The 248,088-nt window shown below is 34.8% G+C and overlaps 9 protein-coding genes and 1 long non-coding RNA gene across 13 annotated transcripts; 8 read left to right on the plus strand and 2 right to left on the minus strand.

The window, feature by feature from the left end:
* The first annotated feature begins 2,095 nt into the window (after positions 1-2,095).
* LOC106057784 (uncharacterized) lies at positions 2,096-20,969 on the plus strand. The gene is made up of 7 exons (XM_056018898.1): positions 2,096-2,117; positions 7,447-7,596; positions 10,612-10,797; positions 14,456-15,273; positions 17,038-17,333; positions 18,341-18,560; positions 20,451-20,969. The coding sequence occupies exons 1-7, from the start codon at positions 2,100-2,102 to the stop codon at positions 20,617-20,619; spliced, it is 1,857 nt and encodes a 618-aa protein (XP_055874873.1). The 5' UTR covers positions 2,096-2,099; the 3' UTR covers positions 20,620-20,969.
* Positions 20,970-28,981: 8,012 nt separating this feature from the next.
* LOC106057687 (uncharacterized) lies at positions 28,982-30,641 on the plus strand. Its single transcript, XM_013215036.2, has one exon. It carries the CDS (start codon positions 29,445-29,447, stop codon positions 30,522-30,524), a length of 1,080 nt encoding a protein of 359 aa, XP_013070490.2. The 5' UTR covers positions 28,982-29,444; the 3' UTR covers positions 30,525-30,641.
* Positions 30,642-43,658: 13,017 nt separating this feature from the next.
* Positions 43,659-46,914, plus strand: LOC106078273 (adenosine receptor A1-like). 2 transcript variants are annotated; one of them, XM_013239118.2, is made up of 2 exons: positions 43,659-44,010; positions 45,378-46,914. In XM_013239118.2, exon 2 carries the CDS (start codon positions 45,398-45,400, stop codon positions 46,478-46,480), a length of 1,083 nt encoding a protein of 360 aa, XP_013094572.2. In that variant the 5' UTR covers positions 43,659-44,010; positions 45,378-45,397; the 3' UTR covers positions 46,481-46,914. The 2 variants fall into 2 exon arrangements, with proteins under 2 accessions (XP_013094572.2, XP_055874874.1); XM_056018899.1 differs by having other exon boundaries at positions 43,659-43,989.
* A 19,809-nt stretch (positions 46,915-66,723) lies between these two features.
* Positions 66,724-99,861, plus strand: LOC106074829 (neuropeptide FF receptor 2-like). Its single transcript, XM_056018900.1, has 12 exons — positions 66,724-67,033; positions 67,135-67,191; positions 67,788-68,395; positions 74,516-74,632; positions 75,890-76,005; positions 78,809-79,009; positions 80,006-80,104; positions 82,864-83,017; positions 90,502-90,588; positions 90,818-90,913; positions 98,801-98,947; positions 99,645-99,861. The coding sequence occupies exons 3-11, from the start codon at positions 68,038-68,040 to the stop codon at positions 98,911-98,913; spliced, it is 1,341 nt and encodes a 446-aa protein (XP_055874875.1). The 5' UTR covers positions 66,724-67,033; positions 67,135-67,191; positions 67,788-68,037; the 3' UTR covers positions 98,914-98,947; positions 99,645-99,861.
* Positions 99,862-102,392: 2,531 nt separating this feature from the next.
* On the minus strand, positions 102,393-110,612 carry LOC106074811 (DNA-binding transcriptional regulator BolA-like). Its single transcript, XM_013235656.2, has 7 exons — positions 110,500-110,612; positions 105,821-105,980; positions 104,408-104,455; positions 104,205-104,256; positions 103,490-103,554; positions 103,209-103,277; positions 102,393-102,545 (listed from the first exon to the last, which is right to left on the minus strand). The coding sequence occupies exons 2-7, from the start codon at positions 105,947-105,949 to the stop codon at positions 102,468-102,470; spliced, it is 441 nt and encodes a 146-aa protein (XP_013091110.1). The 5' UTR covers positions 105,950-105,980; positions 110,500-110,612; the 3' UTR covers positions 102,393-102,467.
* A 177-nt stretch (positions 110,613-110,789) lies between these two features.
* LOC106074828 (histone acetyltransferase KAT2A-like) lies at positions 110,790-128,457 on the plus strand. 2 transcript variants are annotated; one of them, XM_013235694.2, is made up of 18 exons: positions 110,790-111,154; positions 111,730-111,853; positions 111,979-112,124; positions 112,275-112,364; positions 112,973-113,154; positions 113,621-113,812; positions 114,389-114,492; positions 114,788-114,931; positions 115,288-115,433; positions 115,567-115,772; positions 116,440-116,566; positions 117,665-117,775; positions 118,355-118,498; positions 119,031-119,176; positions 119,528-119,600; positions 119,732-119,816; positions 119,966-120,184; positions 128,189-128,457. In XM_013235694.2, exons 1-17 carry the CDS (start codon positions 110,930-110,932, stop codon positions 120,157-120,159), a joined length of 2,439 nt encoding a protein of 812 aa, XP_013091148.1. In that variant the 5' UTR covers positions 110,790-110,929; the 3' UTR covers positions 120,160-120,184; positions 128,189-128,457. The 2 variants fall into 2 exon arrangements, with proteins under 2 accessions (XP_013091148.1, XP_055874876.1); XM_056018901.1 differs by having other exon boundaries at positions 119,966-128,457.
* A 1,029-nt stretch (positions 128,458-129,486) lies between these two features.
* Positions 129,487-221,057, minus strand: LOC106074827 (DNA-dependent protein kinase catalytic subunit-like). Its single transcript, XM_056018603.1, has 110 exons — positions 220,801-221,057; positions 219,824-219,900; positions 219,500-219,592; positions 219,001-219,075; positions 218,494-218,605; positions 217,512-217,624; positions 217,247-217,346; positions 216,460-216,611; positions 215,934-216,026; positions 215,713-215,772; positions 214,825-214,920; positions 214,567-214,649; positions 214,129-214,213; positions 213,032-213,200; positions 211,646-211,809; positions 211,065-211,202; positions 208,529-208,650; positions 207,640-207,723; positions 207,306-207,381; positions 205,565-205,693; positions 204,767-204,886; positions 204,446-204,602; positions 203,903-204,009; positions 198,487-198,682; positions 197,631-197,842; positions 188,957-189,064; positions 188,689-188,787; positions 187,972-188,099; positions 187,710-187,804; positions 186,891-186,999; positions 186,500-186,624; positions 185,862-185,931; positions 185,557-185,744; positions 184,986-185,133; positions 184,607-184,685; positions 184,074-184,196; positions 183,662-183,756; positions 182,811-182,994; positions 182,138-182,245; positions 181,459-181,709; positions 181,024-181,159; positions 180,352-180,444; positions 180,128-180,192; positions 179,231-179,333; positions 178,984-179,111; positions 178,275-178,482; positions 177,990-178,168; positions 177,358-177,526; positions 177,114-177,179; positions 176,670-176,855; positions 175,615-175,693; positions 174,820-174,953; positions 174,401-174,520; positions 173,603-173,746; positions 172,736-172,887; positions 171,656-171,787; positions 170,694-170,927; positions 169,677-169,820; positions 169,185-169,358; positions 168,077-168,166; positions 166,960-167,170; positions 166,171-166,336; positions 165,115-165,348; positions 161,562-161,677; positions 161,271-161,402; positions 160,308-160,487; positions 159,609-159,696; positions 158,221-158,347; positions 156,951-157,089; positions 155,693-155,770; positions 155,043-155,153; positions 154,197-154,325; positions 153,012-153,110; positions 152,789-152,901; positions 152,575-152,652; positions 152,361-152,438; positions 152,147-152,224; positions 151,933-152,010; positions 151,612-151,689; positions 151,398-151,475; positions 151,184-151,261; positions 150,970-151,047; positions 150,756-150,833; positions 150,542-150,619; positions 150,328-150,405; positions 150,114-150,191; positions 149,900-149,977; positions 149,690-149,763; positions 149,476-149,577; positions 148,566-148,674; positions 147,802-147,988; positions 146,919-147,060; positions 146,382-146,578; positions 145,493-145,661; positions 144,550-144,713; positions 143,494-143,616; positions 142,497-142,606; positions 140,689-140,773; positions 139,638-139,832; positions 138,810-138,878; positions 137,948-138,092; positions 137,050-137,117; positions 136,410-136,630; positions 135,135-135,230; positions 134,852-135,019; positions 134,032-134,233; positions 133,551-133,739; positions 132,990-133,029; positions 132,415-132,499; positions 129,487-131,415 (listed from the first exon to the last, which is right to left on the minus strand). Exons 1-110 carry the CDS (start codon positions 220,937-220,939, stop codon positions 131,208-131,210), a joined length of 13,683 nt encoding a protein of 4,560 aa, XP_055874578.1. The 5' UTR covers positions 220,940-221,057; the 3' UTR covers positions 129,487-131,207.
* On the plus strand, positions 189,321-197,338 carry LOC129924454 (uncharacterized). Its single transcript, XR_008776390.1, has 2 exons — positions 189,321-191,563; positions 196,829-197,338. It is a non-coding gene; the product is annotated as an uncharacterized LOC129924454 (long non-coding RNA).
* A 57-nt stretch (positions 221,058-221,114) lies between the features above and the next one.
* Positions 221,115-227,547, plus strand: LOC106074826 (ADP-ribosylation factor-like protein 16). 2 transcript variants are annotated; one of them, XM_056018902.1, is made up of 6 exons: positions 221,115-221,352; positions 221,553-221,658; positions 223,149-223,192; positions 223,963-224,082; positions 224,893-225,008; positions 225,891-227,547. In XM_056018902.1, the coding sequence occupies exons 2-6, from the start codon at positions 221,592-221,594 to the stop codon at positions 226,072-226,074; spliced, it is 531 nt and encodes a 176-aa protein (XP_055874877.1). In that variant the 5' UTR covers positions 221,115-221,352; positions 221,553-221,591; the 3' UTR covers positions 226,075-227,547. The 2 variants fall into 2 exon arrangements, with proteins under 2 accessions (XP_055874877.1, XP_013091145.2); XM_013235691.2 differs by lacking the exon at positions 221,115-221,352 and adding an exon at positions 221,354-221,392.
* Positions 227,548-230,593: 3,046 nt separating this feature from the next.
* LOC106067194 (uncharacterized) lies at positions 230,594-235,593 on the plus strand. Its single transcript, XM_056018903.1, has 4 exons — positions 230,594-230,798; positions 231,166-231,408; positions 232,775-232,984; positions 234,182-235,593. Exons 2-4 carry the CDS (start codon positions 231,175-231,177, stop codon positions 234,458-234,460), a joined length of 723 nt encoding a protein of 240 aa, XP_055874878.1. The 5' UTR covers positions 230,594-230,798; positions 231,166-231,174; the 3' UTR covers positions 234,461-235,593.
* The last annotated feature ends 12,495 nt before the right edge of the window (positions 235,594-248,088 follow it).

Consider the following 248,088-nt stretch of genomic DNA (forward strand, 5'->3'; position numbering starts at 1 on the left):
ATTGGTTATTCAGATTCCCACAAGCATTAGTTTTTTTATTATTTTTTTGCTAAAATCCTTCGCAATTATTTCATTACATCGCCCCTACATTTCTCTTAGACCGGAACTAAACTAAAAAAATAAACAGAGCACATTAATAAGAATAATACTATCGATGAAAATACCCTTATAATGTTTTCCTACTGTGGTTGTTACTGTTGTTGTGGTTGTAATTTTTTTTTTACAAAATATAGATGGCATTTTTTTCAAATCGATAAAATGTGTTTCCCATTTTTGTTACTATATCTCTTATGTTGTAAAGAAACATGTAGGCGTGTGTATTGTTGCAGTTGGTTGTCGTTGACCTATAGCACCAAACTGCAGGTAACAACTAAACCACTGTAGGCTTGTTATATATTATGACACTTGAAAAAAACTTGCAACTAGCCTCTCTGTGAACTAAACTAAATAAGACTTGTATTACATGTGATGGCCTTGTTCAGGCTGCCTTAAGGTGAACTATAGATGACTGTTGAATTTCAATCAATTACTCTGCACGCGTTTGAGTTTTATTGTTCGGGTGTATTCAATGTAGTTGATCAACAATACAGAATAAACAAGACGATGGATTTAACGAGTAAAGAGATGTGGTCAACACTGATGATTAATTCATAAGATATTTATTCCAAGAAAAGGCCACAGTAAAAGTCTCTGTCAACTAAACACGTCTTTACCCTAGAGAATTCTATCGCTAACTGATTTCCAGTCTCTAACCCAAAATATTCCAAGCGTCACTGGTCCCGTTCAATATAAGTCTTCTATATAGACAATATAGACAACTTAGCTTGAGATGAAATGAAATAAACTTATACATCTTAAGCAAATCGAACAATAAAAACACGTCATTACACTCTGCCATCCTTGGAGTCGACAGCGACTAACATTAAATTAAAATCTCTCTCTCTCTCTCTCTCTCTCTCTCTCTGTCTCTCTGTCTCTCTCTCTCTCTCTCTCTGTTTCTACAACTAACAATATAACTTCATATTTATATCATCGTCTCGGAAACACACACACACACACACAACCCAATAACAATAATTGACATATGTTGATTGTATTCTAGCTAATCGAAGCCAAGCTGATTGTAAAGTGTAATACTCCTATGTTTATCTACATGGCCACAAATTTTAACCAGCTGCTTAATTTAGCTTTGAAACCTAATTCCTCATGCAATGTGAGTCAAGCCTGGGATGGCAACTTGGAAACTTTGGCGTGTACGTACAACGAAGGGTAAGAACTTTCGATGCTAAAATAAAAAAACAAACAAATAAAAGCGTTTTAATGTAAATATTTATACATATAAGCATAGATAGATTGATTGATTGATAGATGGATGGATGGATGGATGGATGGATGTTAGCGAAAAGGCCTTGGCTATGTTTTATCACGCTCACATCTGCAATATTTTAAGTTTCAATATCACTGCCTGGTATGGCAATCTGAGCATTAAAAATAAAAATAAACTTAATAGAATCCTAAATGCTGCTGGCAAAATCATTGGCAAAAAACAAACCCCATTTGGGCAGTTGTTTGAGACAAACATCTATAAAAAAGCTAACAAGATCCTCGAAATAAAGAATCACTCTTTGTGACAGGATTTTGTGATTTTACCATCACAAAAGAGATACAAGACACCGATAGCAAAGACATACAGACACAAACACTCTTTTGTTCCCCTGGCAATCAAATCATTAAATAAGAACAATCTGGTATAAACTTTGTCACATGTAAATTATGAGTGATTCTGGTGTGAATGTACACTTTGGTTTCTTATAGTTATAATGTTTTTTGTTTGGTGTAATGCACAAATTGTAAGACAAATTTCCTTACGGATAATAAAGATTATTATTATTATTATTATTATTATTATTAGATAGATAGATAGATAGATAGATAGACAGATAGATAGATAGATAGATAGATAGATAGATAGATAGATAGATAGATAGATAGATAGATAGATAGATAGATAGATAGATAGATAGATAGATAGACGTACATTCACTCATATTGTTCTCTCTCTCTCTCTTTCTCTCTCTAATCTCAACAGAAGTGATGCAATGAAAAATACTGTAGCGGTAAGTTATGTCCACATCATTGTTACACTTCACAAATAGATTATACCATGCTGTTTGTAGCTTTGTCCTATTTGTCCATCATTTCTTATTATGCTTTGAAGTTTTACTTACTATTGAAGGTAGGTTGATTATATCCCTTAGAACATCACAAATCTCTGTGAAGGACAGATCGCCATCAAAAAACAAAATGTTTGGACTGAAATAAGGGGCTGATTGTTCTGAAAGTGTAAAACCTAACCTGAGGATGATACATTTACTGTGGGTTATCAATTTAAGATGCCACTTAAATATTTTCTCTAAATGGCCGTAAAAGGCACACACAAAAAATTAGATACTGCCCTTTTCTCTGGCATCCCACAACGCTGAGCAGTGGTAGATCGAGATTTGCTTTTTCGCCACTGCTAATAGTTCTGCTTAATTATTTATGTTTTTTATATGAGTGTGTATGGCTACAAGTCTTTAGCCTAGAATAATACCTCAGGTAATCCCAGACGTTTTGTTCATTTTTTTTTATATCAACACTTCTCCGAACTTTGGTGTCAGAAGTGAAAAGACATCTCATTTTGTTATAATCTATTTACTGTTTTCCAAAAGTTTCTAGGTTAATAAAAAAAAAGTCTGATAAGCCATTTTTATTTAGAAATGAAGTTAAGAAAACCTTTAGGGGGAAAAATGGGATTGAATTTGAATTTCTAATTCTCCCAATTGCCATGGACGACAAAATATAAAAAATCTAGCCTTTATAACTGGAGCAAAGGACACCTAAGCCATTTTAAAGATCGAAACCACAGCGTTTACATTTACCGTAATTTATTTCGTAATTTCTACCATCTATATCTTTAGACATCCGAATTTTTTGTGTGTAAAGCAGTGGCGTAGCTATGGATTCGGGGGCCTAGAGGGCTTGACCTTTCTAGGTGCCACGGCGTTTTTGACGTTCGACATCCTGACAAGAGATAATGGCGTTATATTTAATGAAAAAATTATTTAGGACACTCTGTTAAACTAGAAACGCTACACTTAATAACTATAAACAACGCCAACACTATAACGCCAGATTCATGAGTCCATTTATTTACACACCCTCACAGTACGAGATTACACACAACACTATGTATGAACTTTCTTACCAAGGGGAATAACTTTACATATTAATAACAAACACATACACATAAACATAATGTCAACACACTCATTTGACGGCCCTGGTGGATTTTCAAATTGGGCCCCCCTCTCCCACACCATAGCTGCTCCACTGGTGGAAAGTATAAAACAATTATTCCTTCCACTTAATCACTTATGTTGCTGTATGATGCATTGAGAAAGTAGACTAGTTTTTATCTTCTTCCAGACACACCCCCCCTCCAACTTTAGGTCCACCTTAAACATAAGAAATTAGAGCATAACCTACTCAGCGTGCAAAAACAAAGAAGACGCAATATATCAAAGTAATTTTTAAAACAAGATTACAAAGACAGTTTGTGTAAACATAAATTCAGATTCTTCGGACATCAAAGGGTCCATCCATGTGTCCATCCATCCAGGGATCCATTCATCCATGGGTCCATCCATCTATGGAATGTTCGGTTGTTTTAGGTAGAAATTTAGGTTTTAATATTTTCAGCATGAAAAGCCTACAAAGTACAAACTATCAACAACCATAAATCCTAACTCCTACCATACAAAATAGACGTGCATCGGTTGAAAGTGTTGCAGATAAAATTGCTTAGTTTGGCCGTCTGAAAATGTTTAATTACCATTATTAGATTGTTAATATTCATAACTCTTTAATGAAGACATGGCCTATGTGCTAGCGCGAATAGATTGAATTTGATTTTATGGCATCAGTGCGAATATGTTTAAGTGTCATAGCTTCTGTGAATTTGAATCGAAGGAAATCACGCTATATTAATTTAAGTTATTTGCTGATTAAGGAAGGCTTTTGATTCGTTGCAAAATGTTGGGCCTTGATTTTTATTTTTCTGTTTTATTTGGGGCCACCCTATTCACTTCGCCTAGGGCATCCAATTACCTAAGGCCGGCCTTAACCAAAACAAAGAACAGTATCAATTTAAGACCATACAAGGAACACTATTACATTTATGTACAAACTAAGAACAGTATTTAATTTATTACCAAATCAAAGAACAATTACTGTCACATCTAGCATATTAGGGTAAAGCTGTTGACGATGCCATCCTAAATATTTTAAATTGTGTCTACAAACATCTGGACTTACCGAACACTAATGTAAGATTGTTCTTTATTGATTTCTCATCAGCTTTTAACACTATACAACTTCATTTACTTATTGAAAAAATGAAAGCGTTGAACATTAGTCCATGTGTAATACTATGGGCTAATGAATTTTTGACCCAGAGACCTCAGAGGGTTAGGGTAAACAATGTAATATCAAATGCACGCATAGTTAACACAGAGGCGCCCCAGGGGGCTGTGACATCGCCATTGTTGTTTATTTTGTACACCAATGATTTTCAATCCGATAGTCCTTTTTGCTCCTTCACAAAATTCGCTGATGATGCGGCTTTTCTTGCCCTGCTATCAGAAAGATCAGATGTAATTGAGTATTTCGTATTTCAGAGAAATAGAACACATTGAAAAATACTGTAAAGATAATTTTTTATTATTAAATTTAAAAAAAAAACAACAACAAAGAAATGATAATCGATTTTCGTAGGGAAAAGAAGGAAAATGATAAGCCCTATTGTTTCTGTAGCTGGAGAGACTATTGAAATAGTGCAAACTTTTAAATACCTTAGTACTATCCTAGACAATAAACTAAATTTTACTGCAAATACTGATTATATCAGCAAAAAATGGCAGCAAAGATTACGATTACTGAAAAAACTGTCCTCATTTAATGTTAGCGAAAAGGCCTTGGCTATGTTTTATCACGCTCACATCTGCAATATTATAAGTTTTAGTATCACTGCCTGGTACGCAATCTGAGCATAAAAATAAAAATAAACTTTATAAAATCCTAAATGCTGCTGGTAAAGTCATTGGCAAAAAACAAAACCCATTTGGGCAGCTGTTTAAGACAAACATCTTTAAAAAAGCTAAAAAGATTCTAGAAATAAAAAATCACCCTTTGTGTCAGGATTTTGTGATTTTATTATCACAAAGGAGATACAAGACACCGATAGCAAAGACAAACAGACACAAACACTCTTTTGTTTCCCTGGCAATCAAATCATCAAACAGAAACATTCTGAAATAAACTTTTCACATGTAAATTATGAGTTAGTCTGGTGTGAATGTACTTTTTGGTTTCTTATAGTTATGTTTTTTGTTTGGTGTAATGCACAAATTGTAAGACAAATTTCCATACGGACAGTAAAGATTATTATTATTATGTTAAAAATGAACGAGGAGTCATTCTCTGGCGCAGCAAGGGTCGAGTTTCGTTAAAGGGAAACAAAGTTCAATGTAGTCCCATTATCAATTTCCACTGAGGAATTTTCTGATGATGTGGCAGGTCTGCAGTAGTACCGCCCACTGACAGGCAACGAGAATGTTCCTAGGAATGCCAAGGGCCTTGAAGGTATCTGTGAGATCGGTTGTTATTGTCCCCTCGGTTGATATAACAATAGAGTATATTGTTGTTTTAGATAACTTCCATAAACACTTAATCTCCAAGCCTAGGTTCCCATATTTTCGTTGTTTTTCTATATCAAATTTTCTTAAATTATAAGACAGTGGTACGGAGATATCAATAATGGTAGCGGCTTTTTTCTTTTTTATCGATGAGAAGCAGATCAGGGCGATTAAAATCTACCGTTTTGTCGGTCAAGATAGGCCTGTCCCAGTACAGCAAATGATCAGTAGACTTGAGAACCTCTTGTGTTGAGTATTTGTAATAAGGAGGAGTATCCTTACCGATCAAAATATGTGTCAAAGCCAAGTGCTGGTGTATTAGCTTTGCAATTTGGTTATGGCGACTTAGGTAGGCAGATTCCGATAGGGCTGAGCATCCTGCCATAATGTGTTCAATTGACTCACCCACATTTCCACATTTTCGGTATTTGTCGACAACATTGAGTTTCAGGATATGCTTCTCGTAATTTTTTGTCCTAATTACTCTGTCCTGTATTGCTGTAACAAAACCTTCAGTTTCAGGGTAGAGATGACCTGCTTTGAGCCATGCTAAGGAAGCATCCTTATCAATGTTGCTTCCATCTAATAAAAATGGGAATTTTCCGTGGAGGTTTTTTTCTTCCCATTCGCGAATCTCACGCCCTACGTCGTCCAAACCGACATTGACATTAACATTGTTTAGGTTCAGAGGGGTTGCTTCGGAGTCATATTTGCGTAGAATGGAAACTAATTGATTGCTGGAGGCGAGCAGTTTTGATCGTATTTTTAAAACTTGAATCATACACAATTCAAAGATGTTCTGCAATCCACGACCCCCATCCTTCCTGGGCAGGTATAACCTTACCGTGGAGGACTTGGGGTGTAGGCATCGAAATTTGGTTAGTAATTTTCTAGTAAGTCTATCAATGTCATGTAGGTCGATGTCAGTTCATTTGATCACACCGAACGTGTAAAGGAGCACTTGGGACGGCCCAGCTGTTTATTGCAGTGATGAGGTTACTGCCAGACAGTTTGGTGTTGAGGATTTTATTAACTCTTTGCTTATATTTACCAAGAAAGTCCTCTTTTAATTTCTTGTTTTATCTTGGCATTCTGGTTTATTCCAAGATATTTATAAAGAGAGGCAGAGTTCAATTCCTCGATGCCTTCAAATGCAATGTTGGTGTTCGTTGCCTTGTCCTTTTTTAATGCTTATGATGCCACACTTATCCAGGCCAAAAGACATACAGATATCGCCACTAAAGCATTTTACCGTTTTGATTAAGATGTGTAACTTTTGCTCGGTTTCTGCATATGGCTTTATTATTATTATTATTATTATTATTATGTTAGAAAAGAGCGAGTATTCATTCTCTGGCGAAGCCAGGGTCGAGTTTCGTTAAAGGGAAACAAAATTCATAGTAGTCGCTATATCAGTTTCCACCGAGGAATTTTCTGGTGATGTGGCAGGTCTGCAGAAGTACCGCTTTTTGACAGGCCACGAGAATGTTCCCAGGAATGCCAAGGGCCGTAAATGTATTTGTGAGGTCAGTTGTTATTATCCCCTCGGTTGATATAACACTGGGGTATATTGTTGTTATTATTATGATGATGATGATTATTACAGGGTCAGGGTTTTGGGAAGCTACTGCCTGAAAGTTACCGACTCTGAAAATATGTTCTTAATGATAAAATTTAACCTGTAGCTCATAATTTTTATATTCATTGATAGTTGCTACCTACTGGATTATTGGGAACTCTACCAAAAGAGTCCCTTACATCTTTTCTTCTCAATTTCGACTCGGACTCCATACAAGATTCTAGAGACCATATTGTTTTTTATCACGCCAGTTGCACTTCCGGTGAATGGCCGAGTCCTGATGTAAGTAAATGGAATTGTTTTTACAACTTTATATAAAATAGTCCCTAAAAGTTCTGTGCGCTCTGTTGGTCTACGTATACACGCATTATTAGCAGACGACAATGTCTCTATCAAGGGATTCAAATAGCAAATGGGTCTCTGAAGGGAAATCTACGCCAACGATTGTCGATGTGAATAAATTCAACACATTTCCTTCTTTGCACCCTGGCAGTGTACGTTTTAAAAAAATATATATATAAAAAATATTAACTTTTTTTTTTGTTTTGTTTTCGTTTAAGAACATGTTTGTCTACATTTTGCCGCGTGCTGTTTCATGTCTGCAGTTGCGTTTTTTTTTTTTTTTTATTGGGCTTGAAACTGACAACATTGTCAAAAATTGAACAAAATGAAACCAAATGAAAATGTTAGTAATAACACATTTATATAAATTATTTTCAAATAAAACTAGTTGATTTAGACACATAGACTATCCTAGTATTATAATTAATTAACAGATTTAACACCTGTAGTATATTCTTTTTAAATTATTATTTTTTATCGTACACTCCCAGTGTACTCAGCAGGATATGCCACTGTAGGAATCAATTACTGATATATAAATCAACTGACATCAAAACTTGATTTTAGAACATAGATTTGTTTGTTTTAATTAATAATATTATATATTGATGATATATAGTATATATCTCCTTATAATTGCAAATTATTGAACTAATTATGATGATTATAAGATTATAATTTGAAGAAAAAAAAACGATAATATAATATTTTTTGATATAGTAAATATTTTTTTGTTTTATTTTACTTTTCAGTTCTCCTAGGCTATAGTATTTCAACTGATTGCTTAGAATAATATTTGTTACATTTGCAAATTATAATATCATAGATGTGAAAAAAATATTATAATAGTAATTATATGTATTTATATTATTTTATTTAGGGTCTTAAAGAAATATCATCAGTTTACAAAGTCATCATTAAGAATCAAGATGAAAACCTGATTTCTGATAGTAAATGAATGAATTAGTAAAAAAAAAATGATTCAATTTCAGTGACATTAGAATCATATTATTTTTTATTAGGTTCTTGTGTTATATCACAATATATTATGTATACCTCTAAGACACCATTATTTATTGTGTATAATTATTTTTATAATTTATTCACTCATGTAGGCCTATAGCTAATTAACACAAGGAAATTGAGTCTATAGACTTTATCAAAGCTGACAAACTCGAAATATAACAAATGATGACTGTAACCCAATAAAAAGAATTAGAAAAAAAGTGGAATTTATGATTATTACATAACTAAGCATACAGTGGATGCTCTGTGTGTTTGATTCAACTGCACCACACATTTTAAAATCTTTGTTTATCGACATGATCTTTGACTATCTCACTACCCTTTTATTATTTGTTGTTGTAAAAAAAATATACCTGCATAGTACTGGCCAGTATCGAATAATGTTGTAGATTTCATGCTTTTTTTTTTTTTTTTTGGGGGGGGGTATAATTTTATAGTAAATAAAGCATTAAAACATGTACTATTTAGCAGTAAAATGCTTAATTTTTGTGTTTTTCAATGTTATAACTAATCTGTTTTAACATAAAGATTGTAAAAAAAAAATTTTTTTTTCATACAATATTCCTCAAAAAAAATTTGTAATTTCTTAACTATAGTACAAAAGCAAAGTATTGGTCTGCCTGGTGGGGAAGGAGGGTGATTCATCTATCGCTCCAACCCTCTGGTACAACCCTCTTTCATTTTATAATTGTAATTTCTAAAAATAAACTAGAAAGTTAAAAGGGGGGGGGGGAAATCGATACGTAAATCGGCCAACGTACTAAAGGTGGGGGGCGGGGGGGGGGGCGATACAATCCAAAAATAGTTGAAAATATCATAATTAGTATATAGTAATTAGTATATATTCTTAACGTAAGTAAAGAATTCATATATAAATTATGTGATTTCTCTACTAAAATTCGTCCGCCCCACATTGGGGGGGGGGGGGGGGTAGTCGGCCGAATGGGTGGGGGCGATCGCCCCTACAGTCTCCCCCCCCCCTTTGGATCCGCCAGTGATCCCTAGTTTGTCGACAATTGGATGATGCTTGGAAACATTTTCTTCTTCTTCTTCTTCGTTCTCATTTTACATGTCGGAGGGTTCAGATCAGAAATCCTAGATCTGAGATGAACTGCGCAGTGATTTCCAGATCAGGCAGTTATCGTATAGTTTTTCTTCTATAGGTTGGCTTTAGGGCCAGAGTCTTGTTCAGACCTTTTGATATAGTATGCAGCTTCGAAGGACGTGGTAAGCATTCCCTGGTTAAGCTCTACAAAGGGCAGGTTTCGCTAGTCCCGACGTTTAGTTTCCGGAACATATGTTCTCTCATTCTGTTGTGTCCTGTTTTGAGTTGAAAAATAATGAGTTGGTCATGTGGTTATAATAGGCGCCCTTTTTCTTGTAATTCTTATTTATTCTACACTCTATAATTTTCATCATTTCTTCTGGATTGGGAGGAATTTTCAGTTGTTTGTTCATTTTTTCATCTTTGGCCAGCATGTGTGCACTGTGTGTATTGAAGAACGATTTCCTTGCTGTTCATTTTACAAGAGCTGTCCAGAGTTGCTTTCTCTAGGGAGAATATGAGTTTTTTCGGGCTTTGAAGGACTGTTTTGGTATCGGTCAGTAAGCTAATTGGCTGTTTGGTGTACATGGGTAGTTTATTAGTGTGGTAACTGCTAGTTCCAGTGCTTGCCTTTCTGCTCTTTGGCTTTCTGAGAGATCACCAGTTGCAATAGACGTTTCCAGTCTTTCTCCATTTCCTGCGTGAGGTTTAGTCTAGGAAGTAGATTATCTTCAACAATGAAGGAGCATTCGAAACTTGTAAACCATTTTTAAAACAAACATTTTTTGTATAAAGCATAATTATCAGTAACATTTACATTACAATTGCAAATTTCATCCATAATTTATTAATTTTTGTTTTGCATGTGTTTGTGTGTGTGTCAGAGACGCTGTCTACCATTACATTGTTCCCTTGGAAAACTTCTCATCAACGCAAGTTGCAGTTCGGCACTGCAGCAAATCAACGGACTGGAATATAAACTAAGTCTCTGGCTGACTCCTGCCAGAGGGTCAACACTAGTGAAGTTACATTTGCCTTGTCGTCATTTGAGAGAATCTGTCGTTAGAAAGGTGAGAGTCGCTATCATTTTGTTGACTAGGAAGTCTCTTTTTTTACATTTAATTAAATTCAATCAACTATGATATACAGTGGAAGCGATTTTTCGGTCCGAATAAATGGCATGTCGGATAAACGGGTGGTCCAATAACCCGGATTCCACTATATTTGCAACAATTCTAATATTTCTGATTTAGAATGCTTGACATATTTTTTACTATAGATTTGAAAGAAATTTTTATTATCTCCCCCCCCCCTTTCTCTCTCTCTCTCCCTCCCTCCCTCTCTCTCTCTCTCTCATTCTCTTTCCTCTTTAATTAATCCTTACCACCTTTTTCTTTTTTCTTTCATTCAGTCACTTCTACTTTGTCGTTTGATGGTTTTTATAGAACGCAACAATCAAGCTCAACGCATTTCATTTTATTTTATAGAACGCAACAATCAAGCTAATAGCATTTCATTTTATTTTATATAACGCCACAATCAAGCTAATAGCATTTCATTTTATTTTATATAACGCAACAATCAAGCTAATAGCATTTCATTTTATTCTATATAACGCAACAATCAAGCTAATGGCATTTCATTTTCTTTTATATAACGCAACATCAAGCTAATAGCATTTCATTTTATTCTATATAACGCAACAATCAAGCTAATAGCATTTCATTTTCTTTTATATAACGCAACATCAAGCTAATAGCATTTCATTTTCTTTTATATAACGCAACAATCAAGCTAATAGCATTTCATTTTATTCTATATAACGCAACAATCAAGCTAATAGCATTTCATTTTATTTTATATAACGCCACAATCAAGCTAATAGCATTTCATTTTATTTTATATAACGCAACAATCAAGCTAATAGCATTTCATTTTATTTTATATAACGCAACAATCAAGCTAATAGCATTTCATTTTATTTTATATAACGCAACAATCAAGCTAATAGCATTTCATTTTATTTTATATAACGCAACAATCAAGCTAATAGCATTTCATTTTATTCTATATAACGCAACATCAAGCTAATGGCATTTCATTTTCTTTTATAGAACGCAACAATCAAGCTAATAGCATTTCATTTTATTCTATATAACGCAACATCAAGCTAATGGCATTTCATTTTCTTTTATATAACGCAACAATCAAGCTAATGGCATTTCATTTTCTTTTATATAACGCAACAATCAAGCTAATGGCATTTCATTTTCTTTTATATAACGCAACATCAAGCTAATAGCATTTCATTTTATTCTATATAACGCAACAATCAAGCTAATGGCATTTCATTTTCTTTTATATAACGCAACAATCAAGCTAATAGCATTTCATTTTATTCTATATAACGCAACATCAAGCTAATGGCATTTCATTTTCTTTTATATAACGCAACAATCAAGCTAATGGCATTTCATTTTCTTTTATATAACGCAACATCAAGCTAATAGCATTTCATTTTCTTTTATATAACGCAACAATCAAGCTAATGGCATTTCATTTTCTTTTATATAACGCAACATCAAGCTAATAGCATTTCATTTTATTCTATATAACGCAACAATCAAGCTAATAGCATTTCATTTTCTTTTATATAACGCAACATCAAGCTAATAGCATTTCATTTTATTCTATATAACGCAACAATCAAGCTAATAGCATTTCATTTTCTTTTATATAACGCAACATCAAGCTAATAGCATTTCATTTTCTTTTATATAACGCAACAATCAAGCTAATAGCATTTCATTTTCTTTTATATAACGCAACAATCAAGCCAATGGCATTTCATTTTATTCTATATAACGCAACATCAAGCTAATAGCATTTCATTTTCTTTTATATAACGCAACAATCAAGCTAATGGCATTTCATTTTATTCTATATAACGCAACAATCAAGCTAATAGCATTTCATTTTCTTTTATATAACGCAACAATCAAGCAATGGCATTTCATTTTATTCTATATAACGCAACAATCAAGCTAATAGCATTTCATTTTCTTTTATATAACGCAACATCAAGCTAATAGCATTTCATTTTTTTTTATATAACGCAACAATCAAGCTAATAGCATTTCATTTTCTTTTATATAACGCAACAATCAAGCCAATGGCATTTCATTTTATTCTATATAACGCAAAATCAAGCTAATAGCATTTCATTTTCTTTTATATAACGCAACAATCAAGCTAATAGCATTTCATTTTCTTTTATATAACGCAACAATCAAGCCAATGGCATTTCATTTTATTCTATATAACGCAACATCAAGCTAATAGCATTTCATTTTCTTTTATATAACGCAACAATCAAGCTAATAGCATTTCATTTTATTCTATATAACGCAACATCAAGCTAATAGCATTTCATTTTCTTTTATATAACGCAACAATCAAGCTAATGGCATTTCATTTTCTTTTATATAACGCAACAATCAAGCTAATGGCATTTCATTTTCTTTTATATAACGCAACATCAAGCTAATGGCATTTCATTTTCTTTTATATAACGCAACAATCAAGCTAATAGCATTTCATTTTCTTTTATATAACGCAACAATCAAGCCAATGGCATTTCATTTTATTCTATATAACGCAACATCAAGCTAATAGCATTTCATTTTCTTTTATATAACGTAACAATCAAGCTAATAGCATTTCATTTTCTTTTATATAACGCCACAATCAAGCCAATGGCATTTCATTTTTTTTTTATATAACGCCACAATCAAGCCAATGGCATTTCATTTTATTTTATATAACGCAACAATCAAGCTTTTCTCCCATTCACTTTCCGTTTTAATTTTTCTTTCTTTTCTTTCTTTCTGTTTATTTTGTTTTCTCTTTTTGTTCTTTCATTTTTTTTCTTATCTCTCTTTTCTCCCTCTCTCTTTTTATTTTCCGTTCTTGCTGGTCTAATTATTAAAAACGAAATCATTCAAAACAAATATGCTTGAAAAATTGTCAGTATCCACATTATGGATGGCTGCCTGGTCGTGCGGTTTGCGCGCTGGACTGTAGTTTGGATTTATCGAGGGTCCCGGGTTCAAACCCTGCCCGTTCCCATCCCCCGTTGTCCCCTGCGGGAGGTTTGGACTAGGAAGTAAACTATCTTCAACTCTGAAGGAACATCAAAAAAATGTAAAACATTTACAAAACATTTTATTTATTCTATAAAAACAGCAACCTCTTTTGATGACCTTTCTCAGCAGTTCGCCTTTTAATTGTCGTTTAATTTGCTATTATTTTGCTACCATTGAATTCATTTATAAAATGATTATATTATTTAGACTTCCTACTGAAATACATTCGTTTAATTTTTACAAATATACTTCTTGTTTTTTTAAATGTTACTGTAAATAATATTGTTAATTAGGTGTCATATATATCTTTTTTTTCTATTAATTATCATTCATACTTACTTAAAGACTTTTTATATCAGGAATGGGTTACGTAATTATTCTTGGTTATAAACTGTTAATTACACACATAAATGTTAAATTGCCATAGTGTCGTCTGCTCATTATATCGTCTGCATATCTTCCGCTGATCTTAGTTTTCTTTTACGAAATAAAACATTATTTTATCCTGATTTCTGAGAGACCGATACTTGCAAACAACTAATCCAAGACTTGCGTTATTTATTCTATGATTTCATTCATTCAGTTTCAGGAATGGCTCAAAACGGTAAATGTCGAGTACCACATCACAGCAGACGTCTTCAATTTCACGTCTCGTTTACAAGATGCTTTGTTGCGCCATTCTTTCCCATGTTTCATAAGACTTGATGCCAGGCTGCAGGGTCCAGTGAACGTCTCAAGAGATGAGTTTGAAACTTTAGTTCTGGATAACTGGGTAAATAGACAAATAACTTTGAAAGAAAGACGAAGATTAACTTTTGCCTTACAAACCTTGGAGGCCACGTCTAGGAAGTCAGACTTTGTATTGATGAAAGATAGCAGTCCTTCAGGGTTTGAAAGTACCTATACAAACAGTAAAAACTACACAAATCAGTTTGATGAAGACCTACTAATAGAAATGAACAATTTACTTCGATGTGGCCATGTAGTTTTCAACAAATCAGAATACGAACTAAATATATTGGACAATCCTTTGCCTTCAGACTTTAAAGTGACAATAGATCTCAAAGTCATAAAAGTGACACTTTCAGAGCCTCGAGATCTAAACTACCTTCTCATTGAGGAGAGCGGAGAATTAAAAGTGTGTTGGGAGACTTTGGAGACAAAACTGAAGGAGATTGAAGACGCTGAAGACACTTTGAGACAGAGGAGACTGGATGTCCCTGATGGTACGCTCTACATCGTCAGCGTATCTTGTTCAGTGGTGTCACTGGTCTGCCTTGTAGTAACTATTATGACTTACCTCATACATCCCATTTTGCGAACGTTTGCAGGCAAGAACAACATGATGCTGTCACTCAGTCTTCTGTTGGCGCAGACATCACTTCTAGCAGCTTTTTACATGTAAGTGCCCTAAACTGTTATACCTCAAAACACATGATAATTTCCTATTTAAATAGAACTTACGATCTAAATATTCGCTTTAAAATATAAGACAGAAACTTAAAGAGCAATCATGAAAATTGCTTGGGGTAAATTAAATCTGATAAACTTATTCAGGCATTTGTAAAGGTCTGCACACAGAAATGTGCACTGTATATGTGATGAGCATTTATTCACATTTTCTGAAGTAATTGCAGAATAGGGAAATTATTAGTATAATTTTCAGTTCGCAAATATACTTTTTTATAATTGAAAGTAGGTTTTAAAAAAGGTTAATTTAAAAATAATTTTATCATTATTTTTGTATACTGTGAAACATCTAGCTCAAAGTTCGTTTGCAAGTCTACGCAATCTAAGCCATTCAAACTTCTGTTTAGAATATCATTCTTATCATTAACTTTAAGGTTTCTACTCCTCCATGCATGCAAGATCCAGTACATTTTAAAAAAGGCTTACAATGTGTCCTCAATTTTTTTTCATCCAGCATTTTCTTCTGCTTTCCCTACTTTGTATATTCTAAGTCTAGGAATCATCTGTTACGTCCTGTCAGAACACCTAGACTTCGTTTGCAAAATGGTTTACATCTTTTGGGATGTTCCTTCAGAGCTGAAGATAATTTACTTCTTAGTTGAAACCTCATGCAGGACGACAGGGGATGGCAGCGGGCAGAATATGAACCCAGGACCTTCGAGACGACCGAAGGACAGTCCAGCGCGCATACCGCACGACCAGGCAGCCAACTAGTTACACGCGTAACTCTATAGAAAAAAAGTTCTCCTGTTAAGAAATATACGTTCCACTTGCTGCTTGACAAACTACGTTGCATTTAGTAAGATCGTAAGTCCAACGATTTTTTTTGTGACATGGGCTCTCACATTTTTTAAATTCTTTTTTCTGATTGATTCAGGGAATATCCAAGTTTCAGAATCATAAACTTTTTCTTTGACGTTTTCATACACAGAAATAAAACGTTCTAATAGTAGTCACTGTCAGGGTTGTGTTAAAGCCTTAGCTCGTTTGCCCGGGACCCTGACATTCAACATGCACCTTCGTGCTTTCAATAAACAGTCAACGAGATACTAACAATATAACTGTTAAATGAGATGAATAGACTTAATGATGACAAAGTGATGAAGTAATATCCTCGTAGTTACACGTTTTACAACATAATTGTTATATTACTTCAATAATCATCTCTCCACTTTGCTGTCCCACTACGTAGCACATTAATGTTCACAATCACAACACAACACACTGCTGACTCGACTCTAGTATGATAAGTATCTAGTGTAGACTTGGAATCCCATACTAACTCCCTGTAGAGACAAAAGTAAAGACAAACTAAAAAGGTCTAGTATACTATGGCATCGAAACAACTGCGAAATGCAGTCATGCCTTAGATATTCACCCTAAACAGGGGAACACAGAAGAATCTCAACAAACGTTACACCAGCATAACAAAACCACTCCATAAACTTACAAGCAAGGCAACAAAGAAAGTGCGTTCAAAAATTGTGCACTTAATAAACATTGGTGCTAGAGTACCATAACCTACGCACCGACAGTCACTAATTCTAAACAAGTGAAAATGTAACGATTTCTTAATAATTTTGACAATACAAAAACATTTCTGACTCACTCCGACACAATGAACTATTAGCTCTGATAGTTTATGGACTAACTCAACTTAACTCTGTGATAAAAAAACAACAACTTATATTTCAGTGAGTACAAAGGAGATATTTGCACTTGTCTGGGCATTTCGACTCACTTCCTGTGGCTGTGGATGTTCACATGGACTTTCATCTGTAGCCTGGACATGTTCCTGGTGTTCACTGCCAAGACTCGAAGTTCTTGCTGTCAAGATGATTACAAGTCCTTCACCAAGCGATGTCTCTTCTCCGTATCTTTTCCAGCAACTGTGGTTTCTGCGGTAGTGGTTGTTACTTACTTTCAAAGTGAAAGTCAAAGAATAGGATATGGATCTTCGAGATGCTTCCTTGATTCTTTCATCGTAAAGAGTAAGTCAGTCGTGTCTTTAACGTCTCAAGATTGTGTATGCTAGTTCTACAAATTTAATTTGATTTTTTAAAAAGATTTTAACTTGTACTATACTCTCATATTTTAACTCTACTTACAATCTTAGGTTTCTAGAGGTTAGCTCTTCGAATGTTACCTTTTTAGATGTTAGCTCTTCAGATTTGACTAGAGTAACACCTTTAGTAAAATCACTTAATTTACAAAGCCTTCATGAGAGAAGACTTAAAACTAAAGTAGCATTTATACATAAAACACTGAACCATAATCTTCAAATACAAAAAACAAAATCTTATAAAATACTCAGAAAGACACAAAGATAAAGGCACATTCTTCGTTCCATATGCTAGGACAAATTTGTACAAATGCGCCTTCTTCCCTTGTGCTATTAGAGCATAGAATGGGTTGCTTGAACCAGCCAGGAATACAATCGACTTGGCAGAATTTAAATTAAGTCATTGGTAACATGCATAACTAGACGCGTGATGAGTAGAAAGTAATCATCTTCTTTTTTGAAATAATGTCTATATAATATAAAATAAGATAAGATATGATGATCGGATGATATGTGTTATTTATTCGAATAATAGCTCTTCGGATGTTAGATGTTGTCTATCTAGATGTAAGCGTTTAGATTCTATCTTTTCAAATTTAGCTCTACAGATATTAGCTGTTATATTAATATTTTATTAGTCCTTTAAGTTATAGTTTATTACGCGTTAGTCTTTTAAATATTTTCAATCGATACCTACTAAAATGTCATCCTCTAAGATGTTAGCTGTTTTTTTTTCTTTGATGTAACATTTTTTTCTGTCTGTATTTGTATTTAAAGCTAACGCTCAATACATAAGTTTTTTTTTTCAAACAGTTAGGCAATTAAGGCAAAGCTTCATAAACAAAACTGTCTATATCTTTGCTTCATTATAACTTTAGTTGTTTTTTTCCCTGTCAGTAGACAAGGCATTGAAATGTATTGTTTATATGTTCCTAGTGGTGAGTTTTACAGGTCCTCTCGTCGCACTAGTCCTCTGTAATACAATCTTCTTCATCACTTCCGTTGTCAAGATACACAAAGTTCGACAACTGAAGTTATCTTACTTGAACAAGGAGGAACAGAGTAATCTCATCGTCTACGTGAAGTTGTCGGCCATGACAGGTGTCTTTTGGCTTCTAGCTACAGTAGCGCAAGCGTCTGGTGTCTATTATCTCAAGTAAGTATCAAGTAATATGTCCTAAGAAGGTATCAAGTATTATGTCCTAAGTAAGTATCAAGTATTATGTCCTAAGTAAGTATCAAGTATTATGTCCTAAGTAAGTATCAAGTATTATGTCCTAAGTAAGTATCAAGTATTATGTCCTAAGTAAGTATCAAGTATTATCTCAAGTAAGTATCAAGTAATATGTCCTAAGAAGGTATCAAGTATTATGTCCTAAGTAAGTATCAAGTATTATGTCATAAGTAAGTATCAAGTATTATGTCCTAAGTAAGTATCAAGTATTATGTCCTAAGTAAGTATCAAGTATTATGTCCTAAGTAAGAATCAAGTATTATGTCCTAAGTAAGTATCAAGTATTATGTCCTAAGAATGTATCAAGTATTATGTCCTAAGTAAGTATCAAGTATTATGTCCTAAGTAGGTATCAAGTATTATGTCCTAAGAAGGTATCAAGTATTATGTCCTAAGTATCAAGTATTATGTCCTAAGTAAGTATCAAGTATTATGTCCTAAGAAGGTATCAAGTATTATGTCCTAAGTAAGTATCAAGTATTATGTCCTAAGTAAGTATCAAGTAATATGTCCTAAGAAGGTATCAAGTATTATGTCCTAAGTAAGTATCAAGTATTATGTCCTAAGTAAGTATCAAGTATTATGTCCTAAGTAAGTATCAAGTATTATCTCAAGTAAGTATCAAGTAATATGTCCTAAGAAGGTATCAAGTATTATGTCCTAAGTAAGTATCAAGTATTATGTCCTAAGTAAGTATCAAGTATTATGTCCTAAGTAAGTATCAAGTATTATGTCCTAAGAAGGTATCAAGTATTATGTCCTAAGTAAGTATCAAGTATTATGTCCTAAGTAAGTATCAAGTATTATGTCCTAAGTAAGTATCAAGTATTATGTCCTAAGTAAGTATCAAGTATTATGTCCTAAGAGGGTATCAAGTATTATGTCCTAAGTAAGTATCAAGTATTATGTCCTAAGTAGGTATCAAGTATTATGTCCTAAGAAGGTATCAAGTATTATGTCCTAAGTAAGTATCAAGTATTATGTCCTAAGTAAGTATCAAGTATTATGTCCTAAGAAGGTATCAAGTATTATGTCCTAAGTAAGTATCAAGTATTATGTCCTAAGTAAGTATCAAGTATTATGTCCTAAGAAGGTATCAAGTATTATGTCCTAAGTAAGTATCAAGTATTATGTCCTAAGTAAGTATCAAGTATTGTGTCCTAAGTAAGAATCAAGTATTATGTCCTACGTAAGTATCAAGTATTATGTCCTAAGTAAGTATCAAGTATTATGTCCTAAGTAAGTATCAAGTATTATGTCCTAAGTAAGTATCAAGTATTATGTCCTAAGTAAGTATCAAGGCGGTTTATTTACATTTATAGGCATCAATATTGTAATATCACTGCCCTAATAAATAATATAAAGAACCATTTTGATTGTAAGTGGATTAACATTTATCTGACATTTGTTTATTCAATTTCATAAGTGAATGTTAATTTTTTTTCTAGTTTTAACATCTTATAAATCTTTGTCACTTGCATATTTGACATTTCTTTGCCTTATTGTGTCTGTAGTAGTAGTGGGAGATTGGTTAGTATTAGAGTCACTATGCTTTTTTATATAACTGAAAGTGGTTTATAGTGAGACAGTTGTACACATGTATGGTTTGTGGATCTACAATAACTTAATAATCATTCAGAAAATCTCAAAAACTTGATAAAGATATTTCGTTTAATAATGAAAGAAAAGCATTTTTTTAAACAGACATTAAATTTTTGTAGAAAAGGGATGCAACTCTATTAATGTTTTCATCATTCTTTATTAAATTAGTTATGGTTCTTATTTTATTATTTCCGTTGCGTTTATTCCCAGGTTCATCGTCGAGCCAATCAACGGCCTCCAAGGTGTTTACATCTTCATGTCTTACGTCTGCAACAGACGTGTGCTCAGGTTGTATCGCGGCACTGATGACGTCAAGACTGTGACAACAAATACTTCGTCTGCTACTTCAAAGGAAGTGGACAATAAAATGTTTATCTGACGGTTTGGTTATGTTATGTTGACATCATTCAGAATATACAAATAATACATATATAATCAAGCGTTTGTAATGTGGTGTGCTGACATTAAGCAATGAAGTAAATAACCTTAAACTATTAATAAAATATGTATAATTTCGTATTTCAAATATTGCTAAATATAATATGTTTTTTTTTTATGACATACTAGTCAACCGGCGTACGCATACGCCTCTATTTTTCAGGCCGGCCTTAGATGACCGCAGTGGGCTCCGCATTTATGAGACCGCAGTGGGCCCCGCACTTTCATAGGACCTGCGCTAATTCTAGGTGATTAAATTATTAAATTAAACCATTGTATAACTTATAACAGATTTCCCGCGGCTTCCTGTCGATTTACCAGGAGTTCTCCTGAAATTGCAAAATATACGAAAAAGTCCTGGAAATATCCGAAAATTATTAAAATCTTTAGAAAACTCACACAAATCTCCTGAAATATATTGACAAAAAATGTCATATTTGGGTGTCATTCAATATGGAAAATGCCAATCCTACGCGCGATAAAAAAAACGGCATTATCCCGTAATTTGGAATCTGGTGAAAGAAGCTTCTCGCGCCTCAAACTAATGAAGAATTACATGAGGTCAACAATTCTCGTAGATTGATTGCAACATTTGGTAATTCTTGCTATTGAGCGTGATCTATGTTGGAAATAGAATTTTTATGATATACTGTATGACTTCGCTACACGCACGGCTCGTAAAGTAATTCTGTATCTAGTAAAGAATGAATAAAATGCAAAGACGAATTTATTTTCTAATACAAACTCCTAAATTTCACTTATTATTCGTGTCCCTACCCAAATTTGGCCCCGCGAAATCCTTTTCGCATAGGGCCTTACAACGGTTGAGTCCGGCCCAGCTTTTTAGTGACGGGTGAACACAGAGTAGATTACTTGTGTCAAACAAAAACTCGTGGCTGTCCCCTTCGGGTCCGATGTACTCACAGATTGCAATGCAGATTACAATTTTCGCACTAACACTGTATTTGCAAATAAACGCATTAATCTCTCCTTTTTTTTTTCTAAAACAAAAATAAAATTAAAATGTTTTATTACCAATGTCAGAACACTTCTTCTAATTTACATTTCATCATACAATAGTGTTACATATGACGGCGCGGTGGCTGAGCGGTAAAGCGCATAACGTCCGAACCGAGATCCGAGGTTCGAATCCTGGTGGACTGGAATTATTTGTTTTGTCCCTCCCCCTCCCAGCTCTAATTGGTAACTGACATTAATTGGGGGGAAGGTAAAGGTCGTTGAGCCGGCATCGTTAACCTTGGGTTAACCAGAAGCGTGGTCGAGAGGCTTGAACTTGGCTTGGCTTGGCTACCTAGAAGGGGGCTCGAGGTTCGACACCCAACTCGGGCAGAGTTGCGTTTACTGAGCGCCTTAAGGCAGCACGAAAACCAACTCCTAGATGCCCCCTCTCCCCCCCCCCCCCCACTGGTCCATTAAGGAGATCGGACCAAAGCGCATGCTATAGGCATGAAAGTAGCGCTCTATAAAAGCTATAATAATAATGGCCTTTACATCATCTGCCCTATAGATGGAAAGGTCTGAAAGGGGGACTTTACTTTATTACACATACCACATACGGTTGACCATAATGTAGAGCCTGGACGCGGATTCGTTAACTCGTTTGTCTAGTGTGTTGTTGTGAGTGAGATACAAACAGAATGAAAGTAAAATTCGTGTCTAATTATCCAATATTAAAAGCAAAATACTACATAAGAATTATTTAAATTCCTGTTCAAAGTGTAAAATATTTCAATGGAAAAAACAACAGTTTGCACAATTTTAAAACAAATGAACAATATATAGGTAATGATGTGAATCAAATTGACAAAAGAGCTTATAATTATTTTTAGATGTATAAGTGACTAATGGTCGGAAATACGAATGAGCATAAGCAACGAAAGATAAGAATGTCAATGGCTAACTCCAATATACTTTCTTATTCTTGCACATAACTTTCTCTCTGCCAGATCTACATTTGGGTTAATGAGCCTATTTATCTTCTTCCTCATTCTCTTTATTTCTTCTTCTTTTTCCTCTTTCTCTTCATTTCTTCTTCCTGTTCTAACTCTAGAACATTTTGTTCGATGATGGCAAAGTAGTTACATTTTACATCTGTAACTGTTGTACATCTAAATGCCATTTAAAAAAAGACAAGATCAGATGGAACTTGGCTTTCAATTCGTTGCACGCTATCTTTCCACACTTTGCACTGTAAGAATTGGGTCCATTAGATCTGATTGAAACTGTCGTGCAGAGAGTTCATTAAGTCTTTTATCTGAACGGATTGAAGCAAAAGATGAAAAGGAAAACGTTGCGGAAACGTAACGTTAAACAGTTAGCCGACCTTTAATTTATAAACAGCACAAATAAGCAAAGTAATGAAACCAACAAAAACATGAACATGAAAACTGGTAATACAAGTTGGATTTTAAACTCTTACACACTATCCACAGACTGTACTATAGTAAGATTCAAAGGAATTCTTCATTTTGCTCATTACTGTTTCACTACCCTGTTATGATTAAGCTTCTATAGCTTTGTTGTTTGTTATCAGAAAATGTTGCATTTGGTATAGAATTATAGGGAAATGCATGCTCCTTTTATACAACACGATGTCAAGCTTATAAAATTAAACATTAATTTATTTTAAAGGTCAAAATCAACGATGGTATCGTCGATTAGGAGAGAAAGAGTTAAGTCTATTAGTACCCTATGCTATAGTAAAATGTGTATTTATGACAGATATACGGCACTACGCCAGCTAATTATTAGATATGGCACTTTGACTCTATTTGAAAAGTAGGAATTGACCATCCTAAGTGTAATGCGAAACTAGAAAGAATCTGTTTCCAGCTCGGAGTCAAACTTCTATTACATGCTCTATTACAAATAACACATTAAGCTCCAGAAGCAGTCTTAAAAAAAGAAACACTTCAAACATAAAAAAGAACACTTTGTATTCTGTTTCCAAGCGTAAAGTCACTGACCTAATGTGGACGTCTCTAGCAACATTATTGAGTCAAATCGATATCAACTTTAAACTCTCTAATGAAAGAAGTGAGAAACTATTACCAACATAACTGCGTAATGTAGAACTGGCGACGAACGGGGCAATAAGCTATGAAATAATTTCGTCAAACCAATCTAGCAAACAGGGTAGTAAGTAGTGGCGTAGCTAGGAATAGGCCATCATCTGGGGGGGGGGGGCTTGACCTCTTTGTGGGCCCCTGCATTTTGCCTAATATTTAATATTTAATGAAAAAAAATCCGAACACTCATTTGGGGGAGCCCTTCAAGCGGGGCCAGGGAGGATTTTCAAGTTCTACACCTTTTCCCCACCCTAGCTACGCCACTGATAGTAAGCTATTGTGTCTATGAGATGAGGTAGAGAGTTGTTTTATTTTCCATTCTTCCACATCCACAATCACATTGCATCATCAATCATGTGTAGTCATGGTATGGAGTGTGTATGAGTGTGTGTGTCTCTATGGTGATTTTGGGAAGAGGCTAGCGACTGGTTGTGAATGATGCAAGATTAGCGGCATTGTCATCATCTGTTTAAGTAGAACAGACGACTCCAGATAGCCAGAGTGAAAAGACGTGTTTTTGTAGTGAGTTAGATTTTGTTCAAAATACAATTTTTATATTGTTACTAAAGTCTACTACATTTATTTATTTCAATCTCAAGTTAAAATGTGTCTCTATTGTAATAAAGGTATTTAGCATTGTTCACAAAGAAGTTATTTAAGTTATTTCAAGTTTTAGAAGTTAAGATTTAATAATACGCATTCAGCGTTTTAGTTGTCTACCATCAGTTTGGAGCTACAAGTCAACGACCGACAACAGCAAGCCAACAGCCACTGTAGTATAGTAGTGAGATTTAGATGCTTAAGCTTTGAAACACTGATTCATTTGTGGAAACTGCTAACTTAGCTTGGTAGCACTGACCTGCATAGGCGGCTAACATTAGCGGATCTCGTTCGCTACTTTCCCCCTCCCATATCCCACCACCAACTATTTCATCCATCTAATTCCGAGCAATAAAAGAGTTAATAATAGATCGGCACAAGTCCAATTGTCAAAGTAGGCGTTTTATTCAAGCCCAATAAAAAGTTCTCAATGACAACTCAGCTCTTAGCAAATAATATCACTGATTTTAAACCTAGAGCTTTAAAATACTATAAAATGACACTTCATTGATCGAAATAAAGTAGTAACCAGCAATCATTTTTAATCCTTCATATCTTCTGATTTTAACTCAAACTCACTGACATTTTCAATCTTGAAGTATCTAAAGTGAATGGGGTTTTAATGTAAATAATGTTCAATTGTTGGACTACTACTTCAGCTTGAACTATTTAGCAGGACAGACTAATAAGTTGGAACTTGTTTGTTTTGACAACCTCCTCCATGAAAAATGGTGTTCGTAATTTGAAAGTTGCTCCTAAGAAATGTATTACTCTGAGCTTCTCAAGGACTTTGAATCTATTCTTTTGACAAACTGTCTTCGTCAATCAACGCATGGCTGCGACACAGTGGACAAAAGAGGGGTGTCTCCATTGATTCTTTGCGCGACTGCTCTGTCAATTAGCTCAATATGAAAAGCATGTCACTTTAAGGGGTAGAGTGATATCGTAGTTTCACAGCCCTTTGCTTTATGGACATCCTTCATCAATTAAATTCTAGGTCCTTGTTGTTGTCTTTTTTAGTTATCTGCCTTTTATGTCCACCGTTATAAGTTCTTTTCTCCCTTTATAAGTTATTGTCTCCCTTTATAAGCTCTTGTTTTCCTTTTAAGTTATTGTCTCCCTTTATAAGTTATTGTCTCCCTTAACAAGTTATAGTCTTCCTTTATATGTTTTTGTCTTCCTTAATAAGTAATTGTCTCCCTTTCTAAGTTCTGTCTCCCTTAATAAGCTATTGTCCACCTTTCGGTCCTACTTTAATCATGAAGATATCTGGTGACGCTACCCCCACTGAATGTCCAGCTTTATGGATAAAACATCTCCTAGCACTCGTCCCACATTTATAAATTTTCAAAACTGTCACAGAACACCAAATTGGTATCACAACTTTAAATAGCAAAACTTTCTATTCTATTTAGGCCAGTATGTATTATTGTTGTTGTTTTAAAATCTATTTTTTTCCCTTTAAAATTTAAATCATTGTTATGATCATTGTTTTCCAACATTCTTGCTAATTAATTTAATCACACACCTCTAGCTCTCCGTCTGAACGAGACCACAGAATACATCGTCCTAATTATGCGTTTCCCATCGATCTGCTGATTAACGCTAGCTGGCTACAGCGGTATCCAATGTCAAGTACAACAATTACAAATTAATCACAGTAAACATAGCGCATGTGTAATCACGGGAGAGCTAATTATCGAAACACATCATTATTTCACAGAAAAATATTTGTATACTGAAAGATGGTATTTTTAAGAATATAGAGTTCCGTGTGTTTGGCTTGTTCTATATTATTTTTTTAATAATTCTAAGTCTAGCAAACAAACAAAAAATAGGTGTTAGACCTGCTGACTATCTGTTGTACAGAATAATGACTAGTTATCTAAGTTAATTCTATCTGTAACGAAAATCACTTTTTTTTGGGGGGGTATTTCGACGAACAGCAAGTTTAATACTATATAACTAGTAGACGATGTATCTAAGTCCTAAACTTTATTTAATAATTAAAAACAATCTTAAAGACGATACAATCAAACAACGGAGGAGAAACGGATGTTTTTATTTAAAAACTATAAATAGTGATTCGTACCTATGTATTGCAGAGTTTCAGACATGGCGGGAAAAAGAAACTATAAATAGCAAAGCTTTTTGGTGTATCCGGTGTGCAAAATAAAGAGAAGTGTTTATACGCTTTTTTTTTTTATTAAAGATATAGGATCTTTTTTTTTTTTAATTAAAGATATAGGATCTTTTTTTTTTTTAATTAAAGATATAGGATCTTTTTTTTTTTAATTAAAGATATAGGATCTTTTTTTTTTTAATTAAAGATATAGGATCTTTTTTTTTTTAAATTAAAGATATAGGATCTTTTTTTTTTTTTGACTATTTAGATCTGCGGAATCAAATATTCTAAGCTCTCTCCGTTGGCTGCACACTAATATTTCAATGCGGAGTATGCATTAGACTTTCCCTCGTGATATAAAACTTATTTAAAATGAAACGGGTAATTAGGTAGTGGTAATAAAAGGAAATTTGATACGAAGATCAACTGCCACGCTTCAGGGTATTGCTCACATTTCTAGCTCAATTTCTTTTCACAAAGCTTCTATCCACTCACTCTGTCGGTCTGGTACTAATTTCTGTACACGTTAGTTCTTCCACTTCCCCTTCTCGGATTAAGTTGAAACCTTGAATATTTATTCATTGTTCTTAACAAAATATGAATCTATTTTAAAAAAATTAACAAATAGTGGTAATTAATTAATTTGTTTAATATAGAAAAGAGACAATAAATCTTACAGTTTGTGAGAGATATGACTTTAAACACTTTTTTTTTTTAAATTTTGGTTGCATGTTTGGTTGGCAAATAGGAAGTTTAATTTAGCGTCCTTGACATTGTTTAATTTAGCGTCCTTGACATTGTTTAATTTAGCGTCCTTGAAATTGTTTAATTTAGCGTCCTTGAAATTGTGTAATTTAGCGTCCTTGAAATTGTTTAATATAGCGTCCTTGAAATTGTTTAATTTAGCGTCCTTGAAATTGTTTAATTTAGCGTCCTTGAAATTGTTTAATTTAAAATCCTTGAAATTGTTTAATTTAGCGTCCTTGAAATTGTTTAATTTAGCGTCCTTGAAATTGTTTAATTTAGCGTCCTTGAAATTGTTTAATTTAGCGTCCTTGAAATTGTTTAATTTAGCGTCCTTGAAATTGTTTAATTTAGCGTCCTTGAAATTGTTTAATTTAGCGTCCTTGAAATTGTTTAATTTAGTGTCCTTGACATAGGCTAGTTTATCGTCCTTGACATAGGCTAGTTTATCGTCAACATGTCTACTATAAGAAATGCAGTTTAGAAATGAGGCATAGACTTCTTTATTGATTCTGATTGGAACTGTGTTATAATTACGTAGACTTTTTAAAATTAAAAACAAAAAAAATGGGACCAGACACAATACACAAAGAAATCCATTGAGTGACCACAACGCACCGACGTCTGGATCTTACATCGTTATTCACGTTCGCCAGACAGCAAGCAGCACTTAAACATTCGGACAAAAGAACGAATTGACATTTTTTAGTTTCGCTTTAAAATGTTTATATTGCTTCACGGACTTCGTGTCTGAGAAACATCTACTTCGCTGTGCTGTTAAACCTGTGATTCGAGAGTCAGGAAAGAATTCATAAATGTAAAAACAATAACATTTACATCTGGACTATTCATGTAACTAAGCTCCGTGGCGAGATAGTTCATTATCTTCTGCATTGGTGATTCGGTGTATTTATAAATTGTCAGCCCCAGGGTAAAATTTGTATATGAAGTTTAGACTTGCTTTGCCAATGGTTGAAAGGCATTAATTTCAGCTTCAGTCCTCACGATGGACGTGTAAATCTAAATGTAAATCTAAATGTAAATCTAAATGACAATCTTTGCTACGGTTTCGCTTTTTATCTTGTTTTTGTCATACTCGGAATTGAATATGACTCACACAGCAATGGCTTGATGTCAATTACACGTAAACCTTGCAATACATGGGGCAGTTGGTGTGAAGCTCATCTTTTATATATTGCCCACGGTTAAGGAGGGTATCTTGTCGACAGAACAACGACCAACCGCCTTTGCTTTTCCCCAACTAACTTCACGTACCTATTAAAATGGATGGATCCAGAAAGTTATAGACATCCTGAAGTTGACAATCTCAGGATTCACTGGAATTCGAATTCGTAAGCCAGGGCTTTAACTCTCAGCCACCGCCATCTTGCACGTCCTTAAAGTATAAACCATAACGACAGATGCATGGCATTGACTAGCTGCGAAATATTGTGTAGATCAGTGCTTCCCAAAATTTTCATTTAACGGAGCACTTCCCACGTTCTGTGTATTTACCGGGACACTTCCCACGTTCTGTGTATTTACCGGGACACTTCCCACGTTCTGTGTATTTACCGGGACACTTTCCACTTTCTGTGTATTTACCGGGACACTTTCCACTTTCTGTGTATTTACCGGGACACTTTTCAAGTTCTGTGTATTTACCGGAACACTTTCCACGTTCTGTGTATTTACCGGGACACTTCCCACTTTCTGTGTATTTACCGGGACACTTCCCACGTTCTGTGTATTTACCGGGACACTTCCCACGTTCTGTGTATTTACCGGGACACTTCCCACGTTCTGTGTATTTACCGGGACACTTTGCTTAGTTTCTTTACAGAGGTTAATTTACGTCCTACCGGTACTAGTTAATTGTTCCAGTAGTTCGTGGAACACCGACTCAGGCCTCGAGGAACAATAGGGTTCCGTGGAACAACTTTTGGGAAGCACTGTTGTCGATGGAGAGCTACTATCTTCTAAAAAAGTCTTGCGATTTCAACTAAATTTACTTATGATGTAATGAGAATAGGCATCATGTATTATTTCGACAATGTTAACAAAACAATATGTGCAGATACTTTAAAACTTACTGAAAGGTCATGAAAAAGTTTATTACAAAGACTACCCAAGCAGTACAAAGTAGCTGAGTAAGATTATCGGATGTTGTTGATTTTGTTTTTGTTCAAGTTGTAAGTAAAAAAAAAAATGAGTAACAGTACAGTCCTAAATAACGTTTTGGCAACACAGTCTTATTTGACGGACAAGATTATCGGCGACAAGGTTCGACAAATCTGGTATGTAGTTCTAAAGTGTGCCATGTACGACCTGTTTGCTACCATCGGCATTGTAGCGAATGTCATTAATCTTTCAGTCTTCTGGGAAATGGGATGCCACGATAGTGCTGGAGTTACGTTAATCTCCCTGACACTGTCTGACCTGGTCAGCCTCCTGATCTTATTTTGGATGGGAATGTGCTATAACCCTTTGTTTACCTATTCTGACGTCAGCTTTGACACTCAGTCCGTCGTGTACCTCTCCGGCGGCTGGCTGAAGATCTACATTTCCAGGGTGACCAGCTGGATTACCGCATTTCTCTCTTTAGAGAGATGCCTCTGCATCGCAATGCCCTTGCGGGTCAGGCGGGCGCTGACCAAGTCCAGATCCGTCTACATTAACGCTGGCATCTTCGTTGTCATCTTCTGCATGCTGCCTCCCATCTACTCGACGACCTGGCTAGACTGGCAGTGGTTTCCAGACCGGAACAGAACCCTCCTGGGGTTAGACTTCTCCAGCGACCGCGATCATGTCTATGACACTGTAGCCTTGGTCAACGTCGTCCTGACCTACGTATCCTTCTTCATCATTCTGGCCTGCACTCTGCTCCTGGTGGCTACCCTCAACAAGCAGCTTCAGTGGAGGAACGCTACGTCCAAGAAGCTCAGCTCGGCCTCATCCAAGGAGCTCCGGGTCAACAAGATGATCGTCCTCATCGCTCTGCTCTTCATCTCTTTCTTCTTCCCGGGCACCGTGGTGCTGCTCGTCATGGTCTTCGTGCCAGAGTTCAACAAGGGTATGTTCTACAACAACCTCTTCACTGTGGTCTGGGCATTTATTCACATCCTGGAAGCCTGGAACTCTTCCTTCAACATTTTTGTCTATTACCACATGAGCTCCAAGTTTCGTTCCATCTTAAACTACAAGTTTCGCTGTTTACGTCGGAGTTTTGGTAAGACAGTAACGGACAAGTTAGACCAATGTAATTATGACAGCACAGACTTTCAGTAAGGAAACACCCCGAATTCCTTGCATCTATTCCATTATTCCAAAAGAATTCTTACTAAGTACTACACCTATTTTCAACGAAGTAATTCCGGAGTCAAAGAGTTAATATAAGATACTACGGCTTTTAAAATGGTGTATGTTGTATAATGGTCCTACAGTCTTATATGATTTTAATGACTCATAAGCAAAGTCAAATTAAACATCGATTTTTGTGTGCATTCCTAGGTTCACAATGTTTGAATTCGGTATGGCATCGCATTCGCAATAATTGAATTGATTGAAAATAAAAAAAAAACATTAGTTTGTTGTATGTAATAATTTCTTTATAGATGTTTTGTATGTGATAAACGTTTGTTTACTTTGTTTACATATTATCAAATTTGGTAAACATGTATTTCTCCATTTCCTTTGATGAACTGCAATGCAGCTTTGAATTAACTGCCATGTACATTTCAATACTTCTTGTATGAAAATCATTGAAGATTAAATACAGCTTTCGTTATTTTTAGCACAAATATCAAAAGTCCGAATGATCAAGCATCACATCTACCTAACTTATATGCTTTCGAGCCTTGGACGCCGACTAAAGAACTAGAGTGCAGGATCCTAGCAATGACATTGAGAGTCTATGGAAGGATACTAAGTCTCACATACAAAGATCGCATCACGAACGAAGAGATTAGCGACAGGATTAGTACAGCGATTGGACCCCACAATGACCTCTAACTACTGTCGAAAAACGCAAAATAAATTTCTATGGCCATATTACAAGATCCTCAGGGCTCGCAAGGACCTTCCTTCAGGGAACAGTACCAGGGAAAAGAAAAAAAAATAAAGCGAGAAGACAACCTAAAAGAATGGACGGGCCTGCCATTGAGAGAGGTTCCATCCTAGCCAAATAGAGACAAGAATGAAGAAAGACGGTGTGGTGCCCCAACGGTCCAACAGTCTTACGTATAGAGTATAGGTGAAGATGAAGGTATTTAACCATATTACTGAAAATAATACAACGCAAATGCTGGTATTTTAATGTTTTTATAATAGAAACAAGATGTTTAAAATATTCTTTTATTCCCATGTGTGGCTGCGCTATGCTCATTGTAACTCGAGTGGGCTGGCAGGAAAGACGATTTTTTCTAACATTTTATTTAAACTATTTACAGTGTCAGCTTATAATTTAGTAGTGGACATTATATGGAAAGTTGTTCTATCAAAGCTATCTTTAGTTACGTGCATTGTATACAATATAATAAAATATAAAATTCAATTTTCTACCATATACCATATAATTATGTATTCTATAGCATCTCTTTTTCATTACAATAGCATCGCCGTTCCGATTTGACTGTAAAGGTGAAGTTTTTTTTTCTCTTTATTACATTTTGTCTAACGTTACGGGATTACGAAACAATATTTTTAAAAAATGAACGAATAAGTTAATCAATTAGTGGTAATTAATTTTGTTTCGTACAGAAAAGAAAGCTTATCCCTCAGTTTTGATATATATGGCAGTGATTTTTGTGTTCTTCTCCTTAGACAAGCTATCTCTGTATTATTATTATTTTTATTATTATTTTCTTGTTTATTCTTATATTTTGCTAAGTGAACTGTTTGATAGTTCAAGATCAGAAATATTGATAGAGAAAATTAGTAAGTTAAAGAGAACTAGTCAAACTCAAACTCAGGTCAGTTGCGGACGGTCTATTGAATTAAAGGAAGTTGAAGTAACTGGAAGGTTTATACTAAAATTTTATAAGTCGATAAAAGGCAAGCCAAAAAGTTAGTCCCATTTTAAGCAAACAAATGAGGAATGCAGTTTTTCCAGTGGCTACGCAGTCCCAGCTGTGACCTATATACTTTAATGCATAAAAACTGTCCGCCGGTGGTAGATTACGATTTTCTTGTAGCCTTCTGCGTCTGTCATTAAGCTTATTACTAGACGACAAATGTGTAAAGTGGATGATAGGAAAGTGGATGATAGGAAAGTGGAGGATAGGAAAGTGGATGATAAGAAAGTGGATGCTAAAAGTTATGGAGGAAATATTTCCTCAATAGAAGAACCCAGTTTAAGTCGTCAGCCTTTCTCCCAGTACAATTAAATGGCGAATGAAAAACTGGAGTTTAATTCTTCAGTCAAAAGTAATAATCAAACCAGTACATTTCCAAATAATTTATATTGTTGTTAAGTACAACCACATAGCTGAAACCGCCCAACTCATGGAGTTTATTTGCGTTACAAACAACATTTGTGAAATCCTTAACGAGCTTGCAGCTAAGAAAATTATGGGACCTCCACTCGCGAAGTGTAAACCACTTATAAACAATCTTTCTTTAGTACAGTAGTAAAGTTCCCCCTTTCAGACCTTGTGGTCTATAGGGCAGATGATGTAAAGGTCATCTGTTTTTGTGGCCCACGGTTAATGAGGGAGTCATGTGGCCATCACAACTACCAACCGCCTTTACTTTTCCTCAACTAATTTCAGGCACCCATTAGAGCTGGGTAAACTCAGAGGAGCCCAAAAATCCCGAAATAAAAACCCGGGATACCCGCTTTACAGCTCAGCCACCGTGCCTCCATAATTTTAAGAGGGAAAGAGCATCTTGGCAAGGTGTTGAACCCGGGCCTCGTGAAGGAGATTGTGTTTAAAACTGTAAATGTCATCAAATCACAGTCGATGAACCACTTCACCTCAAATACTCTTAGTCTTTTGAACTGTTGGGGCACCACACAAGATCTGTTGACCTTCTCGATTCCTCTCTGTTTGCCTTGGATAGAATTTCATTCAATCACAGGCCTGTCCATAATTTAATATTGTCTTTCCATGGCTTTCTCTATCTACCTCTTCTATTTCTGGTACTGTTCCCCGAAGAAAGGTCTTTGTAGAGCCCTGAGGACCTCACCACAAGCCAAAACATTTTAATTTTAACTTCTTTACTTTCATCTTTTAGTAAATGAACTCAGGGTTGGATTGAAGGGAAGGGCAGGCGGGGCCACCACATACTTAAATCCGGCCCTGGGCGGGACCACCACATGCTTAAATCCGGCCCTGGGCGGGGCCATCATTTACTTACATCCGGCCCTGGGCGGGGCCACCACATACTTAAATCCGGCCCTGGGCGGGCGGGGCCACCACATACTTAAATCCGGCCCTGAATACACTACAGCCTTGAACTATTTAGAACGACATTAGGAAGCTAAATGATTTCTCTTTTTACTCTCGAAATTTGTTTTGCTATGAAAATAATCTCCCTTTGCGAGGATCCACAAAGAGTTTATTTGACACAAAAAAAAATATATTATTTTTTCAATTAATACAGACGATTTCAAAATTTGAGCGAAATAGAACATAAAAACCTGGAAATTGTGAAAGCACACACTTTCACTAATTTAGAAAAAAAAAATAGATTCTACGCCAGATATGTCTCATACCAAACTAATTACTATTATTATTGCTTGTGTTTCTTATAGACCTCATGTAGAAATACATAAACATTTATTTGGAGTTTCGCAGAAATACTGATACTACTGGAGAAGGACTTAGTGACTTTGTCATAGAAAAACGCAAAGTTAAAATTCGAAATAATAATAATAATAATCTTTATTATGCATAAGGAATAAGTCTCACAATTTGTGCATTGGGTACGAAATATGAAAGGAAAAAAGGAATGATATATAAAACGGATTTAAATCAAAGGGAGCTTTCGGTACAGTGTCCAAAGAATTGTTTTCTAGAAAAAAAAAGAAGGGCGGCATTTCTTTAATTTCACACGCTGGCGATAGCATTAAGCTCATAAGAGAGTGGATATAATTATGACAAAAAAACAAAGAGCTGCCCTTTGGGATTGGCTACCTTTTTTTTTAATATGCTATTCAGCCACTGACCTTTAATAAGAGAATTGATATGAAAAGGTCACCTCTTGAAAATTATCTCATTGTATGGACCGCATTTCAGTTCACGTAAATTGTCCAAAAGCGCCATTTAATATTCATACACAAATCACCTATTCTGAAACACAAGAAATTTATATATAAAATATAAAAGCCTAAATCTTCGTCAGTACTTGGTACGCTGCAATTTTTATATGTGACTCATTTTCTTGTGTCACTTATATTCAGCGAAAATGGCAATTAAAGTTTTCAAAAGAGACACGATAGGACACATTTAGAGTTAATGTAAACTTTTTTTCTGAGGTGAAGTCGGCGAAAAACGTTTATGTCTGCACAGGATGGGAACTATATATACAGGGCCAGTGCGAGGACCACTGCAACTTATGCTGCCGCAGTGGGCCTCGCACTTTCATAGGCCCCGCGCGAATTCTAGGTGTAAAGTATTAAATTAAGCCATTTTAACTTATTATCAAAGGGTTCCTGGAATTCTCCTGAAATTGTAAAATATACGAAAAAGTCATGAAAATCTCTGAAATTATTAAAATCTTTTGAAAACTTATGCAAATCTCCTTAAAAACAGACAAAATTGTCTTTTCGGGTGTCATTCAATATGGAAAACGCCAATCCTAATCGCGTTTAAAAAAAAAACGGCATTGTCAGCTTTCATTTAATAAAAATGTAATAATAAGGTGAATTTTAACCAAAACAAGAAGTTCAAATTCTTAATTTACTTTAAATCTATCTCGACCTCTTAAAAAAAAAAAGCGATATTCTGTTAGTCGAAATCTGAAAGACAGATCTGAATGTTTATCGGCTTCGTTTTGGAAAACTACTATCTACTGTAGAAGGCTCATAAAGTTAATTTGATAAGGATTTTGTACTTAGTGAAGTATAAATAAAATGCAAAGACGAATTTTTTTTCTGATACAAAATCTTAATTTTCACATATTATCCTAATCAAAACCCAGAATGGGCCCCGCGCAATCCGTTTCGCATAGACAACTATACATCATTTGATATTGTAAGACGTTGACTTGTAGCACCCATCTTCTGGTAGACAACTATACATCATTTGATATTGTAAGACGTTGACTTGTAGCACCCATCTTCTGGTAGACAACTATACATCATTTGATATTGTAAGACGTTGACTTGTATCACCCATCTTGTGGTAGACAACTATAAATCATTTGATATTGTAAGACGTTGACTTGTAGCACCCATCTTCTGGTAGACAACTATACATCATTTGATATTGTAAGACGTTGACTTGTAGCACCCATCTTCTGGTAGACAACTATACATCATTTGATATTGTAAGACGTTGACTTGTAGCACCCATCTTCTGGTAGACAACTATACATCATTTGATATTGTAGGCCGTTGACTTGTAGGACCCATCTTCTGGTAGACAACTATACATCATTTGATATTGTAAGACGTTGACTTGTAGCACCCATCTTCTGGTAGACAACTATACATCATTTGATATTGTAAGACGTTGACTTGTAGCAACCATCTTCTGGTAGACAACTATACATCATTTGATATTGTAAGACGTTGACTTGTAGCAACCATCTTCTGGTAGACAACTATACATCATTTGATATTGTAGGTCGTTGACTTGTAGCACCCAACTTCTGGTAGACAACTATACATCATTTGATATTGTAGGCCGTTGACTTGTAGGACCCATCTTCTGGTAGACAACTATACACCATTTGATATTGTAAGACGTTGACTTGTAGCACCCATCTTCTGGTAGACAACTATACATCATTTGATATTGTAGGCCGTTGACTTGTAGGACCCATCTTCTGGTAGACAACTATACATCATTTGATATTGTAAGACGTTGACTTGTAGCACCCATCTTCTGGTAGACAACTATACATCATTTGATATTTTAGGTCGTTGACTTGTAGGACCCATCTTCTGGTAGACAACTATACATCATTTGATATTGTAAGACGTTGACTTGTAGCACCCATCTTCTGGTAGACAACTATACACCATTTGATATTGTAAGACGTTGACTTGTAGCACCCATCTTCTGGTAGACAACTATACATCATTTGATATTGTAAGACGTTGACTTGTAGCGCCCAACTTCTGGTAGACAACTATACATCATTTGATATTGTAGGCCGTTGACTTGTAGCGCCCATCTTCTGGTAGACAACTATACATCATTTGATATTGTAAGACGTTGACTTGTAGCACCCATCTTCTGGTAGACAACTATACATCATTTGATATTGTAAGACGTTGACTTGTAGCACCCATCTTCTGGTAGACAACTATACATCATTTGATATTGTAAGACGTTGACTTGTAGCACCCATCTTCTGGTAGACAACTATACATCATTTGATATTGTAAGACTTGTAGCACCCATCTTCTGGTAGACAACTATACATCATTTGATATTGTAAGACGTTGACTTGTAGCACCCATCTTCTGGTAGACAACTATACACCATTTGATATTGTAAGACGTTGACTTGTAGCACCCATCTTCTGGTAGACAACTATACATCATTTGATATTGTAAGACGTTGACTTGTAGCGCCCAACTTCTGGTAGACAACTATACATCATTTGATATTGTAGGCCGTTGACTTGTAGCGCCCATCTTCTGGTAGACAACTATACATCATTTGATATTGTAAGACGTTGACTTGTAGCACCCATCTTCTGGTAGACAACTATACATCATTTGATATTGTAAGACGTTGACTTGTAGCACCCATCTTCTGGTAGACAACTATACATCATTTGATATTGTAAGACGTTGACTTGTAGCACCCATCTTCTGGTAGACAACTATACATCATTTGATATTGTAAGACTTGTAGCACCCATCTTCTGGTAGACAACTATACATCATTTGATATTGTAAGACTTGTAGCACCCATCTTCTGGTAGACAACTATACATCATTTGATATTGTAAGACGTTGACTTGTAGCACCCATCTTGTGGTAGACAACTATACATCATTTGATATTGTAAGACGTTGACTTGTGCCACACGTCTTCTAGACAACTATACATCATTTGATATTGTAAGACGTTGACTTGTGCCACACGTCTTCTAGACAACTATACATCATTTGATATTGTAAGACGTTGACTTGTGCCACACGTCTTCTAGACAACTATACATCATTTGATATTGTAGGCCGTTGACTTGTGCCACACGTCTTCTAGACAACTATACATCATTTGATATTGTAGGCCGTTGACTTGTAGCACCCATCTTCTGGTAGACAACTATACATCATTTGATATTGTAAGACGTTGACTTGTACCAGACTGCTACTAGACAACTATACATCATTTGATACTGTAAGACCTTGACTTGTACCAGACTGCTACTAGACAACTATACATCATTTGATATTGTAAGACGTTGACTTGTACCAGACTGCTACTAGACAACTATACATCATTTGATATTGTAAGACGTTGACTTGTAGCACCCATCTTGTGGTAGACAACTATACATCATTTGATATTGTAAGACGTTGACTTGTGCCACACGTCTTCTAGACAACTATACATCATTTGATATTGTAAGACGTTGACTTGTGCCACACGTCTTCTAGACAACTATACATCATTTGATATTGTAAGACGTTGACTTGTGCCACACGTCTTCTAGACAACTATACATCATTTGATATTGTAGGCCGTTGACTTGTGCCACACGTCTTCTAGACAACTATACATCATTTGATATTGTAAGACGTTGACTTGTGCCACACGTCTTCTAGACAACTATACATCATTTGATATTGTAAGACGTTGACTTGTACCAGACTGCTACTAGACAACTATACATCATTTGATACTGTAAGACCTTGACTTGTACCAGACTGCTACTAGACAACTATACATCATTTGATATTGTAAGACGTTGACTTGTACCAGACTGCTACTAGACAACTATACATCATTTGATATTGTAAGACGTTGACTTGTACCAGACTGCTACTAGACAACTAAACTTTAAAGGTTCATTACATCTTCAGTAGTAAAACTAGAAATAACTTGAATAGCGTCTTTGTGAACCAAACCAAATGTCACATTTATTAAAATATAGACACATTTAACTTGAGGGGAAATGAAACAAACTTATGTTTTAAACAAATCTGACTCAGAATAAAAACACGTCTTTACACTCTGGCATCCTGGAGTTGTCTCACGTCTTCAACACAGCTTATGACAGCGCCGCTTATCTTGCACCTTTCTACAAGATTAACATGAAATTAATGCTCTCTCTCTCTCTACAACTAACAATACTCTCATTCTTCATAATCATCTTGGAAACGCACACACACACACACACTGTAACAGTTATTTGGGAGAAAATTAAATATTCGAATGTGAGAAAGACGGGTAGAGACTAAAATAGCATCAGCGGAAACTTTTTGAAATGTCTTCTTAAACAAAACGACTTCAATAAATCTTTTTTCCGGAAGCCTAGGTAGAAAGCAATAAAAAGTAAAACTTAAAAGATGAAACGTTGTCACTTGATTTAATTTTAAACTTTGGTCATAGTTTTATTTTAACAGAATTAATACCTAAATACGGATTTGTATCTCAAAAACAAAATATTTTTGCTACTGAAAAAGAAAAATGCCACATTTTGCGCTTCTAAAGTAAGAAAAACAAACTGCCTTATATCATATGGTGGAGTGGTTGTTTTTAATTAAAAAAAAAAACTAAAATAATTAAAAACGAAACCTAGCCTACCAAGGATTCACAATGTAAATGAAAAAAAAAAACTAAAATATTTTTAGTTAGAATTTTTTATAACTTTTCTTATAAAAAATAATAATAAAAATTAACTGAAAGTTCGGTCGAGCAGAAAATTGCTTCAGTTGAAGTGAAATCCAACTCAGTTTTTATCTTCTAAACTGTGTTTCTCAACATTTACCAGTGATGTAAAAGAAAATTGCACCTCCCTTATCCAGATGGGGTGTAGGGGGTAACTGTAAGCTCCCACAATGAGGTCCGGCATGGTTTAAAAAATGTGATGAAAAATAAAAATAAATAACATATAAACACAATTAGTTTTGTTTTATATAAAAAGGGAAGATAAACACTGATGTATTAAGAGATATGGCAGTTTTTGTGCGGTGCTTTAACTTACATAATCTTTATTTTATTTGAAAGCATTTTAAAAAATATTTTCCTTGTTTCGTGTTATTCTTTTGAAAAACTTCCAATCCAACTATTTCAAATTACTTGTACATCTATGTTATGTGGACTAATATGTGATGTGATTGGCTTGACGGGACACGTGATCATTTGTTCTTAGGCTTGGCATTGTTAATAGCACAGTTTATCAAATAGACCTACATTTGGGTGTGTATCATTATTATGTCGTTATTGTTGTTTATACTTGGATATATGTTTAACAAAATAAAGTTTGGTAGAAAGAATGAGGCCTGGCCATACTCCATTTCATTTCTATATTCTAGAGGCACCTTATTGCTGGAGGGAAATAGTGGGAGTGAACTGTTTCAGCCTAAGAGTGAGAGAATGAGAGAGCGGGAAGGGGTTGGAAGAGTACACTGAAACAGTAGTTCTCATACATTGGTCCGCGGACCCCCGGGGTCCACGAGACGACGGTAGGGGGTTCGCAGAAATATGAAAATTACATACAATTCAAATGACTTCTTCGCTAAAAGCCAGTTTATCCAATAGAATAATTTTAATAATTAATCACACTTAATTTATCTATTACATTACGTATTATTCTTTGACGACCTAAACCAAAGATATTTTTCATCTCTGTTTCGTGAGTGTAATAAAACGGGATTTAAAAACAGGAAACATTGATACTGACCATTGGTAAGACATAGCTCTAGACGGCACTAGATGGAGAGAGACGGTGACCAAGAAAGCTATAGACAGTGAAAACACATGGGCCTCAGCTCTGAAAGTAATGTGTGCCATGCGAAAAATGGCCGGCTCCTCTACCACCAAAGCGAAATCAACCTTGACCTGCAATATATGTGGAGGAGAGTGTCTCTCCAAAATAGGGCTCCACAGCCACATGAAAACGTATTCTACGACTTAAAGAGGCCAACAATTCTAATTGGGTGTTGAACTCTTGTGTGTGTGGACAAAGTCAGATTTCAAACACAAAGGAATTCAAACTAATGCAAGAGCATTTTCTTGATATTCAAAAATTAAGGGCATAAACCAAGGTTTGAACTGAGATAATACAAATGCTGGTTACAAAATAGACACCTATTTTATATCCTGCATTGTGCGATATATTAAGAAAATTGTTGAATGCTTTCATGTCCTACGGGGTTATAACAACTAGGGTTCAGTTACATTATGAAACTCATCACAAGTAAAAGAAACCAACTAATCATTACAATCCATCACAGCGAGAGCTTGAAAGGCTGAAGTCCTCTCTTGCAAAAGCCCTGGACAGAAACCCTGCTGTTTTGCGCAGTGAATGCATGTCACCATACAGTGGAGAATAATTTTTGGTTTCCCAGACCTGTCGAGACGGAGAAACCGAATAGAAATGTGTGCTCAATGAGATTTGCTGTTGATACTTACAAACATTGAACCTGACATATATACACTCATAAAATCTCATCAACCTCATCCACGACATGACCTAAATTGTGCCGATATGCCAAAAACCCAAACATCAACCTCATCCACGACATGGCAGACCAAATGAAAAGCAGTGATACTATCTGGCAGACCAAATGAAAAGCAGTGATACTATCTGGCAGACCAAATGAAAAGCAGTGATACTATCTGGCAGACCAAATGAAAAGCAGTGATACTATCTGGCAGACCAAATGAAAAGCAGTGATACTATCTGGCAGACCAAATGAAAAGCAGTGATACTCTCTGGCAGACCAAATGAAAAGCAGTGATACCATCTGGCAGACCAAATGAAAAGCTGTGATACTCTCTGGCAGACCAAATGAAAAGCAGTGATACTCTCTGGCAGACCAAAGGAAGCTGCTGATCCAGATACTGAGTCGTTTATTACAGTTTCTGAGGACCCAACATCTGCGTGGAAAGATGTAACTGATGTGGGAAGCAACAATGTTCCGACCATAAACAAACCACTGTCTCTTCCGGGTCTTCCCTCTTCCCCCACGAGATGTACAATAGCTGAACGGAGTCCAGTGTTGTTGCTTGTTACAGTAACCTTATCCCGGGCCTTAGAATGCTTTCATCAAAAAACAATGTGTGGTAAACTCGTACCATCATTTTACTTTGTTTTTTATGTTCGGATGAAATTGGAAAAAAAATTGGGTCAAGGTCTCAACATCTTTTCTAATTACAAACCTTATAGCAACTCACTCTGTCTGTCTGTCTGTTTGTCTGGCTAAAAGTTTTTACACGTTATTTCTCCAACACCCTATCTCGAATCAAGCTGAAATTTCGCAAATTATCTCTTATACCTGACAACACAAGAATCAATTTTAAAAATTAACCAATAAGTTAAGTATCTTTTGGTAAAAAATTATTTCGTTTGGTATTTTAAAAAGGAAAATAATTTCTACTTGACTGAAGTGGTGATATACGCTGAATTAGTCCCCTTTTTTATTGTCGTCTTAATCTTAGTGAACACAAAACGAAATAGAAACAATAAGTGACTAAACAATCTTTCATGTCCATAGACTCTTCGCTAGTAGATAGGTGACGGTGTTGGCTTGAGAAGCCTGACAAGGCTTCAGCCCATAAGTTCGAATTCAGGTCGTTCCATTATTTTAAAATACATTTAAAGAGTGATCACCCAGATACCCCGTTCTTTCTCCCCATACCCCTTTCCAACTTGTCCAGATAAGTGATAGGATCATAGCGTATTGAGAAAGCTAAAAGCAAGATGCGCTAAACAAAAACATTTGGTAAATATATTTCTAATCGCACAGATCTATTACAAATTATATTACATGACTGATCCAAACTAATTGATACACTTAATATAAGCTTTGGGTTTATTTTTAACTATTTTTTTTATTTTGCTTGTTTTTAGATCTAGATTTGAATCAAACCCTATTGGAAAATCATCATAGTATTTTCATTTTCAAGGGGTGGGAATCAAACTGTACAAAGAATATGAGATATTACAGATCTGACTAAAGTTTATTAATAATTAGATATATATAGATATAACAGTAATACATTTACTATCTAGATTATTCTATATAAAGTATAGAAGAATGTATAGAGCCTAGACCTATATATAGATAATAGTAGATATGGTCTGACATATAGTATGCCTTGTGTACATTTGCAAAAACACAAACTTTCTTTATAAATTATCAGTTAGACTTTCAAACATATTAGAAATAAAAATACTTAGTGATTATTTTTGCTGCATAAATCTATTTATTATTTCTTTTTAGAATGAGGGTATCAACAAAAAGTGGTCCTTTGACTTTGTCTAACAGAAAAAAATGAAAATTACGTCTATTTATACTGAGTTATTTTTAGTTACCTAGTAATATAAAATATATTTAACTAGCACGTACGTGAACCGCAATGCAGCCATGTGATATTTTTTTATTTTCATATCTTTTCAATCAGGCAACCAAGTGCGTATTTCTGGACTCACATGGTAGAGACAACAACTTTCTAACCATTTTAATTGTGATAAATATTACATTTCGTTATTGCATGGTTATTCTGTAAGAATAATGTTCTGTTTTTATATTTCAATCCTGCTAATTAGTATGCTATGTCATCAGGCAGTTTCTCGCTAAATACAAAACTAACATTCGAGTGCTGTGAGTTTTAATTTCTGTTTGTTTAAACGAGCACTGGATCAACTCAGGGGGCAAGGGAGATAAATACAAAAGCCAAGGGAGGCAACACTATTTAAAAACGGAACGGCGTTATTGCATGTTATAGATCATTTAATTGACATTTGTTTTAAGTTTAGAATCAATCAAATGGCCCTGGATAATTATAATTGTTTACTTATCCCACATGCATAATTTCATACTGTTTTTGTGTAGATTTAAAGATAAATAAAAGGAAAAGTATTTTAAAAAATATGAAACCCATTGTGTTGTGTCAATGAAAAAGAACGATATACAGCAGCGGAATAATTATATGGTGGCAGAACTGGCAAAATTGTATGTATTTACTTAGTCATAAAATATAATTAGAGGGTTGTTACGAAAATAAACCAATATCAAATATTATAAGCGTCAGCGAGCAACTTAATGGACAGTTTTAGTGCGCAAAGTGCTAGAGGGGTGGAGGGCGGGGAAGGCAACAAAATGCTTTAGTTTGCTGCCAAGTCTGTCATTATGGTTCCAGCCCAGGTGTGACATGCCAGAATGAACCCACTGATGCACTGAAGCATGACGGTGAAGGGTGGCAACTGAGACCAGCAGAGCTTACAGCACCACGATCAACCGACTATGACAGAAATCAAACAAAACGCTCATAGGAGCAAAAAACATTCTTTGGTTCGAAGCTTTAGAATAATCAGTTACATCCCTTTGTTTAGTTTGATATTAGGAATATAGTTTCTGATCTAACACATTGAAGAAGCTTAAAGTGAGCCACATTTAAGTACGTGTCTTTATTTGGAAGGTATACAGTACGTTGTAGTTAATAATTAGCGATTCTTTAAAAGTTACAGACATTTAAGTAGGTGTACAGTACGCTGTAGCTTCTTCTTTCTCAATTTTTGTTTTATGTCGGAGGGTTCAGATCAGTAATCCTATATCTGAGATGAACCGCGCAGTAGAATCCAGATTAAGCAGTTCCCCGTATGGTTTTACTTCTATATGAGGGTTACAGGGCCAGAGTCTTGTTCGGACCTCTTGATAGAGTACGTCGTAGCTATACGTAGCCATTAGTTAAGACTTAACTAAAATTTTAGTAAGCGGTAGTAAAATATCAAATGCAGTCACTTCGCAAATCAACAATGTATATTATTTTAACTTATATAGCCTTTTTGTTTAAAGCTACATAAAATATATATTATAAGATTTAGCAGCTAATAAAAATGAGTTTGATTTGAAAATACATATATAGTCTTTCTTAGACATAAGAAATTTGGTACATACTATGAGCAATGCCCAAAAGGGAAAAAAGTTTCTTTTAGTTTATTTACATTGGCTTAAAGAAGTTAACAAAGGCAAACTGTCTAACTAAAATACATTTGTATAATTTTCCTTTCAACAATACACACCTTAGGCCACTGCAACCTATGCTGCCGCAGTGGGCCCCGCACTTTCATAGGCCCGCGCTAATTGTAAGTGTAAATTATTAAATTGAATTTTTTTAAACTTAGGGGCCTATTATTACAGGGTTCCCTCAGCCTCCTGATTATTCAGGAGCTCCTAGAAATCTCCTGAGATTGCAAAATAGTCATGAAAATATCCTGAAATTATTAAAATCTGAAAACTCAGAAAGATCTTCTGGAAAATTGACAAAATTGTCACTTTGGGGTGTCATTCAATATGAAAAACGCCTATCCTACTCGCGATTAAATTAAAACGGATTAGCAGCTTTCATTTAATAAAAATGTAATAATAGTTCGAATTCAACCAAAACAGGAAGTTCCAGTACTTAATTTTCTTTAAAAGTCACTGGCATATATTCATATAAATATAAATCTAAATCTATCTCGATCTTGAAAATCAAAAGCAATTTTTTGGTAGTCAATAGTAAATCTAAAAAGCAGACCTGAATGTTTGTGGGCCTTTGGTTAGAAAACTACTATCTACTGTAGAGGGCTTGTAAAGTTAATTTGATTTTGGTTTTGTACTTTATGAATAAACTGCAAGGACGAATTTTTTTTCTAATACAAAATCTTAATTTTCACTTATTATCCTTATCATAGTATTTAGCCCAGACACTTAATTCTTACAAATTATGCAAAAACGAAAGCATTAGATAAAAGTATATTGATATCTGAACTATAATTGTGCTGTCATTTTGATTTTCCATAGCAGACGATACTTACACCACCATGGTTTACGTGCAAGAGATTCAGTATAATGTCTCTACGTTTGCCAACACAACCGTGGCCCACAGCACGACGACGGTGAAGCCGGCCCCGCCGGATAAGATCCTGAACGACGATATGGCTTACATCTTCTTTGTGGTTGTCAAGTGCGCCATGTACGAGGTCTGCAGCGTCTTCGGCATCGTCACCAACGTCCTGTGCCTAATAGTGTACCGCAAGCTTGGGTGTGAGGAGACAGTCAACGTGACCCTGATCGGGCTGACCATCTCGGACCTGGCCAGTCTGATCGTGTTGTTCTGGATGGGGATATGCTTCAATCCGCTTTTCACTTACTCTAACGTCCACTTCGACACCCAGTCCGTCGTCTACATGTCCGGTGGGTGGGTCAAGCTGTACCTGACCAGGGTCTCCAGTTGTATCACAGCTTTCGTCACTATGGAGAGATGCCTTTGCATCGTCATCCCTTTGAAGATCAAGCAAGTGATGACCCCGAAGCGTGCGGTCATTTTCATCATTCTCTCATTCTTCTTCATGGGTATGACCCTGCCTCCCGTCTACTACACCACGCGCTTGGAGTGGCTCTGGTACCCGGCCAGGAACAAGACTCTGCTAGGACTCGCCTTCACCCCCGAGAGGGAGGAGATCTACAACTCCGTCATCGCCATCAACCTCGTCCTGACCTTCATCGCTTTCGCTTTCATCATAGGCGGCACCCTCATGCTGGTCTTCAACCTGGAGAAGAAGACGGAGTGGCGGAGGAAGTCGGTGTCGGCCCAGAAGCACGACACGATGTCCATGAAGGACAAGAAGATCAGCAAGATGATCATCTCCATCGCCGTCTTCTTCGTGACCTCCTTCTTTCCGGGGACGGTCCTCTTTGTGGTGATGATGATCATACCAGAGTTCAACAGGGGCAAGCTCTTAAACAACCTCTTCACCACAACCTTCGCCTTCTCCCACATCCTCGAGGGCGCCAACGCCGGAGTCAATATTTTTATCTACTTCAAGATGAGCACCAAATTCAGACAGGTTTTTTGCCAGACTTTTCTCTTCTGGAAAGCAAACACAGAGAAAGATGGGAAATGACTTGAACGGGATAGTCAGAGTGTTACGCTTACAAGACGGTTCATTGTTACGATTGTTAATGAAAAAGAAAAACCTGCCTGGTTGGACACCAATAAATGTAATTATATATAGACACCTTGATAACAAACACTGTAATTATTTACATTGTTATTCGTACCCCATTATTTCGTTTAGATCTAAAGCTAAAGTTCGCATATCGCTTAGATATACTCTATTTTTAACATTCTAAGCGAAGTTCCAGTTTTTCTTTTCTTTACTAAAAATGTATATCCTAGAGCGCACTGTGAACAGCGCATGATCGTCTTATCTATAAACATGTACAGTTTTTGTGATCCCATATTAGGGCTTTGGTTAGAATGCTTGAACATAACTATTCATATCAAAATAAAATAAAACTAGCAGAACAAAAGTACAATTTGAACAATATTTTCAGTTTAGAGAATAAACAAGTTCATTTAAATGTGTGTGTTGGTAATAATTCATTACTTCTTTTTCCTAGAGAGAGAGAGCATGAAATGATACTTCAATCAAAATGAATCAAAGAAACGATTACAATTAAACAAAAACAAATTGATATCTCCATATATTTAGAAGACAGAAAAACAATTACATGTAGTGTGGGGAACGAGGATTTGGTATTCAATCGGGACCTTCGGAAAAAAAGCATTTTTTCATTTGCTCTTCTAGGTCTGAAACTGGTGGTATAAAAAAAATGTTAACGGTGTCTAATACCGTGCATGGCTTGAAAACCAATCAAAGGTGCTATATTTAAAGAATTTATCAACGAAAAGGTGTGTGCTGAAGGGTGGGTCAATCGGGAGGATGCTAAAAAAAAGTTAAAGGGTTGTAATTGAAATAAAAAGGGCGGAAAAGAACGAAAGCGGATGTGTGTGTGGGGGGGGGGATGAGGATTAACGGTCGAAATGCAAGATAGGATAAGTGAAATATTGAATTGAGAGAGAGAAGGGGGAGGGGGTGAGTGGATAAGTAAAAGTGATACTAGAATTCACGGATTTAAAGCATAATTGCGTGTGTGTGGGGGGGGGAGTTGACGTTATAAAGCATTTTTTTTTACATCAACTAAGACTATGAATAAGTACTTACGATATGCAAAGTATAAAAGAAAAAAAAATCATTGGGGGGTTCCAGTGAGAGAGAGAGAGAGAGAGCTTGTTCATTTCATTATAACATACAATAATTCACGGGCTAAAAAGTATGTTAGGGGGAATCGTTAAAATGTGGCCTGATTATTAAAAACTCAAAAAAAAGAGACCTTAATACAGAAAATATAAAGTCTGGGAACAAATCAACGGTGTGCAATACTAGTTATTACAGGGGGGGGGGAAGTAATTGTCCTGCTATCAGCTAGATTGTATGACTATTCTTGTAGTCTAGACATCAGACTCTAGTTTAACAAGTGCTTATGACGTTAAGAGTTCCCTTTACGATCACAACTATACAAAAATAAAGATATTTACATCCGCTATCGGAGTTTATTGATTTCCACCTGATGGACTTGGGATGAAGGGAATGACCCTCAGTAACACGAGCCGACGCTTTTTTGAGACTTTGAAGAGGTTTTAGAATGAATGAATCAGGGAATGAGTTGGGGAATGAATGGACTGATGCAGTAAACAGAACTGAAAGCGTTCAAGTGTCATGATAAGTTGAGGCAAAAAAAAAAAAGTATTTTTTTAAACAAAATCACTAAATTCTAAGACACTTCAGGATAAAACTTAACAAGAAAAACAAACAAAAAATACTTTTTTAAAAATGTAAAGCTTATTTTAAGGTTAATTGTATCAATTAGTTTGGATCAGTCATGTAATTATATGTATGGTTGACTTAGACATTTAAAAATGTACCACAGAAATATTTTTACCAATCGTTTTTGTTTAGCGTTTAGCTGTCTCACTACGCTATGATCCTATCACTTTCTCAATGCGCTATGATCCTATCACTTTCTCGCTACGCTATGATCCTATCACTTTCTCACTACGCTATGATCCTATCACTTTCTCGCTACACTATGATCCTATCACTTGTCTGGACCAGTTGTGAAAGGGGGAGGGAAGAAGGGGGTATCTTGGTGAATGTTTACATGATAGTTTTTTTAATGCATTAATTAATGCTCAAGATTCCTCAAGGGGACTAATTCATCTTATACCACCAAGTCAAGTACGATTTCTTTCCTTTGTTCACGATATCAAACAAAATAATTATTCACCAATAATTAATTAACAAATTGGTTATTTTTTTTTTAATTGATTCTTGTGTTGTCAGGTAAAATAAATAACTGGAAAATTTCAGCTTAATCCTAGATTGGGTGTGGGAGAAATAACGTGTACAAACTTTTAACCAGACAGACAGACAGACATCAGAGTGAGTTGAAAAAAAAGATTTTAAAAAAGTAAAGTAACATTAATAGGTAAAACACTAAACCATAACTTACAAATACAAAAACACAACCTATTAACACATTTCTACACCCTTATGATTTAAAAATTCCTTGTAACGTTAGAGCAGGGGTTCTCAGCCTGTGGGTCGCGACCCCCTTGGGGGTCGATTGACGATTTGCCAGGGGTCGCCTAAGACCATCGAAAATATGGATTGTTATTGTCTATTCTTCTATTGCTGTATGTGTGTGAGCGGGGGGGGGGGGTCGCGGCATAGTGGGGTATTGTAAAAAGAGGTCACCGAGCATAAAAGGTTGAGAACCGCTGCGTTAGAGCATGGATCAGGCTGGTTGAGTCAGCCAGTAAAACAAGTGACTTGGCAGATTTTTAAAATTCCCTAATAGACACGCACTACTAGATTAAAACATGGATACCCGTAGAACGCTAGAACAAATTCATGCAAGTGCGCCTTCTTCCCTAGCGCCATTAGAGAATGGAATGGGTTGCCTGAATCAGCCAGGAAAACTAACGAGTTAGCAGAGTTTAAGTCATTGATTAACATGCATGACTAGATTGACACGTGAAATGCGTAGGACGTAATTATTTTCTATTTGGAAATAATTGTCTTTTCTTATCTTGTCTTATAGTATACAGACGTTACAGAAGATGATTACGTCCTACGCGTCATGTATCTAGTCATACCTGTTAACCAATGACTAATTCTGCCAAGTTTTAGGCTTTCCTAGGCTGGCTCAGGCAACCCATTCCATGCTCTAACAGTCCTAGGAAAGAAGGAGCATTTGTACAAATTTGTGCTAGCATATGGAACAAGGAATGTGCCTTTATCTCTGTGTCTTTCTGAGTATTTTATCAGATTTTGGTTTTGTATTTGAAGATTATGGTTCAGTGTTTTATGTATAATTGCTACTTTACTTTTGAGTCTTCTATCCTGAAGGCTTTCTAAATTTAGTGTATTAACTAAAGTTATTACTCTAGTCAAATGTGAATATTCGTTTGTTATGAATCTCACTGCTCTATTTTGTGTCTGTAATATATAAGGTAACATAATTATTTTCTGTTTTGAAGGAACGTCTATAGCTTATAAGATAAGATAAGCAGATAATTTAAGTCGAAATTGAACATAGCTCAATATTTTGGAATTCAGAATATGAAACTATCGTGTATGGTCTCAAAGTCATTGGTTATCATATTGTTGACATCGATTATTGTAGTAGAGATCGAATCGATTCCGCCATCTCTCTGTAGTACTGCAATTGAAAGAAACGCAACTCTTGGGTAAACATATAAATGGGGGGGGGGGAAAAAACTCGAGCAGTAGTTGCCCCTGGCAGTCTCAGCCTCTTTCAAGTGAGTGGTACGTTTCCGTTGAAGTGCTCATTAAAAGAGCGGCGTCATCAAGGTCAGGGGCGCACGTGCGTGGACCCTATCCTCGTCACAGGATGTGGGCGTTGTGGGAAGGGAAAATGATGGAAGAGGAGTCGGAGTGGGATCGGTTGGGGGGCATTAATAAGGTCGCAAAAACAAAATCAACATTCAGACCAAAATAATATCGAGATCTATAATAAACTACAAATAATTATCTTGTGTTATTTCTGAGAAGTGCCTACATCTGAAATAACAAACGCTATTTAATGACCTGATGACCAGAGCTCTTCAATGATGTGAAGACAAAAAAAAAACTTGCTATCATCTAAAAAGTCATTGAGTCTCACAGCCCTGTCGTCGTTTACCTGTTAATGACGCTTGTCTTAGGACATTATTGTTATTGGCAACATTAGCATAAACACCTCAATGATTTGGATACCATTGGAATGGATAGTTTTTGACATGGCCTACGATATAGCTTTTTCTTGTGTTTGTTTGTTATGACTTAGATTTTGACTCTTCATGTTTTTTTTTTTAATTAGGTTACATTAACTCACTCTGTCTGTTTGTTTGTCTGTCTAGCCAAAAGTTTGTACCCGTTATTTTTTTAAATTCTTTTTTAAAAAGGAAACCTCAGAGTTTGCGCTATTCAATTTTAGCTTTATCATCATAGGAATCCTTGGGCCTTAGGCCTCTTTTCTTTGACTCTTTTTTGGGCTCTGTGTGCCTCTTTTGTGGGCTTTTTTTTTTTATTTGTAAGTTTTCTGGTTTCCACACAAACGATCTTTCAAGATAAGCAGCTTTATAAATTAGAAATAAAGTATATTTGCGCTTTTACAAAATTACATATTTCAAGGCAAATGCATAACCACACAGGGCAAAGCTCTTTGACAATTAGTCTATAATTAGAACTAATTTCGTTTGCTTGAATTTGCTTTTATAAAATTCTACAAGTTAACAATCTTTACTGTAACTAACATGGGGGCCTATGTCAATTGATATACTCTAGCATTAATTCGTAAGTTCATTTTATTAGCTAACATTCTATTAGATCTAAACTTAAGTTGTAACTCACCTAAAACAGCTGAAATTAGTGAAATTGAAGGTCCTGAGTCTAAAACGTGTATCTGCCATGTTTTGCTACTTACAGAAGAGATGAAGTTTCATTTCTAAACACTAACCTATATTCTTTTATATTTAAATGAAAATTCATGGGAAACAACTCAGGAAAAACGTTTTTAAAGCCTTTCACATTTTGAGTATTGAATAGGCAAAGTCACCCCTTGAAGCAAAGTCACCCCATTTCACGGTACACTATAAGGATGCATGTAAATACATGTACATTAACAAAGTACATTAACAAAGTACATTAACAAGGTACATTAGTGGAAGCACTACTTGTTCAGTTGCAACTTAGATTTTAATTGACATGATATTGCAAAAACAAAAAAATGACTAGAATCTGGCTGCTCAGAATCCAAAAAGGGGGGGGGGGGTGAAAGTTCACCAGCTTGCACCCCACTGCGGGCGCCCATGCACACACGCACAAAAATACTTATAAAAACACGATCTTCAACACATCTAAATACGAACTGACACACAAACGCACTCGGTACATAGAGACAGCCGGACACATAAATATTTCATCGCTGTCTTTCAGTGGCTTGCGCAAGGGAGGAAACCCGCCTTGGCACGAGCCATATTGCCACCAGAAGCATAAAATGACGAATTTAGAAAGAAACAAACAAAAAGAAAAGAAGAGGGTCTATAAAGAGAAGGTCAACAGGTGTCACGCTGAATAACCAATTAGAGATATAAAGATTAGATAGCTGTTTTAGGTAAGGATCTTACATAACAGCGGCGTGGCTTAAGGCTTCGAGGTGTGCGGACCAAATTGACACCCATTCAAGTGTGACATTGTAGGAAAAAAATATTCTTGAAGTAAATTTCCCCTTTCAGATCTTGCAATCTAAGGGCAGATGATGTGAAGGTCATCTGTTTCTGTGGCTAACGGTTAATGAGGGTGTCATGTGGCCAACACAAAGAGCAACCGCCTTTACATTTCCCAAACTAATGTCAGGAACCCCATTCGAGTTGGGTGGACTCAGGTGCCCGGGTACGCTGTTCTGCCTCAACGTGAGGAAGTGATTAGGCTAAATGAATAGCTAAACAATACTCCTGTCAGAGTGTCCAAGGGAATGCGAGAGCTTTCCCATTGCACGGTGCGGAGTTGAAAGAGAGCTTCCTCGTCCCTGTCGATAATCCATGTGCCTTCCTCAAGGGCGAGTCCTGCACGGTTAGCTTGGTACAACATAGGAAAATGACGGGGTTCCCAGTGTGCTCGGCCTTCGGCCATGCATTCTAGTCCATGCGCCCTGAGTGCCGGATATATCGGAAATAGCAATGTTTTACATAGACATTGACTTGGACCTCTTCCAGACAGAACGGTTTGTTCCAGCAGGCTTACACGCCTAGAGTTCGAAGAGCCCTTGGCTCAACTCTTGACAATCACACGGACTCAGGGGCGCCCTGAAAATCCTGAAATTTAAAATCCCAGTCTTCAATGGGATTCAAACCAGATACAACTCGGTTCGGAAGCCAAGAGTTTTACCACCCATCTCCTTTCTTACCAAAGCAATTTTTTTGAGAATTAAAATTCAAGAGATAATGGAATAAGTTTCTGTAAGTCTAATAATAACGATATCTTTTAATATCATAAAAGTTCTATTAATACTATGATAGTAGGGCCTAAGCGACTATGGGATTTAACTAAAAGTACAATATACTCTTTTGTTGTATTAGCCGAATGGATAATGACAACTAATTTTAAAATTTTGGTTATTATTCCATTTAAACAGTTTACCTGGTGAACATCTATAATAACAAGATACACTGCTGTAATCAAAGATAATTGCTTTCGCCGTGTTACTCTTGTAGAAAGAATATGGCCTAGAGAACTGTGCAAATGAAGGCCTTAGGGTAACAAAACAAAATGGAATAGGAGCTGCCAACTGATTAAATCAACCATATGGTACTATTTTTTTTATAAAATTAAATGAAAATTCAATCAGAATAAAAGATCTAAGATCCACGCCTTGGGTGCTGGGTAACCAATGATTAAAGTTATCGCTAATACACTGTGGCTATTCTGATTCGAGTGTGATTGTTTAGCAATAGAACAAAATGAACAATAAAACCACGTGATTACATCTTTATAACCACTGGTTCTCAAAATGAGCGCTTTTGTGCGATTCATGAATGGGTTTCAAAGCAAAAATGAATAAATAAAAATTAGATTCACTAGAAAAATTCAGAAACGTACTTTTAATTCTTTATTTATTTAACGGGAGGTAATCACAGTTCCGTCTACACCCACGTAATAGTATATGTGAATTATGCTTTAACCTCTGATAGCGAGTTTATGGTAAGACATCAGGAAGTCACAAAATGTTTGCTTGTAAAATGTTTTTACATGTTTCGAGAGTTTCTTCATATTATATTTCTTAGCCCAAACCTCCCGCAGGACTACGGGGGATGACAGCGGGTAGGTTCTGAACCCGGAACCATCGAGACCACAGAATGACAGCCCAGAGAGCATACCACACGACAAGCTTGCCATATGTCTTTGTTTGCACACACACGTAGACTTCCATTTACAACAGTGTTAGAGTGTGCCTTTGCTAAAACGTACGGAGCCTGACCAATCCTGAGGGGTGACTAATCAATCCTGAGGGGGGACTAACCAATCTCGATTGAGACTAACCAATCCTCAGGGAGGCTAACCAATCTTGATTGAGACTAACCAATCCTCAGGGAGGCTAACCAATCTTGATTGAGACTATCCAATCCTCATTGAGGCTAACCAATCTTGAGTCACAGTATCCGGGAAAGTTTGACCACACCCCCCCCCCTTTCCTCCCAGGGAGAAGTGAACTGATTTAGCAATAAAGTATAACGTAAATTTATGTTGACAGGCTTCTAGGGTTCAATGCTTAGCATACAAGTCAACTATCAAAGCCTAGTGCAGGTGTATTAACTTTGCAACTTGGTTAAGGCGACCTAGGTAAGGCAGATTCTGATTTTTTTACAAAAAAATTATAGCCGTTTGCATAAATGTGTTAATAGTGTTAAAAATATGTTGGATTGTCAGCTTCCTTACTAAATAGCCTCCCGTGTTTGTGAACTATTAATAGTGAATAGTTGTAAAAATGGTGTATTTTAATGAAAAAAACTGCTTTCATAATTGATTTTAAAAATTAAATTTTTCGTTTTTAGAAAAGAAAAAATTAGCCGTTGCATCATAACTTTGAATGGTCTAAAATATCATGATGTCGGATTTTCAATATCTTTTCTAGTTTACGAGATCTAAACGGGACGGACGGACGGACGGACAGACAGACCACACAAAACTAATAGCGTCTATTCCTCTTTAGCGGGCCGCTAAAAAAATGTGATAAAGATTTTTCACTCCGTTATTTTATCAGCCTGTGAATTAATTGGCCTCTGACTAGGAAGTTATTGACATGTAAAATAAACTGTGCTATGGAGTCGTTAAAAACAAACTATGGCATGTTTTGTTGACAATGTGATTCAAACAAAAAGAACATCCTGTCCTAACTTATCTTTTCCATCTTAGCCGAGGCTTTTAAACGCGATCCTCTGCTCCATGTCGAGAGAACTGTTCTATGAAAGTTTTCTTTTCGGAAGCCTGAATCGCGATGGAAGAGAGAGAGAGAGAAAGAGATAAAGAAAGAGAGAGAGAGAGAGAAACACGCAGAGAGATGAGTGGATGACGAAGAAAGAGACAGAGGGAGAACGAGAAATAGAGATTGACAGTGAAAGACAGAGAGAAACAGAGAAATAGAGATTGACAGTGAAAGACAGAGAGAAACAGAGAAATAGAGATTGACAGTGAAAGACAGAGAGAAACAGAGAAATAGAGATAGACAGTGAAAGACAGAGAGAAACAGACAAATAGAGATAGACAGTGAAAGATAGAGAGAAACAGAGAAATAGAGATTGACAGTGAAAGACAGAGAGAAACAGAGAAATAGAGATAGACAGTGAAAGACAGAGAGAAACAGAAATAGAGACAGGCAGTGAAAGACAGAGACAAACAGAGAAACAGAGACAGGCAGTGAAAGACAGAGAGAAACAGAGAAATAGACAGAAAGACAGAGAGAAACAGAGAAATAGACAGAAAGACAGTGAAAGACAGAGAGAAACAGAGAAATAGAGATAAACAGTGAAAGACAGAGATAGGTAGAGAAATAGACAGAAAGACAGCCAGTGAAAGACAAAGAGAAACAGAGAAATAGACAGAAAGACAGCCAGTGAAAGACAAAGAGAAACAGAGAAATAGACAGAAAGACAGCCAGTGAAAGACAGAGAGAAACAGAGAAATAGACAGAAAGACAGTTAAAGACAGAGAGAAACAGAGAAATAGACAGAAAGACAGCCAGTGAAAGACAAAGAGAAACAGAGAAATAGACAGAAAGACAGACAGTGAAAGACAGAGAGAAACAGAGAAATAGACAGAAAGACAGACAGTGAAAGAGAGAGACAGAAATAGAAAGACAGAGAGAGACAAAGACGGAAAGATATAAAAAGACATAGAAATGGATAGAGTTAAACAGAGAAGACTTCACCCTTTAGCTTATTTTTCTAATACTATTACAGTACATAAACATAAACGTGAAGTTTAAGTGCTGAAACAAAGGAATGATAGGTCTACATACATATTATGTACATGTGTGGATCTAGTCACTTAGTCACTTATGCGCTTGTTAGCGAATAATACGAGTATTTTATGTAATTAATTTTTTTTTTCGTTGTTCAAATTGCGGGCGAGGGAGAGGGACAAGAGAGGAGGAGATAACGAGGGGCGAAATATATAACTGATAGCTTTTATATAGCTTATAGCATGCTCAGAGCGCTATGGTCCAATCTCATTTTGTGGACCATTGGGGTGAAGGGGGCATATGGGAGAATGTTTTTCCGTGCTGCCTTTAGGCGCTCAGTAAACACAACTCTGCTCGAGTGACACTCGAGTCGGGTGTCGAACCTAAAGCCCCCTTCCTAGTTCAAGCGTACTTGGCCTCTCCACCACGCTTCCCACAAAGAGAAAGAGAGAAAATGGAGAGATAAGGGGAATGAGAAGAGAGCACAAGAGAGGTAGAAAAGAATTTGAGAGTCATTGAGTATAAATGAGAAAAAAAGAGAAACAGTTTAATTTGAAACATCGTCTCATTATGTGTATAGTTTTTGCGGTTCTCGAAAGTCGCTATTAATTTTTTTTTTTTGTGATCTGTCTATCAGTCCGTCTGTCTGTCCGTCCATCCAGTTCTAAAAGACTAGAAAAATAATAAAAATCCGACTGTTACGACACAAGACTCTTCGAAATAATAATAGACTCTCAGGTTATTACTCTATAAATACTTTAATATTACAACCAGTTATGTAAATCCGAACATTTCATTCCTCTTCCTGTCAATTACTCCCGGCTTCCCCTTTTCAACATCCTTTCCATTCATTACACAAATTCGCACCATTATTCATGCACACCGTGCTGCGCTACGACCGTAACACCCCCCTTGTTTGCTAAGTTCGATGTACATCGAACGTCTTTTAAATATCAAATACAATTATAAATCACTGTTCAATATAATTATATTATCTTCATTAATTCTCATTCTTTTAAACCAGGTAAAAACCAACGACAACAAAACCCTCCAACAGCAAAATTAAATATCATCATTCTTTACATTATTATTTTAGGTTCAAAATTACTTATATCCATCCCAATGTATAATGTCCAGACTTCCCCAACGAATCAATCAGAGTAAATCTCATAATTCACAATTATAACTATAATTAACTTGGTAACTGTAATACTATATTTTACATTTCTAACAATGGTTTCATCAAATTCTCAATATAACACCATATATTAATATCTCGACACCTCACACATGTAACAAAGCTTCGTCAATCCATACAGTCTTCGATTACATATACATGTAATATGTGTATATTTACAAAATGTTCCAATCTGTTATAGATGTCTATTCATTACACTGCTATTCATTGTGTTCTCACCGAAATGATTTTACTGACATTATTCTTTTGACCAACCAACAGAAACAAAATTGACGTGGCCAAGCTCCTTTCCTTACTTCCATTTCTTTTCCGTCTTAGGTACACCGTGATAATGTGTCCGCTATCACATTGTCTTTCCCTGGTATTGTCCTGACCTCAAAGTTATAATCCATAAGTTGCAATGCCCATCTGGCTATTCTGTTGTTCCCTAGTTTATTTGTATTAATGAAGGCCAAGGGAGCGTGATCCGTCCATAGTTCAAATTTAGCTCCCATTAGGTAGAACCCTAATTTTGTTATACCCCATACAATGGCTAGTCCTTCCTTTTCAATGGTAGCATATTTCAACTCAGATGTTGTCAGTTTTCTACTCACATATAAAACAGGATGTGGGACACCATTCCATTTTTGCATTAGACAGCCTCCTATTGCAATGGCTGATGCATCTGTAGCCAAAATAAATTCCTTAGTATTGTCAGGTAATTTCAAAATCGGTGCCCCAGAAAAGAAAGTTTTAATTATGTCCAGTGCTTCTTGACATTCCTCCGTCCACACTATATTGTTAGGTTTTCCTTTCTTTGTTAGATTTGTTAGTGGTTCAATTATTTCTGAAAAATTTGCGATAAATTTTCTATAAAAGTTGCATAACCCCAAAAGGCTTCTAATTTGCTTCTTTGTCTTTGGTACCTTAATGTCCAATATTTTTGATACAGTTTCTTCCAATGGTGTAATGTACTCATTTTTAATCTTATACCCCAAAAATGAAATTTCACTTAGGCCAATTTTTATCTTTGTTGGTTTCAATGTTAAATTGTTTTCTTTGATAATTTTAAAAACCTCTCCAAGGCTTTGTATATGCTCATCCCATTGCTCACTAAAAATGCATATATCATCTAAATAACAAATTGTGTCTCTTCTATGGCTCAATAATTTGGCCATCATTCTGTTAAACGTGGCTGGAGCATTTACCAAGCCAAAGCTCATCACATTCCATTGATATATGCCCGAAGGTGTCTTAAATGCCGATAATGGTTTAGCTTCTTGTTTTAGAGGTACTTGCCAGTATCCTCTTGACAGATCCAACGTGCTAAAAATCTTTGCATTTTTTAGCTTAGTAAACATTTCTTCTGCTTGTGGCATTGGAAATGGATCAAATTGTGTGACTTTATTCAACTGTCGATAATCCACACACAATCTTAAGTTGCCACACTTTTTTTTAACAAGCACGACTGGTGCAGCACATGGTGAACTAGATGGTTCTATCACTCCAAGTGTTAGTAGCTCATCAATTTCCTTCTGTAATGTTTCTCTGTGGTGTAATGGGATCGTATATTGTGGCAGTTTATTCGGTACTTTGCCAGTTAACTTGATATCATGTTCTATAATACTTGTTTTACCGGGTAAATCCGTAAAAATATTCTTATACTCCTCAATTAGTGCCTTGATTTCTTTAGCTCTATCAAGAGAAACTCCATCCACCATGACATCCTTCCATGTTTGCCTACTTTCTGTTGCCACTGTCTCTATTGGTCTAAACCTTTCCTCTGTCTCCATTTCTTCCGTCACACAGGCACTCATTGTCATTGACTCATCCTTACTCCTTTCTTCACTTCTTTGTCTTGGTGTAAATTCTTTTAACAAATCCACATGAAATATTTTTAACATCGAATCAATGTCTATTTCATAATCCATATCGCTAATTTTCCTTGCTACTTTGTATGGTCCCAGCCAATTTGTGCCCGAAGCATTATTGTTATCCTTATGTAAGACCAAAACATCTTGTCCTACCTCTAATTCCGTCATTTTTCTATGTTCATTCACTCTGGAATGTGCTAATTCATTTCTCTCTAGCATCTGTCTATCCGCTTCTTCACATGCCTTTATAATCTGATTTCTAGTTTCTGTCACAATATCATAACTGTCATTAGTTACTACATGATCCTGTGGGATTATCAAATCTTTCAATATTGTCATTGGACCTCGTGGATTTCCTCCATAAATCATTTGAAATGGTGAAAACCCTGTTATTTCATTACGACTCTCCCTGTATGCAAATAGTATTGACGGTATTGCCATATCCCACTCTTTGGGTTTATCATCCATTACTTTATATAATGATTTCTTTAGATTGACATTAAAACGTTCACAAGTGCTCTGTGGATAATACGAGGTTGTAAACCTTTGCTGTATCCCAAACATGTTCAAGAATGTTGTAGCCAATTGACAGTTGAATTGAGTGTCCCTATCTGACAATATTTCTCTAGGAAATCCAAATCTTGTAAATAACGTATATAATGCTTGTACTATATCTCTGGCTTCAATTCGTTTGAGTGGGATAGCTTCCGGCCATCTGGAGCACACGTCTATCACAGTTAGGATATAACGGTGACCCCTATTTGATACCACTGGCATTGGACCGATTAAATCAATCGCTATTTTACTAAATGGTCTATCTGGTAAATCCATCCTTTGTAATGGTACTTTTATGTTTCTTGCTCCTTTTCTAGAACATAGTTGGCACGAAGTCACATAACTTTTTATGTCCTTATTAATTGATGGCCAATAATAATTCTGAAATATTCTTTGTTTCGTTTTGTGTAATCCCAGATGTTCTGTGTGTGCTATATCGTGTCCATTTTCCATTACAAGCTGCCTGAATTCTCTGGGTACCACAAACTGGATTACTTTTTTTCCATGCCATTCAATCTCTCTAACAAGAGTTCCTCTTTCTACATAGAATCTTCCTCCTCTACCTCCTTTCTTTGCTAATTGGAGTAACTCTGGATCATTTTTTTGTTTTGTGATAAATTTTTCTTTGTTAAATCCTATGTCTTTGATTTCAATTGTTTCTGTGTTTTCATCTTGTTCTTCATCTTGCTCTTTTTCCATAGTTGATAACTCGAACAACTTTGCCAAATCTCCTTCCTCTACATCTTTACTACAGGATCGAGTAGTGGCCATTCCACAACAATTTTTCCAAACTGCTATCTCATTTTCCGTGCACTTCTTTATGTTTGGTATATTGCCAATAATCAAATCAATTTGATCATGGTCTATAACACATGCCTCTACGCTCCCGGTATAATACGGTGTTTTAATGTTCACTCGGGCTACGGGTAATCGAACTGTTTTACCATCAAACATAATACATGCTTTGTTTTTTCCAGTATATTCATGATCTTCAACCAATTTTCGGTTTATTCCAACAATAGTGCTTCCAGTGTCCCTTATCGTTCTTGCAGCCTTATTTCCTACAAATTTTTGAAAACAATCTAGACTTCCCGAACTCGACAATAACGACAAACTTTGATCTCTTCCATTTCTTCTGCCATCATATCTTCCCTGTCTGTTTCCTTGATATCTCCCTCTGTAGCTATTATACTGGCCTTGTCTACTATCTATTTGGCTCCTTCCTTGTCCTCTAAACCTATTCTGTCCTTCATATCTAAATCTTCTATTGTTGCTATAACTGTCTTGTGTTTCTCTAGCTCTATTAAATGCTACTATTTCTTCAATATCGCTACCTCTGTTTAACTTTTTTTCAGGATGTGCCACTTTGTAAGCCCTTATTAATTTTACAATCTCATCTACAGATTTTGGCTTTCTCTCCAGCAGGAATATTTTTAGTTCGTCCTGACTCTCATAAATGACTTTATCCAGCATAAGAAATACCTTTAGTCCATCAAACGTCTTCTCTATTTTTGATGACTCTGTCCAATTGTCAAAGTAGCTATTCATCTTGTCTAAAAATGTTTGGGGATCCTCGTTGGTTTCAATGGTGCAATTAACATATTGTTGACGATAAAACGCCTCAGTTTTTCCAAATGTTCGTAGTAATTGCTCCTTTACTATTTGGTAATTATTCTGATTCATGCAGATCTTTGACGGTACCTCCGCTGCAAATGACTTCGATAACAAAAATGTCCATTTATCTTCAGGAAAAGCCAATTCTTTCATTTCAATTTCAAACTTCTTTAAGAAAATATCTATGTCTATTTTATTCTCATCAAACATTGTACCTTTATATTTTGACAATTTATTTCCAGACACGTCATTTTTCTTTCCAGTACCTTGCTCTTCAGCTTTTCCTTTTTTTATTTCCAACTTTTCTTTCTCTATGGCTAACCTTTCTTTCTCAATAGCTAGCTTCTCTTTCTCAATTTCTTTATCCGTAAATAATTTCTCTTTACTGATAGCCAACTTCTCTTTCTCTATTTCCTTTTCCATGACTAACTTCTCTTTCGCTCTTTCTTTTTCCATGGCTAACTTCTCTTTCTCTATTTCCTTTTCCATGGCTAACTTCTCTTTCTCTATTTCCTTTTCCTTGCCTAGTTTCTCTCTTTCTATTAATCTTTTTTGTACATATTTTCTCAGCTCTGCTCCTTCTAATTCCAATAGTCTCCCTTCTTCTTTCAAAGCAACTATTTCAGCTTTATCCGCCATTTGTAATTTTTCTTTATCGAGTTATCTGGCCATATCCATTAAATATATTTGATTCTCCTATACTTAATGCCTGGAAACAATGTTCATATCTAAATGTAATGTAATGAACCAAACGTTTAATGTTACTCGAATACAAATATGTATCTACTTCCCGTAATACTCTTCTTCCTGCTGGTATAACTTCCAATGCTAGTGTATATTCTCCGCCGGTGATATGAATCTTTCGTTGTTTGTCTATATGCCGTGGTCAGTGTATATCCGTTGGTCCTAAATGGGCACTGTTCTCCACCGTAGTCAAAATTCACTAGTGTTGCCCACAGCAGTGCTAATAATCTTACAAATTTCCATTAATATTGAATGTTAAAGGTTATTGTTGAGAACTATGACCCGCCAGACCAATGAAGATGTACGTTTTCACATTGGTGAATGTAGAGAATGGGCCGTCATAATAATTATAATGATATAAATCTAGATTTAAATGTTAATCCAGTTGATTAATTCAGCAATAATGTTTTTAGTTAAGTTTCAACTAAAGGTTTATGTTTACCAGTGAGTCTAGTACATAGCTTTAGAGATTTAGATGACGCTAACTCTCTCAATCCTAATAGATCTAGAGATCTAGAGATTTTGTTACACTTTGTAGTACTAGTAATACCTCCGTAGACAGGAATTAGATACCGTTATAACGCAGGTCTTGCCTTTTCCGTTGGGCGCCACTTGTTACGACACAAGACTCTTCGAAATAATAATAGACTCTCAGGTTATTACTCTATAAATACTTTAATATTACAACAAGTTATGTAAATCCGAACATTTCATTCCTCTTCCTGTCAATTACTCCCGGCTTCCCCTTTTCAACATCCTTTCCATTCATTACACAAATTCGCACCATTATTCATGCACACCGTGCTGCGCTACGACCGTAACACCGACATTATGATGTTTTAGATGCCGCAAGGTTCTGGTGCAACTGTTTCTTTTCTTCTTTTTTTTTTCTGAAAGCGAGACGTTAAATTTTGTATATTAAACATTAATAAAAAACAATTTCTATAACTGCTTTTTTTTTATTAATAAAATGAATAAAACACTGGACCATAATCTTCAAATACAAAAGCAAAATCTAATATAACTAGTCGACAGGCGGCGTAGCATACGCCGCTATTTTGCAGGGCCGGCCTTAGGTGACCGCAGTGGGCTCCGCACTTATGCGACCGCAGTGAGCCCCGCACTTTCATAGGACCCGAGTTAATTCTAAGTGTATAAATTATTACATTAAACCATTGTTTAACTTAGAACAGATTTCCCGCGCCTCCTGTCGATTTACCAGGAGCTCCTGAAATTGCAAAATATACGAAAAAGTCCTGGAAATATCCGGAAATTATTAAAATCTTAAGAAAACTTATACAAATCTCCTGAAATATATGGACAAAAATTGTCATTTTGGGGTGTCATTCAATATGGAAAATGCCAATCCTACGCGCGATAAAAAAAAAAAAAACGGCATTATGCCGTAATTTTCGAATCTGGTTACGATTGAAACATTTGGTAATTCTATTGAGCGTGATCTATGTAGGAAATAGGATTTTTTTGATATACTGTATGGCTTCGCTACACTCAAGGCTCGTAAAGTAATTCTGTACGTAGTAAAGAATGGATAAAATGCAAAGACGAATTTATTTTCTAATGCAAACTCTTAAATTCCACTTATTATGCGTGGCGTAATTCTAGTTCGTCCGACTTGCTGAAATAAGAGAGTGATCTTTCCTTTACTTCTTCTTCTCGTCCAAACTCTTGAGAGAAGAAGAGAATTATATATATAAAGATAAAAACATATTCCTCGTTCCATATGCTAGGACAAATGTGTACAAATGCTCCTTCATCCCTAGTGCTATTAGAGAATGAAATGGGTTGCCTGAGCTAGCCAGGAAAACCAGTGATTTAGCAGAATTTAGGTCATTGGTTAATATGCATGACTAAATGCATGGCGAGTAGGACGTAATCATCTTCTTTTTTGGAGTAACGTCTGTATTATATAAAATATTAAAAACAGGGGAGACTATTTTTTTTTAAGTAGGTGATTTCTTCGGATATTTTTATAACATTTATGCAAAAGTTGTGTTTGTTGTTGTTTTTCCTTAAATAATAATAAAAATATATTTGCGTTGGTAATTGAAGGATAGAGCTATGTAATACGTACTCAATTAAAATGTTACCTTTAAGAAGTTGATGACTGTTTCTTAAAAGCAAATAAATGAGATTTACAGAAAAATGGAAATTTTCCACTCCACCAATATTCCTCCCCACCTCCGAACAAAATCCTGGTATCCTAGCATACTATATTAAAAGTCCCGAACAAGACTCTGGCCCCAAAACCCTCGTATAGAAGAAAAACTATACGGAGAACTGTCTGATCTGGAAACCACTGAACGGTTCATCTCAGATATAGGATTACAGATCTGAACCCATCAACATGAAAAATGGGAACGAAAAAGAAGAGGAAATAAAGACTTGTCGTTAACATGGTCGAGAAATGTCTGATTTTATAGAAACAATCTTCGATTTATCCTTCCATTGTTTTTCTTCTTTACATCAATCATAGCAACAAATTCCTTGTGAATTGCATTGGAGGCTGGAGGCCCTTGTTTTACGATTCTGATAACTATTCTTCTTACGTCTTTTGAAACTCCAATTTCAGACGTTTATTTCCACCACTTATTAAATTACTAGTTTGAATTTCATTTTTATAGAATTGGTTGAAAATAGTTGACAACACAAAACATACAATTTTCTTGCTATGAAGTAACTAAATCATCCCCAATAGGAACCATCAGAACCATTCTTTTAACAACTGGCGAACTTTTCCTTTAGTGAAATTGGCACACGACAAAAAGAAACTATCTCCTAAACCTTGAAGTCTATATCATTAGACTGATTCAAACATTTCCTTCATCTTGGCTAGAGTTGTTTTTTTACATTCAACATCTGAATGGACATCATCACCTTCCGAACTTGCCACTTATGTACTTTCCAATTCTACAAAAATGTACATTAATTATATGTGAGATTTCGATATTATATGCTTGAAGAATATCGTCATTTATTGAACAGTGACTATTTGTTGGCATTCTGATATTTCGATGTTATAAAACAAAGGAGTGTTTATATTCATGCAGCTAATATACAGCTGAAAGTAAGGTTTCAATCTGCTTTTGATATAAAGTATGATGTAACTTTTTGGACTATATGTAGAATTTCATTAAAAAATTAAAATATGTTTAGCCGAAATATTTATAAAAATGTATATAGATCTATTTATCAATTGTGAATAACATGTTCCAATTAGTCACTAACACTTTTTTTTTTATTTTCATTTATTTCAAACGTGCATTTTTTTTCACTTGGGTGTCACCCCCCCTCAACAGGTGTCACCCGGTGCGGACGCACCCCGCCCCTTCTAGCGACACCATTACTCTAATGATACATCTATAAATCTAGACTAAGAATACGGTGCGCAAAATGTCACCCATATTAGGAATCCAACAAAAATCCTGTATTGGACCCCACGCAACAAGTACCCCATATTGCCCCCTAAACAAACAAAAACATACCCTTTAAATTTTCCCTTGTTATACCCTTAGATAAACATTGTCATATGGAACCTCTAAACCAGTGGTTTACAAATTTTTTTATTAACGGAACACATCGCACATTCTGAGTATTTAGCGAAACACTTTGCTTATTTTTTAAAGAAAGATTAATTCACGTGGTGGCCTAGTGGTTAATTATTCCAGTTGTTCGTGAAACACATATTTAGGCATCACGGAACACAGTTTGGGAAACATTGCCGAAACAAATATCCTCAAATTATAACCCCATTTCTAGCATGCTAACATTTGACCCCTAAACAAATATCCGCCTATTGAAACTAGGCAAACATCGGCATATTGGGGCCGTCCTAATGGTGGTCTATAAAATAAGACACATTTTGGACTGTAAACCAGACACCCACAAAGTTGGCTATAAATCAGAAATCTCCACACTGGGCTGTAAGCCAGACATCCACAAAGTTGGCTATAAATCAGAAATCTCCACACTGGACTGTAAACCAGACATCCACAAAGTGGGCTATAAATCAGAAATCTCCACACTGGGCTGTAAGCCAGACATCCCCATACTGAACTCAAAACCAGGACTAGGCATCCCCGTACTGGACTGTAAACCAGACATCCCCAAACTGGACTGTAAACCAGACATCCCCATACTGGACTGTAAACCAGACATCCCCATACTGGACTGTAAACCAGACATCCCCATACTGGACTGTAAACCAGACATCCCCATACTGGACTGTAAACCAGACATCCCCATACTGGACTGTAAACCAGACATCCCCATACTGGACTGTAAACCAGACATCCCCATACTGGACTGTAAACCAGACATCCACATACTCGACTGTAAACCAGACATCCCCATACTGGACTGTAAACCAGACATCCACATACTGGACTGTAAACCAGACAACCTTTCTTGGGCAGATAAATGTATTCTCGATTTCAACGTTGTAGGTATTTCGCTTTTTTTAAACTTATCAGGGTCAGGATCAGGGGTAAGTGTCAGGATCAGGGGTAAGTGTCAGGATCAGGGATAAGTGTCAGGATCAGGGGTAAGTGTCCGGATCGGTTTAGTGTAGACACAAGTCAAGCGACTATCGTGTCTTCAAATGCCGCCAATGTAAACACACTCACACATATTAGGATGGCCACACATTCTCCTAACTGTTCGACCTATTTGTGAACAGGCAATACGGGGATGCGTCCTTTTTTTTCCCTTCCTCATTAAACTCTTGAATTATCCATGTAATGACCGCCCTCGGGGAAGAGGAGGGAGGGGGTGGGGTAGAATTCCTATCAAAACAAAAACAACTCACCACACAAATGATGGCTTCTCGTAAGCCAGTGTATTTTTGCGCAGCAAGTCGGACTTATCTCCCCTTGTTCCCAATGCGAGTTTAGAAACAGCTGTACTGTCTTGCCTAGCAACCGATTACGCTATTTTCTGTGGTTTCACGGCTTGGATTGATATTAAGTAATTTGTTCCACTGATTTACTAAATAACGGTTACATGTGTTCACATTTTTTGTTTTACCGAACATTCGACTATCCCAACCGTGATTGGCCTTGTGCAGCTTTCATTTTGTTAAGCGTTTTGGACTTTTAAAGGCTGGCCGTGTAAGACCTTAAATAGAGTTTATTACTAGTGGGTTCATGGGATCTAAAACCTTTTATTGAGCTTAACTTTTTATCTTTGAGCTTAACGTTTCTATATTTAGGTTTTAAAGCTAAACATTGGATCTGACCTACACGCTGTGTAAGAAATTATAAACTCAGTAAGTGATGCAATTTTTTTTTTTGCTTTATCTTAATAATTAATCCTAAATATTATACTGGTAATTTGTATATTATTTAAGTTTTACAATTAATTTTTAAAGGAAACCTCAGAATTTGCGCTATTCAATTTTAGCTTTATCATCATAGGAATCCTTGGGCCTTATGCCTCTTTTCTTTGCCTCTATTATGGGCCATCTTGCCTCTTTTGTGGGCTTTTTTTATTTTTTTTAATAGGTTTTTATTTGTAAGTTCTCATAATTCACAAGTATTAAATCATAGGCAATTGAAAAGTGATTAACCTAAAAATATAATAATAGTAATAGAAATATTATTTAATATCAAAGACATGCTACCTAACCATTGAGACTACTAGAGACAGAAAAATGATACAAGTATCCTCTACCCCAGAACAATCAACACAATATCAAGTATCCCTGACCCCCAACCGTGGAATACTACTAGAGTATTGTACATGTATATGAAAATCAAACTAGATAATTAACCCTATGAATAATGTATACATTTGCATTATTTATATCACCAAACGAATGGCTTAAATTTAGTTTAAATGTCATTAATTTGCGGTTCATTTTAGATGTGTGTGAGGCTTAAAAAGGGAAGTAATAATTAAAATACGCGATGCTTTTAAGAACATTTTTGTGCAGCTTTTTCGTTCATGTATTAACAAAATAGAAAGAATAAAATTAGCAAATGGATGTTATTCATCGACTGAAAGTTAGCAGACTTCTTACTGGTTCAATACTGGAGAACTAGACATGGAACTCTCTACTTACCAAAGTATTAAAGGACTATATTTCTTACCGCGTCGTTGACAACCTGGCAGTATGAGCAAGAAAAACTGCACGCCTGGTGATGAGCTCGAGATACCATTGACCCTAGTGCTAGACTACAGTGACTTCAATGCCACCTACCCCATAGGCAACATCCCAGCCTGGGAGGTCACTTTAAAAGTCGTCTTCTACATCATCGCCATGGTGCTGGACATTGTCGGCAACTCCATTATCATCTTTATCATCATCCTCAACCGTAAAATGAGGACCACCACCAATGTGCTTATATTAAACCTGGCTGTCAGCGACCTTTTCGTTGGCATCTTTTGTATGTGGATTCATATGGGCAATCAGATTGACTCCAACTGGCCTTTTGGATCTTTTATGTGCAAGTTTACAAATTTCAGCCAAGGTAATCTATACATCTTTGTGTTAACATTTCTGTCCACAGATAATAGATGTGCCAAGGTTGTTTTTTTTTATTTGTCGGTTTAACTAAAAGTTGACATATAAAAGCAATCAGTCGTTTTTTTTTAAAAAATGTTATTCTAGATGTTCTTCTTGCAGACTGTGCCAAGGAAAAAAAGTGTGCTGTTTTCTTCAGTTGTTCAGCACTGCCATACAGGGTGTTGGTTATGTTGGGCTGTAGTGCAAGTAGGGTCTGCCTAAGGTGGATTAGGGAGGGGCATTCAAAGAGGATATGGTTTATGGTTTCAAAGGGGTGGGCGCAGTGTCTGCAAAGGGGGAGTTGTGTGGAGTTTATTTTGTTCAGGTGGTAATTTAATAGTGGTGTGTGTCCTGTTCTTAGTTGGAAAATTGTAGATTGTTCTTTGCGGGGGAGGAAGTTTTATTCTAGATATATTTTAGGCATGTTTTTTTTTTCTAATCTTAAATTAGAGGCAGAGGCGAAAAAAGCAAAACGTGCGCCGGGGACAAGGTACATTATTGGCGCCACGCCCCCTGAACATCACAAAGAAATATAGTCTTATAAATAAAAAGTATTTAATAATAATATACAAATAACCTTAGAATATATTACCTAACTAAAATATCTACAATAATTATATTTTAAGGCTTCTCTGAGTGTGGCGCACCCCCTGATGGAGGCATCGAGGCATCATTACGCCGAGCCCATCATTACGCCTCTGATAAGAGGCGATGGCTGAGGGATAAATTGCACTTCCCTGTAAAAATGAGGTTTTTTGAGTTTGAATCCCGATCGGGAGTATTGCAGTGGGATTTTCCACATGAAATGTATGTAGCCTACATCTTAAATCTTTTCAAACAAAGCTATTCCCATTTCTCCAGGCAAGCAATTGAAAACAGGTTTTGTCATTTTCCTTTGTTGAAAGGTGAAATTATGTCTAGTGAAATGGCTAGAAAGTACAAGACTTTTTTGGATTCCTTGATTGTGAATTCGAAAGCAAATTTTAAGACGTCAAGAAGTTGGAACCAGTTTTCAATAACCTCAGCTCACCATTGATGCAAAAGTTGATTCAGCTCCAGGGAGAAATACCTCAAAGCAAATTGTGACCTAAAAGAGAAGTCCCAGTCAGTTTTTCCGCGGAAGGTTTATGGATGCCAGCTGCTGTATTTCCACACTCTTAAAAGAAACTTTGCTGCTAAACTTTCACATTATTTGGGTCCTTATACATATGTGAACATGTATTTTTTGTCTCGTTTGAAAATAAACAAGTGTAATCACAGGTCGATGCTGACTGACTGTAATTTTACAGCAGTCACGAGGATAACAACTAGTAAGCTAGTTCCACAGTTTCGAAACTTTATGCACGAGTGTAAACTGATTCATTTCGTCTCATTGAGTACAACTTTCCATTAGTGGTGAAATCTTTTTGATGTAAAAAAAAAAAGCTATAGCAAAATAAAAATAAAAATATTCGTAAAATTAGTTTCAGAAATGTTGTTGTAATTCCTCAATTGGGAGTGTAAAAAATGAAAAAGTAAATGTATAATACTGTACAAATGTGAATTGAAAGATACGATACACAGTTAGCTAGCGTATTTTTTCTGATTTGTAATGACATATTTCATATACATTTATGCGCCCCCCCCCAACCAATTCTCATTTTTTTTATGCGGCCCTCAATGGAAAAAGGTTGCCCACCCCTGGTCTAGAGTATTTTACACGTCATTTTTATACAAACGGAAGTGCTTAGAAATTTGCTCATTTGACATTAAGTAATTTGTTCCACTGTTTTACAAAATAACGATAGCACTTCCTTTTTGTTCTATACACCTGATACACTACAAAACTTGTCATTATGGAATTACCTTTAGGCCTATGTATTTTTTTGTTAGGAGATTTTCATACGAAAAATAATATGCTTCTTGTTTAACATTAACATAACATTCTTTTAGTTATGAAACACAGTAACAAAAACGAAACATTACTATGTTGTTAATTAAAATACTTCGCCGATTGGCAATGCTTTCGTATTCCGTACAACGAATACACCAAAATAAATATATTAATTTTTTTTTTGGGGGGGGGGATTTTCCTGCATGTGAAAATCTCTCAAGTGTGCAGTAATTTTTATTGAGTTATTTGAAGGTGATCGTAAATTTATCAAATTTATTTTTAAATAATACAATCATTTTCTGTTTAGAGTAGACGTTTCTGATTCTTAAGATTTATTAGCCGGATATGACCCGCGGGCCTTACTTTGTGTATCTAGTGATTAGATTTAGATCTATGTTAACAATGGCGAGATTTTACCTTAATAGGACTACTTGTTAATTTTCACAGGAAAATAAAAGTAGTCCATGAAAATGGAGTTTACCAGTTCAGCCGACACATTCATAGCTTCAGGGTGTGATCATGTAGTATTATAAATTTAGGGACTTCTTATGAGAGAGACATTTAACATACACTACGGTCTTCGCTTCGAGCTAAGGAACATTCATACCAAATTTTATCAATATTGATCATACAGTTTTGATTTCTATTCGGGACATACACACATACATACGCCTTACGTTTTGCTTTATATATTAGTTAACACAGAAATAGCAGGCCATTATACTATTAGTCCTGTTGCAGACGGCTAGAATTGTCTCCTTTGTCTCCGCTAGCTCTCAGAATAATTGAAACGATAAAATACGATGCTCGGGCATTGTTCCGTTTGTTTTGATACTATTTTTGTTCTTCGCGTATTCAGCGGCAACTAATTAGCCAGTTGCTGCCTGTACACATCAAGCATTGGTCTGCGCTAGAGGTTCTTAAACAGTGGACACCTGTCCCTTTCAACGTGCGGAAAGCTGCAGGCGCTTCTCAGAAATGTGAAGAACCCTTGTTTCTTGCACTGTGTGTCCTATTGATCGCTGACTGTTATTATAACATGTCGATCGAGGCAATAAGGAGTTGATTGATAAGCCAGTACTGACATTCATTGTACACTTAACTCATGTGACATTTTTTATATACACATGCAAGCGTTTATTATCTTATCTTATAAATTACAGAATTTTCTTCAAAAAATAAGATAAATTACGCGTATCCTCGTGCTAATCTAGTCGTGCATATTAAATAGAGACATAAACGCTCACAATTTTTATTGTCCAAAAAGTATAAACTGTTTGGTTTAGAAGCTGGCCTCCCTTGTCCTCGTACGATTCGAGGGCACTATAAGAATTTGTGAAACCAGTGTATGCATTTTGTTGTCGTAATAATTTTGATTGAACTTTATTTTAGACGGAACTTGTTCAGATAGACACGCTGATAACTGTACACAATTGCGTAAGTTATTCTTTTGGTTATACGTCTAGTATCGTGCATGTTAACAAGAGTCCTATTCGCGCGATCATATAAGCGAGATTAAAAAAAAGTTTCTTGAGCTTGAATTCGAACTGGAGCCTCCATTATGGAAGGGCGACGTGTTTCGCCACAGTGCTATTGAAGTACTTATAAATATAGAAGGTTTTATTAGTGTATTGTTAGTTTTTTAACAAGCAACCTAATTGTCTACATCTCCTTTACCACCAAAGCAAAAGCCACCTTAACCTGCACTATCTGTGCACGGGAGTGTCTTTCCAAAATAGGGCTCCACGGCCAAATGAGGAAGTGTGCTCTGAGATGAACCATAGTCGTTCTACGATGATGATGATGATGATGATGATGATGATGATGATGAATTGTCTACATTATTGTGATTGTTGTCACTGGTCGATCGTCACTTTAGTACATTTTCCACATAAACATAATCAATTAATTACGACTGCAATAACTGATTGATTATATTTCGTATTTATTCATTCTTTATTCATTCTTGTAATCGACAAGGAATAATTGTGCAAAGTTTCAAGCAAATCTGAATAGTGAGGTGGGAGAAATGAGCGACGGTAAAAGTAGTGACGTAGTCAGACAGACGAATGACGTTGCAGAATAGGGGTACATGAAGGGAGAACAAGATGGCTAAGGCTGATAGAAAGAAGGATAGTGATAGAGACCGATAAGTAAACGACAGATAGTGAGACAAGACGATCATCTCCATCTGTAAATTAATACCAGTTGAAGTATTCAGAAGTCTTATCCTGTGTATTGTATTTAGAGTGTTTCAGTTAGACAACACACTACATCCAAGCAAGGACAATAGAATTTGAACAGACAGACAGACAGAGTGACTTGATATAAGCTTGGTATATCAAAAATGACTGAGACTTGAAATCACAACTGGGATTATCTTTAATGGAATTGTGAACCTTTTTTTTTACCCTTGTTAAGTAATCTTTTACAACATTCAGTCACAACGGCAGCGCGTTTGGAGAATATCCTCATTGGTTGTTTTTTTTTTAGTTTTATTGCGAATGTAAACATTCTTAATTCTAAATCAAACAATATTACAAAGAGAGTTTGTGTTATCATACAAACTATGAGGTCGCTCCCCACGGGTCCCCCCACGGACAAGACATATTTTAAGCAGCGAAATGAATTATTCGCTATTAGAGTAATTGCTGACATCTGCATGGGGGGGGGGGGGGGTAAGGGCAAATAAATACCAGCAACAGATCTAGTTCAATATAAAACGAACCACAATATAGTTAAAACCGATTCTTGAAAAAAAAATTGAGTTGTTTGTAGATTCAATTTGTATTTTAAGCGTTATGAAAATCGATCATGAGACTTCTGAACATTCGGACAAGAAAAATGAAGTCTAAGTTAAAACAGCCACTTTAAAGATCGTTTATTTTTCACAGAGCGTTAAGCAATAGTTCTGTTGACTTCGTCTTCTGTCCAAAACTGTCCAAAACTGTCCTACTGCAAAGATCTCGCTTAACATATGGATAATCTTACGATGATTGCGCTAAATAAAGACATGCTTGCATCACATGTGACTCGATTGTCAATTTAATTTGACCTGCCTCTTTTTATACAGGGTGATTAGCTAGATGTACGAAAGTATGCCAAAAGCAGTATTTTTTTGGTGAGCTAAATGGTGGTCGATGTAACAGAGGTGCCCCACGGAAAAGCTTGAAAGATCAGCTTAGGCGCCAACTTGCCTTAACTGACATTGAAGAGAGCACCTGGTTGCATGCCGCTTCAGAACGAGACAGCTGGAGGTCAAAAGGCCGCGGGATACACATTTGAGACAAAACGAAAATTCACTGCCGAGGACAGACGCAGACGGCGAAAAGAAAATCTAAATCGACCGGCGGACAATGGATATGCTTGCTCTAAATGCGGCAAAATATGTAGGTCACAGCTAGAGCTGCGTAGTCACGGGAAATACTGCATTCTTCATTGATCTTCGGACTCGATGATAAGCCTTATTATTAGTTGGATATAGACTGCTTCTGAGCATCTAAAAATACAAGAAAATAATCACAGACTTGACCAGGAGGGATGTCGGCATAAGAGAGAGAGAACGATTTCCGCCCAAGTCAGAGCTGATAAAGAGGCTAAATGAAGATGCTGTGTTCAAGGCAGATGTCCTATGTGTTTGTCATGTCTCCATGTAAATAGACACCTATATCTCGTTGAGTTGCCTCCCTTAATTAAGTTATTAATATATATATATAGAGAGAGAAAAACGAACTTACCCATTGTCCGCTTGCCTAGTTACTGTGATTAATCCCGGGTAAAAGAGATACTTTAACAATAATCCCAGTGGAATCCACTGATACGCACACACAAATCCTCAACCTCTCAAGCGAAGAGAAAACTACTGTCTCTTTCCTTACACATTCCTTACACGTCTGCCTGAGGTGGTCCACTCACCCAAGCGTAATGAAAAATGAAATGCATGCAATGTCCTTTAGCTGGTCAGCACGTGGGGAAAAAAATGTTAGTAATAGAGGAACAGGTGAACAACAAGTATGTGTATATGTGTGTGAATGTGTGTGTGTATTTTTGCATTACCCACCGGCTCTGCCCGTTGCTTTGTTCCTAAGCTATATATTAATTATGTTTAAATTTAAATAATAACTGTGGCTTCAAGAAAGTAATTAAAGATGACAATAAGACTTCATCATGAATCTTTTTTTTTAATTTGTTCACTGTTTTGATTTATTCAAGTTATGTCAGTAACGGCGAGTGTTTTAACCCTGACCATCATCTCAGTGGAGCGGTTCATAGCCATTGTCTACCCATTCAAGGCCAAATGGTCAGCGCTGACCACTGTCATCGTTATTGGTAAGTTAAGTTGACTTTTTTTTTTTTTTGCTTTTGAGAAAACTTTATTTAGATCCTATAGATGTATCTTAATAGACATAAAAGGCAGCGTGTAGCTTAAGTGGCCAAGAGGTTGGCTTTGAAACCGAGACTCGTATTTGGAGCTTTCTTATCTTATAAATTACAGATGTTCCTTCTACGCAGAAGATAACTACGTCATTAGAGTGTCCCTGCGGCCTTCCAACACTAAGAGGTGCCTGGTACCTGGCATTTGTTATTGAAAGGGCAAAGAGCTGGAACTGTAGAACGCCCATCCACATATAAAGATCAATGGACACTGGTCATTTGTTAGGGAAAGTAAAGGCGGTCATTCGATGTGCTGGTCACATGATACCCTGGTCAACCATAGAAATATTTGAGCTTAACACCATCTTCCCCAAGGACTGCTAGGCTTAAAAGGGGAGCATACTTTTTAATAGGCGTAATTGTTCCCAGTGCTGAATTCCCTAACTTTTTAAAGTTAGATTGTGAAATATTATATCCCGTGAACAGTGATTTAAACACGCAGAATGTATGACTTAACTGTAATAATCAAAATGTGTAGAACCAATGTAAATGACAGTTTTAAATGTTTTCTTGTATTTGTTTTACGACCTTCGTGTTACATAAAATTACATAAAATTAAACAATACTGATTACATAAAATGGCATGTAGGCCTAAACATACAAATACAGTAGCATCTGGAATAAGACAAGCTAGTCCAACCTTTAATTATTTGGTAAAGCTATCAAAATTGTATAGGCTTTTTCACAGCTTACTTATAGACTAATTATTCAAATTATAATACAGATCTAAAAACGATGATCAGTTAGGTTGACAGGCGTTCGCCCCTAAAATCTTCACCTAAATTGCCTAATTGAGTTATAATTAAAATTATTATTATCATTGTAATTGGTAAACAGGGGTAACTACTCCAGAACTCAGACCAAAAAAACTTAATTTTCCGACGTGCAAAAATAATTTCCAATGCAACGTGGTTATGTTAAACCTTTAACGTTGGGCTAATTTAAGAGTGGTCGGTATTTCTTCACAAGATTTAGCATTCTATATTATAGTCTCATGTCGAAATCATTTTGATAAAAAGAAAACTAGATTTAACTCAGAAAAACAACAACTCATTATTGATGAATGCAGTAATGGCAATCTTCTTGAGAGCCAGCACGGGACGATGTTTTCTGATTAATTTGATTCAATTCTTTCCTCTCTTTTATTTCCAGTCTGTACCTGGGTCGCTGCCATAGCAACCGCCTCACCTCATCTGTTTGTCCGGCACCTGTTTAAGACCCTGTGGCAGGACAGGGAGGACAGATGGTGTGCAGAAGTGTGGACTCAGGTTGTTTAGAAATATCATGGTGTAACCACTGTCATCTCACATACACAGTGACATCAGTAACTTTACATCGGCCTATCTTGTTACATTACATGCACTGTAACATAACCTACATCGTAAGATTTCATACACTATACGATTATATATCATGCAACCTTTCAAACACTATAACACCATATAACTTGTAACATCTCATCCATTATAACATTCTATACCATGTAACATTTCATCCCCTATAATCCTATATACCTTGTAACATTTCATCCACTATACTATAACTATAAAATTACATACCATGTAACAGTTCATAGATTATAACATTATATACCTTATTACATTTCATACTTTGTAAAGCATTATATATCTTGTAATATGTCATAACTGTAAAACACTATATAGGTTGTAACATTTCATACGCTATAATACTATATACCTTGTAACATTTCATACACTATAGCATTATACATACACCATAGCATCATCTTGTAACATTTCTTAAACTTTAACATTATATACCTTGTAACATTTCATACAATATAACATATACCTTGTAATATTTCATAAATTATAAAACATAACATACCTATTAACATGTTATATATTGTAAAACACCATTAACCTTGTAAAATTTCATACGCTAAAACATTGAATACCTTGTAACATTTCCTATAATATAAAACATGTTATATGCTGTAAAACAATATATACCTAGTAACATATCATACACTAGAACTTGAAGCATTTCATACATTGTAAAACATTATACACATTACAACATTAGATAGCTGAAAACTGTAAATACATTTGTAACATTATATTGCTGGTAACATCGCACATCATGAGTCAGTACGCTCCCGTAGCATCGTAGCATTCTGTCCTCCATAACTTGAAACGTCAAATACTTTGTAATATTACGAATCTTGTAAGACTACTTATTTTGATGGTTTACATAACTGCAGCATCCTATATTTTATGAGACCCTTCGAATATTGTAAAATTACATTGCTTGTAAAATATTAATTAATTAAGTCCTATGCCTAAGCGCTATAAAAATGAAGGTTGAACACAAGACCAGTCAGTAAAACTCTTTCCAAACAACGAATCCTCCTCTTTTAATTAACGCTCTTTTTCATTGAAATTCAATAATGACCAACTAAGATAAATCCATTTGTCTTTCACGATTCGCTGAGGCAACTGGCCTGTGTCCCAATTTAGCGTTTCCCCCTCCCTCCTCTTCCCAATCAGTATCCCCTTTTAGTGCTTTTTGAAAGGCTGTGGTAGGGGCCGGGTAACATCAATGGCTCACACTAGCAAATCAAGCATTTAGAAGGAAAAGAAAATAATGTCTTTAATTTCGGACTGTTAACCGTATCAGTGAGGTCAAATGAGATAATGATTAAGTCTTTTAATCGTGCCCGCGAGTTATGGACGCGATTAATCACGGAGTGAGCGAGGGCAGCCGAGAAAAGATTAGTTTCGGTGTGTGTATTGTTAAATAAGAGATTTTTTTTCTTCATCAGATTAGCATCTTTTGTGTGTGTTTTATTTTATACTTTCTAGTGATAAGACTTGGAACTCTAGTCGAAATATAAGAAACCAAATGTTTCACATTCCATCCATCCATTCCAGATGCGCTACAGCCTTGGGACGGCTCTAGCCTACCTCAACACATCCCTCCATTCAAATCTATCCTGGGCCTTTCGTCTCCATACATGAACCCCCCAAGCTGTTGTAGATCTGCCTTCACATCATCAGTCCATCGTATTCGTGATCTGCATTGGGGTCGCCTGCCTTTTGGTTTTTGCCTCTGTACAGTTTTACTCCTCTGCTCTCTGACGTTGTTTCATGGTGACCTGGCCGACGTAGTCTGTTCTTTTTTTATTTCCATCATTATAGGTTTACAGTTGATATCATTTCCTGGTTAGTGCGTGTCCTGCAGCCAGTTTCCTCTTGTATAGCTCTATAGATTTGTCTAAGTATTTTCCGTTCTCAAGTATTTGGTAGATTTTCGGTTGTCTTTGCTGATGTAGAAGTCTCACTTGCATACATGGCTTCGGGTCTTATTATGTTTTTGTATATCGTTTTCTTGGTTCTCCTTGATATTGTTTTTGTCTTAAGTAGGTGATGAGTGCTATAAAACGCTTTGTTGCCTCCTGCAGTTCGTTCCTTTGCCTCTACCCATGCGTGATCTTTTTTTAAATTAATTGTACTTCCAATATATTTGAAAGTTTGAACATTTTCAAACTAGTGGTCAGTAATTTGCATATATTTTTCCTCTGTCTGATTATCTATTGTCATTTTGATATATTAGATTGTAAAAAAAAAAAGTGTCATTGACCTCAAGTCCTACTGGTCGAAATGCGTATTTCAGTTGTGTGAAATGTCAGAGGGAAATGTTTGACATTAGATTCTGACAAAATCCTGGCACACACCAACATTGCTACCATAAAAAGAAAATGTATGTTAAAATATGAGTTTAAGCTGGTCCAACGCTACAATATGCTTTAATATCTCGACTGAGAAGCTGCGGTAAAACTTCCCATCGCAGGCCCTAAGTTTGATGACGTACTGACGTGACCTCACCATCGCGGTGCTGCCACTTGCGTCACATTCTTCAAAAGAGTCCTTCGATGGGAAGTTCTAAGTTGCTAGCTGACTTATGTTGGTAGAGGATTAACTATGAAATACAATGTTCTCTTGGTTAACGCCATTAAAACATGTTACTACAAAATGCTATTTAAAATATCATTTCTAAAGTCCTACAAAGTCCACTAAAATCATGTAGTTCTATTATGGTATATTCCAGTATTACAAAGACAGAGACTGCAACACCTGGCCGCGCGGGAAGGTGGTCTACTACTGTGTGGAGGGGATTGTCATGTACTTCCTGCCCATCGTCATCATGATAGTCACCTACTCCATCATCTCCGTCAAGCTGCTCCACCGGCGGGCGCCGGGGTCTCTGATCAACTCCACGTCATCGGCACAGGATAAGTCCAAGAAGAAGGTAACTTCTCACATCACGTTTGAAGAAGTCGTGTTTCTTTTGTCCACATTTCATTGACAATGAGGTAGCCATCAGTGGCGTAGCTTGCGTGGGGGGGGGGAGAAGGGGGTCCAAATTTGAAAGTCCCCGTTACGGGCCCCCACTTGAGGGAAGCCCCCAAATGAGTGTCCAAATTTTTTTTTACATTAAATATTACGCCATTATCTCACGTCGTGATGTCAAATGTCAAAATGCAGGGCCCCCTTAGACCCCACGGACCCCCAAAATCCCTAGCTACACCACAGGCTGCCATAATTGGGTTTGAATCTTGGTGAAGACCTGGATTTTGAATTTCGGGATTATTAGGGCGCCCCTGATTCCACCAAACTCTACTGGGTACCTGACTTTCTTTGGGTAAAGTAACGACGGTTGGTCGTTGTGCTGGTCACATGACACCCTGCTCGTTAAACGTGGGCCAAAGAAGCAGATACCCTATAGATCGCAAGGTCTGAAAAGCAGGAACTTAAGACTTCAATTAAAAAATATTTGTTTGTTTTTTCAAATAAAACAGTAACGGTTCAATTGCGTCATCATCGTCAACTACGTAAGATATCACTTAATTTCTCTCCTAACTGACGATACCAACGTTGATTCCACTAGATTGTGATAAATAATTATGGAGAGAAAGAGTTAAAAGATCTGGTTAAAGACATGATTAAGAACACTCTTAAACTTAAAAGGTAGAATAAAGCCGCTATTGACTTCGTGCTATCTGTCCGTCCCTCCATCTGTAACGTTGAGCTCTCAAATACCAAAGCGCTATTAAAAAATATCGATGTCCATATCATCCATTACGAATGAATCAATCGTTGCATTGAAACATGTTTTTGTCTTTATGACAGTAGTAGTGACTCCCTGGACCCGCACCTCCCCTGCCAAGAGTACACAACTTAATCTAAACGAGAGTTAAATAGACTTAGCATTTCCCATTGTCTCAGTTTCTCATTGCTACACCAGGTGATCAAGATGTTAGTAGCTGTCCTGGTAGTCTTCACACTCTGCTGGACACCACAGCAGACTCTGTTACTGATGAGCGTCTTAGGGAAACCGACCACTGTAAGTTATAGCATTTTATATTAGCTGCTAGTGTTTCTGTTTTACTTATCTTGGTGGGGATTTTCACGATAACTTTGAAACTCAGTATTCTCTTATTTTGTTAAGCTTCTGATTGTTTAGTTATGTTTACATTCTCTAAGCCTTAAAAGACAGTAACATAGAACAAGGGAAACAAATATGATAAGGAGAAATGCGGAGGCGATATAATGAAACCTAAAGAAAAAAGTTAGAAAATCAAAAGAGAACGGTGAGTGTGATTTTGAAATAAATGACTAATTAAACAATGTCAATGACACTATATTGAAAAGATCATTGATGTCAACTAAATAATAAGAATAAGTTAGCTATTTATAGCCTACTTATCGGCTATAGGTGTTGACAGTATAGAAGCACTAATCACCATTCGACAGCTGCGCTGGGTCGGACACTTATCCCACATGGGAGACGATAGCATGCCAATGGCGATCTTCTTTGGCAAGCTTAAAGGTGGATGGCGTAACAGAGGTGCCTCCCCCCCCCCCGTAAACGCTATAAAGATCAACTCAGGCGCCATTTCGCCCTGACTGGCATAGAGGAAAGTAGCTGGCAGCAGATAGCCAATGATAGCGAGTTGGAGAGCTCTCACAAAGGCTGCGAGACTAACATTTAAGACTCAAAAAGAAAAACCATTATTGAAGACAGGAGCAGAAGACGGAAAAATAACTTAAGTAGACCGCCAGCGGACAACGGCTTTATCTGCATGAGATGCGGGAAAATATGTAGGTCGCAATTGGGTCTGCATAGTCATGTGAATCACTGCACGCATCCTTAATGTTCGGAATCGAAAACATTGCCAGTAAAAACTATATGTGAATGTCATGAATCGATACTGTGACCTGATTCAACCTGTTTCTAGAAACCGGGGTAAGATCAAAGAAGACGCAGAACAAACACACCTTAACTATAATCATCCAGTCAGGGAAAGAGGTCTGGAAAAAAAATCGCAGACGTCAGTTTCTAGAAGGTCATAGTTAATAAAATGTTTAGAATAGAAGTTTTTAGGATTCTAGAAGATACGTTTTTTTTTTTAAAGTATAAATTAGGGAAAGCTAGTTAGTCGGGGTCCTTGCAATGTAACTGGTTCTTGTGTTGTAATGATGTGTTGTACTGAGCTCAAACCGTTGCGGGTCCACTAGTTGAAGTTGATGTTGTATCATTAAGTCGTTTCAGTAATAATTTATATCAGCTAAGGTTGTATTGGTAGAAAGTTTATTATTATAGTAATCATAATAATAATAATTTTATTTATAAAGCGCTGTTAACAAACAAAATGTAGGCTCAAGGCACTGTAATAACATTACAAACACAAACACGACAACAGAAATCAAAAACTAATCTAAAAAAAGTTTTAAACAAGTAGGTCTTAAGATATTTAAGTCAAGTTGTTATTGAATTGAAAGTCTACGTCTATGTTTAGTTTGAAAGGCGTTTAATAAGAAGGAAGAAAAGAACACAGATGTTTCTCAAGTGTGTTGTCAAGTTATTTATATACATCTCCAGCAAGAGGATTCTGTTTGTGCCATTGTTAATATTAGACGAAAGAAATACAGATAATATAGAAAGAATAGAAATAATACATCATCGATAAACATCAAGCAATAAAGAAACAGAAATTATTACAGTGGAAATCTCTATTAAATTTCATGCATGCCTTCAAAAACAAAATTTATTTTTACAACAGAGTTCAGTTCTATGAAAGGCGTTGCTAAGGAAGCTGCACATTTTCGTTTTGTTGACTTGGGTTGCTACTCACAAGATGGCGGTGTTGCTATACCAAGTAAAAATATATTTCAAGCAACGTTTGATAACGAGCATTTATCTGGACAGTGTTGACATAGGCTAGTGTCGAAATCAAAAGTAATAGATACATGTAAGTGAATGCTTTTCAGCACTGATGCAGTCCAGTGATCTTACCAAAAGTTAAGGACCCATACAAACTTATACAAAACACAACTCCACAATACTAGAACGGACAAACAAAATCTACGCATTGTTAGTCGCCTTTGCTCTGTGTCTTATACAAACAAGTCTAAACAGAGGTAACACTCGCATAAAGAAATAACACAGGCGAAAAGCAGATCAATATGAAGGTAGTCGACGCTGATAAACGATGTCGAACAAGAAGTTGAATACTTAATGAATGGAACTGTCGAATGTCGTATTAGCTAGATATCTACTTCAGTAACTAAAGCCGACCTTGCTCTAGAGCTACCATAAGTCTTCTGTTTACTTCTTCTTCTATTCACTAAACTTCCCAAAACCTAGTCTTGCTTTTAATAGTCACGTGACCGTCTCTACGCAAAACTTTCCCTTTCTATGAAACAAATAACTTTTCGCGCCAACTTCCTAATCGTGCTATAATAGCATCTATGAAAACGAGGCCAAATCGGAAGCATGCGTAAAGGTAAATCGTTGACCCGGTTTACATAAAATTCTGGATCCGGCTGAAATACTATTATAGGATTTCACCTTTAAAGGATTTCGGACATCAGAATGGGATTCAGCTATAGGCATATATCATAAGGAAAAAATATCGTTGCAAATAATTGCGTAATCCAGGAAGAAATTTTAAATCTGACGAATACAAGTCTACAGGTGAAGTTGGTATGATTGTTTTAACTTTTTATAAAGTGTGTATTGGTATTTGTTTATTTATTTGTGTAAGTTGTGATGCATTTTATTATACTAGATAAGCGAAATGTTTTTTTTTTCTTCCACAGCGCAGTGACATAAAGTATACAGCAGTGTTCGTAGCGTACTTCAACAGTGCATTAAATCCTATACTATATGGAGGCTTCAATGAGAATTTCCGGAAAGGCTTCAGTGAGGCGTTTAAATGTGTACTAGTTCAGAAACGAAATAAAATTGGAATAGGTTAGCTGAACCATTATAACCTGTTAGACTGACATTAAATATTTGCTGTGTAAATGTGTGATATATTTTGTCAATGACTTTGACGTAGATAAAAAAAAATAGGATGGAAAATAAATCGTAGGTCATATTGCTGTTAGACAGTTCTGCTGCAGCTTTCAGAAGTATTTTGCACTTAGTGTTTTCTTATAGCGACAGCCTCGCAATCATACCACCATATTATGCAATCATACCACCATATTACGTAATCAAACCACCATATTACGTAATCAAACCACCATATTATGCAATCATACCACCATATTACGTAATCAAACCACCATATTATGCAATCAAACCACCATATTACGTAATCAAACCACCATATTACATAATCAAACCACCATATTATGCAATCATACCACCATATTATGCAATCATACCACCATATTATGCAATCAAACCACCATATTACGTAGTCAAACCACCATATTACGTAATCAAACCACCATATTACGTAATCAAACCACCATATTACGTAATCAAACCACCATATTATGCAATCATACCACCATATTATGCAATCATACCACCATATTATGCAATCAAACCACCATATTACGTAATCAAACCACCATATTATGCAATCATACCACCATATTACGCAATCAAACCATCATATTACGTAATCAAACCACCATATTACGTAATCAAACCACCATATTATGCAATCATACCAGCATATTACGTAATCAAACCACCATATTATGCAACCATACCACCATATTACGCAATCATATCACCATATTACGTAATCAAACCATCATATTACGTAATCAAACCACCATATTACGTAATCAAACCACCATATTATGCAATCATACCACCATATTACGTAATCAAACCACCATATTACGTAATCAAACAACCATATTATGCAATCATACCAGCATATTACGTAATCAAACCACCATATTATGCAATCATACCACCATATTACGCAATCATATCACCATATTACGTAATCAAACCACCATATTGCGTAATCAAACCACCATATTACGTAATCGAACCACCATATTACGTAATCAAACCACCTGAGATGAACTCCTATTGAAAAATCAGAGCAGGAAGGACTAGTCCTCCCGTAGTGCTCTGGCAAGAAACTTAGCCGTCCGGCGTAGTGCCTCATAGCTACCATACAAGTCGAGTGACTGCACAGGCAAGTCCCCCCTTAGCTCGCGGAGCTGGGGACACTCGTACAAGACATGCGACACTGTTTCGACGCTCTCTCCACAGTGACGGCATCGGGAGTCAAAGTTAGTGCGGAACCGGGCAAAGTATGCCCCAATAGGACAATGTTCCGTCCTGCACTGCGCAACTATTGACTGCTCTGACCTCCTCAGTCGCCACCATGGATCGTCGCGATCTGGGTGACGCATTCGCTGCCAGACACCACGTGCTCTGTCGGATTCCTCCCAGGACTTTAACCACTTCTCATGAATGAGTGCTCGGATTTGTGCCATTGCTTGTAAGTACGTGCTTGGTGCTTCGAGGTGTGTGGCTGCCATTGCACCCTCCCTTGCGAGGGCGTCTGCCGTTTCATTACCCTTCACGCCGCAATGTGAAGGCGCCCACTGCATATAAACGACAGCTCCAATAGCTCGGCGGATGTTATCTGCGGCGCCGATTGCCTCTTCTATTACGGGCGACCCTCCCCCGCCGCCACCCATAACTAGGAGACTGGAGCGAGAGTCGGTGACCAACACCACCGTAGTGGCGTTAGTCTCGCGTTCGAGCATTCGGGCCCTAATGGCCTCGAACGCTCTAGTTATCCCTGTCAGTTCGGCATCCATGGAGCATGCAGCGTAGCCGCATGGACCAGAGAGCCTATCTGGTTCAGTCCGGTCGGGGTATACAATAAGGGCCCCATACCCCGATCTATCGGGGTCCCTCATTACCGACCCATCGGTATAACAGAATATGGCATCTGATGGGTAGGACTTTATAGTAATGGATGCCAAATTTTGGAGAATGGCAGGTGTTAATCGCCTCTTGGTGGCTCCCTCTTGCCCTAACAGGGACAGGTTTATATGTGGGGCCGGCAATCTCCTCCACGGAGGGCACGTACTGATTCTCCTAATGGGAATTCTATCAGTGGAGAGTCCAGCTGTATTTGACAAATTGGCCGCTATGTGTAGGAACGATCGCATTTTAATGCGGTTCCTCTCTCTCCACTGTCGCACTAAAATTGAGGTGGGTAGCCTAGAGTCGCCCCTTTTATAGCGCTCGTAGGCCGTAAGTACTGCCCTCTCCCTCCTAAGATATAAGGGTGCCACGTTTGTAAAAATTTCAGCAGCGTTTGTTGGGCTTGTCCTAAAGGTGCCACAAATGAACCGTAGAGCCTGTGCTTGTACCCGGTCGAGTGATTCGAGGGCAGTTTTACTAGCATATACTTGAACTGTATAGCTGTATTCGATTTGTGATCTGACTGCCCCTAGATACAATGTGCGTAGCATGTCAGCTTTGGCACCCCACTTTGTGCTGGCCAGCTTTCTTAATAACGCTAACTTCTCCGAGGCTTTTCGTTCAACTTCCTGGACGTGCTGGAGCATTGACAGTTTTCTATCCAGGGTCACCCCTAGATATTTTGGCGTATTTTCACGCTGGAGTCGCAGCCCACCGAGTTGAAGCTCGAATGGAGCCTTAAGGATGTCGATTCCTAGGCTGAACAGGGACCAGGTCGTTTTGGCAACGTTTATCTGAATCTGCCATTTGTCGCAATACGAGGAGATGGTATGGAGGTCTGCTTGAAGTGCCGCCTGGATTTGGTCGGCTTTCTTCCCGGTTGACCAGAGGACAATATCGTCAGCATATAGCAGTTTTTTGGACCGTAGTGAGCTGGGCAAATCATTAAGAAAGGCTATGAAAAGTGTACAGGACAGGGCGGAGCCCTGAGGCAGGCCATTAAGTTGTTGTTTTGGCTTGCTAAGGGAGTGCTGGTATTTTGTACGTGTGCTCCTCCCTGACAGAAAGGATTGTATCCAATTGTATATCTTGCCCCGCACACCCATAGCTCTTAGCTTAAGATAGAGGCCTTGCTTCCACACACGATCGTAGGCCTGTTTTAGGTCTATGAACACCGCGTATGTGCTCTCGGACCTCTGGAACCCGTCGGCCACCTCCTGTGCGAATGTCGTGACCTGATCGATCGGGCTCAAGCCTGCCCTAAAGCCGGCCTGTTCTGGCGCCAGGATACCGGCACTCTCAAAGCACCAAACTAGCCGCTCGTTAACCATTCGCTCAGCAACTTTGCCAAGGGTTGAGGTTAGTGAAATGGGTCTGTAGGACTCCACGTTAGTCGCGTCTTTTCCCTTCTTAAGGACTGGCACAATGACAGCACTCTTCCAGGCCCCGGGCAGTCTGGACTCTGCCCAGGTTCGATTCATAAACTCCAGGAGTTTATCTCTCGCAATGCCCCCAAGGTGTTTTACCATCTCGGGGGTAACCTTGTCTGGCCCCGGAGCTTTTCGGTTTTTGCACTTTGCTATCGCTCTGTCCAGCTCAGCACGACAGAAGGGCGCGTTGCACGTTGCTTGGCTTTCCGGCTCATCTGGCTCCCTCTCGAGCCTCTTACGTTCTTTGTTGAGGGCTTTGGACGTGGCAGACTTCTTTTCGGGCTTGCTGATTTTAGCAAAATGTCGATTCAACAAGCCGGCCATTTTGGTTACCGTCGAGACCGGCCCTCCGGGTGACAATAGAGGGGCAGCCGTTCGCGCTGTGTCTTTGGCCTCTAGGTTTCGCAGAAGACGCCAGGCTTTCGAGGTATCCCGAAGATCCATCCCGGCGCAGGCAGCGTTCCAATGGTCCGACCGGACGCGTCGGGCCAGTTCACTCGTGGCTCTGCAGAGCCGATTGTACTCCCGCCGGATTTCAGGGGTACCCTTCCGTTCAGCAAGCCTCCGGGCTCGCTTACGTCTCAGGACCAGCTTATTCAATTCCTGAGACCACACGCGTTTCTGCCTTACGCCAGGATAAGTCCGCGGGACAAACCTCTTGGCCGCACCCAACATAGCTGCTGTTATTTCGCCGTATATGATGTCAACGTCCCTATCCTCCACTGCAATATTCATAAGGGCAGTGTTGACTGCTGCCTCGTAGGCTGGCCAGTTCGCCTTGGTGTAACTCCATCTACGCGGGGCTTTTGGGGTTACACCACTGGCCTCTGAGAGGGCAATTGTGACTAATATGGGTCTATGGTCACTTCCAATGTCATCTAGGACTTGAAATTGAGTATGTGATTCTAGGTTAGCTTTGATTAGAGTAAGGTCTGGTCTAGATTGGCTGCCATTTCCGGTATGGTATAGAGTTGGGGGAGTATGTTTATTTTGCAGACAGAACAAATTAGAATTATTTAGCAGTTCATGAATTTTATGTCCCGATGAGTCGGTTGAATCATAGCCCCACTGCTGAGACTTAGCATTAAAGTCTCCTGCGATGACGTTGTGAGTATTGATATTAGTACAGTCATATTCGAGACTAATTTCATGCTTGGGGGGGTTATACAAATTAGTTACCGTGAGTTTGCGCCCTAATTTATGTATCTCGAGGGTGATGGCGTCGGTACGCCCATGCACTCGTGGACCGGGGACTTGTGTAGCAACCAGATTGTTGCGTACGTACGTGATGAGCCCCCGGCAGTCTGTGCATTTGCACTTAAATGCAGTATAACCGGTAATACTGGCATTGCGTTTGCCAGTTAGTGTCTCTTGTAGTAAAGCCACGTCTATTGCCCTCTCGTGGAGGAGTTTTGAGAGCTCTAACACCTTTGGGATGACCCCGCAGATGTTAATTTGTAAGATCAGGAGGGACCTAGTGTTTATGGGCTTAGTCCCTGGAGTGGGTTGGATTCCACTAGTGTCAATTTGGGTTGTTTGGGGGCCGGAGGCTCCCGTCACTATTTCGCTTCCAGTCATATTTGCCTGCGGTGTATCTAGGTCCGCAGGAGGTTGTGGCAGACTTCCATCAACCTTATTCGAATCGGACCTCCGAAGGAGGTACGAATGCAGTGTTCGTTGAGAAGAGGACTTAAGTGGAGGAATTTTAGCTGACTTTTCACGACCTGACAAATTCCCCCTCATCGAGGTCGCGGGGCGACTAGTAGCTGACTTTTCGTGTCCAGGCCTGACGCCCACTACCCGGCGCACGGAGCCTGTTCGGGTCTGCTCGTGCCCGCTTTTTACTGTGTCTGTGTCAATCATGGTTGTATGGTTAAGGCCGTTGGCGGCCTTAGTTACTGCTCTAATGCAGCAGCGTGCATGGCCTATACTTGTGTCGCCACTAAGGGTAAGGCAGAGACCTGCCCAAGCAATCACCGCCACAGATTGGCATATAAGTTTCCTGCAAGGCAGGAGTGGGGTGGCACGCGTTTCTCGATATTCCCAGTGTCAGAGTCGCCATTGATCGCGGCGGATTCCTCCACTAGCGCGCCAGGGAACGGGCTAGTTAGAGCCTAGCTCGTGGGCGCCGACCGGTCCGCCCGACGCAGCCCGCTAAGGCCGCGCCAGTCAGTCCAGTCTTTGCCCAAAGTGAGACCCGCGAATCAGCCGGGTCCCAGGAGAACCCGACCAACCCTCGAGTTGGTGTCCAGCGCTATCCGCTTTTCGGAGATCCCGTTAGGTCTCTTACTCACCGTTGCCCCGGGGCCCCACAGGGGGGGGGCTGGACATAACCCCTTTGAGTTCCTTTTACACTTGCCGGCTGCTCATTCATCAGCGGCAAGCAACCAGTACCCTTGGCCACTCCCAAAGAGCGGAGTGTTCACGCGGCGACCACGATGAGGTGGTACTGGAACGCCGCGTAATCAAACCACCATATTATGCAATCATACCACCATATTACGCAATCATACCACCATATTACGTAATCAAACCACCATATTACGTAATCAAATCACCATATTATGCAATCATACCACCATATTATGCAATCAAACCACCATATTACGTAATCAAACCACCATATTATGCAATCATACCACCATATTACGCAATCAAACCATCATATTACGTAATCAAACCACCATATTACGTAATCAAACCACCATATTACGTAATCAAACCACCATATTATGCAATCATACCAGCATATTACGTAATCAAACCACCATATTATGCAATCATGCCACCATATTACGCAATCATATCACCATATTACGTAATCAAACCACCATATTGCGTAATCAAACCACCATATTACGTAATCAAACCACCATATTACGTAATCAAACCACCATATTATGCAATCATACCACCATATTACGTAATCAAACCACCATATTACATAATCAAACCACCATATTATGCAATCATACCACCATATTACGTAATCAAACCACCATATTACGTAATCAAACCACCATATTATGCAATCATACCACCATATTACGTAATCAAACCACCATATTATGCAATCATACCAGCATATTACGTAATCAAACCACCATATTATGCAATCATACCACCATATTACGCAATCATATCACCATATTACGTAATCAAACCACCATATTGCGTAATCAAACCACCATATTACGTAATCAAACCACCATATTACGTAATCAAACCACCATATTATGCAATCATACCACCATATTACGCAATCATACCACCATATTACGTAATCAAACCACCATATTGCGTAATCAGACCACCATATTACGTAATCAAATCACCATATTACGTAATCAAACCACCATATTATGCAATCATACCACCATATTACGTAATCAAACCACCATATTACGTAATCAAACCACCATATTGCGTAATCAAACCACCATATTACGTAACCAAACCACCATATTATGCAATCATACCACCATATTACTCAATCATACCACCATATTACTCAATCATACCACCATATTACGCAATCATACCACCATTATACACTATCATTTTAGGATTGTGCAACATCATAAGATCGTCAAACCACGGCCCTAGCAACACTGTCTTACCGCGCTCCCCCAAACCTCCTTGCTGGATGCAGAAAGAAGTATAACTTTGAAATTATCTACAAAACACTTATAGGTGGCGCCACCGTTTTTTTTTTTGTTTTTTTTTTAAATCTTCAATATTTATAGACTACTATAGACCACAAGCTTTGAAGGGGGAACTTTACTTTTTTTTTTACTTTTTTACTTCAATATTTATCGAAGAGTAAAAGAATTCCCCCCCCCCGGACAGACAGACAGACTGACAAATGATGTAAGTTAATATAATATAATCTCTCCTTTATATATATATATTGTGGACAATCTTGCAAATATTATTACTCTAGCAGCTCTAGTTCTTAAATTTATTATGTTTGTAAAGTTCTCAACCCAAGACTAATAACTACAAACTACCGGACCATTCGCTGATAATTTGATGTAGATTTGTCTAGGTAGGTAAAGGGACCTTCTGGTTAGCCAACGAAATCAAATGAAATATCTTCTATTTAAACAGACAGTACAGCCAGATCTATGGCACCTCATAGTAAGATAATGCACGATCCCCACAGTTTTAATTCTCAAGAGGACGGCCATTATTCAGGTAACGTGTCCGAACAAAATAAATCTGTTATAAGTTATAAAATGGTTTAATTTAATCATTTATACACCTAAAATTAGCGCGGGTCCTATAAAAGTGCTTGGGTCACTGAGGTCGCATAGGTTGCAGTGGCATAAGGTTGGCCCTGCAAAATAGTGGTGTATGCTACGCCGCCGGTCGACTAGTTTTTTTTTATATTTTGCCTTTTTAACTTATTACTGTTTATTTACAGCATTGAGCCCTGCTGCATCACATCTTCATGTAGACACCAAACATGGTTATAGTAATACATTGCAAGTTCCGGTTTCAACTGTCTATGAAACACAAGGTAGGGATAGTAAAAAAAGATTTGGGAAATAAATAGACTTAATAACAATGTTGATACCTGCCTGGCTGGACCACTTCGGGGGCCGATTTTTGAGTTTGTGTTTCCACACAAACTGTCTTTGTAACCTTGTTTTTAAAAGGATCTATTATGTTTCGGTTGTTTATGTTTTAGGCTTATTAAAATACTTTCCGTACCGGTATACTTTTATTTTTGTGTGCATTTTCTTATGTTATATATTACAGAGAAGATAATTACATCCTGCACGTTTCTTGTCAATCTAATCATGTATGTTAATCAGTTGCTAAGTCGTAAGTTTTCCTGGCTGATTCAGACAACCCATTCCATTCTCTAATGGCACTAGGTTAGAATCAGCACTTGTACAAATGGTTCTAGCATAGAGAATAAGACACGTGTCTCTATCTTTGTGTCTCTCGGAGCATTTTATTAGGTTTAGTTTTTTTTTGTAATACCAAACAGCCAGTGGCGTAGCATCCATGGCGCGAAGAGGCTCAATAAACCCGGGCCCACGACTATTAGGGGCCCAAAGCCTGTGGGGTAGCAACAATGACGCAACGGGGCTCATTGCGCTTGGGCCCATGACTCATGACCAGTTGGGGCCCCACATGAAAATTTAGGGATGACACCAAAGTGAACAAAATAACACTTTTGTTGGAATCGATTAAAAAAAATATAATCTAAAAAGCCATCTCAAAATGTCCCAAACCTTATACGAAGATTTTATATTTGTTTTAAAACATTAATCCGTGTTGCCTTAAGCCAGATTCATTGTACTAGCGACTTGGATTACGTAAATGTAAGACATTGCTTTCCATCATGTAACGGTGCCTAGCCCTGATCGTGCATTTGAGGAGACTATTGTTGTTTGATCGTTCCATACTTTTTTCTTTCCTATATATTCACAAAACCATGATTAGTATTACAGAAATTGGAGGGGGGAGAGAGAGTTTGATTAAGAAAATATATGTATGTGTTGTACACAAAAAAAAGGAAAGGGGAGGGGGCGACTCGGGCGACAATAACATTTAGATCTAAAGAGGCTGATGGTTACGAATAAAAAATTTGGCACAGCTGCTAATTATTCATTTTTTTCAAAGCTCAATCTGTTTCTTTTTTTCTGTATTCAAAATACAATTTTTAAACATTATTTTTCGATACTAACATTTATATCAGACTGTTTTTTTTTTTTTTAAAGTCGACTTCCATGCTGAGTTTAATAAATAGTAATAATGATATTAATAAGGCTTGTCGGTCCTCGGCAGCGGATTTTCTATTTGTCTCACATGTGTATCCTGCGGCCCTTTTGAGTGATCTCCATCTGTCTCATTCTGAGGCCGCATGCAACCAGGTGCTCTCTACTATGTCAGCTAAGACAAGTTGGCGCCTAAGCTGGTTTTTAAAACATTTCTTTATTCATTTGAAACACCTTTCAGTCGTTTAATGATGTCAAGAAATTGAACAAACATGACTTTAAAGACACTATTACTTGTCCTAACTGAATCACATGTAATGACATAATAAGGCTACATTACTTGTATTGGAATGTCTTTTGGTAAATGTGCCGATACATTCAACTTAATGGACCTCGTTCACCAATCGTAAACAAACAACATTTAGCCACGTGATAATATTGATTAAACAATGAAAAAAAACGTATCAAGTGACAGCCTGCGTGTATTACGTAATTTGTATAGAAGCGATAGAGAATCACGTGGCTAAATGTTGTTTGTTTACGATTGGTGAATGAGGTCCAATGTTTTGTCAAAAACTACATTCGTTTTATTAGGAGAGGGGAGGGCACCAAGATATTCTTGAACCCGGGCCTTCAGGTACCTTGCTACGCCACTGCAAAAAGCCTGCTGCGCAAGAAAACTACTTCATTTGCGTATATCTTTAAAAAAAAAATCATTAATCAGCTTCGACTACTTTGTACCTGCCTGTCTCTGGAAGCTCCGAACGTAGAGCTCCGATATTGTTTACATCGAGGCCAACAATGAAAGACACAGATTCGTGCTAAACGTAGATAAAGAACAGAATCGACGCCGGTTAATTGACCGGTTAACGTGAATGTCAGCAGACATCTGATTGCCAAGCCAGCAAAAAACCGGAGGGTAATTAGTCCATTTTCCGTCAATTTTTTTTTTTTTATTATAAAAAAACTGACCATGCAATCACATGGTATTGGACAATTGTGTGCTAAAATTACAATAGCTTCCGTGTTGAGTTAGATGGACCGTAATGGCTGCATGCCTGTATCTGTACGCATTGACCAGTTGTTGATCTTGCGATTTCCTAAAATAATTATCTTAGTAAATTACTTTGTTTACATGTAAAAACAACTTACCAGTGAGTTTGTTTATACCAGCAGTTCTCAACCTTTTAAGCTCGGCGACCCCTTTTTACAATCCACCACTCTGCCGCGACCCCCATTCGCACACACTCACAGTAATAGAGGAATAGACAAAAACAATAAACTTTTTCGATTGTCTTTGGCGACCCCTGGCAAATCGTCAATCGACCCCCAAGGGGGTCGCGACCCACAGGCTGAGAACCCCTGGTTTATACATTGAAACTAGAGAATGATGTACTGCACTCACTGTACAAATAACAAAAAGTGCGAATAATATAACGAGATAAAAAATTATTATAAAAATATTATAAAATAAAGGTATTAACTTAAAAAATTATAATGGATTTTTTCCCTCGTAGCATAGATTATACATAAATATACCTCCATATATCATTTTAAAACTTTTTTTTTAACAAAGCTTATATCAGTTGTCTGTCTGGTACTTAATTTAATTAATGTTTCAGTTTATAAAATTTACTTTTATATTTTTTAAAAAGCATGAATTTCTCTTTAATTATATACCACATAAAACTTTTCTGATAACAAACAAAAATATTTTTTTAGCTTAATAATAACAGGGTAGTGGAATACAAATGAGCGAAATGAATAATTCCGTCGAAACGTGGAAAATAATTAGGAAAAAAAAAGGGGCAGAGGTTATTTTTTTCTGTGGCCCACCAAAACCTAGTTGCTTCAACAATAACACTGAGGCGAGGTTTCGCTATTTCTTCTCTAAAAGACAATGAAGACCCTAGGCGACTGACTAGTTTGCCTATGCCCTAAGGTCGGCCCTGTCTAAATGTCTATAAAGAATAGAACGTACTTGTAACAGAACATATTCGCGAAAACAAAGAATCCCTCTCCTTAGGATCTTTCATTTTCTTTGCGCGAATAGATGTATTGGCAGCTCTGGACTGTCATTCGATGGTCTCAATTGTTAACGAGTTTGAACAAGACCAATGGCACTGGCGATCCAGGGGAAGAGGTCAAGGCCGAATTATATATATATCATTATAACTTTTAAAAATAGGCTAGCTGACTGTCTTTTAGTTTGCCTATATACTGTATTAAACAGATACATTTTTTACACTACCGATTAATTAATTAATTTTTCTCAGTCAAAGCACGGGTTCCATCAGTTGTTACACTTTCTGTCTTGTTCCAAGCCAACCCAACACTTTCAACACAGTTCTTCATAGCATTGAATAAATACTGGCCTTGATTTTGTGTCTTTGACTGAATGTTTCGAAATACTGCCATACAATCGTTTACTTATAACTTTTTAAAATAACAATGTTTCTTTCGCCTCTTCATCATAAATGATAAGAATCAAAAGTTTCATTAATTTATATAGATATTTAAAACTGTTTAATTTTAATATATTTGCATTTTTTATATGTTTAATCTGTGGGTACACCTGATTTCTGTAGGTGTCCGCGGGCCGCATAAAACACTATGCCAAGGCCCATGTGGCCCGCGGGCTGAAATGTGCCCATCCCTTTTCTATAATGAAATTTATTAAAAGGGCGGTAACTCTTAAATTAACAGAACCGTATTTCATTAAATTTGAGCATATTAGATTCTTAAGTATTTAATAGGAAGAAAAAGAAGAAGAAAATCATATCCTTTTAAAAGTAAAATTCGATGTTGATGACAAATGCCGAAAGTGCGGAAACACGGATACACGTGAGTGAAGTTTTCAGCTTTATCAGCATCTGCCTACCTAGTTCGCTATAACCAAGTCGCGAAACTAATAAGCCTACATCAACACCTGGCTTTGACACATACCGAGATTCAGAAAGATACACCCCCTTACTACAAGTACCATCCACAGGAGGTTCTTAGGTCAACTGATTACCTATTATACTGGATTTACTGTTTATAGACAAAAAAGAAAAATCCGCAACCATCACTGACATCGCCGTACCACTATCTCATTATTAAAAAAAAAACTGAGCTGGAAAAACAACGAAAATATGGGAACCTTGGCTTGGAGATCAAGCGTTATCTAAAATTATCTAAAACAACAATATACCCAATTATTATATCAACCGAGGGGATAATAACAACTGACCTCACAGATACCTTCAAGGCCCTTGGCATTCCTAGGAACATTCTCGTTGCCTGTCAGAGCGCGGTACTTCTGCAGGCCTGCCACATTACCAGAAAATTCCTCAGTGGAAACTGATAAAGGGACTACGGTGAATTTCGTTTCCCTTTAACAAAACTCGACCCTGTGGCAGCGCCAGAGAATGAATGCTCGTTCGTTTCTAACATAATAATAATAATAATAATAATAGCAAAACATATGTAAACAATGTGAAATACTCTAAAATATGTTTGCAATTTGTTTTACTTTAATATTACGGTATGCTTTCACTAGTTAAGAAATTTGAATTAATGTGATAAGAAGAAGTGAACTATAACGTTTAATTTCTTGCATTAAGGTGGATCTATTGAACTTTAGACTCACATACGATTTGGATATTCGTGCTGAGTCCACAATATCCTTACAAGAATAAAATCTTCAATTCCGTGGTGTTGCATATTATAAGCATTCACCATCACCTTCGCCTATCCCTTAGTCTGTTAGACCGTTGGGGGCACCATACAAGATTTGTTGACCGTCTTTCTCCATTCCTCTCTGTTTTTACATTGGACAGTCTCTCTTTCAAAAACAGGCCCATTCATTCTTAGGGTCTCTGCCTCTTCTTCCTTTTCCTGGTACTGTTCCCTGAAGGAAGGTGTCTGTGAGCCCCTAAGACCTTGTAACATGGCCATAGAGTTTTAGTATGCGTTTTCTTTAAAACAATCGTTAGCAGGTCATCGTGGAGTCCAATGGCTGTGGTAGCCCTTTTCTCCAATCTATTCAGTTTACCCAATCCATTAAAAGTGTTTTCTGTATTCTGACTTGGGAGACTGAGGTCGAGATACAATTGACTTCCTAGTAAGAAAGATAAACAAATATCTTTAAAAAGTGCTTCAAAAACATTTGTCTCTGGTGATGCTAATATAAAATATTCAGTCAGGATAAATGCAATGTCGAAAATCCCCAGGACCTTCTTGTTGTTTTTTTTTTTTTTTTGGTTGTCCTGAACCTGTTAGGACAATTTCTTCAGGTTCCTATACTTGCGACGATCAATACACATTCAGAATATCCGAAGTTTCAGCATGTGACTCGGAATCTTAGCAGGTTACATTGTTGACCAATGACATTGACTTTTTAAATGACCCGAAGTTTGAGGACCTCACTCTCTTTTACCCCATGAGGAACATGGGTAGTTAATGTAGTGTGGTTGATACTCAGTCGTTAGGCTAGTACAACAACAAATAAACTGTTGTATGTATGTTTTATTTTTAATGCAGAACTAGAGTACAACTTAACAGAATTCTTTTAAAAGGAACGTAACATTTATTGAAAATGTATGCAGAATTAACTTGCATCATAAACACAACATAAAATAGTGATATCATGAACAATTAAAACAAAATACAACTCACTTTGACAACTACACAACTTTCTGTCGCCGTCTCCAGCTTCTCTTTACACTTCAACTTTCTGTCTCCCGTCTCCAGCTTCTCTTTACACTTCAACTTTCTGTCTCCCGTCTCCAGCTTCTCTTTACACTTCAACTTTCTGTCACCCGTCTCCAGCTTCTCTTTACACTTCAACTTTCTGTCTCCCGTCTCCAGCTTCTCCTTACACTTCAACTTTCTGTCACCCGTCTCCAGCTTCTCTTTACACTTCAACTTTCTGTCACCCGTCTCCAGCTTCTCTTTACACTTCAACTTTCTGTCACCCGTCTCCAGCTTCTCTTTACACTTCAACTTTCTGTCACACGTCTCCAGCTTCTCTTTACACTTTAATTTTCTGTCACCCGTCTCCAGCTTCTCTTTACACTTCAACTTTCTGTCACCCGTCTCCAGCTTCTCTTTACACTTCAACTTTCTGTCACCCGTCTCCAGCTTCTCTTTACACTTCAATTTTCTGTCTCCCGTCTCCAGCTTCTCTTTACACTTCAACTTTCTGTCACCCGTCTCCAGCTTCTCTTTACACTTCAATTTTCTGTCTCCCGTCTCCAGCTTCTCTTTACACTTCAACTTTCTGTCACCCGTCTCCAGCTTCTCTTTACACTTCAACTTTCTGTCTCCCGTCTCCAGCTTCTCTTTACACTTCAACTTTCTGTCTCCCGTCTCCAGCTTCTCTTTACACTTCAACTTTCTGTCACCCGTCTCCAGCTTCTCTTTACACTTCAATTTTCTGTCTCCCGTCTCCAGCTTCTCTTTACACTTCAACTTTCTGTCTCCCGTCTCCAGCTTCTCTTTACACTTCAACTTTCTGTCACCCGTCTCCAGCTTCTCTTTACACTTCAACTTTCTGTCACCCGTCTCCAGCTTCTCTTTACACTTTAATTTTCTGTCACCCGTCTCCAGCTTCTCTTTACACTTCAACTTTCTGTCACCCGTCTCCAGCTTCTCTTTACACTTCAATTTTCTGTCACCCGTCTCCAGCTTCTCTTTACACTTCAACTTTCTGTCTCCCGTCTCCAGCTTCTCTTTACACTTCAACTTTCTGTCTCCCGTCTCCAGCTTCTCTTTACACTTCAACTTTCTGTCTCCCGTCTCCAGCTTCTCTTTACACATCAACTTTCTGTCACCCGTCTCCAGCTTCTCTTTACACTTCAACTTTCTGTCTCCCGTCTCCAGCTTCTCTTTACACTTCAACTTTCTGTCTCCCGTCTCCAGCTTCTCTTTACACTTCAATTTTCTGTCACCCGTCTCCAGCTTCTCTTTACACTTCAACTTTCTGTCACCCGTCTCCAGCGTCTCTTTACACTTCAACTTTCTGTCTCCCGTCTCCAGCTTCTCTTTACACTTCAACTTTCTGTCTCCCGTCTCCAGCTTCTCTTTACACTTTTATTTTCTGTCACCCGTCTCCAGCTTCTCTTTACACTTCAACTTTCTGTCTCCCGTCTCCAGCTTCTCTTTACACTTCAACTTTCTGTCTCCCGTCTCCAGCTTCTCTTTACACTTCAATTTTCTGTCACCCGTCTCCAGCTTCTCTTTACACTTCAACTTTCTGTCACCCGTCTCCAGCGTCTCTTTACACTTCAACTTTCTGTCTCCCGTCTCCAGCTTCTCTTTACACTTCAACTTTCTGTCTCCCGTCTCCAGCTTCTCTTTACACTTTTATTTTCTGTCACCCGTCTCCAGCTTCTCTTTACACTTCAACTTTCTGTCTCCCGTCTCCAGCTTCTCTTTACACTTCAACTTTCTGTCTCCCATTTATAACTGCCACAAACTTCCTCGTGGTTACATCAGAATCTATTTAGCTAATACAAACAAATTGTCCGTCAATGTCGTTGGGTTGTATTTAAATGTCTTTATATTGTGTGATCTGTCATATGATCTTAGTTTTTGGTGATGTTTTTATTTCAGGTGCTTTTGAACTGCTACCTTTGTTTTCGGCTGTGTTTATTATTTATTTATCGCGTTCATAAAAAAGTCTTTTATTTCAGGTGTCGCAACAAATAAAACACCAGAACTATCAGCACACTCAGCGTCCAGGACACCAGAAACCATGACGTCATCGTTGAAATCGGACATTTTCGTAGTCAAGTGCGACTCCTAGAGACCCACTTCAATTTCCAGACTTCAATACTGTCGTAAGTGAGTGTGTGTGTGTGTGGGGGGGTATGTAGCAGTAATAAGGTTCTTCAATTTGACATACATTCTAGATACATATATATGTCATGGGCGCAGGTGTCTAATTGCAGAGCACGTTGAAAAATGGTTTACGTGGGAGGAAAGGGGTTCGAAATCCGGGCCATCGAGACGACCGAACGACAATCCAGCGCGCATACCGCACGACCGCTGTTTCCAAAGCACATGGCTGCCAAGCCGAGTGTTCCGTTAGACGTCTTGGATAAACCGCAACATTTACCAGCGATCTCATAATTTAAATTGTGAACCATTGTATAATTATTTGCCACATACAAAGATTAATACACTGAAATAAAGCACAATACATCTGACAGCTAATCAAATGACTTGACTATATAAGTAGTATATGAGATGGGGTGATGACATCGGTTAATAAACATTAAAGATGATTGAGTGTGCACTAGGTAAGCCACTGAGCATAGCGTAAGCAAGAAATAGCAGAGAAAACGAACGCTACATTTCTTTTTATTTTAAGAGTGACGCATTCATAGCAAGGTTTCTTATCTCAAAAAAATTGTTATGTAAAATAGAAAAGAAGAAGTTATATACATATATATATGTTAAAGATATAAAAATTATAAAGCAGCAACAACAAAAAAATGCTAAAATGCTTTATTGATTTTTTTTTTATTTTTGCAGAAAATGAGTCGGGAGTGTTCAAAGAAAAAGTGTCAACAATTATGAAAAAAAAAAAAAGCTTCAAAACACTGACCGATCCCTGTCTCGCTTGTGAGTGGGCCTCCCCATCTCAGGACATCGTTCTACTAACAATCTATTCGCTCTACGAATGTCGTTTTGATTGATGCTGCTAACAGATATGAGTGCATCCTACGCTAATAAAAACTTGTTTCCAAAATTTTAATCCTAGACTTGAAATTTTCTTTTGCAAATCTCCATCAATAAGATTTTCAGGATTCAACGTCATATAAAAATACAACTACCACTGTTCCATTGTAGTAGGAGCTAGAACAAAACCTCACTTAACTCTGGTTTAGATCAAAAACAATTTGTGCAGACCCCATCCTATTGTAGTGTCATCTACAAAAAAAAACTTAATTCAGTTATTGTTTCTCTTAAAAAAGGTGAAATAAAAAGTGTATTTAATTACGCATGATAATTTCCAATATATGACATAATTTTCAAGCTAAAATATGAAATACTAGAATCAAATTACAATTTTGTGTTTCAAAAAAAAAACATTTTTTTTTTTGTTTGAGACACAATCTTGTAGTAACCAAGTTGATGTTCTCAAATGAAGTCTATTGATTTTCACAGGAATAACTTTTTTAGCGGCCCCCGAAAGGGGAAAAGACGCTATTAGTTTTGTGCGAAATGTCTGTCCGTCTGTCTGTCTGTCCGTCCGTCCCGTTTAGATCTCGTAAACTAGAAAAGATAGTGAAAATTCGACATCACAATATTTTAGACCATTCAAAGTTCTGATGCAATGGCTACTTTTTTTTTTCTGAAAGCGAAAAATCTAATTTTTAAAATCAGTTATGCAAGCAGTTTTTTCAAGAGAAAAAGCTAATTAGTATGCATTATAAGTTAGACCTAAATTAAAACGAATCTTTGTAATCTTGTTTACTTTTGATTTTCAAATTTTGTCTAATGCAGAACTTAAATATGTGATGTATGGAAAGCTGAACTTATTAATAATCATGATACATAATAGAGTGCAATAGTTATTGAGAGAAGAAAAAAAAATGATGAAACATGAACTCTAATGATGAGGACTTGAACCACAGATCTTTCCAACCTGGTCACAAAGCGCTTGGCTCACGAACCAGGAATTTGGGATCGAATCCTGGTAAAGACTGAGATTTTTAATTTCAGTATCTTTTGGTACCTCTGAGTCCACCCAGCTCTAATGGGTACCTGGCATTAGTTGGTCGTTGTGATGACCACATGACACCTTCGTTAAAGGTAAGTCACAGAAACATATGACCTTTACATCATCTGCCCTTTACATCACAAGGTCTGAAAAGGGAACTTTACTTTACATTGCAGTGACCCATGTATAAGTAGTTATGTGCACACATGAATAAACAGTCTATTGCTAGCAGTAACATAACTTTTATTCTTACAGATGTTACAAAGTTAAAGTCTGTTAGTAAATTTTTTTATCATGCCTAATATAAGAAAAAAAAAAGCATATCACGAAAAGACCAAAATAAAATAATGTGCTCTTGATAATTCTTTGTGCTAAGTCATAACTTTTTAAATATCAGAAAGCTATACAATGGTGGGCTCTGTTAGTTTCTCCTATGGCCAATGACACCCAATGTCAATGAAGAAACACTTCTAGTCCAAATTAAACTTTTTTTTTTATCCATCCCTCTTCACCCATGCAGTGAAATGAAACTTAGAACCAAAAAAAAAAAAAATTAAAGACACACAAACATATTTGTTTATTTAATTCTAAATTACTTAGACTTAGATCCTCCTGCGCCATTCAGTACATGGGCAGAAAGCTATCTCCACCACAAAGATCTGTCACTGGCAATGTCTGAAGTCTCTTCCCACGAGGTGTCCATTACTCTGAGGTCTTCCATGAAAGCTATAAGATGACGTCGCTGTTTGCGCTTTCCTCGTATTGGCCTCCATGTCATCACAACTCTTGGTATGGGTGGTTCATTTTGTCAGAGAACATGTCCCCCAAACTTCATGCGACGCTCTGTCACAACCTCACTAAGTGATCAAATTTCAGTTCGGCTTAAGATTTCCTTGTTTGAGACTCGATCTGCATAAATGACTCCTAAACTCCGTCTTAACCAACTTTGTTGAGCCACATTTAGTCTTTACTCAATTTTGGCAGATGACTTCCATGCCTCATATGCATATGTTGCTGTTGGGGTGACGATTGTGTTAAGAAGGTGTATTTTTGTCTCAAGTAATTCTAAATATTAGTTGTTTTTTCTTATCTTTACATATTAAAAAAAGGATAATAGCTTATTTTATTTATTTTTGATATTTTTATGAGATGGGAATATGGTAGCTGACAAAAGACACTCCATTAATCTCCACACCACCAGAGGAAAGACTAAACTGAAGATCTTTTTCATGTTGACTACTGTTTCATCTCAGAATTGCAAGCAAAAAATCAAGCAATGTATCATCATCTCTACTATGTGCCTACATTTCGCTATGCAACCAGCACATACCTAAGCATAGATGCTATTCACAAATCGTAACAGCTTATAATTTTCAGTACAAGATGTAACCTATAAATTTATAAATGTTATTAGTTGAATTTAAGAGTAGGAGAATTACTTAAAATACTAATACATTTCTTTTATAAATTTTAAGCTATGGTTACTTTTTGTAGTAAGAGCTGGTAAAATCATAAAATCCTTTTAAAAAAAAAAAAATGGAAGAAGACAAACAAAATTGAAACAAACTCTTTATTCTCATTTACAAATTACCAAGCAGACAAACATACAAAACAAATTGTTCTAAGCATTTCTACAGACCAGCCCCTCCTCGACATGCAGGTGACTGACCGACTTCTTTGGAAACTTCCCATTCTTTTGGTGTTTTTGCCTGATGTACAAAAAAAAAATTAAAAAATCAAAAGCTTTTTTCTACTGAAAGTAAAACAATTACGTAAAATAAAAACCACAAAATCTTCACACTTGAGATTCTGATATGTTACAGTTATACTTTGTAAAAAGAGTTCAGTCTTCAATCAATCAGTCAAACTACCAAAAAGAAATGTGTGTCCCCAGTTTTATATAAAACATTCACTTGTGATAAAGAACTCCTATGTTGACATCCATAATTTGTGATTTTTTTTTTAGCAGTTTTTACTTAATTTTTTTACGAAACAAAAAAGTAATTCAATAAGAATTTCCTTCATTAAATAGAGTCTACAAATAAATAATTTAGTTTTTCACATAGATACCGCAAGGTCATTAAGTTATAAGAACCACCAAATGGTTTATAGCACTCAACAAGTTATTGTCATTCTCATAGAAAAATAATAAATATATTTGAACAAATATTATACATCTTCAAAATCATTTCTGAATATTAAGTAAATTTAAAATTGTAAGATATAGCTTTTGTTTTTTCAATTCATTCTTTTGAATATTGATTAATTACTTGCATTAAAAATAAGAATTATGTAAGTTAGCTTCATCTGTTCTGTTCTTGTAAAGTAAAAAAAAAAAAAAACAACAAATAAATTACTGTATTTCAACTTACCACAATAGATAAAGCATGAATAGAATGATCTAATTCTTCTTGTATGGCTTTATGAACAAGCTGATGTTTCTGAATGTACAAAAGAAAAATAAATAAGTCAGTATATTTCACATCAAGCAGACTATCATTTCCACCAATACACTAAACTGAATTGCTTCTGACCCACACAGATGTGAATACCACAGCCATCATGAAGTATTAGTCAAGTTAGATTCAAACACAAAAATGAAATTTTTCACAGCTATCATCGATGGCAATAACTACATTCATTATTCACTTACTTCAATACGTTTGACATTTTCAAAGGCTGAAGACACAATCACAACTTTAAAATGGGACTCAGTTCCTAAAAGAAAACAAAATTATATTTTAAATTAAAGAAATGTGAATAAACAACAACAAAAAATAATTATATTTTAAAGTAAAAAAATGTATAATATACAACATAATTAGTAATTAGGTGACTATTTTTGTAACTGAAGGGAAATATATTTTTTTTTAAACAAATAAATTCTAAAGATTTAGTTAAGTTATTCTCCGAAATACTGTAAAAACAAAACATTTGATAAACATTTCCTAAAAGAGTGGCTCAACATAACTAGCAACAATTGAGTTTGGGGTGGTTAATACAATAATTAAATTTTGAGCAGCTAAACATTATTTAAAACCCTTATACTGACTAAACATTACATATAACATTTAATTCATTACTTGTATGGATGTATTAGTGAAATACCAGGTATAGAATTAAATATTCAAGAATTATGTGTTTATTCTTTTGTCTTTTAAGATATAACATTTATAAATTGACACACTCTCAGAAAGATAAATATTTTGATCATATTTTTTTTTTCTTTTTATTCCTCTAGTTGTTGTTTTTTTTTTGTCTGTTGGCTTTTTTTTTAAATGAAATAACTGTGGACCAAAATAATTGTGCACTGAAAAGCTTAAAAACAGGATCGTGGAATAGAAAATAATAGGACTAATATTACTCACCTTTTGGTACATTGTGCATATAACTTTCATTTATTACTTCTATATATTCTGGCTAGAAGAGAAAAAAGGGGGTTTTAAAGCACAATAGAAAGAAATATTTTATATTATATTTTATAAGTCTTGTCATTTTTTAACTGACTTTGGAATTAAAACTTGCAACAAATTTCAACTTAATGTTTAAGATTTGAAGAGATAATCCATACCTTTAATGCTTCTGTTAATTTTGTACGAATGGCATTTTCCACTGGTTTCTGGAAAAAAAATAGCATACAATGTACTGCACTTTGTATGTAGGAATAAAAACATTTCTTAAAATATGTACAAAAACACACTCCTTCAAAAAATAATGACCAGTTTTTATTATATTTCTTTGCTACAGTGAATCATCATTACATCTATTTTAAGGCTTTATACTATGATTAAGAGTTCATAAATGGTAACCTGTAGTAATATGAAGAGGATCAATCAGATAGAGGTATCGATTCAACATTTTTTTAGGGTAATTCTTAGTGTGTGTTTACCTTTGGTGCTGGGCTTAGACAATACGTCAGCCCATTTTTTAACCATAGCATAAATACAGTCCATCTGAGAAATCAGCTTTATCTCATAGAGACTATGATCTTCACATTTTTTTTTTATATTAGCTTTTCAAGCAAAAGCAGACTTCAAAGTTAATATAAATACTGCACATATCAAAATGTTACTTTGAAAAATTAAAGGTCAGTTACATTTACTACACAAATATTAAAAGAAATGTTTGCTGTAGACAGAAATGTTCAGCCTGTCCCATTAAGGTGGCTGGTCATCAATTTATCAAGTTTAGTTTTTCATTTACAACATTTACTTATAACTATAATGTGGTCTTACTGTTATTAATCCAAGACAACACTCTAACAAGTACTAAAGCTCAGTAATAAGAACTACTATTAACAAAATTAGAGGTGGGTTGTTGTTTTTTTATGCATCATCTGGAGTTCTTGACAATTACAAAGTATACCATAGAAAGACTCAGGCTACTATGGGCTTTATGTTGATAAAGAGGACTGCACTCAACTTAGAACTCTGAAGGAAACTGATTGCTGAGTACAACAAATGAGGTGAAAACAATTCACAGAATATACAGAGAAGAGACAAGCAGGCCTATTTATAGATTTTACCCATTGATATTTGCAATTCTACTCAATTAACAGTTGATAGAACTTCATGCTTTTAAATTATAACAATATTGTGTATAAAAGACTTTGCAATTTAAGAAATATGTACTCTTTACTTTTAATCTTGAAGTTAAAATAAACTTAAAAGTTTTTCTTAAAAAAATGTCTACATAAATGGTAAAGTAACAATAACATAAAAACAAGTCTATGGAACAGAAAAAAAAAATGCCCATATTTTTGTTCGGGTGTGAATACAAGGAAAGCACCAACAGGGACGTCCTAATATAACTTGGCACCACACTTTCATGGAGGACCTCCGAGCAGTGGACACCAGCGGGAAAGAGGCTTCAGACATTGCCAGTGACAGATCTTTATGGAGAAAGCTTGCCGCAAAATGCACCAAAATGTCACGGAAGGATCAAAGTCAGACTTAGAATGATGATTTTCAAATAAAAGTCTTACCTCGTCTCCCATTTTGACTGTTGCGTAAAATGACTTATAAATTAGATGCTTGTTTGCTGATGACAAATATAAAAAGTCTCTATTGATGTTAATGATGTTGCTGATTAGGTGTTGAAATTTCACTGCCATTAATATTGTGTCATCATGAAATTTGAAAGTTCTGAAAATAAATAGCCCCCAAATTCCATGAATTTCACATTGCCTATAATCATATAAATATAATGTAAACCATTCCTAAAAACCAAAAGCAACAAAATTAAGATACTGCTTGTGAAATAATACTAGAATAGCTGTCAACCCAACTACTAGATCTTGTAATATCAAATTTCAATACAAGTTGTTATTTCAGGAACTTTTTAAAACCTTTTTGGGTAATACCTGCTCATTTATTAAATGTTGACAAAGAGCATGAAATACACTGTATCCAAAAGAGGTTTTTTAAAATATGGTAAAATATAAAAGAATGGGTAACAAATGGTTGGAAATAGAATCAGTGAGTGAATCAAGGTAATGTCTTTAGCCAGTGGGCCAGTACCCAATGGGCCGGTGAGGCTTTATTGTTTTATTTGGTACAGTGTAGTTTTAAACTGTGCTCTTTAACTGCAATCAGTTCACAGCACAGCAAAACACACTGCTTTATCAGAAAGGTTAGTAAAAAAAAAAAATACTTAGCCGTCCATTCGTCATTAGAAGCAGGACATTAATTTTTCTATTTTTCTTTTCTTGAAGCTTTATATTTATGAAAAGGAAATTGGAATATAATCCTTAAATGCTAATTAGAATAATTTTTACTTACTTAGAACTTTAGAAATTTAGATCTAGATGACAGTACTAGATCTAGACTACATAAATTTAATCATGCCTATGACTATTATTGACCATTGTCACAGTGTAAATGTTTTTATTTTAATCACTATTTTGTTGAGCACAATTTTTGAATTTATTTATTTGTGGGCCGGATTGTTGACTGTAACTCTAAATTAAAGTCTAAATCTAGTAAATTCTAGTACTCTTCTACCATTTGTTACTTTGAGTAACTTTAGTTTGTACAGACAGTATAGTAATCACAATCACAGTGGCTTATGATTAGACATTGAAGACATTATTAAATGATCATTACGCTGAATTACAGTCATTAGAATTCATTAGATAATTAGTTTTAAGTTTTAGATCTAGTGCCTGTGTAAGTGTGTTGGTTTCAACACCAAGTCCACCCCCTATCACTATATCAGAGTATCTCAGTATCAATGGACCTCATTCACCTATTGTAAACAAACAACATTTAGCCATGTGATAATATTGTTAAAGCAATGAAAAAAATGTATCACGTGATAGCCTTTGTGAATTACAAAAATTACATAATTTGTATTGTATTATAGAAAAGATTGAATCACTTGGCTAAATCAGTAAATGTTGTTTGTTTATGACTGGTGAATGAGGTCCATTATAAAAATCATTATTTATAATTATAAAATCATACTAGTCTAGATCTATTCTAGAGTCTAGCATTGCCCAGCATTTATAGGCATTATTATTATCATTAGATTATAGATCTAGTAGATTTTATTCTGGAAATTCTAGATCTAGAGCAGTGATTCCCAAAGTGGTCCATATAGACCCAAGGGGTCTACGGAGGTGAAAAAATTAATTGGGGTCTATGACCTGTAAATGGGGGTCTACGATAATGTATCTCATTTAAGCATGTCTAAACTTTAAATTTCATTTTCTATTAATGATTTGTACCTTAGTTAATCCTTTGAATTTTAGCCTTGTTAGTCTAATGATTTTATTTTTACAAGTTTAACATCTTATTTTAATTAGCTTAATTTTGTCTGTATGAAAGTACCTAGTCTTGTACATGACCGAGTCTGAAAAGAATTGTAGAAAGTCCATTGGTTATTAGAACTTTGGCTTCATTTTGTCCTTGTGAAACAAGCAAATGCATTTTTGCTTTTTATGCAATAAAGTTTAAAGTTATGTCGCTATGAAACCATTAAATCTGAAACATTCTTTGAGGCAACGCCAGCATGATATAATAGATTAAGATTTGAAATGTTTGATTGAGTATCACAAAAGAGAAGAGGTTTGTGAACATTTTACAATACTTTACTTTATCAAACTCTAAAAAACTGCACACTGTAGGTAAAAAATAGACTTTGCCAGCCATTGAAGAGGTTTTGCAACCTGTTTTACACAATCCTATATACAGTGCTTTTTTTGTAAAAAAAAAAAAAAAAAAGTAGGTGCCGGTACTCAGTAGTTGATTGCCTAACTTTTAACTACTAAAAATTAATAATAAACGTTAAAATACGACAAAAATAATAATTTTTTCAAAAAGGTGCCGGCATGCCATAGCGGTGTGTACCATCACAAAAAAAGCCCTGCCTATATCTGATATCATAATAAAAATTCCTCGTTGCTACAATATAGTGATAATATAGTGTGTTATTACTATCATATTTTTCGTTTTGTTATGAATCAAGAAATTATAAAGATCTACTTTTTGATCAATGGCTCCATCACACTGAAGTATGATAGTTGTCATGATTGTTTCATAATTTAATGTGGTTAATTTGCTGCTTCAAGGTAATAACCTAAATTTTGTCAAAACGAATGCATAATCTCAGTGTTTCTTGGGAGGATTAAATTAATGTAGCGTGCTTTGGACAGCATGTTTTTTTTTTTTAATTTTCCAAATTTAACTTTGTCAAACAGTATCTAGTCGAGACGGTATAACGTTAAACCTAAATTGAAGCTCAATATGAAAATTTTATTATCAAACTTTTCCACCAATAGTTTTTTTTTTATTAGTCAATTCATGTCATGCATACTAATTTTTTTTTGCTTCATTTTAATTTGAATATCATCAATGTACATACATATCTGCAAGAAAAACACATTTGATATTAATGAATTTAAACCAAAATTCAGGGGGTCTACCGAAAACTGGAAAACATGGCAAGGGGTCTATGAGACAAAAAAGTTTGGGAACCACTGATTTAAATATTTTGTCTTCTTTGGGTTATATCCCTTTGATGTTTATTTTTAAGATTAAAATGGCGTTCGATATCTTACGAAGCTGAGATTGCTTATATAAAAACTGCTATTATCGAACACCCCCTTTTTAAACCTCAATTTTCATGTTTAGGTAACAAAGGACACTTTCAAATAAATAGTTGTAAATATTTCTCAGCCTAATTAGAAGCGTATTATATAGTTTTTTTGAGCTGAAGCATCATTAGCATTAAAAAATACCCTTAACCCGAGACTCACTCCACTCTTCCCAAGAGTTCAAAAAATGTGAAATTTTTATACCAATATTACCAATGCACTTTGAATATATAAGTAAAAAAATGATCCTCGGGTGAAAATGAAACTAATTATAACTTAACTATAAAGAAATGGACGATGCACAATAAGAATGGACTAGTTTCTTTATAATCATCGAAATAAAGGAGAATTTTAAAAAATACAATGGGGTGTTCGATAAGTACCTTAAAACGAAGGTGTTCGATAGATGTAAGTTACTCTAGTCTAGACTAGTCTTAAGTAGGCCGTTCAGTCCGCCTGAAAAATCGTCTGTATTTTTTTTGTCCCACTTCGCCGGGAAACGAGGTTAGGGTATCCCATTTTCTTTTTAAAAGCCTCTTGTAAATATAAGTCGTATATAGTCATGTGATACACTGTTGTACGCAGAAATGGATGACCTTTCCATTACTGTTTGAAATATTAAGATAGCTTAAGTGTGTACGAAACTGTTGCAGGTTGAAGTTTTCTCTTTGTAATATCTTCGTATTCTGTTGACCCTTAAGAAAATTTCAAACATCGTTTTAAAGCTCATCACTTGCCGATTCTATGTGTGTAATTAGTTTTTTTGTAAGTATTGACAATTCCAGCGGCTTTTGATTGAAAGTAATTTTTTATTTTGGTCCAATTAAATCACTCGCGCAGCCCTCTTTTTTTTTCCCTACGCGTCATTCGCGATGTCAAAAGTAGGTCACGTGACTGGGCCCAGCCAATCACCTTGTGCTTACCGGCTGTATAAATGGGTCAAATGAATGAATGCCATGTCAGATGAACGTATTTTCTCACTTAAAATATTATTTCATAATGTTAATTAAAAGTTAAATAATATAAAAAAATCACAGGAATATTAATTTTAATGTATCTTAAAATATATATTTAAAAGCTAAATAATAATTACATCTATATAGATTAAAAAAATAATTCAAAGTGACAATGTAAGACAAGACAACCAAAAGTGGGACAAACAAATAAGTAAAATACAAAGTCAAAGAAGAGGTCAAAATAATGAACTAAAAAATTTATAACTTTTGAACTAATTATCCGATTTTCAAAATTCTTTTTGTGTCATTTATATCTCAAAATTATCCATCTAGCTATAGTGGTTTCATTGCATATAAGTAAATAACTATTTTATCACTGAACTCCCTATCTTAAGTCTAGAGAGTCTTGAGTCTAGCCTCTAGGCTCTAGGGCTAGGGAGTCTAGTCTAGAATATCTACATCTAGGAAAATAAGATTCTAGAGTGTATATCGAGATCTAGAGATGTTACAATTGTTACATCTAGATTTAGACTCTAGATCTAGATACTAAGATAGATAAATAGAAATAGATTCTAGCAGTCAATGAATTAAATTACTAAGATCTACTCTTACTGTTTTGATTTTGCAGATAAAATAAAATGTAGACCAGAGTGACACTTCTTTATCAAAGTTAAAAAACTGTGATGTGTAATTGCTAGAGAACAAAACTTTAATTGTAAATATTCTAGATTTAATTTCAAAATAGATCTATTTCTTTAAAATCAAAAGCGCTTAAATAATATAAATATATACACAGATTATTAGATCAATTACAAAATTTATAATCTAGATCTAACACTTTTAAGAAATAGTCTAGATCTATTAGACTTAGTCTGGACTTTTTTATAAAAGTTGGATTACTAAAAACGCTGAAGAAAAATGCTAGGCAAAAGCGTCGCGTCGTTTACTAAACCTAGATACTAACTAAGTTAGGACTAGATCGAGATTTGTGGTGCTTAAGATCTATTTCTACTATTGTTGATCTTTACAAATTACATAAGCTATGTCGACAAATACAGATCCACCTGCTACACCCACTGATGATGTTATCGGTACTGGTATACCTAAACAGACAACAGCAGCAACTACTGGCGCTGCTCAGTCACAATCGACGGAAATATCTCATAAAACGAACAATTTGCAAAGAATAGCTCAGAAAAAAATGCTTGTTAGAAGTTTTCCTCGGAACAAAAAACTTGAAAAATTGGCAGTATATTCTACATGCAAGGTATTCAAGATCTAGATCTATCTATTTCCATTATCATCACTTAGAATAAGTTTAAAGGGAAACTCTATAGATGGTTTTGACAATTTTTGATATCTATGTCTATAGTACTATAGTCTATAGATCTAATTATTCTAATACTATACTATAATATATAATATAATTATATATGTTTTGATTTACAGATAATGAATATATTATTCTTTTTTTTTTTATTTGCAATAATAACTTAGTCATTGATGTTTTCCGATGTAATTTTCCTGCCCATCCAAAACAGTCATAAGTTCACCAGGTTTCTATGTGACGTCACAAATACGTTTAATTTTTAACTATTGTCTTCTGCAAAGTTTACATTCTCGTAAAAGAAATATATCTTTTTCTATGCAGTTAGATCTATGATCTTGTATGCAAAAAAAAAATGCGTATTAAAAGTAGATTTACATGCTTGACTAACCACGGCAGTGTGTATTTTCTCGCCAGACCACTCAACACACAACAAACACTTAAATTTTTTTTTCTATTTTAATTACTTTAGATAATTTTTAAAAAGGCTACATTTCAGCATGTTTTTGTTTCAGTCAGAAGGCTGTAAATGTAATGGATGGAAAAATCCTAACCCACCGACTCAGCCAGGAGCTACTGATCCCATACCTCCTGTTGTCAGTTTAACAGACCCTTGCAAAAGCTGCAGACACTCCCTGGGTATGCTTAAATATATTTCTAGAGAATAATGTAGACTATATATAAATATATACAATATTTATCATTGGTAAAAAAAAAATAATGATGTTTTACATGTAATACTTTTTTCCTCTCTCAAAATTTAGGGGCTCATGTCTCACATTTAGATAATACAGATGAAGAAGAGTTGAACAGACTTTTACGAATTGTCGTAGATGTTGAAAACTTGTTTGTCTGTGTCCACCGGGAGGAAGATGCTGAGGCAAAACAAGTTTACTTTTATTTATTCAAGGTAATCTTCTGTTTTTGGTAACCTGCCCATATCACATTTACAATATATAAGTCTGGGAAACATTGTGGATTGTTATTCTAGAGAAGAAGAATAGTCTGCTGCTTACACTGATGTTAATAATTAAATTGTGTAATATTTTTTTTTTAACAGTTGCTGAGAAAATGTATTTCAAACATGAGTACACCTTCCATTGAAGGATCACTAGGAACACCGCCATTTGAAAAACCAAGCATTGCAAAAGTTTGTATTTTCTCTCTCACTTTTTTTTTTTTTTTAGCAAGTTTCTCATTACTGATAAATTCAATTGTTTCTGACTTGGCTAAAGATAAACCATTGTTGTTGTTTTATATTAAGCCTATACATAAACCATTGTTTTTGTTGTTTTAAATTAAGCCTATACATAAACTGTTATTGTTGCTGTTTTATATTAAGCCTATACATAAACTGTTATTGTTGTTGTTTTATATTAAGCCTATACATAAACTGTTATTGTTGCTGTTTTATATTCTCTCATGTACTAGTTAAGTGTCAGTTTAGAAATATTGCAAAACAATACAAAAAATGTATTTAAGAAAAAAACATTAAGAACTGTTTTGTTTGTAAAATAATGTTTAATATTACAAATAGTTTTTGTTACAATAGGTTTAAAGAAGAGAAAAACAAAACTTATTTTTAACTTTAATCGTATCTCTGTATAGAGTTGGTGGTAGTAAAAGGAGTAAAAAATGGCATTCGTTTTTATTACCATTTAATCTCTTGGCTGTTGTTATAACTATAGCTCTAAAACTTAATTTTGTTTCACTTTATGGATTAGAGAGAAAAAAAAAAGTTTCCTTTCATCTGTGTAGGGTGTCACCAACTTTGTGGCCTACAAGTTCGGAACACTGGCTCAGAAAGAATGGCAGACTATGTATGACCTGGCTAAAATGTTTCTGCACTGTCTCAACCATTGGAAGTTATGGCCACCAGCCAGCAGGGGCCAGCAAGTTGATGAAAAAGATGAGAATGATTACAAGCTAAATTACACTAGGTATGTAAAATATAACATCAAATGTATATTTTTATCAGCTATCTTTCTGATGTAAAAAAAAAAAAAAAAAGTATTGAAAATCTGTAGGAAGTTAAACATTTAAGTCTCTAGAATTTTTACATGTTCTTCTGAAATAAAGAAAAAAGTTTCAATTTTTTAAAACGAGGGAGGGAATGTTTTTCTCATTTGTTTTAAATATATAATATATTAATCACAAACTCTCAAAGAATATGAACTATTTTTTCAATCATTGATATTGTTTGCATCAATTAAATAGTAAGATTAATAATTTTATTTATTTTTTATTGCTTGGAGTTTGTCACAAACAAATTTCATTTTTCTATTTCGTTTTTGATTGGCTGACTTCCTTTCTTTATCTTTCTGAAGATTGTTTGATTTGTCGAATGTGTTAGTTGCTGGGTGCACAGCAATCATATATAGTGTTTATGTTGTTTTTCTTTTGCAGGTGGCTTTGTTTTTGTCATGTTCCAGTTTTTTGTGACAGTCTCCCACGCTTTGACACAACACTCATATTTGGTCGCACACTTCTTCGTTCAGTCTTTCAAACTATGAGGAGACAACTACTAGATAAGTTCAGGGCAGAAAAAGATAAAATGCCACCAGACAAGAAAACTTTGGTTCTAACTCATTTTCCCAGGTAACCATTTAAATGAATAGTATAAAATTTATACATTCTATTAGCTTTTTATTTTTTCAAAATGGCAAAAAGTTGTTTTGTCTTCATTCTTTTAAGTCTTTCAAATCATTGTATCTTGTGATAGCAATCAATTAAACATTTAATAAATACTGGTGAGTTGCTGAAGTATTGTCTGAATGTCCATCATCTCTCTATCTTTAATTCAGGTGACTGGTATCAGTTAAGAGAATGCTAAGATGCTTTATATTCTTTCACTGATCTAATGATAGTCTTGTAATAAATTGTTGATTACAAAAGAGGAGAGCTCCACTTTCAATAACCAATGGACGACTACATCACTTTGTGTTACTTTATTTTAATTACTATTTTGAAAATCTATTGCTGCTTTCACATTAAAGTGAACATATAGATTTATTTATATTCATCCGTCTTATAATGAGATTTTGAACATTCTCAAATTAAGAAAAACAAATTGATGTAATTTGTTTGTCTCTCAGTAACTGGATCATTTTTAAAGTAAAAGTAATGTCTCAGTTTCGTAAATCAGTAAATTATTCGATGTAATTTGTTCTTTAGGTTCCTGACAATGTTAGAACAAGAGGTCTATGGAAGCAGTTCACCAATCTGGGATCCTGAGTTTGTACAGAATTCCTCCAACATGCCTTCTTTAGCATCAACAGGTAAACAACCAAGTCACCTGTCCTTTGTGTATAAACATGACTGGTAACATAGTCATCATTTAGGTTCATATGCAAGCAAAGTCTAACATAACACAAATAGAGTTAAAGCTAAAACCTAGATCTATCCAAACAGCTAATGGTGAACATAATAACCAAACTTCCTATAAAGAAATGAAATATTTAAAAAAATTACCATAACAATTATCAGTAGCATCAGAATATTTTATAATACCTAGAAATTATAGGTAACAAAATTGTCTAGACTTCAATTTATTCATTTAACTCAACTTTTCAGTTAGTCCAAGTGGAGCTGCTGGTGTCAGTGGCCTGAGTCGTTTCACATCTACCACAGTGGGGACTGATGCTTACGGAGCACTGAACATTAGTCCTGGCCTGTTAAGCAGCGGACGTCGTTCATCTAGGTCACAGGAAGCAGCTGGTAACATAACTTTGTTTATTATTAACACTTGTTTAAAAAAATGTTTTAGTTCTAATATATAATATATATCTGTTTATTTGATTCTAACAATTTGTGTAAGTCTAAATAGTTGAATTTATTGGAAATTTCAGGTAATCTACATAATCTCAAACACATGAACAGAAAAATCTCTTATTCTTCCCTAGTTTATGATGATGTTTACGATGAAGATCTATGTCGTATATTTTGCATTGTCTCTGTTGTATCATATTGAAGACTTAAATCTTGAATTTTGAAGTGATCAATAAAGTGTCAGAATGTAGAGGGGTTTAATGTCAAAGTATCTAGTTAATAATGTGAATGTATTGATTTCTCAGAGAAAAGAAAAGCGGATGAAGCTGGTCTCAGTGATGGAGCCAAGAGACCAAGAATTGATGGAGATATTCCTAAAGAGTTACTGGAAGAAGTGGTTGCGGACATGACCACTGAAGCTGAAGGTGATGGCACTATGCTTGGACCAGAGGTATTAGTTGCATTTAATTTCTTGCATATGTTTATTTACTTGGATACTTATTTGTTGAGGCTAGAGACACTTTTAAGCGAAAATGTTAATTGTGTTTATTGACAAGACTTCTGAGCAAATGTCTTATTTTCAGACTCTGTGTCCAACCAATGCTGCTAGAGACGAACAAGCCAGACAGGAAGAGAAAGATGGAAAGATTGATTTCCACATTATCAACAACTCTCTGAGTCACCGTCCAACCAACCAAGTTTTTATTTGGCTCATTGAAGTTCAAAATCTCTTCTCTCACCAATTACCCAGAATGCCTAAGGAATATATTACACGCCTTGTATTTGACCCGTGAGTTGAAATTTGATTAATTTATTAATTGAATGGAATTAATGTGAAAAATTAACTGAATAGTAATAGATTTTAAAAAATGTAATGATTTGGTCTATAACCACCTGCAACAATCTGTCAACTTTGATCTAGACACCAGATATCAATATATGAGCTATTTGATTTAATTCTGGCACTAGTTCATTCTTTTCTTTTTTGTACATTGCCATGTCATATTTCTCTGGCCTCCTTCACTTGTCTTATATTTTCCTCTTAAGTGCTATGTTGGCTATAGCCTTTATTTCCGTTCTAAGCGCATGACCCAGCCATCTTGAATGCATGATTACAACTGAAATTTTTTGACAACCACTGTTATTGATGATATTTTCTTACTTAGTTTATATATAAACAGGGTTAGGGTTAATCTTAACAATGAGGCAGAGTTGTGCATAATGAGCAAAACTTGCGCCCAGGGCAAGGTACTTTATTGGCACATCCCCCCCCCCCCCTTTTTTTTTCATTGTCCATGACCATGACATAGAAATATAGAGTTATAATTAAAAAGTAAAAGTGTGTTTGTGTGTGTGTGTTGATCTTCTCAACTTCCATGTAATGTTTGATATTTGCTTGGGGCTTGAGACTCAGCAAGTCTTAGCTATACATTTGTATTCTTTGATTCTTATCACAGGAAACATAAATGTCTTGTGCTAGTGAAACACAATCATGTGATTGGAGGCATTTGTTTTAGGATGTTTCCCACCCAATGTTTCACAGAGATTGTCTTTTGTGCTGTGACATCCAGTGAACAAGTGAAGGTAACTCTTACCCTCTCATTTTGAAATAGTTTTTTTTTGACTTCATAAAGTAACATTTTGATATAATCAGTGCACTGCCACAATAACACTTTATAAATAGCTCTCTGATTCTCATGCCTATAGCTAGATGAGTTCCAGGTCTCTTGTTACCTGGAGAGAATGAAATTTTATGCAGGATCATCTAAGGAACAACCAGTTAGACCTGTTAACTACCTTAACCTAAGGTCAATGTTAATCAATAATCACAAAGAGGAGTGGCTCAATCAATGGGCAACAGGCTGAGCCATGTACAAAGAAATGAACTTGCCTAACAAACTGTCAGTATTAACTTCCTCCCCCGCAAAGAGCAATCTACAATCTTCCAACTAAGGACAGGACACACACTCCTGTTAAATTACCATCTCAATAAAATAAATTCCACACAACTCTCCCTTTGTAGACACTGCGTCCAGCCTTATGAAACCATAAACCATATCCGTTTTGAATGCCCCTTCCTAATCTACCTTAGGCAGACCCTACTACCACTACAGCCCAACACCCTGTACGGCAAACTATTTTTCCTTGGCACAGTTTGCAAAAGAGCTCACAGCTCAGCAGCAAAAAGCTGGCTAGAAGAATGCAAACATGCTCGAGAAAATCATTTTTTTTGTATTATTGCAGACAATGGTAGATAAAAAAAACAAAAAACAAACTTACCCCATCTATGAGGATCATTTCAGACCTACTTTAAAATTAATGCTGGTTTATCAAATACATTGCTCTGCTTAAAAAGCTCTAAATTAATTTTAAAATATTATATTGTTTCTTTCAACTCTAGATAAAGAGACAGGAAATGTTGGTTTATTGTCTAGATTAATAACAGAAATTTATTAGGTTCAGTTGATGGGTTTTATCAGCCCATAAATGTTGATTCATCAGCTTCCAATAAAATATCAGCAGCTGGTGACTACATTTATTCAGAAGAGAAGAGTTTGAGCTATGACTGCTGTGAAAAAAAAAAGCTGATTATTGAAATGTAATCAATTTTAGTGTGTGAAAAATTTTGTTCTTAGTGTTTAAAAATTTTTCTTACATTTGACTTGTTGTGTTTATCTTTAGGGCTATGGTACGACCTTGATGAACCATCTAAAAGACTACCACTTGATTCATAATATAACTCACTTTCTGACCTTTGCTGATGAGTTTGCTACAGGTTACTTTAAGAAACAGGTGAGATGACACAGCTTGTTTGAGACCTAGATCTATTTCTAAAAGTGTAACAACCATCATGACGGAGTGAAATAGTTATGCGAATTTAAAATGACCCAACTCTAATGGACACCTCTCATTAGTTGGGGGGGGAAGTAGATCAGTTGGTTGTTATGCAGGCCACATGACACCCTCCTTAACCATCAACCACAGAAACAGATGACCTTTACATCATCTTCCCTATAGATTGCTAGATATAAAAGGGGTACTTCACTTTTTTTTTTTTTTAATCTCAATTGTTACTGTCCATAAGCTGCTCTTGTATAATAGGACATCACATACATTAAACATTATTTTGTTTTACTTAAAATTATGGTGGCAGCTTGATGGGGCATCTGGCTATGAAAGCATGGGTTTTAAAACTGGAGGGAAATTTTTAAAAGAATTTAAGGATGTTCCTTAGTCCATTCATCACTAATAAGAACTGCTTGGAAGAGTTCTATCAGTTTACTGTTGAAATAGCGTCATATAACTGTAGATATATTAGTTTCACAGCTTGGTGAATTACCAAACTAACATCGTATTTTTTTTACATTTCAGGGTTTCTCAAAGGATATCAAGCTACCTCGCGCACAGTATCTGGGTTATATAAAAGACTATGAAGGCGCTACATTAATGGGTTGTGAGTTGTGTCCTAGAATCAACTACACAGACTTCTCCAGGGTCATAAGGAAACAGAAGGAGGTTGGTAGAAGTGTTTAAATTTTTTTTTTTTCTTTTGTTATCACATAGAATATAGTTTGAATTTTCAGTTCTGGTTTGTTTTGTTTTTTTAATTTTTAAACACTTGTTCAAAATATGGCACACATAGAATCGCAAAATGTTTATAGGGGAAATGTTGCTCTGTTTAAAATCTTTATTTTTCTGTCATACTAAGCTGACACAATGTTTGCGCACGCATTGTTAAAGTAAAGTGATCTTTGTCTTTAGCGATGCTAATGAAATGCAATTACAAAATAAGCCTTAACAATGAGGACCAAATCATTGTTGGTCATTCTCTTGACTTGTCACCATACAGTGTGATTCAATGGAATACTAGCTCTGCATGAAAATAGCACTAATATTTTGTGATATGGGTTATAGAAGCAGATTCAATTCATACAGCTTTTTAACCAAGCCCTGTGCCCTGTTTAAACTTTGTTCTTCAAATGAATATGTATGTATGCACATGATGACTCATTTTATCCTTAAATTGTGTCAATTGATTTTTGTTTAGATCATTAAAAGATTGGCTGCAAGGAAAAGTTTAGAAACAGAAAAAGTCTACAGTGGTATCACACTGTTTAAAGAAGGTGTCAAGCTACCAATCCCATTGGAATCAATACCTGGCCTGATAGAGTCTGGCTGGAAGCCACCCATCAAGTAAGTGAAAGCTGAACAGAGCTTTGAACTCTTGAAACAAAACATAGTCAATAGTTTTCATAATTTGTTCAGTTCCATGTTGAACATTTTTTTATTGCCAATTGTTTACATTGAATAGTACCTGAACATTTCTCTGAAGTAAGACATATATATATATATATATATATAAGTTTAGTCTGCTACCTCATGTTATAATGGTAATAAGACAAATATTCTGTCAGGAAGAACTTTCTCTTAACTATGAACCTCTTCTGATGTGGAGTTGTTGATCTCTCTTTATGCACCTCCCTAGTTGACACCCTCCAGATATGGTGGCTATGTGAAAATAAATAGTTTGTTGTTGTTTTCCAGGAAAGAAAAAGAAAACCAGATAGATCCAGATCAACTCTACAATCAGCTCAGAACCATCTTGCAACAAGTTAAAGTAAGTTTAATTTTAGAGAAATCTTTCTTTACAAATGTAACGGGCTGAAAAATCTAAACAAAAGGTAGAATGTTTTTATTGTTTATCTTGAATGAAATTCAATGTCTATAAACCTTGTTCTCTATCCACAGAGTCATGCCAGTGCATGGCCATTTCTCAAACCAGTGGACAAATCTGAGGCTCCAGATTACTATGATCATATCAGGTTTCCCATGGGTGAGTTCTCTGTAAAAAAATTATTGCACTACTACAAAAATAAATAAAAAATTATTAACTTTGTTTTGACTTGTGTAGAAAAACCTACTAAATATATAACTAGTTTAATCTTTTTTAAAATTATATATATATATATCTTCATACTACAGATCTGCGCACGATGGGTGAGAGACTCAAGAACAAATACTACGTACACAAAAGCCTGTTTGTAGCAGACATGAACCGCATAGTGACCAACTGCAGATCTTACAATGAGCCAGACACAGAGTATTACAAATGTGCCAATACCATAGAGAAATACTACATCACCAAAATGAAAGAGGCAGGACTTATGGACAAGTGAAATGCTACAAGATATAGGCAATGAGGTTAATACATTACTGTGAAAATTACATTGTATTGTTTTATTTGTAATGTTTCACAGCTATAAGTCTTGAAGTAAATGGTCCATACCATGGCTAATGATAAGGTCATAGAGGGCATCTGTTGATCTATGTGGGAGACCACCTACATGTAGGAGGTCACAGATACAATTGATATTGTTTTTTTTCATTTGAAAAAAGATTGGACCCATTGTCATAGATCACCTTCAGTGAAGTTTTGCCAGTTAAACACTTGGCACTTTGGTGTTACTATTACACATTGTGCTATGATTTATTGTAATGCATTATGTCTAATTCCAAAATTAAAGGTTTAATAAATAAAAAAAAAAAATAACTATATTGTAGTATTTATGTCATTGCAGTTTTTCTAATTGCTGTTGACAATGTTAAAATAGGTTTGTTTATAAATTTCGAACTAAAATTCCTTGTGTACATATAAGATGCCTTACAAAATATTATTTTTGTGAGAACTAGGTAACTTGAAATGGAACCAGTAAGTAAAGGGAAGTAGCGCTATTCTGTATATTTGATCTTTTGTCGTGAATGAAATTATATCTCCGTTCATTCAAACTGTTGAATGTACAGTAGATCTTCAACCAATTGACTTTTCCTGGTGTTTTCTTTCCCCCTGTCTGCTGCATTTTGCCACATTTAGATTGAGAGACTTTAATGAAAGCCAGAGACTTGAAATTGTATTCTTTCCACATCCAAGTAATATGTACAATGATTGTGTGTTGTTGTTGTTTTTTTTTAAGAAGTTCATTTGATTTATTTCCTGGTAAAAAGAAAACTTTGAATTTTTCTGTGCACTGTATCTCTTTTTCACCCACTCATTATAAGCAAGCAGTCTTGTGTGGCATTCAATAAATCTTTATCATGCTGATATTAATCCATTTCTATCTTCACATTGTTTATGTGTGCAGGCCTAGTCCTGGTTGGTGCATCTAATGAGGGACAACATAGCACTGGCAAATCCAGGGAGGGAGAGTAGAAATTACAATTATGTTTACTTAGCTCACTAATATATACTATCACTTATTTGTGATTAACATTTTCTTAATGCCCTAATATCCACACATTCACCAACCGATCTAAAATTTAGTGTGTGGAGCAGGTCTACAACATTTTAAATGTTAACAGGAGGGTGAGTGACAGCTGTCTAAATAGTAACACTTAAACAGACTGCAGAGAATGTCTGTGGCTTAAGAAACCATAAAGCAAAACAAATAATGCATTATTTTCTACCTAAAAATGACAAAAACATGCTTTATTTTTGGTTTGGGGGGGGGGGGTGAGTTAGTGATCTCAAATATACTTGATATTTGTCATTTTTGTATTCCCAAAATTGTGGTAGGTTAGATGTGATCACCCCTTTGCCCTTACCTCTCTACATATTTATTAGTGTCTTTTGTACTCAACTACTTCATGGTTTCTATAATTATGACTTGAGTGACTAGTTCTAATATTTTCTCAAACACACTCATATATGTGTACATTTTATTTTTAAATGCTATAACATTTTTATGAACTTGTTGCAAGCCAACACAAAATCTTTATTCGTTAAAGCCATAGCCTTAGGTATTAGTTCTTTATTGAAACAATACTAATTGTCATAGTCAAATTGAAGAAAAAAAATAATATAATGGGCGTTACACATATATAAAAATGATTAAATTCAGTCTAAATATATTAAAAAGATTTACATCAATGTACACAATGTCTTCTCTGCAAAATAAAGATTCTTTTCTTCAATTTTCTTTAACCAAAAACAGCGATGCTATGATGAATATCTATATGGATGTCATGATAAGTCTTCATCAGTATCAGCTTGTCTGTCTCATTTGTGAGCACATCAGGATGTTCAAATAAAATGTTGGACATGACCTTTCCCTTGTTGCCCTTGAGACTGCTGGTCAAATGCCAAAAAGAAGTAGGAAACTATAAGCAGTATCTAAAATATACACAGAGATGATAGTTGCACAAATTGAAAGCTTGGATTGCTGTTTTCCGTATCATGTGTGAGCTCTGTGTTGACCAATAGTGTCATTGTTCAATGAGAATGGTGTTTTGCTTTCTTTATGTCTAACTTCTGTTTTTACAAGTACTAAAAAAAAAAAGTTCTGTTAGCACTAAATAACTCAGACACTTGCAGAAACTTGGTGTCTTGTCGAATCTTAAGTCAGATATCAGACTTTCTAGCATGGGGATAAAAACTGCTGCCATGGGGCATTCCTCTTTTGAACACATGTCAATATTTACATTGTCTACTGGCCTGTCTAGGAATCTTAACCCTTTGAACCCTCAATTCCCTGCGCTTACTTTCCTTTTCCCCTGGGCTCCTGATAAGTGTAATTTTTCACTTAAACATGCACAAAAACAAACTACTGTATTGAAAATTTAAAGTGAACTATTTTATTTTGAGAGAAATATTTTAGTCTCTTTATCTCCAAAATTCCTTTCTTGGTATGCCAGTCTTCCCAGCATGTCTATCCCTTCTTTAAACACAAGTACAGTTTGGCAAAGTTTACACCAGAATTTAGTTTTACTTTTCTTGACGTGATTGTTTTATAAGAATGTATGCATCTTGCTAGGCCACAAATAAAAGTTTAGTTAGTCGCCGAGGACATGTTTTGTTGAGACCACAAAGCTGATCATTAACATCACAACCACCCATGTATTTGATGTAGTCAGTGCAGAGCTGAAGTATTAGCACATCCACAGTTGCTCCATCCTTATTTCTTCTTTTCAGGGTGATGGATTGTGGTATGAAGAAATAGCTCTTTAAGTCCATCCAAACAAGGCATGCCACATTGCCATGACAGATGAATTCAGATTGACCTCTCTGCATTTTCTTTATCTTTGACAGTTCTTAAGTGTAGAATTTTCTGTTTGTCATTGCAGTTCCAACTGCAAATGTACCTTAAGCATTGAATAAAGTGTCCATGTATAAAACAGGTGGCCTGTTGATAAGTCTTACAACAATGCAGCCAATAACACCTAGCTTTGGAATGATCTGTTTTGCTTGTGTTAATTTCTAAGTTGATTATATAGCCTGTGTTTGCTTCACAAGTTATATAAGCTTTGAATCCCCATTTGACGAGTTTTGATTTTATGTACTGCTTTATAGCAAGTCTGCCTTTGCAAGAAATTTCTTCCTCCAAGCTGAGACATTGGGACGGTGAATAAAAGTGTTGACATTTGTTAAGCTTCATGTCCAGCATTGGTCTTACTTTGTAGGTTTTGTCTGTTAGATCTACATTGGGGTTCAGCTCATCAATAAAATGATGTGTCCATATAGACAAAAAGTGAACTCTCTGCATGACACTGCAATAACCAAGTGTTTTAGTCACAAATGATTTGCTCAAACTAGCCTAGTGGTCCTCATATTGCTCCATTGGGAGTTCTGGTACAGTTAGTGTGATAAAATCCTTAGCATAATAACTGTATTGCTTTTGTTGTTTCACTGAAGAATTCTGTCTGTCAGTGTGTCATTTATGTTTACCATAAGTTGAATAGTTCTGTGTGATGTTTTTTCCTTTGTATTCAGCTATTACAGACTGTTGATGAGACTGATATATGGGGCGGGCAGAGCATGGATTTTTTTACATGCAGGCCTATAATTTTGGGTAGCGGCATCAATACGTTTAAAGCTCAGCTCCTAATCTTGTCTGTCTAGGAATCTTAAAGCTCAACTTCTAATTTGATTGCTGCTTCAATAGCTTTAGCAAAGACTGGATAAAACTCATCAGCATTTTTTTAATTGGAAGATTTTCTACTCTTCATTTGTTATGTTCACCAGCTTGCATTCAATCCAAAGTTTCTATCAAGTTTTACTTAGAGACTGTTGTACAAAAAAAAGGTCTTAATTATTGAATCTAAAATAATTGTAAATTCTGAGTCTATTAAAGCTGTTGCTAAAGTCTTTTCCTTTAAGATGCTGGGTCTCAGTTTTGCCATTTAGTAATATTTTCCAAAACATATACAATACTTTCAAATGATGTCTTAACTCTTTGAGTGAGAATTTTTTTCATTGAAAAAATGGAGTTTTTTCAGGAAGAACCAAAATGGGAGAGAGGGTGGCACTACAAAAACTACTATAACTTTTTTATTTCTTAAAATATATTAATATATTTGGTATCAATTTAAAGGGAAATGAATGTGTAAAACGTTGATGTACCGGTATGAGATAAATAAAATATCAGTAAAATAATTTTTTTTATATCAGTTTGAAGTGTGTCAAAAAATATTTTTTTTTGAAAAAATGAAGTAAAAATCCAACTTAGTGAAATAAGACACATTTCCGTACGGACAATAAAGATTATTATTATTATTATTATACATATTTACAGTTTTTTTCATCATCATTTTAAATATGAATTTGTGTATGCCATTTCTTAAAATAATCTTTTGGATGCAGGTGAGGTCTATCAGGACAATCACTACAAATGAAATGAGTGCGCGCTGGTTTTTTTGGTGTGCTGCACACTTTACACCGGTTTTCTTTATCAGAATAGTCAATTATATGCCTGCCTGCATCTAGCCTGGGGATAGGATTTTTCATAGGTCTTCCTACTACTGGCTTTCTTCTGTCTTTCTCTTCTGGGGGCATCACAGCAGCTGCTTCCATACATAGCGCATGGACAAGTTGAATTTTAAATTTTTTCAAACTGATCATTTCTCTTTTTTCTCCATTTTTGCACATCAAATAGAGAACATGGTCATTTGAAATTGTTATTTCAACTATCCAGTGAAACAATTTTTTCCACATCTTTATACTTTTTCTGTTCTGTAGCCCGTAGTAGCCAATTTTCTGATCGACCAGGTCGCATCCATACATGTACTTGTACGTATCCACAACAGCAGGCTTCACTTTATTCTTTATTTCCCTGTTTTCAGCTTTTGCCATGGTAGACACAATAGCTACAGGCTTTTTAGCCTTTTTGTCTTGCCAGCTTACTACCAGTAGTTTTTCTTCAGCTGTCGCCCAATATCTAGACTCCTTGTGCCTCATGGTTAGTTTTTTTTAATTTCCTCAGGAAAGCCTTTGCGGGTGGTCTGTACTGTTCCAGTATAATATTGCTCTTCTGACAAGAGATAGTCCACTAGTTTTCTGGTCGTGTAAAAGCGATCAGCAAATACATGGTAACCTCTGCCAATGACACCAAGCAAAGTCCTAAACAATATCTGTACTGCCTGCCCTCCGTCCTTGTCACTGTTTGGGTCAAATGAGGTGTTTTTCCCATAATATGTCAGAAGATTGAGAACATATCCTGTACAGCTGTCAACAAGCCCAAAGCTTTTGATGTGATATTTATAAGGCTTTGAAGGATTAAATTGCTTGTACTGCCATCTGCCTTTGAAGCCCTCAATCATTTCGTTGATGGCCACATTTTGGAAAGGTGTGTAAACGGTGTTGTAATTATCAATCAAGAGATTGATGAAAGGCTCTATCTTGTTTTTACCTTCAGCATCTGGTTCCCCGCAATGTAACATTGAACAAAATAAGGACAAGAACCTGTCCCTCTCAAACATTTATGAGTAAATCGGAGTATAAAAAATATCATCGGTTGAGAAGTAATCCTAGATGCTTGGTTTTTTGTTCAAGTCCATAGCTATGGATTTAAAAATTTAATCATCTCATACTTTGTTACAGGTTTCCAGTTGTGAAATCTTGACCTTCTCCTCAATGGGATGTTTTGCTTCACTATTTTTTAGAGCATAGGCATTGATGTACTCTATGACAATATCCATGATGGTACATGTGAAGAGGGAAGAGAAGCAATCCAGAATAGAAGATGACTGGGATAAATAATTTTCATGTATCCCAGGCTCATTCTTGTTGCAAAACTAAACTGGTTTTTGGTTTTAAAACCATCTCCTAGCATTATCCAGTCAGAGATAAATCTATTTATAATAACATTATGATTATCATTTAGTTTTCTTTTTTTGCTTTTGCTACCAGCTACTGGGAAACATGATAACAAAGAAGTGGGCGTTGCCCCAGCTGTTTCTTCTTCAGCGTCACTGCTTTCACTAGATCTAGGTCTAATGCCATTCTCGTAGTCACTGTCTGATTAATACGCATCATCACTGTCATCTGAGGAAAAGTTATTAAACATTTCTAAAGCTTGCTGAGCAGTGATTCGCCTAGATCTAGAATTAGTCTCAGGTCTAGAAAGTCCACTACATTCACCTAAATCCATTTTAGAATCCACTCAAAACGAAAAACACAGTGTCACTAAAACAAAGATTTGAAAATAAAACGTGTTCGTATGTCGTTTAATCAACTATAAAAGGAAAGAACAATCACTCTGTCAACCGTAAAGAAATACAGAAATTAAAAAAACGAACTTTAAAATAAAGAAAAATCATGAAACAAACACTATACCAAGTTACTCAGGGAGAGTAACGCCGCACTCTACAGCGCTAGGGAAGTTACTCCTAGAGAGTAACCCCGCACTGAAAGTGTTAAAGCAAATAACAGAATTGTAGCTTTTAACCCATTGTATCTAACAATTGGCAAATTCACTTTTGACTTATCTCATTCCTTGTAAGAATCTTCTATTTGCTGAGGTTCTTGGCATAAACATGCACTCTAAACTAACTGAATATCAAAAGCTTTAAACTCAAATTCAAGCCAGATTGGCATAGATGTAATGGTTACATGATGTTGCTTCCTTTGATATTTCTGCTTGGCATAGATGAAATGATTTCAAGATATTGCTTCCATTGATAAAGCTGCAGCAGCACCACAATATTGGGATGACATTACCGAACATTCATTAATTCCACAACCAATTAAAAATTTTAAATCCAAAGACTCTTAATATGAGGGTCGTGGGTTCGAGACCCATGTTACAGCACTAGACTCTTATGTTTGTATTTTTTTAAAAGAATTTATTAATTACAAAAACTGCCTTGAACTTTCTCATTTATGTTAATTAGTACATAGCATCCCATAATACACCCACTTCTCTTTTTACCTTCTTTTATCCAACATGCATTCCCATCATTCCACACTTACACCATGCTGCATACTAACTGTAACAAAATGTCTGCAAAATGTGTAGGTTATTTGGTTCTATATCAATATGTGATTTCTTGTATGCACACTCTAAGGCATCTACAAATGTTATGAAATCTTTGCAATGCAAATCTCTTTTGGAGGCACAATGACAGTTCCTGAATATCAGAAATGTCTGTTTTCATCAAGCAAGACAAATTGTTCTCTCTTCATCATAGTGTTTGTTATGCTTCACATATGATTGCTATGAATTCATTTGGTGCTGTTTCGTCCATATATGTGGCATTTAATGCTTAGGATTACGGCTTTAATTTTTCTCTGTTTTCTATTATTTATGTAAGAGCTGCAGAATTGATTTGATTAACATCGTGAGATGGGTTGAGAGGCATGCTCATGAAATTATTTCCCCTTTAAAAGCTTCCTTGTGGTTATTGTTTTGTTCTTGAGGTCTTTGCCTAAAAGCTTAGAAAATGTCTTTTTCACCAGTATTTGTTATGGTGTTTAGGGGCTAATGCTCCCATAGTTGGCATTCAATGCCCAAGATTTGCACACAAAAAAAACCTAGTTCTACATGTTTAAGCTTAGCAAATGTTGTAAGTGGTTATGTTTCACATAATGAATTCTATAGTTTTTGTGACTAATCTTAAGTCAAAATGTAGCATTTTATAAAAGTATTATTCAGAAGGCTTTCTTTTACAATTTGTCATAGTTTCAACTTAATAATTAGGGTCTATAATAAAAAAAAATAAGCGTATTGTAGTTAAGTGTTCTGTTAACACTAAATCATTGAAAGCAAAGAGTATTCTCATGACCAAAACCAAAAAAATCCACAAATCACATGTAAAATTGTCTTTTATGTCTGATTCTATCCCTTGATTTACTTCCCTTAAATTCTATGCACAGTTATGTTTCATCTTTTTTTTCCCACTCAGTTCATTACACCATAATTAATACTACTTCTATAGGTGGGACCAAAGGCAACTGTCCTAAAGGACTTTTTTTTCTTCTCTGGATTTGCCAGTGGCTGTTCTGTGTTCAAGTTTTATCACCAAATGATGTCCCCTTCCGACACACACAACAGTCAAAAGCTTAGGTTTTGCTGGTCTAAGAAAGAGAGAAATATAAAAATAATTAAAACTGCCACATTTTTGTTTGTTTATTTTGTATTTCAGTTACAGTTGAATTAAAACTGGCTGTCATTTGTAATTAATGTTTTAGGTTTGTCTGTACACAATAGATATAAATATGTAAGTTTAGGCTTTTTAAAAAATGTTACCCTAGACCTACAAAAGTTTTGAGTTCCTTGGGACAAAGACTGGCTGACTGACACCTCTCCCTTCCCACTTCTCTTAGTCCAGCACATAGCACAGGATTAGCTCTAATCATTGAGTTTGTATACTCTCTTTGTTTCCATCCATACAGTCTAGGGCCTACTCTCTCCTCTCTTTGTTTCCATCGCTTACAACTTAGGACCTGCTCCCTATGTGTCCAAATAAGTATTGTTATCACTGTCTTAATCAGACTGCTGACCACTACTTCTCTTTTCACTATGAGAAACTAAACTTTACTTACAAATCTCCCATCATCAGGTGTGCATAATGGTAATAATTATAATCTAATGATGTGATTGATTATTATGGTTTACATATTTTTAACCATTACATAGGTATGGTAAATATTTTGACATGTACATAAAACATGTACATATTTTAATGATCTAGATGACAAATGTATATTTTATGCTTGTTTTGACATATCCTATTATTATTATTATCAAAACTAGCAAAGGTAATAAACAAATGGTCTAGTCAATGGATTGTAAATATTTTCTGTATCATTGCTTGAAATTTTTTTGTAGGCTCATGTTTTATATTCAGTTTATAATGTTGTGTTAAACTATTTAGCTTTTGTTATAAAAGAATACATATGAACACAAAATGCATATAAAAATATGTTTATATATATAAAAAAAATTTGTAAATAAACAAAATACAAAAGTTTAACTGGTTTGTTTTTTTTCCTCTAATACATTGTTATAGGTGATCTAACCAAAACACATTTGTACATGCAATCAACTGACCAGTCAAGAACTGGGATGGTGGGAGTATTACATACCAATACACTCTGAACTGCACTCAATTGTGTGACTCATTATTTAGTCATAAGTTCAAAAATGTTTGAGAAAGGGAAATTTCTACTGAAAAGAATACATCAGATGAATTTGATACTGAACTTAAACAGTATGGCAAAGTTGGGGAAAAGGAAAAATGTTGACTGGGCTAATAACAAATACATAGTGAACACATCAAATTAAAAATGTCAAGCCTAGACAAGATCTACAAATAAACTTAGTGATCAGCGAATTAAAAATATATGAGACCCAATTGGGTATGCAGTATACTGTCAAAAATTGGTCCTTATCAGACTAAACAGAACATGTATTTTACAAATTGTTTCCTTACTACCAAGCATGGATACCAAATGTTTAATTTTCAACCTGAAGAACATAGAAGAAAACCATTGGAAGAGTACTTCTCAAGAGATTTTTTCATCATGTTAATACAATTGTTTTATAAATTACCCTGAAGGGAAGAAAGGAAGTAATGCTACTAAGATGACATTTGTTCAAGTAACATTTGGGATAGGTTGAGAAAGCTGAAATAAATATTGCATTACCATTTTTTTCATCAAATGAAACAGAAATATGGTAAAAAAAAAAAAAAAAAAAGTTTATTTTGAGATAAGAAAATGGGATTTCAATTAAAACAGTGAACAGTTTAAACCAATAGAAAGGGTTCATTTGGCCATAAATATCTAATTTATCCGGAGAAAAAAATCAGAATTCAATTTGCTTATTATCAAGGTTTCGACAGGCACTACACCATTTGTGAATTATAATAATCTTATTATAGTCTAATATACAAAAAATGTTTCATTTACTTAGATCAAATTTTTAAGGTAATTGAAATTATGTCAACAAAATGCATGCAGCTCACTCCAACTGCAGTAGAGATGCTGGAGATGTTATTACATTAAAGTATTTTAATAAGTTGAACTTTGTTTGAATTCACAATAACACCATGAATTATACAAGGCCTAGTAACACATAATTACACTGTTTAAATTTAGTGCCAATAACATATTTTGAAACTCATATAACGTAATACATTTCTAACAATTAAAAACATGAATGTCATATGAAGTAATTCACTAAGCATACAATCAACCAAACATTAACAGAATGGAATGTTCACAAATACTGACATTATATAATGACAGTATGATTTTTGTTAATAATTGACATGTCATTTATGTCACAGTTGTGGACACAGTACAGTGAAGTCCCCATAATCCAAACTTTGGTAATAAGAAAGTTCCTTTAATCCAAAACCAAAATTAGGATATTTTTAGAAATTAAAAAAAACTAAGAGAAATATGAACAAGTGAATAAAAATTACAGTACATAAATGATCATACTTATTCTGTACTATACCATATTTGTAGCATTTTATGACACACTGTACATAGCTTTTTAGTTCTGTACATCATGTAAACTGTAAGTCAGTCAACTAGAATAGTATTTTAATAAATTATAAATGTAAATGCTTGGAAATTCAAAGAAAATAGTTCCAGGAAAGGTATCTTAATATTATTCATTGATGTGCAGTAAATTGCATGCTTGCAATAGTTTGGTACTGGTACATGTATTTTAAAATCTGATGCAGTAATATAGAATTCTACTCTGACTACTGTATAAGAAATATTTGGCTCTCTTGTGACACACTTCATACACAGAATTGGTTTTAGAGAGAAAGAATAAAATAAACTGTCTATCGCTATATCCTGTACCAGTTTATGTAATGACACATTCATAACTATATTTACTTTAGCAATAATTTTGCTGAATCTGAAATATTCACTAATCCAAAAAGGGTCAGGTCCCAATCATTTCAGACTATGGGGACTCCGCTGTGTTATCTTTGTTTAAAACCAAGGCTCCCAGCCAGTCCAAGTCCGTCCAAGGATGTTTGGGTCAGTAGCCTGGTCAATGAGTGCTGCCACCTGTTCTTCAACTGTCAGGTCATGTGCTTGAAATGAAAATCTCACATTTTCATCCTTTTGCCCTTTTAGAACTCCACATATATATGTATAGACTTTCTCCCTTTTAGCTTTTACTGACTCAAGTTCTTGCCTACAAAACAAGAAATGAAATATAAAATTTAAGAAAATGATAACAAAAATATTTGCACTGCTCCGATAAACATGCACAACTAAATTTTTTTTTTAAATTTTTTAATCTGTTACATGAAGCAGAATATTGTATACAGGCAAAGGCAGACCCCAAATGCGATGGATTGATGATGATTTAGGGCGTGGAGATGAAAGACCCAGGAGAGATCTGAATGGAGTGATTCGAAGATTTCGATGATCTTGTTTTCAACAATTGTGGGCGCAAACCAATGCAGTGTTACTTTGACCTTTTCGTCTTCTATGGACTTTGAGGGCACTTTCTGACCCAAAGGTCTTTCCTAGAATACGGGATCTCACCCTTGGACTGTTTGAAACTAAGAACCAGACAAAGGGGTTCTTGAATCTATAGAGAGAACACACTTCATCTGGCATGAGACATAGAACAGTCATGAGACTAGCCATTGAGGCCTTGATAGCCTCTTGACCGGACAATTTGAGCAACAAAGTACCGGAAGGGTGGACCAAACCACCTTCCAAATCTTTCAAATAAGAAAGTTTTTACAGACATGACTATGTAATGTATGTAAACTCAAATGAGTAAAAAAAAAAAATGAAAGGGTAAACAAAACTTATGAAGTATTAAAATGTAGACACTAAAGAGTGTGTAGAATAAATACACTAAATGCTCCTCACTCCAATAACGAATACAAGTAACTGCAGTAAATCAATAATAATACTTGAACAAAATTTTTAAAATAAAAATAGTCTCATTATACTTTTAATTACAAGACACAAGATAATAAGAAATAAGGTAACAGCAAAGAATGCTTTATCAATCTAGAAATGACACTTGAATGGTCAAAAGATATGAAGAATTTAGTCAGAAACACACTATAGCAATGTTGTGAACACATACTCACCTTACACAAAAATCAAAGATATTAACACATACAAAAAATATTCACAATTTCACCACAGAAAACATAAAATTCATACTTACATCATAATATAACTGGGATGATCTCCTTTCAATTTACGCCTGGCTATGATAATTTTCTTTTCAGGGTACCAAGCATTTTCACACTCTGTGTACAACAAAATTTTTGCATTAATCGTTTGTGTCTTTTTATTCTTGTGATAGATTGGTCTTTTCTAAATATTAAAATGTTTAAAAAAATAATTTCCTCTTATTTTTTTATTTTATTTTAAAAAAGATTTTTTAGATTCCCTTTATAAGTGTTAAAATGATATTTCAAATGCATAAAGAGTAATTGTTAGATCACAGGCCTCTTTCTCTTCTTATTAAAGCTACAATCGTTGATTTGACCCCATTTGATTAAATTAATTTTCAGTTTAATAAACTAATTTGTTTTATATAAAAAGAGCATGCATTTTCCTAAAAATCTGGACCAAAAAGTAACATTTTTTTATCACAAACAAAGTGTTATTAAAGTTTAATCAGTTTAACAGGTTTGAATGTACAAATGTGAAAAATGAACAATTCTGACAGAATGTGGAAAATAATTACGGAGATAAAGAGTTAAAAATGAATTTGAAAAATTTCCATTTTCTTACCGGCATCAGCACTTTCATCTTTTTGGCGTTCTGCAAAATTCTGTAACAGCATTATGAAAAGAGATTCAAAAAGAAATTATAATGTTGATGTTGTTTTAATTTGTCAAAAAAAAAAACTCTTTTTTTTGGAAGGGGTGCCTGTAAATTAGAAGGTGAATAAGAAATTTGGCACCACAGAGAAATAGACAGGAAAAAAAAAAGAAAGAGCAATGAAAACAGCAGAGACAAAGTGGCAGTGACCATGGCAGGTTGTAAGGGAAAGCAAAATACTTTTTGAGCTACAAAAGTCCTAGGTCAAGGTCAGGATGGTTAAAGTGGTCAGGATACTTAAGAGCTTCTTTGTCTTGTTTGACATGTTTCAGATGTTCCTTCAGATTTGAAGAATATTACATCCTAGCCCAAATCTTCTGTAGGAGGGCAGGGTTCAAACTCAGGACCATTGAGAGTATTGAAAGCAAATACCACCTGACCAGGCAGCAATCCATATTGGTAATATAACAAGCCCTTGAGAGGATAAAACACACAAAAAATCAGTTACATAGGATCCCAGTGAAACATTACCAGCCAATCCAAATGAGGTTCTTTCACAAAAACATCCATAGTTCTGAGCAACAAGTCTGAGTCAGCTCTAAGTGCCCTTAGAACATGTCTCATTGTACTTTCCATCTGACCTTTGACCTTCAGTGGCAAGGAGAGGTTGATTAGTTGTCGGGTAAGTCGAAACGGCATTAGCTCAGGAACAGGAAGAAACTGAAAAATTAAACGAAATATTTGTATTAATTAATTTTTCAATGTTTTTTTTTTGTCTTTTCAAGGGGAATCCAGAGAAACTAACAGAAATTGAGCTTTAAATTTGAATTCGCTTTTTTTTTTTTTTCCTTCTTTGTCCTTATCGGAAAAAGTCCGTTATAGTTCCTGATTATTCAAATAAAACATTGAAAATGTTCAGTGCTGTGTATGTCTTTTTCTCCCACCTATTCATTACTCTTAAGTCTGATTCCCCCTCCCAAGGCTACCTCTATACCAAGCAACATTTCATTACCTCAGTAGCACTGCCAAATGCATGACCAAAATCGATCCCAATCAGCTGTCCAGTCTTGAGGTCAACCATGAAATTAGACAAGTGCCGGTCCCCAATGCCAAGAAGATACTGGCATATGCAGATAACAGCATGAGATTTGATCATGGCTGACTTGAGAACATGAAAGGCCTCAGGGGATGAACTCATTGAGTGGAGAGCTCGTCTAGTAAATATACATATTGAAATTTTTAAAAATATATTTTTTGCTGGAAAGATTAATAATAACAATAGTGCATTTTCAAATTAAAAAACATATTGCAGCTCAAAAAAAAAAATAAGTAAAAAAATTGAAACAGAACTAACTTTATGTACATGAATAGAATATTCTTCCATTCTCAAATTAATCAAAATTAGATTTAAAAGAAAAGAAAGCAAAACAACAACAAAATTATTAAAACAAAATCAGACTCAGATTTATTTTGGAAATAAATAGCAAGGTAAGTATATAAGATAAAATAAATATGAACAAATTTAAAAAAAAAACAGTCTTATAACTGTAAAGTATGGATTTTATATTTCTATCCTTATAGATAAATGATATTATAGATTTCCCTTATGAGATATTGCAAATGGTTCTTTTTAAAATTGTATATAAATGTATATATTAATCAAAGTATGATCCTCTGTGAATATGCAAATAAAGTTTGCAATTTTTCTATAATGGTCTGGAGAATATAAATTTTGGGAGAATTTGCAATATTTATAACATTTACAAGAACATAAATAAGTATTAGTTTAATAGGATTTAAGAGCTTCATAATGCTGAGCACCGATAACTTACCTTGACAAATCCCATGGTACTGTCCCTTCTAAAAGTCTAAACTGTTTAATGGTCTCTGTATAGTTATACTTGATGTAGACTTCATCGAATATCTTCTGCCAATGACCATATTGGGCTTTGTTGACCAGCTTACATATCCATTGGTTGTATACCTTGCTTGGACCCCTCCTGAAACACAAAGCAGTGGATTTTCCTTAAACATTTTTCACTTAAGTCATAACAAGAATATACAAAGAAAAAAGGTTTGACAAAGATTTTAAACTAAACAACAAACTTTACTTACTCACTATCCAGAAATTTTCTCTCATCTTCTGTGAGAGCATTATATAAAAAGTTCTTCAGTGGGCAAGTGTCTCTCATCCACTCAATGAGACCAACTCTAAAATAAAATACAAGACTCAACATAATATTTAACCCAGAACTCAGAAACAATTTGTAAAGTTCAATTCAATTGAAATAAAAGAAAAAGAAACCTGGGTGTGAAGTATAGCCTGATGTCAAAAAGTTAACCACAGATTCTCTTTTATGACCAACATAAGATAAAATTGTCAGGAGGACTTTTGTTTCAGGAGAACTTGTCAAATGGAGATAAAATTGTCTGAAAGACTTATTTTCAGAAGACTGGTCAAATGAAGATCAAAGTGTAGTTGAGAGACATCAAAAGATTAGCTAACAAGAGGGCTTCAGTTCAAAATCAACTTGAGCTGAAATGTGTTTGATAAGTGCTTAAAGGGAGCAGGGAAACCTTCTCTCGAATACCCCTTCACCAATTGGCCTAGAAAAGAGATTGGACCATAGTGCACAAAGCATGCTTTAAGCATGAAATATAAGCATTTTTATGGAATAATCAATAATTTATTGATACATATTTTGTATATTGCCTTACATCCAGTGCACTGCATCTAGTCTAAACCCACACACACATTGTTGTTATTTTTATAGATTACCCTTGAATATATTTTTTTTTGCTATAGCTTTAGTATTAATTCCATTTTGACCATTTCGTACTATATCATTATGGATGATGTAAACAATGACATGTTCTTGTGTTCATCCAACTTTCTGTTGTAAACTTCACATGGAATGTCCGAATGAAACAATAGTACGAAGACGTATTTTGTGTGCTATCTTATTATTTGTTTGCTTGTATAATGTATGGCTATTTCACAATGGTGAGACTAATCCTTAATTGTATTAAAGATTATTATTATTATTAGACAAATCCTTACTGGTAATTAAGATTATTATTATTATGGTGTTAGAAACAAATGAGTATTCATTCTCTGGCACTGCCAGGGCCGAATTTTGTTAATGAGAAAAAAAATTCATCATAGTCCCTTTATCAGTGTCCACTTAGAAATTTTCTGATGATGTGGCAGGTCTGCAGCAGTACCCCCCTCTGATAGGCAATATGAATCTTCCTAGGAATGTTAAGGGCCTTGAAAGTATCTGTGAGATCAGTTGTCATTATCCCCCTTGGTTGATATAACAATGGGATATATTGTTATTTTAGATAACTTCCATAAACGCTTAATCTTGTTTCACTGAAGTTACCTACCTTGGTGTCATGGAGACGACCTGGTAAGTCTTCAGCTGCAGCTTCCTCTGTTTACAGGCCCAGTCAGAGTTCATCACCTTGTTCATCATGAAGAACAGCATCTCGATGCGCTGGTCGAGCCTGAGGTCCTCTCCACTCTTCACCAGGTATGGATAGTCCTGCTCATCATTGCCTCGTATCAATATCCTTTTGGGCTTCCTTAGTGATGACATCACTAGAACCTGCATAGATAAAACAATCAGCAAAAACATTTTATAAAAACTATCAATACATTTTATGTGGAGACAGAATTCTAGAATGATTAAAGACACAATTTTCTTAGAAGGCATGGTAGCTTTTCTTTGCAATATCTTTCTTATAACATTAAGGCTTAAACATTTAATAAATTATAAATTTTGGTTTCTGAAGTTTAAATAAAGATAATGATTTCATTAAATTATGTGAAATGACAAGGAATATAACTAGCAATATATTTTTTTGTTCCTTTTGCCAAAATTATTTAATATTACAAAAAACATTTTTTTTTAAACTTAAAAAATCGAAGGCACGAGTTTCATTTGATGGGAAGATTCATTGGATGCTTGGCATTTAAGAACCACTCAAAGGTATGGCTCCAGTTCAACTACTAAAGAAGTCTTACCCTCTCATCAAAACCTGCTATCTTTACATGATACTCTGGAGTAGGCTTCTGCTGTCCTGTGTACTGACCTTAAAACAATTGTAAGAGAAAGGAGTTTTAAGACACTTTGCTTGACTAGCAATAAATATTCAAAAGGATCAAGTTTTCAACACACCATGCCACAAACCACCTCTATGCTCCTTTGGGTGGTTGTAAAGGTATATTGTCTAGGGGCTAGATCACTGGCAAGTTATTCCAAGCCCAGCCCTAGTCCAGTCTATTTCTGACAGGAAGATCTATCTACAATGGGATACCTTACTCTCACTGCACACTCATTCTCTTAAAGAAACAAACAGCTTTTACTTGTAATCAAAATTTGATTTCAACTCAATTACTCAATCATATGTACATCAAATACAAAGTCTATTATCAAAATAATCCATCAACGAAAAATAATCAAACCCCAAAAAATATTATAATATAATGTCCACTCTGACCAAAAATCTACACACTGAATCATTTGTCGTGAATCCACCTCCTCTCTCTTTCTCTATCTCTTAATATCATCTCACCATACTCCCTACTGTTTACCTGAACCCCAGGGCATATTACCCTGCCTCTTGTGAGAGTGCCTAAGGGTTGTGAGAGTACCCCCTAGGCAATGTACGGAATAATAAAAGAGCTTCCACACCCTTATCAACACTCCAGGCGCCATTCCTCAAGGGTCCATTTCATAAATGGTGCATCCTGCATGGTTAGTCTGCTATAGAATAGGAAAATGGCAGTGGTTCCTTCGGTCGTGTCTCTTGTCAGTGAGACCAGGGTGACAGTGTTATTTAAGGGCATTCCTTTCATGGCAGCATTCAGTTGGTATGGGAATTTCACATTTTTCTTCAAATAAAGATAGCATCAGGCTTACCAGGAATTTCTAAATCTTTGCCAAATTTATTAGGATTGAACTCTGCCAGCCAAGGGGAGTAAGCCTTTAGTTTGGTAGGAGGATTAAACAGCCCCCTTTTCCCATCAATCAAATTTCTCAGGCATGCTTCTGCTCCCTGAAAGTCCTGATAATAGAATATATTGATTATTAGAGGAAATTTACAAATAAACTTTATACAATTAAAATACAACTATCAAGTGTAGTTCACAAAAAAAAAATTTAAAGTAAGTTTGCAATTGGTCAATGAAACAAAATGAATTACATGTACTTCATCTTTTAAAGCATACTCACAATGACAATATTAAAAGGCAGTTGCAGAAAAAATATTGTACAGTTTTTACACAAACTTTAAATTTCATTGATTATTATAATATAATATTTGGCTAATGTCTTTGTCTCCTGGGTCTTTGTGTCATGCATATAACAAGCAATAGAAAATAAAAATACTTTTTCAAAAAGAAAGCATATCTAAGGGAAAGAACCACTAATTACTGCCATTTATTTGAAAATTACAGGTTTTAGCTTCCTTTCTGCTATACAAAACAAAGTTAATTGATTAGTACTAGATTAATACTTGATTAGTACTAAATGATTAACTAATTGGTCAATTTTTACATTGTTTTGCGCATTGCATGAATAAATATGCATAATTTCAACTTTATCTGAAAATGGGAAATATGAGTAAAAACATGTTGAAATGTAATTGACAGACAGACAGATAAAAGCTTTGTACAAAACATAAGCCAAGACACATTTGAATCTTTGCTATGTCTGAGTTTTTCATTACAATAAATGACTCACAAGTTGTTTTTTTAAACATTTCACAACTAGAGAGACAAACCTTTGCATTCATTGAAATCAATTTGCATCCATCTTTACCAAAGACCTTTTCAAACTCTGCCTTGAAATTCTGCCAATCAAAGAATGATATAATTGTTGACACAATTCTCCCCCAATAGGGATGGAACTAATATTTAACTCTTTCTCTCCATAATTATTTTCCACATTCCGATAGTAATATTCATTTGTATTTCACTATCCTGTTTTAATTAAACTTAAATAACTTTTTGTTTGTTATTAGAAAATGTTACACTTGGTATCAAATTATAGGGGAATGCATGCTCTTTTTATACAACACAAATTAAAGTTTATAAATTAAAAAATTAATTTAATTTAATGGGGTCAAATCAACAACGACATCGTCGATTAGGAGAGAAAGAGTTAATTTGCTTAGAATTAACTGAGAATAAAGAAAAATGTTTAAAATCAGAAATAGCAATCTAGTTCTTTGAATTAAACATTAATAGGTGCATTATACATTACATATGTAGGAATTTCAAAGCAAAAATACCCAGATTTAGTAGATTTGTGTGGTCAAATGGTGCAAGTCTGTCTGAGTAAAAATGTAGAGATTTTTTTAGTGTTGTTCTCTTTGTTTAATATTATATGAACTGTGAACAGAAAAAATGTATTATTTATTGTCTGTCTGATCAAAGTCTTAGCCTAAAGGCGCTCAGTAAACCATCTCCTAGATAACCCTTCCCCCACAAATGAGATTGGACGAAAATGCCCTGAGCACGCTATAAGAATGAAAGTAGCACTACATAAAAGCTTTTAAAATAAAAAAATGTAAATAGCTTAATAAAACTAATAATTTTGACAAACTTACATCAGAGAAACCTTTTCTAAACTCTCCCATACCAACAGAGGCAGCGGTGGCACTGTAGTTGATCTGGGTGGAGGAAGCTGTGGTGTCACCTTTTACATTAAGCAATTGGTCATAGATCTCTTGACACTTCCTCCTGACTTGATCTTTAGAAGATTTATCATTACCTAACAGTCTCTTCATATCTGAACACCAGTCCTGGGAACAATATATGCTGAAGGGTTATTTAAATAATTGTAATTGTGTGTTACAGCTTTCCTATTATATATCTATTTATAATTCTCTGACAACTACCTTCTCGATGCGTCTAGGTGTCCCGAGGTTCCGCTGTAATTATCGAATAAAATAACTAAACAACTAGATTAATACACATTAACTTTTAATCAACTTCTCGGCATATCACACAATCCACTCTCTACTTTTGATAACTATCTCACTTCCGGTGATTCGCTCCTTTGTAAAAATAGATTATACATACATACACACATTCACCCGTGACATTGTGCATGTATAGAAAAGGGAGGGGGATGCATGACAGACATCTACGCTATTGTAGGAATACAGAAAAATCTCTTTGGGCTCTGCTTCTGGCCTCCCCAGGTAGGGGAAGTGGTGTGGCTCAAGGAATTTTGCCACTTAAAAATAAAAATGATTCAGTGATCATCTAGTTGATGGGAGACCTTCAGACATAGGGTTTGGTGAAGCGCTAATCTCTCATTCCTGGCCTCAGGGTAAAACCCTTCCCTTGCGTCAAGGGTCATAATAGAGCACAAGGTGTGATAAAATATGTATCTCTAGTTAGTTTCTTAAAAGTCCTCCTACCAATTCTAATTTAGAACTCACAGTACAATAAACTCAAGTGCATGTCAAAATGATCAAACTAGATGCTTAGCCTACTTCACTTACCTTAAAAATGATCAAACTAGATGCTTACTTCACTTTCCTTAAAAATGATCATACTAGATGCTTACTTCACTTACCTTAAAAATGATCAAACTAGATGCTTACTTCACTTACCTTAAAAATGATCAAACTAGATGCTTACTTCACTTACCTTAAAAATGATATCTGGCTGACCAAACTGTTCCAGAGCACTAATAAATTTATACACCAACACATTGTGGATTTTGCCATTTAGTCTGAAAAGTCACAGAGTTACACGATGACCATTGTGGTATAAGATAAATATATGTATCAGAAAAAAAAATGTACGCCACAATATGATGAATAAATCAATGATAATAAAATGAGGGGATATAAATTGTACTCTTCTAACTGTATTTGTTTTCTTCTTTAAAAAGGTTTGCAACTTTAATTGTTTAATACTGATTAGTTGCTTTCTTGAATTACTCTATCTAAAAGACTTTTAATATACATCTAGTTTTAAACAAGAGATTACATGTGTATGAAGTGCTTACAAACTGCTTGTCGCAACTATTGAATTAGTTGTATAGTAAAAATGATCTATGTTTAATAGCGCGGATTAATCAATATGCGATGACGTCATTTGCGCTATTTTCTTGTTTTCTTGTGTAGTGTTAGTAGATGATCTTCCCTTGCTACTTCGTCATAATTTCTTATGACATAAAATGATTACGTAGTAAGGCTTTCATAGTTAATCGTCTGTTTCATTCTCTCCATCTTGTGCTGTAGAGCCAAGTTGTATTTTGTGAGCTTTTGAATTTCTCCTTGGATCTGATAGTGGATAGCCTTATCATTGTTCCTTGGATATATTTCTTGAAGAATTATTTTGACCCCTGTTTAGGGTGAGTTTTATTTTCACATTATATAGTTGTTTGTACTTGGATTCGATCGTATTTGTATTTTTTAAATTAGATTAGAAGATTAGAAGAATCTATTCTTTATCTTTCTATAGGGTCTCAGTTTCAGTCTCAGTCCCGGTCTCAGTATTGAGATCTCAGCTTTAGGCTACAGGACTGAGGTTTCCATCTCAGTTAGTCTGTCTCAGTGTCTGACGTTTCAAGTTTGTTTTTACAAGTCTGAGGTTCCAGATTCCAGACTGCGGGTTGCTGTATCCAGACCTGGTGATACAGTTCGAAGTTGTGTGCTTTGGTGTTACTATGAACTTTTGCTTGTTTATTGTGGATGAACAGTATCTTGGATAGAAGATATATGGACTTGTCATGAAGTTGTTGTCATGAAATATTGCTGAAGGCAATATTACTGAACCTTATAATTTAAGGTGAATATGTTTGTTTTATTTATTATAATCATATTACAAGTATTGAATTTCTACATCATATTATATTTACTTATATTATATTTATCATTGATCAGATCGCATTGTCATTGTAAATATATCACTAGATTAGATTCATCATTTTATGTAAATCATCATACTTAGTTTATGCACAACTCGGTGTGTATGGTGTGACTGTTGGGCTGAACTTGGGACAAAATTAATAATAACTTATCAATTTTAATTATAACACTCACACATTGAAATAATATTAATTTTAATACCTAGACACATTAATACATAATAATATTCAATATTATAAGTAAAACTTAAGACCTGACACTGCTATTCTGTGCTACTAATACATGTAACATTTTGAAACGTTTACTAACAAGAAGTAATTTCCAGTCAGAAATAGCATTAAGATAAAGTCAACAAAATGCAAGTCAAATAAAATCCTGTAAATTGAAGACTTTCCTTCAAATGAGAAGATAAATATCTCCTACATGTGACCATGTATTTATTGAGTTGAGCAAGTTAATGGGAGACTTAAAACTCTGCTAAGTCTTTGGTTCTCCCATTGATTCAGGCAAACCTGATGCATGCTCTTTAACACTAAGGAAGTTAGAAATTTACTGAAACAGATAATAAGGGTTACATACCTGTCAAGAGTTTCCTTCCTTTTATTCAATTGATATTTCTCTATTTTAGACTCACTTTTTGGGGTGAAGTCAAAACCTTCAGAGCTCATGTGTAGCGGATAAATTAAAGCCTAGAAAGAATATTACAGGTTATGTCTAATTGATAAATTTGAAATAATGTCATAATAATTAATCTACTTTGTAAGGGGTTACTGGAGTCAATTTTGGGTAAAAAAATCGATTTTTCAATTTTGGTTTAATTAAATAGCTGGACATGTATTTTATAAACTGGCACTAAAAATGTTCTAAAAAATAGTATTTTTTATTGAAAAAAAGCATTTTAATGATGCATGGTGAACACTCTTTTCCATATTTTTCTGAATACAAATTCACTGTTTTTGAGTGAATGCATTTTTTTTGTGACCCCCCCGTAACATATTTCTAAAATCTCTAGAACTAATAGAGATAAATGTGTCAAATTTGGTACACATATTCAGAGATAAATAATACAGAGAATCAGCTAGTTTTAATGACTTTATCTGAAGAAGTTTTTTATATATGATCTTTTTGAAAAAAAAATGTGGATGCACTTTACAGGTAAAAATAAAAAAATCACCCTTTTTTAAAAAATTATAAAATGCACAATACTAAGGGAAAATGTATAAAATCTAGCTAGCTCCTTCCAGCCATCTTTATACTTTAAGGTGTAAGTATTTTTAGCTTTGAAATTTATCAATTTTGAAAAATTTTAGAATTTTCCTATATGAACTAATTTTTGTTTATTTTCAAGATGGCCACCATTACCATGGCAACCCGGAAACATTAGACAACATTCAATATATATTTTTTTTTATTGAGTTGTCATATGATATAATATAAAAAAAGTTATTAAATTAAAGCAAATATAAAAATAATAAATTTCGCACTCCAGTAACCCCTTAATGACATTTTTTTTTAAATATAGGAGATAATAATGGCTTTTTAAAAATAATTTTTCTCATGAAAATTTTACAAGTACCTGTGGATAATCCTGTGCAATTCGTTCTAATAGAGGGGAAACAACCACAGACTCATCTTTGTCCATCAAAGCAGTCATCTGACTTGTCCACATCAAAAACATCCAAGATGGGACTTCTGCAGCCTAGTTAAGACAAAAGAGGTAGAGAAATACAAATAGATAAACAAAACAATGACAGTGGCAATAAATTGATAGAAAGAGCTGCAACCTCTCAGTGCAATCATCTTACAGAAGACAAACTTGGTTACAGGAGAAACAATACAATGATTAGTTTTTGTTCTTTTTTCTTCTTTAAAAGTAGACATAATTATTACTGTTTCATTAAGATATTTACGTAAATGTCTACATATATGTGTTGGGCACCGTGGCCGAGTGGTTAAAAGCTTAGCTTCTGAACCTGGGGTCCTGGGTTCAAATCTTGGTGAAGACTGGGATTTTAAATTTCGGGATTTTTAGGGCGCCCGAGTCCACCCAACTCTAATGGATACCTGACTTTAGCTGGGGAAAGTAAAGGCAGTTGGTCATTGTGCTGGCTACATGACACACTGCTCATTAACCGTTGGCCATCATCTGCCCTATAGATTGCAAGGTCTGGAAGGGAACTTTACTTTACTACATCTATGTAATAATGTGTTATGCCTATTACATATGCTAGTATGCTATGCCTGTAAAAATTGTATTATAGCCTATTATAACTCTATATGAAGGCTTTTATATATCACTCTTATAGCGCTTCACATCCAATAAGTTGGCATATAATGTACAGAACGAACACTCATTTTTTACAATGTAACAATTCTTTCTTAAGCTCAGAAATGTAATTCAGATACTAATATGTTTCATTTTCAATTTTTGTTATTTAATGGAAAATCAGCCTGTAAAGCAAAATCTTTCAAATTGTTTCACTGCAATAAAATTTACCATAATGATGCTAATCAAAACGTTATATTTAACTGACAACAAAAAAGTACCAGTCAGCCAGCCAATCATTCAGCCAATCAATCATCTGCCACCAAAACCATCATATGCAATAATAATTCATTTATTGTACTTCACCTTTTTTATAAACACATCCCAAACATCAGGAAACAGTTCAGACAGCTGAAGCAGTCGAGGGAATCGTTCCCTGGCTTCTTCACTACCACCTTTCATAGCATTAAGCAAACACAGCACTATAGTCTCAGGGAAAAGTGTTCGGTCACACTCCTTTGGAAATCTCTCTAGATAAAATACATTAATTTAATTTTAACAAAAAAGAGACATTTACAAACTATAAAATGTTATACAATTTTAAGGCTATACTGATATTTGGTACTAAAATGAAACATGGTATTGGCACTTGTGTAAAACATAATTTAAAAAAATAGAATACAAAAACAAATTTTTATTTGAAAGATAAGTGAAGAAGATGTCACTGATTCTTTGAGTAAAGGCAGAACAATAGAATATGTTACTAGCAAGGATGATGTTTTATTGTAATCTAATAATGCCAAATAGACTTAGAGGCCTTTATTTTAGTTCTGTTTGACTAAAGAATTCTGACATGATCAACATAAAAGAAAAACACAAGTGTAAAATAATTAAATGCCAGACAATTCTTTACAAGAAGAGTGATTGTTCTTTATTTTGGTAGTAAATTGGATGCAGGACAAACACATTTTTATAAACAAGATAACATTGCATTAGTGGTTCCCCTTTTTTAGTTTATTTCCTGGGACTGACTCAAAAAATGTAAATAATACAATTTCTTACTACATTTGTGAACTTTTTATGAAATTCGAATCGATGAAATGCCCATTCATTTTCCTTTAAAATAAAATCAAATATGTTAGATTTTTCAATAAAATAAAAAAGTTGTGTTAGTTTTAGTAACTCTACCCCCTTGAAAGTTTATGTTTGTTCAATCAGAATAATTTGCAATGAAAGAGTTAACACTAGAAATCAAATTTCAAATAAAATGAACAAAATTGAAATGAATGAATTTATAAATACACTTTACTCATTTCATTCCCAAGTATTAAATATTTATCACAAAATTTAGCAAGTCTCAGGTTGGCTTCTTCCATAGTTATGGCTTGTCTTTTTTTCTCATTAAGCTGTTCATCCATATCCTGACAAACTGCTGCTTTCAAATAGTTGTATCCCTTATCAACCAGCTGACAAAACATCTGAATGGTGTTGATAGAACATGAAAATGTATAGTTTGACTATTGGTATAATAACAATTTGAGTTACTTACAAATATTCCAATAAATAAAAAGTAAAACATATATAGGTCTATGGTTCAACACAAAACATTTAAGTAGATTTCATTTTAATAACAAGTGGTCCATGGGCAGAAGATGTGAAATAATACTTATTTCTATGACAGATGGCTGACCAAGGTATCATGTCATCATCCAATAATCTACAATTATTACTTTCTCTAATAATTTAAACCATTAGGAATTCAGTGAGTTCTGGGATATACTTACATCTTGAGACATTTTAAAATCTCCTATTGAAAAACATCCAGTCCATGGGCAGATGATGTGAAATAATACTTGTTTCTATGTCCAATGGCTGACCATGGTATAGTGCTATCAGCCAATGACCAACAGTCGCTAGTTTCTCTAATGTTTTAAACCATAAGAGTTAAGAGAATTCTGGGATATCTAAAATCTTGAGACAATCTAAAATCTCCTATTAGAAAACATACAGTCCATGGACAGATGATGTGAAATAATACTTGTTTCTATGTCCAATGGCTGACCATGGTATCATGTTATCAGCCAATGACCAACAGTCATACTTTCTCAAATAATTTAATCCATTAGGAGTTCAGTGAATTTTTGGATATCCTAAAAACACGAAAGATAAAGTTTTACAAATCAAGTTGTACAACTTACTTTGTCTTTAGAAACTTCCATGCCCTCAGGGGTGGCAAGTGAATAACATTTTTTTAGAGTGCCTTGCTGTAAATCTGGCGAATTGTTGAATTCTAAAACTCCCTGAGCTAGCAAGCCATAACCCTCGCCAGTTAGGATTTGGTGTTCTAACCTCAAGTCTGATCTCTCTAGAAGTATTGCATATTCTTCAAGCTTTTCTGTGAAAGATGCCCAGATTGATCATAATTAAAGAAAGATTGAATCAAGAATTTAGCAAAATTATACTAAGTATCTAGTAGTCATGGTTATATTTATTTGGGGTCTTTATTGTTAACGATTCGTTGTTAATTTTAAGTCGGGTTAAAATACTAAAACAAGTCAACATTTTAATGAAAATTAACAGTAAACATTCTTAGCTACTTGTCATGTCTTGCAGTAAGTAATGTCATAACACAAGTACAGAAACAAATCTATAAAAAAGAAACCCCTAAAATAAATTAGCTTTTGAGTGCATTAAAGAAACAGGAAAAATAACATGCAGAGTAATTGTCTGCTCACTTAAAAGTTCCAGTGTTGTTGCAATCTTGGAAAAAATATCATCTGTCCATGGATGACCTTTGCTCTTGGCACTGGATTGGTGAGCCGCTGTGTACAAATGAGACCATTTGAGAAACAGTTCTTGATCTGAATTTTTACAAACCTGGGGGACAATGGAATATGTAATCACTATCTTCTGCCAGCTGTGATGAGCTAACAAATTTTAATATGTTTTTATTTTCTCAATAAATGATTTTTAAAACTTTGAAATGAGTCAGTGATCAAACCATGAAAATAAAAATTAACAAATGAACTTTTTTTACAGGCATTATGAGAGAAAAATAAAATGAATCTAGTTAAGTGCCACCAGTAACTTTATTGCTACCAGCTAACATATAATAGGAACTATTGCTACCAGCTAACATATAATAAGAACTATTGCTTCCAGCTAACATATAATAAGAACTATTGCTACCAGCTAACATATAATAGGAACTATTACTACCAGCTAACATATAATAAGAACTATTGCTTCCAGCTAACATATAATAAGAACTATTACTACCAGCTAACATATAATAGGAACTATTGCTACCAGCTAACATATAAGAACTATTGCTACCATCTAACATATAATAAGAACTATTGCTACCAGCTAACATATAATAAGAATTATTGCTTCCAGCTAACAAATAAGAACTATTGCTACCGGCTAACATATAATAAGAACTATTGCTACCAGCTAACATATTTTAAGAACTATTGCTACCAACTAAAATATAAAAAGAACTATTGCGACCATTTAACATACAATAGGAGCTATTGCTACTGGCTTACATAAAATACGAATGTTTACAAATTAAACTAGAGAAAAAAATATTAAAGTGATCAGATGACTACTCACAGTCTGTGTGTCTCTCAGCAGGCGTAGAGAGAGGGTATAATTGTTTTGGGTCTGACAGCAGTCTGCCATAGCCAAACGCAGGGAAGCCTTGGCCTTGTGCAACTCAGTTATAGTATGATTTATATTCGTGTCAGGATCACTACTATCTCCAGATAACTGATCCAAAATAAGATTGATGTAAGCAACTCTGAAATAAAAGGGAAACATTTTTCTTAATAGCCTCTCCTTTCTCCCCCTTGTATAAGACTAAAAATCTAAAGTGGCTAATGGTTAATAATATTTCAACTTACTAGTAATTGGTACTAAAAATTATACTGCATTTTTCAACATGCAAAGATTTTGACTAATTTCTTAAAACTGTATATCTTTGACTTATTGCCTATAAATTCACAGCTCTAGACCTTACTTCTTCTTCTTCTAGCCAGCTTTATTGCTGCTGAGCTGTGAACTCTTTTGCAGACTGTGCCAAGGAAAAAAAGTGTGCTGTTTTCTTCAGTTGTTCAGCACTGCCGTACAGGCTGTTGGTTATGTTGGGCTGTAGGGTCTGCCTAAGGTGGATTAGGGAGGGGCATTCAAAGAGATATGGTTTACGGTTTCAAAGGGGTGGCTGCAGTGTCTGCAAAGGGGGAGTTGTGTGGAGTTTATTTTGTTCTTGTGGTAATTTAATAGTGGTGAGTGTCCTGTTCTTAGTTGGAAAATTGTAGATTGTTCTTTGCGGGGGAGGAAGTTAGACCTTACAAGATGAAAGAAAGTTGCCAGTATACCTATTATGGGTAACATCATCCCACACAGGCACTGGGTCAAGGAGTTTGTGTGGTAGTCTTCCCTTCCAGGCATTGATTAACAGAGTGCTTGCTGAAGGCAACACTTTATCTGTTCAGTGAAATAAAGAACATTGCACAGACTAAATAGTTTTAACATTGTTATGTTGTCTTTTAATAAAACACCCAAACTATTCAGTAAAACATGTCTACGATTGCAAACCTTTCATGGAATATAGAAAAATATCTTGATTAAAATTTAAAAAAAAAGATAAAGCATGCATTAAACATACAGCTGTGACTGTCTATGTTGACCTAAACCAGCTGATAAAGAAATTATTCTAAAAAGTATAGCCAGATATAAAGGTACAACCTTTACAACATGCCATTAATAGACCTAACCATGACTGGACGCCAAAATGTTCAGCTACAACTGAAAAAATGGAGGCGTTGTGGCTGAGTGGTAAAGCATTTGGCTTCCGAACCTGTGTTCCTTGGTTCGAATCCTGGTGAAGACTTAGATTTTTAATATCGGGATGTTTGGGTGCCCCTGAATCCACCCAGCTCTAATGGGTACCTGACATTAATAGGGGAAAAGTAAAGGCGGTTGGTTATTGTGCTGGCCTTGTTAACCGTAGACCATAGAAACTGATGACCTTTACATCATCTGCCCTATAGACCACAAGGTCTGAAAGGGGAACTTACTTTTACAACTGAAAATGATGAAATATGGATATAGTATCATGATTCTGAAAGTGCCAGTTATCTATCTAAAGCAACAGCAAACAGAGAGACAAATGTAAAACTGTCAAGATGTTAACTTTGACATGAATGCCTCATTTCTTGTGAACAGAACTACCAAGGAATCCAGAACAACTTTTTAAGTTCCACATAACTTTGTTTTTCTACTTACGGTCAGGACCCACAGAGTCCAGAAATTCTTTCAGTTCCACTAAACTCTGTAACTGTTGCAAGTTTTTCCTGCAGCTAGAGACCAAATAGCTTTGTCTTTCTACTTACGGTCAGGACCCACAGAGTCCAGAAATTCTTTCAGTTCCACTAAACTCTGTAACTGTTGCAAGTTTTTCCTGCAGCTAGAGACCAAATAGCTTTGTCTTTCTACTTACGGTCAGGACCCACAGAGTCCAGAAATTCTTTCAGTTCCACTAAACTCTGTAACTGTTGCAAGTTTTTCCTGCAGCTAGAGACCAAATAGCTTTGTCTTTCTACTTACGGTCAGGACCCACAGAGTCCAGAAATTCTTTCAGTTCCACTAAACTCTGTAACTGTTGCAAGTTTTTCCTGCAGCTAGAGACCAAATAGCTTTGTCTTTCTACTTACGGTCAGGACCCACAGAGTCCAGAAATTCTTTCAGTTCCACTAAACTCTGTAACTGTTGCAAGTTTTTCCTGCAGCTAGAGACCAAATAGCTTTGTCTTTCTACTTACGGTCAGGACCCACAGAGTCCAGAAATTCTTTCAGTTCCACTAAACTCTGTAACTGTTGCAAGTTTTTCCTGCAGCTAGAGACCAAATAGCTTTGTCTTTCTACTTACGGTCAGGACCCACAGAGTCCAGAAATTCTTTCAGTTCCACTAAACTCTGTAACTGTTGCAAGTTTTTCCTGCAGCTAGAGACCAAATAGCTTTGTCTTTCTACTTACGGTCAGGACCCACAGAGTCCAGAAATTCTTTCAGTTCCACTAAACTCTGTAACTGTTGCAAGTTTTTCCTGCAGCTAGAGACCAAATAGCTTTGTCTTTCTACTTACGGTCAGGACCCACAGAGTCCAGAAATTCTTTCAGTTCCACTAAACTCTGTAACTGTTGCAAGTTTTTCCTGCAGCTAGAGACCAAATAGCTTTGTCTTTCTACTTACGGTCAGGACCCACAGAGTCCAGAAATTCTTTCAGTTCCACTAAACTCTGTAACTGTTGCAAGTTTTTCCTGCAGCTAGAGACCAAATAGCTTTGTCTTTCTACTTACGGTCAGGACCCACAGAGTCCAGAAATTCTTTCAGTTCCACTAAACTCTGTAACTGTTGCAAGTTTTTCCTGCAGCTAGAGACCAAATAGCTTTGTCTTTCTACTTACGGTCAGGACCCACAGAGTCCAGAAATTCTTTCAGTTCCACTAAACTCTGTAACTGTTGCAAGTTTTTCCTGCAGCTAGAGACCAAATAGCTTTGTCTTTCTACTTACGGTCAGGACCCACAGAGTCCAGAAATTCTTTCAGTTCCACTAAACTCTGTAACTGTTGCAAGTTTTTCCTGCAGCTAGAGACCAAATAGCTTTGTCTTTCTACTTACGGTCAGGACCCACAGAGTCCAGAAATTCTTTCAGTTCCACTAAACTCTGTAACTGTTGCAAGTTTTTCCTGCAGCTAGAGACCAAATAGCTTTGTCTTTCTACTTACGGTCAGGACCCACAGAGTCCAGAAATTCTTTCAGTTCCACTAAACTCTGTAACTGTTGCAAGTTTTTCCTGCAGCTAGAGACCAAATAGCTTTGTCTTTCTACTTACGGTCAGGACCCACAGAGTCCAGAAATTCTTTCAGTTCCACTAAACTCTGTAACTGTTGCAAGTTTTTCCTGCAGCTAGAGACCAAATAGCTTTGTCTTTCTACTTACGGTCAGGACCCACAGAGTCCAGAAATTCTTTCAGTTCCACTAAACTCTGTAACTGTTGCAAGTTTTTCCTGCAGCTAGAGACCAAATAGCTTTGTCTTTCTACTTACGGTCAGGACCCACAGAGTCCAGAAATTCTTTCAGTTCCACTAAACTCTGTAACTGTTGCAAGTTTTTCCTGCAGCTAGAGACCAAATAGCTTTGTCTTTCTACTTACGGTCAGGACCCACAGAGTCCAGAAATTCTTTCAGTTCCACTAAACTCTGTAACTGTTGCAAGTTTTTCCTGCAGCTAGAGACCAAATAGCTTTGTCTTTCTACTTACGGTCAGGACCCACAGAGTCCAGAAATTCTTTCAGTTCCACTAAACTCTGTAACTGTTGCAAGTTTTTCCTGCAGCTAGAGACCAAATAGCTTTGTCTTTCTACTTACGGTCAGGACCCACAGAGTCCAGAAATTCTTTCAGTTCCACTAAACTCTGTAACTGTTGCAAGTTTTTCCTGCAGCTAGAGACCAAATAGCTTTGTCTTTCTACTTACGGTCAGGACCCACAGAGTCCAGAAATTCTTTCAGTTCCACTAAACTCTGTAACTGTTGCAAGTTTTTCCTGCAGCTAGAGACCAAATAGCTTTGTCTTTCTACTTACGGTCAGGACCCACAGAGTCCAGAAATTCTTTCAGTTCCACTAAACTCTGTAACTGTTGCAAGTTTTTCCTGCAGCTAGAGACCAAATAGCTTTGTCTTTCTACTTACGGTCAGGACCCACAGAGTCCAGAAATTCTTTCAGTTCCACTAAACTCTGTAACTGTTGCAAGTTTTTCCTGCAGCTAGAGACCAAATAGCTTTGTCTTTCTACTTACGGTCAGGACCCACAGAGTCCAGAAATTCTTTCAGTTCCACTAAACTCTGTAACTGTTGCAAGTTTTTCCTGCAGCTAGAGACCAAATAGCTTTGTCTTTCTACTTACGGTCAGGACCCACAGAGTCCAGAAATTCTTTCAGTTCCACTAAACTCTGTAACTGTTGCAAGTTTTTCCTGCAGCTAGAGACCAAATAGCTTTGTCTTTCTACTTACGGTCAGGACCCACAGAGTCCAGAAATTCTTTCAGTTCCACTAAACTCTGTAACTGTTGCAAGTTTTTCCTGCAGCTAGAGACCAAATAGCTTTGTCTTTCTACTTACGGTCAGGACCCACAGAGTCCAGAAATTCTTTCAGTTCCACTAAACTCTGTAACTGTTGCAAGTTTTTCCTGCAGCTAGAGACCAAATAGCTTTGTCTTTCTACTTACGGTCAGGACCCACAGAGTCCAGAAATTCTTTCAGTTCCACTAAACTCTGTAACTGTTGCAAGTTTTTCCTGCAGCTAGAGACCAAATAGCTTTGTCTTTCTACTTACGGTCAGGACCCACAGAGTCCAGAAATTCTTTCAGTTCCACTAAACTCTGTAACTGTTGCAAGTTTTTCCTGCAGCTAGAGACCAAATAGCTTTGTCTTTCTACTTACGGTCAGGACCCACAGAGTCCAGAAATTCTTTCAGTTCCACTAAACTCTGTAACTGTTGCAAGTTTTTCCTGCAGCTAGAGACCAAATAGCTTTGTCTTTCTACTTACGGTCAGGACCCACAGAGTCCAGAAATTCTTTCAGTTCCACTAAACTCTGTAACTGTTGCAAGTTTTTCCTGCAGCTAGAGACCATCAGAGTTGCTGTATTGCACCAATCCTGTCAGTGGAGAAAATAAATTCAAACTGAAATGAGTGTCGCATGCAAACTAAAATAAAATAAATAGCATAATTACGAATTTAAAAGTGTTCTAGATCTAGTTCTAGTACCTGTAAAAATCCCCTGAAGGCCATATTGCAGTAGTGTCGGGACCTGTCATAGCTCTGCTGCCAGAGTGACATCAATGCTAACTCACTACAATAACGATTCTATGAAAATAAAAAATGTCAGAAAAAAAAACTTTTACAACACACAGGTTTAAAAAAAAAATTTTCTTAACACGTAACAAAAAAAGTAAAGTACCTTTTCATATTTTGTAATCTATAGGGCAGATGAGGTATACATTATCTGTTTCTGTGGCCCATGGTTAATGAGGGTGTAATGTGGCAAGCACAGTTACCAACCTTCTTTACTTAATTGAATATTTTTTAACTCAAAGATGCCCTAAAGATCCCAAAATTAAAATTAACAGTTCATCAGTCTTCACCAGGATTTGAACTCGTGATCACTTGGTTAGGAAGCTTAGTGATTTACCACTCAAACTACGCACCCCAGTCTTAACACATGATGATAATGAAATGAATGCAAACATCCTAAATAAATATTTTGCATCAGCATTCTCAGCAACAGGACACAAAGACATATTTCTTAATTTAAACCAAGTTGAAAATAGGAGATATAGCAAGAAAAGGGGATCCTAAAACAATTAGCTAACAAAAAAAAAAAATTAAGTATTTTGACCTGATGGTATTCCAGCTAGATTGCTCAAAGAATTAAGCAACAAGCTAGCTCCAATGTTCAAAATACTTTTTCAAGAATCACAAAATCAGGGTAGAGTACCATCACTCCCCTATTTAAAAAAAGGAGAAAAATCTGATCCAGGAAACTACAGACAAGTATCACTGACCAGCATCACATACCAGAACGCATAATATGTATGATAAATCACTCTGACAAACATAATGTACTAACTCCATTCCCACATGACTTTAAATCAGTTGTTACAATGTTTTATAATAAATAAAAAGTTATCATGGAATACCCATGCTGACCAAAATTATTTAAAAAATCAAAGAAAGCATTTGGGTTTATTTACACATACCAAAATTATCTCCAGTTATTAAACTTCTGTCAATGTATGGTAATGACAACAGAGTTCAACAAAGCATGACCAGGTATTTAGGAGCCAGGCTAAGGATATTTTTTGTGTTGTTTCTTGTGAAAGAAGTGTACAACTCTAAGCTTTTCTTTAAATCACCACTATCAATTTTGTTCAACACTACAACTTTACTAACCTCTAAATGTTGTTTTTTCTGTAAGTCTGTCATGCAGTTGTCCACAAAAGTCAATAAAGACTGCTGGTTTGCATCCCCAGACAACAAGAGCTTCAATTTGCTGCGTATAACATAAGGCAAGTACTGCTCCTATCAATACAGATATCACACCCATATAACAGAAGAAACAACATTAGTTATATCTACACAATAGTTTATTCCCATTGTTTGTTTTAAAACCTAGAAAACGTAAAATGAGATTATCTCAAGTAAAAATGTGCCAAAATTAAAATTAATTTGATAAGAAAATAATATTGTAATGTATCTAAAATTAAACAACATAGTTTTGTCGAAATTCTTCAGGACCAAATGTAACACAGTAAATTAATAAATTTTGATTGTTATATTAGATGTGAGTTGTGGCTTGAATGTTTATAGTGCTAATGTTTTAAAGGGAAATAAGGTCTGAAGAAGAAAGTCAACATAAAGTATTAAGATTTTTGTGTTTATTGATTCTGAAATTGAAGTATGGGAAATTCTAGCAAGTATTAATCTTTAAGTTGTCTTGTATTGAAACAATAAAGTGTCTTCATCAAGTATAAATAATCAAAAGTTTTTAAAGCAATTAAAATGTTTAGATTATATTCACTTCTGCTCTGTCTTGACATATATCAAAGGAAAAATTTGAGCCAAATGGCTGGAATATAACAAAAATTAATCTGCCAGTTAAGTGACTAATAAACAACAGTTAGATAGACTCATACAGAGCCAAGACACCTGAAGAAAGCTGGTTGATGGTCTATGTCCCAGACTGCACCACAGGCAGAAGTGAGATGAGATACTACTAATAAATTTCTTTTGGGTTACCTGATAGAAACCATCATCCCAGACACGATCTAAGTTTGGCTGATCTGAGCTGTCCACGCCTTTGACAGATATTGTCTCAAGGTCTTTCCACTGTGACAGATGATCAAGGCACTAGAGAAAATAAAGAGTTAATTGGTATGAAAAAATATATAAACGACATTTTGACTAGCATGCTGAACACAGTGTTACATAAACTCTAAAAAAAACAACACATAAGATGAATTTATGGCCCCACAAAACAAAAATATTTGTTTTTTAAATTTATAAATAGGTCATTTGAATTGAATTTTGTTTTTAATTGTAGTTTTTAATTTTGTTTTTAATTGTTGTTTTTTTTTTGTGCCAGTGGGGGGAGGGGGGGATTAAGGAGCAGGATACTGTGCTGCCTTTAGGCGCTCAGTAAAACAGCTCAGCTCAATTCATGTTTCGAACTCAAACCTTAAAACCCTATGAATAGGTTGCCAAGTGATTTATGCTTTTTGGCCCTTCATACCACAAATTTGAGAAGCAACATATGATGTACTGTAATGAGCTATTGATATATGTGTTGTATCATTTCAGGCTGATTTGTGGTGATGAAATGTTATTTTTAGGTAAAAACTGGAAAATTCCACAAGAAAAGTACTAGAGCATGACAAATAAAATTGTACCTCCATCCTACTGATATCCCAGAAGTCAACCTCTGCCTCCAGTGGATCACCATCCTTCCAATCTTGTTGAGCTATAATCTAAAACATCAAGATTCAAACAAATAAATTACCCATAAATGACACTTTCTTCCTTTCAAGTAAGATCTCATTACAAACATAGAAACATAGAAGACTCAAAAGTAAAGTAGCAATTATTTATAAAACACTGAACCATAATCTTCAAATACAAAAACAAAATTTAATAAAATACTCAGAAAGACACAAAGATAAAAGCACATTCCTAGCTCCATATGCTAGGACAAATTGTATAAATGCTCCTTCTTCCCTAGTGCTGGAATGGGTTGCCTGAGCTAACCAGGAAAACCAGTGACTTGGCAGAATTTAAGTCCTTGGTTAACATGCATGACTAGAATGATGCAGGAACACGGGTAGAACTTAATTATCTTTTTTATTTTTTTTTTTGAAGTAACGTCTGTATTTTATAAGATAAGATAAAACAATATTGATAGAATGTAATTTCTCATTTGTATCTTTATACCTTTTAAGATCTAGACTGTAGGGCAGCCACTAATTCTATGACCATGTTACACAAGGTGTCATGTGGACAACACATTGATCAATGGTCTTTACATTTCTTAAAGAATGTCAGGTATCCCCTGGAGCTGTAGTGAACTGAAGGGCTTCCTTAAAATTTAATTTGGAGCTGTAGTGAACTGAAGGGCTTCCTTAAAATTTAATTTGGAGCTGTAGTGAACTGAAGGGCTTCCTTAAAATTTAATTTCAAGCTTTCTTTGGGAATTCTTAGGAGCTCCAAACTAATCCATTTCATAAAGAAAAAAAAAACTAGTCCTTAATCTTTCACTATGGTTTATGCTTCTAGAATGGTGCAAAACAAAAATTTATTAAAATATTTTTTAAATGCAATAAAAATGAAGGTTGTAAGATAATTTTTAGAAGATGTTATCATTTTCAAATATTTTACTTAGGTAGTGACACAGTTTTACATGTGCACTGTGAAGTCATGTGCACTGTGAAGTCATGTGCACTGTGAAGTCATGTTCATTGTGAAGTCATGTGCATTGTGAAGTCATGTGCATTGTGAAGTCATGTGCATTGCATTGTGAAGTCATGTGTATTGTGAAGTCATGTGCATTGTGAAGTCATGTGCATTGTGAAGTCATGTGCATTGTGAAGTCAGATATTTTGCACACAATTGTGTATTCAGCACAGAAGCCAAAGACTGGACTATTTCCTGTACCTGAGAATAAATCAAGTTAGCAGTTTTGAAGTCTCCCCTAGCCTCAGCCTCAATGGCTTTCCTAGTTTGATCCTTGGTACCCAGCTGGTCACTAAAGATTCCTTGGACAATGTCAAACTCATTGGCTGACTTGTACAATCTGCAGGATGAGGAGAAATGCCCCAATGAATAATACATATAAAATACTTCTTTAGAATATATTTATGTTGAATTCAGATATCAACTTCTTTTCAAACATTTCTGTCTCTTCTAGCACACCTTTTGCTACTTAGCAGTAGTAACGTAGCTCCGTAGTCTGCTGACTAGTAGACAAAAAGCAGGGTGTTCTTGTCAAACTGACATAAAGAATTATAGTTAGGGTAATGTCTAAGGACTTAGTTATACTGATTGTTAAGTTAAAAGGGACTGTCTGGGGTGGGTTACTTTGAGAGGTTGTAATAGAAACGTTCCACAATTTCATACTTATGGCAACAGTGTGTGCAGTTGGATAGGTAACTTAGAATTGAATCTATTTTCAGTTGATTTAAAATGTTTTTATCAATTCTAGTCACAATAAAAAAACAGCAGAAAGAAATAATTCAACAAACATTTTAAAAACTTCATCCACAATTTACACAACACAAATAAAATGTTTTTTTTTTTTGTTTTTTTTTTTTTTCAGGTTAAATAAGTATATATCCCTGAAAGATTTAGAACTAATGATACATGTTACTGTAGGAAAGCATTTCTTCTAGTGATAAGCAGCCTTTGCAAACATTGCTAAATAACCAGTTGCCCTTACAGGTACTTTTAATATAAGTGTGGTCTAAAATCTAGACTTTTGCAACCTTCACTAATGTTAAAAGTTATTATTATGGCAACCAAGCTTTTTAAAATTCTACCCCTACAGTCCTAAAGTTCAAAGACTTGAACAGACTACATGTAAATTAAAAAACAAATATTAAAAAACCTATTAAAGAATGTCTGTATATTCTATTTCAGTATACAAAGAGTATATAGTATAGCCTGCATATTTGTAATCATTGAATCTAACTTTCAATTTAACAATTTCTATTTATTCTTTCACTTCTATCTAACTAATTAAGTTCAAAGGCTTGTCTCCCATGACATTAAGGACCAATTTTTTAAATAATAGCTAAATTAAAGAATCAAAACTAATAAAAAAAACAAAAAATGACTGCTTATTAAAATTTAAATTCGTTTTAAATTCTATCAGATTTATTAACACTATAAATTGATTGTTTAACTGGACAAGGAACACACAGATCACCTGGATAGCTGTATCCATTCAGCCAGTTCTGGTGAAGGTAAACTTCTAGTCTGACGTGACTTCTTGCTTCTGTTAGCCACTTCAGTGGAGTCTGATTTAATTAAGTTTTCTTCTAGAACCATTATACCTTAAGAGAATATTTCATAAAATGCATTAACTTTCTAGTTTAACCCTTAAAACGCGTGTGGAAGTTTAGCATCTAAACATCAGAATTGTAATTGTAATTTTGTATGTACTCATTGTAAAAAAGCTCAGCACTTTAAGGGTTGAAGATTTTAACTTACATATGTAAGGATTTCCAGAGAGCTAACATGGAACTACATATGATCAAACACTAATCAAACTATTTAGACCAATCTATAAATTTAAGAGCAATTGGTATGGTCCACAAAACAATATCGATACGATAAATTATTCATTTTGAAATTTTCAAAACAATTTCCATAGCACTTTTGTTTTTATGCCTTAACAAACCAACAGATTCTCCACCACCACTAAAAATGTTTAATTTATTGAAAGTCTCCCCTTTCAGACCTTGTGATCTATGGGGCAGATGATGTTAAGGTCATCTGTTTCTTTGTCCAAAGGTTAAAGAGCAGGTTGTCATGTGGCCAGCACAACGACCAACCATCTTTACTTTCCCCAACTTAAGTAGGTACCCATTAGAGTTGGGTGGAATCAGCAGTGCTCTAAAAATCCCGAAATCCAAAATCTTGGTCTTCACCGATATTTGAACCAAGGACCCCAGGTTCAGAAGCCAAGCGCTTAACCACTCAGCCAAAGCACCCCCTCTTAATTTATTGACAGACCAATAAATTGTATAAATGTCAAATAAATCACTGAACATTGTAAGTTCAGTATATAAATGTAGTTAATTCACTTAGAGATTTCATGGGAAACTTTATACACATTTTATTCTCAACACCACAATGGATATAAAGCCTGTGGCCATGAAGCCTTTCCTTTTATAAGCAATATCTGATGGTAAAGACCTTCCTTCAGAGAACATTACCAGGAAAAAGAAGAAGAGGCAGACAGTGAAAGCTATGTGAAAACAAATTAAAGAATGGATGGGCCTGTCATTGAAAGAGATTCTATTCAAAGCAAAAGGCAGAGAAAAATGAAGAAAGATGATTGACAGATCATGTGTGATGCCTCAACTGTTCTATGGGTCAACAGACAAAGAGATCAATGATAAAGTTAACTATGTTTCAAATGAGCAACCAAATTTTATCATCAAATTGTTAGCATTTCCTCCCATTATCTCTACATTGATTTCATGAGTGTCCTAACTTATTAGACTACAATGCAAATTAAGTATCAATGGAGCATTCAAGAATATTGAAAGTTAGAGTTTTTTTCACTAAAAATGACTAAGTTCTAGTTACCTAAACTTTGTTGATTACTGGTTATGGAACTTGTTCCTACATCACTGGCAGATACTTTTAGGCTGGAGCGGAGCTCATACAGAATAGTCTAAATGAAATGAAACTAAAGTTATTTTATTCTAATAGTAGCAAACAGATACTTTTAAGAACTATTCTAATGTATATTACAGTTGAAGAAGTAACAATAATAGTGACAGAATAGTCTAAATGAAATGAAATCAAATTTATTTTATTCTAAAAGTAGCAAACAGATACTTTTAAGAACTATTCTAATGTGTATTACAGTAGAAGAAGTAACAATAATAGTGACAAGGTTGTGATCTAAGATGAATAAATACCCTAGAGTCATTAAAGCATAGAATGATTTGTCTGAATCAGGAAAACCAAAATGACCTAGCAAAGTTTATGTCTCTAATTAATATGCACAACTAGATAAATACATGGATATCTGTAGGACGTAATTATCTTCTATTTTGAAAGAGTGTCTTTAATTTTTAAGATAAGATAACATTTTAAATAGCATGATTATTATAACAGCTACTGGTTATGTCTGCTAAATACCAGAAAATGTTCTAAAAGTTAGAATAGTATTACACTAGTAGTCTACTAGTTTACTGATTTTAATCAATTCTATTAATTTAGCTACAGACTGATCAAAGCCATCACTTAGTTTAGAATGGACATTAAAAAAAAACTTACCAGAATTGATCCAAGAAAGGGTGGAAAGAAGTAGAGAGATTGTCTCAGTATGTGACTGATGCTATCATTGATTTGTTGAATCAGTTGCTCTATCTCTGTTTCTGTCTTCAACTTGTCCATTTCACAGAAAATGGCTTGAAATAAAGAACTAAACAAAAGCCTGGCCACTGTGCTGTCACGCTAACAAAAATACAAATACCATATAAGATTTTGCCTTTCATTATTTAACATTAAATATAATTTTTTTTTATATTTAGCAATAAATTTCAAAGCTACCCCAAAAAAAGCTATAACTATGGCTATTTAAAATAATAATAATTTTAAAAATTTCTCACGAAGACATTCTTGGATTCACATCTTTGTATAAATAAAGATTTAGAAAGTACCTAACACCCTTATAGCAAAAAAACAAAGCAGCAGCCCATTGAAGAAGATACCCTTCAGAGGTGCTGACAATGGATATGTCACAGTTTTCACAAGCCTGCCTCAAACATCACAAGCCCTCAACTGGAACCCCCAAGGAAAGAGAAAGAGGGGATGGCCCAGAAAAACATGGTGCCTATATTTGGATGCAGATGGTCAAGATGTGGGGATATTTAGACTCAGAAGATGCCTGCAGGAACCTTATTGGTCTATGCTCCGGAAGAAACAACGGGCAAAGATAAAGATGATAAAATCCTTTGAAATTAGGATTGCATTGGAGGTGGACATTTTTAGCTTGTTAAAAATGTTTAGCACATTTATGCTCAAATGGGGCTTAGAAAATTTGTTTCTACCTGCAGTGCTAATAAGTGCACAAAAATTATCATATACCTTTTAAGAAACATATCTTATCAGTTCCTTATTTTTTAGGCTGAACACACCAAAAATACTAGATAAATGAGTACATTTAACTAAATTATTCTTATTTTATTATGCCTTAATTTTATTAAGCCTTAATGTTTTAAAAATCTGGCTACATACATGAGCCAAAGCTTGAAGAGGAGCAATGATATACTGATACTTGATCTGAATATCTGGCAAATCACCAATACGATACTTTCTGTAGAGAGTCACTTGATTTTCTCTGCGAGCTTTCTGTTCTTTTAATATTTCCTGAACAAAAAAATTGTTTAGATATTAAATTTTTTTTAAAGGAAAATTATTATTTTAATTTCTTTTTTGGTAATTACTGTACCAATCATATTCATTGTAGGTGACTATATGTATTGAATAATAGACTGATAGATTTATAAAATGTGTCATTTAACAAACCTCTCTTAATGTATTTATCTTTACATTTCGTCGGATATAAAACAGAGACTGTGCTTGTTGGTCTTTGACAAACCTTCGCCTCAGGCGCCAAATATCCTCATGAGACTGAACAGATCCTGTGAAATATATAAGAACCCAATGTAGCTATGTCTAGTATGAAATTACCTGGTTATTATGTCACAGACTCAGTCCTGACATCCTAATGACCTCCATGTGATTACCAGTAAGATGGCAAAAATAGAAACTGAGACACATGAAAGAGGTTGAATTGGAGAGGGCATAATGAAGAAAATAAAGTATTTGCAATCTTACTTAAGTATAGATGTATATTGGAGATTTTCTTTGTTGGATACATACTTGAGGAACTGTATTCTGGATTTCCTTGGATATCAAGTATCATGTGATTTGTTATGTGATGTATTAGTTATGCCTAGCAGAGGATAGCTGGATGAATAACTGTATAACTTTATTTTATTATATATCATTTATTACAATTAAAAAAAAAGTCCCAACCGAACTGGCTTTGAATATGTAATGGGACCATATGGCTCTGCAGAAAACATCAGTGATAATGGCGAGCGTTTGATTTCTCTCTGCGCATCCAACAGCCTTTCAATTGGAAACACATATTTTAAGCACAAACAAATACACAAAAAAACATGGCGATCACCAAATGGAGAAACCTTCAACGAGATAGATTACATTTGCATCTCCAAACGATGGAAGTCATCTCTGTTAGACGTGCGGACCCGCAGAGGAGCTGATATCGGCTCAGACCACTACCTTGTCAGTGGCAAATGTAAGCTCCGATTGAAACGCCAACCAAAACGAGCCACACGACCCCGCCCATTTAATGTAGAGAAGCTTAAAGACGGCAATACTGCAGCACAGTTCCAATTGAAACTAACGAACCGATTTGAGGCTCTTGCAGATATATTGACCCTTGAAGAAGAGTGGGCCAACTTCAAATATACCACTATTGGGTGCGCAGAAGAAGTTATCGGAAGGAGGCGAGGTTCATACAAGGAATGGTGGATACAAGACAGAACATGGAAATTGATAGATGAGAGGAAAGAGGCCAAACGTAGACGAGATCAGAAAAATGAAACACAGGATCGCAGCCTAGCGGAAAAAGCCTATAGGGAAGCAGATCTGAAAGTAAAGAGAAGCTGTCGGCAAGATAAACGGGACTGGATTGAGCAGAAGGGACAAGAGGCACAAGCAGCTGCAAGCAGAAATGACACAAAAACCCTCCATCGTATTGTCCGAGATCTCACTGGAGCAAAGAGTGGACATGGGGCACCAATAAAAGACAAGCAAGGCAAAACTTTGTTAACGAAAGAAGAACAGGATGCAAGATGGGTAGAGCACTTTAAAGAGACCCTTAACCAACTGTCGCCAGACCTAACTTACATATTCAAGGACCCCTCTCCAGACAATGATCTCAAGGTCAAGACAGACCCAATAACTGCTGAGGAGGTTACCATGGCCATTGCAGTGCTAAAGAATAACAAAGCACCAGGACTAGACATGATATCAGCAGAAATGCTAAAATATGGGGGACAGTGCATTGTTAACAGAATGACTGATCTCTTAAATCTCTGTTGGCGAACTTCAAAAGTCCCAGAGGACTGGCAAAAGGGAGTGATTGTAAAGCTTCCAAAAAAGGGCAACTTGGCAGACTGTAACAACTGGAGGGGCATTACTCTCCTCTCTGTCCCAGGCAAAGTTTTCAGCACTGTTTTGTTGAGACGGCTTCAACAGTCTGTAGATGAAAGGCTCAGAGAAGAACAAGCAGGTTTCCGAAGAGGCAGATCATGTACAGAGCAGATTTTCGTTTTACGAAATATTATAGAACAAAGTCTTGAGTACCAACAACGGCTAACGATCAGTTTCGTGGACTTCAAAAAAGCGTTTGATAGTGTCCACCGAGAATCACTATGGAAAATAGTTAGAGAATACGGTATACCAGAAAAATTCGTCCAGATCCTACGACACCTTTACAGTCAGTCTAGTTGCTGCATTAAAACAGAAGAGGGAACAACAGAGTTTTTTACAATCGAGACAGGTGTGAGACAGGGGTGCATCTTATCTCCCTTCCTTTTCCTCCTAGCCATCGACTACATAATGAGGAGAGCAATGAACCAGACTGCCTTTGGTATTCCATGGCATGAACAACTCCAATTGATGGACTTGGACTTTGCTGATGATGTTGCACTACTCGGGGCTACAAATAAATGCATTCAAGAAATGACGGAGAGCCTAGACAGAGAGGCACCCAAAATTGGCCTCCGCATAAACTTGGATAAGACTAAAATTATGCGAGTGGGATATAAGGCAAAGGGTGTCCCCGTCAGACTTGGCGAGTCAAAGCTTGAAGAGCTGGACAAGTTCACGTACCTTGGCAGCATCATAACAAATGATGGAGATGCTTACCATGATGTAGCGTGCCGAATAGGAAAGGCAGGGAGCATTTTCCAAAGGCTGCAGCCTATTTGGACTAGCCAAGCCATTGGACTCGAGACAAAAATACACCTTCTCAACACAATCGTCATTCCAACTGCTACATATGCATGTGAGACATGGAAGTCATCTGTCAAAATTGAGAAAAGACTAAATGTGGCTCAACAGAGATGGCTGAGACGGATTTTGGGAGTCAGTTACACAGACCGGATCTCAAACAAGGAAATCCTTTGCCGAACTGGGAGTCGAACACTTAGTGAGGTTGTGACTGAGCGTCGCATGAGGTTTGCGGGACATGTTCTACGTCAAAATGAATTACGCACACCAAGAGTTGCGATAACATGGAAGCCTAAACGAGGAAAGCGCAAACAGGGACGTCCTCGTATTACCTGGCGACACACCTTCATGGAGGACCTCAGAACAGTGGACACCAGATGGGAAGAGGCTTCAGACATTGCCAGTGACAGATCATTATGGAGACAGCTTGCCGCCCAATGCGCCGAACGGCGCGGGAGGACCTAAGTCTAAGTAAGTAAAAAAAAAGTATGCTAAGTTTGGACTTTGTGTGCCTTACACGTAGTTTGTTGGTTATATGTGTATTGCCATCACAACATGACAAGAACTCAAACATGCTTATATAAACACTACATGTCTGTGGTATTTTACGTCTCGAGAGATAATCGTTTCCTTTTGCAACTTCTTGTGTGACTAAAAAGGCCAATCCTTGATACACAGCTGAGGTCATAGGTTTGGCATATGTGATCTCCAGGCGCCGTTGCATTTTCACCCTTCTTTCTACTACTGTTGTGTATGGCATCTGCACTCCGGGAACCTTCCCTTATGCTCGCTCTCCATACAGATCTGTCACTACATCTATGCTCTAGAATGAGGAAACCGATCAGTCACTAAAATTCATGCAAAATATGATCCCTACACATAATACATGTAGGGGTGCCCAATCTGGATACATTATATAATTGGTGAAGCTTCAGATGTGACCGGCATACTATTACATAGTAAAGATATGTTGGAAGAACAATCAACTAAATTAGAAGAAATGAGACATTGAAAAATCATATTGAAGTCTTACCATCAGTTTCATCTTTATTTGCTGCTGGTTTGATGTTATTCAATGTAATCTTTTTCCATGCAAATGTCTTTTTAGCAGTAGCCTCCCCTTTCTGTCCTGGGATTAATAGGTTTCTATGCTGTGAAGAAGAGCCCACATTAAACAAAAGTTGAGAACTAGCCCCCACACTAGAGCCAGGGTCAGCATATGTATCAAGACTGCTCTGAGTCAACCAGTTGAATGCCCTTGCTGTGCCTGGAATTTAAAAAAAGTTGAACTTTTTATTATCAGATAAATGTTACCAATTATTTCATATCTCCTCTTAATCAGGGGCCATTTTTAAAAGCTTACGCTCTATTCTCACATTAGAAAAAACAAAAAAACCTATTTAAAACACTCAACATATCAACAATGACATATGCAAGAAAGGCATGGAAGTTATCTGGGAAAATCAACAGAAGGCTAAATGTGGTTCTGCAGAAGTGGATAGGACAGATTTTATGGGTCACAAACAAAGAAATCTAATGCTATACCGACCACATAATGAAGGTGTAACCGAGCATCACATGAGGTTTGCAGGACAAGTCCTCTGACAAAATGAATCACACATCCCAATGATACCAGTAGCAATAGCTAAGAAGTCTAACATATTTGGGCTTTCGGCATATTGGCACTATTTAGGCCCTGTCTTACCAAGAGGTCTAACAAGGAAAGTGCAAACAGAGATGTCTTTGTATAACCTGGGAACACACTTTCATAGAGGATCTCAGTGCAGTGAACACCAGCTGGAAAGAGGATGCAGAAGGCCAAATTCTATGGAGACAGCTGCTGCCCGATGCGCGGAATGGAAAAATGAAGATCATTATATCCCAACCCAAACCTCCTGCAAGATGACAGAATTCTATGGAGTGCCTGATGCACTTTTTGTGATTCGATACTAGAAATTTCCTTACGGATAATAAAGATTATTATTATTATTATTATTATTATTATTAAAACTCTGTTTTAGTTTTAAGAATATTGTTTACTCTTTTCAACATGTTCAAACTGATTACCACCTATCCAACTAATTCTCACCAGTCATATCCATGGTGGGAGTAAACTGGGGCACATCCTGTGTGGCTCGCAGCCCACCATCTAAACTGTCTTGTCCCGTTTCCATGGACTGGGTGGCAAAAGTGCTGGCAAAAAGTGGAGTCATAACAGCATGGCGTTGCCTCCAGGAGGAATGCACTGAGTAGTCCTGGATGATGAACAAACAAAACTGTCACCAAGAAAGTTATAAACAACTACAAGGCACTTAAAAAAAAAATTGCTTAATCTTGATAAATAAGGAGCTTTCAACAATTTAGATTTTATTGTGTAAAATTATTTTTTTAATGACTGTTTTCAAAATTAAAGTCAACATAAAGTTAGCTGGGTTGATTTAGTCAAAAATCTATTATGATGTGATTGATGTGATTAAATGGATACCAAATTAAAGGGATTACTTTCAGTAAAAGATTGAAAAGCTTTGGGTGAAAGATTTAATATTAGTGATATAATGGTTATAGTTTGTACAGTTCAATTAAATTAACTGGTGCAGTAGTTATTTAAGAATATTATATTGTTTGTAGGGGTTTTTTTTAATTAAAAGAATACAGACTTAACTCTTTCTCGCCTAACTGAGGATACCAACGTTGATTCTACCAGAATGTGGTAAATAATTAAGAAGAGAAAGAGTTAAGTCTAGAAGTTGAATTTAAATGTAAAGTGAGATAAAAAAAAAACTCAATAGACTTTAGTAATTTAAATGAAATTAATTATATAAGAAATAAAATAGCAAAATCCAACCACACAAGAAAAAACATCTGGTCATTTATTAACCTGAAAAGTGCATTCACTGAGAGCATGTTCAAAGATTTCCCTTTGGTAGTCTGGAGATTTAGATGTAGCCTCTAGCAGAAGGTTGGTGGCATATGCCAGGTAATGGGGCTCTGTGTTGGGTGAATACATTGCTTCCAGCATGGAGATGGTCCTCTCTAACGTCCCTTCTGGCAATCTGGTATTACTGCTCCAGAAATTCAGGCAAACTAGTCTAAAAGAAACCAATCAAAAACTTCATCATTGATAACATACTATAAAAAAAATAGAACTATAGAATTCTATGACGATTGTCAAAATAATTTTATTATCATGATAAAAATATTTTAAGATACAGGTTTATTCTTTTTTTTTAAATTCCTTTTGTATAGTGCATCTATCCTACTATAGCAAGCCCAGTGCACTCTGATCGAAACTTTTGTGGACATGTATGTGAAAGGGTGTCTGGGAGAAGTTTTCCGTGCTACCTTGCCTAAATTGGGATTCAAACTTCGAGCCATACGTTAGGTACCCAAGCAGTTCTTGCCACTCAGACACACATCTCACATGTTTTACTTGTCTTTCAAAACAAATACAGGTTTGGACAGTTAGGATAATTGGATATATATTTGGTATGTAATTAAAATTAAGCTTTATTTTCAGTATTGATTTTTATTCAAATAATATCTTAAATATGATCTCAAGCATTTCCAATGCAAATGTTTATGTGTTTCAAAAATTAAATTATTTTTAATCCTACATTGAAAATAAGCAATTATCTTATGTGTCCAGACTTTAACATACTTTATGACTAATGTATAAAATTTACAGAAACTATATATATATTATATTCAATTTAGAGAACAATGTGAATGAAAAAAAAAAAAGATTTACTTTCTATTTGTAGGTTTTTCAGAGATTTTGTGGAAATAAAGATATTGCTTCCTAGCCCTAACCTCCTGCATTAGTTTATTATGTCAGGCAATGTTCACACAAGTCAATTATGACAAACCATTCTTTCTGACTTCAAAATGATTTTGTTTAAACTGCAAGGATCTTAAAATTCCAATGCTCACAATCACAAAAGGTGTGTGGGTGAGTTTTCTAGAGACCAAATGTATAGAAAAGTTTAGCTCAGCACCTGCAAGCAAAGTCCTCATCACAAAGGCCTCTGAGTAGAGCTTCTTTGGTAAGGCTAATGATGGTTGCACTATCTTCATCCTCCATATCTCTGTGGACAAATGAATGGTCAGGAAATTAAATACAGATTTTAGATCCAAAAAAAGTTCCATAAAAATAAAAAAGATTAATACATATGAAAGCATAGCACTAGGGCATGGAAAGATGGAGCAAGGTCACATTAAATAGCTACTTATTCATGATCACCATGAACAGTTAAGTTCACATAGCCATGATTCGCTTGTAACATCCTGCAACATTAGATAAGTTATGGATATCTAAGAATAACCTTTTAATTAGTCTGCAATGTGTTTCTTTAATTTTTAATAACAATAATGAAAGCAATAATATATTATTAAGACAACCAATTATACATTCCCAACTATACATTACACATAAGTATGACATAAAATATATAAGTTTCTTACACCACTCCTTCCACTTACAGTATTTTGTAAATCAAGCTAGTCAAAGCTCACAAAACTATGGCTGCTAAGGTGACATTTCAAAGCCTTGTGTGACAATCAAAATTTTGCTGAATGGCCATCAAGCAACAAAGGACACTACCAAGGAACAGAGTAATGAGCCATTGAATGCACCTTAAAATCTCGTTGTTGGTCGGGCATTGGTCTGTAGCTCCAAACAGCTAAATACAACTAAACCAATGTAGGCGTATTATATTTTTCATATTGATGAACTTTAAATAACTTGAACAATCTTCCTTTGTGAATAAAATTCTCAATATAATTTTTATAACCAATATACATATTCAACAAGATATAGATCTTATAATAGTAACAAAATGAAACAAAATGTAACAACAAAAACACTTCTTTACTCTTTCACATCTCTGGGTCATCTCTAGTTCTCCTCTCAGCCACATGACTACTTAACATAAATTATGACAGACCAGCTCATGGTTTCATCATTCTGCCAAAAACTAACACTCTCAATTCTCATCATAACCTTGGAAGCACAAACATACACTCCATGACACTCATCTCAAGAGGCTCTACATAACCTTATAAGGCAAGAACTGTTCCTATTCTAGAATGAGAAAATGAGCTCACTTGTAATTATCATAAGACCACATAAAAATTTCCAGCATGATTTTCCTGCAGGCTGGGTTAGGATGGCCTGAGAAAGTGGTGCCAACTTTCAGAAAAGAGAGCAACTCTGAGCCTTTAAGTCTTGTCATCACTGCATGGACAATTTTCAAAGCAACAAGCTGTACATCTTCACTTCTGTTGGCAGACAATTTCAAAAGGAGATTGAACAACAATATAACATGATATCTATTTTAAATTTTTACATTTGTGCTGTTGTCAAAGTCTTACATTGTTTTCTGTTAAAAGGAAGGTAAAAAGAGGAATTATGAAAAACATTTCTAATATTTGCTACTTCTCTCTATCTGGCTCTTTGCAAACACAAGGACAACTATACTATATATTTTTTATTTGTATGAGCACTGTTTCTAGATTACAGACATGAACACATCAACTGAAAATCTGCATAATATATTAAATCACAGTCAAATGTACATTTGAACAAGTTTCACTGACCTGTGTATTAAATATTCAGACAAGCCTTTCAACTGAAGGTACACATTTTCCATCTCATCCACTTGTCCTAATAGAAGCTCCAGACACTGGACTTTGAAGTGACCGTGTAGTTTAGGTAGAACGTAGAGCAATTTACTTTGAAATCTTTGTGAAGATAAAATAGTGTTTGGACATTCAACAAGATACTTTCCTCTTTTGTAGAGACATTTGTCACACATTTTTTATTAACGGAGGCACACTGGCTGAGTGGTAAAGTGCTTGGCTTCCGATTTGGGGGTCCCTTGTTAAGACTGGGATTTTTTTATTTTGGGATCTTTGGGCACCCAGCTCTAATGGGTACCTGACATTAGTTGGGGATAAGTAAAGGCAGTTGGTTGCTGAGCAAACCACATGACACCCTTGTTAACCGTGCATCACAAAAACAAAACAGATGACCTTTACATCATCTACCCTATAGATTTCAATGTATGAAAGGGGAACTTTACTTTTTTTTTTTTTTATAGACAACATTTTGCCAAAATTTATACAAATCTGAATGCATATTAATAGGTAAACAAATTTTTTGAACAAAATTTTAAAGCAATTTAAGGTTTTAGCACACTAAAGTCATGTTGAATAAAAAAAAAATGCATTTCTACTGGCAATATAAACATTATATTGTTTTGTGAGTACTCCCTTTCAGAGCTTGCAATCTATGGAGGCAGATGATGTAAAGCTCATCTGTTTCTATAGCCCACAGTTAATAAGTTTCAAGTGGCCAAACCCTTTGCCTCCCCAACCAATGTCAGGTCCACTTCAGAGTTGGGTGGACTCAAGATATCCTAAAGATCCCAAAGTTCAGAATCTCAGTCTTCACCAGGATTCAAACTCGAGACCTGTCAGCTCAAAAGCCAAGTGATTCAGCACACTGCCACCACAAAATTTAAGTTATATTATCATACTGTTACCTCAAAGATTCTTACATTTTACATCTCACACACACTATCTTCCCATTCATCTAGCATGCAGAATACTTACTTGAAACACAGAGGTGGATAACTTAGATGAATGCAGTGCAGACATGTGATGAATATACCCAGGTTGTTATTGGACAAACTGGTCAGCTGGGCTATGGCACTGTCATGAAATGGTCCTTCTGTCTCCTTACAGTTCTTCTCCAGCCATTTCATGGCCAGGCCAATCACTTCTGCAGCTGCCGCATGCACAGCTTTATAACAGTTGCTCATCAATACACATAAAGAGCTGAGATATCTGTCAGAGAAGTACTACAGTTATCAACAAACTTATCAACAAACACATTCATCAAACTTAAAATAAACAGTAAGATAATAACAAAATCAACATGGGTCATTTATACATTAGAAATGGAAGTAGAACTCATTTTTTTTATCAATTTAATCAAACTTGCTGAATAAATTTTAATCAGTTTCAATTCTCCTCACACCAAAATGTCTAGGTGAATATTACAATGATTGCTTTTTAAATGCAATTTATTTTTTTTTTAAAGTTGTACGGCTTGAATTTAAACTTGAGGGCTCAAGTCTCCTCAGAACAATACACTAACCACTGTGCCAACAAAGTGCTTATGAACAAAAAAGGTTTTATTGTCATTGTTACCTAATTCTCTACATTAAGTATAAAGGGATCTAATTCAACTTATACCACCACATCTGTGAAGTACAAAAACAATTCCTGTATTTTCAATACCAAACAAAATAATTAATTTCCAATAGTTTATTAATTTGATTGATTTAATTTTAATTTTTTTTTTTATTGATTCTTATTTTGTCAGATACAAGAAATAATTTAGCAAAATTCCAATTTGATCCAAGAATGGGTGTGGGAGAAATAACATGTACAAGTTTTTTACCAGACAGAGTTGAAATAAGCTTTGTAAAAAGGTGCTAAGATTCAATGACAATAACCTCATTTAACAAGGCTAGCGCAAGAAAATTAAATACATTTCATAAGTGTTTTACCTATCTCTATCAACTGGTGCCACAGGACCATATGGAGGAAACTTCCCAGCCAGCACAACACCTAGAATCTGAATCCCAGTTGTGGATTTCATTGACTTTGGGTCTGTATTCTTCAACAAGTTGTAGATAGTGCTGCCGAAGAATGAATGCAAACAACATTTTTATGAATATCATCACAGAGTTGCACACAAAAAAAAACTTTTAAAAAAAATAAACTAATGAGTAATTTTTTAAAAGTTTTGTTATGCTTTTACAAATGCTCATAATTTTTTAAAAGGTTAAAAAAAAGAAAGAAAAAGTTTAAAAACAAGCAAAATAAAAAAAAAAGCTTAAATGAAGTGTGGTTGTATCAATTAGTTAGGATCAGTCATGTAGTTAAATTCGCAATAGATTTAGACTAACAATAATAAATCTGTGCAATTAGAAATATTTTTACCAATTTTGTTTAGTGCAATTTCATGCTTTTAGCTTTTTTAATATGTTATGATCCTATCTGGACCAATGGGTGGGGGGAGAAAGAACATGGTATCTGGGTTGATCACTATTTAAATCTATTTTAAAAAAAGGGGATTGACCTAAATTCGAACTTGTCGGCTAAAGCCTTCTCAGGCTTCTCAAGCCAACACGGTAGCCCCTCTGCTAGCTAAGAGCTTATGAACATGGAAGATTGGTCTATTGTTCCTATTTTATATTTGTGTTAACTAAAATTCAGACAACAACCTATTAAGGGGACTAATTCAACTTATACCACCACTTCAGTCAAGTACAATTTCTTTACATTGTTTGAGATAACAAACAAAATAATTAAAAATAGTTAATTAACTAATTGGTTAATTTTTTTTTTTAATGATAATGTTGTCAGGTAAAAGAAATAATTGATTATTTCAGCTTGATCCGAGATTGTGTGTCGGAGAAATGTGTATAAACTTTTAACCAGACAGACAACAGAGTGAGTTGATATAACTTTTTAATAACAAAACACTGCAAAAGTATCTATCAAAATTCAACTTGTATGTAATATTGCTACTGTAATTTTTACAATAAAAAAATGTGATGGTCGCTTAGGTCAATTGTACTTACTCATATGGTATGTCCACTCTGTCATGCCAGACTTCTAAAAGAGATTTAAGCAGCGTAAGATTGTTGCGATATATCTGACGTACAGGATGATATATGTTGTCTGAGACCAAGCGAACTATCCGAGAGGCCAAAGCACGCTCATCTGTTGTGTCCTAAAGTATAGGCAGGCAAATAACCTTAAGTGTTGATATGTGGTATAGACTTTGATTGAAACATTAATAACAGATTTTTTTTTTTACATGGCCCATGATTTAAGTTTAATGAGCTGTAGAATAAACTCAGGAATCGCAAAGACCTTCCTTCACGGAACAGTACCAGGAAAAAGACAGGAAGTGATAGAAAGACATCATAAAAGAATGTACAGGCCTGTCATTGAATGAAATTCGATCCAAGGCAAAAGACAGGAATGGAGAAAGATGGTAAGACAGTTCTTGTGTGATGCCCCAACGGTTCAAAAGACTAAGGGATAGTTGAAGGTGAAGGTTAAATAAACTATTAATTATCTTTCAAACACAAACAGAGAATGAAAAGACTAGGGATTAAATGGCCAGGGATTATGTGACTGGGAATCTTCTACTACAAGGTGGCTGCCTGGTCATGCAGTATGCCCACTGGACTCTTGTTCGGTAGTCTAGATGGTCCCAGGTTCATACCCCGCCTGCTGCCATCCTATTTGTCCTACAGGAGGTTTTGAACTAGGAAGCAGATTAACTTCTTAATGAAAGAACATCAGAAACATGTTAAAAATTTTACAAAACATTTGTTTACATTGTACAACCGGCAGACTAACCATCTCAATTTCATTTCACTTCAATTAAGGTAGACAAAATAAAATTGTAAACAAATATACAGGTGAGAAATACTTACTGCAGGGATGGCAGACTTGTGCCAAGTTATCATGGTGATGATTATGTCAACAGCAAAGTATGTCAAGCCTTCACCACACACAGTCTTCTCCAGAAGAAGTTGACCAAATGGCTTTAACCAGAACTTAGCATAAGGCTGAAAAATCTATTTCAGAAATGAAAATAGCCAGAGAAAAGGGGAAGACATTTAACATAGTTATTTACAAGATTTAATGAAGGGATATATATATATATATATGTTTACTTTTAATAATTAAAGGCATAAATAAATTAATATTTTTATAGCATACAAGCAATGACCCATTTCTATTAGCAAATAATTTTATTACAAAATTCCTCTAAATATTGGCACCACTAACAAAGAGAAGAATTGACCAAAATAGATAACCTAAAAACTTTGAATAGGGCAAAGTGTTTCAAAATCATACATATAAAAGAAACTATGGCATAGTATGTAAATAATATAATAGTTAACAAGTATTAATAGACATTTGTAATTAGAACAACCAAAAGTTGTTTCAAAATTAAAAAGAAAACATATAATAAACAAGATTGTACAAGATAAATTATTTAAAAAAAACACATTTATAATCTGCATTTGACTTTTAATTTAATAAGTCAAATGATGTATGTTTTTTTTTAATATTTGATGAAGGATATTTTTATTTATAGATTTGTATTTATAGATTTGATATTAAATCTTGATATCCATAAACATTCCCATTAGGGCTCTTCGTGTCCCAACTATCAAAGATAAATTAACCCATACATTAACTCTGAACTACCTGATAATACTTACCTGGCTACAGTTCATTACAAGTTTACATATAAAGAGCCTGACATTGACAGCACTGAATGCAGCAGACATTTTTTCATGCAAATAGGACATCCAAGATGGCATTTCTGTTGGTAGGTTTCCCTAAAGCAAAATAAAAACATTTTTTTTTCTTGTTGGTAGTTTTGACTTAGCTCAAATTTCAGCTGAAGCAATTTAATAGATTAAATTCTGAAAAGAAAACTACTTTTTTTTACTAAATTTTTTTAAAAACTTTATTAGACTTATTATTATTATTGTACTATCTAATTTCTTCATAAAAAAAAACAAATATTTCAACAATTTAAAAGGAAATATTGTTAAAATTTGCAAATTTCACAAGTTTAATTCATGTAAATTGATTTCCAAGTTATCAAGATACAATCATGTGTATTCATACTTACTGGTGAGACTTCTGGGGTTATTTTTGCAATAGACATATGTTTAATTACTGCAATCAGTGATGCCATTGATTCATGCCTGTTGAGAGCATCCATCTCCAACTCAATATAGTCTTGAGATGAAGGTTCTTCAGTAGCTACCTAAAGTTAAAGAAGCAAGCACATTTAGAACATGTGTTGTTGTTTTTTTTTTGGTTATACTGATAGAGAAAGTAGGTTTAAGCTATTTAAAATTATCTTCATCATGACCATCATGTCACAGTCTTAAACAATAAAAGCATTTTGTAACATTAACAGGTCTTTTGTAAGCTTCATTCAACTTTTCAATGAAAGCTGCGTTTTATTTTTAGCTCAAATATTTTAGTTTCAAACCATAACCTAATGAAAGATGAATGGTTTTCTTATTTACTCAGAGCCTTTAATGGATGGTTGATACCATCACATATGCATACTGATTGTAACATTAACAGGTCTTTTGTAAGCTTCATTCAACTTTTCAATGGAAGCTGTGTTTTATTTTTAGCTCAACTATTTTAGTTTCAAACCATAACCTAATGAAAGATGAATGGTTTTCTTATTTACTCAGAGCCTTTAATGGATGGTTGATACTATCACATATGCATACTGATAAATGGCAAGGTATTCCAAATAATGAAACATATTTATCATAAATTATATTTCCCATACACACCAAGAATCAAGTTATTGGGAAACGATCATTTCAATTAAAATTAAATTATTTCTGCACATTTTAAAATGGAAACATGACACTGATCTTGGAGACCAGATACACCTTACTTACTTTATTTTCCTGAGAGGCTGAATGGCCTCCCTTAGTGCTCCTGTCACTGGTCGTTATAGGATCATATAGCTCACTCTGAAATATAGACACATTAGGTTATCCACCCTGATCATTTGTAACACCAATCCAGTTTTGCAAGGAAGTAATATAATGTGAGAGGACATGTTGGCCTGGAGGGGAGGGATAGCTGTTTTTTTGTAATGCTTTTGTGCTGTGGTTTGCCAGGTTTAGATCTCAAAAACTATTGCAATCTGGCATCATCTTTTGTGTCTGGGATAGGTGCATTTGCTATTTATGGTTCTCCTTATGCACAATCTTCAGATATACAAGTCTATATAAGTAAGTCAAAATAAACAATAAATAAAAAGATATGCATATTTTATGCACATACATAAAACCATTCATAAAAAAAATTTTAAAGGCAGCTTAGATTAATCTTGTAAATAAAGTTTAGCGTTAGAAATGATTATCCAGTTCCAATATTGTCTTTCTTATGCTTCTTGCTTTTCAAAAGGAAATTCCTTAATTTTAAATTGTGCATGTAAAATACATATATACAAGTATATGTATGATCATGTTTATCTGCAACCCTAAAACAATTCAAAAGGAGTCTAGAAAGATCCTCATTTTTCTTCATTATAGTTATACTATTGATCTCAAATTAGTTAATTTGAGGAGGCCATACTAAATGGGATGTACGTATGACCTTGTTTGTGACAAAACATGTGAGAACCACTCTAGCCATTGAGTAAGTCAAATTTTTGTTTATCTCCAGAAGAAATGAAAGTTATTAACAATTAGACTAGCTTTATACGTTTGGGACATTCCTTTCTCCATGCCATAGTGTGACAGTCATACCACCCGGCAACGCAATTACCCAAGATACACAATAATTTACTTGAATATCAATTATATTTTATTATCAATACATGAAATGTATACTTAAAAGATTAGCAACAGTCGTTTAGATAGAAGGTAAACAAATGTGTAGTTAAAGGTCAAAGTTTTATTATGATTTTTTTTTAAATGTTACAAGAGCTAAACAACTTACCTGCCAGTTGCTGGACATGTTGAAGTCAAACTGATTCAGGTCATCATTCAAACTACTGTCTGCCAGATACTGTGAGGCCAGGTGAAGGGAAGGTGAGGCAGACTCATCTTGGCCATTGGATTCAGCTCTCATCTCATGGGCAATGTTGCGGATTGACACAAACTTTTTATGTCTCTGCACTGGAGACTGAAGGGATACAAAACAAAATATTACTCATAACAATAAAACCCAAAATTAGTTGTCAAATAAAAAACCCAAGATTTCACTTCAGGAAAGAAGATTACAATATGTAGATGGCAGTTCAAAGGAAAAATAATAAATTGTTTACATATGGCTGCATTTGTATTTTTCTAACATTTTTAAACTAACATTTGATTAGAAATGTCTATTTGAAGAGTTTGAATAGAACATTAGATAGTTGGTTATGCATGTAAAAAAAAGTACCTTTACTTCCACAGTAAATTCATACTTCTTGTTTGTGTCCACAAGATTTTCTAGAAGAAACTGTCCCTAAGCAGGAAAGCAAAAAATTTGTTTAGTATATGTAGGTTATTTATAAGATAACTAATTATAGTTTGTTTGTTTTAAATGTTTCAAAATTGCCTTCACAATTAAAGATTATTACATCATAGGCCTATCTCATGCACCCAGAGGTGCATTTGATGAGACTTAAAGACCCCTACTTTACCTTAGAAATATTGTCTTGGAATAAAAAGCCTTTGTAAAACTTGAGATCAGTCTGAACACAAGAAATAATGGCAATCAAGAGGTTGTATGCAAAGCAATGATACTGGCGCCGCAGATCAGGAAGTAGAGTCTCTCCTCTCACATCTTCACTTCTGGCTTCATGAGCGCATCTGCCATAGAAACAATTCATGTTAGTTGTATGTAAGAATGGCTTTATTTTAAGAGAATTCTTTGTTTACGTTATACAATTATCTGGGAACATAGAATTAGTTGGTATAAAAGATTATCAACTTTAAAAATAAAGTCAAGCAGTGTTCAGCAAAGCTATTTGGACATGTGCTGACTTTTTTAAAACCATAAATTACAGTGTCAAAGATTCCAATCTATAAAGAAATGATTAAATAAATACGAGATTTAAACAAGATTTTTTTTTCAAAATTCAGCTAAGATAATTTTAAGATCTTACAATGAGTAATGTCAGGTAGAAAAAAAAATGAATTTAAAATAAATTTAGGACATGCTGAAATATCTAGAAATGATTATCTAAAATTAAAGAATGCAACCAAATGGAAATTAATTTTTATTGTTTGTTAAAAATAAAAAGAGTAAAAAAATGTCAAGAAACAAATCTACTTTGTAATCTTTTGTGTCATCTCTTTGCCTGTGTCAACTTTTCCTTCACATAACTTTTGGTTGATGACTGAGGTCTGGGAATTGACTTCCTCTTTACTCAGCCTAGCATACATGATTTCAAGCAGTTGAAAGCAGCCAATCTTTGTACTCAGTTGATTCTCGAGTGCAGACTCAACATTCTGAAATGGGTTCATAAGTATGCCTTTAATAATGAAAATAACGTTCAGACGACTATATTACACAATCAAAAATTAAAATGAAGTATAAAGGAACTTTAGTTCTAACTTTGTTCAGAGTTTGATCAAGATATCTGATGATTTCTTGAATATGACTGCTGAAGAACTGAACCAATGCAGAAGTGGATACAACTCGAAGGATGGGAAGGCACACATTTTCAACAGCCGCCCTACGAACGTGTGGTAGGTATGAGTTGTCATTGACAAACACAGAGAAAGGTACATCCATTGCTAGAAGCTGCTGGTCTAATGGCAGCCTGGAAGCAAATATAAAATATTTTAGATAACGAAAATTAATATCTTTGGGGAGAAATATATAGAAAATAAATTAGTTCTCATAAAAACAAAAACAAGGTTTCAGAAAATAAATTAGTTCTCATAAAAACAAAAACAATGTTTCAGAAAATAAATTAGTTCTCATAAAAACAAAAACAATGTTTTGAAAATAAATTAGTTCTCATAAAAACCTAAACAATGTTTCAGAAAATAAATTAGTTGTCAATAAAAACTAAAAAAAAAGAACTTAAAAACTTAAAACACTAAGCTTAGGGTGGAAATAAAAAACATTCTTACTACTTAGTTTGCAATGCTTTGGATTCTCTTTTCATGAAAGCTAATATGATTTTTAGCAATTTCAAAGTAAAATCTAAATGTGGAGGCAATAAGAACTGTAAAGGTAACATCGACTATTCATATTTTTCCTATAGCTTCATTGAAATGTTATACTGCATACAACAAAGCAAACATTAAGAGACTACCTTTGAACAAATCTGTTGATTCCCAGCTGAATGGCTTCACTATGAATGTGCTCTGTCTCCCTACAATACACACTGATTACAATGTTTAACACCATCAAGCTGCCTGTCATCTCCATAGCAACCAAAATCTATGAAGTAAACACACATTAAATATTTGCATAAATGTGGATAATGAATTAGAATAATGAACATTTTTTTTTTTTAATAAATATATGTAAAAATTCAGTTCGTAACAAGTGAAACTAACTCTATCAATGGCTGTAATGTAGTCTTTATACTTGGAGGTTCCTGGTTCAAATTCTGTGCTAGTTAGAGGAAAGTTATCAACAATGAACCTATCCAGAGTTTCCCTGGAGATAAAAAATAAACATTGCTATTGTCAAAAAAAGCTTTCTACCCCTCTTCTATCAAAATACCAGAGTAATCATTAAAAGAAAACATTCGTCAGTCATCTGGTACTACTCTTACATTTATTGATGAAGTCATCTGGCAATGAGTCATGAGTCTATTAAACTTACACTTAGATTTTTACTCTTCTGTTTAAAATTATTGTGTTGATATGAAACAATAAAAAAAAAAGAACATGTAACCTATGAATAACACACAATAACATGTAAAGGTGCGTTGGCAGAGCAGTAGTAATAATAATTGTGGCTTTTATATTATAGTGCTACTTATAGCATGCTCAGAGCGCCATGGTCCAATCTCCTTTGTGGACCAGTGGGGGAGGGGGTATCTGGAAGAAGTTTTTTTTTGTGCTGCCTTTAAGCGCTCAGTGAACACAACTCTGCTAGAGTCAGGTGTCAAACCTTGAGCCCCCTTCATAGGTAGCCAAGCTAAGTTCAAGCATACTTAGCCCCTTGCTTGGCTTCCAAACCAGGGGTCCTGGGTTCCAATCTTGGTGAAGACTTGGATTTTTAATTTAGGGATGTTTGGGCGCCTCTGAGTCCACCCAGCTCTAATGGGTACCTGACATTAGTTGGGGAAAAGTAAAGGCAGTTGATCGTTGTGCTGTCCACATGACATCATTGTTAACCGTGGGCCCCAGAAACAAATGACCTTAACATCAACTGCCTTATAGACCACAAGGTCTGAAAGGGGAACTTTAGAATAACCTGTGGGTAAAACAAACAAGCTCACTTACTTCAGATATTTATCCTGTTGACTTTTTGCAGTAACAAAAAAGGGAAGTAATACCAAAGCTTCATTCTGTGTTAATAAAATCAGAATATTACATTTAAACAACAAACACTCAACTACTTTATAAGGTCATTTTAACACATAATCACAAACACTATAAAACTGTATTAGGATATCATAAATGTCATAATTAAAAGAATAGTTTAATGATAAAAAAAAAGACAATACCTTTATTGCCATGTTGGTTTTTGGGTCTTTCAAAATACATTGGTACATATCAGAGAGTGATTGAAATGTTTCACTGGAAGAATCTTTGGCTATCTGATTAAAAACAGTCAAAATATTTTTAAAATCCTTTTAAAAAAAAACAATACTTATCTAAGGGAAAGAACTTTATACTTACAACTATATTTCTCATTTTAAGGAAAGAACTCTGCACTTACATTTATATCTCTCAATAATGTAAAAGTGTTTCCCCTTTTTGATATCAAACAAAATAATTAATTACCAATAATTAATTGAATAAATTTTTTTTGTTTTTTTTCTATTGATTTATGTCTTGTCTATGCCAATGCATAATTCTGCAAAGTTTCAACTTGATCTGAGAATGGGTGTGGGAGAAATAGCATGCATAATTTTTTTATCAGACAGAAAGACAAGAGTGAGTTGATATGAGCTTTGTAAAAATAGAGACATACATGCATTGGTGAAGTAACATGCTAAAAAAAAACATTGCTTTTTTTTTAAAGCTTTATTACAGTAGAAACAAGCTTGCAACACAACAAAATAAAACTTTGCAGGCTCAAAAGAAAAGACAAAGAGAGCCAAGAGAAATTTGAGGGTAATTAAAATTTACCAATTAAAATAAAAGATAGATACATCAACACTTTTATCAAATACCTGGCCATCTATAAGAAATAACTTTGTCAAGATGAGAAGTAGCAGTCTCTGATTGTCTGCCGATGATTCTCCTTCCAAACAGGATTTTTGCTGATTTAAAAAACCCAGAATAGCTTGACAAAGTTTTACACCAACACTGAAATGAAAAGTAAACAGAATGTATTAGCCATTACTGTATTTCTTCTTGGATCGAGTTAATTGTAAGTTGTATAAAATGTAAACTTAAAGTGAATGCAACATATTTAACTTTATGAAAGTCAGGGAGTTAAACATTTCTACTATTTTTACAGTTTTAGATGTTTTATTAGAATTACAGGTTTCTTTCAAAAACATTATCAATTTATTTTTTTTATAAAAAAAACGTTCAAAAAGAATTATAATAGGATATCCAAAGAAAGCTTCCATTAGGCTTTAATAAATTAACAGTGCACTAACTTTTTACGCAGCATCCTATCCTTAGCCACATGATCCAAAACAGCCACCAAAAAAGCCCCAACACATGTCGTATCAAGCATTGATGTCTTCTTGACAAACATCTCTAAAATTTCTGGAACTTTCCCAACGACTGACCCAGCAATAGTAGAGCTCATTAAAGTTAAGAAGTGATCACCATGGTTGACCTTGACACCACCAGAGAGACCTTGAACTTGGGTTTTGTCCAGCAGTTTCTCAACCAGATCTGATATCTGTAATAGAAATACTTCATTAGTGTTTCTAATTACTTTTTACATAAGCAAGTAATTTTAAGCGATTTCTAATAATCTTATTTAGAATTTAATATATAGAGTTTAAAATATTATACAATAATAAGCAATCAAATATTTAAAATTTAATTTTTTCATTTCTTTTAAGCAATTTAAAATAAATAAATATTGAGGTACATTTTGAAAAAAAACAGTGTGATTAAGTTCATGAGCACAATATTAAAAGTACATCTTCTATAAACTTTTATATTAAAGATATACTTCAACGTTTCTTACTTCTGTTTCGATTCAAAGTGCTGCACAATGAATTAATATCACTTTTTGAACATTTCAGTTTTTATCAATGTATATGTAATTGTGAAACATTACAAACATCCAAATTAGACAAATTGGAACTAAACTCTACTTACTGGTACATGAAGCTCTAAGGACAGTATCAGTAAAGTCTTGGCTAAACTCAATGCCGAAGGTGTTAGTGTTACTAAGGACAACTCACCATCTTGATGATCAACAATGCCCTGGAAGAAAGTTTAAAGTAATTCAGACTTCAAGAAATATAACAACCTATAAAAATGTGATTAAAAGTATAAAATAATACAAGTTATGATGTGGGACAATATTCAAAAAGAAAAATGAACTACTAAGATGCATCTAACAAAATGGGTCCAAAGCTTCAAATTTCAAGTATGGCTCCAAAACGAAATGCAACTTTTTCTATTAAAGACAGCAAGAACATTAATTTAGTTTGAAATTAATTTACTTAATAAACAATTATGATTAGATTAATAATAACATGTCTAGAACTTATAAGAAATGTCTTTTAATTAAAGGTAAGATTTGAAAAAAAGAAAGCATAGTTTAAACTGGTTTATTACAAGAACAAATCAGAAGTCTAGTCTACATCACGATTTGAATAATATAAAATAAGACAAAAATTTTAAACCGCATACAAAAGAAAAAAAGCAGGCAGAAATTTCATTTGTGAATAATGAAAATTAATGTCCAAATTGTAATAACTAAATTAATTTATTGTCCATTAGTTGATTATTTTCCAGTATAGCAATATTAAAGGGTAAACATTACCTGAAATACATTATTTAACAGTTGGACAGCCAAACATTGTTTATCTGAAATGTCCAATTTGGGCAAGTGGTCAATCAGAAGTCCAGCAGTGTGCAATTGTCTGTAGCCCTCCAGCATCAAAGACAAGTGAGTGTAATTTGTTGCTGGACTCATCAGATTAATGGGTAACATAGTGACCAAGTCACTTTGACCAGAAGTGGGGGAAAAAAGTAGGCATTAATGTCACTTGGTTATAATAAACACAATTTTTCACATAACAATTTTTTTTTAATTCTGATGAGCTTTTCATGTGAAATAAACTCCACATTATGAACTGAATGTTTTTCAACTATATGTATGATTTAGTTTTTAAACATATCTAGTGTTAGACACTTAGTATTATTAGTTTATATAGAGATGCACCATAACTGACAGACTTTGAACGCAACTAGTGACGTTATGACTTGGATTAGAGACTACTTGGAGACAGAAAATCAGTTGGTGATAGGATTTCTTAGGGATAACACATATTTTATTGACAGAGACTCGACTGTGGCGTTTTGCTGTATTATAACCATCATCTGAATTGTTTAACCGTTTTTGAACTCATCTATTCACTTGTTAGCTTTTGTGTGTGAGTATATGTTTTTTTGGTTGATCGCATTGAATACACCCGCACAAGAATCCCAGAGATCTCCAGAGTAATCTGTCGAAGTCAGACAGGCATCAATAACTACAAGATAGGCACATCACACTAGTGTGTATGTATGGTGGCATATGTTGAAAAAAAAACTACATTTATTTCTTGAAGTATAAAACTTTAGGATCTCAATATTTGCATAAATTAAAAACTTTTAAATAACAATGTTTACCATTCTCCTGAAAGTTCCTGTTTTAGAGCATTCTTAAACTGAATCAAAATATCACTGGGTAGAAATTTGCTCAGAGTCTGAAGACAACTTTTCATCTAAATTATTTTCAATACAAAAAAAAAGCAAAGAATAAAATTGGCTTTCTCTGGCAGTACAAAATAGTTGAGCAATTTCAAATGATATGTAGCTGTCAATACAAAGTACAGATATATCAAATATATCTTTTGAAAAAGAAAGTTAAATGCTTCTATTAGTATATCAACAACAAACTAACTGATATGAGAATCTAAATATCTTGTAACTATGTATGTCATACTATAAAGTAACACTATCACTTTTATAATTACGTTTTAATTGTAATTGCCAGTATCCACAAAAAGTCAATATTTTTTTAAGTGACTTTTTATATTACCTCTTTTGGTAAATTGAGCATAATTTCTGTATCAGACATGTTGAAACCTAGAGTGGAGGGTTTGATTACACAGTAACATAGTAGCCGCCACAACTGATAACACCATAAGCTTGAAGGCACAATCTGAAGTAGGTAAAAGGATGTTCATGTTTAGGTCAAAAACTAAAATTAATAGCACTAAATAAATAGTAACCGCAGGTATAACAAGAAATACTTTCATGTAATGAAATATAATGATTCAAAACAAAAAGCATATTTTGCATTAAGGCAAAGAAAGGTTTCAGAAAACTATACATTATTTTATGCTAATTATGCTAATTAAAAATATTTTATAGTCAAAATCTTCTTGTTATTGTGATGTGAGCATCTATTTTAATAAACTATATCAACTGATTCTAGAGCATAATTATATTTTATCATGATCTAAGATATACTTATTCTAAATTGAAAAAAAAAAAACACAAGATATACTAATATTAGTTTCTAGATATTTTGACTGTAGAGACATTGATTCTAGTTACACAAAACAATACCTCTTTTAATTCCTTAGAAAACTTTGCTATTAATATGGACATGAAATTCCAGAATCTTATAATAACAGTACACTTCATCCTGTGAAACAAAATATGTATGATGTGTTTACAAGGGAACTAGGTTGTACTGTTTAAGACTTAATTTACTTTGTTTGACATCTACAGTGAAATATTCTGAAAAACAAATAATTAAAATGTTCATTTGTTCAATCTTGACATGAACCTATGTATTTCATTTAATTGAAGGCATAGTGGCTGAGTTGTAAAGTGCTTGGATTCTAATCTAAAGGGTTTGTTGTTAAAATCCAGATTAGGATTGTTATTTCGAATTTTGACTTCTACCAAAAATACAATCGATTAGAAACTTATAATTAGCTACCTGTTGTATTCTTCTATTTCTCGGGGTGTAAATGTGAAATTATCTCTGTGGGAGAAAAGACGAGATGCCGCAGCAATGTCATTAAAAGCCAATCTCTTCAAAAAGAACTCAAGGCTCACAAAGATACAACTTCGTTCAGATTCCTTTCCTAAAAGAATATAAGTGAAATTTAATTTTTTAAAACCTGGCCACATGTTCTATAATGAATATAAGTTTTATATAACTTATTAATTTTCCTTTGTTCTCTCTATTAGCAGGGCTCCACAGTAGTATTGTGGCCAGGTTTTTGTGTATGGTAGTTTGAAATGCAAAATCAGTGGATTTTTTTTTTCAAAAGCTTTGGTGTAAATCATTTATCCTTCAATGCTAACCAAACAAATGTATTTTGTTTGCTTTACAAGAGCAGCATTTTTAATATTAATCCATTGCTGGATGTTAGTGCTCTTTAAACACCTATATAATGAAATCGTCATGCATCCAACAAAATGACATTGGTTAATTTAAAATATTTATATGCCACCCTTGAGATATTATGTAATACTATGTAATTTGATCAATAAAAAAATACTACCTTTAAAGATCTGAGAGGGGATCATGAGTTCCTGTCCAAACAGCCAACAGTAGCAGTCCAGCGCAGCCAATAATAGATCAAACCATTCTCTAGCTACTTCCAGAGAAAATGTTTTTCTATATTCAATCATAGTAGGATGAGCTAGGATACCATGTGACTCACTGTAACCTTGACCTCCACCTTCAAATCTATTTAGGTAATTTTTTAAAAATTAAAAAAAAAAGATCTTTCTATTCATATTATTTTTGTATAATTTTTTGTGTGTGTTTTATGGATTATTTCAATGCATCTTTAACAAAAAATACCTTCTTAAAAAGTAAATAGGTCCTTCAGATTTGTGGAGTATTGCAAAAAATGCACTTGGTGTTTTGATTCCTTAAAGAAAAAAAATTGATTTTTTTTTTAAATAGTTTGATATAGTAGGAAAACAAAGTTAAAATAAAAAATTGTTATCATTTAGCAAAAGTGTACAATTGTTTGGCCTACAGAAACTATTTGTGTTATATTTATTTCATAATCTATATTATTTTTAGAAACTTTTTAAGTTGACATCCTAACTATTGCTCTGTCTCGTTCCATGTTTAAATGTCACTTGTAATGGAAGAACAGAACTCTTGTATAGATGGAGTAGTCTTCCTATTGCAAAAATGTTTATTTCTTTTCTAAATGAAGTTGTTTTTTTTGTTTTGTTTTTTTACCAATAATCATGTTGCTTGTATGCACTTTAAAATAACCAAATTTACCTTTATATCTCTTAATAAAAAATATGTTTAGATTAAGTACCTCATTATCGTCAAAGAAATTATTGAACTTGATACTAGAATTATTAGCTATTAATGATCCATGCACATCTATTTAATTACAGTTACAGAAACATTTTAAAGATTTGAGAGGAATATTTTGTACATTATATGTAGATGTAAATAAATGTGAACAAACCTACCTGGTAAAAGAACACAAAGATTGTACACAAGTTTCATACAAGAATGTCTGCATTCAGTTTGAGGATTGCCACATTGTCTGGTTAACCATCTAACAGCAAACTCCAGCTTTCTGCTGTTCCATGAACTGAATTATAGAACAATAAATCAAATGAAAAATAAAATATGTAATGAGATAAGAAAATCATATTTCTTAAATGAATAGAAAGAAATGTAAAAAAACAGGTTAAAGAGAAGGGGAAATTTGACCATGGCAGGATATAGTTACAGCAACAGAAACATTTGTCAATGGCAGGATATAGTTACAGCAACAGAAACATTTGATCATGGCAGGATACAGTTACAGCATTTGGGATATGTGTCAATGGTAGGGATGTGTATTTAAGTGTGTACCTTGGTTCTGGTCTGATTTTTGGTCCTGGATCTTTCTTCAAAATGTCAACTTTGGTCTTCATAATTCTTTCCAAATGTTCCAGAGCTTTCACACACTGTTCTTGTGTGCCTAGGAATAATAGAAAAAAATTTATTATAAACATGCACAAGTGTTATGTATGGTTGGCTTCTTTTAATATGGTAATTTAAGATGGCTTTGTGCTAGATGTATGATGCTATGCTTTTACAAGATAAAAGCAAAATGTATGTTTTGTTTTTTTTTGCTTTAGGTGTATGATGCTAGATTTAGAAAAGCACTGTAATATTAATTAAGCTATTACAGTAAAAACATTTTGTCCCAATAGAAAATAGGTTTGTCTAAATCTAGAATAAAAATGTTTAAATCACATTTTATAAATATTATAACAAGCTAAATAATGATTTGCCTTCTAAATTTATGATAAAGTGTCATCCTGTTAGTGACTTATGGCTGTAAAAAAAAACACTTGTTTCCTTCTCATAACTACTTAAAACTTGCTGATATCTAGCATCTATTTTTTTTTAAGTATGTACATCATATGTTCCACATAGATTGTAATACATCAATTACAGTCCATTTTGAAATATGGACAAGCAGTTTATTTTTAAAAAACATCATATGTTGGAGGTGAATTATGTTAAAATGAAATTCAGAAAGAACTAACGTTTGGGGTTCAAATGAGATTCAGATAGAAATAACTTATGTTTGGTGTTAAAATTCAGATAGAACTAACTTTTCACATCCACCTCATGAAATGTAGTTCATTTTTTTTTATAACATCATTACAACTTTGAACTCACCCAAAGACTTTTCATCATAGTGGGCCAAACTCAAACTGTCAACAAAATGAACGAGGATTTCAAATGTGAACCTGTCCACCAGAGCATCTTCTTCCCTTAGGAAATTAAAACATAATGTATCAGTTTAAATCTTCAACTTAACATAAAACTATTAACCTTAGTTTCAACCGCAACCATAGCAGCATTAGTAGCTAATATAACGCTAGGAGTTTTTAAGCAATCTAAACTCTTCTTGAAACAAACTAACAATAAAGTTAACTACCTTAAAACCATGTAAATATTGTTGAATGCCAAGGCAGCTCCAAGCCTTTTGCTAGCATTTGGATGTGCTGAGAAACTGTAAATCCTTTTCAAGACTGACTTCACATTGATAGGATTTTTCTCAGCTGACTAGTATTCAAAACAAGAAAAATTCATAAAAAACAACACAATAAAAAAAGATATTAATAAGACATTTTTTTCCATCTCAACATTGTGAACATTTTGACCTATGACATTTCAAAAATTAACCCATTAGCTCCTTCTGCAGTCAGAAACATTATCCTATTTTAGTCCCAAACCTATATTTGTTTTAAACTTTAAAAAAAAAAGATTTCATTGCAAGCATGATTACAAATTATTGTGGAGATTACTGTTCTATTTTTAATTGAATCTAATTGATTCTTATTGCTTAAATAATTTTTCAAACAGCAGGCCCATAGCCCCAGTGTATAAGCCCCCACGTGGGAAAATTGGTATTTTTAATGCTTTTTTATATTCTAATGGTATTAAAAGTAGATTTAATTTTTTTAACTAGACATATCGTTCTATTTTTTAAAGTTGTTTGTTTGTTAATATGTATTAGATCTGAAATTTGATTATTTGATCAAAATAAATATTTTTTAGGATTTTTTTTAATTCGGGGTTATCCCTGGTAAGGGTTTATCCTAACCGGAAATAGGAGCTATTGGGTTAAACGAGAATATGAAAATAAAATAACCTTTTTAGAAATTTGTTTCAATGACCACTTGAGAAACTCTCGAAGACATTTTGCACAAAAATCTCTTAAGGCCATATCATTGGACTGAATAAGACCATCCTGAAATAAAAAGTTTGTAATTGATTAAAATATTTAAAACATTGAAGAAAATAATTTTTAATACAGCACAATGGATAAAAATTTTTAGCTGGTATTTAAATATCTACTAATAAGTGGATTTTGGGGTCGGTTGTGATGCATAATATGTGAGAATTGAAAAGAACCTTACAAATATACAGTCTAAGAGAGCCATAGTCTCTGGGCTTTCTGCCATCTTGTTATTTGTGAACCAATGAATCAGTTGCAGCATCAAAGGCTCAAACAGCTCTTTACAGACCTGGAAATAAGCATACATTTTTAAATAAATCATCTAAACTACAAATATATGTACATGTAAAAAAATCTATGGTAAAAGGATCCATGAACCGTGACTTTGTTGGTAAATGCTTTTAAATGTAGCTTTTAAATGTAGAATTATATGAAGTATGTTAGTGGTTTCATAAAATTTATCATTCTGAAATTGTTCAACTAGTGACAGCACTGCAACCTATACTGTACTTATATGATGTAAAAATGTTTTCTAAAAAAATACTGTTAGACACCTTATTTATATAGGTTAGTTATTTTAGTTATTTAGCGACGCACCATAGTAGACGCATATTGAACGGGACTAGTGACGTTTGGGATATGTTGGGTTAGAGACCGGAAAATCAGTTAGCGATAGAATATTCCAGGGTAACGACGTGTTTAGTGACAGAGACTTCTACTGTGGCCTTTTATCAGAATAAATACATGTTGAATAGTTCATCAGAGTTGACTACATCTCTTCACTTGTTAAAAAACTGATGTACTTATTTTTGTCTGACTTGTTGGTCAACTACAAGTAATACACCCGAACAATTATACTCAAACGCTTGCTGAGTAATTGGTTGACTTCAAGACAGCCTGAACTAGCAACATCACAGTGGCGACCCCGAACCTCGAAGCCGGACCCCTGTTGAAGTCTGAACATCGAACCGGACCTCGAAGCAGAACGTTTACTCAGGTGAGGGTCGTGCACTCGAAGTTATAAGATTTCATCGGAGTACGGCTGAACACAGCATTATCGCAGAGTGACTTTGTTCTAGATCTACATGCAGTCGTCGCCTGTTGGATCGCACGTTCAACGAGCCGTTAACTCAGGGTGACCTTCGTCAGGACCGTAATCATCGCAACGTCTGGTCTACTTAACCAGTATATTATCAAAGCCTGATCTTCATATGCTGAATCGACCTACAGCCAGAGAAACCGTTCATTCATAACGGGTGAGAGATCGTTAGTGAACCTGTTGGACATATTTTTTTCTTCGTCATAGGAGCCACATCGAGTATCAAGTTTTACCTCGTCAGTTTCGAGAAGGACAGTTTGCCCGCTGTCAGAAGTATTGTGAGTACTACAAGTTTGGTAGCTAACTAAATCGAAATCGCTCTGTCGTCTTACCCTTGGAGAGATTCTTGTGGAGCAGTTTGCTCATTGAACCGGTTGCTTGCCACGTTTATAACGGTCACTGTGTTTAACCTTTGGAAGGTTAGTAAAGTTGTATGTATCATTACTGAACATTGATATATTTAGTATTCGTCGGTCTAGACCATACCTAGACTTGTTAGCAGTGAAGTTGTGGAAACAGCTACATCCACTTAATTTCGTTGAAAACCGTTAGTCGTATAGCGGAACGTCGTCGGAGGTGACCTTGGTCTCACCTAGTCTACATTGGACAGTTTGGTCTATTGAAGCAGAGTACAACAGCAAACTTCGTCGTACTACCAGAGTAGCAGCAGAAGCAGTGAACTATTTTAGAGAACCGTTATTCGTCAGCCCAGATCAAGTCATCGTCAAGAAAGTCGTTATTCGTCAGCCCAGATCAAGTCATCGTCAAGAAATTCGTTATTCGTCAGTCGTCCAGATCAAGTTGCCGTCAAGAGACTGTTATTTGTCAGTAGTCGTCTACACAAGTCAAGTCATCGCCAGGAGAACCGTTAACCTATTCGTCAGTAACTGTGTACACAAAGTCGTCGGAACTACACATACGGTCATCAACAGTCGTCGAAGGAACTGGAACATTTTGCTGTGGCATATCAGGACATCTGTGGCATTACGTGGGATACTGGTAGCACCGGAGAACAGAGTCAGAACTGGAAGAGAGGCAGTGGAATTTGTTGTGATCTAGCATATTCGGGAGTCCGAACAAAGGGATCTTTCTTATCAAAAGCTAAGTGCCATTTTTCTTATTAGTATATGTTTAGATTGCCCTTAGAAATAGATTTTGTCTAAATTTGGTACGTTAGCCTGAGTAAAATCAGGTGGTGCGCCTTAAAACCCGTCGGGGTAGAAGACGTAATTTAGATGAAAAGCTATATTATACGTTTAGGATTGTAATTTGTTTTGTTTGTATAAACGTCATATCCGTTGTTGCCTGGTTACTTCGTGACGTCATCATTGTGTGCCATATTGTCATATCCCAACCCATAGCGATAGTCTCATTTTAATTATTTCATTTGTTTATATTATTTTAAATTATTTAATTTTATTAATTTAATTAGATCTGTATTTTTTTTTTTCACTTAATGATAGAAAGTGCGGGTAGGATTCTTTTACTGTGAATCAGACTAAAATAATTTTAGTTTGAGCGGTTAAAATCAATTATGATTTTGCCATGAGAATAATGCCGAAACTGGCTATGTAGTCAAACACTATCGTCTGGCTAAATTTAGATCTGCAAATTGTTGTACATCTCTTTGATACAATTAAATCATCTAGACTCTAATTTGAAATATTATTAATTGAAAGATGAATGAAGGTAATACATTCTAGATATATATATCTTGTTGAAGATATATTTGACATTGTATAAACATATTTGTTTCATATGGTTAAATAGAACCATAATCTACTCTAAATCTAGACTCTAGACAGTCTTTGAATTTACTCTAGACACTTCAGTCATACCAGATTTTAAAATTGATCATAGTTGGTCATACTAGATCTAATAGTCATAGTGCTCTTGATAACTATAGATCTAAATTGTATTATTATACATAATATAATATAATAGATTTGAATTTGTGTGATACTAGACCTAATATACAGATTTTAATATAACCATAATAACTCAGACTAGATTTACTCATTTACTAAATCTATAGATAGAGACATAACATTTAAAACTTATATAAAAGTTTGAAAAACTTAAATATAAAATAAGTTTAAAGTATAGCCATAACCAATATAGGCTAACTAAAAATATATATAAAATATAAAACACAATGGCTACATCATCATATGTGGACCTTAAGGAGGTTAAGGAAACAGCTATGCAGGATGGAAAGGCCATGGAGTTAAAAGGAAAAGACTTAGCAGCTTATGTACAGCAAGTTGTGAAGGAAGAAACGGAACGTCAAAGACAAGAGATAGAAAGACAAGAAGAAAGGCAAGACAAAGAGAGAGAAAAAATTAGAGAACATGAAGCTAAAATGGAGAAGATGAGATTGGATGCAGCACAAGCCAGAGCTCAAACTGAACAAGGAAATAACACAAATAACTCAAATAATTATACCACTCAAAGAGACAACCCTAATTCGCAGACATGGCTAAAGAGAAAGATACAAAGTTTTGATGAACAGAAGGATGACATTGGTGATTTTCTGAAAAGATATGAGGCAAAAATGTCTACATTTAATATGCCTGAAGAAGAATGGTCTGAAATACTGATAGACTTTGTTCATGGTCAAGCTCTAACAATATGCCAAAATCATGACCATCATATTGATGATAGCTATCAGGTTTTAAAAAGAGAGTTATTGAATGCATATGGTCATAATGCTACAACTTTTAGAAAAAAATACTTTGACAATATACCATCATTAGGAATAGAACCCCAAACTACCATTAATATGGAAAAGGATTTTTTCAATAAGTGGGTAAAATTAGAAAAAGTGACAAACTCTTATGAGGGATTAAAAAATTTTATTTTAGTGGACAACTTTGTAAATAAATGTGATCCTCAATTACAATCTTTTATTAAAGAAAGAAATCCAAAAAACTATAGATGAAATAACAGAGATAATGAGAGTATACAAAAATGCCTATCCAAATAAACCATTTTCTGATAGGGATAAGAGCAAAGTAGATTTAATAGGATACACCAAAGAAAATGTTGATAGAAGTAGAAATAGAAACAGATCAAGTAGTGGAAATAGAAAATATAGTGAAATAACCTGTTTTAAATGTCAAGGAAAAGGTCATATAGCAGCTAACTGTAGAAGAGGGAATAGTAGGTCTGGAAGTAGAAATAGATACAATGAACAAAATAACAATAGATATAGGAGTAGAGATAGGAATGACAGGGGAAATTATAGAAATAGGAGTTACAGTAGGGAATACAAAAATAAAGGTACAGATAGGATATATTTCATGGAAGGAAATAGGAACAATTTTGCAGTGTACCCAGGGTTTGTAGATAGAATTCCGGTGGAATTAATCAGGGATTCAGGTTGTAACACTTTGGCAGTAAAAACTAAATTTGTCAAACCTCATTGGTATAAAGGGTTTACTAGGAAAGTAGAATTAGCAGATGGCACCGTAAGGGAATTTAAAGCTATAAGGGTGTACATTGAAACTCCATTTTTCACTGGTTATTGTGATGGCATTGCAATACCAGAAATGAGATATGATATGTTAGTAGGAAACATAAAAGGAGTTAAAGAATGTTCAAGAAAAGAATTAGAAGACTGGCAAAACAAATACAAAAACATAAGACAAAATCATGAAAACATAGAAACACAAAATATAACAAGTATGGTAATAACAAGATCAATGAATAAACAAGATGAGAAACAGGAAAATACAATAAATGTAATTAGTAATGATAAAGAAAAAGAAACCAGTAATGTAATACAAATAGAAAATACAAATGTTAAGGAAAAAGAGATAGAAAATGAAACACAAAATAGTCTTGAAACACAAATATCTCAAAGTGAAAAAGAAACAACACCCACATTTGCATTAGAACAAATGAATGACAATATTATTGGGAAAATTTATTCAAGAATATCAGATAAAAACAATAATAATCCAATGGAGAAATTTTGTATAGAGAATAAAATATTATTTAGACAAACAAGTAATGATAACAAGAAAATAAAACAACTTGTCTTACCACAAAAATATTGGAAAGATGTTTTAATCATGACACATGATAATAATTTAGCAGCACATAGGGGAGTAAAGAAATGTTATAGGAATTTGTCAAAACAAGTATTTTGGCCCAAAATGAAAGCAACAATAAACAAATACATAAACTCATGTGACATATGTCAAAAGAGATCTAATAAAAGCCTAGTGAATAAAACACCTATTCAAGAAATGGATGAACCTACAGCACCATTTCAGAAAGTATCTATTGATTTAATAGGTCCTTTAATTCAAACTGAAAATAATAACAAATACATTCTAACAGTAATAGACATGTTTAGTAGATACCCAGAGGCAATCCCATTATCAAATACAAGTGCAGAGAATATCATTAATGCCATAACTCAAAAAGTAATTACAAGACATGGTATACCTAAAATTATATTGAGTGATCAGGGATCTCAGTTTAAGTCAGAACAATTTAAGAAATGGACTAAACAATACAATATACAACACATATACTCTTCGGTTTATCACCCGGAGAGTAATGGTTTATGTGAACGATATGGTGGTTCATTAAAAAGATCACTAACAAAAATAATTCAGAATAATCAGAACAAGTGGGATCATTACATTAATTATGTACTATTTGCTCATAGAAACAACATCCATGAAGCAACACAATTTTCACCATATGAAATAATACATGGAAGAAAACCTAGAGATGAATTAGATGTTTTTAAAGAAAATCTAATAGACAATGAGAATAACTTAAATAATGACAGTGAAACAACAATCACAACAGAATTGAAAGAAATATGGACTCAAGCATATAACAACAACAAGAAATACAAACAAAGTGCTCATGAGAATCTAAATAAGAAAAGACAATTGAAAACACTAGAAGTAGGAAACAATGTATTAATATTGATAAATGACCTGAAAAATAAAATTGGTAAACAATGGAAAGGTCCATTTAAGGTGATAAAACAAATTAGTGATGTGAATTATCAAATTGAAATAAATGGGAAAATTAAAACATATCACATAAATAATTTGAAACTGTATCATGATAGAGAAGATGAGTTGATACAAAACATTCAGGAGGAAATAGAAAATAAATTTTCAGAAAGAGAAGAATGCTTGATGATAATAACAAATGAAAATCATAATGAAAATGATATTAAGGAAATACCTGTAATAGAAACAAAAGAGAATCAAACTTGGCAAAAGATTAATCTTAATAATTTAAATAAGGAAAAGTCAAAAGATATAACTAAAATAATACAGGAATACAAAGAAATTTTTTCCAGCATACCAGGAAAAACAAATATTATTAAACATGACATTAAAGTAACAGACACAAAACCTATCAAGCTTAAGCCATATAGAATACCGCTACATTTACAAGACAAAGTAAAGAAAGAAATAGACAATTTACTAGAATCAGGTATAATTGAGCCATCAACATCTCCTTATGCTTCACCAATTGTGATAGCCAAAAAGAAGAATGGAGATATAAGGTTATGTATTGATTATAGGAAACTTAACAACATCACAGAATTTGACCCATATCCAATGCCAAATATAGAGGATATTTTACATAAATTAAATGGAGCAAAATTTTTTACTAAATTAGATTTAACTAAAGGTTATTGGCAAATACCTTTAACAGAAAATGCAAAACCTTACACAGCATTTGTAACACCATATGGTATTTTTCAATGGAATTATATGAGTTTTGGATTAGTAAATGCACCTGCCACATTTAATAGAATGATGAACATGATAATTGGAAACAAAGAAAATGTTATTTGCTATTTGGATGACATATGTATTTTTAATAATAGTTGGGAGGAACATTTGGTAGATGTAAAAGAAGTATTCAAAATAATAAAAGAAAGTGGACTTACAATTCAAGCAGAAAAAGTAGAAATAGGATTGGAGGAAATAATTTTCTTAGGACATAAAGTAAATAACAACATGATTAGCCCTATTGAAGATAACATAAAGAAAGTACTTAATATTGAAATACCTACAACAAAAAGACAAATTAAAAGCATATTGGGAATAGTAAATTATTACAGAAAGTTTATAAAGAACTTAGCAGAAATAGTGAATCCATTAAATGACTTACTTAAAAAAGGAAAACCTCAAAAAGTAGTTTGTAATGAGGAATGTGTGAAAGCTATTGACAGAATTAAAGATGTTTTTAGTCATGAACTAATATTAAGACTACCTGATAAAGACAAAATATTTTATGTCACAACTGATGCATCTGGTAATGCTATTGGTGGTTGTTTAATGCAGAACTATGATAACTTACATCCTATATTATATGTAAGCAGAAAATTGTCAGAGGCAGAGAAAAAATATAGTGTCATTGAAAGAGAAGCCTTAGCTGTAATATGGGTAATTACTAAGCTAGAGAGCTATTTAATAGGAAGGAAATTCATATTATTAACTGATCATAAACCTATTCAGTATATACAGCAAAAGAGCATGAAAAACAGTCGTGTTTATAGATGGTTCTTAGCACTACAGGAGTATAAATTTGAAGTGAAAGCTATTAGTGGATCTGTGAATATTGTAGCTGATCTATTGTCTAGAATGACATTGAAATGAAATAATTTTGTAAATAAACTATGATTATAGTGATTATGTAATATATATTAATATATTGGCACAATTTATATGTTATGGAAAAGGGAGATAAGTAAAGTTGTTATTAAGCATTTAAAAGTAAGTATGGATATTTTTTTTTGTGTGAATCATTTCATATATCATTGACGAAAGTTAGTTCTATGGAAAAGGGTGAGTATAAAAGAAAAATGGACAAAAGCGTATAAAAGGGTGGTAAGAAAAAAAAAAATTTATTGAATGTGTAAATAAAGTTTATAATTGTTTTTTTTGAAATATTGTATTTTATCAGATTACTGCCAGTGAAGAACATTTGTAATGTATGACGTGCCCATAAGATGCCACATTTTCCTCCATGATGAACTGTGTACTAATGAAGATGATTTTGGAATGTTATGAACTGTTATGAACATTGACATGAATATGAGGAACTGTCAAGTCAAGATGAAGATGTCAAGATGAAGATGTCAAGATGAAGATGTCAAGATTTTATGTTTGTGGTCTTCCCCTTAAATTGAAAATGCCCTTGTAAGACTTGACAGTAGTGGAAAAATATTGACATATTTTTTTTTCAAGGGGGGGAGGAATCTGTTAGACACCTTATTTATATAGGTTAGTTATTTTAGTTATTTAGCGACGCACCATAGTAGACGCATATTGAACGGGACTAGTGACGTTTGGGATATGTTGGGTTAGAGACCGGAAAATCAGTTAGCGATAGAATATTCCAGGGTAACGACGTGTTTAGTGACAGAGACTTCTACTGTGGCCTTTTATCAGAATAAATACATGTTGAATAGTTCATCAGAGTTGACTACATCTCTTCACTTGTTAAAAAACTGATGTACTTATTTTTGTCTGACTTGTTGGTCAACTACAAGTAATACACCCGAACAATTATACTCAAACGCTTGCTGAGTAATTGGTTGACTTCAAGACAGCCTGAACTAGCAACATCACAATACTGAAAAATATGTTTAGGCTGAAAATGTTTTTTACTGAAATCTTTTTAAATGCAAAAACAACAAATATTTATAACTATATATCTACATAAAATGAAACTATACTTCAACATTATCAACCATGTTATTTACCAGTTCAACATCACAGGCTAGCTGGAGCAGAGAAGGGAAAAGTTTACGGTACAACTGCTCCATGGGATACTTTTTCTGGGTCTCCCCAGGCATCTGGGCACCTCTGCCCAGGGCATACAGCACCAGAGAATGCAGAAGCTCACAAGCAGCGACTTTAGTTTGCCTGTCACTGGACTGTTTGGCTAGTTTGACCACTTGGGGAAGAAATGGATCTGAAGGAAAACCTTTTTTTATTAAGTTACACCAAACAAACAAAAAATATAATCATTAAAAAATAGCATGCAATGTGTACACATGATTGTGAAACAAAAAGATATAATAAAAACATATTATTATTAATAAACTAGGGATTATGAAAAGATGTTATAATACTTAAGTTACTCCGCAATAAGTGCTCTTCATTCTTATCACCTGGTTAGATTGCCACATAAGAGTTGAGCTAAATCTTATTTACCTAAATAAATTAAAGCATACAGATCTAAACAAAATAGACACCATACAGACCTAATGGGGGCGCGGTGGTTGAATGGTTAAGCGCTTGGCTTCCAAACCTGAGGTCCTGGGTTTGAATCCTGGTAAAGACTGAGATTTTGAATTTCTGAATTTTTAGGGCGCCCCTGAGTCCACCCAACTCTAATGGGTGCCTGACTTTAGTTGGGGAAAGTAAAGGCGGTTGGTCGTTGTGCTGGCCACATAACACCCTGCTCATTAACCGTTGGCCAAAGAAACAGATGATCTTAACATCATCTGCCCCATAGATCGCAAGGTCTGAAAGGGGAAACTTTACTTTTTTTTTTACTTTTTACAGACCTAATAGAGAACCTATTGACCAAAAAAAAATAGAAAGCTTACAGACCTAGATAAATAGATGGCTTCATGTCAATGAAGGGCACATCAAACTTCAAGTGCTTCTGGGTATCCCAAGCAATGGCTGCAGAACTTATCTCTTCATCTGACTTGGCCAGTAAGGCATGGCTGATGTGTTGGCCACCCAGTGACCCAAGGTATTGCAATATTCGAAGTTTTAAACTGGTCAATTGAGTTTCAGAGTTCTTTTATTCCATTTTAAATAATAAAATAAAAGAATAAGAAAGATAATGTTAGTTTTTAAATGATTAGTTTTGACATAAAATATAAATCAAAATATGAAAATCAATTTTTCATAATGAATGTTGTACATGGTCAAATATTTAAGTTTAAAATGATTATAGTCAGCAATTAAGGTCTATATTAGGTTAGTTAAAGAGTGAATAAACTATTTGCTGGCAGTAATAACCATTGAAACTCAAATGATTTATGGTTCAACATTCAGCATACTTTTTTAGTAGAAATTATTAGAATACATAACTACAATAAAAAGACAAATAGCTTTACTATATATTTATGGCCATGAGATATGCAATCTGTATTTTCAGTGCTCCTTTGGAAAATCAACTTATATTTGCTGTACTACTTTAGCAATCAATAGGCTAGAACAGGGGTGGGCAACCTTTTTGTATCGAGGGCCGCATTACAGAAAATTAGGGGAATTGCGGGCCGCAGATATATATATATATATATATATATATATACAACTTACAAAGATACTCTAGCTAACTGTGTAGAGTGTCTTTTAATTCATATTTACACTGTATTATATTCGAGTTTCTTGTTTTTTTTTCCCAAACTCCACGTAAAGGAATTACAACAAGTGTTAGCAATTTTTGGAACAATTTAACGTTTTTTTCAATAATTGCTTTTATCTTTTCATACCACAATATCTCCACAAATATACAGTTGTACCTAATGTACTAAATGGTGAGCTAATGGTATTGAGAACATATAATATTATCAATCTAATTAGAACGAAGTGTGGTAACCATGGGTAGTTTCGATTTGAGAACAAAATATTAATAAATAATGTATCCGCTAGCTTAGTATGGGCAGGGCAAATGAGAACAATATAGAATCTCATGGAGGAAATTGTTATGTTACTTAAAGGACATTGACTATTCATATTTTTCAAGATTGCTTGCTTATGAAATATAAATACATATGTTAAATCTTTTCAAACAAAGCTTTCCCATTTCTACAAACAAGCAAAAGAAAACAGATTTTGTCATTTTCCTTTAATGAAAAGTGAAACTATTTCTAGTGAAATTATTAAAAGTACAACATTTATTTAGATTCCTCCTTAATTGTGCAATCTATGAAAGAAAATTTTAAGATTCAGCTCCAGAGGATATAACTCCAAGCCAAGAGAAGTTCCAGTCAATACTTCCACGGGAGTCTTATGAGTGTCAGAAGCTGTATTTCCACACTTTAACAAATTTGCTGCTGTTCACATAATTAGGGTACACATTACATCTGTTCTTCTTCTTCGTTCTCATTAAACACGTTGGAGAGTTAAGATTGGATAATGTTAGATAAATATAAGTTTAAATGTTATGCAGCTTTGTACAAACTTTCATGTTTAGAGTTTATGGTTGGGATATTTTTTGTAAAAAAAAAATAAAAACAGCTATTTTTCTCAGTCAAAGGTCGAGCTCCGTCAGTTGTTACACTTTGCATCTTGTTCCAACCCTACCCAACACATTTCATCAAAGCATTGAATAAATACTGGCCTGAGATTGTGTTTTGAATTAAGTGCATTGATGTATAGTTAATAAGCATAATCTTCGTTTGCTTGAAACTTTTTAAAACGAGACAGTTCCAATAATGTAAATAGATATTATTTTTAATATATTTGCATTTTTTTTATGTATATACTGTGGGCACAACTGTTTTCTGTAGGTGTCGACGGGCCGCATAAAACACTCTGGCGGGCCACATGTGGCCCGCGGGTCGTAATTTGCCCACCCCTGGGCTAGAAGAATATAATCACTTAGTTCCTGTCCACCATTAATAACCAGTTATTTTAAATCAATCCATGTGGCTAGCACTAACTTTCTTTGATTTAATTATTTTTTCTAAGTAGCAATGTTTTCCAGTTTCAAGTTTGTTGTAGAGCTCAAACATTCAAAATTTCCCACTTTGCTGGCCTATGTTAGCCAAAAAACATACAAATTGTCAGGCAAAGGTCCCTCAGAAACTTGAGTCACTTCATGGTCATTCACAACATAGGTCGGCAAGCTCTCTCCAAAGAGATGGGTAGTATGTGGCTTCCACAGCCTCTTCCCAAATTGTCTCTATGGATTTAAGATCTTCTAAGAAGGTGGAGCATAGCCCTCAACAATAAAATCATGCTATGTTCCCTAGTCACTGTCACATTCATATATACTTGCAAATCTTGGATACTGACTGCAGATCTAGAGGAGGATACTAGCAATGGAATTGAGATGCTACAGAAAGATCTTAGATCTTTGAACATTTCAACAAAAGCTGCCTAAAGTTATCTTATCTTATCTTATATAATACAGACGTTACTTCAAAAAAGAAGATGATTACGTCCTACGCGTCATGCATTTAGTCATGCATATTAACCAATGACTTAAATTCTGCCAAGTCACTGGTTTTCCTGGCTAGCTCAGGCAACCCATTCCATGCTCTAATAGCACTAGGGAAGAAGGAGTATTTGTACAAATTTGTCCTAGCATATGGGACGAGGAATGTGCCTTTATCTTTGTGTCTTTCAGAGTATTTTATTAAATTTTGTTTTTGTATTTGAAGATTATGGTTCAGTGTTTTATGTATTATTGCTACTTTACTTTTGAGCCTTCTGTCCTGAAGGCTTTCTAAATTTAGTGATGTGTTACTCTAGTCAAATGTGAATATTCGTTTGTTATGAATCGCACTGCTCTATTTTGTGTCTGTTCTAGTTTCTTAATGTTTTCTTGAGTTGAGGGGTCCCAAACAGAGGATGCATATTCTATTATTGGCCTAACCAAGGTTAAATAACATTTTAGTTTTATTTTCTTATTTGATTTATAGAAATTTCTTTTAATAAATCCTAATGCTTTGTTTGATTTTTTTGTAGTTTCATCAATATGTGGATTCCATGACAGTTTTTCATTTATTATAACACCTAGGTATTTTGCGTTTTTAGTCTGTGTTACTGGTTTGCCATGAATAAGATAAGTGGAATTAATTTGTTTTAGTTTTTTTGTTACTCTTAACAACTGACATTTTTCTGGGTGGAAAGACATGCTCCAATTTGATTCCCATTTCTGTAATTCATCTAATTCTCTTTGTAAAATATCTGTGTCTTGTGTTGTTTTTATTGTTCTATATATTATGCAATCGTCTGCAAATAATCTGAAGTAATGCAATTTGGTAAATCATTTATGTAAATTAAAAATAGTAGTGGACCCAAGACTGTTCCTTGAGGTACACCTGAGTTTACTGTTATCGGTGTTGATTTAGAACCATTTATTATTACAGTTTGTTCTCTCCCTATCAGAAAGTCTTTAATCCACTGATGCAGTGGACCATTAATGCCGAAATATTTTAATTTTTTAAGCAAGCTATGGTGGTGAACTTTGTCAAAAGCCTTAGAAAAATCTAGTAAGATAGCATCTATTTGTTCACTATTATCTAAACCTTTTGAAAAATCATCAATTAGTCCTATTAGTTGTGTTTCACATGATCTATATTTCCTAAAGCCATGTTGGTATGGTGTGAGGACATTATGTTTGTCTAAGTGGTTTATGATGTTGCTACATATTATGTGTTCTAGGATTTTACATGTGATGCTGGTAAGTGATACTGGTCTGTAGTTTCCTGGGTCAGATTTTTCTCCTTTTTTAAATAGGGGGGTGACATTAGCTTCTTTCCAGTCCTTTGGTACTCTGCCCTGGTTAAGTGAAGCCTGAAAGAGTATTTTGAACACTGGGGCTAGCTCATTACTTAGTTCTTTGAGTAATCTAGCTGGAATACCATCAGGTCCAGAAGCTTTATTTGGTTTGGTGTTGGCTAATAGTTTTTGAATTCCATTTTCTTGTACTACTATATCTTCTATGTTGTCTACTTGGTTCTAATTCAGTAATATGTCTTTGTCTCCTGGGGCTGAGAATGCTGATGCAAAGTATTTGTTTAGAATGTTTGCTTTAGTTTCATTATCATTATGTATTATGTTATGTTCATCTTTTAATGGCGCTACGCCTGTTGTTTCCATTTTCTTAGACTTAATGTATGACCATAGGTTTTTGTTGTTATCTTTAGATATTACATTGTTTATGTATTCACTCTGCAGCTGTCTGCTTACTTTTTGGGTTAAGTGTTTAATTTTTATATACTTTTTGTAAACTCTTTCTGCATTAGTTTCTTTAAATTTTCTATATAGGTTTTCCTTCTGTTTACAAAGCTTCTTTAGTCTATTATTAAACCAGCATTTATTTATTTTGTTTGATGTGTATTTAGTTGGTATATGATTTTCTATAATGCTTTTAAGATGGTTTTTAATGAAATTCCAGAGGTCATCGACTGGTTGGTTAATGTCTTTTTCTAATAAGAATGTTTGTTGAAAGTTTAATGCAGCTTGGTGTAGTTGTGTTAGGTTACATTTATTCCAGAGTAAGATTTTTCTTTTGGGTTTTGTATTGGCTACTGCTTTTATCTGACTGTGTATTTTTATGATCTCATGGTCTGATAGACCAGGGATAATATCATAATCAACTACTAATCCAGGTCTGTTGGTTAAGAAGAGATCTAATGTGTTGTTTAATCTAGTTGGCTTTTTAATGATTTGATCTAAACTTAGGTTGTGTAAAGTTTCTATGAAAAGCTCATTTATGTCCTTAAGGTTTTGGTGTTTATCTATGGTTAGTGTTTTCCAATTTATATCGGGTAGGTTGAAATCACCCATAATCCAAAAAACTGCATTTTTATTTGTCTCTTTAAGTGTAGTAATCTGATTACATAGTTCCTGCATTTATTCTAAACTAGAATTTGGTGGTCTGTAAATGCTGCCTATTATTAGGGATGTTGAGGTGGTATTAATTTTACAAAATGTTGATTCTATATTTTTTTAGTTAGGTAAGGTAATTTCTTCTGCTATAAGAGTGTTTTTTATTGCTAAAAGAACTCCTCCATGATTATCAGCCCTATCTTTTCTAAAAATTTCATAATTACTATTGAAAATTTCTGCATTATAAATTTCAGGATGTAGCCAAGTTTCTGTGCCTGCAATTATGTCTGGTTTCTCACATTCTAGATATTTGACACATATAGTCATTAACTTTGAATCAAACACAATCACAATTGTTATTTTTGAAGTGTATTTCATCAAATAACTTTGCCACAGTCTCCCTTGCACATTAAGTTATTCCTTCAAAGATAAGAACAGAAACTCTAACCTGATCAGCAGCAGGTTTTCCTTTAATGAGCCTGACAGAGACTTTAGACTTTACTTCAGCTTTCTTAGAAGGAACTAACACAGCTGGCTCAACAGTCATGTCAGATCCTAGGAAACATTTAATACATTTAAATCTGTAAGTCTGATAATCTCAAATATACTAACTATGTTTTGAAAGTATTTGTATAGTGATCTGGAAACAGAAAAGAAAGTTTCATTTCAAGAAATAATGAGATAGGAATGAAATAATAAATATTAATTAATCAATATTAAACACAATGATTCTCTTTTAAAACAGCAAGTTAATGAAAGCTAATGAAGTGGATACTTTAATAGCCATCACAAAATGAACAACTACCTATCCTTTTATCAACAGATAGCATAAGATAGTTTATATTTGAACTGTGTAGATTTAGCAAGATTTTAATTTTAAGAGTGAAAACCAAACTTTCCATTAGAACACAAATTGAGGAAGTACACTGTATAACATTTAACTTAAAGGTTTTCCTTTTTCACTTAAATATATATTATTGTGTTAACAAACCTTTATCATCTGTCCTGAGGTAAGCATCCAAATAAGGCAATATCTCTGCATAATAAGGTTCAATCAATGAAGCAGGCAAGTTGTCAGACCAATACTGAAGTGCATCTAATCCAATGTTAGCCAAAGGCAGATAACTCAGTCCCATGATGAATGTTGTCTGCAACAACAAAATTGACTTTCATCATAAAAAGAACATTGATAATGCCCAATATTTTTTGTCCAATTGTGTTTTTGAATGTATGCTTTAATTCAGTATGTCATGTTTGTCCAGATAGATTCTTTGATCAAATGAAGAAATCAAAGCACAGAAAAGGAACAAACCTGAATAGCAGGCACAATATTTGCCATCTGATCTTGTATGATCTCTTCAGGAAGTGCGAGAGTCAAAGAGAGACAGGCAGCCAACAGCTCATCTCTGTACTGCTTCATTCTAACTAGAACCTGGGCCACAGGGTAAATAAGTTATAAATAAGCAATATAATTAAGTATATTCTCTATTATGATAATGAACAATAAACAAGACGTGAGTAGTGAATAATGGTATTATGATGATGTGACAGAATGCTAGTGAGAAGACTGGCTCTGAATCTTAGTAGAAGAAGAGCATGTTAATATGGATACTATTAAAATGCTTGATATGACTTTGGTAGACATTATATGATAATGATGATAATTACTCTACTATTTGTTGAATTCAACTGGATTTCAATGTGTGTACAAAGAACGATGCAAGGAGGATCTTTTTTTATTGTGATAGATAAAAGATGTCTAAATTAAGTCAATTCCCAAATCTGCACCTTGCTGTCATCCTATACAGCACCACAAACTAACTCATTATAAGTTAACTTGATGTAAACATATGTAACAGTATAGTTAGGTTTAATGAAGATCACATAAGAAACAGTGTGAATGTACTATTCATGTGTTTTGTACTGCAAGCACATAATATGTACAAATAAACATGACATACAAGCCAATTTTATTATTCAGTATAAATATTTGTTTAAAGTACTTGAAAACAACATCAAGGCTAAGAGACTTGAGAAATTATTACTATTACGATTAAATCTCTAGGTCTCAAAATCTCAGTGCCACATTTAGTTCAGGAGAAAGACTCACCTCTTTAGTGAACTTTTTGATGAGCTGATAAGTCTGAACTTTTTCAAATTGGTTCTCCTGCGTTTCTGGTTCATCCACATCCATTGAGTCAGATAGCCTTGAACTTTGACTTGTTTTTGTAACAACATCCTGTCAGATCACCAAACAACCAAAAATATGATAAACCAACAAAAACTACTTAATAAACATTTTAAAATATTTTATTTTTAAAACTTGTGCATTTATACTTTTGCAAATGATTTTTATAAGGATAATAGTCAACTACTTAGTAATATGTAACTATGGTAGCATTCATCAACTATTTAGAAATGTATGATTCTATTAACACAATATGAAACTCTGAACAAAAGTGTCCTGAGTGTAAATACATAAATGTAGATTGAAATAGAAATTCCTCCAAAATTGGACGACTATTTTGAGCTGCAGTTGAATAGTAGTCTCATTCCATTAAAAAGAAATTGTTTGTGAAACTGTGATAAGTAATGCCAATGTTGTGACCTGCATATTTGTCCACATCTGGTACACACAAAGTTCTGATAAGTATCCTTCTTTATAACTCTCAAAAATAATAACAAAGTATCAATCTATTAGCACATTTTTTTCCAGAAGTTTTAATTCCTGTGCGCCCCTTCAAATAAAGTATCATAGTAGCTGGGGGTTTTTTAGTGTTAGTATGCATTAATTAAACGCCGTATAAATCTAGCGCGTCAGACATTTACACAGCTAAAACCAACCCTGAAATCTCCTCACATCAAAAAAAAGACTAAACTAAGAATCTTTAACTCTAATGTCAAGGCTGTCATACTGTATGGTTCTGAAACATGGAGAACAACTGAAGCCACAACAAAAAAAAATACAGACCTTCATCAACAGATGCCTGAGAAATATCCTAAAAAAAATACACTGGTATGACAAAGTAGAAAACACCAAACTGTGGGAGATGAGTGGACAGAAAAATATAGAAGTGCAGATCTTAGAGAGGAAGTGGAGATGGATTGGTCACACCCTTAGAAAAGATACCAGCAACAGAGCTAGGCAGGCCTTAGAGTGGAACCCCCAGGGAACAAGACGCAGAGGAAGACCAAAAAGAACATGGCGACGCAGTGCACTTGAAGAAGCAGAGAAGACAGGGAAGAGCTGGGAAACCATAAAAAAACTAGCAAGAGACCGTGGAGAGTGGCATGTTTTTGTTGAGGCCCTATGTTCCATGAGGAACTCAAAGGAGTGATGATGATAATGATGATGAGTATGCTTAGTAGATACGTTTAGTTAATATTAAGTGGTGAAGTAAACTTTATTTCACCAGGAGTTGTCAGTGCTGATCTTGTAAAGTGTTAGGCGCTTCCGCTGTGTCCAATGGAGATAAACCAAATGGAGGTAACACTCAATGAAATCCAATAACACAGGTGAAAGGTTGGACAATCAATATAAGTTAGTTGATGCTGATAGTGAATGTCGAAGAAGAAGTTTAGTAGTAAGGAAGGGAACCATCAAATGTTAGCCAACTCTCTACGTTCATAACAAACTTCTTAATCTCCAACCTATCCCAAAAGTCATCTGTTTACATCAGCTGGTATTTCGCTATCTCCCCCTAAACCAAACCAAGTCTTGCTTTTACTAGTAAGTCAAAACTTCCCCTATTTCCGCAACAAATCACCAATCCCTAATCATGCAATAACAAAAGTTAGACCATTATTCTTGTACATGAAAAAAAAAGTAAGTGATTTTAATGGTAACAAACCTTGAAGTATTTCAGCTTACAGACAACAGTCATAACAGTACAAAGTAGTTTATAGAAACCACTAACCAGAGGATGTCTGAAAAGAAATTAAATTCTTTTAACATTTTAGACATAAAAGAGACATGAAGTTTAGCAATATTATGATTTTTTAAAAATTGCATTGAGAAAATAATTTTTCTGTGACCAAAAAGTAATAACTAATCCTTTTCATAATTGAAACTCATACAAAGTATGTTTTATATTAGAAATGAAGATAAAGCTACTTAAAAAAAAAGAAAGATGAAGTTGTATTGAAACTAAAAAAAGACTAAAACTAATGAATGAGTTGACCTACTTGGTTGACAATACTATCGCAGAATAAGTGAAAGTGTAAACCCAATTCTTAAAGCGATGCCTTTGATGGTGGACAAGTAGGTCTCTGAAAGTAAAACAATTGAAAAACATTAACAGACATTTTTATAGACTAAAATTAAAGTGCCTTTTGAAAAACTGTCAGTAATAAAAATGACATGTTTGATTCATTATGACAACATACTTACAAAAAACATTTATAAAATCCTACAAATTTAACATCATACATGGCAGCAGAAAATGACTTCAGAAGATTTTTTATGGATAATTCTATTATGCGACAAGATAGAGCACATTTTGTGACTAGGTAGAGCACATTTTGTGACAAGGTAGAGCACATTTTGTGACAAGGTAGAGCACATTTTGTGACAAGGTAGAGCACATTTTGTGACAAGGTAGAGCACATTTTATGACAAGGTAGAGCACATTTTGTGACAAAGTAGACTACAAATGAAATTTTACATTGTTTTTGTCATTTTGATTAATATGAAGTTTTCAGTGATAGAACACATTTGCCAATTGTAATTATACAGACAATTACATTTTGTCACATTACAAAAGACTATATTTCATGTTAGAAAAATTCTATATTGATATTGACAAAATTTAATGCAATAGGATCTCTAAATGGACAAATACAAAGTAACCATTAAAATCAAAGGTGGCTTCTAAACTAATACATTTAGGTGCAACATAAAATCATACATTTTCCTAAGACTATGCAGTCCAAAGTGTCTTATTATAGTCATATGGTTAATTGTTTACATGTGTCTAGCAGTGTTAAATGAAAAGCAAGAAATTCCTCAAAATATTCTACTACTCAATAGTCACCTGCCACAGATACTTTAGTCTACTATATTGATTAGACATACCTACTAAAGTCTACTATATTAATAAGAATAAGTTGATCTTTTGGTCTTTTGGCCACTAGACCAAAAATGGGATCAGCAGAGAGAGTCTCCTTGTCTCCACTAACTTCAGATTGAGCATCAGCCTAAAAAGTTTTTAGCAAGACAATGTGACAGTTAACACAAAAATAAATGATGTTTGAACATTTAAACAACAAAAATTTTAATAATCAATAAAATATTCAAATGAGAGGTCAAGTTAAAAACTATGTTCTATAGTATGCAAAAGAGTGGTTGTGTTTAAAATAACCTTTAGGAGGCCAAATGTTTGTTATTATCATATTATTTCTTGTCCAAGTTAGAGAAGTTGAATTATATGGCCTCCTTCAATCGCGAAGGGAATATGAATCATCTCATGGAAATGAGATGAATGCCTGGGGTTTAGCTGTGGTCGGAACGATGTTACCCACACATCAGTTCCTCACTATCCATCCAGATGATGTATCCAAAGGAGCAGGAAGTGCTGATACAGTATGGGATCAGCAGCATTGCAGGCTCTGCCAAGGTGTAGCATTGAGTGCTTCAAACTGCCTAAGGGTCTCCGGCTCCTGATTTTTCCTCAGGATTGTAAGCCATTCCTATGATTGGTTATGGGTGCAAAGCAGCAGAGGTCTGAATTCAAAGTTTTCCTACTCCTAAGGGAGTAGCCAGCCATGGCTAACAAACCCCTCCTACCGAAGCTTAGTAGTTTAGGCCTTATTTATTCACCTTTGCCCCTTCTCCTGTTAGTGAAAACAGTTCTGCTGGACTTAATATTTGAGCCACACATGAAGGACAGAAATTGGACTGGTTGTTAGATGCTCTAATTGAAACACATGCCATTAGGAAGCATTTAATAGGTAGTAGAGCGCTTTTATTCAGTTCCACTCGGGACAATGACATATTTTCCGAGGTTTTTTCATAATTTTAGCAATTTTATTTATTTCTTAAGTTATTTTTTAGTAAAAGACACTCCCATTCCCCTTGAATTGTAAACAACTATAAAACTTAAAAATAACAATAAATTGAGATACAAGTAAAATAAATTCTCTTGATTAATTTATCATTAAAAATGTACTAAATATGTGTACAAAACATACTACATTATTACTGCGTGTTTGACTAAGACTTTGTTTACTAGGTGTTTGGGAGGCATAATTTACCCTATATAATATCATACATTGATTTTTTTCAAACTGCATTCATAACTGATGAGTTTTCAGTATTTGGTAGGGAAGAAAAGTATTTCTAATTTATTCATTTAGAATACCAACATGGCTTTAGGAAATATAGATCATGTGAAACACAACTAATAGGACTAATTGATGATTTTTCAAAAGGTTTAGATAATAGTGAACAAATAGATGCTATCTTACTAGATTTTTCTAAGGCTTTTGACAAAGTTCACCACCATAGTTTGCTTAAAAAATTAAAATATTTCGGCATTAATGGTCCACTGCATCAGTGGATTAAAGACTTTCTGATAGGGAGAGAACAAACTGTAATAATAAATGGCTCTAAATCAACACCGATAACAGTAAACTCAGGTGTACCTCAAGGAACAGTCTTGGGTCCACTACTTGTTTTAATTTACATAAATGATTTACCAAATTGCAATACTTCAGGAACAAAAGTCAGATTATTTGCAGACGATTGCATAATATATAGAACAATAAAAACAACACAAGACACAGATATTTTACAAAGAGAATTAGATGAATTACAGAAATGGAAATCAAATTGGAGCATGTCTTTCCACCCAGAAAAATGTCAGTTGTTAAGAGTAACAAAAAAACTAAAACAAATTAATTCCACTTATCTTATTCATGGCAAACCAGTAACACAGACTAAAAACGCAAAATACCTAGGTGTTATAATAAATGAAAAACTGTCATGGAATCCACATATTGATGAAACTACAAAAAAATCAAACAAAGCATTAGGATTTATTAAAAGAAATTTCTATAAATCAAATAAGAACATAAAACTAAAATGTTATTTAACCTTGGTTAGGCCAATAATAGAATATGCATCCTCTGTTTGGGACCCCTCAACTCAAGAAAACATTAAGAAACTAGAACAGACACAAAATAGAGCAGTGCGATTCATAACAAACGAATATTCACATTTGACTAGAGTAACACCTTTAGTAAAATCACTAAATTTAGAAAGCCTTCAGGACAGAAGGCTCAAAAGTAAAGTAGCAATAATACATAAAACACTGAACCATAATCTTCAAATACAAAAACAAAATTTAATAAAATACTCTGAAAGACACAAAGATAAAGGCACATTCCTCATCCCATATGCTAGGACAAATTTGTACAAATACTCCTTCTTCCCTAGTGCTATTAGAGCATGGAATGGGTTGCCTGAGCTAGCCAGGAAAACCAGTGACTTGGCAGAATTTAAGTCATTGGTTAATATGCATGACTAAATGCATGACGCGTAGGACGTAATCATCTTCTTTTTTGAAGTAACGTCTGTATTATATAAGAAATGCATACGAAAAAACATTTACTTTATCAGAGTCTTCAGACGTTGTTGCCTCCAAGTCAAGTTTATTCAAGATCTTAAGAATGGCTGTCATTATCTCATTATAAATTGAATGAGTCAGTTCATCTCTTTCAGCCAGTGTAAAATCCTCAGCTGATAAGTCCTAAATGAAAGGATAGGAAAGACCAATATAATGTGGGAAGATAAAGGTTATTTGGGAAAGTTGGTATAACAAAATTATACGACAAATTTTTTTTTGTTGTCTTTCATTCTGAAAAGAACATGGATCTATTATTTTCCTTGAAATAAAATAGAAACTAAAATAAATATTAAAGCTTTATCTTAAAAGCATAATGAATGTTTTGTATATATCACCAGTTATGCAAACTAAATACATTAACATTTCAAAAGCATCTTGCATTTTAATACACATCCTATATTAAAATCCACAGCATCGTACAATTAAGAGCAAAATCTATAGAACCTAATTGCTAAATGTATTTGAAGGACATTTTTGCACATGAATAGCTAAAAAAAAAAATAATGAGGCCTTAAAATTTATTTATAAAAATCTTTGTAGAACAGCCGAAAAAAGAATGTCCTAACCTGAGTTGTGACTTTCATTTGACAGCTACCTAGCAGAGTGGCCCACAGAGAGATGTAATCTTTGTAAGAGATTTTCTTTATCCCGTACTCGTCCAAGTTTTCATCCGTTTGGCTTGTCTCAGCAACAACAGGGTGTGAGCATGTTCTGATTAGACTCTGGTACACTGAGGAACATCACAGGATTATAACAATAATTTTACCTAATCTTTAAGGACAGATAAGGAAAGGGTTTCAAATAAGTACAGTCAAGGCCCCCATTCTGTGCAGCTATTAGCTTAAAAAGGCTTCATTTAATTTATTATTATTATTATTATCATATATTTATATTATTAAATAATGTTGTTTTTTTAAGCTAAAGGACTAAGTAGGTAGGGGCTGAGTTATTTTTTTACAAAGTCGTTGAAGTCATGTGCTGGTAAAGATTCTTTTAAACTTGTCATGATTAAATGGCGACATTAGAAACATCTCTTTTACTGTTCTAAGGGTGAAAATTACATTAGAGCTGATTGATTTGGTTAAGCAGGATCACAGGATTATGTAACCATAGTAAAGAGAGAGGAGTCTATAAGTCAAATATAGAATTTAGTGTAGAATGTGGTATATAATAAGAAGTTAGTTGAAGTGGCCCTAAAGTTATTATTTCCAAGTCCTGGATAAGATATAGTAAGGTATCTCATATCATCATTAACATATTTGGGTGAAGTAAAATGTAAAATCATTGCTGAATTGATAAGATTAATTGTTACATTTTGATTTACCCTAAGCTAATGATCATATTATTTAATTGGAATAATGCTATATCTATATTTGGATGAAGAACTGTGTTAAATCTATCTTTCTTGGTGCCTGACCAATTGTGGTTCCTGTTTTACAGTGATATACATCTCTTTGTATACTCTATAAACTAACAGAAAACTATGGTTGTGCTGCATGTGCGCTGGACTGTTGCTCGGTGGTCTCGATGTTCATACCCTGCTCCCTGCCATCCCAGTCGTCCTGCGGGAGGTTTGGACTAGGAAGTAAATTATCTTCAACTCTGATGGAACATCCCAAACATGTAAAACATTTTTTTTACAGTTAAATGCTAACAATAAACTTTTCAATAAATAAAAAAAATTATGAAAATTTGAGTCTCAGTATGGCTGCCTGGTCATGTGTCATGTGCTCTTGGCTTTTATATGCATAGTCTTGACCCTTTCTGCCATCTACCCCCCCCCCCCCCCCCCCCTCAGTACTGCAAGAGGTTTTGGCTAGGATGAAATAATTATCCGTTCTGAAGGAACATCCGAAACATGAAAAACAAACAAACATTCATGCACCATCTTCTGTTGTTGAGCTAATTTTTATTGTAACTTGGGAACACCTTCTTTACCATATATTACTTACCCACAGAGGTCAGAATTTGTTGAAAAACTGTTGGTTTCCTCTTGAGGCAAAGAAGCAAAATCAAAATGGACTTGACACAATAAAACTGCTGACTCTGGTTTACTTTAGGAATGTGTTCCATCAAAAGCACCATCAATTTCTCCAGCACAAGACTATTGGGTAGAGATACCTGGACATATTTTTTTTTAAAGTAATATTTATTCATAAAGTGATATTTTACTAATTGGCTAATGAAGCATTTTCAAACTGGAAAATGACTACACCTGGACATTATGACATGAAGGCACCTGGGATATGACTATATCTAGTGAAACACTGAGTACATGTAGGCCTACTTGTAAAAATCCCTTTTCTACACCATGCTATCTATGAGAGCGGATGAGTGTTAAGTTACTCTATTTCTATGAGTGACTATTAATTAGAGTGTCGTGGCTAGCTTAAGGAACAACTACCTTTACAGCTCCAAAGTTTGTCAGGAACCCATCAGAGTTGAGTAAACTCATGCGCATCTTAAAAATCCAGAAGTTCAAAATTCCAGAGTTCCCTAAAATTTTAACCTGAGACCCCTCAGGTCAGAGACCAAGGGCTTTAGCACATTGTGAGTACTAGAAAGAGAATAAGGAGAGGTGTGGTGGATGAGTGGTAAAGAGCTTGGCTTCCGAACCAAGGGTCCTGAGTTAGAATCCTGGTGAAGACTCTGATTTTTAATTTCAGGGTCTTTGAGCGCCTCTGAGTCCACCCAGCTCTAATGGGTCCCTGACATTAGTTGGGGAAATGTAAAGGCAGTTGGTCCTTGTGCTGGCACATGACACCCTCGTTAACCATAGGCCACAGAAACAGATGACCTTTACATCATCTGCCCTACAGACCACAAGGTCTAAAAGAGGAACTTTACTTTTACTTTCTTAAATAAGGAGACATCTTTTCTAAGAACACAATGAGAAAAAAGTGTGAGAAGCACTGATATAATTTTGTGTAATTTATCATTTTAAAAAAATTTATGAGATAAAGGGAAAGTTTAAATGTTAACTTACAATAAGATAAATCCTCATTTTTTTTAAAATGTTTATAGTATTACATCTCAAATGTGGACTCACCGAGTCTATCTGTGATATGATGTTAGCAAGAGATATCAAATAACTTGGTAAAGACATAAGTTTGTCCTCAATCTCTTCCAATTTTCTGACGAGAAAATGAAATAAAATCTACACATTGAAATGAAGATATTTGGCAATTTTAAAGAAATGTGAACATTTTATGTATTTACCTTTATATACAATAATATTACAAATAACAATATCTTTATTATTCTGAAAGTAATTTCTTTTATAACACATAAGAAAATATGAGAAATATATAAGAAACAAAAATACATTTTTGTTAATTTACTAAGCATCAGTCAGCCACAAAAATGTATTTTTGCAATGCATTTCTTTTAAACTAACTTGCATATCAAAAGTGTATATAAAATTACTAAACTGAAGTCATTTAAAGTCACTATACAGCATAAATGTTTACTTATTAACAAAACATACCCTAGAAACTGATGTTCACACTGACTAACCATCTCATTGAACATGAACTGAGTATCAACTTCTGATAAGAAGATTCTACAAGGCTGATAGAATAATTTCAAAGCATTGTTTAAGTTCACAGATTTTGATGCATACAAAATTTCTTGTTTTTAAAAATTAATTTAAAAAAAAATGTATAGTCTTTAGTGGGTTTTAACTTTTTAAAAACTTAATATATTATAACTTTGTAAATTTGTTAAATTAAGATACAGAACTTACAGCTGCCAATAACCCATATCCTTTAATAGCCATTGAAACCTCCTTTGAAGAAGAGTTAGGGTTCTTCATAATCTTGTTAAAGTTCAACAGAAAGAACTGTAGAGAGAGTAGTTTATTCTTTACCGAGCTGTTTACATATTTTTTTCAACAAGCTTAATTTAGAATGTTTAGTAAATTGTGTGCTCTATGTCAATAATATGTAACAAGCAAAATATTAAAAAAAACACTTTAAGTTGAAACTTTACATAATTATTATTGTTGATGACAACACATTAAAAAATCCAAAAATCAATTTTCTTTTACATAGAGACAGTATTGTAGTAAAGGGAGATAAGTCTTGCGTAAAAAATTAGGTGGTTGGCTAAAAATTTGAAACTAACAAAAGATATCCATCGAACTTTTTTATAAACCTTAATAAATCCTTCTAATAAACCTCATAGATACAAATATAGCTCCGTAGTTAAAACATCAGCTTGCTATCATTTTATTTTATTGCTTTTGAAAAGCCAGCACAGAACCTTTTCTTAGATATCCCACACACACACACAAAAACTAGCCAATAAAGTGATTGGACCATTATGCAAACAGCATGCCAAAAGCATGAAAGTTGTGCTAAACAAAAAAAAAGCAATTTAAAAATGTCCACACAAATTTATTAATCTATTAAAAATTAATTACATAAAGGATTCAAAATAAATTATATAATTTCACTCATTATAATATAAGCTTTGTTTTTTTTAAAGTGTTTTAATTTTTTTGTTTGCATTTTAATACCATAACAGAGCACCCTAACCCTAATGCAGCAAAAAAAATTACTTCATAAACATCCAACTGAGGTGGCAAGCAGTAATTAGCGCAAAAAAAAATATTTAAAAAAAACAACTTTACCTTAAATATGGCACCCTCTTTGTGACCTTGTTTGGCTCTGTCTACTAATGCTTCTGACACCTAGGATAAGAAATTCATGTCATTTTATAAGTGATAAAAGTGAAAAGAACACTGCTGTCAAAGGTCAAAGTTTATTAACCTTAAGAAACTATAAACCTGATGCTTGTAACAGCAGAGAGAAATGATAAGGAAAAAAAAAAAAAAGATTTAATGAACAAAACCTCTTTAGTGAATGCTTCCATGGCTGCAACTCCTAAATGTACGACTTCCTTGTTACGGTGATGGCTCCATTTTTGTAGCTGTTCATACATCCACTGTGGATTCAAAAATAGAAAAAGATCAAGATGTCTCTTTGTGTAGTCACTCAATGAACTTCTCTGTGTAGTATCTGTTCTCTTTTGTGGAATGTCGTTTTCAATTGAAAAAAGGAGTGTGTAAAATGTTTGACATGTTTCGGATGTTCCTGCAGAGTTAAAGATAATTTACTTCCTAGTCCAAACCTCTCACAGGAGGGGATGGAAGCGGAGAGGGTTTGAACCCAAGACCATCGATAAATCCGAATGACAGTCCAGCATGCAAACCACACAACCAGGCAGTCACCCTTGTTATCACAATAAAGATCAATAAAGCAGTGATAGTCTTAGCCTAAATTATATAAATGTGTACTCATTGTCCTATATGTTGATTGCATATAAAGAATAAAACAACAGAAATTTCTATCATAATCATGAGTATAAATGAGAATACCTTGTACTCATCAATCATAAATTGCCTCATTTGTCCAGCATGTCTAACCAAGAGTTTAAGAGCAGCTTTAATGGCTTCGTATCTTGAGTAATCAATATCTGCATTAATAACCATTCTAAGATATTTGAAAATCTCATAGGCATGCTTTGAACCTGTGGAGCCATAAATAAAGACATAAAATTGTTCATTTACAAATTAAGAATGGTCACTGATTCAAAATTTTCAGTAATCAGACTAGTAATCTAGAAATTTGTCACGTTATTTATATGAACTTAATACAAAATTGTGGAATTACTTTCTACTCTTAATAACTTTTAAAATATGAAATGTTTAATGTTTAAAAAAAAAAATGGAATATCTGAAGATAACTGAAAGTTTAATAACAACTGGTAAAAACCAAAGTGAATCCGCATCTAGATCACATTGGATTAAAAGTAAAGCAGTTATAGGATATGATAAAAGTTGAAGCTTTCATAAAATTTGATAAAAACTGAAGGATGGATTAAGAAACAGAATAGTGTCTTTGCCATTTTTTTTTTATTCAAAAGTTTTATATATTCTTTAATGAATATAATATAATAAAGTAAGTTTCAATTATTTCTCCCATCACTCATTAGTTACGAGCTATGAAAATATAATAAATATGAATATAATAATGTAAATTTCAGTTGATTATCCCATTACTAATTAGTAAAGAGCTATACTTATCTTTTGTAAAAGCCATAATTTCAATTACTTTATTCAATCATAATAAAAAAAACATGATTTAGAAAATAGTACAGTCTACCTTCTTCGGCAGATTGGGTGAAGTTTAACATGAAACAAGAAAGTCCTTCAAGGCATCCAGCCACAATGGACATCTCTGGTTCTTTAGTTTTAGACATCAACTGAAAAAGATACTCCCAACTGTAAAATATAGCCCTGGTTATGTTTGGTATTACCACTTTTTATTGTTTTTTTGTTTGTTTGTTGTTTTTTTTTTTTTGGGGGGGGGGGGGGGTTGTTATATAATTTGCTCTTTTTTTCTACAAGAAGTATATGACATTAGTTACCTCTACTTTTAAAGCACTGACATATACACCAGCTAGTCTTTCTGAATAGTCTGCTATCATGTCAGGGTGCAATTCTGCCAAGACACCAAGCAGATGATATATGCCAGCTCTCACTTAAATTAAGAAAATTGAGAAACACAAGATTATAAAACAGCCATTTCAACTTTATTCAACATATAAAATTAAGATTTGTTTATGGTAAGATATAATATATATATATATATATATATATATATATATATATATATATATATATATATATATATATATATATATATATATATATATATATATATAAGATATAATATAACCATAAGACTGTTTTTTTTTGTTGTTGTTTTTTTTTAGACTTAAAACCCTTTTCGATTTTGTTTAGAAAGAAATCCAAAACAGGATCCCAATGATGATTGGGCCCCATGATGACCTTCTGACCACTGTTAAAACTGTATGACCTTGTAATGAGATCCTCAGGACTTGCAGACTTTTAAGAAGCAAACAGTACCATGTAAAAGTAGGATAGGCAGACAAAAGAAGCAATGGGAAGACAACAGTAAGGAATGGGTCAGTCTGTCAGTGGACGAAACTCTAACCCTGGCAAAAGACAGAAAGAAATTGAGAAAGATGGTTGACAGATCAGTCCAACAGACAAAGGGATAGGTGAAGGTGAAGAAAGAAAAAAAAAACAACAGCAGATTCGAATCTTCCTTATTTTCTTGTGATCAATTGTTAGTTGCTCCGATTTAAGAGATAATTTCTCCTAAGCCATTGTTCATGACAACAAAACAGAAACATTTATAAAACAAATGAAATTCAACCCAAAGAATCAATCTTTAAATAAATTTATGTATATATGAATTTTAGTATGTGCTAGAGAAGTTAATTCCTTTACTGTTATTACAGTTTAGTGTTATTATTTTTAAAAAATAACAATATTAGGAGTAATAGAGTTTAAAAAAAAATTTAAAAATTCATAAATCCAAACCTGTGGGTTGCAGCTTTGATACAGGCTTAGCCAACTCATTAAAAAACTTTGTAATCAAATCATCAATGACCAGTTCTTCGGCAGTTGGTGTACTAGCAGTCTGTTCCAAAATCTGTCACATCATCAAGAAATATTAATACTCAAAAATGTTTTAACAATGCAAATATTTATAACAAAGTTTGATGACTTATTCAATGCAAAATAAAAGTAAATATATATATAGATAGCTTTGTAGTCGAAAATGAATGGCATTGGAGTTCGATCCTTGCTTTAAAAGCCGGCTACATACGTGACATGGGTAAGTTTGGTCTGCTGCAGTTATGCCAGCTTTTTTTATATTTTTTTGTATTTTTTTCTTTTAATAAATGAATGAATAAATGAAATGAAATAAATAAAAGTATAAAAACTGAAGCAATAGATTGTATAATTATATTAATTATATTAGTTATAGTAGTAAACTTTAAAATACATTTTTAAGCTATAGTAAGACTCTATGCCTGGAATTACCTTTATAATGACAGGTATAGCTGCTTTTTTTACTTTTGCATGTCGATCTCTACTGTACAGTGATACACATGTGTCCTGAAAGTAAAATTTTTCCGACAGCTTTAAAAGAATGTTGACAGATGAATATCCTCCTAATTAAAGCAATATAATCACAGAAGTAGACTACTTTTTAAAAAAAAAATGTACTATTCCAATTAGCTAAATAATGTGTGATTGAATTTCTAATTCTATTTTCCATCTAAGAGCTAAGAGGGAATGTAGTTTGATAATGAGGTATTTTTGGATAGATTCTTTTATTAGTATGTTTCTATAACTAACTCCCATCTCACACAGACATGTTGCATTGACCTCTATGTGCTTTTGAATATCAGGAAGTTTCTATTTAGACCATATAAAATATACATTATATACTTTGGCAGATTTGTTTCCTGAATTGAGGCTCTAGTGCACAGTGGAGTTTAAATGATAAAAAACAAATGAAAATTAAAAAAAAACTTACTTTGATGTCAACAGCATAAGGAACAACTTTGCTGCCAAATTTCTGCAGCACATCTGAGAGCAGAAGCAAAGCACTCGTCTTTCCATTTTGAAGCTTTTCAAAAGAAATGAGATGTTAAGTTTGAAAGAAAAAAAGCACACTTCTATGGCATTATTTTTTGACTGGTAAATATGTTTTAAAAAAAAAGGTGAAAAATTATTTTAGCATTTTCATTTTTCAGATCTACAAAATAGATTACTACAAGATAACAAATTATATTTCATTAAAGTGTGATGATTGACTAAAATATTTATAATCAATATAAATAGTAATAAATATTTATACCTCCTCTACCGTGAGTGTTTTTTTCAAAAAACTAATAATTCCAGTCTCCTTGTCAAACAGTAAGGAACAGGCATGAGCTGAAAAAATAAAGAAAGAGAAGAGAAAAATGTAAAAAGACAATTGTTTAGGTCAATGCAGATTTTTTTAAGACCTTGTATAGATGTAAACAAACATAATTAATTTAAGAATATTTAGAGAAAGATAGAAGGTCAAATAGAAGGTTAAGAAGCTTGAAGAAAATACTAACATAACAAAATACGAACATAGCTAAATACTAACATAGCTAAATATACTAACATAACTAACTAAACAATCTAGAAAAGTCTTTGTGCTGGACTAACAAATAAGTAGGCCTAGTTCAGTGACATTAGTCTGATTATTCTGTGATGGATAGTTATTGATCTTTAGTATTTTCACTATGCTTTTTTTATTCAACTATAATATTATATATATTTATATATATATATGGGAGGTGGCTGTGGCTGAGTGGTTAAGCGCTTGGCTTCCAAACCTGGGGTACTGGGTTTGAATCTCAGTGTGATTTTGAGCTTCTGGATTTTTGGGGCGCTCCTGAATCCACCCAACTCTAATGGCAATGGGTACCTGACTTTAGTTGGGGAAAGTAAAGGTGGTTGACCGTTGTGCTCGCCACATATGAGACCGTGCTCATTAATCGTTGGCCATAGAATCAGACTAAATACTTAACAAAATATAAAAGACTGATATATACTGATAGGATGGGGAATAGTTATAACTTCTGTTGACAGTAATAGTTGCAAGTTAAAAGGGGGGGGGGGGGTTGGGTAAAGGAGTGAATCCATGATAAATAACTGTGAGTGAGGTTACCATTGAATGTTGTGAAATAGAAATGGTGCTATAGTCACTATACGTCTATAGAGCAGAACCGTGAGAACCTGAATTACGTCTTTTAAATTAATTTAATCATTTATAGAACTTTATAATTTATAGTAGCCTACTTATATCGGGTAAATCTTGTAAACATGTCAGCTTTATGTCTTCAACAATAATTTCAATCTGCTCTCTATTTCTTGAGAAGTCATTTTGATCAATCAGAGCATGTAAAGACTGGAGACAATCACTCAGTCCTAAAGCCATGCCCGATGCAAGCACTGCATAAATAGATCTAGATCTTGGTGTAAACTAGATATGACTATGCCTATTATTATTATAGTCTATTTGTATAGATCTAGATATAGACTATCTATAGATCTAGTATATTATATATAGGTTATATGAAAAACGAAAGTAGATCTTTTGAAAAAAAAGATTCATTAATTGGGAGTTGCTAGATCTAGTCCACAAGATCTAGAATCGAAATCTAAACTACGATACTTTTTTTAGAATCTAATTCTAATCTAATGTTTATTCAGAAAAACGTCTTTATATTTTTGTATTTATTGCCGTTAATGAGATCTAGAAATAGACCTTAATTTGTTTTTTTTTTTTGTGTAGATCTATCTAGATCTTGATAAATTTCATTGAAAAAAAAATTTCTGTGGTTGCTAAGCGTAAGCATAACTAGTAACTTGAAAATTGAATCGTTTCCGTGTCAGTCATTTGAGTCATAGTTTATATACTACAATATACTAATACTAATACTTATATTAATTACTCTATTATACTCTATAGGCTTGAGTATAAGGCAACTAGATCTAGATCTATAATCTAGATCTAGACTCTATATCTTATGATCTATTCTATGTTCTAGTCTAAAACTTATTCTGACTCTCACTCACGCTCATCGTAAATGATTTTACTGATTGGACCTTCGTCAACTGGCAAAACTCTTCTTCTCAAACGTTTGCAAAACAACAGTATCTTTTTTATATTTTATTGTAAAAAAAACTAGACTAATTAGATCTAGATCTACTATCTAGTCAATCTAGATCATAGTAGATCTATATTATTTTATTCTTTACTATCTTCTCCCTTGCCCCTTGTTTTTCATACTCAGAATAGTCAGAGGAGATCACAATAAATAATCAATTATATTAAATTATTATATATACTAATATAGATCTAATAATCTATTATTCTATATATATTGTTATAAACCTGGTGGTGGCACAGATGGGGATAGTGGTATGTGTGTAGTCAGCCGACGCAAATCGCCCCAGGCCAGCGCTAGACAAGCGGTCAACCGTGACGAGCTACGACGGTCAGCCAAGACGAGTGTCAACATGACGGTTCGGGAAGGATCGGCGTCATGAACAGAGCTCAGAAGCGTCACCAGGGATGTAGTCATCTGACCACCCAGAATGGTCCAGCGACGTTCTGTCCGGTTCTAGAAGGCCATTAAGGACCCTATATAAAGAGCGGAGGTGTCACAGTCAAGACGGTTCACGACAGGGCTCAGAACACGGTCGACTACAGCACATTCAACGGTGTGGTTCTGTATGGAGCATTACGACGGTTCAGTGCGGAGTACTGTCAAGTACAGTTGAGACGACTGGCGTCTTGATCTTGGTCTGCGATCGAGTCCGACACAACGAGCCTAGTGTGTGAAGTCAGTCCTGAACTGTTGAACCCAGTGCAAGCCCGGAACGAGACGGAGAGGCCAGTGCAAGAGTTGATACGGCGGTACAGTGTTATTGGAGAGATATTTGTACAGTGTACGTGTTGCCAATTGTACAGTATTGGCTGTTATTTATTCAACTATTAAAGTGTTATGTTACTTTGGAGCCCTGAGTTGTCAAGTTCTTTAAGTTGGTGGTGTATGGTGCAGTTTGCAGAGAGCCTGGATATTGAGATTGGTAACAATATATAAAATATAAACCAGACTGTGGCGATGTTTTGTCTCAAAAGGTTTAAAGAATCATTATAGATCTAAATCTATATTTTTTTATGTGTCAATCTAGTAACTCTAATCATTGGTTTTCCTGATTCAGGCAACCCATACCGTTCTCTAATGACTAATGTCACTTGGGAAGAAGACCAGCCCTTGTACCAATTTGTCCTAGCAAGTGGAATAAGCTTATAAGAAATGTGCTTTAATCTTTATGTCTTTCTGAATATTTTAATATTAGAATATTCATATAGATCTGGAGCTTTCACCCTCTGGGGGTTTGGGATGGGAGGTATTATCTTCATGTCTGAAAGAACATCTAAAAGTTAAGTTGGTATACAAAGTATGATTTGAAATTAAAAACATGAATCTATTATTTGAAGCAGAAACATATTATTCAATTGGTTTTACTCGTACTGTTGCAGGTGATTAACCCTTGTCTTTTTTATTATATTTTTATTTTAAGGTAGGCTATGTCTTATATAAATTTATTTGTATTAACCTTAACAAAATAAAAAGACTCGACCAGCACAAAAGATGAAGTTCCATCCACCATATCAACTGTAAGTAAATCTACCTTTTTTGCAAGCAAGAAAATATTTATAGATCTGTATATTTTTAGCACCTATGATATACATGTGTAAATCAAAATATGTAAAATAATTATAGTTTAAAATGCTAAATTCTGACTCTTTAGTTCCTAAGCCAGTTAGTCTCTGTTCTGTCTTTACTGCACAGATATAGATTATTGTGATGTCATAAATGTATAAAATACTTGTTATGTTTATAAGTTTATCAAGCTTTATATTCTGAGGAATGATTTCACATTCTTTGATCAGATCTCCAAACACTGGCACGGTGGCTGAGTGATATATGCTTGGCTCAAATCCTGGCGAAGGTGGCTTTTTAATTTCTGGATCTTTAGGGGCCTCTGAGTCCACCCAACTTTAATGGGTACCTTACATTAGTTGGGGAAAGTAAAGGCGGTTGATCATTGTGCTGGCCACATGACACCCTCATTAACCTTGAGCCACAGAAACAGATGACCTTAACATCATCTACCCTCTAAATTGCAAGGTCTGAAAGGGTACTTTACTTTTTTACTTTTTCTTTAATCACACACAAACCAATATTCAATTTGAACCTGTCTATTCAAATAAAAGTGATTCACATCAATCTCTGCGATTTCAATTAGTTTTGCCTGAACCATCTTTTTTTTTTCCGTACAAAGCGGATAATCATTTTTTGTTGTTTATAAAAATCCATAATGTAATTAAGAAAAAAAAAATCATTTATGATAAAACTTTCTTTAAATGGATGTGATAATTCTCAGGTTGGTACTAACATTATGACAGTGAATGTGTTAAGGAAAGCTGAGGTCACTATAAGAGAGCTTGGTGGAGTGATGGGTCCAATATGGAACAATTACTATAAAGATTCTCATTCAATTATTGTAAGTTGTTGTTTTTTGATTAGATCATTTTTAGCATTCTATTTGAAACATACTATCTTTCTCCTTCACCCTGCAGAAGATTTAATTGCAAAATGTAATGATATATTTTTTTTCTAGCAATAGCATCTGTAACCTATTTTTACAAAGCTAATATCAACTCTGTCTGTCTGGCTGGTAAATGTGTATACATGTTATATATTTCTCCCACACCCTTTCTAGGATCAGACTAAAACTTTGCACAATTATTCATTGGCATAGACAAGACACAAATTTAAAAAAGGGAAACAATTAGTCAATTAATTACTGGTAACTAATTATTTTGTTTGATACCAACAAGGGAAACAAATCCTTCAGTATTCACACGTACGGTTCAATTTTTAGGTTTAGTCCCATGGCTAAAGAGACAAACTTTTTAATATTTAAAATTATGGTGTTGTAAATAATTGTTAATGCTAATCCTCCCTAAAACATTCCGATCAAGTTGATACTTAAAACAATTATTTATTGTATCTAAAAAATACATGAATCAATCAAAAAAAAAAAGTAAATTAATTATTGGTAATTTATTGTTTGATATCAAAGGAAATAGCTTGTACATAATAAGAGTGGAGTTCTTCCCCTTTAGATAAGCTTTGTTTTAAAAAAAAAATTTTTTTGCTTGTTACATATGAACTGTTGAGCTTAGATCTTTTTGTTTTTAAAGTAGAATAACTAAATAAATCTTATTAGTTGCTGTAAACTACACCTGACTTGATCTTTGTCTTAATTTTCAACACTGAATTTTAGTTTTTTCACTCTTTTGCTTTAAAGTTTATGATTGACATGTCAAAGCACACCCAGTTGGCTGTGGCCTGTGTGGAACTTATGACTATGTTGAATCATCCCTCAACACAAAACCTGCCCTTGTTGATTCTTCTGAATAAAATGTGAGTAGTTAACTAGGGGAGGCACAGTGGCTGAGTGGTAAAACTCTTGGCTTCCAAACTGAGTGGTCCTGGGTTCAATCCTGGCGAAGAATAGGATTTGTAATTTCGTGATCTTAAGGGCATGTCTAAGTCATCCCAGCTCTAACAGGTACATGACATTAGTTGGGGAAAAAGTTAAGGCGGTTGGTCATTGTGCTGGCCCACAGAATCAGATGATTGCAAGGTCTCGAAGGGGAACTTTTCTTTACTAATTATCTAGGAAATGGCTTTTGGTCATATGGTATGCCCTCTGGAATGTGGAATGTCGTCATGATGGTCCCAGGTTGTTTGAGCCCAATCTCTCCCCCTCACCCCCCCCCCCACCCCCAACTTTATGAGCAAGATTTAGGTTAGAATGTAAATATGATTTACGAAATTATTTTTTAGTTTGTTTTCTCTATTTTGAGTATATAAAGTTCTTCTTTACAGTTGAGTAGATCCTGGGATTACTGCTACAAGATCTAATAAGGTTTTTCAAGATGCATTGATACAAAATACTATTTCTTCAAGATTTTTAAAGAGTTAATGAACATCTTATTTTTCTGAGACTGATGGTAGATCTGAAATCAAATTTCACAAAATAGTTCTAAATATGTTTAGTTCTTTCATCTGTATCTCTCCATAGCACTTGGTTTGCAATAAATATGGTAAAATAAAATTGGGATTTCATCTTCCAAGGAAAGAGTGTAAATCTAGATCTCTTGAAGAAAAAGTTGTAATAATTTATAATGCAGATGTGTTAGAGGTTATCCATTTTGATGAATAGTATATCTGATATGTTGATTCATTAAAATATTCTTTTATATAAGTAGATCAATAATTGTTTTTTGCTTTTTATTTTAGTGATGTTCAGTTTGGCGTAACTAGATTTGAGCTAGACAGTCTCCTGAGGCTGGATGATTTGATTAAAGTGGCCCCACAGAAAATCACAATTATAGAGATCAGTGCTAGGACTGGCAACAATCTGGACAAAGTGGCCAGGTGGATCTATGAGCAAAGTAAAGGAAAAGAAAGTACCTCAACTTGATGGAAACAGATGGTCAAGAGGAAGTGTTTGTGTTCAGTGGAATGTTTATTACTTGTGCTCACTTCCCTGTACTACACTAACTAAAAGTTTTAAGAAACTTTGTCTACAAAGAGTTTCTTAGATTTCAATTGGAATGAGGACTTTACTAGCTTTAAAAGTGTTGACCCAGAAGTTTGGCTACATTGTGAGAAAGTAAGTATTGACTACACTCTGGTGAACCCATTACACAGTGAGTTTAAAAAAAACATAGATTGATTAAAGGACACTTAGACCACAAAGAAGATGGTTGAATTGAACAGGAAGTAATCCTAATTCATTAACGTTTCACTCATATCTTATATGCTGACTTGATTGGAGATATATATGTTTGTTTCAATGAGATAATGTTTAGAGAGAAGGAAAAAAAAATGAAAGAATTACTGACATTGCAATTTTTTATTTGTATTGTAACTTCTGTAAATAGATTATTCACTTAGTCAATTACACTATATTTGGGAAAGCTTACATGGTAAGGGCCATAATGTGTTTCTCTACAGTCAGTGGCCATCAAAAAATTAAAATAGATTGCAACAACATTATCAATATAAACATAACAACTAATTTCAAAACATATTGTTGAAAAAACAAAATAAATACTTATTTAAGTGCTTGTTATATGGTCATGCTGTTTCCTTTTTAAAAAAAAGATATGCCCCACAAAAAAATTCCCTCCCTTGAGAAATGCAGTTCATGTTTAATAGCTGACTGAAGTGTGCTCTGCTGAATTATTGTTGTATTGTATCTGGTTTTTGTATTTCCACATCATGACCTGTTTATTATGCATACATTTTATTCTATGAAATAGATTTCTTGTTTATCTGACTTCATTTTTTTTTATATGGATCCATTTTAAAAGAAACAACAAATCCATGGCTTTGGGGAAACATTTTCTCTCCATCTCACTATTTCACAGACCCTGACCCTTTTCTAGCAACCAGCAATTTCTGTAGCAGTTATGCATCATGATATTCTATTTTTTTTTATTTTTTTTTAGATCTTTCAGTTCAACATGAACATGTTCATAAATTTTATGAATCAAGTTTTTTTTTTGTTTTTTTTTTTTGTTTCTTTCTATATTTAACATTATCTTTGGATCAGAGGTCAGAACACTGACTAATTCATCATGTGTCCGTTTGGCTAAACCAATTATGATCTCACATTTTTAGAGATAATTCTTAACAGAACTTGGAAAGCAGAATTTGTTTGACAGGAATTCTATGATCATACCCAGTATACTTCTATTTATTTATTTATACTTCTATTTGTTTATTTAATGTGCAATATGAACCTTGTTTACACAAGTTTACTGGTATTGTACTTTTTCCCCTTTATTTCCTTATTTATTAAAAATGTTTGTGCACTTTGATTATTCTAGCTGTTTTAACACTAAGAAGAGAAAGTCTTTGTAAATAAATAAGACTAGAACAAGACTTATTGAATTTTTGTTTTGTCAATGCTTATGCTTATTCATTATATTTAATGCTTAGAAAACACAAGGAATGATATAATAAAGAGGTGGCTTGACTTCATTATATTTTTCTAAAGGATTGTAGCCAAAGTATTTGGAAGGTTAAGTTTCATTAAGTTAAAACATCTGACCCTAAGGATGTCACCTTCATCTGGCATAGAGGGAAAGAAACGGCAGACAGAGAAGCAAGAGAGCCCTAAATGAAGCGGTTTCAGGAATCTAAATTTCCTGCCCGGACCTGAGACAGAGTATTGTCTCTGCCACTTACCGAGAGTGGCAGGACAGGTGGGAGACTGAGACCCACAACAAACTTAGACGGGTTGAGGCGGATGTCAGGTGGCGGTCCACATCCAAGGGTCTGATACCATGTCCAGACTTAAGATTGGCCACACCTACTTCACGCGTGCTAAAGAGAGAAGAGCCCCCCCCCCCCCACTGTGTGAGTACTGTGACTCTTGTCTCACCGTGGAACATATCCTCCTTGATTGCCCCAGCTACCAGGATATTAGAGGGAAACATTTTAGAAGAGATAATCTCAAAACACTGTTTGATCATGTGGGGACATATAGGGCTTTATCCGGGAGGTGGGGTTGACTACTAAAATTTACAAGAGAATTTCATTCAATTTTTTTACATTTTTACTATTTGAGTTGTGAATGGACATTATTTTCAATAACTTAGTTCTATAACGTTTGGCACTTGAGCTATTAAGGGGAAGTTACCCTTGAGGAATTATAGACACGACATGGCCTAATTTTTTCGATGTGCCAAAAACCTCAAAATATCATTTAAGTTTGAGGTTAGGCACATCGGCACAATTTAGGCTTGGTAGCTTGTGGTTATTGATGATCACTCCTGCTCCCCTCTTCATTGCTTGTGATAGTGATAAGAAAATGAGTAAGGCCTGAATTAATTGAAGCCATGGGCAGTATTGTAGTGTCTTAAATTGACGTTGCAGTGGTCTCCTTTTTCTTGTATTTAACTAGATGCTTTGTCATGTTATCCGTTTCTGTGTTGGGCCACCAGATGTATATTTATACTTTACCCATTTAAGTATATATGCTAGGACAAATTTGTACAAATGCTCCTTCTTCCCTAGCGCTATTAGAGCATGGAATGGGTTGCCTGAGCTAGCCAGGAAAACCAGTGACTTGGCAGAATTTAGGTCATTTTACGATTGGTTAATATGCATGACTAAATGCATGACGCGTTGGACGTAATCATCTTCTTTTTTTGAAGTAACGTCTGTATCATAAAAGATAAGTTACAGCTAGGGTAAACCTAACTCATGTTTCACCTGTCAGACACGTACAGCAGTAGGCCTATTTCCTAACCACAGTTATTTTGGGGCAATTACACAATATGCTAAAACTTCCCCTTTGAAACTCTACTGAAATTCTTTTGGAATGGAAGCCAACCTATAAATGAAAAGATGTTATCAGTGCCTAAGATCTGATCCAAGTTCAATATGAAGTAAATGGAAACAATTAGCAAATAGATTTAAAACAAGCGACAGTTAACATTGTAAATGGAATTCGGGATGAATATATTTTTTTAAAAAAAAAAGGTCATTGCGAAGAGTGTAATATAGAGACAAAAATATTTTACGATCTAATTCAATATCGAGAAATTGGTCAATGCCTAAGAATTTATGTGGCATTTTACGCTTATTAGATAACTTCTCCCTTTGCCAATTGGCATGTAAATAAAGAGGCCAATCCTTGATGTACAAGCACGGTCACAGGTTAGGTGTGTGACATTACCAGACGCTGTAGCGTTTTCAACATTTTTTTCCAATTTCTGGTGTGTTCACCATCGACAATCTGCCTGCATGTGTTCGTTGTTAGTTCTCATTCAAATTATCCGATATTGATCTATCTCAGTGTTTCCCAAACGTTTTCCTTAACGGAACACTTTGCACATTCTGATTATTTAGCGAAACACTTTGTTAATTTTTTTTTTAGAGAGGTTAATAAATTCACGTTATTCCATTAGTTCGTGGGACACCTATTCAGATAATTTCACGTGGTGGCCTACTAGTTAATAATTCCAGTTGCTCGTGGAACACAGGTTGGGAAACACTTATCTATTTAAACGTCGGACTGTCCCCTCCAGCTTTGAGAGGCTACCTAGACCAGTGATGCCCAAAATACGGCCCGCAGGCCACGTCCGGCCCGCGAAGTGGTTCTATCCGGCCTGTTTAAACCTCAGAACAAAGTGTAGAAAATCTTTATCTACTTTAGGGGCCTCACTATTATAACCTTTAACACTTGTGCGTTTCTGAAGTGGGACTCGTAAATGAATCTACCAGGAAAAGTGAACGGATCTTTACTTTTATGTGGAACATAATAATAAGCTAACCATTAGCCAACATATTTAATTTGTAAAGCATAAATTATATAAAACAAATCTGACGCCCTTCGAATAAAAAGAATGTTAAACTACGTTTAGAGATTGGATTAATGTGAATATTTATCAAAAAGAAACAAGAAAATGAGTCGTTAGTAAAGCCAGCTACACTGTTGCTCATGTTGTAGTAGAGAAATGAAGCCATTTTCTGACGCATGAAAAGAAAAAGATAATAATTTCCCATTAATGAATGTAAGTACTAGATCCACGGGTTTCTAATCAAATAAATTCAGCTCAATTTCATTTCGTTTTTGTACCTTTCCGTTTATGTGGCCCGCGACACCAGTGTCGGAAATTAAAATGGCCCGCAGGTCGATTTGTGTTGGGCATCACTGGTCTATATGATCCGTTCTAGACATAAAGTTTTATTTCAAAGTTTAGGAGCTTGCACTGAACACACTCACACACTCACACGTATTAGATCTAATTAAAGGCACCAAACATTTGATAACTGAAGCCTTTATGTCTGAGCCGACTCGCGTGACATTCAATAGGCCTGCTTGTTTCCAGTTGATTGAAAATCTATTCTTTTACGTACTTCCTAAATATCGATCTCGTAATATTTTATGGGTTTGTTGGGGTGTGACCATAACTGCTCTGTTGCAAATCATAGACACAGGCGCGCGCGCACACACAAAGTAACAATGTGTTCAGATTTAGCAGCAGTGTTTTATTTAGGTTTAGAAACAACGGCACAACATATACTTTAATTTCAGCAATTTGTAATTTACATGATATTCTGTTGGAAAAACACATGCTGTATTTTAGTATACACCATTGTAACTGAGGTAAACAGTCAGCCTTAAAGGTAAGTTTTTCAATCACTTGAACAAACCTTATAGATCTGCATATTTGTGTGCTTAATACTTTATTTAAAAAAAAAATAGCAGCAACTGTTGTTTTTTTTTTAAATTCATCTATATATAGTCCTATCTACTAGCAATTTGAATGTATCGTTATTTTCGATAGCTAAGAATGTAGCCTAATTAATTAAGCCAATAAGCAATGCTCTCTCTCTCCCTTTCTCTCCCCTTATATATTAATATATTTCTACTTTCTACTCTGCAATATATAAATAAAGTTAACATTTTCACTTGTATTAAAGTTTTTGTTAAGCTTTAGCTGTTTAAATGTTAAGATGTAAAAAAAAAATATTCTTTTTTTTTTAAACTAAGCATTTATAAATGGGCGAAGAGAAACACGAGCCCCCAAGAGAAGTGGCCAACAAAATGTCCTCCCATGATTCCAGTCCAACAGAAGCAACAGAGCTGCCTTCACTGGCCACTATAGACACCAGCTCAACGAACAACATCAATATGAAACAGTATGTGAGTGTCAAGCAATCATTACCCAAAACGAGGCTGACAAGCACCATATTGTACGAGAATACGAGTCACGACAGACATTTGGAACTCAAGGTAGATCAAAGCTTTGCTTCGAGTACAATTCCTGGTAGATCAAAGCTTTGCTTCGAGTACAATTCCTGGTAGATCAAAGCTTTGATTCGAGTACAATTCCTGGTAGATCAAAGCTTTGATTCGAGTACAATTCCTGGTAGATCAAAGCTTTGATTCGAGTACAATTCCTGGTAGATCAAAGCTTTGCTTCGAGTACAATTCCTGCTCGAGACAATGTTTAATTAGCGTTTTTCCTTTGCCAAAAGAAATTGAAATCCCTCTGCAGCAGACGATATTTTTTGTTAAGGATTTGTAATGTGCGATTGAGACCATGCAGCAAAATTATTAAAATAACAAAAAATAAATGGCCTCCTTCAGTCGCAAAGCGACTATGGATCATCTCATGGAAATGAGATGAATGCCTGGGCATTAGCTGTGGTCGGAACGATGTCGCACACACATCAGTTCACCCCTTTCCACGCAGCTGATGTATCCAAAGGCTATTTGAGACGCATGCCATTAGGAAGCATTTTATAAGTAGTGGAGTGCTTTCATCCATTACCACTTCCGGCAATGACAACCTTGCGGAACCAGCAAAATGATTAGGCCAAACACAACCTCGAAGATATCAAAGCAATGTTGTAGTCCATGCCGCTCGTACATAGCAAAAAGCACTTTCTAACGTTTTTTTCAAATAATAAGTTTATAGTGTAATGTTTTTTATATAGTTGATGAATTTCAAACAAAATTAATTGTCAAAAAAAAAAAAGATAACGTGCTCGGGTATCTGTTTCTTGCTGCTGTCACTTTTTTAAAAAGTTGTCTGCATTGAAAAAAAAAAATCTCTCGTCGCGACCAGACCGCCCATTTGGTACCGGCCCACCGAACATTTGCCCGATTGCCCATATAGCCAGTCCGCACCTGCTTTCTGTTATAACTTTTTGTTAGCCTACATGCAGATGATGCAGGCCTACTATTTTTAGACTTTAAACTATAACTTTTAACGGTACTGTATAGCCTACTAACGTGGGCTCATTTAGAAATGGTCTTATTTTTTAAAAATATAAACAGCCCTTAGGTTTTTAAATTTTCGGCCTGGCAAAAAAAAATAAAAAAATTCTGTAATGTTTTCTTTAAATTTGCTCGAAATGTTTACTGCTATTTTGAAATCGAATTTTGAATTTCGGGATTTTTAAGGCGCCCCTGAATTCACATGTAAGATGCGTTATACAAAAAAAATCATTGAGTACCGGCAGTGCTTTTTTTTGTGACGGTACGCACCGGTACGGCGTACCGGCACCTTTTTCAATGTTAGAAAAAAATTGCTCGTATTAATCTAATAAATATTTGTAATTTTAATATATGTTTTAATTGTTCTTCAACTTAGTTGGCATCTCTGGAACATCGAAGAGAGAGAACTCTTGAAGCGTTTGAAATAAGCAGACGAGCATTCATCAAGCAGCAGGCGAAAAAACGTCGGAAATGGATGAGAGAGGATGAGATCAAGCTATCTAGCCTCAACCTCCCAAGCTTGTCGCCTGCTGTTGTGGAACGACGACCCAGTGTGGAAGTTGTTTATCATTGTATTCTTAACAATGTAAGTGCCCCCCCCCCACCCTTCTATTTCGTTTTTTTAATTAAGTTTGTTGTATGGACGCTATTCGGCTTAATGTGAAATATATTTTATACAAAGGACGGTCAACGCTGCAATGATTATTTTGGTACCTTTTTGTATGGAGAAATGGGTATCCTATAAATTACAAACGTTCATTCAATGAAAAAGAGAAGTACTTCCTGCTCGTATCCATGTATCAATCTAGTCATGCATATGAATTAGAGACTTAAATTTTACGTTGTCATTGGTTTTTCTGGCTGATTCAGGCAATCCGTCTCATGCTTTAATGGCATTAGTGAAGAAATAGAACTTGTACAAATTAGTCCTAGCATATGGACTAGAAATGTGCTTTTTTCTTTGCATCTCTCTGAGTATTTTCATTTTTTTTTTATTTGTATCTGTAAATTATGGTTTAGTGTTTTATGTATTATGTCTACTTTACTTATTAGTATTCTATCCTGAAGTGGGTATTTCTGTAATGGTATTTCTCTAGTCAGATGTTAATATTCGTTTATTATAAAGACAGCCAACAGACTAAGGGTAGGCGAAGGTGAATTATAAATAATCTCTATATTTTACACTAGTTATAGTTTCTTTATGTTTTCTTGTGCTGAGAGAACCAGTACAGAGGGTACATGTATCAAGATTGGTTTAGCCAAGGTTAATTAACTAGAATGTCCGTTTTATGTTATCGTTTGTATTGTAAAGTGATTGATCTGTTTTCTAGAAATCTTTTAAACATTTTGTAGTGGTATTGAATTGTTAAGGGGCGACGTAGATGACTGGTAAAGTACTTTTTGCTTCCGAACCAATGAGTCACGACGAGTTTAAATTCCGGTGAAGATTAAGATTTTGAACTTCCTGATTTTAAGAAAATCCATGAGTTCACCCAAATTCAAAAGATATCTAACATTAATTGGGGAAAAGTACGGCCTTAGAAACAGATAAACTTTACATCTTACGCCACAAGGTCTGTAAAGAGGATAGAGGAACATCTTACGCCACAAGGTCTGTAAAGGGAATAGAGAAAGTAATAAAAAAAAACTTTAGATGTCTTCATAGAATTGAAAAGTATATTATAGAATATAAATATAGATCTACTACTGATATATTATAATGCCTTTTTTTTTCCAATCAACACCATACCCTGTAACACTTGTTTGTACCTTCTCAATCTAGCCAGAAACTGAAACTAAACAACTCAAACGTAAGCCTGTCCTGCCGATGCTGAAAATGCGCAAAGAAAGGACGGAAATTGTGTCACACCACGAGAAAACGTTCTTAACCCGGCTACCTTCGTATGTCGAGATTGACTACAAGGTACAGAACAAGTTTGATTCCTACAGAGGGAAGGACTTCCTTAACCACGGCTATCCCTGCAAGGACGAACGCTTTGTCAGGCTACACACTCTACTGCAGCCAAGGCCCAGAAAGAAGCGCTTGTGGGAGATATTTTAAACCCCCCACGTACATCTTTTGAATTTACAATTAGAAAGCTATATTTACTTTTAGTTGCACTGGTCCTCTGTAACATTGTTTTGTTTCATATTGTCAATTAAATGTAGCCTTTTAATAACTCTTAAGCTAATTGAATTGTGATCGAAAATGAATCACTATATATTTGTTTTTCTTCATTTCTTCATATAACTGCCAATACCTCCAATACCTTTGTGTTCGTGTTCCGGGTGTCATTATAAATAAACTATGACTTCTATAGAGCGCTACTTTCATGCATATAGCATGCTCAGAAAGCTTTGGTCCAATCTCATTTGTGGACCAGTGTGTGTGTGTGTGTGGGGGGGGGTATCTAGGAGTTGGTTTTCCGTGCTGCCTTTAGGCGCTCAGTAAACACAACTCTGCTCGAATCGGTTGTCGAACCTCGGGCCTTCATAGGTAGCCAAGCCTAGCACTTAGCCTCTCGACCACGCTTCCCACAACAATACCAAGAGATCTGGACGTTAAACTAGAATATTAATTCATTTCCAGAATGTAATATACCCTTAATGGTCCCTGTGTAGCATGTATATTTTTCTCAAATAGACTGTAAACTGAACAACTTTCATCAAATTGTACGGTTTAATTTGTTCATAGCATAGATTTTAAAGTTTGTTTTAACACCTACACCCCTAGAGTCTTACTAGACGATTTATAGACAAGGAATCACAAACATTAGCCATGAATTTTGCTTCTCACAACTATACAGTCACTTTAGAAAGTTTAGACACTGCAGCTTCGAGCATGATACTTTTAGGAAGAGCTTTCGTGAACTTAAATTAATTATTGAATAATGTTTTTTAAAAATGTAATGTGAAAGGCTATTTTTTTATTTAAAAAAAAAAAGGGAAATTTAAACTTTCGGAGGAAACCCCGAGTGGAAATAAACGAGACGAAAGTAGTTCTTTTTTTATGTTTTTTTTTTTTTTTTTTGGAGGGGGGGGGGGGGGAGAGAAACGGTTTACGTCTTCTGTGCTGTAGAAACGGTTAGTACGCTCTATGCTTTTAAGGAGGGTCATGTTATGCTTTAATTTGAAAAGTATTGGATAATCTTGTGGTTTTATGGAATTTAAATACAGAATAAAACGTTTAAGAGGATTGTGTTGTTTACACTTGTTTTCCGTATAGTTTTAATGAAAGAAAGAAAAAACTAAAGTAGGATATGTTTTAAACAAGGGAAATAATCTATTCTATAGAGTGACAGAAACAAAGAAAACGAGTGAAAGAAAGAGAATGGTGGGACAGTATTTACACACATATATATACTTTTATGTAAATATCTATACTTATTACTACAATTCAATTCCGAGTAATGCTCTGTTTAGCTGACTTCTGCAACCTGATCATGGCTGTTTTACCATATGATGCAACTATACCGAGGTATTACTTTGACACCATCTCAAACACATGTACTGTTTACCTATGGTATATTTATGACCAACACTCACGTCCTAAAGAGGACCTCTGTCAACACCTCCTAGCAAAGGACCTCTGTCAACAAATATGTTCTTAGTTGGGACATTAGTTTATCGATGTTACTTTTTCGCAAATTTTCCTCCCCACTGTCATTGTGACTTTTGGCACGTCGAGTTATGCCGGAATGAATGATAACATAAACAGCTTAACATTTTTAGGCTAACAAAAATAATTAATAAATTAAAAAAAATAATTGAAAAATTATTTGCGAATCTTTTTAGAGATTTTGATTTTTTTTTCGTTGTGGTTCTCTTGATAGTATGTTCCTATGTTCAGCATTAAGTACGCTTGTTTAGAAATAATTTTAATTGGTGATTGTGAGTTTGTGTTCATGTGTTATTTAAGATAGTTAAAAAGCTTAACGAAAGGGATTCAAAGTGAATATGCAGATTTATTCGCCAATTGTGAAAGGTGGCGTGAGGACGAAGCAAACACACCCAAAAGTCTTCAGGTCTTGGATTGTGCTCGGCTGCATAGTCATCTTTGGTTTGTCACTTGTCTGGAGCTCAGCCGCCTTCACCATTACAACATAGCTACTTAGTACTTTGTCAGGATCAGTTGTCAATTCTACACTGCAGTTTATATATACAAATGGCTGCCTGGTTAGAATGGCTGCCTGGTGGTCGTACGGTATGCGCGCTGACTCGATGGTCCTGGGTTCATACCCTGGCCGCGTCCATCCCCCGTCTTCCTGCGGGATGTTTGGACTAGGAAGTAAAATATCTTCAACTCTGAAGGAACACCCGAAACATTTTTTAAACAAACATTTTACAAATAAATTCTTCTTTTCAAACGAGACGAGTTCTCAACGCTGCAGAACTTCTTAATGGAGACAGCCTCTTCTCAGAACAGTGACTTGTACACTCTTTTCTCTTTCTTACCCTAAAGCAAAACTGGTGATGTGTCTTCTAACAGCATTGGGTTTCGTCTCTGCAGTGAATGGTGTGCACCTAGTGCGTGATGAGAATGGCACATAGAGGCGATGATAGAGCAGCTGAGTGATAACAACATATTCTGGTGGTAAATATTAGAGTAAATTATAATAGGCTTAATGTTTATTTCTAATATGGTTACTTTTCGAATGAATTACCATTTTATAGTTGGCGGGAAAAAAAAACATGTCAGTGTTATCGGGCCATTGAAATCTGAAACGTGGCTGTTCATGTTCACTAGAGTGTGACTAGAACATGAAAATATCAGTGTCAAAGCTATTCTTTTTATCTACTGGGTGTAAATAATTAGTTAATACATTTATTTTAGGTTATATGCTATTCAATGATATTTATACTGTTGTTATATAATGTGTGGTGTGATAGGCCTTACCTTAAAGTTGTCTGTGATAGGCCTTGCTAATGGCTGTCTGACCTCGACAGATTACTCAGGAGATGTCTGAGTTTCTTGTACGGTGTAATTAATAACAAGTAGAAAAGACCCTTATACAAATACGAATGATAATTAATATTGAAAAGGCCACAGTCGAGTCTCTGTCTATAATGTCACGTTACCCCTATTAAGTCTTAACACCAAATGACTTTAGTTACTTAATCTATAACCCAACTAAGTCGTGACGTCACTAAATGTCGCGTTCAAAGTGTATGAACTATGGCGTGTCTCTATACAAACTAAGAATACTAGATCTAAGTGTCTCACACTGGAAATCTTACACTACAAAAAAAAATGTACCTCTGAATGCAAGTGTGGAAAGTGAAGAAGCTAGGTATGGCACACTATCCTTCCAAAGGCGATTTCTTTTTTTTTTTTTAATATAAAGAGAAACGGCGTAAAGCATACTGGCATAGTTACAGGAGAACCCCAGGCAGCAAATGGCTTCTGAAAGAGAACTGCTACGAAGGAGGCGCGATACACATTGGAGACTTGAAGACAAGCGCAGACGGCGACATGAGGATTTAGTCTCCAGGAGAATAACAGTTTGGTTAGGGGATATACCACGAACATTTGACCATCGCAACTGGACATTCATAGTCAAGTACAATATTGCTTTTGCGGGCTCTACGCAAGATGATGCTCGAATCGAAATGTTTTTTTTTTCTCTTCCCTTTTTGTTTTATTCACGTTAAAATGGCTGAACGTATGTACATTCTTAGGTCCATATGTTGACATTCCTTTAAACACACAGATTTAAGATTTAATTGAGGTTGTTGTTTTTTTGCCCTTAGTAAAATATTGTAGATTAGCCCTTGTTACTGCACCTACAAAGGGGACTAATTCAGCTTATACCACCACTTCATTCAAGTACAATTTATTTCCCTTGTTCTCTATACCAAAAAAAAATTACAGAAAGTTAATTAACTAATTAGTTATTTCTTTTTATATTGATTCTTCTGTTGTCAGGTAAAAGAAATAATTGTGCAAAATATTTAAGCTTGATCCGAAAGTGGGTGTCGGAGAAATAACGTGTACAAACTTTTTACCAGACAGAGTGAGTTGATATAAGCTTTATAAAAACAGCCCTTGAAACTCGTTAAAATTGTAAATGGCTACTTGTCCGAAAAATCCCTTCCCTATATAAGATGTAGGCTATTCCTATGATAAACATAGGCCTACTGCTGTGGTTAACATATAAAAAGATGCTGATTTACAGAATACATCAGGTTTTTGATAGCCGAAATATTCTCCACTCTCAGTACATAGAAAACGAATTTCTTGCTTCAAACTTTTTTTTTTCTTAAGTTTCATTGAACATTGATTGCTGAAGGCCAAGTGCAGCATTTGAGAAACATTGTCAATAAACATTCTCGTCCTTATCATCTCGAATGTCGTTCACATGAGATTCTTATTACTATCTATGGAACATAGATTTAGCTAGAGGTTGTATATTTACCCCTATCTACGAATAAATATTACAGTACAGGACAAGTGGCAAGAGAGGCACGCTCCCATGACACATTACCATTCATAATCCTGTAGGATTTAGGTCCGGCAATGTATGACAAAATACAATCCTTCAAGGGACATAAGTACAAAGTTTCACTGACGCGTATTTTAATTGCAGTTACCTACCCGGAAGGAAAATTGAATTTTAGTTATTATGTTATTTATTTTTTATTTATGGTCCGACAGTTACGCTGGGTAGGGCACGTATCCCGTATGGGGAGCGAACGTATGCCAAAAGCAGTCTTTTTTTTTTTGGTGAGCTGAAAGGTGGTCGACGTAACAGAGGGGCCCAATCGAAAACGCTTTGAAGACCAGCTTAAGCGCCAGCTTGCTTTAACTGACATAGAAGAAAGCACCTGGTTAAATGCGGCTTCAGAACGAGACAGCTGTAGGTCACTTTACAAAGGCCGCGGGATACACATTTGAGACCAAAAGAAAATCCGCTGCCGAGGACAGACGTAGACGGCGAAAAGAAAATCTAAATCGACCACCTGCGGGCAATGGTTATGCCTGCGCTAGGTGTGGCTAAATACGTAGCTGGGACTGCGTAGGTACGGGAAATAATGCATTCCTCATTGATCTTCGGACACGAACTAAAGCTTTATTATTATCATTATGTCAGAAACGAACGATTAGTCATTCTCCGGCGCTGCCAGGGTCGAGTTTCTTAAAGAGAAACAAAATTCGTCGTAGTCCCTTTAACAGTTTCCACTGAGGAATTTTCTGGTGATGTGGCAGGTCTGCAGCAGTACCGCCCTCTGACAGGCAACGAGGATGTTCGTAGGAATGTTAAGGGCCTTGAAGGTATCTGTGAGGTCAGTTGTTATTATCCCCTCGGTTGATATAACAATGGGGTATATTGTTATTTTGGATAATTTCCATAGACGCTTAATCTCCAAGCCTAGGTTCCCATATTTTCTTTGTTTTTCCAAATCAGTTTTTCTTAAATTATGAGACAGTGGTACGGCGATGTCGATAATGATAGCGGCTTTTTCTTTTTTTATCGATGAGCAGCAAATCAGGGCGATTGAAATCTACCGTTTTGTCGGTCAGAATAGGCCTATCCCAGTACAGCAGATGTTCTGTAGACTCGAAAACCTCTTGAAGCGAGTATTTATAATAAGGAGGAGTGTCCTTACCGATCAAATTGTGTGTCAAAGCCAAGTGTTGCAACTTGATTATGGCGACCTAGGTAGGCTGATTCTGATTATTATTATTATCTATTTAAAATTACTTATAGCGAAGTTGTTCAACAACAACAACAAAAAGTATAGAACAACGTAAACCTCTTGAATGCCACAATGAACACACCATATAGTCCCAATATTAGTGTCTGCCATTTATAACGATATGATAATGTTTCATCTGATTCAGAATTAACATAAAGATACATTTAAATAGTATGTCCCAAACGTTTCAGTCAAATTATAGATTGTGCGCTTGAGATTGTGGATTAAAGATTAAAGAAACACTGGAATCAACAGTGCTATTTAGGCTATAGGGGCCTATCACGAATCAGTGTTGGTCTCAGAACCATATGTGTTATTCCTGGTCTATTTGTTCATTCCCACTTATGGAGTCACACCTCACATCATCTGCTAAATAGATCACCATAAGAGTTTTATATTTATTATTAATCTGTTTATTAATCTGTTTATTCATGTTTAGTTCAACTTTCGTCAGTGAGACCTAGTTCAATGTTTTGTGAACCTGTAAGGAAGGTGTATCTGGGAGATGGATTCTTTGCTACATTCAGGCCCTCAGCAAAATACAACTCACTTCAATCGGGATTAGAACTCGAGACCCCAAACCAAGTAGCGAAGCAGTTTAAACCACTCCGTCACAGATCCCTACAGCTATGAGATGACCTAGACTGTCCTAGACTATACAACTTTGTCAATGCTAAAAATTCTTCGTTCTTTGCTAAAAGATAGTTCTAAAGAAGCAAATAATTAAAAACGAATCACAATATAGGCCTACGTGATTCTCACATAGACATAAATAAATATAGACTGGAAAAAGGAAATAACTTCATGTAACTTGAAAACATGTATATCTATTGTATTCGGATTTCCGAATTCTGAAAAATTGAAAAATTGCATGATCTTCAGTCTTAGAGATTAAACAAAACTCCTAGACATAAATAAAGTACACAGAAATGCAAGTCACAAATTTTCGTTTCATAAAACTCTATTATCGGCCAGTCTATATTTATTTATGTCTATGGATTCTCCTCTTGGCCATTTTTTCATATAAAGTTTATTTATTTAGTATCAATGAATCGGGAAATCGATTGTCACCGTTATATTATATTTTTTAGGATGTGGTCTGAGTTGGTTTTCTAGTGCCTTTTTATGAATTGATTTGTTCCCCCTCATTCTAATTAACAACTAAGTCTACAATACTAGAATGTAGATGAATAGGGTGTTCTTAATTTATTTAAATAGCGTCAACAAGAATGATCTCACAATGGATTTCATTGTCTTTATAACACTAAACGAAGGAAGAGTAATACCTCTAATACCTACAATAATTCAACAAACACACGTATATCATGTTTCTTTATTAAATAAATTATAGGCTAACAATCTGTAAATGCTGTGGATGCTCTAATTTAAAAAAAAATCTCAATAATAGTTTTAAATTATAACAATTAATTATAAGCTTTTCTAGACTCGAACTAATATTTTAATTGAAACATCATTATTTTAAAGCAAATGTGTATTTAAAATATTTATACGGTAGGATAATAATTAAACATTGAAATAATAATTATACCGAGTAGCTGTGATATTGATTTTGCGTCATAGTTAAATATTCACGGAAAGTCTTTGAAATTATTATCAGCATTATTAATTCTATGATTACCTGGTCAATTGAGATGAAGTCGTCATGAAGTGAGTTAAAGTGATTTAAAAGAAAAAAAAAAGAAAGATTGCCTTACAAATGTTTCAATATCAAGCCAAATATTTCTTTTTGAAATAGCCACGAAAGTCATGTGAAATAATTGATTGTGATAATTGGTTTATTATTTGATATAATAGTTTTTAATAATCTACATTTTATGGTTCATATTAAATATTCATATCTTGATCAAACATAGTTACAGAGTTAACAGCAAGTGAAGTAATAAGTATGATTATTGAAGAACTTATAAACATGTGCAGTCAAGATTAAAAGATCTATAAGCCAAAAGAGGTTGCAGAGTTCATCCAAATATGTGCCTGTTTCCAGTGAGATTTCCAGTGAGATTTAGTATGACTGAGATCAGTGGTTCCCATACGTTTTCCTTAATTCGCACATTCTGATTATTTAGCGGAACACTTTGCTTACATTTTAGAGAGGTTAATTCACGTGTAGGCCGACTAGTTAATCATTCCAGCAGTTCGTGGAACACCCATTCAGGCCTCACGGAACACTAGGGTTCCACATTTTGGGAAACACTGACATATGTCCCCTTCACTGTTTGGCGCACACGGCGGCAAACTCTCTCCACAGAGATCTGTCAGGTGACTTCTACAGCCTCTTCCCAGCTCGTGCCTGCGGGTTTTGTTATTAGGGCAACGTGATCCAGCTAGACGAAAATGTGAAAATCTTATCAGCTTGAGCTCAAACCCTAAGGCCTAAATGATCCTAAATCCGAGAAGGTTATTAATAAATAAGAGAACAAATAAAGAAGGGTAAAAGGAAAACATACAGATTTAGAGATTGCAGCATAAGACCTGTGTTAGTTCTAAATATGTTAGGCCTATAAGCTTCATTTTTTTAGATGCAATGTTTACGCAAAAGTAAAAAAGGCAACGAAAAAAAAAAGTTCAAAACCTTATTAACACATTCTTTGAAAATCGAAACGATCTACAATTAGATCTTCATTTATGTTAGATCAACGACTAGATGGTACGATAGACAAACGAGGGGCCCAACAGAAATGAAATAAATAATGGATAGACATATGACGTAGAGATATACCGACATACGCAATGACGGAACTGTGTCAGCCCTGTTATAATTGTTGGCAAGTGGTAGTGTGATAAACACAATGGACCTCGAAGCAAGAACAATCTATAACAGTGAATCATTGTTTTAATTAAAATATTTAAATAAGTTACGATATAAATCACAGATATTAACTTCATTATCCAATCCCACCAAATTAATTAAGTAGCCTAATATCCTCCCAGTTCTATAGGCAACATTTAGGTGTAGGGCTGACTGGAGGGGCCTGCAGTTCTAATCATTTTCCCATATACTAGCACTATTCGTACAAGTGCTTCATCAGGAAAGAAGTCTTGCATGTCAAATGTCTTGAAAATCCTGTTCTTCTTCCTCATTGCAATATCTATGTACTTATTGCATATATACATTTTTAAAGGCTTACTATTCTAACTTAAAGCTACAGTAAATGTTATTTTTATATAGGCCTAATGTTTGGTGACACCGAAGAATTGTAAACTTCACCCAGAAGAATTTTGATATCATATAGAACTGTTGACATTAATCAGAATAATTATAAGTATCATTAAGAAGAATTGTTTGCTTTGTCTAGAATAACTGTCATCTTCACACAGAAGAACTTTCAGCAACATCCAGAAGAACTGTCATATTCCTCCAAAAGAACTGTCAGCAACATCCAGAAGAACTGTCAGCAACATCCAGAAGAATTGTCAACAGCATCCAGAAGAACTGTCAGAAACACCCAGAAGAACAGTCAGCAACATCCAGAAGAAAGAACTGTCAGAAACATCCAGAAGAACTGCCAGAAACATCCAGAAGAACTTCTAGCCTTTTGTAATCAATTACGTTAGAGAAAACGTTTTAAAAAAATGTTCCAAGACAATATTTCGGTGACAATAGTAAACCTGGTGGTTAGCTCATGCGTCTGCTCAATTATCGGACTTTTTGGGCTCGCTGCCAACATCATTAACATGATCGTCTTCATACGCCAAGGGCTCAACAGCTCCATCAACATCAGCCTTTTCTCAATGGCCGTCGCCGACTTTTTCACAATTCTCTTCGTCTTGTGGGCTAATGTCTGTTTTAATCCGTACATCGACTATTCTGAAATCCCGTTTTATTTTCCCGAGGTGTTCTATGCCACTGGAGGTTGGCCTTCCGGTTTGTCTTATCGCATGACTTTGCATTTAACCGTTTATATCACAGCTGAACGCTGTCTGTGTATTTTGTTTCCTTTAAAAATCAAAAGTATGATCACGCCCAAAAGAGCAGTGCTAACAGTTGGAATTCTGGGAATATTCAATGCTGCGGCACTCGTTCCAGAATATTCATCAGTTTATCTTTCTTGGAGATTTAATGAGCAAAATAATAAGACAATGCTTGGGGTTGCATTCAGGAGTAACATATCGCAAACTTTCGGTATCACGTATCTGTTGCATGTCATATTGGTAGTCATGGGATTGTTCTCTGTGATCGCATTAACGTCTGTGCTTGTGATGCATCTACGGCGTCAGACAAAATGGCGAATGAAAAACACAGGCAATATCAAGCAACGTGCATCGTACTCATCACGTGACCGCAAGTCTGAGCTATTGGTTGTTTTGGTGGCTATTTCAGTTGTCATCTCGTACATCCCCCTAACTTGTGTCTCGCTGGTCAGTGTCTTTCTACCAGAATTTTCTATTGGTGGAACGCTTTCTGATATTTTAATAGAAGCTTGGGGGCTAATTTACATCTTTGGGATGACAAACGCTAGTTCAAATATCATAATCTATTATAAAATGAATTCAAAATTTAGAAGCACATTGAGAAAACTTTGGAGCAAAAATCAAAGAATTGTAGGTATAAGCTCTTAGACTATAACTATATTGAAATTTAGAAAAACCATGGATGTTGCTGGTGTCCTTGTCAGATTGCAGAATTCGTAAATTTTTATTGGCCATTTTTTTTTGTTCCGACACCATTGTAAAATGAAAAAAAAATCTTTTTTTTTTGTTGTTGTTTTGTTTTGTAATCTGAAAATGCACAAAATTCAGTTTATATATATGGATGCAAAGAACTGTATCGCTATTTCAGTACTAGCATTGTTCAGACAACGGACTTATATAGGTTTTGGCAACCTGTACTTAGCGATGTTTTCTATGATATAACCTTTTGCCAAAACTAACAAGGTCTTTAAAGTTGCAGCTCAATGTATGACATAACATCATATATCGTAATGGGGATGATGCAAGTGAAAACATTTAAGCGAAAAATCTAATTTTTAAAATCAATTATGCAAGCAGTTTTTTCATAAAAATACACCATTTTTACAACGCTGAGTTGCTTCATTTGTTTCAACTCTGAATCCATACATATCAGTTGGTTGTGCTGATCTCTCCAAAATACAATCGTGATTTATTATGAAAGTATATGAAACGTTGAAAAAGGTCCACTGTCAATGGCATTCGAGAGTTATGCTTTAACTTACAAAAAAAAAAACAAGTTAACATATTCACGTCCAGACCATGTAACACAGTTGAACAGTCAAAGTTATCGAGAAATTGTGTATACATCATGATCAATTACACTGTTAATTGTAGGCTACTATACATGCCGAGCTCATCAATTATAATCGTCGCAAATACAGGAGCAAAAGCAATAAGTCAGAACGAGATCAGTTTGTAATATTTATCACAAAGAACCAAAATGTCAGGTTTCTGAATGCACGCATATCCGAAATGTTTCCTAGAGCATGATTTATATAAAAGCCCTTTAAAAAAAAACAAAGCTTACCTACTATTCATTCTAGAAAGTTCCCTTTTCATACCTAGCGATCTACAGGGCAGATGATGTAAAGGTCATCTTTTTTTATTGAATCTCCACCCTATAATAATAATAATAATAATCTTTATTATCCGTAAGGAAATTTGTCTTACAATTTGTGCATTACACCAAACAAAAAACATTATAACTATAAGAAACCAAAGTGTACATTCACACCAGACGCACTCATAATTTAGATGTGACAAAGTTTATACCAGATTGTTCTTATTTAATGATTTGATTGCCAGGGGAACAAAAGAGTGTTTGTGTCTGTTTGTCTTTGCTATCGGTGTCTTGTATCTCTTTTGTGATGGTAAAATCACAAAATCCTGACACAAAGGGTGATTCTTTATTTCGAGGATCTTGTTAGCTTTTTTATAGATGTTTGTCTCAAACAACTGACCAAATGGGGTAGGTTTTTTGCCAATGATTTTGCCAGCCGCATTTAGGATTCTATAACGTTTATTTTTATTTTTAATGCTCAGATTGCATTAAGAGCCCATATAAGAGACCATATTGAAAATATAACAAAAAATCTGTCACATTCCAACAGAGCTCAAGGAAATAGTGAACTGTTTTCTACAAACTCATTATCCTAGCAATCAGTGGATCGGAGTTTACACGGATGGTTCATCCCATAAAGCCACCACAAATGAAAGAGCTGGAATACTCATCGAATGGCCCGATGGAGAAAAATTAGAAAAATCCATTGCAACTGAGCAGACACAGAGCAGAAAGGGAAGCACTAGCACTAGCTGCTACCATGCTAGCAAATCATCAAAGTACCCCACACAGTCAGATTGTCTTTCTAACCGATGCGAAAACAACCCTCCAAAGATTGGAAAACTATGACTCCTCTTATATAAAACGACTCAGGACAGCACTTACAAAGCTCAACAACAGCACAAAAAAACAACAACACTGTTATTCAATGGATACCAGCACATATAGAACTAGAAGGAAATGAGAAAGCTGACACACTCGCCAAGAGTGGGAGAACAAATTCACACTTAAACATTGCACTCTATCCAGAAGAAATAAAGAAACTAATAGTAAATAAAATAAATGAGAAATGGACATGCTCTCATCCAAATCACAAGTAAGATGATGCTTATTATAAGCTAGCCCGACAAGATTTAAGTCTACTCTTTCGACTCAGGACTGGACACAACAGAATGAGACAACATATGTACCGGAAGTTTAAAATGGAACCAGTGAAATCTGCCCATGTGGAGTATCACCAGAGAATTCTGACCATGTCCTCCAAAACTGCTCTCTTTACCAAGAGGCCCGTACAAGATACTGGCCCCAAAACACCCCAATAGAAAGAAAACTATATGGAGAGCTCCCTGATTTGGAAACCACTGCGCAATACATCTCATGTATTGGTCTAGGCATCTGAACACTCCAACATAAAAATGAGAATGAAGAAGAAGAAGAAGAAATCTGTTTCTGTGGCCTACGGTTAACGAGGTTGTCATGGCCAGCAAAACGATCAACCCCCTTTACTTTTCCTCAACTAATGTCAGGTACCCATTAGAGCTGGGTGGACTCGAAAGCGCCCAAAGATACCGAAATTATAAATTACAATCTTTACCAGGATTTGAACCCTGGACCTTCGGTTCGGAAGTCAATCGCTTTACCACTCAGCCACTGCGCGTACAATACATTCCTACTTGAAAGAATATTTAGAGAATAGAGAGCTGGAGAAATGCTGAATTTTAATTATTTTTTCTCGAATATTTTTTTTTATTAACTGATTATATTAAAATGTATTTGAAGTAAGATGTTGTAGACCTACCTGATCTACATTTTTTCTCTAATGAGGTCTATATCATTTGCTAACCTGAGATTGAAAATAATAATGACAATGTCTTCGATTCTGAAGATTAAGGATGAGTGCAGTGTTTCACGTGACTACGACCTGCATATTTTTTTTTACAAAGCATCAACTCACTCTGTCTGCCTGTCTGGTAAAATGTTTGTACACGTTATTTCTCCGCATTTTTTTTTTACCTGACAACACAAGAATCAATAAAAAAAAATTAACCAATTAGTTAATTAACTATTTGTAATTAATTATTTTGTTTGGTATCTCGAAAATGGGAAAGCTATTGTAGCCTACTTGACTGAAGTGGTAGTATAAGCAGAATTAGTCCCATTTGTCCCGCTGCTCTAAATTGAAACTAACAATATATAACTATACAATCTTCTTCAGTCCTAATTAGTATCTCACTAGCAGAGTGGCTAGCATGTCGGCCCGGGGAGGCGTGAGCCGCGAGATCGGATTCAGGTCGTTCCCCCCTTTTTTTGTTGTAAAAGCTTTTAAAAACCAAATACGGTAAAATCCACCCAGATATCCCTTTCTTTCTCTACCCCCTAAATAAGTGATAAGATCATAGCGTATTGAGAAAGCAAAAAGAAAGGAATAACGCTAAACATAAACAATTGATAAAAATATT

This window comes from Biomphalaria glabrata, chromosome 2 (genome assembly GCF_947242115.1).
Source record: "Biomphalaria glabrata chromosome 2, xgBioGlab47.1, whole genome shotgun sequence".
NCBI lineage: Eukaryota > Metazoa > Mollusca > Gastropoda > Planorbidae > Biomphalaria > Biomphalaria glabrata.

What these genes read in the sequence shown, in the direction of transcription:
- LOC106057784 (XM_056018898.1), top strand. An exon ending in CTTCTAGCAGCTTTTTACAT is followed by an intron (nt 15,274 to 17,037) that starts GTAAGTGCCCTA and finishes CTTATATTTCAG; the next exon opens with TGAGTACAAAGGAGATATTT. An exon ending in TGATTCTTTCATCGTAAAGA is followed by an intron (nt 17,334 to 18,340) that starts GTAAGTCAGTCG and finishes ATATGTTCCTAG; the next exon opens with TGGTGAGTTTTACAGGTCCT.
- LOC106057687 (XM_013215036.2), top strand. Translation starts at nt 29,445, where the DNA reads ATGAGTAACAGTACAGTCCTAAATAACGTTTTGGCAACACAGTCTTAT.
- LOC106078273 (XM_013239118.2), top strand. Translation starts at nt 45,398, where the DNA reads ATGGTTTACGTGCAAGAGATTCAGTATAATGTCTCTACGTTTGCCAAC.
- LOC106074829 (XM_056018900.1), top strand. Translation starts at nt 68,038, where the DNA reads ATGAGCAAGAAAAACTGCACGCCTGGTGATGAGCTCGAGATACCATTG. An exon ending in AGGATAAGTCCAAGAAGAAG is followed by an intron (nt 79,010 to 80,005) that starts GTAACTTCTCAC and finishes TTGCTACACCAG; the next exon opens with GTGATCAAGATGTTAGTAGC. An exon ending in AACTGTCTATGAAACACAAG is followed by an intron (nt 90,914 to 98,800) that starts GTAGGGATAGTA and finishes CTTTTATTTCAG; the next exon opens with GTGTCGCAACAAATAAAACA.
- LOC106074811 (XM_013235656.2), bottom strand. Translation starts at nt 105,949, where the DNA reads ATGGCAGTGAAATTTCAACACCTAATCAGCAACATCATTAACATCAAT. An exon ending in CAGTCAAAATGGGAGACGAG is followed by an intron (nt 104,456 to 105,820) that starts GTAAGACTTTTA and finishes TTTTTTTTCCAG; the next exon opens with AAACCAGTGGAAAATGCCAT. An exon ending in AAAATGTCAAACGTATTGAA is followed by an intron (nt 103,278 to 103,489) that starts GTAAGTGAATAA and finishes TTGTACATTCAG; the next exon opens with AAACATCAGCTTGTTCATAA.
- LOC106074828 (XM_056018901.1), top strand. Translation starts at nt 110,930, where the DNA reads ATGTCGACAAATACAGATCCACCTGCTACACCCACTGATGATGTTATC. An exon ending in GGCTGGAAGCCACCCATCAA is followed by an intron (nt 119,177 to 119,527) that starts GTAAGTGAAAGC and finishes GTTGTTTTCCAG; the next exon opens with GAAAGAAAAAGAAAACCAGA. An exon ending in TCATATCAGGTTTCCCATGG is followed by an intron (nt 119,817 to 119,965) that starts GTGAGTTCTCTG and finishes TTCATACTACAG; the next exon opens with ATCTGCGCACGATGGGTGAG.
- LOC106074827 (XM_056018603.1), bottom strand. Translation starts at nt 220,939, where the DNA reads ATGGCTTTAGGACTGAGTGATTGTCTCCAGTCTTTACATGCTCTGATT. An exon ending in TTATGATTGATGAGTACAAG is followed by an intron (nt 216,027 to 216,459) that starts GTATTCTCATTT and finishes TTGAATCCACAG; the next exon opens with TGGATGTATGAACAGCTACA. An exon ending in ATATTGTGCCTGCTATTCAG is followed by an intron (nt 204,603 to 204,766) that starts GTTTGTTCCTTT and finishes TTGTTGTTGCAG; the next exon opens with ACAACATTCATCATGGGACT.
- LOC106074826 (XM_056018902.1), top strand. Translation starts at nt 221,592, where the DNA reads ATGATTTTACTGATTGGACCTTCGTCAACTGGCAAAACTCTTCTTCTC. An exon ending in AAGATTCTCATTCAATTATT is followed by an intron (nt 224,083 to 224,892) that starts GTAAGTTGTTGT and finishes TTTGCTTTAAAG; the next exon opens with TTTATGATTGACATGTCAAA. An exon ending in TTGATTCTTCTGAATAAAAT is followed by an intron (nt 225,009 to 225,890) that starts GTGAGTAGTTAA and finishes TTTTTATTTTAG; the next exon opens with TGATGTTCAGTTTGGCGTAA.
- LOC106067194 (XM_056018903.1), top strand. Translation starts at nt 231,175, where the DNA reads ATGGGCGAAGAGAAACACGAGCCCCCAAGAGAAGTGGCCAACAAAATG. An exon ending in ACAGACATTTGGAACTCAAG is followed by an intron (nt 231,409 to 232,774) that starts GTAGATCAAAGC and finishes TCTTCAACTTAG; the next exon opens with TTGGCATCTCTGGAACATCG. An exon ending in ATCATTGTATTCTTAACAAT is followed by an intron (nt 232,985 to 234,181) that starts GTAAGTGCCCCC and finishes TTCTCAATCTAG; the next exon opens with CCAGAAACTGAAACTAAACA.